This window comes from Cydia splendana, chromosome 5, assembly GCF_910591565.1.
Source record: "Cydia splendana chromosome 5, ilCydSple1.2, whole genome shotgun sequence".
In the NCBI taxonomy this organism is placed as follows: domain Eukaryota; kingdom Metazoa; phylum Arthropoda; class Insecta; order Lepidoptera; family Tortricidae; genus Cydia; species Cydia splendana.
Window position 1 is genome coordinate 15,996,992 of NC_085964.1, and position 236,655 is coordinate 16,233,646.

At 37.4% G+C, this 236,655-nt stretch overlaps 7 protein-coding genes across 9 annotated transcripts; 2 read left to right on the forward strand and 5 right to left on the reverse strand.

Moving 5' to 3' along the window:
* Nucleotides 1–688: 688 nt before the first annotated feature.
* LOC134790827 (inactive dipeptidyl peptidase 10) lies at nt 689–122,796 on the reverse strand. 3 transcript variants are annotated; one of them, XM_063761788.1, is made up of 19 exons: nt 122,541–122,796; nt 116,990–117,302; nt 20,624–20,881; nt 19,830–19,933; nt 19,403–19,601; nt 18,286–18,360; nt 18,103–18,155; nt 14,867–15,078; nt 14,307–14,527; nt 13,408–13,511; nt 13,056–13,185; nt 12,164–12,404; nt 11,649–11,714; nt 11,026–11,341; nt 8,125–8,274; nt 3,050–3,235; nt 2,570–2,727; nt 1,965–2,170; nt 689–1,329 (listed from the first exon to the last, which is right to left on the reverse strand). In XM_063761788.1, exons 3-19 carry the CDS (start codon nt 20,735–20,737, stop codon nt 1,201–1,203), a joined length of 2,664 nt encoding a protein of 887 aa, XP_063617858.1. In that variant the 5' UTR covers nt 20,738–20,881; nt 116,990–117,302; nt 122,541–122,796; the 3' UTR covers nt 689–1,200. The 3 variants fall into 3 exon arrangements, with proteins under 3 accessions (XP_063617858.1, XP_063617857.1, XP_063617859.1); XM_063761787.1 differs by lacking the exon at nt 122,541–122,796 and having other exon boundaries at nt 11,026–11,337; nt 11,645–11,714; nt 116,990–117,152; XM_063761789.1 differs by lacking the exons at nt 11,649–11,714; nt 122,541–122,796 and having other exon boundaries at nt 116,990–117,152.
* A 12,672-nt stretch (nt 122,797–135,468) lies between these two features.
* LOC134791131 (protein anon-37Cs-like) lies at nt 135,469–137,124 on the reverse strand. Its single transcript, XM_063762154.1, has 2 exons — nt 136,918–137,124; nt 135,469–136,840 (listed from the first exon to the last, which is right to left on the reverse strand). Exons 1-2 carry the CDS (start codon nt 137,079–137,081, stop codon nt 135,484–135,486), a joined length of 1,521 nt encoding a protein of 506 aa, XP_063618224.1. The 5' UTR covers nt 137,082–137,124; the 3' UTR covers nt 135,469–135,483.
* Nucleotides 137,125–160,562: 23,438 nt separating this feature from the next.
* LOC134790829 (venom dipeptidyl peptidase 4-like) lies at nt 160,563–190,458 on the reverse strand. The gene is made up of 14 exons (XM_063761791.1): nt 190,325–190,458; nt 173,013–173,160; nt 171,482–171,576; nt 171,208–171,285; nt 169,909–169,961; nt 169,318–169,508; nt 168,244–168,413; nt 167,513–168,163; nt 167,051–167,276; nt 166,032–166,182; nt 164,903–165,063; nt 163,900–164,105; nt 160,805–160,942; nt 160,563–160,656 (listed from the first exon to the last, which is right to left on the reverse strand). Exons 1-13 carry the CDS (start codon nt 190,325–190,327, stop codon nt 160,850–160,852), a joined length of 2,226 nt encoding a protein of 741 aa, XP_063617861.1. The 5' UTR covers nt 190,328–190,458; the 3' UTR covers nt 160,563–160,656; nt 160,805–160,849.
* A 6,553-nt stretch (nt 190,459–197,011) lies between these two features.
* On the reverse strand, nt 197,012–222,276 carry LOC134790840 (uncharacterized). The gene is made up of 20 exons (XM_063761807.1): nt 220,343–222,276; nt 220,054–220,261; nt 219,275–219,422; nt 218,516–218,628; nt 217,956–218,022; nt 217,362–217,400; nt 216,015–216,161; nt 215,822–215,919; nt 215,489–215,563; nt 213,805–213,857; nt 208,043–208,230; nt 205,784–205,953; nt 204,508–204,738; nt 202,687–202,922; nt 201,746–201,956; nt 200,970–201,207; nt 200,162–200,309; nt 198,766–198,926; nt 198,060–198,271; nt 197,012–197,168 (listed from the first exon to the last, which is right to left on the reverse strand). Exons 1-20 carry the CDS (start codon nt 222,088–222,090, stop codon nt 197,076–197,078), a joined length of 4,584 nt encoding a protein of 1,527 aa, XP_063617877.1. The 5' UTR covers nt 222,091–222,276; the 3' UTR covers nt 197,012–197,075.
* Nucleotides 222,277–222,410: 134 nt separating this feature from the next.
* On the forward strand, nt 222,411–224,683 carry LOC134790835 (cyclin-Y-like protein 1). Its single transcript, XM_063761803.1, has 2 exons — nt 222,411–222,553; nt 222,656–224,683. The coding sequence occupies exon 2, from the start codon at nt 222,777–222,779 to the stop codon at nt 223,785–223,787; it is 1,011 nt and encodes a 336-aa protein (XP_063617873.1). The 5' UTR covers nt 222,411–222,553; nt 222,656–222,776; the 3' UTR covers nt 223,788–224,683.
* Nucleotides 224,684–225,256: 573 nt separating this feature from the next.
* LOC134790836 (uncharacterized) lies at nt 225,257–226,274 on the reverse strand. Its single transcript, XM_063761804.1, has 3 exons — nt 225,887–226,274; nt 225,543–225,803; nt 225,257–225,462 (listed from the first exon to the last, which is right to left on the reverse strand). Exons 1-3 carry the CDS (start codon nt 226,164–226,166, stop codon nt 225,293–225,295), a joined length of 711 nt encoding a protein of 236 aa, XP_063617874.1. The 5' UTR covers nt 226,167–226,274; the 3' UTR covers nt 225,257–225,292.
* Nucleotides 226,275–226,885: 611 nt separating this feature from the next.
* On the forward strand, nt 226,886–230,599 carry LOC134790823 (uncharacterized). The gene is made up of 4 exons (XM_063761781.1): nt 226,886–227,361; nt 227,622–227,813; nt 227,986–228,197; nt 228,485–230,599. The coding sequence occupies exons 1-4, from the start codon at nt 227,180–227,182 to the stop codon at nt 229,678–229,680; spliced, it is 1,782 nt and encodes a 593-aa protein (XP_063617851.1). The 5' UTR covers nt 226,886–227,179; the 3' UTR covers nt 229,681–230,599.
* The last annotated feature ends 6,056 nt before the right edge of the window (nt 230,600–236,655 follow it).

A 236,655-nucleotide genomic window follows, 5' to 3' on the forward strand; every position in this document is an offset into this window, starting at 1 on the left:
AAAACAATAATTAGGTAGGTAATTTTATACATTTCATTTTCTCGAGTACACAGTAGGTATAGGTATATGACAATAATTGGACACCAATGAGTCCTTATTAGTTTAGTTGAGTCATTTAAAAACAGTTCAAAGAAGTTAATAGATAATGTAGAAAAAGCTTTGGTATAGTAAATGTGGCCATAGAAAATAGTAGATAGTAAAAGCCTAATGGGACAAGCTCGAAATTGTTGAATAAGTACGAGTATGATCACAATATATATCGACAGAGTCCACCGCGCCCGGCTCGCCAGAATCGGCGCCAAGGGAGTTATAAAAGTACAGGTTTACTTGACTAGAATTTATTTTATTCTCTATCTAGGCTTTACGTTAGATTAGCAAAGACACAATGATTTTAGTTTAGGGCTTAGCCGAGGGGTGCTCAAGCAGAGTTTTATGGTCTTATTGATTTAAATTTGACTGAAGAAATTTTATTCTAACCGTTTAGCCCGTCGTATGCTTCTATCAATTACGTATCTTTCTAATTATTTTACTATTGCTAATTAGGTTCGTTAATTTTTCATGCGACGTTCTCGGGAGTAAGCCGAGCGTCGCAGGTGTACATGGCCTAGTCTAATCACAAGCAGTTTCATTCGCTTTGTCGCGACATCGACGTGACGTCGACGTCAATGTACCCAACAAAAGGCGTTACTTAAACAAATGGGGGAACACATTTTATTAAAGCACTATCTCATTAAGTACATATTTACAAGGAGTAATATGATAACAATAACCCCGGAGGTAAGCTGATAGGTACAGTTATTGCTAATTTATACGCTACACCCGCCGTCAAACTCATCGGCCGTCGTTACACCCAGGATATTTAGTTTCTTATTTAGCATAGGAGAATAGGTCCCTATATTGATATCTCTTTTCTTAGGTAGACTTCATCGTTAACCGTTCATATGGTGGAATCACGAATCCAAGTTAGTATGTATTGAATTCCAATTTACTCGTAAATTAATTTCAATTCAATGCTGCACTCATCCACATTCCATACCAAAGATTAACAAACAAATGAAACTCTAAAGTTGTTCGTACATTCTTAGTTGGCTATAAGGGTAATTTATAGAGATATAGATTTAGTGAGATGTAGCGACGGTAAAATGAGCTGTTTGGTAGTTTAGCAAGAGTGTAGATAGTGCGGAGACGCTGGAGGCACCCTTATCTGTCGGGCGGCGGCAGCTTGGTGTCCTCGGGGTCGAGGGAGAGGCACTCGCGGAGGTAGTCCTCCATTGAACGGTACACGTGCTCGATGACGCCTTTCAGATCGTGGCCTTCGTCAGCATACGCCTATTGAGAGCAGAAATAAAAAAAATATTTACATAAGTTCGGACTCTACAAATAACACAATGTTGTCTCTGAAATAAATGAATTACCTAGCTTAGAATATTGTATTGTAAGTAGGAAAAACCTATTTATAAATTCGGAGCAAATATCGACACTACAGGGTGGCCAAATATTAACAGGTACCTAACACTTTAGTTTATGTAATTTTATTTTATGAAATATAAAAATTATGAAGTATTTCTTGTTAAATATAGCATTTAGGGCCGGCAATTATGTAAATAAGGAAAATAATGTCAGACATTTGTCCACATCTAGCAGCATGGCAGATGTGAACCCTTTTCATCGCGTTTTTCATCAGTTTTCACACATTTCCTGCATTATCTCAGTGACTGTGTCTCGAATATTTTGTTTTAATGTGCTATCATGTGCAAATTGGACTCTATCACTGTGACACAAAATGGTAATGCTCGTCATTAATAGCTCTGCGAGGCAAGCCCCTATGAAACAATATGTCAAGTAGTAGTTTAGTCGCCCACAGATCAAAACATGCCGATACAAATTTGATTTATCTAAATATACATATAAAATGGAATGAAATGGAAGTTTATTGGGCGGCTAAAAAATAAAGGTTGACGTACCTGGTACCGGAACAGCACGCCAGCATCTGTAAGTGCGCGCGCCAGCTGTAGCGCGTGCGGGTAGGGCGCGCTCATGTCGGCCATGCCGTGCAGCAGGTACAGCGCGTGCGCGGGCACGTGGTGCGCGCGCTGCGACGCGTCCGCTTCCACGTAGCCCTTGTAGTTCACCGACGGCATGCCCAGGATGCGCTCCGTGAACGCGCTATCTGTCAGAATATGACAGTTTTGTGAATATGGTTTCGCATTCATGCTCGCTGAACGTGTTTCGTGTGATAGTTTATCTCACTCTCAGTAAATAATTATTGATTATTTTGTAAAGATATTTATTTTTGAATGGATACATTTAACAATAAGGTCAAACCTTAAGAAACTAAAACCCGTTCTGAGCCATGCCGGGTCCAAAGGTCCCCATCACACTAGCAGCGTTACCCCGCTGTATGGCGATGGAGACCTGTTGGACAAGCCATGACTCAGAGATGATTGATTTATTGATTGATAAATCTTAGAGTAATCTTAAAAGAGTGGTTTTCCACTCTTTTAAGATCTGAAGCCTATTTGCTCAATACCTAAATATTGAGTGACTAGAAAAAAATACGTAATCTTACTGTAATAGAGCCAGTCCGTGATTGGCGACACGGCGATCCCGCACTTGAGCGTGGCCTGCTGCGAGCCGAGCAGCATGGTGGTGACGTAGCCGCCGTAGCCCCAGCCCCACACCGCTACGCGCGTCACGTCCAAGAATTTGAACGTCTCTAATAAATATCTAAAAACAACAGACATTCATTTTTATCCATAAACATGAGGAAGTCAAATAACTACTTGGGCAGGGAAGTTTGATGAAAAACATAACTTGTTTGTCCCTCTGGTCAAATTATTACTAAGTATCAAAAGTTATTGTATTTGAAAATAAGGTATATTTCTGTGGACATTTTTGGAGCGATCGTCAGATGAGTTTGCTGGTGTTCTTTCTTTGACGGTATAATTATCTTTAATAACAAAGAAGCCCAGCATTCATGATTGTTTGCCGGATTCACAAAATTCGCTAGAGAAAGTGGTTCAAAGTATACAACATACTCGTAAATTACCTAATAACAGCCAACTGGTCGGCCACCTCGACGCCGCCTATGCGTCCGCGCAGCAGGGCCCGCGGCAGGCCGCGCGCGCCCGCCACGTCCAGCTTCACGTACACCACGTCGTTGCGCGACGACATGTACGTGCCCCAGTCCACCACGAACTGCTCCGACACCTGCTGGCTGCCGGGCCTGCCGTTCCTGGAACCGTCATCCTTATCATCATTATAAGGTCCATAGACAGGTTAATAATTATCCTAATGGATGACTGAGAGGGAGGAAGTACCTAGTAGAGATGTGCGCCGATGGCAAAATCATCGGCGGCGGCGTCCGATGATTTTTTGACCGGCGGCGGCGGCGTGATCGGCGTGAAATCGGCGTGGCATAATTTTTGATACTGCATGAGAACGTGGCCGTAGAAAGTCTACATTAAAGCTTTCTGAGTATTTACTAGGCTATCTAAAACATATTATGAGTGTTTTCTAAATTATTGTCGAAAATTATATCCCATCACGTCACTTGGCATTTAGCAACCATTTCTTACTAACCTGACGGTTACCAACGGTATGTTTAAATATTAACATAAAAATAATATACATATATAGGTACTTTAAAACGCTACATTCTATGCAATACCTATAATGACTTTGTAAGCGGAATACAAATAAAACACATAAATCATTATAAAATATTTTTTACGAAATAATGATGAACTACTTTAGTGTTTTTTTAGTGTTGAGTGTTGCAAAGACCCAATTCATGTCCCTGAACGAGCCAGATCCAAGCGACAATAGCCCAATTTCCATCGATGGGCAACTAGTCACCATGTGCGATCAGTACAAGTATCTGGGTAGTATGATGCACCATTCTGGGAATGTGGAATGCAACATTCAACACCGAATAGCCGCTGCTTGGCTAAAATGGCGAGAAGTGACTGGTGCTACGTGTGACAGGAGAATGCCGGTCAAACTCAAGGGTCTGGTATAAAAAAGTATAATAAGGCCGATTCTTATGTATGGCAGCGAGACGTGGGCAACGACTCAAAGACACGTGCATACCATCCAAGATGCCGAGATGAAGATGCTGAGGTGGATGTGCGGCGTTACCAGGCTCGACATAATCCGTAACGATACGTACGAGGAAGCCTGGGCGTGCGCGACATTGCCGATAAAATGCAGGAGAGCAGGCTGCGATGGTATGATCACGTAAAATGAAGGCCTTCTGACTACGTAGCAAATTTGGCGCTACAACTTTCCATCCCAGGTCGAAGATCTAGGGCCAGACCCAGAACAAGATGGAAGGATGTAGTGCTAAAGGACATGAGTGAGTGCAAGTTATCCGAGGACGATGTCGTGGACAGGGCGAAGTGGAGAAGGTTAAGCGGGAAAGCTGACCCCGCCACCATGTGGGATGGATAGCTAGGGAGAGAGAGAGAGAGAGAGAATGATGAACTACTTTACATTTGTCTGAACTGAATTATCAGAAATGTATGTTAGAATAAAGATGTCATCGTTTTCGAAAGTAAACGCCAGGTTGATTCGCTCAACAGAATGTCTTTGAAGTGTCCCGTGTCGCATAGCACTTGCAGGGGAAAACCCGCGTGTCTTCAGACCTACATACTGCGAGCGACTACTCAAAGATTTGAAAGACGAGCCCTCTAACGTAAAATCGCTTGATAAACTTTTTATGAGATAATACATTGTATTTCATAAAAGAGTTTTATGGAATATTAAGGTCTACTTTGTTTTCTTTACTGGTAGCTTATGATGACCCTTGGTGATTTAAGTTCCTATAAGTGTAATTGCTTAACCTGACTTTTATAACTTTGATTGAAATATATATTGTTAAGTAAAGAAGCCGATAATCACGATAAAATGACTACCTATATTATATGATAAATAAATCAAACCATACTCGTATCTATCATATGATGACCCTTATGCGCGTCACCAGCATCACACGAGATATCATAAAATACGCAATTATAATCGTAGTGAATGCTGGCTGGAGATTCTAAGAAGAAAATAGCATTTTTATGTCCTAGGATATGCATACTTGCAATTTTCTTGACTTTAGTTCACTGATTAAATTGACAATCAAGAGACTAAAACAAAATGAGTTTTACAAAAAAGCTGTGCGATAAAATATTAAATAATAACCTGTGATTATCACAGCTAACACCGCAACGACAAAAATGATGCTAATTTGGTTCACTGGCAAATAATAAGCGAAAAAGCATAAGGATCTTCAAATTATATGTCTGATACTATCTACTCACTACGCAAAATGCAATAAGATACGTTAGGTATCAAAATTTCCCACGCCGATTATACGCCGGTCAAATTTATCGGCGGCGGCGGCGTGGAAAAATCGTCGGCGGCGGCGGCGCGGCGGCGCGGCGCACATGTCTAGTACCTAGTCCTCATGCTGAACCAGTGCCCGTGGAAAATGACACATACACCTTTTGGTTCTGATGGCAAATGGATCCAGTTTTCTTTTATCAAAGTTTGTGGTATCTTACTGACTGTTACGGACTGATCGGCTAAAGGGCAGAAGCCCATAGAGGCAAGTCATACACTATGTAGAAACAATTAGAAAAAAAATGAAATGATATTATAGCCAACTATCCACTTCTTTATTCCCTTCTTTCACAGGTAGACTGGTCAAGGCTATATCCTATAGATAAGTTAGATGAGGCTGTAGATTTTCTATACAATAAGATAAATGATATAATTGAGACAGCAGTTCCGCTTAAGAGAAAAGATACAAGTGCCACAAAGTACCCCAAATGGTTTTCAGCTGATTTAATTTATTACATCAACTTGAAAAATAGTTACCATAAGTTATACAAAATTACTAGGAATCAACAATATTATGCATTTTTCTATTATTATAGGAAACTTGTTAAAACAATGTCTGAGGAAGCTATGAGTAATTATCGAGATATTATACAATCAAACATCACACGCGACCCGAGTTCCTTTTGGTCGTACGTAAAGATGAATCGCGAGGGTCAGGAGCCAGCTGTATTCGGCGACTTGTCCCCGCGACAAGTGGCGGACTCATTTGCTAAGTTTTTTCAGAGCGTCTTCCTCGATAAGCCGCCTACCCTAGACGCTAAAGAAGCGATGGAGTCCTCTAATAAAGCTGCCGTGGGCTCAACCCATGTGCATATTGAGCATATCCATTTAAGTGAAGTCCGCGCGGTTTTGAAGAAACTCGCGTCCAAATTCACTCAGGGACCAGACCGTGTCCCGCAGGTTATTGTCAAGGACTGCCACGAGATCTTTGCAGCACCCCTTCATTATATTTTTAATCTCTCAATCAAACAAGGGCAATACCCTTCCCTTTGGAAAACCTCAAAAGTAATACCCATTCATAAGAGTGGTTCTAAATCCGAAATAAAAAACTATAGACCAGTGGCAGTCTTGTGTGTATTTGGCAAGGTATTTGAAGCGGTAATATATGCAAGGCTATTCAATCAGCTAAAGGGAGAATTTTGTGATGAACAACACGGTTTTTTACCACAAAGGTCAACCACGTCCAACCTAATGAATATCACTACATTTATAGCGAATAATCTGGAAGTTCACAAGCAGGTTGACGTAGCGTACTTTGATTTTCAAAAGGCGTTTGATCGGGTTGATAACGGAATACTATTGAACAAACTGGCTCAATGTGGTCTGTCGTTGAAGCTTCTTGGTTTCATGGCTGACTACATGTCAAAACGGATGCAATTTGTGCAATATCAAGGATGCAAGTCTAAACATTATCAAGTAACATCTGGCATAGGTCAAGGAAGCAATCTCGGGCCTTTATTATTTTTAATATTAATAAATGATCTTCCGGCACAAATATCTCATTCCTTTTGTCTAATCTTTGCCGATGATGTAAAACTGGCTTATCCTGTTGACGACTTGCGGGATACGGCTACACTTCAGGTTGATATAAATCGAGTACACCAATGGGGCATAAAAAATAGTCTCGCGCTTAACATTCCAAAGTGCTCTATAATCTCATATACACGGTCAAAATCTCCATACCACAATGATTATCACATAGCGGGTGAAAAGATAAGGCGAGCTGCCTTAGTAAAAGACTTGGGCACTTGGTTTGATCCACAGATGACATTTCATCACCAGGTTCTTCAAACCTGCAAAGAGGCCCAAAAACGTATGGGTTTTGTTAAGCGGCAGACCAAGCACTTTTCAAGTAGACGGACTCTGGATCTGTTGTACTATTCATATGTTAGAAGCAAACTAGATTGTAACGCCATTGTATGGAACCCTCATGAAGACAAATATGTCCTAACAGTCGAAAAAGTACAAAAATCCTTCGCGAGATACTTGTTTAAGAAAATGTATTTTTACTATCCGTATTTGTATCCAACCCCGTACGTATTGGGTATGGTGGGATACCAGACACTCGAAGCTCGAAGAAATGTAGCCTTGGTACGATTCTTGATTCGTTTACTACGAGGCCAGACAAATAACAGCTACCTCTTAGCGCAGGTATCTCTCAACGTTCCACCTGTTTCAAGGCACAATCTCCGTCCTCGTAAACTACCCTTACTCAACCTCCCAAACACCAGTACCAAGTCGAATTCCCACTCACCTCTCTACCGAGCTCTAAAGCTTATTAACGCCATATTGGCCCAAGACGATTCATTGGACTTATTTTCGACTCCTGAACCGAGATTCTTAGCCACAGCCGGGCGCTACCTCGAGGCTATAGTCGCCCCGAGCACCATTAGTACTGATTAGATAATAATATTATTTAAGTTATGACATACTGTTTTTTTTTTTCGTTAATAATTTATTAATTATTATAGTTATGTATAATTCAATTTAATGCTTATATTCCTATGTGTCATGTTTGGTGTATACTGTAAGTGACATTATAATAAATAATAAATAAATAATAATTATATGTAGTCTGGAAAATCCAATTTCCCAGTAGAGTAAAAAAAGGCGCATTCAGAATTTGGATTGGAGATCCAATCTTGACGCCTAAATTTTTTAGACTTGCCACTTTTTTCACCTGACACAATTGGTTTGCCTGACTAGGTATACAAATATTGTTGAACTCACACTTGCACAAGCACCGGGAAGGCAGCGTCGCGCAGTTCCTCGCGCCACGACGGTGGCAGCAGCAACTGCACGCGCGCCTTGGAGCCGCTGCCGAGCTGCACGTCGAATGAGCGCCGCGTGGGCAGCGCCAACTCACGTAACCGTACTGATCTAGAATTATACGATTTGCATTTAAGTTGAAGATGCGCTAAGGCCAGGACCATGCCAAGACAAGCCACGAGAGACGTTGTTCCTCGCTTACAGACGCTGCATAAATCATCTGTCAAGATGATGATGATTTTCACGATTGTAGAGACATTCAGGAGACAGGAGACATTAGTATCTGTGGATATGCAGACTGCAGAAGGCAAAAATATAAATATGTAGTGCTTTGCAGTGCCAGGGGTACAAAGGGGCGGGCACAAGTATAATACATATCTATAGGTATGTACATACCATAAAGTAATAAGTAAAGAAAGAGAAGTAACTCCATAGTCACACTCACATGTTTGACTAATCAAAGCATAGATGGCATTACTATACACTCATGAAAAATAATATTGATGAATTCGCCACATTGTTTCAGTTAAATAACCCAATTCGTAATATTTATAAATTTGAAACTTAATCGTACAAAATTATCACTTTATAACACCTAAAATTGGAAAATCATTTAAGGCAATTTTTACCAGTCGGCTACTTGAATCAGCTTGAATTGATGGAACCTTTTTTTGTAAGTTAAATGACTAAATAACGAACGTCGTATTCCGGTAGATGGCGCGTGCGCAAGGTGCACACCAGTGCGTGCCAGTGTATGCTAAACAAAGTTGCCATATTGAGGAAAAAAAAGAGAAACCTAAAATTTATATACAGGCACGGATTCCGATTAAAAATTAATATTGCTAAAAAAACTACATTTTTAAACTTCAAACTTCTTTTTTACAGGTTCCAAAACACATACAACATACAATAAATGACTTGACACCGTTCATCTACGCTTGAAAATCACAACGGCGACAATTAATTTTATGTGGATGGGATTGTTTAAATTTCTCAGCTTATGTTGCCTACATTACAAATTTCAAATCTGGAAAGTCTATTTGAACATTTCATTAGGTACTAGAGCCTGTAGTACTGCAGCCTGAGGAGAAGAGTCGTAGGGTTTTCGCATAGACTCTGCATAATTGAAGAATTTTAGTTATATAAATCAACCATTACAGTATTTTGAACAAATTATTTAGCTCTACTCATTAATTATACAAAACTAGACTAGAACATGAACTAGACTAAAGGAATTAATATTTTTATTTATTTTTTGTTTAATTGAAATGGCAACCTGACACTACACTAACTCGAATAATGAGTAGGTACACAATGCAACGACAGGATGCGACGTTGTCTAGTCAGTGGTTTGGCCTTGGCGGTCATTGCGATTTGGCAACGCCGCGTGGTTCAGAATTTCCATAGACTTATAATATAGAGACGGTGTCTCAGCGAGCTGTCACTGTTGCCACTTTTGTTTAGTGTACGATTAACAATGAGGCCCACCTTGCTGTAGCCATGTCGATAAAGTCATATCGATAAACTATCGACATTTCTTGCAATTTTAATTTTACTTCAAAGGCTTAACGATACCTAAAATGACCAAAAACGCTTTTATTCTTTATTGTGGTTATCAGATCACAATTTTATAGTCACGCCCCAGCAGGGAACCAAGGGAAAGTTCAGATATTTAATTAAAATACATAAATACCTCCTAAAATAGGTGTTCCGCAATAATTGAATTATATGATTATACTATAATATATTCATTATCCATTAGCATTTCAATTATGTTTATGTTTAACAAAGATATTGAAGCTTCAATTAATTGCTATTTCGTTCCGCTGTGTAGGGTTTATCGATATATAACATGATTAAAATCGACTTTTCACATCCCTAAAAGAGCACACATATACGCTTTTACGCACCCATACACAGCCTGGGCGCATCAAGAAAGGCAACACTTGATTTGAAGTCCACCTTGTCAACAGTATGGTTGTCCTTTTTTGACAAACGGCATTTTTAAAAGAGCGAGGAGAGAGAAATGATACTATTTGCTGCGCCGTGAAAGAGAACAGAAAACGTTGGGCCCTTGAGAATTTCAGATACTCACAAATTTATTATCAAGATTGTGTTCGCATAACGTTCCGTTTCAAATTCTTATTATGACCACGGTAAAATAAATTAAGTATATCTTAGCTAATATAAATAACAACAACGTATTAATGTATTTCTAATAAAATGTTCTACAAAAAATATACTTAGTTTTTAGGCTGTGGCTAGAATGGACGCATGTATTTAAATTACAAATTATGTTCACTAGGGAGCCAACTGCGTAAATAGAAACTGTACCAAGTACGGGTTGTAATTCTATTAAAACAGTACCCTACTTCGGGGTGTTGTTATAATGCTGCTTCTTAAAAAACGACTGGAAATTTTAGGCATGTATTTTAAAACTCAAACATTATAGTAGATTTATATTTAAAAAGTATTTTTGGACATTATTTTTTTATTTGATCCATTAACATGTGCAATTAAGAAGCAGAAACAATAATGACATGACAGATATATTTAGGGAGACTAAAAAAATCAATGGCAACACTAAAAATAAACTGTCAGAGGGCCTACCGCGAACCGGCGAACCACGTTCGACGTGTTGCCTCTCTGTCGCTGTAAATTCGTACTTAAGTGTGACGGGGAGGCAACATGTCGTACGTGGGTCGCGATAGGCCCTCGGGACCATGACCGGCGAACATAACGCGATTTACGTAAGCCGTGTAGCAATGTACTGAGTTACTTTTCTTCGTTACTTCTTTATTCTATGGTACATACATAGAATGGTTAAACAAGTCCAGAGACAAATGGAACTCAAGTACTCACTTATAAGGCCTCGTGTCATATAATATTCTCTCTAGCTTATGCGTTTGTGCATCATGAAGCCCAGCCAAAGGAGGACCGGGGCCCCCGCACTCGAGCACGTAGTGCGTGATCCCGACGCTCGGCTTCGGCGGGGCGAAGGCGGCCGACCAGTACGAGCAGTTGGCGTAGTGCAGCCGCACCGGCCACACCGCTAGCTCGCATGTCAGACACCGGGGCTCCTCGCGCTCGGCGCGGGCTCGGACGGAGTTGCTGCCCCCACCGTAGCTCGGGTCTTGGACAACGTACACGTGTCTCTGACCGGGTCTCTCTGCGCTACCTGTATATTCAAATTAATTAATAAAAACCGCATATCTTGCATTGTTGCGTTTTAAAACAATCGGGTAGGGCTAGCAGTAAAAGTAGGGATAAAAATACACACTCAAAACCGCAATATTGTATTCCTGCCTTAGGCTACATAAAATCACCTAGCTGTAGGTATAAGTATCTTATTTCTTGGGACATGCTCTAATTCTATCAAAAAGCTAATGAAAGGGGCAAAGCTTTTTAGTACGAATTTATTGGTAGGGTTAGTGATATTAGGATCATTTTAAGTTATCCACACACATTGCACTCCAAATACTTAATTTGATTTGCTTCCATCAGCATTTCAGGTTGTAGTTTAGGTATGTAAGACTGTACTTTTTCTGAACCTGACAGAAAATATTGTATTAGTTAAATTATTAGACAATTTAATACGTTTTTACAGCTAATATATACAAAGCAAGCTTATTATTATTCTTCGACCACGCCAATTGCTACGCCAATTGTAATGTTACTATTACCATACCATACATTGTTACTGCCAAGTCGGTGCAAGTTTTAAGTACCCGCGGCTTTATTATTTACTGTATTTCCATTTTTATAATAGGACAGACTAATTCTATATAAGTGATCCAAGAAGGAAGAAGTCTTTGTTTTGTAAATGTGAATGCATGTGTAGTGTCTACCTAAGTTCATGAATTACCTATGTGTGTGCTCGTGCGCATGAATAAGTGTTATGTGATCTGGATGTGTTTTGTCATGTTGTGTTGTATAAGTTTCAGTGCAGTTTTTCATACTTATTATTATTAAAAAAAAAGTGTCAAATTACTGATAATACCTAAATAATAGACTAAATGGTTGATCTCGTCCCAGGCGAGTATCTCGGCGACCTCGACGCGGCCGTGGCTGAGCACGGCGAGGCGCTGGCGCACTACGTCCACGTGCTTGATGTGCGTGTAGTACTGCCCGCCGCCCTCCTGCACGGCGGCCAGCAGCAGGAACGCGCTGCCGTCCTCGGAGTACACGGGCTGCTGGTGCACTTCCAGCCACGGCTCGTCGGTCGCCTTCTCGGAATGGGTCTGAAATAGTAGTCATACTTATGAAAAATCTTTGAATATGTGTTACTCGAAAACAACAAAAACTAGGGAAAATTATGCCCATTAAGTTTTGTCGTTCAGTTGAACTGATTCTTCAGGATTCAGCAAAGTTTCTGTTCCTTGCTCACAATGGCTAGAATTCACAATACAGTCTAATTATAATCTAGAACGGTTATCACTTTGCATGAAGTCTTCTAAATAATAACCAGTTTTGAAAGGAAGCAACAGTACGGTTACCATCAGTTTGTCACTGACACAAACGTCGTCGAGAACGTAATTTACTTTCTATACATCTCGCTCGCACTCGCATATTAGTGCAAACGAGATATATAGAAAGTAAATTACGTTCTCGACGGCGTTTATGTCAGTGACAAACTGATGGTAACCGTACAGGCTTTTTGTTAAGTTTATAAAGTGATAGTCAATGAATTCACGACTGGCCGGAGTGTCCGCTTCGGCCCCAAAGTTTGCGCTTCGCAAATTCCATTCTAAGATGCAGTTGCAAACCAACTATAACTAACTTGAAAACGTATAGAGAGCTAACCTCTAAGTAAGATTTACGAAGCGCAGAGTTGTAAGTAAACTTCGAGAAGGAGGCCTGTGTGAAATAGATGTAGTTGTAAACTTAATTACCTCCATACAGGTCCAGTTGGGTGCATAACAGCTGCTATAAACCGTTACGTTTTGTGCTCGATTTATCCAGACCACCCCCACATGAGAGTTGTCTTTGCCCACCCACTGGGCTGATATGAGATAATATTCCCTGTAAAATATTAGGAGACAATTATATAACGATAATTGTTATTGGTTACTTTGGTGAACAAATTTCGAAGCAATTACTACGTCTATGCTGCACGCAGCCACGTATTTAAAACCTACATATTTACTGCAGTAATTTTCATCTTTATTGAAAGACTTGCTGCTCTTAAATTAACTAATTATAAACCAAAAATGCAGTGAGGAAACTCTAGTAATAAAGACATACATTCCATCTAACGTGTTCGGCGGTTTGATCTCCCATCTCTGCGGTGACGTTGAATTTTGAACCGCTACTATCCATAACGTTACTTTTGGAATTGAACTTCCGGGCTGAAATATAAACAAATGATTCTTAACGGCCATACTAATAAACATGCCAAATACCATACCAACTAACCAAAATTACGTACTTATACTACGAGTACTTCACAATGAGTTAGGTACTCGAAATGCAATAGCAAACTTATTATATAAGATTTGAAGATGCAGATATTCTAAGTATGCAAAAGGTGAAGCTCAAGCTTCATTAAATGCTCGTAGGATACCTACATATATAGGGTCATTGCGCTAGTTTTAGTCCGGCTCTGGTTTTCGTCCACTTGATGAAATTTGAATATAAACCTTCATTGCTGCACCAATTTGGACTTATTGCAATCCTTAATATCTAAACAATTCTTATCTAAACTACATAAAAAATATATTTCGCAAGTATCAAATTATAAATGAAATGTATTATTTGCTAATCCGCCAAGTGGACGGAAACTGACACCGGACGATAAACTGACGCAATTACCCTACATGATTGTTAAACTCAGCACGTTGCACATTTTCGTGAAAACTATTTCCTACGAGCCAGAGCCATTTAAAAGAGATTAGTGATCTCTATTCAAAGTGTGAAAGTTTAACTTTTTAAAAATCTATCTAGGTAAATCAAAAATTCCTCATTAGTCTAGTTTTAGACTTCTCATAAAGTCATAACGAGTTTAGTATGTGGGCCATTTCATTTAAAATTGTACATACCAGTTTTTATTTGGTTATGCTATTTCTACTTAGAATCTCAAGCTTATTGATTGTAATAGGTGAACGAAAGGCCCAATTTATTTACATTTTTGTTTAATGTCTTACCGTAGGATATCGTATAGTATCGTGGTCCGGGAAGACGGCAGGCACGGAGTTGTTGAAGGCGGGCAGCAGGAATCCAGAGCGCGCGGCGCCGATGCCGCCGATGCCCTGCGAGATGCGCGGGAAGCGCAGCTCCGACACCGCGCTGTCGTCGTACTGCACGTACAGCACCAGCGAGCCGTCCGCGGAGCCCCACGACGCGGAGGGGGCTTTCGTCACCTCCTCTAGACATTTTAATAAATACATTCAGGCAAGTACCTAGTCATAAGACGGTGCCACCAAGTGCTCTTGAATTAGAAAATCTGACTCAATTTGAATCAAGTGACTGACTCACTTGAACACCTTGGCATGAGTAAGGAGCTTTTTCCAACTAGGTTTTGAAAGTGGATATTATTACTTATAAAGTCATTCGCGCTTCATATTTCAGCTAAATTTCTATTAATGTCATCAGTTCTGAAGTTTTTAGTAACACTGCACTGCACTTCGTGTTCAGTATGGCGCCCTCGATTTCTTGTGCTTCTTGCCACTATGACGTTGGTAAAGTCAATCTAGTAGATACTAACCTTGATACAACCAGTCGGACACCCCATTGTAGACCCGACCGGGACTGGCGTCGTCGGTGAGGCGCAGCAGCGGCGCGATCTTGGCTGGCGGGCCGGGCCGGGCCAGCACCTCGTTGTCGGCGGCCAGCAGTAAGGCACCCTCGGTTCCCAGCCACGCGGCGTGCTGCCACTCCCAGCTGCGCTGGCCGTCGCCGAACAGAGGCATGTGGTGGCTGATGAATTAAATTAACCATTTATAGCTTAGACAGGGTTCAGCATAGTAAGGCTCGCGAGCCGCATGCGGCGTTTTGGGTTTGCAATTGTGGTTCTTCTAGATACCCACTACTTATACACCTTACTTATAACAGGACTTAGACCACTTTTATGGCTTAGGTACTGAGATTCTTCAAACCAATGAGTAGTTTCCCGTCCCTGGGATCTGGTCTGGTCTGGTCCTGGGATTCCAGAGGACAAATGAGTATTCACATAGGTACATAATTCAACAACGCAACAAAATAAACATATCAAGACAAATAGGGATAGTATAGTTGTAATGTAAATAACATTACTTTTCTACCATATAAGTGCATAAAGGTTGACTCACGCTAGACCGGGCAGTGCCCGGTCCGAGGCGTCCGACATGTAATTTTCTATGACGGCTGATCGGTGATCACGTGGAGCTTTCTATAGAAAACGAAGCTCCGGAAGCTCCGGCCCGGCTACGGCCCGGTCTAACGTGAGTCATCCTTAATAATAATAATACGGTAGGTAATAACGATAATATATTTACCGTTATTAGGATGGATTACAGATGAAGTACTTAAAATATGATGAGAGCTAAGAGTGCAACATACGGATGCAACCGAGATGCACAAATACACATAAGTGTATGTGTGCATCTCGGATGTGCGGATAACCGCACCATTACATATAGGTTAGATTGAGTCACAATATTTTGTAGCATAGTCTAGCCCCACTGTTTCGTTATTAGCAAACTCTGCCTGGTATGGAATTAGTCTGAACCAGGCTGTATTTAAAACGTTAGTATTAATAAGTTATGTAGCGTTAGACTTTGCGTGCATTATCTCGTCGAAATACGATACTTAGTCCTAAATAATGCACGCTATATTGTTCTAAAACCTAACTTTGAAAACCATAACCCTGTTAACTATGCGATGCTCCGGTAACAGCTCATAAAATATGCTAGATATAAGCGAACTACCACTGCACGCAAGGCAGGGTACTAATTCTCGGCTCGTTATCGTTTACCCAACTAATTATAACGCGCGCGCGAGTAGCAACTACCCATATGATTTAATTTTTAAATGATGAAAAATTAAACAAGCAAGTAGGTTAATTTTACAGATTATAAATGAAAAATATTTTTAATTCATAATCAAACACAAAACTAATCCGCCACATTATGCTTACGATTATAGATTGGTCGCATATTTATTAGTATTAAAATACCTACGAATAGTACAGAGATGGTGGCGCTCGCATTGCGACATTAATGTCCAATTCCTTGATTTCGTGGTTGTGGTATTGCTATTGCGATTAGTTATCAAGGTGATTGACAGTTTCATCGCCCTAATAGTCAGGGCCGTAGTGGTTATATTCTCTTTGGTCAGGGCTGCAGTAGTAATACTATTGCGGTCGCAATCTGAAGGTCAACTTAATAAAGAAGAAAGTTAGTATAATACTAGAATACTTAGTTAAATAGAGGCACTAGTGGCTTATAGCCGTTATCCATTCATTAACCAATTCATTTTTAAATAAAACTGACAACTCTGCAATGTATTCATGTAGGTAAGTTTAAAGTTACAAGCATGTTGAATCAGATTATACATTCTCAGAACCGCCCAAGTTTCAACCGGCCACTAACAACGTATTGCCTCACAACTTCATTTCGATTCCGAGCGTCGAGACGCGAACCACATTAAAATTCTGCTCGCAAAATTTCAAATAAATTGGGAATCGTATTCACGTATCTATCGTCAAATCGATTTCTTCACCCCGGAGAAAAGAAAGAGGAAATTCACAAAGTAGATATGCTTTGCCGAAAAGAAAATAACACGGTGAACTTGTAAATCTCTTTTAGAACTCTCGTTAAAAGATTCTTTATGAAATTCACACGGTAAAGTTAGGTAGTTTGAAAGAAATGATTAAGTAGGATACGAAGTGTGAAAAAAAAAACGCATTTACAAATAGATACCAAGGATTGATACTTTTTTGATTAATATAAAACTTGTCCTAATTTAGTCGAATTTAGTCCAGTTAATGTAGGTACGAGTACAACTCATATTCACCACCAATACGAGTAGAGCTTAAAGTATGTAAATATTTAGTAAAGTTTAAAGTATTGAGTATTATATGCTCTAGTTTATTGCATTCTGCTTATGAACTTGTTAATAGAAACTGAAATAGGCATATGATGTATTTAAAGTTATTTTATCGTATTTAAACTTGTAACTGAACTACCTAAGTACTTACGCGAGGAGCAGCGATGAGGACGGTTGCCGGTATTGTGTGTTGTCATATATATTGCTATGGCCAAATGGTTTTTATAGATGTTAGTTTTACGTATGCACAAACGCATACATATTTTATGCCGCTTTACAACGAACAATTACAATACAATTTTTTTACGACGAACTTTACGATTATATTAATGACTGAGAAATAGAACAAAAGGAAATCAGTAAAGTTGTCAAAAACAGCGAGGTTAAATATAAGTAATTACCTACTTTGAATCAATGAATTATCTCCTGGAATCATTCGGTTTTTTACACTATATAACCAGCCAGGTGTTTAAGCGGCAAATTAAAAATTAAAACACACGCGTGCCGAGATATGCCGCAGCTGCAAGTATTAAAATTCCAAACGTACCTGAGAGAAAAATTTATAAAGGAAACGAATTGAGATCGTGCAGATATTTTAAATTCCTCCATGGGGAGCCGAATCGTGCCCCTTCCGGGCCGGCACAGGCATTTTATAGCTAGAATTTAGGTATCAAATAAAAAATAGTAAAAACAATATGTATATAGGTACTTATGCTGTTAGATTGTATGAAAACGGAAGAAACTTTTTGATAGACGTATCAAATGGAGACGTGAGTGAAAATCAATTTGGCAAAGCGAAATTGAATTTACCGCGTGGCAATATAACCGTGAATTCCAGGCGGGTCCGTAATCGCGCCCGTAGCATGAGAGCTGCGCAGGTATCGGGATCGGGAATAGTAAAATAATACGACTTACTCATTTGTGACGTCATAAATGGTATAGTGAGCAGTAAACGTCCGCCGATAAACCTGTAAAGAAATTGGATGATTGAATCACATTGCAAGGTAGGTATTTCCGGCACTGAACGAACTTTATAACGATTGTTTACCTACATTAGAAAAAGCCAATTAAAAGTTTTACAAGTCGGAGAGTACGTACCTCCTTGATATTGTGTTGGAAGAGTACGTAACGCAAGTTGGGCGAGCACTGGTACCCGCGCACATTGAGCTGCCTCTGTATAGTAAAATGAAAGACTTCAGTGAGATTCCTAAAGAAGATTCAGCAGGAAACTTCAAGTTTTTATTAAAGTTGTCGCAAAGTCTGTCTTTCGATCCTCGCCGTCGATCTGGAGGCGATAACTCGATGCTCGTTTCAAGTTAATTATAGAAAGTTAAGCTTTTAGTTACGAAAGATCGAGTACCTATCGGCGTTTTCTAGCAACGGCAGCGTAGCATTAGGTTATTTATTTACGTCGTAGAGAGTTTTCGTGTGGGGAGCGCAAAGCATTTTCGGTTGGTAAAGTGGCAAGTTGCGGTCACTTGAGCTGTAGAGCGGCTTAAGCGGAGGCTTTCAGGCTGTGTTCATAATAACAATATGGCCGGAGCCGAGCGTGCTACTACCCGCCGCTACGTAAATGGGATAGTGTAACAGGTAATGCGTATTCAAAATGTTTTGTTGAGTTAAAAGCACTTAAGGATAAATTGTCTTTTATACCACGTACAGTGAAACAAGTTAATTGGGAATACCGAATACCGCTTTGACATATCAATGCGACTTCGTTTTTGTATCGAGAGTACCATTAAGAGGTATGGATCAAATCCGTTCCTTTTAATGGTAAGTACCGTAGACCGGGGTGACTTTGGAAAATTTGGGGTTACTTTGATAGATTTGAAACGGCCATAGAATTACCATTATTCATTATTTACTGAAAATGTTCCTGTAACTAGTTAGATTACTATATTTTCATATTCACCTACTGTAAAAAATCTCGCATAAATATATATTAAGCTTAAAAACTAGAATTTTAAAGTCGCCCCTGCATTTGAAAGTCACCCCGGTCAATGGTATCTACCGAAAATACAAATCTTATAAGAATATCAGCATTTCTGCCAAAATTAAACACACTTGTGAGATTGGTGTTGAGAAAGATAGACAGCAAAGCTATGAGTCTTCAAGGTGACTCAAAGTGGGCAGCTGATTGTCTGACGGGTCACTATTGGCAGGGTTAGTTGAGAATGAAAATGATGACAGAAGAAAATTATGAATAAAAACTGACTAGTGTGTGGTTGGTGACGAGGACAGACAGCGTGTTGTTGAAGGTATCGAGCGCCAGTAACCCGCCGTCGTCGGCCTGGTACACCAGCTGGTGGGAGTTGACCCAGGTGGTGGGCAGCCGCTCCCCGGTCAGGTCGCCACGCAGGAACTGTTCCAGTCGCATACGACGACCCGACCAGTATAATAACTCGTCCACATACCTGGAACAGGACATTTGTGAGTTGTGACCAAGAGAACAAACTTCCTTATCTACCTATGCCTACCTAACCTTAGTCATCTCTCAATCTCTGCTGAGATTTTGATATCGATGCCGCTTTAACGACTTTCACGAAGTAAAAGTCTGGCAGATACGAGTAACGAGTAGCAGTAGGTATTCGATTAAAATAGTCTGACATAGGTACATAATGTATCACAAGTAAAATACTCACCCTAGTAAATAAATCGCTGTAACGATGCCAGCTATTACACAACTGATGACCATCAAAGAAAATATGATGCTTTTCCAATTGTGACCATCTCCTGGGTATAATTCCTGAAAGAAAAAAATACGAAACTATAACGCATATCTGTCGTTAATTGAGGAATGAGTATCTAATTGACCTCTACCTATCTCCTATCTGCTTCCCGATATCGGAAAAGCGGTATTTAGCGAAAAAACGCGGCTACGGACTACGGCGTAGCATAGCGTCTAGATGTTAGTAAACGTATTTCGCGCCGATCCGAATTTTAAGATACGTCAAATATTACGGCTAGATACGATATCGATTAGATATGTCAGTGTCAAAAGTGACGTTTTTGTTGAAGAAATGTCACGTTTGACACAGACACAAATTTAATCCATATCGTATCTAGCCGTATTATTTGATGTATCTTAAAGTTCGAATCGGGCCGTTTATCATGTCGTCGACATAGTACGTGTGACGTGCGGATTCAAACCCTCGTCATCTGGTTTGGAAGCCGTACCTTTTACCACTCTGCTAAGTGTACTTTTCGGTACGGTTACGGAGTACGGGTTTAGGGGTTACCTCTACCGTGGTGGAATGTCATCGATCCCAGTGCGCCCTCACGAACGGCAGAGAGGGTGAAACGTCGGAGTGGGTTTAGTGGGTAGGGCCAAATTCTCCCCCTCTCTTGTCAGGAGAGGGGAAAGGAGTGGCGAGCCCCACACACCGTAAACGCATTCCCACTCCATCAAAAAAAAAAAAAAAAAAAAAGGGGTTACCTCTTCCTTGGCTGACTTGGGGTCGGCGACCTGTAGGGTCTCGTCGGGCGGCAAGCGCCAAGAGCCGCCGCCGCCGCCGCCGCCCGAGCGGTCCGTGTGGCCGGTGGCGTGCATGCGCCGCCCCCGCGCCCCCCGCCGCGCGCGCACCCGCCACCGCGCCGCGCTACTCGACCGCGCCCGCGCCGCACCTCGCGCTTCGAGCGCGCACTGCGGTGCCTGCTCTGTGCACCTGTCCGCTTACAGCGCTACGCTCCATCACTGAAACAAACAAAAATAATTTAGTTAAATTCCTTGTATTGACATAAATTACACACACACACACACACACTTCTACATTAAACACTGAAGCGTTTGGTATGAATCAAACCCGTTCCTTTTAATGGTAGGTACCTACCGAAAATACAAATCTTTATTGTAAGATATCACTACAAATTATAATGATCGTGTTCCCACAATATTATTACATATTTATGTGTTACTGGCTTAATGATTTTCCTGAAGTCATATTAGGGAATATTAAAATTTCCAAACAACATATATTGTACATATATTCTTAGATAGGATACCTAACCCCTATTATGTAGCAAGTTGTTAAAGGCTTCGTGCAACACCCGGCTACTTGTTAAGAAAAACTAAAAAGATTTGATTTAAAAACTTCACATAGCTTCTGCACAAACTTGGAAGCAGCAAACACTGCGAGATAATCGCTTTGCTTTTTTTCCCCAAAGCACTCAGTGTAAAGCAACTTTTAACTTCTGTTACCGAAAACTGAACAAAACCGCACAAAAAGAATAAACCTCGAAACCGACCATGCTCCGTGTTTTGTGCATGTACAGCTATATTTTGAGATTGGGTTTAGATGAGATCAAGCGTTTTATAGGCTCTTTATTTGAAGTTTATTTAGAGATAGTTTGTATTATTATTTTTAAGCTAATGTAATGTTTTATATTTATTTAATAGTGCTGTAATGAATTGAAAATAAACGATCAAGCGTTATTCGTGTTAATTAAATTTAATAATAATATTTCTTCTGCTAACAATTTTTTATCAAATGTGCGATAAATCTAGATCGCCATTTCATCAGGAAAAATATAATCGACGACGCAAAGAGCGAAATACAGGTTCCCGAAAACTTGTCCAATAAGCGCGTGGTATACTTATTCGACTACTCGTATACTTGGTTTAAGTAGGTACCTATAGAAATAAGTAACGTTAGTTCTGTAACGTATTCGACCACTCTAATGCGCGGAGAAAAGGCAAAGTTGTTAAACTTGAACGTTTACTCAACCAAGGATTTGTACTGAAATTGGCTTTCGTGCTCTGTTTACATAAATTCTGGTAGATTTGTAGGTAAGCAGGTAGCTAGCGTAGGTAGTTAAGATACATTAATATAAATGGCAAGAAAAGTTGCGACTGCGAAATATTTATTAACCCAACCCCAACCAACCCAACCCAACCCAAGTTTAACCTATTTAGGTTATAACTTCATATGAAACACCTTTCACTAAGATCCTTAGAACTGTTAGAAGTTTGTCTTAAGTAGACCAACGAATAATTTGTTAATAACGGGAGTAGACGAGCGGTGCTGGGGGCCTAGCCGAAACGCATTTCGAAAAAAGATATCGCTAACGAATCGATAAAAAATGTATGGGAATGACAGGTACCGTAGATGAGTCTGTCGAAAAATATGAACGAATACAAAAATGTTAGCCAAGTTGCAATGTTGTAACGAAACGCAAAACATTCGTTACCGGAATTCGATATCTGCCATACATTGTCTAGCCAAGTAACACTTTTGACAAGCGAAATGGATTCGTTATCGCCTCCTAGGTGTCGACGCGTAGCGAGAGCTATCCCGTTGCAGATAACTTATCGAAGCACAAGAAAATGCCGTATAATAGTGTTTGTAAATTAAATTTTGTAGTAAAAAGCACACTTTAACATTATTGTGGGCGGCGAACAACGTCTAGACAAAGTCTCGCGTAGACGCAGGCACCGTCTGAAAAATCGCCTCTATTGAAACTGCTTAGGAAAGGACTGCTCTTAGCATTTATGCTACGGGGTCAGATCAAAGGATTGTGGGCCGTACGCAGCATTTTACCCAAAGGATCCAATGTGACCGAGGCGCTGAATACCTACCTATAGTTACAGTGTCATGGAAAAATGGATTATGCACCCACAAATGCAACATGAAACAACGTAACACTACAAGGTAAGAGTGAGTCAATAACTTATCCCTACTATACCTACTAATAAGTATATAAAATATGTTATTGATGCTAAAATAACTTCTTATGTGTTCCTGTTACGTCTTCAAATATAAACCGATGAACGGTGTAGATTAAATTTGGTACCCATATGCACACTGGCAAGCACTTGTTCTTAAATAGGAAAGTGAATTGAATGTGTAAAGGCAAAGGTGTATAGGTAAAGGCTTTACAAATATGGATAAAGACTCGGGAACAAATGTTCTTCACACAAATAAATGCCCTTCCCGGGATGCAGAACCATCACCTTCATAGGCAAGGTCACTACCGACTAGCAATATTGTAGTGTCATCCCATTTTCTTAAATTGATTTGAAAGGGACGAGACTACAGTGTTGCCACTTTTTAATTTCTACAATTTCTTGTCGGACTGTACCGTAAGCTCAAAAAGCCTTGTATTGTGGGTACTTAGATAACTATTTATAGATGGTCAAACCAATTTGTCAGTCAGTAAGAATCAGGAAAACTATACTCATACTTATCTTTTGGGTGCTAGTACTAGAATAAGACAAAGCTAGTATGATTCTCTCTGTCTTTGTTTGAAATGAGACAGTCCTTTGACAAACTATACTTAAATACATAGACAACACCCATTACTCAGGTACATCATCAGGTATCTGTGCTCATTACACAAACAAATTTTCTTACCGGGGATTCAAACTCAGGATTAATATCAGCTTAACCGGCAGGGTCACTAGTCACTACCCACTAGGCCAGACCGGCTGTTGTCATACATATACCAATTATCAACCATATTAATGAAACTTTTTTCATATTATGAAACATATTATTGTATTCAGTATATGACTTCCTTTGACAGGCAGGTACAGTCAGCTGCAGAGAAAAGGTACCACCCCTGCATACCAACTTCTATGTAGTGGTGGTACCTTTTCTCTGCAGCTGACTGTACCTACACACTATATAAAAATTATCTTAACATGTGTTATACACAAAAACATTTAGTTTTTTTTTGTCAACATGCCTATAATATAATTTTATTTATTTCTTAATAATGACTGGTAGAGAATAAGTATTATAAACAAATGTTACCGAGTTTGTTGAAAAACTAGGCATTAATTTTGTTTCAGGTGACTTGGATATTCATTGCAGCCTTGGCATATGAACCAATACTTTATGGTGCTCCAAAGCCAGGGTCAAGGGAAGAAACTATGACACATGTACAACCACAAAAATGTATTGAGTGTTGTTTTACTATTTTAAAACACTGTACATATGTACAAACAAGAAAATAATGCTTGGCTACTGATTTTATGTTGCCGGCAAAAAATACCTGCTGCATCTTTCATTAATAGATATTCAGTAAAATAAATTTACTTTTTGACCCAATCATTGTTTCATTTATTGGAGTGAGTGGTTATGGTGGTTACCACCTTAACCTTTGGTATGCTTAGGAGCAGATCTGCTCAACTTAAAAATGCATTAATTATGATTGATATATAAATGACAAATTTTTGACAGGAGCACACGAAAGGTTAAATATGAACAGCCAGTAACTTAGCTGGTGAGATTACCTTCCCAAATTTCCATTGACTAAATAATAAAGATGTGTTTAATTCATTTTTAACACCTCACTCACTTAGGTACTTCTATTACTGAGTAAACAAAAAGCAGAGACAGTAGGTAATTAAAAAATAATATTAAGTAACAATATGATTTATTCGTTTTGGTTTCACAGGCAGCTTTTATCTAATGCATAACATCTATGTATTCAATGTCCGCTTGACTTTTGTTAATTTCGAAAATGTTTGAAGTCTATGAAGTAAATGAGTTCACTGAGGTTAAACTGATTCGGGCAAACCTAGCCACACTTTCACTTCACGGTTTGAATCATTACTAACGCTTAAAGTATTGTCTCTTCTGGTCAAGTAAGCCAGCAGTGCACGTCCTTAGCACTGGTAACTGCCATGAAGGCGTGATTGCAGCGGCAGCTCTGACTGTACGTGCCAACTTGGTAAGGACTTCTCAGCGTGGAAGAATAGCCCGCGGAGCCCGGAGCCTTCACCGGCACGGACGACGGCTGTCTGAAATTGTTAAACTTTAGGTCAAAATTATATGCAATTATAACGCACTCTTCAAAAATTACACTATATAGAGTTATTTTATCACGAAATTGTGATTAACTAAGTTAAATAAATACCAAAATATCTCATTTACTTACTGATAAAACAATTTTTTTTTTTTTTTTTTTTTTTTTTTTTTTTTATGGCTTTCCCCTCTTGTGTGTATTGGCAGGAGGGATTTTGCCAATGACGACGTTTTAAGACGTACTACGCACGATAAGAATGTTCGGTGAATAATTTTGATTTGGTGATAGGAATTGTGCTGGGAACCTAAAACAAAAACATTTATTGTTATGGACATCACAGACAACACATGACATATGTACAGTTTATTAGAAAAAGAGCGGAAAGGCGATAGTTTTGACAGTTAGGCAGCATGCCAACATAAGGAGAAAAATAAGAGATGGACAATAGATATAAGATGACAAGTATTATAGAAAGAGTAGAGCAAGTAAAGCCGTTAAAGTTTTATATTATTTTCTTGTATGTGTTTAAGAATAATTCCAGTGATGGGAGGATCCATGAGAACCAGAAGCGTTTGAAAATTGATAGGCCGCGGAATATTTTTCGGTAAAACATCATATAAAGAGTGGTTAAGTCTGTTGCAAGAAAAGAAAATGTGTTCCGTCGTTCCTTCGTCAAGACCGCACTCGCATAAAGAGCTATCCCGCACCCTAATTTTTGCGAGGAATACAGGAGTGCATACGTGACCCAAACGAAGCCGGCAAAGTGTAGACGTGGCCCATTTACATGCAGAGCGAAAACGGAAGAACCATGGTTTATGAGGTATAATTGGCTGTATATTTCCGTAGTGTTTTCCTACATGTCGTCTAGAGGAATCCCATAATTGTTGCCAATCGTCTCTTAAGTCACGGCGAGCTTTAATCATTAAGTCAGATGCGAGAACCATGTTGTGAGTCTCCGATCCATTGAGAGTGGCCTGCTTGGCCCACATGTCAGCATCCTCATTGCCGTTAATCCCACAGTGACCCGGAATCCATACTAATGTTACCTGTAAGCCTATTTCTTCACATCTGTACAGTAATTGTTTAAGTTTCAGGATGAATGGGGAAATCATTTTCATTTTGAGCTGGTTACTGATAAAACAATTATTTTCTCCAAAATTAGATTCGCTGTTCACTTGACACTCTTGACAGCTGACAGATGACGTTTCTTGACGGTTTTGAACGAGAACCACAGACTAAAACGAATTTTTATCGACTTGGCGCGTAGAAAAAGCGTTAACTAAAAAGATTGCCTCTCGGCTAGGTTATTGTAAACATTATCGACCAGTCGCTTGCGATCGTAGAGATCGAATCGATACGGAGCGAATGTAATTCGGCTACGCCCCCTGATACGATAGAGTAGCGTTGGAGCGACGCCAACGCCCGCGCACGCCGCGCCGCGTCAGTTTGTATATTCGCTCCAGGCGAACTTTACGACTCCGGAAAACTTATTCCAACTGCTCTCCCGAAGCTATTTTTTAAATAGCCATTTTTATTGCAAGAATATTCAGATGGACCGGCCGTAATATTTCAAAGAACAGATTATAAATTTGAAATCAATAAAAGCTGCCATTGAACGATAGTATCAAATTTTATGCACCGTTTGGGTAGTAGGTATCCCCGTAGGCTGAATGGCGACAAAAGAAAATCGGAACCATTTGGCAAGAATTCTGCTGACATTTATATTCCATTTTTAGGAGCCCAAGTAGACCAGAGAGCGTTAATTGTAGTTCGCGGCTGGGGAACGCAGCGAGAGGGCTTTTACGGATTTTTATCGGAGCCGCAAATGTTGCCTCCGTTGAAATAATTTCGAGAGGCGACAATTTGCGGTGGGCCGGGAGTAGAGTAAGTATTTAATTTAGCACTGTTATTCAATCACCCCGCATTTCAAATTACATTTTCAAATGTTCATTTTATACATTGTATCTATCTATAGGTGATTGCTTTCAGCTTAAGCTATAACGAGAGAGTGGAAAGAGAAATTGCTGGTAATTCAACCTCGAATGATGAAGTATTCAAGTAGTTTATTTGCTTTCATGTTGTACATATATAAGTTCTTATAAAATAAAAAGTTTCATACATGAGCCCTGTAAGGGCATGGCAATTTTTAAGGGGCTCACTGATTAACAGTCCGCCGGACGGTATCAGCCTGTCAGTTGTTCGGAACTGTCAAAATTTTGTTCTAACTGACAGGCCGATACCGTCCGGCGGACTGTTAATCAGTGGCCCCTTTATAAGTAACTTAAGCTTTTAACTTAAACCATATTATAACCACTTATTTGCTATTTCAGATTTTAAGCAAATCCTCTTTATTCCACAACCTCAGAATACCTGAATGTAGGTACATGGAAACACAAATAATACATGAAGACAGAGGTAAACAACAGGCGGCCTTATCGCTAACGAGCGATCTCTTCCAGACAACCTTGATGTCAATACCTCTAGGTTTAGGTAAACACTTGACATCACTAAATTGTCAGGTAACCCAATTGCAATAAGTTCCCTCGATGAAAAACCAAATCAACCTACCACAATCTACCTACGTATGCCTCACTCCACTACCTATAATTAAAGGTGCCTTTATATTGTCTTAGTAACTTTTCAAATGGAATACTTAACTAATTACTTGTTCTTTAGAGCGTGCCTAATTTAGTTTAGTTTATATTTTATAATATAGGTTTGACTAATGTTCGAGCGACGCGGTTATATGTAGGGGCAGTGGGGAGACACTCCTGACTTCGGTCGAACTCGGCTCCGTTCGGCTCAGCATTGCTCCGAGCAATTATTAGGGTTGGCACCACTGGACTTCCTTTTGCGTGCACGACCACAGATAAGATAACTTGAATTTTGACAACCCTAAATAGCCGAAAGGGATAGTGCCATATATTAGAAAGGGATAGTATGATTTCTACCCTGAACCGCTGTCAAACTTCGGGTTTGTAGGAAGTGTCCTTTCTGTACTGTAGTAGTATTATTTCTTCTGTGGTAGAGGGGCGAGAGGACGTCGGGCGCGGTCAATTAGGCATTAGCCATGTGTCTTCCTCGTACATTTGCTTTCGGCTTTGTAGCTGTTTTACGCCGCCTTTATTGCCCGGACGACCGGAGGGCTCCCGGGAATTAGCAACTCAGCTGCAATGCAGATAAACCAAATATGTATGCAACGTAAAACTACAAGACAAAACAAAACAAGAATCTAAAGTGGGAAAATGATTGATAGGGCTTCTGATCAACGCAACGGTAACTCGGCGAAACTTATCAAGTGGAGGGAGAAGTTTAAATGTTTACTCTCAATTTTCTTGGTAGCGGTGATTACTTATTTTCTACTCAAAGACACTTAAGAAAATTTAACTAAGCGTTAATTTTTTATCACGATAGGTACATATAAGTATTTTGTATGTTCGCAATAGATGGCGTCTATGTAAGAGGTGACATATAAATGCGCGCCCATTTGTTATGTTATGAATAAGGCCACTTAGTGGCCATTGTTTTTATAACAGCAGCGCTTGAAATATTGGCCCTTGTCAATGTGTGTTGTCAACATACTGGAGTTTAGTGCCCGTTGGCCGCGCGCCAGGGTCTAATTCAATTTGTACAGCCTAGGGTAGGGCCCGCGTTAGGGCGGTTTCACACGGGCCGACACGGAGTGTTTAATCGGATCGGATACGATACCAAGGCAAGTAAATGTGTAAAATGTGATTCTGTCTAATTACTAATTCTATTTTATTGCTAAAATCTTCAGCAGATTCTTTCCTCCTTGTAGTACCATCCATTATCATGTAAACGACTGTGTGGATATCGTGGTTCACATGTTTGATTTTTCAGCTCTGGGAAAACATTGTTTGTTTGGTTGCTTGTTTGATACATTTGAGTTTATTGCTGTAGTGAGCGTGATAGATGTGACGATGAGTCTTAGTTTTCCCAACTGCGGCAAAACCAAAATAAAATGTTATGATTTTACTAGCCTATAGGTAACTATGTATATTATCTATATTTGAATAATTAAATTAATAAAGTTTGGAGTACATATTTTCATTTATTTTAATGGGATGGCATTTACAATTTATAAAACGCTAGATGATAATGTTAGTGGGTATTTTTAGTACATACATTTCTTATTAGAAATGTCATAAAAATTGAATACTTTGGGTAATAAGAAAACATGTTCTTGAAGACAAAAACTGATGAAAGTTTGAAATGCTACTTTTACAAAAGAATATTAAAATTTATATTGTATTGGTAATTTTACCTAAAAAAAATACGGATTAACTATTTCGCGTATAATGAATTCGAAATACCTATTGTGCCTATTTATTTCCCTAGTAGAAGTAGGAGTAGCAGTTATGGGAAGTATGATATCACATGTCTTGCTCGATAGACGAAAACGTGAGATCGTGAAGTGCAGTGTGAATGCGCTCTTATTCGCGACATTGCCAGTGTTTTATAACGTACACATAAAAATAAATTAACTGACTGTTTTTAATTCATACTAATCAATATTTTTGTATCCAACATATGTAGATGCTACTTGTAACTAAAATTACTGAAAATTAAAACGTCGTGTAAAATCTATCCTTGATGAATGTTAACCAGGAGTCCCTTTGTTTCCCATAAAGTTTTAAGTCATAATGTATTGTTTGTCATATTATGGTTAGTCATAAAACTGAAACCGTTAACTTTTCAGGATTTTCGTAAGGTTATTCTGTAGATAGGTTAGGTTAGGTTTGTTTTATGGTAATCCTGAAAAGTTACGCGTTTCTGAGAAAAACCAATTATGACTAACGAAAATTCGGACAAACAATACATTATGACTTAAAACTATTTGGGAAACAATAGAGACCCATGTTAACCACCGTTGCTTCTAATAAAACTCAAGATGCGAAATGTGCTTAGATTTGATGTAAAACAGCTTACGAGAAGTATTTTTTTAAGGATTGGTTTATGATGATGCAAGGAAATTATTTCGTCTTAATGTTCCGTTTGAAGATGCTAGTTTATTACGAAGCTTCGGATGCTGCCGTTAAATATAAAAATGTTCCGTTTTATTGCCCGAATAAAATGACCATTAAAATGTAAAAGTTCATTGAGGTCGCTGTATAAATAGTGAGTAAATGTTTACAGAAGGATATCGACCATCACTGGAATGAACTGATATAAAATTTGTATTAATTTCCGATACGAATACAAATCATATAACATTTTAAACATAAGTACCTACAGTAAGTTGTACAACTTAATTGATTTTACTCGTTACAATTATTATGTTTCAACAGTGGTACAGTAATTAAGTTAGCTCTGGCTTAGTGCCAGTGTTTAAATAGTCTACGGAAGCACTACAGTAACGATTTACGACTTTATCACTTTTAATGCTTTTTACTTTAGTAAGAAAACACTAAAGTTATACGATTCTTCCATTTACATTACAATTTATCACGTTGCTACAACTGCATTAACGATGCTGGAATAATATTTGTTTGCTATTTTGTTACTTACATTGAATTTTCGGACTGAATCGTAGCTACGCATTATGCATTTTACAAACTAAAATAAGCGCTTATTTAGTATTCAGTATTTAATTCTATGAGTACAAATTATATCAACTTGAATCCATTCAGTAGGCACTATTTAAATCACGACACGTTATCGCATTTTCGCAACAGAGGCACCGGGAATACTTGGATACCGGGGGTACAGTCGCCATCAGATATATCGGAACGGCCAAAGTGCTCACAAATATCTGAACACGCCTCTATTGTCAAAGCGTTAGAGTGCGTGTTCTGATTTTGTGAACACCTTGGCCGCTCCGATATATCTGATGGCGACTACAAGCGTAATAGCACCTGAAAATAAAACCGATGCAAGTCTGACTGCCCGATTCGAACTTTAAGATAGGTACGTCATTTATATATTTATTATATACGATTATATACGTGTCAAATGTGACGCTTCTTCAAACAAAAACGTCACTTTTGGCACTGACACATCAAATCCATATCGTTTCTAGATATATTAATTGACGTATCTTAAAGTTCGAATTGGGCCGTGATCCTAAAAACAAATCTATATCACATCGGACCGTCTCTATCGAGTACCTACAGCTGCAACATGCTCGGGTTTGCTATAAAAAAACATTTACCTACATCTGTGCCGCTATGAAACACCGACTTGAGTGTAACTTTGATCGGCGTCAGCAACCATAAAATACCGACAATAATCAGTAATTCACAAAGTTATTGCGCTCGAGTCCGTCACAGCCCATTTGCGCGAGTCGCTTCATGGAGCCGTTTGGTCAAAATCAGAAATCCGTTGGAAATAGAAGGGAAGTGAAAAGCGTACTAAAATGGCGTGAAGCTGGCTGGGTGCTGTCCGGAGAGCGGCTAATCTCTTTATTGCCGGCGCGATTCCACAATTGTACCTCAACTAAGACTCTTTTAAAATGTATTTAGATTTCATTAATATGAATGCAAATAAAGATAATTTTGATGTAAATACAAATTGCAGTAATCATAACAATGGCATCCAATTGGATACAATGAAATGATTGGATAATTAATTTAACTTCGGGATAATCTTCGGGTTGATAAACTGCTTAATTGTTTTCATAGCTCTTGCGTGTACGTTCCTGCTTATCTCCTTTCGTGCATAATTATTTAAAATACATGTACCCATGTAGGTAAATTATGTACTTAAATAAAATTATGTAATGTTATCCTATTATGTGTATGAAAATATATTCCGTAAAAATTCTATCCCTCAGCCACTTGGCTTATCTTTTTTGTTCTAACGGCGAGGTAGGTGAACTGAGCACTTTGTTATTCTGAAGTAAGAAGCCGTCATCAAGGAATTGAGTTACTTGTGGCTCCATTTTGTGGAGGGCACTGGAGGGGCTATTACTTGAGTTGAATTGGCTGTTGGGTGAGAGGTCTCGCTTCGCGGCTAATAATTTAATTTCACTTGGCGAGAGGCCCGCCCTCCTCCCGCTGCACCGCGCTTACGGCTCGTTACACGATGGAACTTTCAACAATTCAAACTGTCCAATTATGGACACGGTTACACATTGGCATGCAGTATTTTGCTGTAGCAGGATACATATAATAACTGATAAATTAACACAGTAATAGAAATTCACCAAGACATAACAGACACATTTTCAATCGGTAATTTGGATATATTAGTAGGTAGAATATTTATTACCAATTCAAAATACACATTTAATGTTGAAGTGACACCGTTTTCTGGTTTGAACACATTATTACAATGCGATATTCATATTTCGATTTGGTTTTCATAATGTGTAATGAGATATGTGTAATCTCTTAAACTTTTATCTTACAGTGTAGTTATTAAACTATATTTACAAAGATACTTTCATGTTTAAAATCTTTCATTTTATGAAAAACTGTGTTTGACAGCACATGGCCCAATTTAGAAATTTTCCGTATAAAAGTATGACACCTAATATCCTGTTAGGAGATGGCGTGAACAATATGTAGTTCGTGCGGGGCCGCCTATAAATCTCGCCTCCCCAGCTTCACCTGCTGGCGACTTTGTAACGGGGATATCGCTCGCCGTAAACTTGCGTTGCGGAGCTTCTCGCATGGGTTATGAACACAAAGAGGAGCGTCTTCTCGCATTTAAATAAACATATCCTTTAATAAATATGTCCTATGCTACTTTCTTATACCTACATATAACCAAATATAAGGTATAATGATTAAATGAGATTTTACGTTTATGACTAAGTTATTACTACTAACCTAACCTTTTAAATATCGTTTTGACCCACATCGAATAAAGCTTTTGGTCCTCTACAATACTTGCTCTAGGCAGGAAGCCGTGGCAGGAAGTGAAGTGAGGTGTGACAACAAAGTTTAGCGTTATCCATTTTCCGTACTTTTTAGCTAGTCTCTGAACGGGTGTCGCGGGGATTTTCCACCATGAATAAAGAGCAAGTTAGCGCAAGGAGTAGGTAGGGGAGGTACCTACTTTCTAAACTCGCTTTACAGCTAAGCTTCATTCTTAAACTAAAATGAGAAGTCAACAAACTTCTTATAGACATCTAAGGACTCGCTTTGAACTTTAAAAATGGCAAGCGCCGACACAATGCATATTAAGCAGCTTATAGAATATTAAATTAAAAAAATATTTTGTTTCCAGATTTATTTGGTAGTTATATGCAATAGCATTTTAAAAAGAAAGGAATTATTTTATGAAAACTTTCGTATAGTGTTCTTACTTTCTCTTAAGGGTTGATTTAGTACGACTGCATAAGTTAAGAAGTCAAAAGAAGAATAGGCGTGGATACCTACTTTCGTTTAAAATACCTTAAATTAGACTACTTTTCAGAAGCATCATAAACTCTTATTTAAATATATCTACAATTCCAGTAAAATGTTTATTCGTCATCATCTCATCATTGTTCAAACACTCGACGAGCGCGCTTTGAATGAAAGACTGAAAGGCGTCATGCTGAAATCCTTGAAATAAATACATATAGATCACCTATTTGCACACTTTACGATTACCTATTTAAAAAAAAAAGTCCTGAAAGTATTTTACAAAAGAAATCTTTACCTTGTTTACCTGTTTTGAAATATTATTATCTCTTAAAATTTAAGCAATATTTAGGGGATTAATTTGAATGCCTTAAATTTAAAAAACAGAAGCACTCTCGAAACGGAGCCTGGCGGGGATTACCGGCCCTCAATCCCTCTATATACAGAATAAACAGTGGGCTGGTATCCCAGACACCAGCGATTTAGGTGCAGTATTTAAATTTCAGATCCTTTGTAGCGGAGTTGATTTCCACTAAGTTATGCTAAATCCGTTTCAGGAATATTATTATCTGGGTTCGTCCCCTTAAATCACATGCCGCTTCCGTGTACCCTCATTTTACGCATTGTGCTTACGAGAAAACCATTGTGTAATATCTATGTATTATATAAGTAGTTGAATCCTGTAATCGGGAGATAAAAGGGCACCACGTATAATACAGGGTGTTTGGTACATCGTTTCCAAATTAAAACGGCAGATAGGTTGAGTCATTTGCTATCTTCCCAGGTCTGGAAATTTTTAATTTTGCGCATGTTTTTTTTCAGCTCTATGCCAGTTTTTCGTAAATTTCAAATTTTTACTTGCGCAGTGTTAAAAAAACCATGGCCAATTTTTTTTTCGACGCATGAGTAGATAGCAAATGACTCAACCTATCTGCCGTTTTAATTTGGCAAACGATGTACCAAACACCCTGTATTTTATCAGGTTTTAAATGTGTTAACTTAAAATGAATATAGTACTTAGTTTGTTTGGATCCAGCCAGCAGGCTGGCTAAGTTTAACTGAGAAACACTGGAAAAGGCAAGCAATTGCAGTGACCAATGTAAACTACGAATAACCCGGGTTGATATTTTTCAGTTTTATTCTCCTACAGATTTTTCTCTATCCGCCTGTGGGCGAACAAATACTAAGAAATGCAAATGTTTAAAGTTCGATCAGCGTGAATGCCGTGCTATTTGTCATTGGTTAGCGCAGTTAGTTCTCATAGTAGACATCACGTCGTCCATAAGGATGGCTGCCAAAGATAAGAAAATTACTGGCCCTCGGGGCCGAGTATGTGCGGGCAACTTTGTTTTGAGAGCGAGTTAGGAGTAGACAAGAGGTAATTTTGAGACGAAACACTATTTGTAGCTAAGTAAGCATACCTAGTACCGCTGCTGTATTTTGCAGTTGTAACAAAATTGATTTTAACAGTTAGTGGTTTCAATAAGTGTAGATACTTATTTATAATTATTTCCCTCTTAAATACATATTTATTTAGGTATTTATTGGGAGAGATCGCATTTTAGCATTTATTCCGCCTGTTGTTACCTAATTTTAATATACATATAGGTAGGTATCGACAATGTTAAACTTACATTAGTTACATTCTTATATTGATTAAAGGTTTTTTATTTTCCAGAATTTGCTTACATTACTTATTTAAATAAGGTTGAGTTAGTTTAGCGCAAGTGCGACGTAATTACCTACGTTGCCGACGACAGGAGTGGGGAAAATGCAAGATTTAAGTATTTGAGGCTGAGGCTTTAAAATATGAGGCTGGTTATGATTTCTTAGAAATTATCGCTTCGTACGAGCTCCAAAAGTGCAATAAATAAAAGAGCCGGACTGAAAGTTCACTTTATTTGCATCTTTGTATTTAGGTACAGTCGCCATCAGTCGTGCTCAAAAATATCTGAACACGCCTCTATTGTCAAGGCGTTAGAGTGCGTGACTGTACATTCTGTATATTCATTTCCACGAGCAACTAGGTACTTTCTAGGGAGTTTTCGGTCGAATATGTTTCTCTATAGATTTATCTTATACCTTTAAACGAGCAATTCTTGTATATTCATTTATTTATATATATATTTCGGGGATCTTGGAAACGGCTCTAACGGTTTCGATGAAATTAGCTATATGGCGGTTTTCGGGGGCCAAAAATCGATCTATCTAGGTCTTATCTCTGGGAAAACGCGCATTTTTTTTTATACGTTTTCCGAGAAAAGCGCGGTCTCCCAGATATTATGTATGACATGCGACATACAAATTACAAAGAACAAGTAAGTGTACGTCGCGTGATTCTTTTGTTTCGCGTGCCGTATGACTCAGCCAGACATGTCGCACGATGGCGTTCGACGACGCTGCTAACACATGCCTCAGAATTCATAATATACGTTCTCCACTTCTTTAAAAAAAAATTTTATAGTGCTTAGGACGTGTCTTGTGCATAAAAATACTAGCAGGTATGCCAGGTTGCCAAGCTTGGCAGTTGCGGTATTCGCGAGTCGTTTGTTTCTGAAACAGAATAATCCTTTTACCGCCGGCTGGCGCAACATAATCATCTGTCTGGTTCGTAAGCCTCCGATGTCCAATGTAGATTGTTTGTTTTTCGTTTCTCGAACTCGGAGATTTTAAAATGCGGCATTGCTGTTAAAGTGAGTTTTTTAGTTGGAAACAAGAAGGTTCACGATTTCACGAAAGCAAATGATAAACAATGTCATACTGATAATAACCAGCCCCCTAATAGAGACACAAACGTTTTCATAATTTCATCTTTTCTTGTCTACCTATATTCTCATTGTATTGACATTCTACGGAAGCTGATACGGAGTAAAAATCGAGAGTAAACATTCATCATTGTTCATTCGATTGCAGATGGAAGAGAGTAGCAGTCTGTAAGTACGAGCAATAAATATTCTTATACTCGTAGTTTCAACATCTGTTTCATAGTCTCAGCTACTCGATCAGCGGTTGGTTTTCATTTAACTATCATAATGTAATATCCTATTTGTTTATAGGGTCCTTGGTACGTGTTTGATTGAAATAGGTCAGGGGTGAAAGTCTGTGCAGGTTTCTCATACAAAGTAAACTGTTTCGGTAAACCAGACATGCCTTAGCATAGATATAGCCTGCTTAGTTAACTGGCGAGACGAGTTTCTCCATAAGATTAGGCCGATCAATTTTAGGACCGCGCGCACGAGTAGCTTTAGATAGGTATGTTGTTATGCTGTGATCGTTAAACAACATATCATAAGAATAATTGTGACGTTCCACGGGAAAAGGTACCTTATGAGGGTTTCTAGTTTCGGAGATATGAAATGTTTTGTAAAGAGGTGAAAAAATACTCAATTTTTTTTTATTGTGTGATCTGAAACCTTAATGCGTAACGTTTGTTTACCTGTTTTTATTTTTGTTATAAGTTAGTTATAAGCCTAGTAATGTCGTCTCAGAGTTTAGTAGAAAAGGTACCTTATGGAAAAAAGATTGAAAATTCCCAAAAAAACTAGTCAATACGGGAAAAGAAGTTTGGTAGAGAACTGTATTAGCATTCTGCAAAACTAATTTGATAATTTCAGTTCTGGTTGGGGCGCCTCGCAAATATTATAACCGTACATAGACCGACATCACAAATCCAAGTAGCCTGCTATTATACCAAAGTTACTCTCGTGAAGTCTTTCTTAACTAGAATAATCTTCATTTGGTTTGGTCGCATGCAGTAAATCAGCCATTGGTTTGCTGAAAAATGCCAATACCCGACGCATTACCTTATGGAATATCTGAGGTCATTGAACCTCAATGCCGCTTATCTTCAATAGAAACCGACATACATATATTATTGATAAGAAATAGACGATTTATACCATTACCAAAATATTATTAGTTTATCCTAACTGTTCCATCATCATCATCATGCCTCATCATGTAACTTAATCACAAGGTACCTTTTCATTACATACAAATTATTGGTCTTTTTTAAGATTATTATGACGAAGAACTAATTAAATTTGGGGCAGTTTAATGTAAATTAATATTTTCTATTCATAAAAGATAAACTGTAATATGATTGATATTTTGTAGTGATGTATTATTAGATTTATTTCCATAAGGTACCTTTTCGTAAATGTATGGAGCAAATACTGTTATTGTTATGTAAGTTTAAAGTGGCATAAGGGGTTAAATATAGTATTTAGTTGGGGTTTTAGGATTTATTTCATTTGAATGACAGAATTTCTTTCATATGTGCTCAGAAAAATTGATTGTGTGTCACATTAAAAGTAAAAATATTCAATTTTGTGATTTTATATGAAAAAGTCAGAAAATACATTTTCACCTCTAAATCGGTATTGTTTTTTGCTTAAACTGTCTGTCAGTGTCGTTTTCTAATAGATAGAATTTAAATCTTGAGAGCTCATTGCAATCAATCGTGAAAATGAAATAAAACTTTATTTTCAAGAGATTGGCTAGTATACACATAAATCAGTCGATATCAAAAGTTTCTATTTGCATTACAGAACAAGTCGCAATATTTTTTTAATCTCACATATATAAGGTATTATTATTTGTAGTCAACTATGTAACTTACTTCAGGAACATAGTTTTTTAGGCGGCTAAACTTAAAACTTCTCTATCGTAAAGTTGCTAATTTCACAACATTATTTTCAAAAAATCATATCTCTGTAACTACGCAACCTAGAAGGTTGATCTTTTGTGTTATCGATAGCTTATTTATTGTAGATTACTGGGGTATGCATAACTCCATACCCGCCATAAGGTACCTTTGACCGTGGGACGTCACAATTATTAATTGACAATTGGGATAAATTCTAAACGGTTGATTCTCATTGCAACTGCCAGAAATAGGTAAATACTGAATAAATTGGCCTAGTTCAAGTTGATTCACGTTAATAGTCACTTGTCGCGTTCGTACAATAGGTATACGATATATATAAAATAAAAGATTTAAAAGAACATATTCATGTATTTTTGGTGGAAAATTATATTTAGAACTATAGTCCCGAATGTCCCGATGTAGTTTTGGGCTGTGTTAAAAGAACTGTGAACATTTGTTCCACTATTATTATCTTTTCAATATATCATCATCATCATCATCATCATCATCATCATATCAGCCAGAGGACGTCCACTGCTGGACATAGGCCTCCCCCAAAGAGTGCCACAATGACCGGTCTTGCGCCACCCGCATCCAGCGGATTCCTGCGACCTTAACCAGGTCGTCAGTCCGTTGTGGGGGGTCTACCCACGCTGCGCTTTCCGGTACGTGGTCGCCACTCGAGAACCTTTTCAATATATACAGAAGAGAAATGTTAGAACCTACATTTAAATTAACTAAGTACCTATTACTGTATAACCCGTTTAGCATATTATATGCATAACGGGTTAAGCTACTAAAATGTTAATGAATTTATATATCTGTGTCTCACGGAAGTCTTATTATTAAAATTGACTGACTGCACAGTCTGAGTTACAGTCAGTAATAGTCTGAGTAGGTTGAAAGAATAAAAAAGAACATATTGGGCTCTTAGAAATGGTTCCAAAATTTTTAAATTAAGTACGGAGTGAAGAATTAATCCAATTGATGAAATATGATCTGTATTAACTCTATTTATTAATCATATGTTAACATCATAACTAAAGGTATATGCCATTGTGGAGAGAGTTGGTTTTAACATTAGCGTTTTAACAAATCTCAATTTTGCAGTGATTAGATATGAATTAAACCATTATACGGACAAACCACCTGCGGCTGGCAATGCAGCCGCGATCCAATTTGAATAGTCATCTGGATAATCGGATACTCGTACAATGCCAAAATTAAGCCGCACATGACCCAATTTTACTGTAACACAATAGCAGCAATATACAATTAACAAAATAATTTAAAGCATTATTGAAATTGCATATTATATATGCATACTTTATTGAAGTTTAGATAAATATTATAGGATATTCTTACACAAATTTAATAAGCCCCACAGTGTGTTGTGGGTACCTACCTACTCAGATAACGATATACATCTAACAAATACTGAAATACATAAAAAGCACCCATGACTCAGAAACAAATATTTGCGCAATTGTATTGTAACATTTTTCACTAAGGTTCAGCCTCCGACGACCTCAAACTTGGAAGTTATAACCTATTAAATTAACTGGACATCGCATTGAATGTACAATAATCCGAGATTATGCTGAGTTTACGGCGCCAGTAACGCGTAACCCGAACTAAGCCACGATGGCAAAGCTACCGTGGCTGTTTGCTTTACAAGCATGTCGACATGCCTGCTCATGTCATGAGGCTTTGCTAAGGGGATGTGGCCATGGCAATCAACGAGCATATAGTGGATGCTATCTATAAAGAACATTATACAGGAAAGGACAAATTAGTTAAATGACAGACAATGTTATAAATAATTACAATATTAGCTTATAAAGAGAGATCTGGGACATAGATTTATAGAATTACGTTGAGGGCAAAGAGAGACAGTTCTAGAGTTCTACGATATAGTTATGTTGTCTGTTATCTTTGAAGTATCCGATTAATACTTTTAGTTAAGAAGTGATAAATACGGAAATTAAAGTATAAAATTAGTAAAAATTTGGTACTACCTAATATTGTTTAAAGTAGGTATTGCGCCGTCTACAGCGGCCGCAGTCCAGGCTGTGGTTCAGCGGAGGGAATAGTGTAATAATTCGCATTGCCCTGATCCGTGCCTAACGAGTTCGTTCCGGTGGCACTTGTCTTGACTTAAGTTCATCTCATTGCGGCTACGATGGAAATAGTTTAAATGAAGACGCTTTTATTAATGTTTTATATTTTACCCTATAAAGGTTTTAATATTTATTTAAAGACCGCGTGGCCTTATCAATGCAAAAATATGACAAAAATAACAGGCAAGCAAGTAGCCAATTCTTGAAACAAGGAAATAAAACGGGCAAGTGCGAGTCGGACTCGCGCACGAAGGGTTCCGTACCATATAAAAAAAAAAAAAAAAAAAAAGCAAAAAAAAAAACGGTCACCCATCCAAGTACTGACCACTCCCGACGTTGCTTAACTTTAGTCAAAAATCACGTTTGTTGTATGGGAGCCCCATTTAAATCTTTATTTTATTCTGTTTTTAGTATTTGTTGTTATAGCGGCAACATAAATACATCATCTGTGAAAATTTCAACTGTCTAGCTATCACGGTTCGTGAGATACAGCCTGGTGACAGACGGACGGACGGACGGACGGACGGACGGACGGACGGACGGACAGCGAAGTCTTAGTAATAGGGTCCCGTTTTACCCTTTGGGTACGGAACCCTAAAAATGAGAAGACTAGTTATGGAAATATTATGTTTGATGCGATAATTATAAATGGAAACTGGTTCAAGCACCTCAGTAAATAATTTAAGGATTTTCGAAAAACTCACATTTATAATCTTACCCGCTATAATCGTTATAATTTTACACAGTATAGGTAAGTATAGGTATCTATTGTATGTAATATAATAAATCATAATGTTCCTGCCTCTATAAAGTTTATAATTATTTAATATACAGTGTGGAAGGATATCGGGCCCTGGAGGGAAACTAAGTTAAATCCTTAAGTTGGCTCATTTTACTTAAAGGAGACATTCCTTTATTAAAAAAAACAAAACTATGTACATTCAAAGATTTTTAAAAATTCGCTTGTCTCGACCGGGAATCGAACCGAGTAAACTTCCAAAAAATATACACCCGCTATTTTTTCTATACTAGTCGATCCAGTTAATGTTAATGATAACATTTCTCCAAGAAACATTAGCAGTTTTGTTTCTTTTTAAAAATAAAGGAATGTCTCCTTTAAGTAAAATGAGCCAACTTAAGGATTTAAGGTAGTTTCCCTCTAGGGCCCGACATATCTTTCCACACTATATATACATATAATAGTCAGTTTAAAGTTCATGTATATTTATAGAGGCAGGAGCATTATTAAATAAGAAAAAAGTAGGAATTGATCGAACTCTATTTTGATATATTTATGTGCTGGTTTTATAACAGAAATTTAGAAATGGTTTTAGAGAAACTCATAACATAATTGAATTTGACGACATAACCAGATAACTTAGCTTAACGAGGAAAACCACAAGTCAGCGAGAACCGTCTATCCCACTATTTACCACACGTTGCCCCAATAGATCTCCACAGACGGTGCAGTTGATCGCCTAGCTTAATTCTAGCTCATTAGCTAGCGAGCTTGAGCATCAATAGGATGCATTCATGCAAGAGCAACATATGTCACTGTATAGTACATAGTTACATCCGACGTTGCGCTTCCAAGGGTGGGAGTTGAGCCACACATCACTAGGCGTGGGTTATGTAACAGCTCTGATTACACTGATTTGTTAAATAAAGCTCGGCCGTTCCGCGACTGAATTAGGCTAATGAGGTATCCGACTGGGGAACGTGGACCGCGTACATGGTTCTGCCAGTCATAGGGAAAATACAGGCATGTGGCTACCCGCACGTATGATGTTGACCGAGCTCATTATTAAAAAGGCTAGTTTTCTGCGGAAAAGTATTTTATTACAGAGATCATGAAATGGATTTTATAAAAAAACAAATTAAAACGTCCACTCGATCGACTCGATCGTCATGCTTCAAAATTGATTATAATATTTTACAGTCTCGAGCTCTCAATAAATATCGTCAATCGTCGGTATCGGCGATCCAGATCGAGTGTGTAGCTATTAAATACGTACTTCACTACTACTTACACGTACTTAGCATTTGCAGTAAGACTTTTATACGAATACGGGGTGACTTGAAAGACTAATACAAAATACTAAGGTATTGTAGTACGCCTTTGAATTATATAGGTAGATAGGTACCTACTCGTAGTCCCTGTTGTATAGGCATTTATCCATCGACGAGGACTAAGTTTGATCACAGCTCATTAGATACCTAGTGGCTTACTGACCAGACAATTGATCGAAGGAACTTGTCTGGAAGATAGTTCGACCGACCTTCCGGGTTCAAAGTGGAAGTACCTCTAACTATCGTGTTTACTCTTCAAGTATTTGTGACTTACGAGGGCAAGGAAAATACAAGTGGAGTCAGAAAATATAAGTTCTCATGCCAAGTGCTACGTCAAGTATGGAGCTTTTTTTGTATGGAACTTATAGCATTGGTAAGTTCCGGTTTTTTTAGAAACTATTTACTATAGTCTCTGCTGCGGACAGTACTAACCTAATACGTAATCACTAACTAAGTAATAACCTAACCTAACGGTCATAAAATACTCTAAGAACTCAAAGATACTGTGAAAATCTTACATAAAGCCAGTTTATAGACTCCCATTCGTTTTATGAGGCTGTTCATTTCGCGGAAGAATTAGAAGATAATTAAAGAACGAGTAGCCACAAACTTGATGCTCGTTATGACACTCAAAAAGATATTCTACTTAACTTTACTTGGAATAAAACTAAATGGAATTTTAAATAAAGTATCTACCTAATCCTAAATAGTTACAGGTTACGTACAGTGAACTGCAAAAGTGTATAGCCACTTTATGAATGGAAATGGAATTCATTCAAAAAGTTGGTAATGGTAATGCACTTTAATTGCAGCTAGGTATGCATAGGTACCTATAGCTAAAAAATAACGAAAGTTAATAATGTTTTTATTAAACTTATACCACAGCAAATACGTTTTTTTTGAAAAGCTAATTACTATAAATCATAATTGAGTACCATGTGACATAGCCTGGAAATCCTAAAATCGAGACCGTACTTATGCATAATAAGGGAATTTCGTTGTTGCCCTGATATGACAGGTCGCAGGCTAAACAAATCGGGCTCAACGAGATTGGTGCAAATTTTTACTGTTCCTTTCGGTTCGGTGTAATAAATTGGGATCGGGTCTGGGCTATAACCGCGAAAATCGAAGTTCGCAAATTGCGGGCATTTTTCTCTGTCACTCTAATTACGCCTTCATTGGAGTAAAAGAGAAAGATCCCCGCAATTTGCGAATTTCTGTTTTCGCGGTAGCCCCTCTGGTTCCCGGCCGTGTGCCGCTATTAAACACAGGCGCTACAGGGCCACCGACACTTTTCCGATTCAATCTCACCTATATACGTGCCTTCCTGAACTCCATTTGCCGCACGCCGTCCCTATTAAACGGTAATTACAATTAAATGTATTTGGTTTCTTGAAGGTTTCCCGATAGGCTATAGATAGGTGAGCGGGCCTGTGGAATAATTACTATACTTACTATAGTTATGGAGTGTCAGGCAAAAGCAAATGCGTTTAAGTTTACATCAAAAAACACGTATTCGTATTAATTAAAGTTTGTAAGATGACTTATGATCTCACACGAAAGATAAGAGCCTAGATGACAATCGTACATAGACAAACGCCAAACGAAAAGAAAAATGTATCGGAATGACAGATACTATGAAAATTCACCAGACTACATAATTTCATTTATGTTTCGATTTCGATTCGCGTTTCAATCGACAGCCAAATAATTTAATTTCAGTACCATTTTGTACGTTGTCACTGTGACAATCGATATGAACGTCGCTAGGGACCTCATAGTTACTATTGTCACTGTGACAACAAGGTAAGATGGCACTGAAATTATCCTTGACCGTACCTAGAGTCTATGCGGAAAGAGAAGTCGTGGAATGTATGGGGCCCCGGCCCCATACATTCCACGACTCTTCTCTTTCCGAACAGACTCTATACAAGACGTACAATAGATAATATAGATATACGAGTAAAGTGATTTCCAAAAAAGAGTAACTAATAGTAGGAACCAGAAAATCTGGTTTTTATAGGTACCAATCTATTAGCTGCTCTAAAGGATCGAAATAAACTAAATTGCCAACCTCGTTTCTGTCGTGTCGCGTGTCCTAAACGATACAGTCGGTTGAATGGTAATCACGTTAATACCACGTCGATTGCGATTGCGAGTGGGTCTTCATGGGCGATAAAGGAGGATCGTTGTCGATACCACTCTAAAAATCCACTTTATTGCCGGTGGAGCTGAATCGCTCGGTTGGACAGAGTTGTAAATTACCAAATTTTATGAGTTTGTTATAGATGGTTCACTTTTATTCCAGGATTTGTAAAATTACTAACGACTTTTTATTTTTTATGTATTATATTTGGTATTTGGTGAGGGTCTGTCGGTCCTCGCTAGGAGTACGGGCGGCTAGAGATGGGTAACTACCCGGGTAAATACCCGATATTTACCTACCCGCGGGTATTTTCGTTTTTCTTCTAAATTTGATGTGTTTAATGGTATGTGAGTATAAATAAGATTAATTTAGGTATTTTTTTATAATGTTACATAAAATGTATGTTTGAAATTAATTACGAAAAGGTGAAGTTCGATTTTAACATATCAGTCCAATTATGAAAGTCGTGTAAAATCATTCCCTGGCTTCCGGAAATGTTTTAAAACGCTTTTAATATACATTAGAAAGATGAAAATAAAGACTACTTATGAATGATAATGAAAAAAAATGTGCAGTATCACAACTTGGGAAGCTCATAAGTCAAATAGGTACAGTTAGTTTTAAGACAAAAATGTATATAACCTTTTTTGTAGAAAATTATGTCTTCTTTAGTTTGTAACCACTTTTCGATATTAATGACAGGTTCCAAGAAATATGAAAACCACATGAAAACGTTCACTTTTACCCGTAACCATAAGTTATAGAGAGTTAAATAGTAATGATAAATATTGGTATGTAAATCCATTTTATTAAAGTATTTTTTGGTCGAACACGAGTTATTCAAAATAATGAAACTTTAACGGGGTAACGGAATTAATAAAATAATACCAAATTAATTAATTAATTACATTTCCATTGCAAGAGATATTTGCAGACTATTGTAGTTTAAACCCAAAATAATTTAAATCGGTTCCGGTCGGAATAAATTAAAACATGTAAAATAATGCGAGCGTACAGTCTGCCCGACGTGCAGTTTAAAATATCCTCTGCATACAAAAACATTTTCTCGTTATAGTTCCCCCTTATTTAATTAGCCTACACCGGCCCGATTCGAACTTTGAGATACGTCAAAAATTACACCTAGATACGATATGGATTAGATAGGTCAGTGTCAAAAGCATAGACTAGGAGTCCTCTAGACGGAGTTTAGAGCAATTATTTCATGAAACCGATGTTGCCAAAAATACGGGGGTGCGGGGGACGAGGTGAGCGAGGTCCCGTGCCGTGATTGGTCCGTTCAAAGACACGGATGTCACACAAAAACACTTTCGACTCGAAAACGGAGTAAAACTACCGTATGCGTGGCAGAGGGGGTAGAGCTACTATGCTCAGTCTGGAGGATGTCGTCAGTCAAACAAAAACGGTCACTTCACTGCCAAACTTTAATTTGGTTATATTGTAATTTAAAAAGAATCCTTATTATTCTTCTGGACAGGTAGAAAAGAAAAGCTATTATTCCAGACCAACAGATACGATGTTCCTAGGAAATGCAAATAAAATAAGAAAGATTTTACTAAGATTCATTTACTCTGATGATATTTTTTACCGACGCCGATATTATAAATTATATTGTTAAGGGGCCTCGTTAACTAGACGTAACTATATAAAGTATTGAGAAAACTATAAATCATTATAAAATGCGCTGTTAAAAATGCTAGAAAGCATTCTGTATGCCATAACTCTTATGTGCACATTGCCTTGTTTCATATTCTAATATTTAACAATGGGATTCTAACTTTACGGAAGTCCAGCTATGAACATAACATAAATGTTTGAACTACTTTCAGTACTTTCTAGTTTGCATTATGTATGTCAAGCTCCGTGATTGTTACGCTATTTAGGGAGTTAGCGAAATTGGACATTCCATAGCGTAAGTATGGAGCAACCAATTTAGCTAGGAGTATTTAGGGTCCTAGCCTAGGACCCTAAATGGCGTAACAATCGCGGAGCGTTATAGTAGGTACATATGTTAGGTCTTAGGTGTAAAAGGAAAGATTGAATAGATGCGATGGAGTAGTCTTAGAAATCTGTCTAATCTAATTCTGCATCGACTATGACAGACAAAGTGTGAAGGTGTCATTATAAACGTCATAATTTTATAAAAAAATATGATTACATATTCACACTTTTTCATTGCAAATGTCTTTAAAAATATTGCGCTCGTTTATAATGACGCAACAGGCGGGGTTCGCTGAACTTCCCTTTCCGACCGAGGACACGTTTTACGTGGAACGCAGAGGGCGCCAGAGGTCACGGCTTGCGCAAAAAACGCTGCAATACGATTTATCCTTTATACCAAAACCCGCAATAAAATTGTGTTAGTATTTTTGGCATTTGGGCTAGATACCTGTATTGTTTTGGATATATTCTTATAGGAAATAATAAAATTAATATTAATGGTGCAATGCAACATTCCATATGATAAGCTGATTGAGATAATTTTTGGTATGAATTTAAACTATGCAATATAACTGATAGGGTGCTATGCGAAGGGTGAGCGGATCCCAGGGAGATCTGTTCAATTTTCGATTTGATTTTCGAACGAGTAAAGTTTTCTATGGTTACAATAACCTTATTGTAAAGCATATTACAATGTCAGTAGTTCACCCCAGTTTTGAAACTCACCTTAAAACAAAGTAGCCTAAACTATGAACGTTAATATTGTTCTCCGGAAATGCTCTGAGTTTAAAATCTAAGGTTCCCTTACCTTAGAATTTATACTCTGAGCGGTGTAGTGAGCTAGATCATCTAACTAGTCAGGTACAGCTTACCGACAGCAGCTAATAATCGAATTTAAACTGTTGTGAGACATACTCATTGAATAATTTTAAGGTACGCGATACACGGCCGTCGTGAACGCTGCTCGTACTCTTGAGAAAGGAGACCTAGGCTCTCCGAAACATGTCGCGCGTGTGACTTAAAACAAGTGAGTATATTTAAACCGTAAAATTATTCAATGCAGCTAATAATGCATGAGACAGCGACGGGGTTTTACGTTTCAATAAAAGGTCAATAGTCACGAATGTAAAATGAAGCTGGCAATAGGTAACGACTTTCCCACCGGACCCACGGCGATGTCAGAACGATTCCTGCTCACTCCACTAGCCCGTGAAATAAAGCCCCTGTAGGTATTTAAATGAGTCTGGTCGCCAATTTTCAGGTTTTTTCGCTCACGGATATACTTTGAAGTGGGTTTGGCTCTAAAATCTATCTAAGTAGCTAGAGTTAGACCAAGACAAGTCTGTAACGATTTTGATAGCACACGCAGTGCAAGTGTTATTTATACGTCATAATTTCATAGAAGTTTGACGTTTAAAGTCACACTTTCACTGCGTGTGCTATCAAAGTTGTTGCAGTCTTATTTTGGTCTAACTCTATACAAGGTAAACGTACTAGTGCTCGACATGCTAATACCTAATAGATGACACCTTGCTGTCACCTCTATTGACATTGACTTAAGTTTCAAGATGACATGTACTGGGACCGCGTCGAGCACCAGTACGTTTACCTTACTCATTGCAGGTTTAGGCTGCTGCTCATAAAACTTTAGCAAAAAATGGGATTAACGAGTAGTTAAACGGTAAAATGTGGTCCGAGTGGGCTCTCGACTTCATTGCCGTCTGTGGTCGTGAAACGAGACCGCAAATTCTAAGATAAATGAAACAGTTTAAAAAAAATGCTTGAATATTATTTCACAGTAGGTACTAGAAATATAGCCAAATAATTTGTTACAATAAACTAAAAAATACTTGTTTCAAACTTCAGTTGGTTACTCCAAAGGATTTTCTTCGAAATTTGATCTCGAGATAAAACGTCGTCGTTTAATATACGTGCAAGGGTTTTTTCTTTTTACACGTTCCGGGTCTTACTCTTACTAGCTTTTACGTGTCATTTATAAAACACTTCTTCAGACGAAATTGACATATTACCTTCCGCAGGTGCATCAAAACGTACAAACTGTTTCTCATCTTAAATAAAGCTATCATAGTGAGATAAAATCCTTAGGTGGAACCAGCGATGAATATCATTATTGACTTAGAAAGTTCACATTGCAATAAGTTACCTATTGCAAAAAAAAAATCAATAAAACATAAATAGAAGCGGAGTTCAGGGTCCTTTTAGAGCTTCCGTAAAGATGAGTAGGTTGTATAAGAGTGCAAAATGAGTATTAGAAAAATGAAACCTACCAATGCTTAAAATAAACAAAAGGTCTGAATATAATAAAAAAGAAACGCGCACCAGCGAAAAGCGTAACAGGCGTCAGCGCGATGCTCGATTGGGTGGAATAATTGGAGGAGTGATTTGGAAAGATATGTCAGAGCATTGTCGTCAAGGTGACAACGGACCTTTTTATTTTTAGCTATTTTCAGCACTAAAGGATGACCCACACTAGAACGGGCCGTGCCCGGGCCGAGGCGTCCGACATGTAATTTTCTATGACGGCTGATCGGTGACCACGTGGTGTTTTCCATAGAAAACGAAGCGCCGGAAGCTCCGGCCCGGCCCTGGCCCGGTCTGCTGTGAGTAATCCTTTAGTTATCAATGCGTTGATTTATGCAGATGGATGAATGGCATTGGTAATTAAGAAATTATATTATTTGTGAATGATACTGTTTTAACTGTTGTAGTACTTATCGTTAGTTTACGAATACCATAACACTATAAATAAATAAATTATTGATTGTTACGTCACGTCTACAGTTACTTTTAATTGTAATGCGAGCGCGTCGGATAAAATGTAACAATGAAATCAATTTCAACACAATACAGCCGTTTATTATTTTTTGGAAATGGATTTTCTTTCTACACATGCGTATGTTGCATAATTTGCATGTGAATTGTGATTGTATTGAATATCGTACATCCCGCCTTCCGCCATAATTTCCCCAGGTTCCGGGGTCTGACGTGCAAGCAAGGCGAGCGAGGAGGGTCGAGGGGCGGGGAGCCAGAAGTTATGGTTGTGATCCGGATGTACGGCGGGCATGAATGTCCACGTGAATGTTAGTAAATGGGTGACTCGGCAGTATTGCAGCTAGAAATGTGTGCCAAAGAGCAAGCCATATGAAGATTGAACGTTCGTTTCGGTAGGATTAAAAAGAAAACGGGTGAATGGGGATAGCAGAGAAGAAAAGTGTACCTTTAGTGTACATTTTCCCTTTATAAGAATATAGGTGAAGAATTTTTATGTAAGTTTATATATCTTTGTACCTGTTTGTGCTATTATGATATATGTACAATTTAACCGCCATGACCATCTGTGTAGGAATTACGACTTGGGTATTATCTTCTGTAGATATCGAATATGTTTGTAATATAATTAAACTTGCGAAAAAATAAAGGCGGAAACAATATACCTATCCTACCCAAATCGCTACAAATCGTCTTTCGGACTAGTCAGGCTCAAAGGCGAGGGCACTCAGCTAATGATGACTCAGGCTGTTGATGTTGCTGAAAAAATTACGATAGCTACCCAAATGAGCCCACTTTGTTTAACGATCAACGTTTAGCGCATAGAGGCACTCAATTTTAAGGGAGTTTAGCGCCCGCGCCCCATTTTCATGCCCCTTTCGTTTAAGAAGAAAACTCTTACGTTTCATACAAGGATCGTCCCTATTACAATTTTGTTACTGGTCATAATTACTTAAAATACTTACTGAATACGTAAGAGTAGGTATTTTTTTGTACTCTGCTGATCTGATCTAGCATAGGAATAATGTACCTACGCTACCTAATCGTACATAGGTATAGGTACGTTGTCAGTTATTAACACGTTGGGTCACTATTGTAAAGGTTACTTAAAACTGGTGTATAAGAAGAACTAGGTATCACTTAGTTATTAGGAACCTAACTACACAAAAGCGAGCTAAGTATTTTCTCATTTTGCCCAAGGTGGTCCCGTATTCACGCAAGAAGAAGCCAACTGAAATATTATAGTTGTTGGTTTCCTTTGGTTTTCGTTTATGGGCTCATAAAAAGTAATGTGCTATAATGTGTACAGTTGTCACGGTGTGACCGCGCGGCCGGCGGCCTTTATGACGACCGAGACAGTGCTTTCTCAACTCATAACTTCAGAAATAACAACACCGTTTACAATATATATACTCGTATCATTGTGTTTACGGTTTACTCTGTGATGAAAAGGTGTTAGATTCAGCTGCCGGGGTGAGACAACAAACGCGTGATGGCGCATCAATATATACTGCTTATGATCGGTCCCGGCTAGGTTAGCCAACGAGTTGAGAGTGTGTCAAATTAGTACAATTGACGCGAATAAATACATCTAAGGCAAGAAAAAAATTATACGTTAAATTAATTACCCTGTTACAAGATACACCCTACCCCATTTTCCTCCACCAATGTCCCGTTTTCTTTATCAAAGTGATAATAGATATCGAATTATATTCTTATAATTACTTATACATAATGTCGGTAGACCCATTGAGACAAAGCTTCCGCTTTAAACGACGCCTTTGAACCAACGACTTGAAAGATATTATAAGTCGAAACAAATTAATTACGCATTCCTACAAGAAAAGCATCGGCGCCAAAGGACGAGATTGGCGAATTAGGTAATAAGTCTTCTGTCTGGCGAGCCGATGAAGTCATTTGTTAAAATCGCAGCCTACCGGGGGCAATAGAGCGTAATATAAAAATCCTGCGAAGGCGAGTTTATAATTAATGGTCTTCGTCTACCCGGTGAAAATCCGGTGCGGATTGAGGAGATCAATAATATGTTAATTATAATTTCTCTCTGACATGTTGAGTTACACTCAAAGCATACGTGAAACTATACCTAGGTGACATTCAGATGTCAACTGTGGCTGCATTATGTATTAAGTATGTTGCAACTTTACTGCGGCGGCGTTGATGCCACCGCAATATTTGTCAATTTCCTTGATAAAATAAGTAACGGATTGAAAGTCAAAATCATGACAGTAATGCGGCGCAGAACGTCACTCATTTTAGGGCGCACACAGGGGCTGAGTCTATTAAACAGCCCACTCGTTTGGTTCAGTGAACAAGCTCAACAAAGAAACGAACGCAATCGCATGAAACGCGTGTTCGTAGGACACAAACCAGAGGGTCTACCGCGAACAACGATCGACGGGTTGCCTCCCTGCCACACTTGCGTACGAATTTACAAGTGCGACAGAGAGGCAACACGTCGAACGTGGTTCGCGGTAGGCCCTCAGGGCATGCAATCCCGGGGTTTGTTGTATGGATGTCCTTGGTTTCGTTTCGCCATCTCGTAGTCGTCACGCTTATCGTCCCGGCTTTCTAGTAATATGGTATAGTTGGTTACGTAGTTCTATTTACTAAAGCACTAAACAATTTCTAGAAAACTGTCATGTTTCATTTGTTCGTATGACTTTGAAAAATGCAAGGAATACGAGTGGTGAGTAATTGATATTTCAGCGGCGAGCGGGAGGCTGTCGCGGCGCGCCGACTAATGGTTTTCCCTGAACTTTACCTACAGACAAATATTTTATAACCACTACGTGACCTATCTTTCCTTGTAACATGCAAAGGCAAAACTTCTTTGAATATGACATAAATTGTAGGTAAATAGGTGTGTACCTGTGAAAGCAATAGTATTACGGAGAAGAAATATTTATAGCATGCCTTAGGGCGTAGAGCACTACGCTAGTAAATAAGTTTTTGAACCACGAGTATTAGTAGAATTGTAGGTACCTACGGCGAAAAAACTACTTTACGATCGAACCAAAGTATGGATGTAATTTCCCTGGGGGACATCGCGTACGCTCCAAGCGGCTAAAATGTTATAATAGGTGTAATACGTTCCGAATTCAATTTTGATGAAAAACGTGTAGGCACATTTTAAACAAACTACGTTGAAAATAAATTGCGGAATCGGCGCTAGACAAGAGGAAAACTGAAAGTAATGGTGGTTCGTGTAAAACAATATTCGAGTGCAAATTCAGTTCGGATGAGTCGGCACCGCAGCGCCTTAGGGGCCTGTTATCTAGATAACTGGCTGCATAGAAAAAAATACACGAGTGTTTTCTTTGTCAGCCGCGTTTTGAAAAATAATCATACAGTCCTGCATAAAAAAGATTTTTGGTAACAGGGATGTGCAGGGACATGAGGAGATAACTTCAGTATTAAACAGGGCTAAAAAATAACTGCATTCCCGTTGCCAGGGAGGTTTTGGGATTATACAGAGCAACTTTAACTATGGGACCAACCCCGAAATCGCCAACAAAAATTTGGCTGTTTCATACATTTTGGCCGGTCCATTTTCTATGGGAGGGTAAAATTTTTTTTTCGCGATTTCTGAGTTGGTCCCGTAGTAAAAGTAGAAAACCTCCCTGGAACGGGAATGCAGTTGTTTTTTAGCCACCGTGTATAGGTACATGAACTTTTAAAATATTTAGTGCTTACTATAAATAAGTAATATATTAGTACTAGCGAGATGTGCGGATGATGTTGGAATCAGCCTCTATAAGGGTACCTAATGTAAGAAGCTAGCAACATGTTTCCCGCGCGTGTAACGAGACTCTCGAACGAAGCGCTACGCTGTAACGCGTAGCGCTGCGGTAGCCGGTATTTTCAGCTGTATGGCAAACATCTGCTGTAGCGCGATCCTTACAATGTATGTTTTACCAGAAGGTCTATTCAAATATTTTAAAATATGTCAACATTTGATATAAACCTCAGACAGTTTTATAGTACTAATAAATTTGGTAGTGCAAGATGACACACATGTACACACATCTCTAAAATTTTAATATGTCTCTATAAAATGCGTAAAATACCTGTGTACGTATCATAGTAATTAGCCTAATATACCTAATACCAAACAGACCGCATCAAAATGAAATTGAATCGACCGTTACACTGCTTCATCAAACTAAAAGTGGGTTTGATACTCGTAGTTGAAAGGAAAAAACATTAATTTCTCGAAGAGATCGCAATACAATTTTTCCGGCAATGAACAGAATATCTTTCAGTTGGAAGCGATTGCAAAGCCCGTCCATTCCACTCAAAGTAGTTAGTTGTTTCATAATGAAAATTCATGTCAGTGGTGCAATAAACGATTCTGTTTTGTTCTAGCGATTGGAGATAAAAATGGGAGGACAAAGGAAGGGGTTCCGGTGACAGTCCAGTGAACATTTGACGCAGTGAGGGGGGAACACATTGGGGTAGCGTGAGATATTGGCATCTTTTGCGTTGAATGTGCGCTGTCATCACTTATTTTATGAAGCTCGGGCATGGGCTTATCTGTGATTGCATACACATATATGAGCGTGAAACAAAATTACATATAAATAACAGCACTAGTTGTTTGTCGAATTTCAAACAAAAATCTTTAACCGATTGTCAAAAAATGAAGGGTAAGTTTTTCATGCGCATGTGTAGGTATGTGTTAATTGTGCGTATGTCAATTTCTCTTGAGACTCCGTTTTTATTTTAGTTTTAGGTGTAACATAGGTACATACATGTAAGTAATCACTCGGATTTTTAAGAAACCAAAAATTAATTACTGTTATGTTACCCAAAATGTGAATTCTAAACAAGGGAGCCGAACATTATTTCTCCACAATACTAAGGGCACACAATGCAGTCTTGTTCTAGACAATGGAGCTGATTCCCGAGTGAATGCAGCCGTTAATGGAGCCTTATCTGTCGACGTGTTTACCTGCCCGTTAAGGACGCCACAGGCGGAGCGCTTTGTTTCAGCTTCTTTATCAAGCACATACCTGGTCTGCTAACTTACAGAACGTTGCGAATAATTACTGGGGCGCATACCTGTAAAAAGAAAAAGAGCCAGATTAGTGAAGTAAGATCCAATTAATATGTATCTAAAATCAAGCATGCTAAAATTAAAAGCCAATTCAAACCTCAGTGAAACTGACTGACCTTGATAGCAAATATTTGAAAGTTATCTGCTAGATACCCAAATACTACCTAAAAATCTTTCTAGATGATATACCTATATGTACTTGTATTGTCGCAATAGTGGAAAAACAATTTACCGTATAACTTATTGGGAATTTAGCGTACTTAATTGGTGAAAACATATTTTTTCCCGCACCTCTTTGAAAATGCAAATGCCTTTTGACTTTGCCATGCTGTGGTAGCATAAAATAACTATTTTCTTTACAAGGGCCAAAGTGAATTCTCCGCGTGGAGGCTGCATGGGTCGTAATTTAATTAGGCGGCAATTGGCGCCGGCGCGGGACGTGCGCCGAATGGCGCGCAAACCCTCAAATTTCATTACACACTGTTGTTTCACGCGCGTATCCGGCGCTAATAGTTCACGCTTGGTTACGCCTTGTAACGGCAGCTACGTGCGACTTGACTGCCTTTTTCGGACTTCTGTCCGTCAACCGTCATCCCGCCGATAAAATTGACTAATTCTTACTAAGCTCGCACTAGGTCAAGATGCTACGTGCAATGTGCAGAGGTATTGGGAACTCTGAAATACAAATATGCATGGTAAATATGTAAATTTTCCAATACTCATAATAAAGTAAAGAGTCAGATTCTGTCACGAAGTGCCATTTTGTCAGTTCTATGGGTATATCAGATTTGAAGATATCAAATTCCGAAGCACTCGGCCAAATACGTGAACCATGTAGCGAATCGAATGCAATTATTTTCCTAAACTTCGAATACAAAAGTAAAGGGAACTTTGGCACCACTGTACGGTTAGCTTTGAATCGGTAAAAGCGCATTGTAACTGGAACAACTATGTAGGTGATGCAGTCAATTTACAACTTTGTTAACTACCCTCGCATACATTACTTTACACTCACCTGTTCGTTTTACTGCTCGGCAGTGAATTTCTAATGAAATAGGTACCGTTATTGCTTAAAACGGCAAATTGCAAATGCTACCGGCTAAGTAATTGGTTTAACCGTAGCACTTTGTCGTATCTCACTGTCTAAGGGAACGAAACGAGATAAGCGCCATAAATCACAGTGATAAAAAGTGGAACAATCGAGCGTTGCGCAGATGATAACGAACTTCGTTCAATAGGAAGCATCAAATTCCAGTTTCGGACGATGAAACGAAGAGATGGCGTTATTTATATTATGGCATTCACCGAAACTTTTCCGCGTCACTGGAAAGATATGAAACAATACGCAACACCATGTTTCATATACAAACTTGAAGTTGGACGTGAATGGCGCCAGTGGACATGGCATTTTCTAATCTTTATGACGCCAAAGTTGAATCTGCGCCAATAGGTTAAGCTGCAAGGACAAAATACTCCACTTAAGAATATTAACCAATATAATCATGTCATTTCATATACTATGCATATATGGTGCATGGGGTGCAAAATGTATAATTACACTACACTGAACACATTCACTGCCCGCAGGAGCTACGCGCTACGAGCGTATCCGATAACACGTGTTTTCCAAATTGTAGCTAAAAGCGCCTACGAACACTTATTATTTAATTCAATTATTAATTGGAGTTAAATTTTTAATGTTTTGTTTCTCATAAAATACCTGGTCCGTATCTATGTATAAATATGTTGAACAAACTTTCACGTTGAAGGAAACCTTTACGTGCAGGTATAATTTCATGCACAAAAAGTTTTTTCATCCGCTTCCAGCTTTTGCATAGCTGGAGTTATTATGAAGTTGGCATCAAATATCTGAAAATATTAACTTCGCAAATACAGATAATGCTACCCCTGTTATTATGTAACGAGAAAGAAACGAGAGCAAGGGAAATATTGCTTCAAAGAGAATTTGAAATATTGCCAGCTCCATGCGTCACGGCACGGATAAAATTGATTTCGTTGCCTTTGTGAACTGTCTACTCTTTTGTGGTTATACAATTTCCTGTAGATAATTCTCTTAGTGTGAATATGGTTTAAGACATTTATTCTCATAAGAATATACATTATTAACTTACAATGAGAATATAAATTTAACTTAATGCTATAAATAACTTGGTGTAGGTATTATTATGTTTTTGCATCTCAAGGAAACACGAGTAAATTCGCATAGTTATTTATGTGATATAGGATTAAGGTTGCTATTCGTAGCGCACCCGCGCCCGTGCGATGCAAAAACTGTACAATATTAACTAATACTAAGAGTGGGGAGCGTAACAACAACATGCATAACTCTGCGAGTGCAGTAACTAATAATTAATAATTGTAGGTATAGATTAGTTTGTCTTGTCCCAGGCGATGCAGCTTGGCATACCTATTATGAAAGGTTTTGTATGAAAAGGTTAAACAATTATTTCATGAATTAATTAAACCTAACTCAGTCAATTGTTAATCTCTTGGGTAAGGCATTCGATCAGTTAAGCCAGGGCTCTTCAAACCTCGGCCCGCGGGCCAAATCCGGCCAGCGACGCGTTCCAATCCGGCCCGCCGACACCCAAAGCGTCAGGCCCGCGGGAGCCAGGCTCCAGGGGTTCAGCCCTAACAGCAGCAACCAGATACACCGCTCCCCCCCGCACCGACGGGGGCCCGCGCGAAAGTTTCTGAGGCGCAAATAAAAATGTTTGGAGACCCCTGAGTTAAGCCAAGGAAAAATCGTGCCAAGCGGCGTCGCCTGAGACAAAAGTGCATAGTTCAATTTCTGCATCCCTCCACTATAAAGGCGTTACTGCTAAATAAATATTTAATTAGAAATCATTCTTTATCGGCACCCAAATTATTTTTATTGTATAATAAATTCAAAGGTAATTTTTTGTAAAACTTTGCAAGCTTAGTTCTTAGTTAGCTCTATCATAGCAATATTGCCTAATTAATTGCTTAGCGAGATTTTACCCAGTTTACCTAAATATTGCAGCGCGGTCGAATAAATTAAAACCGTTAAGCACGTTAATTACCGTGTTGTATTGAATTAAATCCGCCATTTGGTGCATCGTCGGGAAAATCAGATTGCCGCCATGACAAAACCGCCGGCCGCGGCCGCTCGGGCCTCCGCGGGACTTAGCCACGCTTAAACTTTCCAATATACTTTTCAGGGTTTATTATTGCTTGGGTTGTACATACCTTACTTCAATTGAATAAGGATGAGTTTTCAACTCATAAATTGAGAGAAAATATGAGTGGGTATTATAAAATCCGGTGCTAATGTGTGGATATTTTTGGGTTGATGCCGAAAGGGGGAAAAGCAATAAGCCCAATAAGAGAGCTCATCCTCTCCCAGCTAATGTGAGCAAATGGCGAGACCACATCGAAATTACTATAAAGTAGAAAATATGGGTAGATACTTGACGTAGGTAGGTATTTAAATTTTTTATCCGTCTTGTGTAATACAACCTAATTAATTCAAGTACCTATTTTCTTTTTATGAACAATATAGACCTTATATGATGATTAGACTATATTATGCTAGTAAATAAAACTACGGTTGTTTGTTTTGAAACCTTCTAGGGCTACTTAAATTTACTTGCTCTGGATTAGAAAAAACTTTTCGTGCCTAGGCTCACACGTAATTTCAAAAGTCAACAATTCGTGTTCAGTTTTCATCAATGCAGGAGGCCGTAATCGTCCCCTGTTTATTTATTTTACCAAGCTTGAATTTGATGCACTTTCTAAAAGTCCCATGTATGAAATATATGAATCGTAAAAACGGGATAAGTCATATATTTATTTTCTTTCTTTCTTCGTTTACTAAACCTTCTACTTTCACTCTTCCACTCGTACACAACGCGAACAACGTACCTACATAATTGAGACGTTATCTTGAATCTGAAAACACGCTCCCATCAAAACTTCGTGGAATCTGTAATAAAACGTTGAACTTCTCTAGTCTAACATTAGATTATGATATTTGTTTTATCGATGACCTTTAATGTCGGCTGCGCGAGTTTGAGGGGTTTTTCATTAGGCTATTTAGCGTGGATCATAAAGTTTATCTGTTACATGGCGAGGCGGTTGCCTGTGCGCACTAAACTTTAACGAGACGGAAGCTATAATTGTGCTATTATGTAGCACACCAGTGTTGCGAGGCGATCGATTGCCGTGCGTCAGCGCTAATCACTCAATCCGGCTCTAGTTAGCTCTCAGGTAAATAGATTGCGCCTGTGATTGCTCTCAGCGTAACCATTCACAAAAATATATACATGCGCTGAATGGGGTGTTTGTTTAGTCCAATTATTCTTTGAGTTAGACCGTGTATTGCATTACTTTAAATAAAACAAATAAATAAATAAAGAAGAATTTAGGAAAATAATCAACAGTGCACTCTTAATTACAATTGGCATGTTGTACCTACTATTCCACAGGTCGGAATTTAAGGGGTTTTCACCATTATCTTGTTTTATACAGTTTTTCTCAAAATAACATTATATTACGTTTCAACAGAGTTCATAATCGCATTGTTTTGCCATACCAGCGGATTATTTTCGTGTTCTGAATGCATTTGCCTGAGCCAAATGCTTTGAAGGCAGGTTCATTATCGCTCTCGACGACGTTAATAGGAGGTAAAATAAAAAAAAGATTCGTATCTGGCGGAGGTGCCGGCATCGTCCGGAAGAATTCTAAAGGATATGAATCGGAAAATCCGGGCTGGCGTTTTAGCTGACTGTGAGTGGATGCTGAGAGGAAATGATTTAGGTGCCTTAAGTGGATCCGTGTATTTGCCCTCGAGATTCCCCTCATAAAAATCAATCGACTATTATGAAAAGCGTACTAATGTTTAATGGTTCGTGGTGCCACTGGGTCCGGCAAAGTAGGTATATTTTTATGTAGAGTAGATTATTTTTTATTCTTGTATAGGTACAGATCAATTTATAAAAGCTGGCAGGAGATTTGTCTTTTTTTTTATATAAACAATTGGTACCAGGGTTAGTGATGCAATTTGTTTATCTATTATATATTATTTGTATTACTTTCTACTTCTAAAGAATTACTAAATAATTATGGTTTGATGTAACCACCCGGCAGGATTTTGTGTAGTTGTAGATACTGATGGAGAGATATACACGTGTTTATGCTGCATAAAAAGGTATATTTATATTACCTACCTTTTGTATCCTGTACCGTTGATAAACAGTCTACTGTATCCGCTATTAAAGTAAGCTATTATAAAGTGCACCGTAGATCTCACGATTAAGGCCATCGTATAGTGGTAAAGTTTAATTGTTTCACGACGGACGGCGGCGCAGGCCCACGCTCGTCCCAACTTTGCCCGACTTGTTCGCTTATCTCAGAATTAAACTAACACCAAACAATGCAGCTTCATCAAATAGTTCGATCCATACTATAACTAAGTTCGGTGTCCTAAATGACATAACTGTTTCAACTTCAGGGCACTAAGCGAAATTGACAACGCAAAAATCCGGTGTGGCCATTTAGCAGCTTTTGGTTTAGCTTTCTCGCGTCATACGATACGGTGTCACAACGAAAGATTTTAGGTTGAAATTAATAACTCTCCTGTGAAAACGAGCGCGCTGGATTTACCTATAGGTTTCTTTATTCTGATATTTATTTATTAATTGTCTAAAAAACGGTACCTACCTATGAAAAGCGAGAAGTGAACTGTTAAAAAGTTGAAATTACTTAAAATTTTTCTTTCGGAGTGTTTATTTCCGAAAATATTTACTTCATCAAAAATGTTTATTAAAGGCCTTTTTCCTTTTGAAAGACCTATCTAACGACACACCACACCATATGGAACGACGAAAAATAAACTTTCATCCAATTTACAGGGGAAGTATCATAAAAACATTTGTAATTTTTATTTTACCACTTTGACGGCATGTTTACCTATATGTATTACTTATGGCGAAACTATAAGCATTTCTTGTTGACTATGGAACGCTAAAAAGTCAACTTCGACTACTTAATTACCAATAGAGCCTGGCTACTGAAATATTACACAAATGTTTGGCGGGAAATTCAAAAAATCTTGGGCTGGTCACACTTTGTGTAGTAGGAATTATAGTTTTGATACTAGAAAATATTCTTTATTTTCTGTGCACACGTAAGGTACCTAAGGATATAATATAAGTTAAATATACGTTGACGTGCACTCAAAGTCAGCTCATATAATTTCTACCACTATGTAAAGTACAGTCAACGATAAACACTTATGTTAACACTTTCTCACCATATACCATTGTAACAAGGCGAAAAATTAAATGTAGTGTAAAAAAGACCTAGCTCGATAATACCGTGATATTAATCAATCACGAAAAAAATACATAAGTATTGCCAAATATGCTAAATACCAAGTATCAAAATATTTATTGACCACCAACCTCCTAATTTGTTTACATTTGCTTAAGAGTTGTAAACATTGCAGTTTTTCGTTATACAACGCTACACGTCGACTTTGCACATTGTCGTAATTATTTACGAAATTAAATAATAGTTTGCGAACCTCACTCAGTATAGACATTATTCATATTATTTAAAATAAACCCCTTATAAACCGCAAACAATTTGAATGAATTACATAAATTGACAACTGACTTTTAGCTTTTTTTTTAAATCATAGACAATTGGTGATACAACAACGAAATATCTATCAACAATTTTTGGCTAGCCAGACTCTAAATTCAATAAATTTTCTATTTGAACCGTATATCGTATAAAGACTCTTGAAAACAGAAAACACGATTCGAATTTCAAATATTATTTCGATTGAAGTAATAGGTATTTGAAAGAAGAGAGGGAAATTGTGCATGGATTGTAAGTCAAGACGGGTCGTGCAAACATTGAATAGGATATCGACTCCCCGCGCCGGCTGCTGCAGCAATATTATGTTCAGCCAGACTGTTCGGCAGACCGAGTCGAGTGTCGAGCCCGAACCGTGCCATGCAGCTCGACGAGTGGTATTTGATCGTGTCGACACTCGATCATTGTTTTAAGTGCTTTTTACAATATAGCAATTTGCATTCAATATTTCAACGCAAAAGCAGACTGGTGATATAAAATTCATGTTACTGCAGACATTAAATGTAGGTATGTGACATAGTGACATATGATGCAATATCTTATCTATCTATACCTGCATAGATACTTATCGCTATGAAAGCACTTTATTTCCATTTAATTTTGATAGTATAAAAAATAATACCTTAGTGATCAAAAAATACCTTAATAATTTATCTTGTTACGGTAACAATTTAACTTACCTACTATGAATCTGAATGGGTAATTCTGTCTCAGACCAAGTCAAGCTATGCATTGCATTTGCAATGACAACGTGTAAAATTGTCATCATTAATGTCAAATTTCTATGAAAATATGTCGTTTACAATGACGGGGAGTATCATTCTGTTCTATTCAATTCGATGCAAAGTTTGCATAGACAGACTCTAGTTTCTGTTTACTACTTTGTCAATCACATTTCAGTAACAATATAATACGAGTACTATGACAAGCAAAGACGTGAAATATGAGTGCGATAGGGCGCGTGCAGCGGTCAGCAGTAATGCATAGCTGTCGTGCACTGAGTGATATTGGCCGGGAGATTGATAGGTGCTGCCCAAGTATAAATCAAATAGCAAGATTGCACACTATGGGGAAGTTATGTTATATTAACTGAAAGGATTAATGTGCAGTAGGATATAGGACCACGGAGTTAAGTCGTAGCGCCTTTTTAGATCACAATACGATTGCGAAAAATTTTATTAGCAATCTTGAGGTCTTTAGGGACTCCAGCGATATGAATCCTGAGTTTTTGACGCTCAATAGAAAAAAATAAAATGCACTTTAAAAAAACATAATATATTTTGATACTTATAATTAAAATGAGCAATAGCTTGAGGGAACCCGGCGATACTTTTTTATTGTTAAAACACACGAAAAATTAAAATTCAAAACATGATATCCGCGGTCCCGAGCACGCACATTCATCGCGCTCACGCGTTCGAAGAACACGAACCTACTGGACTTCAACAGTTAGAACTTTGTGTTTGAAGCATAGTCGTTATTTATGGAACAGCATGAAAAAAAAAATGTGTAACAGAATGAATGAAACAAAATTGTGAATTCAAGTGTTTTTGTAAACTGTAGGTATGTATAATATACATACATACCTACAGTTTATTATATGTTGCAAACCTTGGCTAATCGGTGATACTTGGTAATTCGGTGAGACTCCGTTATAATCTTACACAGTTCTCACCATGAGGAAATGCGAGCTATAAAATCGTTGGCAGCTGTCAGTTTTGATGCTTGCAATCGGGTTGGCAGCAATTAAATTGCTTACATTTCAGCACTGTAAGCTCAGCGTAAGATAAAAACGCATTATCACCGAATTACCAAGTATCACCGATAAGCCAAGGTTTGCCCTACCTACATATCTACATATAAGGCAAAATATTAAGGTAAATAAAGACAACGGATAACTATATTATATTGCAGCTACTTTCATCGTCCTCAACTTAGTTAAACAATGTGAAGGAAAATAAGAGTTCGTATGACAGTTATTTGAGAGGTACAAACAGGAAGGGGGAGGGGTGGGGGGCACGTCGACACGCCGTAATTAGAGAACCTTCTCCGGCACGCGCCGGCTCGATAAATAATGCTTTTGAGTTGTGTTCAAAATATTAGACTGTGTAGGTAAATAAAAATGAGGTCAAATGTTAAATCGTGGCAGTTGCATTGACTAAAAAGGGGCCGTTTAATTAATCTTTACCAATTGCAGCTACTTGTGAGACTTATAATAAGCGACATATATACCTACAGTCGTTGCATTGCAAAGCTCCATATTTATTATAAGTATGTATACTTACATTACTTACAAAGCAACTACTTAATTGTATTTATGAGCTATCGATACATTAATCATTTAATCGCTACGCATGAAAAATATGCACGAATGATTAAAAGTTCGTCTGTTGAAACTGTAAAATACATTATTTTGTTATAAGAAAATTGAGAAAATAAGAATATATTTTCACAAGAATGTCGAAATCTGATTATGAATTACGTAGATACTTATCACCTATGGTGGTTATGGTGAAATACTTTTTAATAAAAAAATAATAACAATTTGGAACGAATGCTAACAAACATTCATTACTTTTGGGCTTTTGGTAATATAAAAAGTTATCCTCAATATTGACTTGCCTACGTGTAAAATTATAGTCCCATAAAAACGCCCAAACTCGCGTGATCTAACAATACTTAAACTGACAAAATTCACCTCTACATCGAATAGGTACAAGTCAGTTAATGTACGGTGAGTGCTTTCGGAAACTATAAAATTCTTAAACTATGGTATTTATAGTGGGTTGAACTCGTGAAATAGGGATGTTTAAATAGGGGATATTACTGCAATGTTCTGCCGCCATAGTGCAGCACTACGGACTCAGTAAATTCATAGACTAACTTATACATACTGTGCCTTAAACTGTTTTTTGACAAGTTTTCACAGATAATAAAATATGACATTGATGCATCAAGGCGGTTTGTTAACAAGGGCCTACTGGTAAACGCGAAAATCTAAATTTAGTTATCTGCTTCTTTATCGCTCGAATATGCAAGAGTGATAGAGAGATTAGATAACGAAATTTCGATTATCTTGTTTCGCGGTAGGCCATGTGATTGACGTGACGTGTGATGTGTCAATGTGGTTTGTTTACTGTATGTGCCACAAAGGTGCCACCTACGCAGAGCTTTGCCTAATACTCCCTATTAGCAAAAGTTGGGGCTCGGTTATCATAGAATGCCGTTTCCGGGTATGAACCTACGGCACGCGAGCATTACACCATTACGGCAATTAACTGACAGAAAAATTGTTCACGCGCTAGTTTTATGCTCATTGTGTACCTCTAAGGAAAATGTGCACATATGGGCATTTGAATTAACTCGTTAAATACTGAAAATAAAGAAAAAACAGGCCAAGTGCGAGTCGGACTCGCGCACGAAGGGTTTCGTATCGTTACGTAAATAAAAACGTCACAAAAATTACGTTTTTTGTATGGGAGCGCCACTTCAATATTTATTTTATTCTGTTATAGCGGCAACATAAATACATCATCTGTGAAAATTTCAACTGTCACGCTTCATGAGATACAGCCTGGTGACATAGACGGATAATGGAGTCATAGTAATATGATCCCATTTTAACCCTTTGGGTACGGAACCCTAAAAAGGGAATGCAAGGTACATTAAAGTGATTCAATTTTGAAATTACCCATCTGTTTTGTTTTACTTGGTATTTATTTTCTTTGTGTATGTAAAAAGGATTATTAAAAGTACACTTGTTAGCCTATGTTAATTGAATTATACTAAACATATTTACATTATCGAATCGGGAGGTCCTTACATACATACATACACCGTGTTTTTATTGAATTCCGTTAACTTCGGGGTATAGTTATAAGAACTAAATGGCATAGTTAATTTTCAAAAAAAAAAATGTTTTTTTGTTTTCTTTTTTGTTTTTTTTTTTGTTTAAATAGTAATTAAATGTAGCATATAGCGTTGTTGTAACACGGGCATTACATTTAACTCAACCAAACAATTGAAATCTGTGACATATCAATGTCATTTCGTACATCAATCGACCGAGATTGTACTTAAGTTTAGTAGCAAATGTATGAACTCATTCTAAACACTAATCAATATGTAAGCCGGCCCTAAGGCAAGTGTACACGCTTGTAGAGGCCTTATAGGAAAAAAATAAATTATGGATTATCTCCGAAATGGACTTAATTAGAACATCGGTGTCTTTGAGAAAGTTACTTGATTTAAGCTCAGGAATGCACCCTTGAAATTAACGGAAATCAAAAAAAACACGGTGTATATATACACACATAATCACGCCTATTTCCCGGAGGGATAATCAGAGACCACGGATTTCCACTTGCTACGATCCTGACATACCTCTTTTGCTTCCTTCACTTTCATAACATTCTTCGGGAGGTCCTTATTGGGATATAAAAAAACCTTGTATTAATTATTTAATTAATCAAAGGTTTTCAAGCGTACTCTATATAGGTAGATCTACTCTAGGAAGGTAAGTATAGGTGCTATAAAAACGTGAGAGCTTAAGCCACGTTAAAAAACTCTCCGCTTAGCATGCATAATTAATGAAGTCGCTAGAATTAATAGTTTAAATTCAATTTCTGTAAAAATATACCGTCTTCTGAACACTGAAGCTATGCATTGTTAAACACGTTATTTTAACACCGCCACACAATTAATTAACGGCTTGTAGATTCATTAAAATCCCGTTACATTCCGCATTCGTGTAAGCCCACATTAATTACCTTTGCCGTGTATTAAAAATAATTTGCATATTAAAAGCTGACTCAAAATATTTTTCATATCGGTCCTGGCAATAGGATTATTAGAGCTTTAATTATTCGTAGAGTTCGCGTGTTGGATGGCCGATTCAACAACCATTTAAGTGCGAACAAAGAACGATAGGACCACGTCACGAGGTGCTATCTCTGTCTAGTCGATAGTTGCAAGAGCGAGACGGGCTCACTAATCGTGTGATTCGGTTATAGATTGCCAGGGTCGGGAGGCCCGTAATTTACCGTGCTCGCACAATGGCAACACTGAACGCTGCAGCGATAGGGCTCGGTCTCAATTAGAATTGCTAAAGATCTACTTAAATGTGCGGCGTGCCCTTTCCAAAGGCGCTTATCTATCTGTACTTTTACGTCTATATACCCTTTTATATGATAGATACTGAAACCATTGGCATAAAGATAACACGCCCTATGTTATTTATAGCAAAATACTGCTGCAAGATTGTTTGAAATGAAAATGTATTTTGAACTGGCTTTTCTTGAGGTAACACTACCGCAGGAAGCTGCATTAGAGTTACGGCTCGATTCGGAAAATGAATTAGATTTCTACTAGACTTCAACAAGTTACGATACGGATAATTTAAAGATATTTGTAAGTAATGTCAAATTTGACGTTTCCGCGATTCGGGAGGTCCTCTTGAACGATTTCGACAAGTTATGACTTAGATATCCAAGTCACATCTAGTCGATATCTAATGTAGATCTAGTTGATCTCTAAATCGTTTCAAGATCTTGTGATTATCTCGAAATCCGAATAGGCCTGTTAGCCACTATTAGCTTGGGCATTTATCGTAGGCAGCTACGATGCCAGTAGTGCTACGCCTTAGCGTTTGAAACCACAAACCTATCTTGAGCAGTACTTTATAATTCACAGCCGTATTCGAACAATGAGATACGTCAAATACTAGATATTTAAACGATATGGATTGGATATGTCATTGTCAAACAAGTGTCAAAAGTGACGTTTTTGTTTGAAGAAACGTAAATTTTGAAACTTGTTAATATCTAGTATTTGACGTATCTCATTGTTCGAATACGGCTGTCATACGTGCAATTAAACTGTCCGCATAATCGCGTTAAGTAACGTAAAAGCAAGCCTTTTGTTTGAATGCTTTTGATATTCAAACACAAGTAACATTTACCAATATATTCCGTTTTATTTTCAAGCACTTAGAAGCGCGTAATATCAAATATGAAGAACATTTTAATCTCGCTATGAATATGAAAGTGGCTCCAGATCAGCGCGGGACGGGTTAATCAAGATCCCGATCTCGCTATTCATCATGCGACGTCTTAGATGATCGATTGTTCAGCCATTACACCGGAGTTGAGGCACCGCCACGACCTCTGCTGGGCTTATTGCTACTTTTCCAAAGCTCTTGTCGTATTTCTTGCTTTATCTTAAAAGCAACCTTGTTTAGTAAACAATAGAGTGCTAAAGTTCTTAAAGATGGGATCGAGAAAATAAGCTATCGTTATCAATTTCCAAGCTATGAATAATGCATGTTGCTCGGTGATATTTTAACGTATGACGGCGTAATAGTACTATAAAGGGTAACAATAGAAGGTGATATAAATTTTTGAATGCTGTATGTTTACTTTTGAAAAGGAACTGATTTTAGATACAATTTTAAATATGCAGTTATTATTATTTCTATAATTTAGAATTTCGACATGTTTATTTATGTTCCTTTTAGGTTGAGTAGCGGCGCGATTCGGGAAATGCGCCGTGGAACGTCACATATCTTTAGTATTTCATATCTAGTGAATCTCTAATTCATTTCCCGAATCGCGGCGCCAGCCGCTATAAGGTAGGTACCTTTTGCCGTGGAACGTCACATATCTTTACTATATCGTATCTAGTTAATCTCTAATTCATTTCCCGAATCGAGCCGTAGGTAAACATTACAACGTCAGTTCGAAACTGTTATCACCACGCGACATGTCCGCTCACAATAGGCCTGTAAATAGATTTAATTTTGTTATACAGAGCCTCCGCATCGGAGATTACAACCCCCGCCCACGCCACGGCCGGATATTGTCGTGGCAATGTCCTCGTGCCAAATAGGTATCTGTCTCGCTGTCTCTCGACTAGCCTGTGCCCGCCCCCACCCCGCTACCGGATGTTGCGTGTCATCTACTGCGTCAATCGCACGTATCAACGCCAAATCGCCACTCTTTTATTTATGTGTTTGCATAGTCCTTCGCACCAATTAACCCGTCCTTCGCACCCGATTTTTATCATCGCACAAGCCTCGCGTGACGCTTTTCATTATGCGGATTTCTTTCTCCTATTTTAATTATCTACGGCGTTACGAAGATAGCAATCAAAAACGTGTAAAATATAACCCTAATAAATTTAATACAGCTAACCGTCCGCACGAAGCTGTCGCCATGATATTTATTAATGGTAAGTTATTTAGGGAAGTTTCATGAAGAAAAACTATAATAAGGTTTAGTAGGTATGCCGTTTCCGTCTTTAGAATGGTTTGACCGTAAATAGACTCGTTCATGAGTTGAGCCGCAATCATCGATTCATCGCGCAGCACGCGACTGATCGGTATGATATGACGTGACGTGCCAACTATACGAGCTTCTACAGTTCGTTTTTTTAGCATTAGAAAAAAGGTAAACAATTTGACGTGTATTTTTATTGAAAACCACTTTTGAACAAACAATAAAACTAGTATTATATCACTACCTGTGAGTTCCTATACTTGGCTTCCCGTATCTACCATAATTTCTATGTTAATGTCATAGCTGTTGGATCTCCAAATGAATAAAATAAAACAATAAGTCACGGCAAATATGTAACAATTATGAATCATATACGATTATTCACATTCTTTTGCTTTTATAAGTAATAGTTACTGATTTTTTAAAAGCATTTTTCAATTAAAAGACACGCGTAGTCTTATCTAATGCCAAAAAAACGAACTATACAAACCACTTGGATTTGTTATGCCGTATTACACGAACAAATTAACAAAGCGTTCATGGCGCTATCTCATTCCCTAAGTGCATTTGTTACGTAAGTAACCGAAGAGCATGACTTACTGTGGCGCCAGACTCACGACTCATTTCAGCCGTTGATGCCGATTCTTACATCCTCTTCCTAACTATCCTTATTTTACGTTACCTTATACATGTACGATATTAAGGATCCGCATGCTTCGTCAACTACGGCACTTAAGCTATAAGCTATTTTTTTGGAAGCAATTTTGGTACTGATAAATTTTTGCTAAAGTGAGAATTGTCCCTAAAATTTTACAAAAAATGTATATTTTGTTTTTAATGTGGATTGACTTCGTTTTATGGAAAGATCATTTATCGTATGGTAAGAAAAAATAAGAACAGCAAAAGTTAGTGTTTTAAATGACTAACATACAAAATGTGTGGAAAGGAATAACTTCTGCTGCTCTATATTTTCCTTTAGGTATATACTTATACAATATACAATTTAATGATCGTTGTATGAAACTGAGTCGATCCCTATTTAAAAGAAAAGAAAACATTATTATGAAATGTCAGGCACAAATCACACTTCACCAAAATTTTGTCTATGCCAAAATTCTTTTCGCAAAAACAAAGGAACGGTACCTAAGACAGTTTTCCTCTATCTTCAAACTTTAAAAAAACCTGTAAAGTATGAAGATATTGAAACAGCTTATGCATGATATTATGGATTATTAATGTAGGTATGTAGGCTATGTCTACATTATTTTCACGTTTTCTAGATAATATTTAACAAGTGATAAAGATTAACAATTGCTTGGATAAATATAAGAGGCTATAGTTTATGAGATAGGATTCTAAAGGTTTTGTTAGTTTTTTATGTCAATGAAAGTTGTGTCATTGAGCACTTACTTTACACCAGCGGTCGGCAACCTTTTAGCAGCCAAGGGCCACATAGTAGTTAAAGGTGCCCACTGATTAGGTAACAGTCCGCCGGACGGTATCAGCCTGTCAGTTGTTCGGAACTGTCAAAATTTTGTTCTAACTGACAGGCCGATACCGTCCGGCGGACTGTTAATCAGTGGGCCCCTTAACGAAGTTGACGCGGGCCGCACTTTGTTAATATGTGTGACTTTATCAGACATTGTCGTTTGTCAATATTACATACAAAATAGCCAGGGAGGCTCGCGGGCCGCTTGTTGCCAACCGCTGCTTTACACGATTCCATAAAGTCATAGAGCATAAGTGTTCTACATATTTACACAATTTATCAGTTATATTACGACGCGTTTACCCACGATATTACTGTTGTTTTTGTATCGACATTATTACTCCCTGTGTAATAATTTATCGGAATTGTTGGGCCGGAGTTATGATTTATACTTAGCTGATGGTCTGCGGTGCAAACCAATTTCGTTTCAAGCTCCCCTCGCAATACTTTCATTGAAGGCTGAACATATTCCGAAAGTGTGATGATTATTTGTTTTAAGGGTTCCGTACCTCAAAAGGAAAAAAAACAGAACCCTTATAGGATCACTCGTGTGTCTGGCTGTCCGTCTGTCACAGCCTATTTTCTCCGAAACTACTGAGCCAATTTAGTTGAAATTTGGTACACATATGTAAATCTATGACTAGTTCAGTCATTATAGATTTTGACCTGTGAATAAACAGTTCTTGGATTTGTTTTTCGTAGGTCCCTCGGGGGGGTCACTGGGAGTGAAATTCAAAAAGTAGACTGAATCAGGCTCCTGTGTATATTCGAAAAACAGTTTTTCTTGAATAACTCGGCCATTTTTGATTTTACAGTAAAACCGTGAGGACAAAAATTGTAGGAAATTTGATTCTCTACAAGTTAAGTCCTTACAATTTTTCTTCTAGGATCGATATTTTGGAAATTAAATTGAAAAAAAAAACGACAAATTCAAAATATTTTCATCGTCTCGTTTATTTTCAACTTTACGGCATAAATGAAAAGGACTAAACGAGATGATGAATGCGAGATGATTGCGAGAATCTCAAATATTTTTTTTTATAATTTTAAGATAAATAGTTTAGAAGTAATTTAAGAAAATAGGCAAAAAATGACTTTATCTCCCAAACTACTGGGTCTAAAATTTTGAAAAAAGTACACAAAATAGGTCTTTACCCATAGATCACAGGAAACCCTATTAGAAATGTGCCGTCAAGCGTGAGTCGGACTTAATTACTTAGTTTATGATCCGACCCTTACGGGTTTTTAAAGACATTTCACTCACATTTCACATCAAAAAATAGATTGTTAAAAATTGTGTAATGTACGGAACTATTTGAACGCGAGTCCAACTCACACTTGTCCGATTTTTTGTAATCGTTATTCCCAAATTTCAGCAATGATTTGCTGTTACGTAAAAAAAGGAAAAAGTTGCTTTTAGCAAATCTTATTACATACTCTTGAAACTGAAAGTGAAACTCCCTCGTTAGCTGTATTTAAGTTACTTAAGTTGGATGATAGATCCAATAATTTTAAAATTGTCGCTTTAATTAAGGCTGTTTATGTCACTACTGAGGCGGTGTTTTTCAAGAAACGAAAACTTAATCAGTTGCACAGCCGTCTCCGTTTATTAAAATTGGCCCTGAAGTTCGGAAGTTCGACACGGCCAAATGAGACATTTCCCTCTAAAATGTACCTTCTGGAAACTTGGCTGGCTTACGATTTAGCCCCAAAAAGGCAAATTTTTACGACGAAACTTTTCTGATAAAACATCCAAAATCCGTAGCCTGCTTGAAGGGAAGTGATTAAACACGAAATTTGCATTTGCACTAACAGGCCCAGTAAAACCATAATTGGAATCAGTGTAGCATTTTGATTTATTACTTTACAATTCCGGATCTTTGAAAAAGTATACTTTTTGGGGCCAAAGAAAGAAAATAAATCTATGTGAAGTCAATATAATGTGACAAAAGAAAAGGAAGAATAGTGGTCTGATTGCGGCTGCAGTGAAAGGTGTCGGACAAAGCCTCGGAACGAGGTCTGCTCATTACGGCAAGGAGCGCGGATTATCCGAGACGCACGCGAGCCGAGACAGCCAGCCGCCGCTAATGCATGGGGCGGGAATCATCAGCCACCTCGCGACTAACAGCGCGATTCAGGAAATGAATTAGAGATTCACTAGATATGAAATAGTAAAGATATGTGACGTTCCACGGCAAAAGGTACCTTATGGCGCCGCAATAATATTATTGCGGCGCTATGCGACGTAAGCGCCAGCCGCCATTAAGGTACCTTTTGCCGTGGAACGTCACATATCTTTACTATTTCATATCTAGTGAATCTCTCATTCATTTCCCGAATCGCGCCGTAATTCACGTCTTATGACTATTATTACATACTTAGTGTCGGTGTTTATGTTAATAGGTAAAAATTATTACATTTAATTTATTTATCGTATGGCATATGTAGGTACATGTCACTGGATTACATTTAATAAAAGGCACTGAATTTAATACAAATAAACAAATAGGCTCGTATTAATCTTAAATGTGTTTGATCTAATAGGGTATGTAATAATTACATTATGACTTATGTACCATGTACCTAAACACCGAAAATATTATTAAACGAGAATACGATTTTTTTATGAAAAATAAGTCAAATTTATGTTATTTTAACCCCGCCAGAGTGAGCGTGACTAGGTATCTGACTCTTTCTGAATACTTTTTCAGGTGAAGGTGAGAATATAAGTCGGAATTTAATTAATTTTAACGTTTCAGCTCAGCTATTCGTCCTCCCGAGTGAAACCCATAAAACCTAATGGACTTTCCCTGTCTAGTGGTAATTTTGTTTGAGGTTCTAGGGAAGGTCCTGCAATCTTACTCAACTCGTGGCTGGGATGCTCGTGACTCTGGGATTAAATGCTCGAATTAATTACTGTTTCGGTATTATTTCTTTAGAGATTTTCAGTCATTGTTTATTGATTGAGTCTTCACGATTTGTTTTCATTCATCGTATAAATGAGAAATGAATTAAAATATGGCTTGGTTTAATTTGTAAAATACAGTATAATAACTCATTTCCAATTCAGGTACCTACTTAATTACACAGTTAACACCTTAATAGTGCCAATATTAATAAAGGTCACACAAAATAAACTGTAAGGTGTATTCGGGTATTACCGAATGTCGGATAATTCCGAAATTCAGATGAAAATCACCCTTAATTCCATCATAATAAAAGTCTCTTTTCGGAATTATCCGACAGTTTTCGACATTCGGAATTATGGTTTAAGACATTTATTATCTCATTAAGAATTTACAAAATTCACTTACATGAGATACACTTATAAAACAACACTTTTTTTTAGGCTAGCGTGCACTAATTAATTAAATGTAAACAATATTTTATACATACTATAATTTTTGTAATGCGTGGTAAAGTGGGTAGAAATCGTTTGTAACATGTATTAATTACCAGCGGCTTAGAGAACAAGTTATTTCGACCGTCCTGTTCAGATGCGTTGCAGCGTAGATAACGAAACTAGTATGAATGTTCACGAGTTATAATGTAACGCGGCATGGATGGATGCGGCATAGCTGTGCACACTACAGATGTGGTAAAATATTTCAGTTAAAAGGTAATATTATAGTCTTTTTAGTTATTATTCCGTTTTGATTTTATTTGCTGTTTATAATTTTATTAAAAGTTTTATGATTTTTATTTTTTCATTTTTATTCATCTATTATTATCTCTATTTACCACACTAATTATAAGGAGATTTTTATATTAAATTGTATAATTATTTATCGATTAATCAATGGATTATTATTATTGGTTTTATTTTTCCAATGTATTAATATCTAAGTAATTTATTTTATTTGAAATTTTTATTTTAACTAATTTAATTATTATACTTAGTATAACAATTTATTAGCTTATTATTATTTTACAGATTGTAGATTATTGAATATATGGAATTTTAGGTGTTTTTTGAATGTAGTTATAGTTTTAGACTCTTTGATATCTCTCGGTAGCTTGTTGTATATTTGCGCCCCTTCATAGATGATGGTTTTTTTTCCATAATTTGTCCGCGGGGTCTGCAGTATTAAATGATCCGCATTTCGTAATTTCATTTTTTGTACTGTGTGTTTTTTTGTGAAATTTATCTGTGAGTGTATGTCTTTTTGGAGTATTTTACGGACTAGTAAGCATGTATAGTAGATATATGACTGGGTAATATTCATTACCCGAGTAAACCTTACTTTACACGAACAATGATTTATTTTTACGGGTAGTACAATGTGTACGGGTGGTTGTAGTACGCTAATTAGCAAGTAGTGTACGCCGAGATACGAGCTTAAACATGAACATGATTTATGGCACGCCATTAGCGAATTCGCTGCTGTTTACAAACTACTCTTAATTGCTTATTTACGCGATAGCCATAATGTTCCTCATATTTTGATTCAAAGTATTGCCATTTTCAATGGCAGGTGTACTGGGCTACAACCGCGAAAATCGAAGTTCGTAAATTGCGGGCATCTTTCTCTGTCGCTCTAATTACGCCTTCATTGAAGTAAAAGAGAAAGATGCCCGCAATTTGCGAATTTCGATTTTCGCGGTAGGCCCTCTGACTTGGTGATGGTTACATTACTCACAAGTTACCTAAAGTTTTAGAATTTTTGTCGGACATTTTCGTTACAGCGATCTCCAAAAAAATAAAACATTTTTTAGATTGCTAGAATCGATTGTTTCGTTGTCATTTAGAGCCGATAAAAGACAAAACGCTGCGTCAAAGTTCTAACGATTACATCATCTCTATTCAAAGTAGACATTGAAGTGGCTTCAACTTAGGGTTGCCGAATCGTCAGTCTGGGGAGCAGTCAACAGTCAAAGACTGTCGCATTTGGAAACTGTACACTATAGGTATATTACGATAAATTCTTTTAAAACGCGGAGTGAATAAATAATAAGATAAGATAAGAATGTGGCAGCCCCTTTAATCAAGATGTCAAGTTTTGCAGTAAAATTAGGAGGTACCTGCTATTCACAAGCGTCAGCAAAGAACTAAAGGCTTCATTATGTGGCAATTACACTAAATCGTTTATGTAATGCTGACCGTATGCAAATTTAAGGTTGCCAGGCAGCCGAAATAGTTTTTCATTTAAAAAGTACCTCTAATGTATGTAAGAGTGAGACAGTTCCAACAACTACCTACTGTATACAAATATCCCCTATTTCACCAAACAATGCTAATAATTGTGAATAAGTAATCTAGCAAGGCATTAGTCGAAATTCTTAGTTAATTCAATTAAGCTTAACGTTTGGGGGGAGCCGCGAGGGTCGCGTGAGGCCGCGCAGTTCCACACACGGATATGCCTTTCATGCGCGGGCTTTACAACCGGTGCCGTTTAATAATCACGCCTTCAGAACTTAACTATAAATAATACAATTTCGGGAGTGTCTCTTCAAACAAATCTGGGCAATTTAAAAAAGCGATTGCTGTTGTTTTATAAATAAATACAATTACTATTTTGGGCCGGTAGCTTGAACTTAGGAACATTAACCCTTCGTGTTGTCAACAAAAAAAACTGAATAAAAAGCTTTGCGTGCGTAACTTATTTTCGTACCTACACTCGCATCTATACTCTCAATTTGAATGAAAACGCACGTATTAATTGACCGCGCCGTATTGACATAGTGAATTGATTGCGAATGGTGTGCGCTCACAATAGACTCACAGTACAAATAGCCGCTGCACTTGTGCATAAAATTGTTATTGGATTAGAAAGCACCTTTATTTATGCCTGGTTTTATTTATATTTCAAAATTTGATTTTAGAACTTTGGCTTCGTCTGTTTAAAAATCAAACTTGATCGTTTCAGATCGTTTCACTCGTGTCATCTGTGTTCACGTAAAGTATTCATTTTATAATTATAATTGTTGAACTTAACAGTTACCAATATATGTATACTTTCCCAGTCGCCTTCTATCATATCTACTAAAATGTACGTACCTAATACTAAGTACCTGCTTTAGAAGCTGCCATGCTACCGTACAGAAAAGCTTAAAATTTCGTGAGTCAAGATCAACTTACCTACTCCGGTGATAAAAGGTATATAGTCCATAATGAGTAGGTACCTAATTTTAATTCATCTCTTTCCGTAGCAAAGCGCGTGTTAAAGAGTGTACGTGAAGAGCTTACTAATGTCCCAGAACGGAACGATCTCATAAATGACATCGCTACTTGTAATTAGACGAGCCATGAAGTTTGCGACCTCAGCTTTACGAGTGCTTTCCTTCGAGGATATATACATAAAGCACCCTACTAGTGATATATTTGTTTAATACACGAACTTGGGACCGCAAGCATTGCCACCGTGTTTCGGGTCCGTAGGTGAAATGCTGTACATAATTCATGCATGAACTCGATAGATTCGACGGCTCTTGTCTTGTTAGCTCACTTGCGAGACCCCTTGTTTTCAATACAGATAAGAATAGCGAACAATGTGATGCAGGAAGTTGTTTGCCCAGCCCTGAGACGGTACTCAGATGTGTAATTATCGTGCATCGCGCTTCGTTGATGATGCACCTAATTACTGAGAATGACTAAAGTTAAGCAGAGTATTCAACTTTACAGTACTCGCGTGTTAATCATGGTAGTTTACTTTTATAAAGCACATTTGGAGTATCTACAATATAAATACTCATGTTATGTTTGTCTGGCATGTTGAATCATGCCACTTGTTGGCGCGACATTGAAAATATCGATGTAGGTAATTTTCACGCGATATCACGGCGATTCATTGCAAAGTATTGTTGTAACGTGTATTAACATATAACCAAATCAATGTAAGTTAAAGGGAAACCTAAAAGGCCAACGAATAAATTGAAGCGTTCGAGATCTTTCATTGTCGCGAATACGCAAGGAAAACTTTTAGGCGGGTAGAATCTCTTTATTAGAGAAAGGCGAGGCTCCGGAGTTCGTTTCAAAGGTAGGTAAGTATCATTTCAAAAGTTCCCTGGCACAAGTTAAGTATGGCGTTAGCGAGGTATGCGCCTGTCTAATTAGAGACGGCGTCATTGATCAGTATAAATTACCTACTTGTGGAACTTAGGGCTTGATAACTCCAAGTTGTTGATTATGTTTTACGTCTTGTTGTTTTATTGTAACTCTTATCCCTTATAATTCCTTGTACAGAATAAAACCTCAAGAGCAATTAATACACAAATAAACTTTTTATGCAAAATTCAATATAAAGTGAACCGTGCCAATTTTTCATGGCTTTTGCCCTGAATTAAAACGTGTAAAAATTCAATATACCTAAAGACTAAAATTTTGCGTTACCCATCTTAAGAGATTGTTATTACAATTTTTTTTCAGGTGACCGTATCGTTTTAACTCGGAGGCCACATTCAAGAGAGCATGTTAATTAAGTAATGCAGCGTTTTCCCATTCATTCAGGAGTTGAAAAGCGCTTTGAAACAATCCAGTAAGTTGGACAGGTATTTCGTTAGTTGGTCCCGCTCAATAGCCACTGCAGTGCGCTTGCGGGGCGCGTACGACCCGTCACAACTTTGAGAACATAACGTAATATTATACATAAATCCACAGGGAACCTGGAGCAATGCCTACTTGGGCTACGTGTTATACTTTAGCAAGCTGCGAGGCTCTTGACTGGTAGTATTTTATTTAATCCTACTCAAGCTTGTAACCTTAATTTATTAAGCCAAATAATTTTGGTATATGAATTCGCTAAAAAGGAATGAAAACGTAACGAATAGTACACTTTTAGTAGTTTAATTGAGTAAAGTTCGTTTAGGATGATCACGTTTTTGTATCATATAAGTAAATGAATAAAAATATACCTATGAATACATATTAATATTAACTGACATTTATAGACGGGTCTAATATCGCGAAATTATTTTATTACCTTCATTTACCTTATTTACTTTTTTTATGTGTTCAAAACTCGAAAGATTTAAATATTATATATACCTATGAATATTTCAGCTTTATCCAAAATACCTTGTTTGATTATTAACCTGATACTAGCCACAGAATCGCTTAGTCCATCTACCTACTGCATCAGACCTATTAGGTATCAACATCAGTAGTGTTTCACGTAAAAAATAAAATGCCACAGCCACAACCATTCTGAGTGCAAATAAAACAAAGCTACGTAATAATTAGAACATAACCTACTTCTGACTTCATAGAACCAGCTCCAAAATACCAACGGGCGTAGGTAATCACAATACAAAAGCTGAAATTAACTTAAAAATACACTTCTTGAAAATTATAGTGGCGCGATATCTGTGTAATATTTATGCTAGTATAATATGTAAGTGAAGGCTGCGTTTATGTGGCTTTGGGTTTATCTCGACGTTTAAACGCGACCGGTGGGCTATTTAGATGCAATCTGCGTGGGTTGTTACGCCGACGAGCATTCTATTAACTATAGCACGCAACTGCCGCCGGTAATTATCACTTACCGACATGGGACTTGGGTAGGGTTTCTGCTCGAGAATTCTCGAGGCGAGAAATTTCGAGAAATTTGTCCTTCGTCGAGACGGGAAAAAAAATCTCAATGCCTCGAGAACTCGAGAAATAAATCTCTTGTGATAAGTAACAAGAAAACACGCGTATAAAGACGTGATTCACGTGATGTGTCCATACTATAGTGTATTTCTTTAAGCAGCTAAATAAATGTAGTTAAATAAACTTAAAACATTTATTAATCAACCAACTAAATAAAAAACTGCTTTGATCCGTCCCCTATCGATCTGGCTTCAACATATTTTCATGTTTTGAAACTTTAAAACTACTACTCTCAAATGTCTAAATAATTCGTCTCGTTTTAGGTTCATTAATAGAATTCGTTTTTTTAGCATTAAAAAAAAGGTCAACAATCTTGACGAGTCTTTTTATCGAAAAACGCTTTAAAACCTTAGTAACTGTTACTTATGAAAGCAAAACAACATAAATGATCGTATATGATATATTATTGTTACATATTTGCCGTGACTTATTTATCAAAAGTAATTTTCATTAAAAAGACACGTCAAGATCGCTTATCTTCTTTCTAATGCTAAAAAAAAACTAATTATAGGGCCTTGTAATAAAAAATATTGCAAAATTAAATTACTATTGATAAATCAAATCATCGCGATATATTCCTATATTAGCAAAATAGCACAATATTAGCAGCTTCATTCTTACGTTGAGTACCTAAGTATTTATATTACTTAGAAAAACTTGATGATATAATACCTTATTGTGGTTTGTTTACATTTTGTGAAATAAGTACCTAAGAAATATAATCTTTTTAGGGTTCCGTACCCAAAGGGTAAAAAAGGGGTCCGTCCGTCCGTCCGTCTGTCACCAGGCTGTATCTCATGAACCGTGATAGCTAGGCAGTTGAAATTTTCACAGATGATGTATTTCTGTTGCCGCTATAACAACAAATACTAAAAAGTACGGAACCCTCGGTGGGCGAGTCCGACTCGCACTTGTCCGGTTTTTTTCTTGTTGAATTTCGATTATTAAGTGCATTTTATGGTAACTAAAAACTTTCCATTTGTTTGATTATTGATCTCACCTGCGATTCCTATGAGTCTGATTTGTAGTAAAGCAAAAAATCTAAAATAACAAAGTATTTTTTGAAACTCTTAAAATTTCTCGATATACTCGAGAAACTCGAGAAATTCTGGTCGAGAATTCCCGTGCCTCGAGAAATAAAAAAGGCCGAGAAACCAGAAACCCTAGATTTGGGCAATAAAAGTTAAATACGGCAAATATTAAGTATTCGCATCTGTTTCACGTACCTAATTAAGGAAACGAAATAATATTCACTTTTTTTTCTTGGAATTTGATGTCAATACTCGTATTAAAGATTAAGGGTCGGTTGCACCAAACCGTCTGTCACCGTTAAAGCGTTCGCAATTTTTTTTTTGTATGCAAATTTTCATTCTTCACTGCTGTTTGACGTTAATCAGTCTGTTAAAATTAAATGTGGTTGGTGCTACTGGGCCTTAGTGGTGCCTTAGATACTTAACAGTCGTTATATTTTTATAATATGAATATACCTACACATATGTAGTTACTACGGAACCCTAAAAACCGTACCTACTCTACTTCATGCAGCTTCGGAAAGTAAAATGTTTTTAGCTGTAACATGATACAAACTTTTGTCCTGAGACCCGAGACTCGTGCACAGGCTAAAACACAAAGAACAAGGTTACGTAAATACCTGCTCAACATACAATTCCATTTGGTTTGTAAATATGTTTTTGATATTAATATACACCGTGTTTTTTTTGATTTCCGTTAATTTCAAGGGTGCATTCCTGAGCTTAAATCAAGTAACTTTCTCAAAGACACCGATGTTCTACCCATATAACCATTCCAGTCGCAGAATCACAAAGTGGTAACTAAATGTCAGATGTGTCGTAACAGAGTCCACACAATGTGTCTAGAATTGTTTCGAAACAAAGTGTCGTCGCCGTGTCTACACTTTTCCGTAACAAGGTGTCGACACATTTGTGTGCACTTTGCGTGCGGTTTGCGACTAAATCTGACAGCAAATTTGTGACAGCAAATGTCAATATAAAATACCTCTTGAAAACCAAGGTTTGTCAAACTACTATTAGTGTCTCGTGTGCTCGTAATTCTAGTAAGTCATCATGGGCAATGCAAATGATAATAATCGACCGAAACCATATAAACACCCAACACCCGTCAACCTTTTACAGAAAAGTTTTTAAAGAAATGCAATAAGCTACTTAGGTCTGGCAACGAATGCTCCAAAAGTTGTAGAGGGAAATGCTCGGAACACAATTTTTGACTCCGTAACTCGGTTTGACAAGTTAGGAGGTGAACATATCAAAAGTCCCCGGCCGTAGCCCTTGAGCGGGGGGAGAGAGGGGGCTTTGAAGGTCCCATTTTCCGGTTTTTCGATTATATCTCGGAAACTATGCATCTCAGCGACATGGCCACTTATACAAAATGAAAGTTAATTTAATTTGTTACAAGTTTATTCAGTAAATTTTTTCGATATGTTGAATAGTTTTTGAGATATCCGCTCTTGAAAGTTTATTTAGGGCTCTCAATTTTATCTTGATATATCTATATCAGTGAAGGTGCTAGGCCGTGTTTGGTATCGTTTTCGTATAAATCTGGGGTGCTGAATCCATTTAAGGTATCACATTGACACCATTCCACAAAATAAATAAATCTTTTTAGGGTTCCGTACCTCAAAAGGAAAAAACGGAACCCTTATAGGATCACTCGTGCGTCTGTATGTATGTCCGTCTGAATACACAAAATAGTTCTTTACCTATAGATGACAGGAAAACCTATTAGAAATGTGCAGTCAAGCGCGAGTCGGACTTAATGTACGGAACCCTTAATACGCGAGTCCGACTCGCACTTGGCCGGTTTTTTTGAAACTCCTCTTGACGCTTAACCGCTGAACCGATTTCGTTGAAATTTGGTATAGAAATAGTTTGCGTCCCGGAACAGGACATAGGATAGATCTTATAACCAAAATCATCTTTTGAAGGTGTGAAAAGTGGCGTGGAAATTTGTACGGGAAATCAATAACCGCTGAACCGATTTATATGAAATTTGGGATGGTCTACATCTTTGATTTAGTTAAAAATGATAAAAAAACATGACTTCAAACCTAAACTTAAACAGTATTAACTTCAAGAAGTCAATTCTGAATTCCCCCCTACACCTCATTTCACACCTTTAAAGGATGATTTTTCAGATAACTTATTATGTCCTGTCTCGGGACTCAAAATATATGTGTACCAAATTTAAATTAAAACTGTTCAGCAGTTTAAGCGTGAAGAGGAGTTTAAAAGAAAGTATTTTAATAAGTTTATATGTTTTTACTTCGGAATGGTGTCAATGTGATACCTTAACTAAATTTGGTACTGCGAATTTATACGAAAACGATACCAAACATGGCCTCGTAGCTTTACTGTTGTAGAAGTCAAAATAAAATTGAGAGCCCTAAATTCTTATTACTTGGCCAAACTTGTGTAGAAGGAAAAGGTAAAATAAAAGTCTTCGGCAGGAATATAAGACACAAATATATTTTTTTTTTGCGTTACTATTTCAATCATCAAATATAAACATACCTTGATTATATTATTCTAGTGAGATCCTCATAGATAAACAAAAACATTTACTTAAAAAATTACAAGGTCGAAATGTCACGGAACTTGTGAGAGTAATATGTGAAAAATAAAAACTTTTATGACAAAAAAATCTGGACACAATTTAAGAATCACCCAATTGCGTCGAGGAATCATCTGTATTTTTGCTTGTTTCATTACCTCCTCTTTTCTTTTTTGTCCTTTGTATTCTGTAGCAATTTGTTAGATCTGAAAATAAAGATAACTTGCGTCGTCACGGATGTCGATTTATAGGTTTTAGGGAGTGCAGAATTCGAAAACGATGATCATTTTATAATCCAAGATGGCGGCTACGTATTTTGTCATAAAAGTCGTCATGAATATCGTTTTATAGGTTTTAGGAAGTGCCGACTTCGAAAATGATGACCAGTTTGGAATCCAAGATAACTGCCGTGCACTTTGTCATAAAAGTCGTCATGGATATCGTTTTATAGGTTTAAGGGAGTGCAGAATTCGAAAATGATGACCATTTTGGATTCCAAGATGTCTGCCGTGCACTTTGTCATATGACCCGTCATGGATGTTGATTTATAGGTGTTAGGAAGAGTAGAATTCGAAAATGATGACCATGACCAACGTGCACGGCAGACATCTTAGATTCTAAAACGGTCATAATTTTCGAATTCTCCACTCCCTAAGGACTACATACACTTACAGTGCTACTTAGTCTGAGATGGGCATTTCGTAATTGATTCCTGATTCCACGATTACTTGAAATTACTTTGTAATCTGATTACCGATTCCTAGATTACTTTGTAATCTAACAATACCGAATTACCAAGTACAATTCCATTTGAGGAATCAGGAATCAATTTTTCGAATACTACAATTACTAGTAATAGAAATCAATGTCGATTCTTCATTAGGTACAGGAATATTACTTATTACTTGATTCCTTTCAGATTACATTTCGTACTACTACATAAGTACTATCAAAAGTACATTTCGATAGTAGATATAGATGTTGTTGACTTAGGGTCGGTTGCACCAAACTGTTCGTATCGTTAAAGAGTTCGCTAAATTTTTATGTATGGAAAGTTTCATAGTAAAGTGCCGGGGCGCGCCGGCTGACATTGATCAGTCTGTCAAATGTGGTTGGTGCAACTGGCCCTTACTAGGATGCATCTACCGATACCTTATTTGAAACAGGTGTGCAGATTTCGAAATTGATGACCATGACCAATAAAACGACATCCATGACGACTTTTAACATAGTGCATGGCGGCCATCTTGGATTCCAAAATAGTTATTATTTTCGAAATCTGCGCTCCCTAAAACCTATAAAACGACAGCCATGACGACTTTTATGACATACTACATGGCCGCCATTTTGGATTCCAAAATGGTCATCATTTTCGAAATCTGCGCCCCCTAAAACCTATAAAACGACATCCATGACAACTTTTATGACATAGTGCATGGCCGCCATCTTGGAATCCAAAATAGTCATCATTTTCGAAATCTGCGCCCCCTAAAACCTATAAAACGATATCCATGACGACTTTTATGACATAGTGCATTGCCGCCATTTTGAAATTGAAAATGTTATCATTTTCGAAATCTGTGCCCCCCAAAACCTATAAAACGACATCCATGACGACTTTTATGACATAGTGCATGGCCGCCATTTTGGATTCCAAAATGGTAATCATTTTCGAAATCTGCGCCCCCTAAAACCTATAAAACGACATCCATGACGACTTTTATGACATTGTGCATGGCCGCCATCTTGGAATCCAAAATAGTCATCATTTTCGAAATCTGCGCCCCCTAAAACCTATAAAACGATATCCATGACGACTTTTATGACATGGTGCATTGCCGCCATTTTGGATTCCAAAATGGTTATCATTTTCTAAATCTGCGCCCCCCAAAACCTATAAAACGACACCCATGACGACTTTTATGACATAGTGCATGGCCGCCATTTTGGATTTCAAAATGGTCATCATTTTCTAAATCGGGGCCCCCTAAAACCTATAAAACGACATCCATGACGACTTTTATGACATAGTGCATGGCCGCCATCTTGGAATCCAAAATGGTCATCATTTTCGAAATCTGCGCCCCCTAAAACCTATAAAACGACACCCATGACGACTTTTATGGCATAGTGCATGGCCGCCATTTTGGATTACAAAATGGTCATCATTTTCAAAATTGGGGCCCCCTAAAACGTATAAAACGACATCCATGACGACTTTTATGACACAGTGCATGGCCGCCATTTCGGATTCCAAAATGGTCATTATTTTCGAAATCGGCACTCCCTAAAACCTATATATCGACACCCATCTCGACTTTTATGACAAAGTGTTTTGCTACCATCTGCATGCAAGACATTTCTATTATTACTACGTACAAAAATGGCCCCCTGTCAACTTTCAATAGAGATTTAATCGATAATTTATTCGATTAATATTCAGATTAATTCAATTTCAATCTATGTTAGGTCGACTAAACTAATCGCGATTAAAATTTGAGAATTAACTTTTTTATTCCATTAATTAGTCGAATAAACAGTTAATCGATTAATGCCCATCTCTGACCACGGCATTTTTACACTTTGAGAATATCTGAAAACAAATCAACACAAGGAGCCATTTTGCAAATCCAGTAACATACCAGTAACTTTGTTATTACTTTTGACAGCGCGTGTCATGTGTCAACACAGAGTCGACACAAAGTCGAAACATTGCAACTACTTTGTGACTGCAATATTTCTCAGCCTTAAACCATATTTATACATCATAATTAACAAGTTTCGTAGTATGTAAAGCGTTATTTCTGTTATTTAAGTATAGTATACGCATCGAAGTACTAAAAATGCTTCAAATAATATAGTTATGAACACAGGCACTGAGAAGTAAACAATTTCATTTCCGGCTAAACTAAAACAATGTGGTGGCGCGTTGATTATATTACACTTAGTTTATCAAATCACTCGAGCAGTTTAATTCCCCATAATAATTTAAGTCCTATTGTAATATAAATGCAAACAATATATAATTACGTCTTGTAATCCGTTTTAGAGATGGCGTATTAATGTCACTTATTTTTATTTAAGTATTTTTCCATCTGACAGTTTCCATTTGACAGGAACAAAATGAACGAATGAACGAATGATTTTGGCATAAAGTAGTCGCAAACCCGAAACAATGTGTGCACACGGCGACCACACTTTATGTCACTTTGTGTCATGTGTCGACCCTTCCCCATTTCTGGTAACTGAGTCGACACGGCGACGACTCTGCGACTGGAATTGTGACCGAAACAGACGGTGTCGACACAAGATGTGTCAACACCGCGTCGTAACGGCGACTGGAAATGGTTGTATGGGTAATTAAGTCCATTTCGGAGATAATCCATAATTTATTTTTTTCCTATAAGGCCTCTACAAGCGTGTACACTTGCCTTAGGGCCGGCTTACATATTGATTAGTGTTTAGAATGAGTTCATACATTTGCTACTAAACTTAAGTACAATCTCGGTCGATTGATGTACGAAATGACATTGATATGTCACAGATTTCAATTGTTTGGTTGAGTTAAATGTAATGCCCGTGTTACAACAACGCTATATTCTACATTTAATTACTTTTTAAACAAAAAAAAAACAAAAAAGAAAACAAAAAAAAAATTTTTTTTTGAAAATTAACTATGCCATTTAGTTCTTATAAACGTACTTAACTATACCCCGAAGTTAACGGAATTCAATAAAAACACGGTGTATAGTGCCAAATACCATACCTTACCTTACATTATATTACCTTAATATTGCGAAGTCGTATCTCAGTTAATGAAGAAGTTCAAAATAACGTTAATCTCGCTGAGTGTATACTTACTTACGTGACAGTGTAGATATAGCTGCCCGATTCGAGCTTTAAGATCCGTTAATTAATAGATCTAGAAACGATATGGATTAGATGTGTCAGTGTCAAAAGTGACGTTTTTGTTTGAAGAAACGTCACGTTTGACACTGGCACATCTAATCCATATTGTTTCTGGATCTATTAACTGACGTACTTATCTTAAAGTTCGAATCGATCCGATAGTTCCATTATATTTAGTTAAGATCTAGATAGGAGGCAAATAGTTCCACGAGCGATTATATGAATGAACAACGTTAGTAGCTGTTGCTTCTCGCTAAAGTTTCCCGTAACGCCAGCTTATGCTAAAATACAATATTTTGAACTTTACAGTTTTCCTTCCTCGATATACTGAAGAAAACGATAGCGTGATACAATATTTATTGACATTAAATAACACTTTAGCTAGAAAGATAAGATTTTACAAAATTGTACTTTAATAAAAAAAGTGCGAGTCGGCCTCGCCCTCCGAGGGTTCCGTACAAATTAAACTTTTTTATTTTAAGTTTTTTTATATATTTATAATTTTTGGTTTTTCCCCTGTACCTACTTGCAGTGTAAGACGATATTACTTGCCAAATTTTATAATTCTGGGTCAATGGGAACTACCCTATAATTCTTGATTCCCTTGAGTGTGTCGAAATATACGTTTTATGTGGCATAAATGGCCGTATCTTTTTTGACGTTAACTTAGAAGATTGATTCTTTTACAGGTTCAAGGGGCTGTAGACTTGTGTATGGTTTTAATTTAATTTCAATTTGATACCTCCACGTGTTCCCAAGATAAAGGGTCTTGACAGACGGACGGGCGGACGGGCGGACGCATAACAAAGTGATCCTATAAGGGTTCCGTTTTTTTCTTTTGAGGCACGGATCCCTAAAAATAACGGCATAATACCTACTATGCTTGAAGCGCGAATGGTTCACACAATTAAAACACTGTTGGTATTTACGAGTACCTATTATAAAACACCTCAGCACACAGTGATGGCCTAGTTAACCACCCTTGCCTGATGGATAAGGGTGTTGTTGTAACTGGCTTAAAGGTGCGATCGCAGGTTATCTGCTATTTGCATAACTAGACACTTTATCTTGGGTTACTTACCTTAACAGGCAACAACGTATCGTGCGTTCAGGTAATCTCATACATATACATCTATCTATACCTAGATAAAAAGACAAACTTAACTACTGTTTTGTTTGTTCGTGACACGATTTATAGCATCTTCAAATTTAAGGAACTGTAAAACGTGACGTTATTTATTGCGTGCTAAAGTTTAACCTACTTTTTAAATGACTTCGACGCTGCCAAGTGGTTCTTGAATGCTAATACGCTAGGCTTAGGTACTACTCTCATTTGGAAGTATCTACGAGACCACAACTTGAGTAGATACCGGATTAACAGACGTATCATAAGTTTCCCTTTACAGAGTAAACTTCGTAATTTAGTGATGAAGTTAAGGAACATTAACCGCACATGTTAATGTTGGGTATGTTATGCTACCCATATTGCGTAGCCTAATAAAATAAAACTAACTCTGGAAAGGATTATTGAGACTATCGATTCGAGACTTATGCAGATTTTGCGAGAAATTTAAAGCAAGATTGACTAAGAATGGCGCACTGAGCTATCTTAGGTTTTCGAAAAATTCGGCTCGAGATCCGAACAAATCGGATTTGCGTTCAATTTTCCTAGACTTCCGGAAGCGACCGTGCATTTGGTCGAGCCAAATTCGACCCAAATACGTAGCTAGAAAATTTTTCACTTCCCTTTATATACCATTGTACCTAACTTAAAATTTTCTAGAATATAAATTTTGCTGACTTTGCTACTGTTGCCCTAGATATCGCCAAGATATCGTCACTACAGTTACATTGTACAGGATAAAAGTCATTTCATTCTCCCACTTTTTATTCGTAACAAATTACGAAACAAATTTTGCTTGTCAACGTTAACTTTGTATTTTTTACATGACATGGTACAAAAGTGTCTTGGATCAAAATTATAAAAGCAACAAAACAAGACAGATTGCAGAGAACTGAGCATATCATAGTGTAAGTTCTCCAAAACGACTACCAACGCAATCAATGCGTCAAACAGAATGTATCTTTTGATTTTGAGAGGATAGGAAAATATTCAAATGTGAAGCAGCATTGAACAGCCGGAAGGAAGGAGCCGCGCAGGTGGATATCACCTGTCGTAGAGGCAGCGGTTCCGGAGGAGGCTTTAGGGCTGCCATTTTGTGCAGTCAAGTACTTTAGGTGCCTTGATATTTTCCAGTTGCTTTTCGGTGAAGAAACATCGTGAGGAAACCGGACCAATACCAATAAGGCCTAGTTCCTCCTCTGGGTTGGAAGGTCAGATGGCAGTCAGTTTCGTAAAAACTAGAGCCTACGTCAAATCAGGGGATTTAGGTAGTTGTCAAGCGGACCCCAGGCTCCCATGAGCCGTGGCAAAATGCCGGGATAACGCGAGGAAGAAGAAGCTCGAACAAATTGATTTTTGAAATTTTAAAGATGGAAATAAGACGGACATTCATTAATTCACTAGCTCGATTTTCAAGCGTGCATGGCCAATTATGTTCTTTAATATTTTGACTCTAGCTATTTAGTAGTATTTTGCAACTCAAATTTAACATGCATAGGTGTATTGAACTTTAAAAATCATTAGTCTATCAGCGAAGCCGGGACAAATCCGGGCTTTGCCGGGCATGGCAACCCTGCCGGGTCCCGCGCACATTTGTTACCTTTACGGCCAACATTTATTACCGGAGCCGGCAACGGGCGCTCGTCCCGGTAAATATACTTAATTAAAATTACCGCACGCGACTCGGGAGGATACGCATGCGAACATGAACATTGCGAAATAAAGTTTTATGTGCGAACGTGAAGTGCGCCCGATTTTTACGCGCGCGAAAAATTATATGACGCATACGTACTAAGAGTCACATGAATTATAGCCTTTCGAATGATCAGCTTTTGAATGCTCGTACAGTCGACGTCAAAGATATGTACATTTTTCGCCTTATTACAAAGGAGTAAGGTGCAAAAGTGTTAATATATCTTTGACGTCGACTGTACGTTTTTTTTTATGTACTAAATCGGTGGCAAACAAGCATACGGCCCACCTGATGGTAAGCAGTCACCGTAGCCTATGGACGCCTGCAACTCCAGAGGTGTTACATGCACGTTGCCGACCTTTTAAAAACCTGTACACTCCTTTTTTGAAGAACCCCATACTGTAGACCCTCGGGAAAACCTCGGAAGGGAGCTCATTCCACAGCCGGAGCGTCCGCGGGAGGCGCGGAGCGCGCGTACGTTGAAGGGTATCTTGTAAAATATATGATGTAAATATAAGTTGAATTGCAAAATGTATTGTTTCCAATACCTAACGTACCTACTATCTTTTATATACTTAACTCGATTTTGTCCTTGAAAGCAATGAATTTCGTGTTTACGAAATTAAATTAATTAATAATCCCTGAAAATGAACCTATATTATAACCTCCGGTGATGTCTAGGTTAAAATCAATACTCGTAAATTGGTCTAATGCTATGTTTCGATACATATTAAATATACAGTTTTTATAAGTATTTAAAATATAGTAGATTGGTAGAATATAAGGATCCTTTGAATTTGTATGCTTGCCTGATAGTATAATAATGGTCTATACATTACACAGCCGTCCATTGCTATACACCTATAGATTACACAGCCGACCAAAGCAAATTGAATTTCTAAGTTTGTGTACTTAGAGTAAAGACGATGATTAGTCCCAATAAATATAAATCAATCTGAACAGACTCGGATGGAAAGCAGTGTACCGTCAACAAATTCATAACTATAACATGTAGGTAATCAATGAACATGGCTGCTATTATTTTCATACAATAACAAATGTCTGAACAGAGGGCCTAGCCAAGATGTCAATCGTTTGCGCCGTAGCGAACGAAACGGTAATGTCTCTCTATCAATCTTCCATAGGTTGTGCGACAGAGACATTAGCGTTTCGTTCGCTACGGCGAAATCCCAGATTTTTTTTTTTATTTTATATGCCAAAGTATCCCAACCGTACGGCGAGATGTAAAATAATATCTAAATTATTATTGTGAGCTAAACCGAGTCTTAGAGAAATTGGCAGTTATAAATATACACTAATGAAGGGTAAGCCAAACGCCTATAAAACTAACACCAAAACATTAACAGCTTCATTCACTTCACTTTAACGATTACACATGTATGTACCACTGTTCCGCTTGCTAATGTCCCCGATGTGTGCAAACATTGTACTCGTGCAAACTAAACGGGGATGGTTTAAATGAAGACGTACAATTGTACACACACAGCTAAGAGGTTCTGACGCAAGCTCAACAAAAGGCATACAGATGTTAGCGTGGAACGGAACAGCAAGTTGTAAATAAATAAACTTGGCCACGTCTCTACAAGTGTATAGACTACAAACGTGATACTTGGCCGCTAGTTACGAGTAGCACCAATGGCACTTTGTGTCTATTTTGTTTAGGTACAGTGGCGTAACGCGCCAAAAGCTTCTGCCACCTTGGAATACTTTTCCAAACAGGGATATAGGGTCATTGCGTCAGTTTACCGTCCAGCAGTGCCTGTTTCCGTCCACTTGGCGTAGTTGCTTCAGAATTGCGTACCTATAATTTGAATATATGTCTATATATTCAAGATATGCGTATAATTTGAGTTTGTATTTCAAATGATACGCAATTTTTTGTAGCAACTGACGCAATGACCCTATATCCCTGTTTGGAAAAGTATCTCTACAGTTCGCGATCAAAAGTATCTGATACAGTTTAATTGTTCTACATACGTATAGAGTAGAGACATATTTGTTTTTGATAAGCTGTTAGAGAATAAACATAATTTTAAACATTACTTCCCATAGGTATAAAGACATATAAGATAAGCTCGTTGCACACGTGCTAGTATGCAATGAGCTTATGGAGATTATTTAAAGTGTCCGAGGATACTGCGTGGCTTAGCACGTAGCAGCGAACAAGTACTAGCACGAACACCGTCGCGAGTAAAGTGAAAATAAAGAACACCGCCGTTCAGCCCTGCTTACACAAAAGGGGAATGGTATATATTTTTCCAATAATAAAAGACGACATTGACAGCGAGTGGAACGTTGTTTTCAGAACGTTCGTTAGTCCAGCTATTCTGTACCTAGTGGATTTCCTAGAATTCATTATATTGGTTCGTGAAAATGGGTTTTATTCAAATCAAGGACCTACCTAACTATGTTCTGTCTACAATCTAACTGTAATCTGCACGATGGGTTCAGATTACAGTTTAATTGTTCATTCATATTTAAATCATATTGTATATCCTGTTAACTTCTGAATAGCCGCACAACTTTATGACACACTGTTTTCGTGTAAATCGTAAAACAATATTTTTGTTTAGGTCAGTTATCGACGTGCCTATAATTATCGTAAGTAAAACCGGTGTTATGATAGTATTCTTCTAAATATGTCTAATATTCTAACATGGGAGGAGGTGAGGCCTTTGCCTAGCAGTGGGACACTAAACTAGGCTAACAAAAAAATATATTATGGGGTCACGTTTCTCGTTCCTCTAATGTTCTTTTCAGTTTCTTCCTGTGACGTAGGTACATTAACTATGAAAATATTTACAGTCCTGTTTTTAAAAGAGAAAGCTTATCCCAATCGGGCGCGGCCATTAATTAGACGCGTCATCTTCTGATGAAGGCTTTAATTGATCGCCGAACTGGGAAACTATTGCTTGCCGAGTTGGTTGCTTTGAAAACCAGTGTCCTGCGAATTAGCGTTGTTGTTACCTAATTGAATACCTACACCTTCAGGTGCTTAGCGATATTGTATTGTGAGATACGAGTTACTAACACTAAACGTAAAAAGTGAGATTCCTCACATATGTGTTACAATTTGTACTTTTTATTTGCTATAATTAAATTAGGTAAATAAAGCACCCGGGTGTGACTCCTCAAACGAGGATGCTTCTCCTAGTATTTTGATGAATATTTTCCATTGCTAATGATCCAGAGAATCGACAAAATGTAACCTACTTATAAGTTTACTAGTAACAAAGTTTAGTATTCTTTAAAACTACATTCCGTTTAAAACTTAAATTGGCAATTAAGTCATAAAAACGAATAATGTGAGCGACCGCATGGCGGGCGATGGCGGAAATGGAGCTTTCGCGTGTCGCTATTAATGCGAAAACTCATTCCATGTGTTCTACTCGGAGAAATACAGACACCGTCAAATGGTAAAGGTACTTTTTCAATTTATTTTTGACGCATAAATTACCCAGAAAGTTCTTGTTTTGCACTCACCATATTGTACTTATATAATTCATTGTATAATGTTTGCACTGAATTACTAGCACTTCATTGGAAATTTATTTTTACTTCTGAATACGAGTACGAGCTCATGATTTTTCAAGTCATTTTGGTGCTCCGAATGCATATAGTACTTCCAAAAGCAACGACGCAAGAGACAATGACGCTTGTTAAAATGACAAAAATCTTATGTTAGGAAACCATAACAGACAAAGATAACATTTTTAAAGTTCGCATTGGCCAGCCGCCCGCGACCGTAGGACACCGAATGCTATGTTCGTACAATGAGCGCGGTCTGGCTCACCCGCCACGCAGGACGAGAGTAGATACTTATGAGTTTAGTGCAATCTAATACTGTTTGTATGATACGTGACAGTCCTCCGCCACGGACGGCGTGTGGTCAAACAAACCGTGACCGTCGTGACGTCACGGCACGCTGTCGACAAAATAATGCGACAAGGTAAGGTTTACAAACAAAAGTTCCCAGGATATTGTTAGTGACTTGAGGACTATTAATCCCAGTATGAATAGGGCACGCCGCAGACGCCCGTCGCTCGCTCACACAGTTGCCTGCAGTGATTCTAGATCCGAGCAAATATTACACTGGGAAATATTCTTCTTCAACTGATTGGAGCGCCGCGCCCGCACAACGGAAGCAAGCGTGTTGAATGCATTCAAATAGTTATGGCTCTATAACTTGCTTTAGGGATTGGCTCAAAGCTTTCAAATTAATGGAAATGTTGAAACGCAATTAAAATGTTGATAATCTCTGTCGTTATTTTTAGGTGGCAGATCTTAAATGATAAACTATATGTAGACAAAAAGAGAAATACAGTTTTGAAAAAGAATCGCCTACATAAACAGACTTAGAAAACTAAAACGTTTAGTGCTTCAAGTGAAGCAATAAATTAAATTTTAGTGTACAAGAATCGTAAAACTGCACAATTATAAAATGACGACGTAGTTTTAACAGGCGCCGTTTATGGGTTGGCGAAATGGCGTCCAATCATTGTGTAGTATCCAATAAAGTGAAACAACCTTATATGTAGGAGCAAGTAAGGATCAAATATGAACTAAAAAATAGTTTCGTATCTCAAAATTAATATTGTTTTTGCACAAGCCATGCCTATGCTGGTTAATTATTAATAAGAGCACCATTGTTACGGCGGTGCCTTGTATAACTTGTAAAACATTTAAATACTGGGACAGTACCTACCTTATTATTAGTAGAGAATTTAGAAACAATTGAAAAAGTTAACTCTTTCAATTGTTTCTATGTTCTCTAATAATTAGCATCTAGTGGTATATAATTGTATAACTTTTGTAATAAATAAAATCCTATTCAGTGAAACACTGCTATGCAGCAAATGTGTCAGCTAGACGTTATATTGTAGATGAATAGGTACATATCTAAGTTTCTACTTTTAGCCAGATAACTCAAGACAAAACTCGAAACGCGAAATAAAACTCTTTAAGTATCCAGTCCAGCTCTCGTGAAATGGCGTGATATATAGTAATGTACTCCGGCAGTCGTCTATGCAAACCCGACTTGTTTGAAATAAAGGGATGGCAAAATGTTCAAAATATCCTAAGGTAAGTAAAAGGTTTGAGGGGCTGGATTCGGGGACCTACGGGCTTGTTTATTTTACAGGGAACTGTTTGTTTTACGATGTTTAATTGGGTAAACAGTTTACAGTTAACGAAGGAGACAAAGGGTCCGTGTTAAATACGGTGTTGCGAGCTTTTTTACCGTTTGTATTAAAACTTTTTACGGTGTTTTAGGTATGCGTAAGAAAACTTTAACGGAAGAGGCATTTGGGTTTATTATCAAAGTCGAAAAAATATACACATCAACATAATTTAGCTGAAATTATATACATTTATAGATATATCTCATTAAGGTGGTTCGCCTAGGTTACTCAAAACTTAACTCTCGCTAGATGGCACCACTTTTGCAAAATTTCAGGTTTTATTTTTTTGTGAAATGGTCATGGTATTTGTATACTTAAAAGTATGTTTCGCGCACTCTTTAAATAAATATTGAACTATTAAAATAAACATTGAATACTTCATTGTGCAAAAACCACCTTTTTAATTCGACGGAGTGTTGCTGTCACGCTTTTTCCTACTATTACTCACACATGCAAACAGTGTTTCCGTGATCCTTGTAGTAGACAATTTCACACAACGTAAGTATGTTGCAATAGCGTAACGGTATGTTCGTGGAAATACGTGCAAGAGGATTGGGGTTCAAGACTGGTGCGAGTAGGTAATTTCTTTTTGTTTATTTTAGTCTTTTTGTGTTATCTTACCTTTAAACGAGCAATTATTATATATATATATTTTTATTTATATATTTGGATGATATCAGAAACGGCTCTAACGATTTCAATGAAATTTGCTATAAGGGGTTGGATCTCTTAGCTAGGTCTGATCTGTGAGAAAACGCGCATTTTTGAGTTTTTATATGTTTTCTAAGCTTTGGTCGGTCTCCCAGATATTCAATCTCTTCTTCCTCGTGTGGGGTCCGCTTGGCATCTAATCCCAGAATTGGCATGGGCACTAGTTTTTACGAAAGCGACTGCCCTGACCTTCCAACCCAGAGAGTTAACTTATTGGGATTAGTCCAGTTTCCTCACATTGTTTTCTTTCACCGAAAAATAGGTATCGGTATATAAATAGGTTTCGGTAAATAGGTATCAAATGATATTTCGTACCAAATATCATTGGTACGAGCTGGGGTTAGAACCCGCGACCTCCGGATTGCAAGTCGCACGCGCTTTCCGCTAGGCCACCACCGCTCCCCCAGATATTCAGTATTAGTTGGTATTAGGGTATGTGCGGAAAGAGAAGAGTCGTAGAATGTATGGGCTCCCCTACATTTCAAGACTCTTCTCTTTCCGCACAGACTCTATCAATAAATTACTTTATCAACGTTTTCAAAAAAAATATTCAATACCTGATTTTCACAGCTTTTAGGGTTCCGTACCCAAAGGGTAAAACGGGACCCTATTACTATTAAGACTCCGCTGTCCGTCCGTCCGTCCGTCTGTATGTCACCAGGCTGTATCTCACGAACCGTGATAGCTAGACAGTTGAAATTTTCACAGATGATGTATTTCTGTTGCCGCTATAACAACAAATACTAAAAACAGAATAAAATAAAGATTTAAGTGGGGCTCCCATACAACAAACGTGATTATTGACCGAAGTTAAGCAACGTCGGGCGGGGTCAGTACTTGGATGGGTGACCCTTTTTTATAGATAATGGTACGGAACCCTTCGTTTGCGAGTCCGACTGGCACTTGGCCGGTTTTACCTAAAATAAAATGAAAACGTTTATTTAAGTATTTTTTTTATTTTGAATTCAAGTACAAGTACATTTTTTTCATATTTGTTATCCGTAGTAGTCCCTGTACCTGAAAGAAATATAATATCATGAATCATGATAGGAAAAAATCTCTGATGTAATAGGAAGAAAGATGATGCAACAATATGGATTCTAATAATGTTATAATCGAGTTATAATTTACTTACCTGGTAGTAACTGTAATTGTGTTCTTCATTCATGGACAAAAAATCCATTATTTTCAACCACAGGAAATATTATACATTTCTTTTTTATTGCAGTGAGGATGTCCTGATTGTAAAAATCAAAGAGATTAGGTAGAGTACAATTTCTAATTATCTTTGTAAAAAATAAACGAATACGCGTAGTCATTCGCTTTTTGAAAATAAGAAAAATTAAATAAACATATTAAAAAAAACAATACGAAATTTAGGTGTAAAAAAATTACAAAAAGTTATATCCCAGCATACAATGCTGGGGATCGAACCGGGAACTTTCCGATTGAAAGCAAAAAGGCGACTGTTTGCAAAACACGCCATGATAGTTCTTAGCTAAGCTGACGAATTTCGGGTACTTATTCTCGCTTCAGTCAATTAAGTACCTGTCAACAAAATTGCACTAAACATGACGGCACTCCAAATTCGCGCCGTGGTCAGCCCGGCAACGTCGGAAATAGTATGGCAACGTCGCAAATGTATCTGTACACGACATTTGTGACACACACATACGTAAAATTGATGAAAATTTAACTATGATTATTGCATGATTTCTGTATGAAACATTGTTTTCCTATTAATTTCGCGCAAACGAATATTCGAAAGTAGATAAATGCGGAAATATTTATGTACTAATAGTGTGTAGTGACTTAATGCAATGCGATTGAATTTTGTATGAAAATCGAACCACCTTAATAGACTAGTTCCAAACACCTAACAATCATGGTGCACTTAGGGCTTGCAATTCGAATATTCGAATATTCGAATTTGTCGAATATTCGACCCGTTTTGATATTCGAATATTCGGCCGCTCAGGTTTCGAATATTCGAATATTTTTATTACTATAAAAAAATCTATTTCATCCGCTGTATTTACAGTTTCTGTGTGTTTTCCGGGTATTTACCGTGAATGAGGAACGGTAGGTACCCAAATACGAAGGAAATAATATTTTTACTGCATTCCTCTCGATAGACTTCGTGAATACAGTGAAACTTAACTCAATTTGAAAGAAGTTTTAAGTTAAAGGGTCATTCTGATTATTGAGTGCAAGCGTACGTTAAGCCATTTTTTGAAGACTAAACCTTGCCCGCCCGCACTGCACTTATCGCAATTCTCAAATTTGATCATACCAAACTTGCCCAACTAGGTAATCTAACTATGCACCTTTAGCTGACTACTAATAATGCACCCAGTAGTCAATCAACTTTTTCCCTTAAATATTCCAATATTATATAATTCAGTCGACCATTAGGAATAAAAACTTGGCCAAAACAAATAAAGTCAATAAAGATTCAAAATACAATGGAATTAAAGGACTTTTTACAGGCCTCTGAGTGACTACAAGTTAATTTAAATCAGAAAATAATTACCTACTATAAAAAATATCTTACATACCAAGGTGTTTGGATGGTTAAAGTTATATTATTTCACGCAACGACGCATTTATAATAAAAGTTTTATCTAGAAATATTGAATACGTCTTATTTTGGCGTTTTACATGTTTTTATAAATGTGGGCATCTCATAGTAAGATGATAAAATCTAGTTAATTAAGTGGATTTCTGCAAAATATCATTAGTTTTAGCAATATGTGAAAAAAGCTTTTGAATAAAACGATAATAAACCGATTTCTCGTTCTTTTTCTTATTTTTTATAATATTCGAATAATTATTCGAATATTCGAATATGGCGTCAGAAAAAGTCGAATATTCGAATACCTGAAAGTTTCGAATATTTGCAACCCCTAGGTGCACTAATCTACTCGTATTTCGAGTATATTCTTGTACCTATACATAAGGAGTGTATTTACACATTTAGACATGCTCTGCGTGATAATATGTAGCTCCTACCCTCCTACTGAACAACTTTTACGATAGGACAAGCCGGGTAGTCACGAATATTTTTTTTTGGATTCACCTCATGTTTATTACAGATTTTTTGGTATTTTAACATTTGGTAAGTCGTGCAAGCAATTGCGGGCTAGCCGCACGTTTTCGATTGAAATCTACTTTGAATTCACGAGGGAGAATAGACTGAACAATTGCATTTTTCATGGTCGAAAGACTTGGATTCACGTCATGTTACGTGTTCCACCAAAGAAGCCACAGGTACAATAAGATATGCATCGGTTGCACTTTTTCTCACGCGCTTGCACCGTGCCGTGCCGAGGGGTTATTGCATACAATTTGTAGCTTTTTGTGGAACTATAAACCCAGATTTATGACGTGCTCACATTGCGATACATAAATTGTCAAGTCAGCAAAGCCAATGCGATCTATTTTCCCGCATATCTTTATTCAACACATTTTCCATTTGGTTTAGGTAATAAAAATGGGTCCTCCATATAAGAAGTACCTACTCGTCAAACAGCGTCCTACCAATGCATTAAATATAATGTTTGTTCCCAGTAAACATCATTGCTATACCTTTTCAAATCACAGTGAGTACTTTGATGACAAGCGCTCTACAGCCAGAAAGTTGCTTTCACACTAGCGTTTTTATTTGCTTGTAGAAACTCCTTTAGACATACACCTACGCGGAGTCAGTCCATGAAAAGTCTGCAGCGGATTTGATAGCCCACGCAGTGCACGTGTTATTTTAAACGTCAAACTTCTATGAAATTATGACGTATAAATGACACTTGCACTGCGTGGGCTATCAAATCCGCTGCAGACTTTTCTTGGTCCGACTCTACTACGTTTCACTTTTAATAGGGGATATTACTGCAATGTTCTGCCGCCAGAGTGCAGCACTACCGACTCAGTAAATTCATAGACTAACTTATACATACTGTGCCTTAAACTGTTTTTTGTCAAATTTTCACAGACAATAAAATATGACATTGATGCCTCAAGGCGGTTTGTTAACAAGGGCCTACCGGTAAACGCGAGAATCGAAATTAAGTTATCTGCCTCTTTATCGCTCGAATATGCAAGAGTGATAGAGAGATTAGATAACGAAATTTCAATTTTCTTGTTTCGCGGTAGGTATGGCCATGTGATTGACGTGACGTGTGATGTGTCAATGTGGTTTGTTTACTGTATGTGCCACAAAGGTGCCACCTACGCAGAGCCAAAGCGCAGAGGCAAACCTAATATTCCCTATTGAGATAACTATATTATTGATTTTCTATTCGTCTCTCCAGCGGTACCTAGGGCGTCCAGACGGCATTCAGCCACTTGGTACTCCAACTTGGTAATCTCAGTGTGGCCCTAACTAGTACTTAGTAATTTCGGCAAATAGCACTGAGATATATAAGATCAATCAATACCACACGGCCCGATTCGAACTTTAAGATACGTCAGTTAATAGATGTAGAAACGATATGGATTAGATATGTCAGTGTCAAATGTGTCGTTTCTTGAAACAAAAACGTCACTTTTGACACTGACGCATCTAATCCACATCGTTTCTAGATCTATTAATTGACGTATCTTAAAGTTCGAATCGGACAGACAGTCATATACCATATCGTTAAATTTTAATACACCTTACGGATCACGCTTGCAACACAGCGTATAAAAAACGCTAGCCTGAAAGCGCTCGCAGCCGCTACGTTCGTAGCACCTCTACGGCGTAGCGTGACGTCACTCATGATGTAACGGCCGCACCCCCGCCCTGCCCCGTGCCTGCGTCACAACTCACTTCGATACGCAAATATATTTGACGAACACAAGCAAGGCTGCAACCTTCGGGTTATTTTAGGCCCGCGTACTCCGCTCACAAGGCCCTGTGAAAACGTCATTATTGGAAATCTCTGATGGAACAGATTTAATGTAATTATTAATATCCAAATTTTGCAAAGAATTATCGCATTGCGAATCTGAATATACGATGTGTTCTTAGTGAGATATATCCAAGGAAACATATTTATATCTGTATCTATACATGTTTGTTCAATGAATGTTTCTTGTATGATTGTTTCTGTGTGATCTCCGAAATATAAAATACAATATAATTTATGTATAACTGACCTATTAAAGCTTACAACAATTTTAATTTTATCCATAGCAATTAGTTTGTTTTTGTATCAAATCTCTATCTCATGAATTTCAACTTTCTTTAATTCACATATTTCTTCCAGTTTTAGGGTTCCGCTGCTAAAATTACTAAAATAGAACCCTTAGAGTTTCGTCCGTCTATCCGTCTGTCCGTATATCACTGCCGTTTTACTCGGAAATATAAGACATATCTTAATGGAATTTGGAACGTAGGTATATTTTGTAAGCCCCTACTTAATTTAGAAGTTAAAAATTAAAAAAATATATTTATAGGGGTGCCCATATACATGTAATTAAAAGTGAAAATAAAGTAATGTCACATCATTTGGTAGGTCTTCATTAAGGTTACTAAAAGCGTTTTTTTATTCAGTCTAAACTTTTGGAAATAATCGCCCCGCAAGTTGAAAATATTGTGCCAATTTTTTTTAAAGTACAAATACAGCTTTTCAAAGGTCAGCCCACGATCAGGCAGACGGCGTATGCTTACGGCTTACCTAAGTAATAGAAACAAAATTATGTTTAAATATGTTAGATAGTTTACATGGTAAATAAAAAACGACGCCGCTACGACAAAACGTCACCGGTATTTGTTAACATTCTATTTCGAGTGCTCGCTATAAGCGCGTCACCAATGCGCGTCGGCGATGCGATCCGCTCGTCGCCAGGAAATTATCTGACTCGTTCAAACGTCACTCGCACATGTAAAAACCAGAGGTTAGTGCTGGTGCAATTTTTCAATCTGCTATCGCATTACACATGTATGGGAATGAGGACGTATTTATTTAGAAATACCATCACGTGACGGGAACTTAATGCGATAACAGCGTTCGATTCGGCAATCTGGTGAGCCCAAATTATTGTCAACTGTCAAATAACTAATGTGGACAAATAGCTGGTATACATTTGTCAGTCGGGCACGTAGCTAGCGCATTCCTAATGTAAAATATCCTGTTTATTTCTGAGAATGTGTATTAGGTATTTATTAATTAGGTATCATCAGTTTGATTAGTTCTGTTTATAAACAATTAATCGACCTAGCCCCAAACTAAGCAAAGCTGTACTATGGGTATAAGGCGACGATATACATACCTACGTACGATACGATATACATAGAAAACACGCATGACTCAGCACACAAATAAATGCCCTTACTGGGAATCGAACCTGGGACCATCGACTTCATAGGCAGCACTACCCACTCACTACACTACACCACAAAGGTTTAGGTGCTGCTTTTTAGTGCTGGTTCTATAATTTGATGCACGTGCATGACATTTGCAGCTGCACGTGAAACGTAACGTAATCATTAGCGTTAGTAATGAGTGCGGTTTTAACAACGCGCGAGGATAGAGAATTTTCATTGCAAGGTGGCATTCCGAAATAGGTCGCAAGTGTCGCTACCTAAATAAATAATATTTTTTGCCTTGTTATCCCGTTCGATGCTATGGAAATATCGGGAGAGGAATTTCGAATATTTAATTGCTGGGCTCTGACGCTTTACACGTCAAAATCCAATACAGAAGTTGAAAATTATACATAAACACACACGTGTCGATCGTTAACGCTCCGTCGCGTATCGTTGCAATCTCTCTATCACTCCATATTAGTGCGACAGTGACAAAACTGTCAACGCAACTTTTCGTTTCGTTCGCTACAGAGCGTAAACGATTGCATGTTGACGACGCACTCTGGGATGGTATACATATATAGAATTTTCTGTATGCTTATGCTTTTAGTTAGAATATTGCCTACAATATTACGCCATACGCTTAATTAAAATAGTATTTTAATTAAGCGTTGTTTGCAAGATAATACGAAGAAACCGAAGCGTATAATAAGATATAATATAAAAAATGTGCTTCAGTATAGTAAATGATATGCGAATAGCTCCCGTTTCGTTAAAACCAATGTGAAAATCGTAACATATAAAATCAATTTTATGTAACAATCGAAGAGTAGGTTCCATTTTACCTTCACAGCATTATACCTTTAACTAGCGCTTAATTAAAATCCACATCAGTAATCCGCTTCCGATGGGGAAGATTTACTAGCCGCATAAATCTTCTATTCAGATAGGTTATATTACTCACAGTCGATAAACCGTTCTAGGCACGTAACTCGAAAGTGTTAGGTTAATATGGAATAGTAGATTTCGCCTATAGTTAGTTTTTTTAGCATTAGAAAGAAGGTAAGCGATCTTACCATGACTTTTTGTTGAATAACGCTTTTTAAAAATCAGTATTACTAACTACTAATCAGTATAACTATTACTTAAGAAAGCAGAAAATGATCTTATTAGATTTAATTGTTACATATTTGCCGTGACTTATTTTTAAAACGTGTTTTTCAATAAAAAGACATCATGAATATGATTGTTTACCTTATTTCTAATGTTAAAAAACGAACTATAATGACTAAAGGGAATGTGTATCTATTTAAAGCATATAAAGATATATACATTTTATTGTGACTGTAACTACATACATACCTTTTCATATTCCTATTAGTTTAATTTACCCAGACCGAAATAAAATCTAGGGTAGGTACCGAAGTAAAACAGTAAGATAGTAACTAGGTAACAGCAAAATGTTTACAACATTTTATGTATACCTATGTATAGTTGTATACGTAGTACGTGAAGTAATCTTGCAAGAGTTGCAAGAAATCGAAGCGAAACACGTGCGCAGTTCCTGTTTTTACTGCGCTTTAATGAACATTGTGGTTTCGTGGGCTGCAATTTTATTCCTCTTTTTTTCTTGCAGACGTTAGTGTACAATGCTGTTCCCATTTCCGTTTGTCAAATCGGCAAATCAAACATGTAGCATGAAATATTTAGCAGAACCCAAGTTTCTAGGTAAATGACTGTAATAATTTACAAACTAACACTAATGTGTACATATTTATGACTTCGTCAGCACGAATACAGCTGAAATGCAGCTGAAATGCAGCTGAAATTCGCGCACACCTGCACACTACATTGTTTTCGTGGTCAATCAAATGTGTGGGGAAATTACAGGGTGAACCTGAACAAGAGAGCCGAGGCCGACAGCCGAGAGCCGATAGCCGACGGCCGAATAACAGGGGGAGCTCTTTGTAAACGGCCGTATTTGCTCAGGCCTGCACCTAACTCTGCAAATGCATCGAAACATCCGGGCAGAATCGATGCCTTACCAATTTCATCTCGCTCTAGTAAATCAATGTAAAAAAGGTATATACCTGCCCCTTTGTGCGAGCATATACATAGATGCGGCAAGCCTGCATCCAACAATACATAGGTACCTATTGTACTCGTATTTACCTCGCTCAATATGGGAAATAAGAACAAAAACAGCGAGTACGCCCCAAGATAGGTACAAGCAAGCTATATTATGAGACTACAGCCACGTAAACGCTGAGCCATTTACAAAGATTAACCTGGAATAAAACGGGATGGTCTGATCGGAAAATTAATTATTAAAGTACGAGGATAAATGGAAAAGACGGGCTATAACAAACTGTAAATATAAAGTAAGATGAATGTTTCTCAATTCCCTTGTAAAACGGGCGCATCTGTCTGGCGGCGCCGTAGATATACCCTCTAATGCGCGATCTATGACATGATCCGTCCAATTTTCTTGGAAACGTTAAATAAATGTGCGTGCTTCCATTGTTTGAACGCGTTTGAAATAAACTGATTAAATTATGTGTCGAAAAACTAATGGAAATGCAATGGAATGACATTCTTCAGAATGTAAATAAGTAAATGGTAAGAAACATAAATTAATAAAAGTAAAATCCTCTACGGCATTTTTCCACAAATGCAAATACATATGAGTTCTTTCGTGCATATTTATGTACTTAAAATACATGCCATATATAATATTTAATCGCGATTGTAATAAACAATTTGTGAATTATAGATGCGGATTGTAAAATTTCCATACCGAGCAATAACGCTGCGAACAGGATTATAAATTGGAAATGGAAAATGCTTGGTGGAATTTTGGTTTTCATTCAATCGGAGCAATTCAACAATAGGTACTTGTGACTGGTAACTAGTCAAATGCAACCATTAACGAAATGCCAAATTTGTTGTGCCTATAACATATTAGGGATCTTTGAATACAAAATCCTATTTAATTTGTTTTACATAAAACACCTTTGTCACTGAAACAAACGAACAACCAAATATAACACTTCCATTAATATCAATTTAGTAACGGGACTTACAAACGGCTCGGGTGGTGTAAATCTCACTATAATGGCTTGAGCATATTTTTGGTGTGCAGTTACTCTGGCTTTAGCTATAATGCCCCATGTAAGTGCGCTGGCATGCGACTACGAGTAAGATATACCCATTGTGACAAGAAGAAAGCGCTGTGTTAAAAGCTTTCTCCATTCTGCAGCACGCGTGCCCGACGTACTTATGTCTTCTTTATGCTTTGAGATTGAGAATCTCAGTCAGTTCCTACAGGTACCTACGTTTTTTGCTAAATTACTTTTGCATAAAGTAGAATTAAATGCCTTAGGTTTAGGCATGCTTAGGTAATCATATGTATTTACATATATGCCATCAACTCATCCAAACTACAACATCAATGCATACGGCATTCCTAATTTAATTGAGACGTAACTAATACAATCATATTCATCATTTTCAAACATTGGTACTAATGGGTAACCATCGAATATATCGGAGCGACTAAGATACAGGTTGATACAGGTCAAATATCAAAAATCAACAACAAATCTCCAAAAATTTCCAAGAAAATATACTGACTGATCAATGCGTTTCTCATTTTAGACTCATTCAGTAAGTCATAATATCGTCTATTCTTCTAATTTCTTCATTCACAAACCTTTTTGCATGTAAAATAGTCCGGGACTTCAATAAGTATTATAATCGAACGCCTGCGACGTGCTCCATTGTAGTGTCTGAGGCATTGTTATGCGGATTCCACTCGGGCTGTGCAAACTTTAGCAGTTACTGGCGAAAGGAAAATCTTACATTCACATTTCCTTTACACAAACATTGTTTGTGGTAATATCATTGCATTGATACCGCTGGTTCCGCCGAAGTGGAAAATAACGCAGTAGGTACATACAGTTTGTTCTATGACAGCACTTTGTGGCATCGATAACACGCTTAAGAGAGTGAACGAGAGATACACACAATAAAATATGTTACCTGCATTTTATTTTTTGTTTTAAATATCACGTATTCGGAGCATTCCACGGGCTGTCCCGTACAAACGCATTTTATTTCGTATACTATTAGAACTTTTTTTCGGCGTTTAAAGCCGACGATTATTATTCTGGACATATTTTTAACCATTTACTACAGAAAAATAAACTCCTATAGGTACCTGCAAATCTTCAACGGTATATAGACAATTTCATGGAATGCTCCATTCACGTACTACTCGTAGAGGTATGTACGTCTTCTTATTTATACCAAAAGTGGATAATACTTCATCATTCCTTGATAAGGCCAAAGTTACAAGCTTTTGGTCGGTTGACTCTTCGTTTTTTTTGTAAATCGGGCAGCAATAACAATAATGGCTGTTTTGTTGACAGACTACCTATAAAAGAGCTCGTATAGGCAGCTTGTGAGCGTTAATGCACACTTGACATTTTACCGAATGACGACCTTAAATCCGAAATGCTCATGACATTATTATGTCGTAAACCCTCAAAACGCGTACAATATAAGTAGGCGGTAAAGGTTCTCTTACTAAATGAAAACATTTGTACAATAGCTCAGAATATAAGTAACTAGCTGTTTCGTGCGGCATTAGTGGAAATTTTCAGGCACAATGGAAATTACATTTCATTTCCGTTCGTTGATTGAAGTCCACAACCGCGCCCCAGCGAGGTGAACCATAAAAAATATTATACCTATACAAAACGACTACAGTTTACTATAGGTAAAAGGAACAGGTACCGTAAAATGGGGTGAGTAGGGTTCGCGGGGAGAGTTGGGTTCTGAATGGGGAGAGAAGGGATGAAAGGGGGGTGAAATGGGATTTTAAGGCTACTGCTACAAAAATAATGTATTCCAATTTAAAATGGAGACTCATAATAAAAAAAAATCGATCCAACAATCTTCCAAAATCACCTTTGTATTAAAACCCATCTCGCCCCAATTACGAGGGACTACGGGGTGAGGTGGGATTTCCTGTTGGAACTACCCAAAATAAAATAAAAACTAAAATACAAACGTCCGGAAAACTTATTATATACACCAGTCAGTTTGCATATGTAAAAATAAAATGTTATCGAGGTTTGAATGTCAGTTTTGCGCCTACTCACCCCATTTTACGGTATGTCAGAAACTTAGAGAGAATTAACATGTACGAATACGTAGAGATGATATGTTTCATATTATTTCATTTAACATTTACCGTTCACTAACTATTCTCTTAGGTTCAAAGTGTTTTAGACTGAAATACGTAAATTAAGCGCTGAACGGCAATTTGTAGAATCAAAATTAATTCACTGGTTAAGAACGGGTTGCAAGCATATTAGTGAAAAGCAAGAGCAGTCATTTGTTATTCATGTATGCATTTGGAATTGCTCGTAGCTCCTAGCAGTCAGACCAACTCTAGGGCTGCATTCAAGTTCATTTCGGAGATTAATTCCATAGCTCGCGGTGACGATTCTCTCGCGTTTCAATGGGCGTGCATAAAGAATAATTAAGGTATTGTAATGCTGCAATCGCGATATTAAATGGAACTAATTACCGTTTGCAAAGAGCTAGCTCGTAATAGTTGCAAAAGCACATTAGCTGGTCCTGATGGATGAATTAGTTATGCTAATGAAGTAGTTTACACCGTTAACTAGAAATATTCAGATTGAACAACGTCCAGCACGTTTTTTACCTAAGTATATGTATATTCAATTGGATTAAAGTGAACGTTCACGAGACATCTAACTAATTTAAGCTTATAGACCATTATTTTTCTTTTTGTTATTAATTTGGATCCGTAAAGTTCAAATTTCATTATTTCTTCTTTTGCGCGCTTCCACCCGACTTACGATTCAAATATGGTTGTCGCAGTGCAGCATCGCCATGAATATATGTTTTATAGCATATTGGGTATGCGCGGAGGCATTAATAATCAAGCTATTATTATATTTTTCGAGATAATCTTTGTTATAATAAAGTGGAACATTTGTATGTTTGCCGCAGACAAGGATGAATATTTCGGTTTTGACACAGTTCCAAGAATCTGAAGATTGGCCAACAAAAATTGTATCATCAATGTTTACAATATTTACGTTGATTAAGTAGTATAAATATTTACTAACAGTCTACAATTGCAGATACCCATTGTAATTTTCAACATAAGCTAAGTATAAATAAAGGATAATTACACTATAGGCCTGCCCATATTAAGCTCAACAGGGCACGTATTGTGGGTATTAGACGAACATTATAATATTACATTTAAGTATATTTTGTTAAGTTACAGTTGTTTTGGTATGATATTTTATATACGTAGGATTTTAGGACCATACATTCCATTAACAAAATTAGATTTTTTTATTCATAAGTTTATCATACAAAAACCGCAAATTATGGCCAGCATAAAGATAAACTGTTTTATTACAATATTATAAAATATGTTGTTAAAATAGTAACTATTTTTTTTTTATATAATAAACTATTTTCTTGTGTGTGTTTGTGTGCAAAAAGATAATCCATTTCGTTAGATATCTTTTCTGTGAAAAGGTCAGGGGCCTTACCATGATGTCCTTATTGCGATTCTGTTTAGGACCTAAACTGAATCGCTAAAGGACGGAGCTATATAACTTATATATTTCTATAACCCTGGTATTATTTCGTAACAATAATAATATTCGAATAGCTATAAAATCAATATAATTTGATTTTGTAGTATGAGTCGAGATGACGTTTTATTCGAAATTGAATGTCAATTGCAAACAGTGTGATCAAATGTAGGACGTAGCAAGCGGTTCCTGAACAAAATTATATAGAGTTTATAATATGTAGATAAATGGGAATGTAAATCATGTGTGTAATAAAGCAGTGTACGTAGCTCTACATTATTAGGCATTAAAATACTCGTGTGATATTATTGAGCCTACGCACGTATTTAATGTCTTTTATCACATAAACTTCTATTATAATAGTTCAGTTATAATTATTAGTTAGTTTACTGTACATTAATTTATTTTATTTTATTTTTTATATTGTTGTTCCAAAAATATGATATCTATTCGAATTTTACTTAAAAAATGCTTGTTCTGGTCTACATTACCATCTAGCTAGATACTACATACTAGCATTGTCTGTAACTAATGAACGCTCTTCAATTATGAGTTGCGAAACAATATCTGTCTGAATCTAAATAATTGTCACTGGGGAGGGTGGTGAGGATTGGATATCTAATTAGGAATCCTGTTTGCAGGGGCGCGGTGGGCAGGCGCTGGCGCTGCAACCAGCGATGACAGTTAATTAGTCTCCGAAACTGTCTAGCCACTCACTTGCTTTTGGCAACTGTAGCTACCAGCTGTCACCCTTATTTTATTATAATAATAGAGGTCACTGAAAAATATCAAGCATGTGAGTGGCTAGGTACGTACAGTAAAGGGCCATAAAGTTTGCACATCGGTATTTAGAAAGAGAATATTGGAGGCAACGAGAATGAAAGAGACAACGCTCTACGAAGCCGAAATTCCGATGTGCAAACTTTATGGCCCTTTACTGTATAGCATAACACAAAATGTGCCTTCTCTAACAGTATCTATGTAACATCACTACACCTTATGAAACAAAGTCCCCGCCGCGTCTATCTGTTTGTGTGTATGTATGTTCGCGATAAACTCAAAAACTACTGAACGGACACACAACAGCTACAATTATTATTTATTTATTATATAATTGTTACATATTTGCTGTAACTTATTTTTCAAAAGTGTTTTTCAATAAAAAGACACGTCTAGATTGTTTACCCTTTTTAATAAAGACGAGGTATAGGTACCGTAAATACCAATTTTTAGTGAAAATGTGTTTACCTAGTTAAAACTAGTTTTCCGTATCGCCTCACTGAAAACGCTTTTACACTAGTTAAAACTGGTTTACCGTAAAGCCTAGGTGAAAACTAGTTTTAACCAACGGCCCGATTCGAACTTTAAGATACGTCAATTAATAGATCGAGAAACGATATGGATAAGATATATCAGTGTCAAGTGTGACGTTTCTTCAACCAAAAACGTCACTTTTGACACTGACACATCTAATCCACATCGTTTCTAGATGTATTCATTGATGTACACCTATCTCAAAGTTCGAATCGGGCAGCAAGTTTTAACTGGGATTATTCAGGCAAAACTAGTTATTGCAAAGTGCTTTGGTTAACACTAGTTTTGACTAATTGTTCAAATATTATTTCAGTGAAAACTAGTTTTGACTAGACGGTACTACGACGTACATCATAACACATAAAAGATTTTTTAAAGTTAACATTATAAAAAATATAAAGCTAGTTTTAACGGATTTTTACGGTAACATTAACATATACGAGTAAGTATATATAGTAGGTATGTCGAAGCGAAAGTCATAGCTCGAGTTATTTTATTCATATTTTATTTATTAAGATCCACCATCAGTTAGTTACGACTAATAACTGTTGGTAACATTTATAGTGCCATAATGTTTTTATTGCTACCTAGTATTACTTGTAGTAAATAAATATCTTTATTACTTGTTCCGGGCGCCTGGCTGCTGTTCATAGATGGAGATCAGAGTAAAAGATGACTTACGTTAGACCGGGCCGTGTCCCGGCCGGAGCTTCCGGCGCTTACTTTTCTATGACATGACAGGCGATCACGTGATGCTTTCCATAGAAAACGATGCGCCACTCGTGCGTCTGTCTGTCCGTCCGTCTGTCCGTCTGTCACAGCCTATTTGTACCAAAACTACTAAACCAATTAAGTTGAAATTTAGTACACATATGGAAGTCTGTGACCCAAAGACGAAGCTCTTTTAGGGGGAATATGAGAAAATTAAAAAAAACAAAGTTTTGCAAACCATATCGTGTTACATATTAAATAAAAGGGCTTATTTTGAGAATCTCAAATATATTTTTAGGGTTCCGTACCTCAAAAGGAAAAAACGGAACCCTTATAGGATCACTCGTGTGTCTGTTTGTCTGTCCGTCCATTCCCCCCCCCCCCCCCCCCCTTTATCTCTGAAACTACTGGGCCTTAAATTAAAAAAAAATACACTAAATAGTACTTGACCTATAGATGACAGGAAAACCTATTAGAAATGTGCAGTCAAGCGTGATGAGTTGGACTTATGTACGGAACCCTTGAAACGCGAGTCCGACTCGCAACTGACCGGTTTTTTTGAATAATTTTATATGAAATAGTTTTAAAGTTATTTAAGAAAATAGGCAAAAAATGACCATTCCCCCCCTTAACTCCGATACTACTGTGTCTAAAATTTAGAAAAAAATACACATAATTGTTCTTCACCTCTAGATGTCAGGAAAATCTATTAGAAATCTACAGTCAAGTGAGTCGGACTTAAGAAAAAAAAACGCGGTTGGGCTGTTTTAGGGACACAGCCGTAATGGTTTACACAGACGTGAAACTCGGTGTGGACAGCATTTGCGAAGGCCGAAGGCCGAGCTACACGTAGGGCCGAAGGCCCGAAGCGTCCCCCAGAGGCTTTTTGAAACGCACGGCCGAAGGCCGAGTTGCGGGAGGTTAGTGCTCAAACACAGAACAATTATAGTACAAGTGTCTGAATGCGAAGGTCGAAGGCCCTGAAGGCCCGGAGCCTCCAACATGTGCATGCTTCCTGCAAAGGATTTTGTTCTATCTTTTGTTAAGCGATTGGGCCCGATACCTATAGATTAGGACTGGAAAAACGTATAAGAAGTCTGCAATTAAGCGTGAGCCGGACTTAAGAATAAGAATTGCGGATAAGCTTTATCAGGGCCACAACCGCAATTGTTTACGTGAAACGTGGTGTGGACAGCCAGTGCGAAGGTCGAAGGCTGAGAGGTGCGCCTCCACGCAAGGTCGAAGGATGAGTTGTAGGAGGTTAGTGCTCAAACAGAACAAATAATTGGTTTAAGTACGAGTAGCTAAATGAGAAGGCTGAACTGCCGTCTATCAGAGGGTGAATGAAACCGTAATTAGAGGATAGAGAGAAATGCCAGCAATTTGCCAACTTCGATTTTCGCGGTTATAGCCCTGTTGTCTTGAAATAACAGAGATACGCCTAACCAATGCAAAAAAATTGTAGGCACTATGCTTAACATAATACTTGAACAAAATTAAAAAAAAGATATTGCGTAACTAACTATCCTCTGATAGCTCAGTTAAAAAACACGGAAAAGCCGGGACCGTGCGCCTATTAGCCAGCCGTGTGTGGAACAATTGAATGAACAGTTGAATGTACTTAAGAACTTCGCTTTGGTCGGTCGTTCGAAAATGTGTGCAGTACGGAATCCTTGGGACGCGAGTTCGACTCGCACTTGACCGGTTTTTTTATATAACAATCATTAATAAATCAATTATTACAGATCAACATATGAGTGTATTTTAATTCAGTTTTTCATTAAGGCATAGGATTTGCGACGTTTGGAGACTCCAGTTTGTTGATTTTGGCTCTAGTTATCAGTCGTCCCATTTTCGTTCAGCCGACAGTGATTATTAGTTAGACAAGCCGACAGTGCAAATATAATTGGACGCCAATTATAACCGAGGAGACTTATTGAATCCATTCTATAATATTTAATTATGTCGAACTGAATTAGTTCTAGCACTTATATATGTCGGCGGCCGATCGTAAGATCAGGCATATCGTGAAATTCCTAGGCATATCGTGAAACGTGAAAATCTTTGACTCGTTCCCTGAGTCGACGGGCTCCTATTTCTGGGCAGTTTGTCCTTCGGGCATCTGAAGCAACCTATTAACGAACCTATCCTACCTATGTATTTGTTTAATGTGACTATCGTCAAAACATTACACAGGAACATTACGATCTGCCTGATCTTACGATCGGCCTACGACATATATATAATAACAGTGACATGTTTTAAATTGTGCGAATGCTTGCACGAAAGTCAGGAACTGTCAGAGGTTCACGAATTATTGAGTGGATAATGACCCTTTTATGGACATATTTATTTTAACCTGAAATAAATAATAGTCATTGTGTGATCGCACGAATGTGCAGGAGACTACGCGGAGGTTCGAGGTTTCCTTTGATGTGCGGCAAAAATCACCACGACTTGGATAATTAAGATCATAAAACATTCGCTCAACTAGTTTAAGGCCGGAGCCCCACTGCTGCGCACGCTATGTACACGACCCAGGTTCCTATACAAAATTTCGTGGGCTTGCCCACGGTTTGTATTAAAACGTGGGCCGTGGATGTAGCGTGCGCAGCAGTGGGGCTCCGGCCTAATAGTTCTGCACGTGTGGGTTAGAGTATTCATACAAATGTAAGTAACTGTCTTAATAATATCACTAGCCTCTTCCCGTGACTCTGTCCGCGTAGAAGTTGTTAAACAGTCCCCACCCCTTCCGGCTTAATACACTCTTACTAACTTGCAACGTCAATAATTTAATGCATAATAAGCAGTTTGGTTTCACACGGGGTCGCTCGACAACCGATGCTGGTGTTGAGCTAATTAAGCATATTTTCGATGCCTGGTAGGAGTCACGAGATGCTTTAGGTATCTTCTGTGATTTGTCTAAGGCGTTCGACTGCGTTTGTCATGAAACATTGATCAGGAAACTACACTATTATGAGTTAGAGGATCGGCACTGAATTTATTTAAGTCCTACTTAAATGGTGGAATACAAAGGGTCGATGTGAGTGGACAGCGATCACCGGGGACATTGGTCTCTATGGGTGTACCACAGGGGTCAATATTGGGGCCTTTCCTGTTCCTTATCTACATAAATGACTTGCCATTCCTTGTAAAAACCCACCATGATATAGTATTGTTTGCAGACGACACCTCACTTATTTTCAAAGTCAAACGGCAGCAACAAGCTTACAGTGATGTAAACGATGCTATTTCAAATGCAGTAAATTGGTTCAATGTTAATAATTTATTGTTAAATGAGAAAAAGGCTAACTGTACCTATTCAGTTTGTCACTAGTAGTAACGTAAGGCATGTGCAAACAAGTGTCATTGTGAAGGATGAGGAATTGGAATTAGTTGATAGTACAGTTCTTCTTGGTATAACTTTAGATTTTAAACTTCAGTGGGGTCCCCATATTGCTACTCTTTCGAATAGACTGAGTTCTGCAGATTTTGCAGTGAGCAAAATCCGTCAGTTAACTGATGTGAAAACAGCTCGATTAGTATATTTTAGTTACTTCCATAGCATTATGTCATATGGTATTTTACTGTGGGGTGGTGCTTCAGAGATAAATACCATTTTTGTTCTGCAGAAGCGGGCTATTCGAGCAATATATAAATTGAACCATAGAGACTCACTTAGAGATAAATTCAAGGAAATTGACATAATGACAGTGCACTGTCAATATATTTATGAGAATATTCTGTATGTACATAAAAATATTGTTAATTTTAGGAAAAACTGTGACTTTCATAATATTAATACTAGAAACAAACATAAGCTCGCAGTGCCCTTCACACGGCTCCATAAAATTAAAAAAACATTCATGGGTAATTGTGTAAAATTTTATAATAAACTTCCAAACCATATTACTGAATTATCAATTAATAAATTTAAGAATTACGTAAAGCGCCAACTTATTTCTAAAGCTTATTATACCACACAAGACTACATGAGTGATAAAACAACGTGGGATTAATTGTGACTCGAAATGGATAATTCAATGTATGTACTTCTTTGTTATGTTTTATTGACATTTGTTATTGACATTTAGATTTTATTCTAGAAACATTCTAGACTAGTATTTTTTATACAATTTTTTATGTTTGACGATCTTTTTGTGAAATTCTTAGTATTAAATTTGATCTATATAATAATCCAATATTACGATGGAATAATATTAACTTCAATAAATTGCTCTGATAATTAGCTTAAGATAATATAATTATTATTATGTAAAACGTTCATAAGTGCTTGTTACTAGGCCTACATGAATAAAGTATTTTTGACTTTGACTTTGACTTTAACGCCTAGTGCGACTATAGCATCCCCTTAAAATCTTAATTACTGTATAATCATGATATATTTTTGTTTTATAAGTTATACATTTCCTGTAAGTATGCCAAATTAATATCGAAATCTGTTAAGTCGTTTTTGCATAAAGCAGAAACAAACATACAATGTCATATTATTAATAGGTAGGTACCTACACCTACATATGAAGTGCACAGTGCACATTATGACATGATGTCACTTCGGTTATAAAAATTGATCTCTAAAGTGTCATTCTATGGAACTTGCTAACTATGTAAACAAAAGTCACTAGTAAATTGACATTCAGAGACAATTTTAATATGGCGGTTTGTTTACATAGTTAGCAAGTTCCATATAATGACACTTTATAATCTGTATCTTTAGGTATTTAAATAAAAGTAAACAAAATCTACCCTCAAATGGCTCCTTAAGCCAGTTTAGGGTAGATGAAAACATTACATGATCAAATAATGTAGGTTAAAGTCAGGTCGTTCAATGACAGATCCAGGCGGTTTTGTATTTGGTCGGTTAACCAATAAATGTTACAACTACCCGAAAATGTACAAATTGTTTGTTTACTTTTATTTAAATAGGTACCTAAAGATACAGACTATAGTTTTTGGATCTAATGCCTACCTTGATAATAATTACTAATTATATCAACTGATAATTAATTATTTTCGTTTGATATACATACATATTTCCGTCAAGTTTATTATATACAAGAATAACGTTGCTTTGAAGTTCCAAAATTAATCTTTGGTCATCATAAAAATCTTTAGTAGTTAGGATAAAGACGCTCAAATCTATATTCGTGTTGTAGACGATAAATAACTAAGTACACGTATGTAGTTAAACTTCTACACAAAAAATACTTCAATAGTATGTAATATTTACAGTGAAATCTGGATAAGTATGACAATAGCACCTGCAAATTTGTCTCACTTAAGGCATGAATAAATAGTTATATTAGTTGTAGAGGTGTAAATATTAACAGGGGTTGCAGTAGAAAATTGTACAAACATTTAGTTTTATACTTACTGAATTTTTACACGGGTTAATAGGAGACAATGGCATGAAAATAAAATCTAAAAAGGTTAAAGTTGGCTCGATAAAAAAAATCACGAAAACAAATCTAATTTTCATTTATTTTCAATTATATTTCGTTACACTGCATACTACAGCAAATTATAAAATTTTCGTATAAAATAGCTAGTGATTTGGCCGAGCGACCTGACGAGCATAATTTTCTTATATCCTGGCTTTACACCCCCTGTTAAATAAAATAGCGTGTTTTGTAAACATTACGCAGGAGTTGTAATCTTTAACAATAATCTAAAAAGGTAACATTTAATACTTGCCCTTCAAAACATTGAGATGAAATTTTATCTTGTTTCTGAATAATTCTACAAAGAATTGACTCATTCAATTTGATACAGACTTCATCGCGTGTCATTCTTCCACCAACGTGTGTGAGCCATATACCTACTGTTGAAGCTCCTCGTTATGAAGCGAACATGTTGACCAATCTTGGACTTATAATACACGAGAGACCCGTTTTAATATACATATATTTGATATATATGTGTCTCACGAAAGTTTTGTAATTTAGAATAAACATCTACTTAGTCATACCGATATAAAAAGCCAACTCTATATTAGATGTTTATCAGGCCCAGTAAATTACCATAGGAAATAATGAAACACCTGTTTGTTATGCCGTTACCGGTATTTTCTTGGTTGTTTGCCAGTCACAGATGCGTAATTTATCTACTAGGGTAGTCATAATATCTACGTGAGTAGTAGTGAAACCGTCAACGCGTGATGTACTCGATTTGCGAATACCTACGCGTGTGTTGATGTTTCCCGGTGATTGTGGACAAACAGAATGTCGGCTGTGTTTACGATTAGCGCGGAATTTACTCATCAACTATCACGTGGGTTGCACAGTTAGTCACAGTTTTGGACAGGTCGACAACAGTTACCTCCAAATTGTAAAAACTAAAAACCAATAAAGGATCAAATACAATCTAGATTTAGACGTACGAGTATTATATCGCATCTAGTGAAGTTAAAATTACATCCCGACTTCCCGACGTTTCGTGCCCTTTACCAGAGCTTACGAGTGCTCGTGGTCACTGGAATTAGGAAAACTGAAAAAACACAATAATCACTAACATAATAATGATGATTTCTTACAAATTCAAGTCAACATCAATCGATCTCATTGTTATTAGTGTACTATATATTTTCTTTTAAGATAGCCGTAATGTGTAACTAGATTTAACTACATGCCCACCTAGAATGTACTTATAACGAGACTTATTTTAATAATCGTAATTTTCTTCGTATGCAGTTTTACACAATTTACACTGTGGTACATAAATGTATTGAACACTTGTATGGAAAAATACAAGTATGGAAAAATGATCTGTATTCATTGCTTTTAAGTGTAATTTGTAATGCGCAATTTGCCTAAAATTGTATATAGCGCTACACAAGCTAGAGTTTAACTCCGCATTAAAAGTTCATAGGTCAAATTAGCAAGGGAAAAAGGTTTTTCTTTCAGGAAGCTCTATAAAGACATGACTTCCCGGCGTTAATAGCGCTAATGGCGGCTTAGATAAGACGTTAGTGGTAATAATAGCCGTGCGAACACCTCCGCAATTAAAATAATATATTAACCTCGACAAGGCCATGGCGAATGTCGCGCCGCTGGATTATCGCCAGAGCAATAATAGGTCACTGGGCGCTTCAGTGCGGGGGGGCTAGATTAGCGAACTTAGCCTTCCGTGTCACCGTCGTGCATCATAGGGCTCCATAAAAACAGTCAGCGTTGAAGATATATATCTCGGCTTTTTAGGGCCATTAAAAACTACATTTTATAAGGAGTCATAGTAATTACCCCGCCACCTTTTTTTAGAACAGGCACATCATAGTTCGCTTTTAAATTAGTTTCACTAGTTACTTACATACTCAAATAAATATTCACAGCACGGCACGAGACTTTTGGATCGTTAAAATATGGCGTTTTTAAATACATATTACCAAAATAGATAAAATAACTAATTCTAAGATTCTTATTAACATGTTTTATAATGTAGGTTAATCATTTACCTAGGTCAAACAAAAAACCTGTCAAGGGCTTTTATAACCCTTGTTTTACCTGTTAACGAATTTGTTAAGAAATTACTTCACCATAGGTACCATTTTACATGGACACGTTATTAAAGAATTAATTAAGTGGCCACGCAATTTTGCTGTATGTATATGTATACATACAGGTACTCAAAACATTTAAGTACCTATATGTCCAGTCTAAAAATCCAGAAAATGACTAAATAAATCAATTGAGACTACACTACGGCCTAAAACGTTATTAAATCAATCACTTACCTTCATGTCACATTTGGTGAATCTCCAAGCCGCATTGGAAAAGTAAGTTGGCCAATCTTCAAGCAAAATTCGAGTCCACTATCAATAATTTGAAATAGTTCACCACTTTCAATCAATTCGAATATTCACCTATAATACCTATTACGAACCGCGTTGAGGCACTTTAAATATTGAAAATTTTAACAACTATTTGAAACACTAGCGTCGTGCACTGAATGTACAGTAGAGTCAATGGGGATAGTAATGTAGGAGAAAGTTCGATGGAATCCGTGCGTTCGCGCAGCGAGCGGCCCGGCACCGGCGCAGGAGGCGTCTGAAACAAACACGTCGCAGTCAACATTGTAGATCTGTCGTCGTAGCAGTAAACAAGTGGCGATAATTAGCACTGCTTATTTTTGTGACACTGACAACTAGGTATGTAGTTGAATCGTACGTATGTAGTGGAATTCACTATTGGTACAAGTATTATTTACTTAGTACATAGGTATCGCATGCAATTAATCGCAAATATTTATGTGATTTTATTATTAACCAACAATTATAGTCCAACTTTAGATGTTATGGCAAAAATGACCACCCTACAACATCATCTTTTTGTATTTTATTCTTATATAAAAAAATGGAATTTGGAGGCGATGAAACGACTCGTGTATTTTCTTAATCTGATAATATTTTAAACTTTCGCGTTTTGAACATATATTAACTCACATTTACAGACGGCTCTAACCCCGGGGGTGGACGGGTTTCTTTATCTTCATCGTTAAATGCTTAAAAGACATAATAACCACAAATTGCATTGTTTTGCAAAGTTAAACAGAGAACGTATTAAATTAATATTTTCAGACAAATATATTATACTTTCTATCGACAACATCACACACACAACAGTCGCAAAATTGTTGACCTAAGTACTTATCGAAAATATGATGCTACGCGTTAAAACGTGCTACGTGGCGTAGCAATAGGCTCTACTTATATTTATTGTATCATCCAGCCACACATCATCAAAATGATATGAAATATATTTTCTCTCTTTCAATCAAAATCAATACCAGCCATCTTTATATGCAGACTACAATAAACTTCTTGTTTGTTTGTTAAGTTACCTAGATTTTTAAGAATTTTATAGGGCTTCGGCCTTAGGTATAGACACAGGTTACTTTCTTTTTGTAAGTATCTCCTGGGTGAGCTATTTATTGTTCTTTGCTCACCCAGATACAGACCGAATACGTAATCCGAACGTATATATTCATATATTTATTCCTTATAATTGTGTTATACCATAAGTATTCCATTGAAACAAGAAGAAATTAAGATGAAAGTTTGGTCAAGTGACAAGCACAATCCGATGAGTTGTTCATCAATTCCATTCGGACGGACCATCGACGAGAAGTTATTGCGGCTACTATCTATTGTTTGCCCTCAAGCGAGCATCGATATGGGCCGCAGACGTGACTACGTTAGTTTTCAGCGGAAATATATTATTGTTACGATGTTCTGAATCATTCGTATCACAATAGAACTTTTTGTGTAATAAGCGAGGATAGGGATCAAAGAATTTTGCAAAAATTCCTCCATCAATCTTGGCCGTGCAAAAAGCTGGCAGGAGGCACTTGATTTATCTATTTGAATATTAGTCGCGGTGGAACTGGGTCGTGCTCGGACCGCTGATATCGCCGTGCTTCCTTCCCTCCTATACTCAGCAAAATAAAGGTAGGGCAATTAGTGCGCACGGAATGTTACATGCTTCTAGTTTTTACAGTCCATGCAGTGTAGTGAATCTTATAACTTACTTTAAAAATGAAACTTTTGTTTGAAGAAACGTCACTTTTGACAGTGACATAATCCATATCGTATCTAGACGTAATATTTGACGTATTTTATAGTTCGAATCGGGCCGATATACGAGTATGTTCGTTGATGATGAGAAATTTAGAACACTAACTACCTCAAGTTACCTGATGGTAATTGAATTAAACCTTAACTAAGTATTTATATATTACCTTAAAAGCTACTGTTAAGTACATACAGTATTTAAACAAAATATTAACCCCTGTAAACTGGTCTGTAAGGTTTCAGAAGCCCAAGGTGTCGTAATCTGTTTATTTTATTGGATTGCCAATTACCAATATGACTGCGTCCAGTATTGACTGAGAATAATTTGGGTATGTTTGTCTCAGATATTTTATGAATTGCGTAACGAAGTTATCCTAATATTAAATACTAAAATCTAATATAGTAACATAGTATTAGGTGTCCACTGCTTAGTAAATTTTGAGATCTGCAATTACAATACATTTTGAGTCAAACATTGTGGCTGACAATAGAGTAGAGAATAAAGGTAGAGACCTCCACCAGTAGCTCTACTTCTTCTACCAGGTTCTAACTTGATTATTACGCTTCGTGGAACAAAAATGAACCAAACAATATTTTTTCTAAACTGTCATTTAATGGTCTGATGTACAAGTCGAAGTATTTTTGAGTAGGTCATGGACTAAAGACTCTGCATCATAATATAAAGTTAGTTCACAAAAAAAGCAATATTTCAAGTTACATAGTGGAGCTTGTATTTATTGCTTAGTCCCAGATCGAATTAAGCTGATATGAAAAATCCCGTTGGGCTTAAATTGATTTACGTGCAAAAACGGCGGACAAAGCTTCGTTTAAAATTCCGCATGACAATCGGACTCTGAAGCGCTGTGAATGAATAATCGACTCGCTATACTCTGTTCCTAAACCTTACATATGGCTGAAATTGGACAATGTGGACATCGCCAGTTACACGAATCCGTAGATTCTAACAATAATTTAAGTCCGTAGATTATAAGATATGTTAAAAACATAATAAAACAACCGGCCAAGTGCGAGTCGGACTCGCGCACGAAGGGTCCCGTACCATTACGCAAAAAACGACAAAAACGTGATAGACGTGATACGTTTGTTGAATGGGAGCTCCACTTAAATATTTATTTTATTTTGTTTTTAGTATTTGTTGTTATAGCGGCAACAGAAATACATCATCTGTGTCTAGCTATCACGGTTCTCGAGTTACAGCCTGGTGACAGACAGACAGACGGACGGACGGGCTACTTTGAATATATTTTTAAGGTTCCGTTAGGTAGTCATTAAGGAACCGTTATAGTTTCTCAATGTCTGTCTGTCCGTATATCCGGCCTAGCTCAGCGATCGTTATTATTAAAATCGGAAATTTTATATTACGCCGAATAGTGAGAAAATATTTTTTTTGAGTACTTAAAAAAATCCAAGTAAAGAAGTCAATAGAGTAAATAGCTCCTTACCATGCCTAAATTCAAGCTATCTGCTTGGTTTTATTAAAATAAGAAGAACACTTGACACCTCAATGTAGCTTAAGTTAGTTACCTATAAAAGTAGGTAGTATTTTTTGTATTTGCATAAACATGCATTTTACATATTCCCAAGTTGCAGAACCTAACAATAAATTCTAGCGATACGACAAAAGATAAACTGGGAGCAAAATGTGGAATATTTTAAACGGGCCACGACGCTGCGCAAAAATCCACTACAACAATGTAGCAGAAAGTACGTAGGCATTCCAAGCTCAAAGGACTTTTTTACAGCCCGGAATGAAACTGTACATACTTATCTATTCCGTTTGTGAAACCTCTGATAAACATATGAAAATGTATGCGCGAACACACCCCCTCATAAATTTAAAAGAGGATCAACCCGGCAATGATGGATGTCCACAGTACGCATATTTATTTAATTATTGCGCCGGCGGTTAGGCCCCGTCAACTCAAATGGGAGCAACAGAAATTGCGGTTCTACTGGCGAGATCCTTTTCATCACGAAAGTGCTTATCTCAGCATCAGTCGTAGGCAGCGACATAATTGATTGGACCCGGCGAGAGTTCGGCGACACGAGTGGGACGATGGCAGTTTCCTAACTAGCTTTGTAGCAGTAGCAAGCTCGGGAGCAATTAGACGGAAGAGGAAATTGCACCTCTTGGGGATAACTCACAAATTGCCCCAAACGTCAGCAGCACTCCAACTGAAATAGCAATTTGCCGTTCCAACTTGAAAGTTTTCGGGAATGGACGACCGAAAATAATTGAAAGTTAAGACTATCGAGACAACATTTGATGTGTCTTCTAACAGCAAGTGTCTAATGTCGTCAGATTGAATGCAAGTTTTTTTCCGATCTGTTGAATTCCAATCCTATCAGAATTTGATGCACGTTCCATAATAGTACCTATGGTAAAGTTAACGAAATACCTACATAGAATTGGGTAAGACAAAACCTTAATTTCCAAGGTACCACATTTTTAAATAATAATATCATAGTGGAAATATGAGAATAAGCGCTGAGAAGTGTTCATTTCGCTCATACCTTATAATGTAGGTAATTAAGCGTTTATTGGGTTCCAAACATCTCCCGAAAACATTGATCGACGCACCGTGGCTGAGAGCCTAAGCGGGGTGGTTGACCCCTCGATCAAATATTACGGGTCCTGGCCTGGCCGGTGGAGTAACATCTTGATAGTCCTTTCGTGCTACACTAAACTCTTTATTGCGCGTCACGGTCGGTCTCCTGTGACACGTGATGTCCGCGCCATCTACTACTAATGTTACATCACGCGCTTTAATTTATCTTAGTTGTGATTACGTTTATTTGATGAGATTGAAAATATTTATTGAATAAAATTATGTTTCTCTAAAATGCAATACGAAGTTATAACACAATACCTTAATTACCTACATTTATTAATTATTGTATAGATTCCAAGCCAGGTATATGAAAAAAGGAAAGCGTTTTCTAATCTAAACAATATCGACAGTATAACGTTCGCATACCTACCCATATTTTAAATTCAGGTATAAGCAATAGATAGACTGAATATTAGATTTACCTATAGTTATTTAATGTCACTGGAATCACTGGATATTATATCGACACTATTAAATCGATATACGTAGTGAAAAACTTTTTCCATTAACATAATTTAAAAAACGGGAAAATTGAATTATAGAGAGCAGTATTTATATTGTTGTGTTCGCCCGCCAAGCAGAGGCTGAAACAACATTAATTTAAAAGAATCGCGACAACAACATCGTCACGACTCTCCAAATGAAGAAATACGAGTTTATCCGCACACACGTACGTCCCTACCCATCTACCCGTACCGTACCTACCGCTCCCTAACTACACCTATTTAATAATAAAGCTAAACTTTGATATTTCTTTTTTCACTGGAAGATGCGTTGTGATCGACATTTGGCAACAGGCCAGGGCTATAGTTATTTCTACCCCATCACATTTTCGATAAGATATAACCCAGCACATTAACAGCATCGAGCACATCCATCACCAAAATAAATAATAATATATCACTACGACAATCTAGACGCTAAACGCAATTTACTTAAAGAAAAGAAAATAATTAGGTACATTTAATCTACAATTTGCGATATTCGAATCGTCATCATTAATTTAACTACTGAAAATGCGAATGCAAGGCTTCAACTTCAAAATTGAGGAAAATTGCAAAAAAAAATATTTAGTCTCTCACCAATTTCGCTCAATTAACTTCAGCTCGTCGTTCGCGTTAAAATGAAATGCGAATTATTTATTAAAAAGTTCTCATAGGGGGATGCAGACAGACGATGTGAACGTCAAGAACGCGCCGGGTGGAGCGCAACATGCAGGCGCCGGGGGCACGTGTGCAGTGAGCGCCAGCCGCGGCGACGCGTACCTGATCGCGATCGCAGTTCCGCAGGGTGCACTAAGCGCGGGGCGACGCGCGCCGCCCGCCTGCCTCCGAGCGACTGCCGCCCGGGCCGCGCGTTAGCCCCGCGCGCGCACGCTGACACGCCAACACCACGCACAGACACCACGCACCACCGGCTACCACCTGCAGCCAAGCACCACCATGCACAACCCTCGAGGCCCGAGACCGTGGGCTCACGCACGACGCCGGTATCGATGTGTTTTGTGAGGATAAGGCGCCGCGGGGGATAGGACACGCACCGAGAGGGGCGGAGGGGCTGGTCCTGCGCGCTGCGTCACGCATTTGTCTCGATGTTTTCTTGCGTGCTCCCGCAGCCCGCCATCTGCAGAGACGTGCCCGGAGAGTGCGCCCGCTGCCGCGCCGGACCTCTCGGTTCGCCCGTGCCGCGTGCCGCCCGCCACGCCGCTCTACCTCTCACTCTGTAAACCAATACAGTACTTACACTAAACCTACGTACTTACATAATTTCTTCCATATTTTTACGGGCGTAGAAAAGTAACTTCATGTAACTAGGGAAAGTAAATCTCTGATGTTACGAGTAGGTATTTAAATTAGGTATTTAAACATAGCCAAATCAAAATTCGCGTTTCTCAATGCGGTGCATGTAGAATAGTTTTTAACTTTTAGCTCAAAACAAAATTCCAAATTCCTAACGCCATACGTAATTAATTCCTGAAATGTTTTCTGACTCTAATATGACTTAAGATGATCACGACTTGACTAATCATATTCAATTATTGTGAATGCAGTTGTTTTCGACCTGTGACCACGCTGTCATTGGTTGCATGATGCTGTGATTATGGATGAATTAATGCTATTATAAAAAAAAAGTTTTTCAATATTAAACGACAAGGTTTAATATCTACCAAGAGCTCTATACTGATAGTGATTTCTTGTTATGAAACGATTATCGTCGGCTAAAGTCGCAAGCCTCTTACGAGTATCTCCTCCGAAAGGAGTTAAGAGGTTTGCTTTAAGTATTGTTAGTTAAATAGCAAAACCCTAATGTCCTTAAAATGGAGTTGCGTTACGAGTACGAGGTTTGCGACTTTCGACGTTATGAATTATGATTTGACAGCTGTAAACAGTGACATTTCTTCAACCTGAGAATAACTAACTGAACAGGACATATCGCGAATTTTGGCCATATGTTAATACCGGACCTGTTGAAAATGAAATACTGCTCCCAGCGTGGGCATATGCGTACTTTCATGGCACAAGAGGGCAATCTTTACTCCCAAGTGACTACTTGAAATCCCCAATGCCTAATCCGCTTTCAAATACTGATGAGATTTCGAAATAAGTATGTATCTGGTAACTCTTCGGTGAAGGAAAAGATTGTGAGAATACCCACATGACTACATCTTCAAAAAAATTCAAAGTAGGTAGTCTGTAAGAACAATAGTCTAGCAGGAATGACCTAATATTTCTGAGACACTTAAGAACACATGAACTTAAGTTTAAAAAATTACTTACCTAAGTATTGTGAGTGAAACCGAGAAGTGAGCGACGTATCGCCTCGTTAAGCACGTGTCGGGAAGATATAGCTCACACATCAATCTCTGTAACTATCAATCCGCTTCCGTGGCGAAAACTAACCAATAACAAATAGCCTAAGATCTTGAGTATCGTAAACAACCGGGAAATCACTAGCTGGTTACAGATTATTGACAGGTGTAGGTAGGTATATACCTAAGTTATTTTGGGTTGGTTCTTTTGTGTGTTAACAATATGTGACTATGTGATAGGCTGGTTTAAAGGCTAGGACAAACTGAGCCCACGTACATAACGTATGCAATACGTCGACGTGTTGCCTCCCTGTCACACTTACATACGGATTTACAAGTGCGACAGAGAAGCAATACTATTTGATAAACGTAAATAAGAATGACGGTTGAAAGTCATTTGTATTTTTTCCTAATTGATTAGAGCCTTAAAGGCAAAAACCAATGGTTAATTGGTCACACAGCCAATACACCAATTGAAGAGAAAAAAAAATGTTTTCCCACTTTACGTGTTAGGGAGGTATTTCGCCTAAAAATATAGATACTAAAGATTTTACTACTTTGTAAGCGTGATTAACATTGTCCTCATTATATATTCTCAAACATCTTAATTTGCATGAATGTGTAATGCGGTACAGCGGGGTAATGCATGAATGTGTAATGCGGTACAGTGGGGTAATAAGTTCCTTGTACCATTACCTATCATCTCAACTGATACGAGGACCCTGGCTAACATTTCCAGAACCTATTTCTACAGTATGCATTTTCTTAAGCAACATCAGTCTCGGTAGAGATATTACAATCCTTACACGAGGCAAGTAGATGATCCCTAAGATACAAATATCTATAATAATACGAGTGGAAAACGCGCTTCAATATTGAAATTAATGTTGCCGCTGCAAGCGGTGATCTGGTGAAAAATGGCTGCGGGCAAAGAGTACGGGGGAGGCCCCCGATCGTAGCGATTACGTGAACGTAACAAGGCTGTATTGAGCTCATGCAGAAATGGAAAGACCCTTCTAAAGACCCTTCGCCGCTAATACATACTTAGATCAAACACAATCGTCTGTTTTTTGATTGGGTAAAATTACGACCAATCATGCATGCAAAGAGCATATATAATCACTACGTTCTACATGCATGTATACCTACGGTACGGCACAGAATAACTAATAGTACTACCGTACAGAAAATTCACTCCTTCACAAAAGTCAGATTTAGGTATAAAATTATACCTATACTCGCCGCCTGCAACAAAATTGAAACTTATAACCGCGCACGAACCGTGAATCTTCTTTGCGCGAGCGCCACGTGACACGACTATCGTGCGGTCGAGCGGCAGCCCACTGCCATACACCTGCCCTGCCCGGGCGGCGCGCCGGCCAAATGTACCTAAACTGCGTAGTGACACCCCCCTGGGTACGGTACGGGCTATATAGGTACGTTTAATTTTTATCCCTTGTAAGAAATTTATGCAATACAAAATCATGAGATACAGCCCAGTGACGGACAAAGTGACGGACAACATAGGCTTAGTAATAGGGTTCTATTTCTCTGCCTTTAGAGTAACCCTCCATTCTTTTAGAATTCCGTAAGTACCTCAAAAGGAAAAAAACGGATCCCTATAGGATCACTTGGTTGTCCGTCCGTTAGTCTGTCTGTCAAGACCCTTTATCTCGGGAACGCGTGGAGGTATTCGAGTTGCAATTGAAACTACAGTGGAAACTGGATAAGTGGAACCTGGGTTAGTGGAAAACCTCTTTAAGTGGACCCAAGTTCTCGGTTCCAGTCCCTTGGCAACGAATTACCTCTATAAGTGGAATTTTGGGACCTCTATAAGCGAAATCCATTTATTCGAAAATTTCTTATTTTTACCTCTGTAACTGGAAGCAGTCGTCTCCGAAACCTCTATGAGTGGAATAGCTCGGCGTTATAAAATTTGTATTTTTAATAAACCGTCACAAGGAGGGTAGTTTGTTTCGTTAACATTATGGTTCGTGTTTTAACTACGTATTTTGTATGAGATCACACATCGTTCAGTTTTTTTGCATTAAAGTACAATCGGTACATTGATTTATTTAACCATACTGGTTTCTCTTGCATAAATAAATATTAGGAGTGATTTTGTTTTTGTAATTTTGAAAATTGTATACGAGTAGGTACTGTGGATTATTTACAGTGTTGCTTTTTTTGAAGTCAGGATTACATACCTATTTTTGTTAATACATACATATCTACATACATATTTAATAAAAGATGCTTATTTAAGTCTTGATCATACCATACGTGACCTCTATAAGCGACATTACTAGCATCCACAACCTCTGTTAGCGAGAGCCTCTGTAAGTGAGAAAACGTATTATTTGAACCTGGTTAAGTGGAAAACTGGATAAATGGAAAACCTGGATAAGCGGAACTAAACAGCCGGTCCCTTGCGATTCCACTTATCCAGTTTCCACTGTATATACTTAGGTCACAGTCCCTTGAAGCTGTAAAAAAATGAAAATTCAAAGTTAACGTAAAAAAAGATACGGCCGTTTATGCCCCAAAAAACGTTTATTTTGACATTCTCAAGGGAGTCACAATTGATAATTATGGTACTTCCCGTTGACTTAGGACTATGAAATTTGGTAAGTAATATCGTCTTACACTACAAGTACCTACAGGGAAAATCAGAAAACTAACTATAAGCTTAATATTGTCTACGGTTACTGCGATAGTTAGTCATGAAATAAAACTATTAAGTATGGATACGGATTAAAACTATAAATTTGTAAAATTATAAATATAAAATAAGATAATGCACGGAACCCTCGGTGGGCGAGTACGACTCGCTCTTGCCCCGGTTTTTTTTATCTCAACATACCGGAAACAAAAAAGAAAGCAATTTCCAGTTATAATAACTACCTATGCACGCTCCAAGTCACGGCAAAGGCCCAAACTAGGGAAGAGGAGGTTGGGAAAGCGGAAAAGATCGCCAACTACTTTATGCTTTGAAATTTGGTCAAATTTGCTTTTCGACGACAAAGAAAACGTTCGATTGCAGACTTACGACAAATAGTCACAAAATTCAGTGCAGGAAAGTCGAACCTTTACTTATAAGCACGGCAAAGGGGTTACAAAATATTAGAGCAGGGAGGTACAATACTTAATACAATTATATTTTTATTATAACATGCAGCAGCATGCAGCTTCATGTTAGGGCGCCTATCCAGTCTAACTAGAATGTAATTGTAATTTGTGCCATTCTCAACCAACAGGGTAGGTATTTATTGTCGGTTGTCAGGCGCTATTGCCTTGTAGCTTCAATTTGAAATCTACCTTATTATTGAGCGACAATCTGGTACCTTTTGGTTGGAAACGTCACATTTAATGTTGTGTGTAATTAGTTAATTACTAACCATAATTTAAATATGTGACGTCCCACGGTCAAAGGTACCTTATGGCGGGTATGGAGTTATGCATACCCCAGTAATCTACAATAAATAAGCTATCGATAACACAAAAGATCAACCTTCTAGGTTGCGTAGTTACAGAGATATGATTTTTTGAAAATAATGTTGTGAAATGAGCAACTTTACGATAGAGAAGTTTTAAGTTTAGCCGCCTAAAAAACTATGTTCCTGAAGTAAGTTACATAGTTGACTACAAATAATAATGCCTTATATATCTGAGATTAAAAAAATATTGCGACTTGTTCTGTAATGCAAATAGAAACTTTTGATATCGACTGATTTATGTGTATACTAACCAATCTCTTGAAAATAAAGTTTTATTTCATTTTCACGATTGATTGCAATGAGCTCTCAAGATTTAAATTTTATCTATTAGAAAACGACACTGACAGACAGTTTAAGCAAAAAACAATACCGATTTAGAGGTGAAAATGTATTTTCTGACTTTTTCATATAAAATCACAAAATTGAATATTTTTACTTTTAATGTGACACACAATCAATTTTTCTGAGCACATATGAAAGAAATTCTGTCATTCAAATGAAATAAATCCTAAAACCCCAACTAAATACTATATTTAACCCCTTATGCCACTTTAAACTTACATAACAATAACAGTATTTGCTCCATACATTTACGAAAAGGTACCTTATGGAAATAAATCTAATAATACATCACTACAAAATATCAATCATATTATAGTTTATCTTTTATGAATAGAAAATATTAATTTACATTAAACTGCCCCCAATTTAATTAGTTCTTCGTCATAATAATCTTAAAAAAGACCAATAATTTTTATGTAATGAAAAGGTACCTTGTGGTCAAGTTACATGATGAGGCATGATGATGATGGAACAGTTAGGATAAACTAATAATATTTTGGGGTTAAGATGGTATAAATCGTCTATTTCTTATCAATAATATATTTCGGTTGCTATTGAAGATAAGCGGCATTGAGGTTCAATGACCTCAGATATTCCATAAGGTAATGCGTCGGGTATTGGCATTTTTCAGCAAACCAATGGCTGATTTACTGCATGCGACCAAACCAAATGAAGATTATTCTAGTTAAGAAAGACTTGACGTGAGTAACTTTGGTATAATAGCATTCTACTTGGATTTGTGATGTCGGTCTATGTACGGTTATAATATTTGCGAGGCGCCCCAACCAGAACTGAAATTATCAAATTAGTTTTGCAGAATGCTAATACAGTTCTCTACCAAACTTCTTTTCCCGTATTGACTAGTTTTTTTGGGAATTTTCAATCTTTTTTCCATAAGGTACCTTTTCTACTAAACTCTGAGACGACATTACTAGGCTTATAACTAACTTATAACAAAAATAAAAATAGGTAAACAAACGTTAGGCATTAAGGTTTCAGATCACACAATAAAAAAAATTTGAGCATTTTTTCACCTCTTTACAAAACATTTAATATCTCCGAAACTAGAAACCCTCATAAGGTACCTTTTCCCGTGGAACGTCACATATCATGTAAATATTAATTGTACCTGTACCACAGAATAAGTACCTAATAGTATTACTGTACTAACATGTTATGGTTTGGTTTGATATAAATATTTCAAATTCAATCATTTGTCAATTTACGAGATTAGGTAGATTGTCAATATTTTATACATACCTATATAGGTATTAGGTAGGTATTAATGATCGTTTAATTAAACTGTCCCAAACTAAGTAGAGGTAATAAAATGACTAAATCCGCGTGCAGTATCGTAATATTTAGAGATAAGAGCCCACAACACATGAATCCTGCAATAAATAAGTTAAGGCTCTCTCCGGGGAGCTCCATGTATGTATGTATGTATGTATGTATGTATGTATGTATGTATGTATGTATGTATGTATGTATGTATGTATGTATGTATGTATGTATGTATGTATGTATGTATGTATGTATGTATGTATGTATGTATGTATGTATGTATGTATGTATGTATGTATGTATGTATGTATGTATGTATGTATGTATGTATGTATGTATGTATGTATGTATGTATGTATGTATGTATGTATGTATGTATGTATGTATGTATGTATGTATGTATGTATGTATGTATGTATGTATGTATGTATGTATGTATGTATGTATGTATGTATGTATGTATGTATGTATGTATGTATGTATGTATGTATGTATGTATGTATGTATGTATGTATGTATGTATGTATGTATGTATGTATGTATGTATGTATGTATGTATGTATGTATGTATGTATGTATGTATGTATGTATGTATGTATGTATGTATGTATGTATGTATGTATGTATGTATGTATGTATGTATGTATGTATGTATGTATGTATGTATGTATGTATGTATGTATGTATGTATGTATGTATGTATGTATGTATGTATGTATGTATGTATGTATGTATGTATGTATGTATGTATGTATGTATGTATGTATGTATGTATGTATGTATGTATGTATGTATGTATGTATGTATGTATGTATGTATGTATGTATGTATGTATGTATGTATGTATGTATGTATGTATGTATGTATGTATGTATGTATGTATGTATGTATGTATGTATGTATGTATGTATGTATGTATGTATGTATGTATGTATGTATGTATGTATGTATGTATGTATGTATGTATGTATGTATGTATGTATGTATGTATGTATGTATGTATGTATGTATGTATGTATGTATGTATGTATGTATGTATGTATGTATGTATGTATGTATGTATGTATGTATGTATGTATGTATGTATGTATGTATGTATGTATGTATGTATGTATGTATGTATGTATGTATGTATGTATGTATGTATGTATGTATGTATGTATGTATGTATGTATGTATGTATGTATGTATGTATGTATGTATGTATGTATGTATGTATGTATGTATGTATGTATGTATGTATGTATGTATGTATGTATGTATGTATGTATGTATGTATGTATGTATGTATGTATGTATGTATGTATGTATGTATGTATGTATGTATGTATGTATGTATGTATGTATGTATGTATGTATGTATGTATGTATGTATGTATGTATGTATGTATGTATGTATGTATGTATGTATGTATGTATGTATGTATGTATGTATGTATGTATGTATGTATGTATGTATGTATGTATGTATGTATGTATGTATGTATGTATGTATGTATGTATGTATGTATGTATGTATGTATGTATGTATGTATGTATGTATGTATGTATGTATGTATGTATGTATGTATGTATGTATGTATGTATGTATGTATGTATGTATGTATGTATGTATGTATGTATGTATGTATGTATGTATGTATGTATGTATGTATGTATGTATGTATGTATGTATGTATGTATGTATGTATGTATGTATGTATGTATGTATGTATGTATGTATGTATGTATGTATGTATGTATGTATGTATGTATGTATGTATGTATGTATGTATGTATGTATGTATGTATGTATGTATGTATGTATGTATGTATGTATGTATGTATGTATGTATGTATGTATGTATGTATGTATGTATGTATGTATGTATGTATGTATGTATGTATGTATGTATGTATGTATGTATGTATGTATGTATGTATGTATGTATGTATGTATGTATGTATGTATGTATGTATGTATGTATGTATGTATGTATGTATGTATGTATGTATGTATGTATGTATGTATGTATGTATGTATGTATGTATGTATGTATGTATGTATGTATGTATGTATGTATGTATGTATGTATGTATGTATGTATGTATGTATGTATGTATGTATGTATGTATGTATGTATGTATGTATGTATGTATGTATGTATGTATGTATGTATGTATGTATGTATGTATGTATGTATGTATGTATGTATGTATGTATGTATGTATGTATGTATGTATGTATGTATGTATGTATGTATGTATGTATGTATGTATGTATGTATGTATGTATGTATGTATGTATGTATGTATGTATGTATGTATGTATGTATGTATGTATGTATGTATGTATGTATGTATGTATGTATGTATGTATGCATGCATATTTGTTCGCGATTATCTCGCGTTTGGCTGAACCGATTTTGATGCGGTTTTCAGAAAAGTGTTTGTTACATTCTGGAGAAGGTTTTAGTATACATAGATCTGAGCTGATGCTGAACCCTGGATGTACCTAGTGGAACTCAGGTTTGGTGCAACATAGGCCCACGCTGTTTTGGTCATCAAACGCGTCTTGATGAGCATTTGGAAGAGCAGTACCCAAGATAGAGCTGATGCTGAACCCTGGCTGTACCTAGTGGAACTCAGGTTTGGTGCAACATAGGCCCACGCTGTTTTGGTCATCCAACGCGTCTTGATGAGCACTTGGAAGAGCAGTACCCAAGATAGAGCTGATGCTGAACCCTGGCTGTACCTAGTGGAACTCAGGTTTGGTGCAAAATAGGCACACGCTGTTTTAGTCAACCGACACGCCTTGATGAGCACTTGGGAGAGCAGTACCCAAGATAGAGCTGATGCTGAACCTTGGATGTACCTAGTGGAACTCAGGTTTGGTGCAACATAGGCTCACGCTGTTTTGGTCATCCGACACGCCTTGATGAGCACTTGGGAGAGCAGTACCCAAGATAGAGCTGATGCTGAACCCTGGCTGTACCTAGTGGAACTCAGGTTTGGTGCAACATAGGCCTACGCTGTTTTGATCATCCGACGAGCCTTGATGAGCACTTGGGAGAGCAGTACCCAAGATAGAGCTGATGCTGAACCCTGGATGTACCTAGTGGAACTCAGGTTTGGTGCAACATCGGCCCACGCTGTTTTGGTCATCCGACGCATCTTGATGAGCACTTGGAAGAGCAGTACCCAAGATAGAGCTGATGCTGAACCCTGGCTGTACCTAGTGGAACTCAGGTTTGGTGCAACATAGGCCCACGCTATTTTGGTCATCTGTCACATCTTGATGAGCACTTGGGAGAGCAGAACCCAAGATAGAGCTGATGCTGAACCCTGGCTGTACTTAGTGGAACTCAGGTTTGATGCAACATAGGCCCACGCTATTTTGGTCATCTGTCACTTCTGGATGAGCACTTGGGAGAGCAGTATCCAAGATAGAGCTGATACTGAACCCAGTCTGTACCTAGTGGAACTCAGGTTTGGTTCAACATAGGCCCACGCTATTTTGATCATCCGTCACATCTTGATGAGCACCTAGGAGAGCAGTACCCAAGATAGAGCTGATGCTGAACCCTGGTTGCACCTAGTGGAACTCAGGTTTGGTGCAACATAGACACACTCTGTTTTTAGTCATCCGACACGCTTTGATGAGCACTTGGGAGAGCAGTACCCAAGATAGAGCTGATGCTGAACCCTGGCTGTACCTAGTGGAATTCAGGTTTGGTGCAATATAGGCACACTTTGTTTTGGTTAACCGACTTGTCGTCGTGTGCCTATGTTGCAGAGTTCCACTAGGTGGGTCAATCAACTTTTTTCTAACCGCCTTTAAAAAAAGAAGGTTCTCAGTTTGATCCGTATGTTTGTATGTATGTATGTTTGTTCGTGATTATCTCGCGTTTGGCTGAACTGATTTTGATGCAGTTTTCAGGAAAGTGTTACATTCTGGAAAAGGTTTTAGTGTACAGTACATGGATGGTTTGAAAAACTAATTGGACCCGGTAGGTGGCGATGCTATCGGTATACCTACCAACAAATTTAAGTTACTGAAACCGATTTGGATAAAATAGTGGGAGTGGGAGTGGGAGTCGGAATCGGACTGGGGCTGGAAGTGGGAGTGGGAGCAATATGCATACAAATCGTTTAGCACCGAAACGTCATATTATGTTTTGTCGCGATTATCATCGAGTTAGACCTGTTAGACCATCACCAACATTAGTAGGTACTAAGGTAGTTACTAGCCCAAAATGGAGAAGATAGCAAACTAGTATTTTAGCCCAAAACCTAAAATAAATAAAGTACTTACCTATCACTAAAAAGTAATAAATAAAATAAATAAAATATTAAAAATAAATAAACAGAAAACTAAAACAAAATAACTTAATATTACTAAATTACACTAAAACTAAATAGAGAGCCTAACAAACTAGTATTTTAGCCCAAAACCTAAAATAAATGAAGTACCTATCACTAAAAAGTAAAAAATAAAAATAAAATAAAAAAAAAACAAAGAAAACCAAAATAAAATAACATAATATAATTTCTTTTTTAAAAAAAGGGAACCGCCTTCAAAAAACCAACCCACTGAAAAGCACAAAATAATTTTTATATGGCACCCCTATACGTGTCCAGTCCCTATCCCGTCGTAAAGCAAATTTCTGCCAAAAAGTAATTAAACCTAATAATAAGAAAATTAATAATCATCCGGTAATTACTTAGTTTTTGAAGTCGGTGCCAAACCAAAATTTTAGAGAACCTATATTTTAGACAGCGAAGAACGCTGCACTTACTTGCATTATAAAGACATACTTAGTTTACTCATTAATTTAGTTCTTCTAGGTATATACTACATACTCGTATTTTTTTCTGATTGGCAGCAAATAATGTTTTTGGTGGTTTGGCACCGCCTTCAAAAAGTAAGTAATTACCCGGATGATTATTAATTTTCTTATTATTAGGTATTAATTACTTTTTGGCAGAAATTTGCTTTACGACGGGATAGGGACTGGACACGTATAGGGGTGCCATATAAAAATTATTTTGTGCTTTTCAGTGGGTTGGTTTTTTGAAGCGGTTCCCTTTTGTTTTTAAAGAAATTATATTATGTTATTATGTATTCGTAGTCGGCTAGGTAAGGAACCCTTAGTTTCGCCATGTCTGTCTATCTGTTGCCAGTGGCCTTTAGTACTAGAAAGCCGCAATTTGGTTAGGGTATGCAGACGAATCATGCCGACAAAGTGGTAAAATAAAACAAAAAAAAATGTTTTAGGGTAGGTTAGTGGGGGACTATTTTTTTCTGACAACGCGTACAAATTTTGTTGAAAGAAGTCATCCTCTATAATCATTGGTTATTTTTTTACGAAAGTGACTTAATTTATAATACCTACATACAAACAGAAATGGTACAAAGTCATTAAAAATGACTCTCGAAACCTGTTATAACATTGTTGTCGAGTGAAGGCACAATAAAAGTCTTATAAAATCATAAACATGAAAATGCTCTCCAGTTAAAATTGTAATAAGTACACAAAATTTTCACCCTGCCAGCATAACTAAAATACATATCACTCAATCGAATCAGTTTACCTCAAAAAGTAGACAAAAAGTTATATTTACAAAAATAAACGTGTTCTTTCATCGAATGATCTCAAGTGGTTCATTCCAGAAACTTCTAGTATTGCTGGCGTAAAAGTAACTATGTGTTGCCCGTGACTTCGTACGCGTGGATTTTTATAAGTGCTGGTTGTTGTATATGTAAGTACCTATTCTACATCAGCAATATGAACTTAGAACACCGTGCAGCAAAAGATAGCAGTAGGGTGAATAAATTTGGTAATAATTTGACATTAGTCTTTCACATAATACGTATCGACTTCAAACATATCAATAGGAAATGCATGTAGGTACTTAAATAGGTTTTTTTATTAACTCGGGTTTCTTTTTTTGCAAAAAGTTTTTATTTACGAAATAGAACTTGAACAATAAAACAATATGAAGAAAAATAAATATCGAAATATCTTTCTTCTAAATGTCTTTCTCCATAAAAAAATAAAGCATCGTTGGTATTTCAACCAAAAAAAATACAGCAGTAGTATTTTTAGACAGTTAGTTTTTAGCCTCACATTTCTTAGCTTGTATATTTAAATCTTCCCGGCGCAGATCGCGAAGAGGAGGTCCTTCAAATTGCAACGTTAATTGAACTATTCTTTCCGCTTCTCTTATGCCGCTCAGTCTCGCGCCGGCTATAGTACCAAAGTGATAGGGCGTCGTGGCTTCCCCGGCAAACAGGATGATAGGAGGGCACGACTCGCCCGGTCCAGGGACAGGGCAGCCGAAAAGTCTCTGAGCCTGACCACAGGTGTCCGATCTCTCATACGAATAAGATCCCAAGAAAAATGGATCTGTAGCCCATTGTGATCTAACGATTGCCACGGGATACGGAATGCAATTGTTACCAGTGTAACGCCGCAATAGACTTGTAATGCTCTCCGCCACGTCCTGATCACCCAACATCTCCATCATTCGTGCTTCCTCTCCAACCACTCGAACGCAAAGGACATATTTGCTGTGAGGTACCTTCTGGATGGTTGTGATTCCACGGGTCCAATTTTCACTGCAAAGCTGGGTATGACAACATTTGAAGTCTATGTCTCCATTGTGCCAATACCAAAATGGGCGATAGTATATTAAGTAAATATTATCAATTATACCATTTCCGATCTGGTTCATAACACTCATTTTTGATAGCGGCAGTTCCGGGCAAAATAGCCTTGAACAGTTTGCAAGAAGGACGCCAATAGAAACGGTACTAATGACATAATCACAGTGGAATTCCTCACCGTCAACTGTACACACTACTGCGCGAGTTCCTTGTTTCTGAGCAGTTCCCCAGTAGACACAACATACGGGTTTACAGTAACGTATTCGACCTTCAGGAATAACTCTAAGCAGCGGTGCTAATGCACCTACAGTCCCGAGGGGCACGCGCACTTCACCACCCTGCATGGACATGTAGTAGCCGATGTGGTCGAAACACAGCATGGCGCTGTCGTATCCGGAGCGCGCGGTCAGCATGTGTGACAGCCCGAACATTATCCTAGCCGCGTCGTGCTGCTGATCTTCTGGAAACTCATGCAGCTCTTGCTGGATTCTCAAACTCATAAAATTGACTAAAGATCCGTGCTGCTTACTCCCTCCTAGACAGAAAATTGCAGCCGCTTCTTCTTCGATCTGTCGAAATTTATAGTAAGCCGTAATAATTGGTCTACAATCCATTTTTCCTGCAGCTACCCTGTTAAAGAGGCCACGCGAATGTGCGATGGCAGGCACGCCGGGACGGGGAGGATTTTCTTCTGCCGTTATTTTATAAATTGGGTGAGTAGCACAATGGGGATACTCATAGCCAGCACCCAACTCGGCAACCACGTCGCCTACAAAGGCTGAACGTATTCGACCCCCCGGCCTGCGAACAATCGTAATTCGTTAGGACTTGAATGAATGAATTAATATTTTATTAGTGTTTTTAGATTGTAATTGTACCTTTCGTAGGCTTCTAGAATGACATAGTTATTGATGCCACGCTGCGTAAGGCGCACGGCTGCAGACAGGCCCGCCATGCCGGCTCCGATGATGACGACGCGCGGCTCGGGGTGGCACGAAGTCGGGTCACACGGCTCTGAGGCGCAGATGCCTCGCTCCACCATATCTGTTTCACATGGTGCTGTCACAGGGGGATCCTCGGACCCCCCTATACTAAAACAAATATATATTAAGTAGGTACTATTTAAACTACCTACGTTATTAAGCAATAATTTTCCGAGTGTAACAAACTCACCATCTCTTAGTAGTTCTTAGCCAGCTTTTTGCGAGAGGGATTGCATTTTTACTTAGAATTTTCATGGTAACTTAAAGTAACTGATAATTTCAATTGACATGACCCGATTGTTTTGGAGTCAGAGTTTAGACTGGTTTAGACAGATTAAGTCATAGATCTAAAAGGAAAGAAGATGTATACCAAGTTTTTGTATCTATATTTATCTACAGTTTTGCATCTTTATCTTTGTGAGTGTGCAAAGCAGGCAGGCAACAACGTCGACATACAGTTGTATAGATTTTTTTCAGGTATCGTTAAAATGTCAAAAAATTCTTTAAATGTAGAGTCTGTGCGGAAAGAGAAGAGTCGTGGCAGAAACGGGAACTAACATTTTAAATTTTATATGGCAATCAAACCTTTGACACCTGTCTTGTAAAAAGTAAACAAACTTCTGTCATTGTATATTTTAATTAACAAAAACCGCAAGTTTTATGTATAAAATATTTTCAAAACACGATAAAACCGTACATTATATTTAACATTGGACACAAGGAAAATTATATTTAACATTGTTCGGTTTTGTCAGCGGGAAGAAAACGGCTAAAAGCCGACTATCGACTTACAAAAAGTCGCGGAACGTGTTTCCGCTATTCACGGGTATTATTGGTGTATTTAATATTAAATAATTACCTATTTAATAAGCCCCCCAAGTAACTTGTCTCCGGTACATAATCGGTAAGTATTTTCATTCAAAATATATTAATTTTCATAAATATGCAGGTCATTCATGATCTTTAAAATAACTGATAAATAGTCTTGATACTTGCCATTTTATGCATATTTATATGTAAATTTTTATTTAGGATTGTGTAAAAGTAACTACGGTATCTCGAATAAAAGACCGCTAAGTAGGTGATATGCAAGAATTCGTAATCTACGTGCCGGATTCAAGCACATCCAGTTCAGATGAAGATAGTTCTATGAGTGTCCCTGATTGTTCTGAAGCTAGCTCAAACATAAGTGACATTGAATATTTTAATTCAGACTTCGATTACAAAGAATAAAACTTAATCTAATAAAATATTTCTTTATTTGTAAGTTCGTTTACTAGGTTCTGAATAAAACTTTTTCTAATAAAATATTTCTTTATTTGTAAGTTCGTTTACTAGGTTCTGAATAAAACTTTTTCTAATAAAATATTTCTTTATTTGTAAGTTCGTCTACTAGGTTCTGTTAGTTACGAAATTATATTTCATATTTAGCAGTGACTTTTCGGCGAAGTAAAATATCGTGAGATGAGAGAACTGGACATATCCCAATAAGGCCTGCCTACTTATGCACAATTTTTATTCATATTCATATTTATTATTAATAATGTACACATACATTACAAGTCAAGTTAATATTCAAGATCTTAATGTCCATGGACAGGTTACCTTATACGCCGACGACACATGCCTATTCTACTTTGGAGAAAATATAGACCATATCATTAATTAGGCTCAAGACGACCTAAACAAAATATCTGAATGGCTTAAATATAATCTACTCACAATCAACGCATCTAAAACAGCATATATAATCTTCTCGGCAAAAAATAAGGAAATACAAAATCATGATAACCTATAGTAATTGATGGTCAAATACTGCAAGAGAGCCATAAAGAAAAGTATCTAGGACTAATTTTAGATTCTAAACTAACGTGGAAGCACCATATAGAAAACTTGCGAACTAAGATTGTTCAACTCACAGGCTGTCTGCGACACACATCGGGTTGTTTCCCGCGTTATGTTAAGTATATAGTATATAACTCGCTAGTAAAGTCACATCTAGAATACCTCATCGAGCTTTGGGGAAATGCTGCGGCAATAAACCTAAAGAGACTGCAAATTGCACAAAATCAACGAATTAAAACCCTATTTAACTACCCATTCCGTACCCCAACATCTACTTTGTATAAAGAGACTAAAATAATGCATCTTAAACAACTATACACATGAGAACACGTATTCTAATACATCAAATTGTAAAAAGACACATTCACACGCAAATCACGCTTAAAGCTAAAACATATAAATATAGCAAAACGAAAAGACACCTTCACCACTTACATATCCCCAAAACTCGTACAGAGTACTACGGAAAAAGAAATCTAACGCATGCAGGGGTAAAATTATATAATGAGCTACCAATAAATATTAAAACTTTAAATTCTATTAAATTGTTTAAGAAAAGTCTTAAATCACATGTTATGAACAATGTACACATAACATAAGCATACATATTAATATGATAAATAATAATAATGATAAATAAATAAATAATAATAACAACCTTTTTTACACTATTCACAGTAATGTCATAATAATACAAGGTCACTATTAAATAATGTCAATAATGTTTAATTATCTTGTATGCTAGTTAAGGCTAATGACAGCATATTATACAAAGGAACTTATTTATAAGCTTGTAAATAAATTCACTTGCATGTTGCTTGTTGCTGCCAATCTATTTACATCATAAATAAGGCTGTATATTCTCATTTAAGTGAATATGTATTATATATTCTTATGGGAATAAATATTTTTAAACTGAAAACTGAAGTTTACAATCGGTGAAATATATCCCAGATAGTATAATTACAGTTCTATTGCCCAATTGCTACCCGATCTACCCGGTTTTGTATCAAAATAACTGTTGGACTGCACAGATTAGGCAGTACCTACATAAATGAGACTCTATCTTGTTTGGTACTAAAATTACAGTTGTATTGGGCAGATTCTTAACTAGTTCTAGCAGTTTTGTCAATCGCACTGTCACTTTTTAGTATCTGAGACATAAAAACAAGAGTGTGTTTTAAACAGAAAACTAGTGCCTGCGCTAAATCAGAGGATTGAGTTGACGAGCCGACACCACCACCAGGCTCCGTTTAGTAAGCCGTGGTAAAAAACCGGAACAAAAGGGATTAAAGTATCATGACCTTTAGTATCGTACTATAATCACGTGACCAGTGTTGTCAGCATAGCAAAAACCATAAAATAGCACTGGCGCGCCCTCAAATCCCACGACTCTTCTCTTTCCGCACAGACTCTATAATAATTGGTGCCGTTACCATACTTATTATAATTACCAAAGAGAATATAACCACGGTTATGTAGCATAATTTCTAAAATCAAATATCCTAAGTACGAAATTCCTAATGACAGAACATCGAAACTCAAAATGTCTAATGTACGAAATTCCTAATTAGCTGGTTTGTTAGTGCACACGGTTGTATGGGGACCTTGCACTTTGAGACTATGCGCTGAAACTTGGCACAGTTGGTTCTTAGCTGGTCTTGAGCAGATACACACCGGATGACATCGAGAGCCACCTCTCATTTAGTGGGGGGAGGGGAGGAAGTTCGAGGCTGCCGCGCTTCATTTGGAGCAACATTTCTCTAAAACTATACCTATTAGGGCATGTGATATATCATTTTCCGATAAATTAAGAACGAGGAATCTGTTTTTAGAAGAAAAACAATGCACTTTCTATCAAAAAAAAAAAGAATAAAGTAGAAAAGAATAACGTGTTTTAGATTTTTTTATAATTACCAATTTTTTTTTAAAGTGTTGCAGGAATCTGAAAGCAGAAAATACAGTCGTAAAGCGACACTTATTACGTTTAAAAAATATATAGTTTATTATACAAATCTGTTGATAAATGGGAGAAAAAAAATAATATTAAGCGTGGGTCAGAGTGATCTAATATGAAGGTGGGAAGGTTACTTATAAATTGTTCTACAATCGTTTATTTTTTTTAGTTTATCGTAAATAACTCGTAAACGGTAGCCCACAGCAAAAAAATATCTTTTACGTAAATAATTTGTTTCAGATTTCTTATAATATAAGTGCTACTTTTTTTCGCTAGGATCAATATTAAAAAAAATATTGAAGGGAGAAAATAAATTCTAAGGTCCCCTATTTTAGTCATTCGTAAATAACTCGTAAACGATGGCCAATAGAGAAAAGTTTGACTGACCTTTTTTGTAGGAAATTTTATGTAAATTATTCATGTAATAAAACATTTTTTGCTATTGGCCATCGTTTACGAGTTATTTACGAATGACTAAAAAAGGGTACCTTAGTATTTATTTTCTTTCTTTAATATCTTTTTTTAATATTGATCCTAGCGAAAAAAAGTAGCACTTATTTTATGACAAATCTGAAATAGATTATTTACGTAAAAGATATTTTTTGCTGTGGGCTACCGTTTACGAGTTATTTACGAAAAACTAAAAAAATAAACGATTGTAGAACAAATTATAACTAACCTCCCATACAACCATTTCCAGTCGCCGTTACGACGCGGTGTTGACACATCTTGTGTCGACACCGTCTGTTTCGGTCACAATTCCAATCGCAGAGTCGTCGCCGTGTCGACACAGTTGCCAGAAATGGGGAAGGGTCGACACATGACACAAAGTGACATAAAGTGTGGTGGCCGTGTGCACACATTGTTTCGAGTTTGCGACTACTTTATGCCAAAATCATTCGTTCATTCGTTCATTTTGTTCCTGTCAAATGGAAACTGTCAGATGGAAAAATACTTAAATAAAAATAAGTGACATTAATACGCCATCTCTAAAACGGATTACAAGACGTAATTATATATTGTTTGCATTTATATTACAATAGGACTTAAATTATTATGGGAAATTAAACTGCTCGAGTGATTTGATAAACTAAGTGTAATATAATCAACGCGCCACCACATTGTTTTAGTTTAGCCGGAAATGAAATTGTTTACTTCTCAGTGCCTGTGTTCATAACTATATTATTTGAAGCATTTTTAGTACTTCGATGCGTATACTATACTTAAATAACAGAAATAACGCTTTACATACTACGAAACTTGTTAATTATGATGTATAAATATGGTTTAAGGCTGAGAAATATTGCAGTCACAAAGTAGTCGCAATGTTTCGACTTTGTGTCGACTCTGTGTTGACACATGACACGCGCTGTCAAAAGTAATAACAAAGTTACTGGTATGTTACTGGATTTGCAAAATGGCTCCTTGTGTTGATTTGTTTTCAGATATTCTCAAAGTGTAAAAATGCCGTGGTCAGAGATGGGCATTAATCGATTAACTGTTTATTCGACTAATTAATGGAATAAAAAAAGTTAATTCTCTAATTTTAATCGCGATTAGTTTAGTCGACCTAACATAGATTGAAATTGAATTAATCTGAATATTAATCGAATAAATTATCGATTAAATCTCGATTGAAAGTTGACAGGGGGCCATTTTTGTACGTAAAAATATAGTAAAAATAATAGAAATGTCTTGCATGCAGATGGTAGCAAAACACTTTGTCATAAAAGTCGAGATGGGTGTCGATATATAGGTTTTAGGGAGTGCCGATTTCGAAAATAATGACCATTTTGGAATCCGAAATGGCGGCCATGCACTGTGTCATAAAAGTCGTCATGGATGTCGTTTTATACGTTTTAGGGGGCCCCAATTTTGAAAATGATGACCATTTTGGAATCCAAAATGGCGGCCATGCACTATGTCATAAAAGTCGTCATGGGTGTCGTTTTATAGGTTTTGGGGGGCGCAGATTTCGAAAATGATGACCATTTTGGATTCCAAGATGGCGGCCATGCACTATGTCATAAAAGTCGTCATGGATGTCGTTTTATAGGTTTTAGGGGGCCCCGCTTTCGAAAATGATGACCATTTTGGAATCCAAAATGGCGGCCATGCACTATGTCATAAAAGTCGTCATGGGTGTCGTTTTATAGGTTTTGGGGGGCGCAGATTTCGAAAATGATAACATTTTCAATTTCAAACTGGCGGCAATGCACTATGTCATAAAAGTCGTCATGGATGTCGTTTTATAGGTTTTAGGGGGCCCCGATTTAGAAAATGATGACCATTTTGAAATCCAAAATGGCGGCCATGCACTATGTCATAAAAGTCTTCATGGGTGTCGTTTTATAGGTTTTGGGGGGCGCAGATTTAGAAAATGATGACCATTTTGGATTCCAAAATTGCGGCCATGCATTATGACATAAAAGTCGTCGTGGGTGTCGTTTTATAGGTTTTAGGGGGCGCAGATTTCGAAAATGTTGACCATTTTGGATTCCAAGATGGCGGCCATGCACTATGTCATAAAAGTCGTCATGGATGTCGTTTTATAGGTTTTAGGGGGCGCAGATTTCGAAAATGATGACCATTTTGAAATCCAAAATGGCGGCCATGCAGTATGTCATAAAAGTCGTCATGGCTGTCGTTTTATAGGTTTTAGGGAGCGCAGATTTCGAAAATAATAAATATTTTGGAATCCAAGATGGCCGCCATGCACTATGTTAAAAGTCGTCATGGATGTCGTTTTATTGGTCATGGTCATCAATTTCGAAATCTGCACACCTGTTTCAAATAAGGTATCGGTAGATGCATCCTAGTAAGTCAACAACATCTATATCTACTATCGAAATGTACTTTTGATAGTACTTATGTAGTAGTACGAAATGTAATCTGAAAGGAATCAAGTAATAGGTATATATTCCTGTACCTAATGAATAATCGACATTGATTTCTATTACTAGTAATTGTAGTATTCGAAAAATTGATTCCTGATTCCTCAAATGGAATTGTACTTAGTAATTCGGTATTGTTAGATTACAAAGTAATCTAGGAATCGGTAATCAGATTACAAAGTAATTACAAGTAATCGTGGAATCAGGAATCAATTACGAAATGCCCATCTCAGACTAAGTAGCACTGCATTCAATTGATCTGTTTGGCGAACCGCGAGTTCACAGTTCGGGGCGAACTACTATATGTATAGGTTTTAGGGTGTGCAGAATTCGAAAATGATGACCATTTTGGAAACCAAGATGTCTACCGTACACGTTGTCATAAAAATCGTCATGGATCTCGATTTATAGGTATTAGGGAGTGGAGAATTCGAAAATTATGACCGTTTTAGAATCTAAGATGTCTGCCGTGCACGTTGGTCATGGTCATCATTTTCGAATTCTACTCTTCCTAACACCTATAAATCAACATCCATGACGGGTCATATGACAAAGTGCACGGCAGACATCTTGGAATCCAAAATGGTCATCATTTTCGAATTCTGCACTCCCTTAAACCTATAAAACGATATCTATGACGACTTTTATGACAAAGTGCACGGCAGTTATCTTGGATTCCAAACTGGTCATCATTTTCGAAATCGGCACTTCCTAAAACCTATAAAACGATATTCATGACGACTTTTATGACAAAAATACGTAGCCGCCATCTTGGATTATAAAATGATCATCGTTTTCGAATTCTGCACTCCCTAAAACCTATAAATCGACATCCGTGACGACGCAAGTTATCTTTATTTTCAGATCTAACAAATTGCTACAGAATACAAAGGACAAAAAAGAAGCGAGGAGGTAATGAAACAAGCAAAAATACAGATGATTCCTCGACGCAATTGGGTGATTCTTAAATTGTGTCCAGATTTTTTTGTCATAAAAGTTTTTATTTTTCACATATTACTCTCACAAGTTCCGTGACATTTCAACCTTGTAATTTTTTAAGTAAATGTTTTTGTTTATCTATGAGGATCTCACTAGAATAATATAATCAAGGTATGTTTATATTTGATGATTGAAATAGTAACGCAAAAAAAAATATTTGTGTCTTATATTCCTGCCGAAGACTTTTATTTTACCTTTTCCTTCTACACAAGTTTGGCCAAGTAATAAGAATTTAGGGCTCTCAATTTTATTTTGACTTCTACAACAGTAAAGCTACGAGGCCATGTTTGGTATGGTTTTCGTATAAATTCGCAGTACCAAATTTAGTTAACGTATCACATTGACACCATTCCGAAGTAAAAACATATAAACTTATTAAAATACTTTCTTTTAAACTCCTCTTCACGCTTAAACTGCTGAACAGTTTTAATTTAAATTTGGTACACATATATTTTGAGTCCCGAGACAGGACATAATAAGTTATCTCAAAAATCATCCCTTAAAGGTGTGAAATGAGGTGTAGGGGGGAATTCAGAATTGACTTCTTGAAGTTAATACTGTTTATGTTTAGGTTTGAAGTCATGTTTTTTTATCATTTTTAACTAAATCAAAGATGTAGACCATCCCAAATACGCAAACTATTTCTATACCAAATTTCAACGAAATCGGTTCAGCGGTTAAGCGTCAAGAGGAGTTTCAAAAAAACCGGCCACATGCGAGTCGGACTCGCGTATGAAGGGTTCCGTACATTAAGTCCGACTCGCGCTTGACTGCACATTTCTAATAGGTTTTCCTGTCATCTATAGGTAAAGAACTATTTTGTGTATTCAGACGGACATACATACAGACGTACGAGTGATCCTATAAGGGTTCCGTTTTTTCCTTTTGAGGTACGGAACCCTAAAAAGATTTTTTTTTATTTTGTGGAATGGTGTCAATACCTTAAATGGATTCAGCACCCCAGATTTATACGAAAACGATACCAAACACGGCCTAGCACCTTCACTGATATAGATATATCAAGTTAAAATTGAGAGCCCTAAATAAACTTTCAAGAGCGGATATCTCAAAAACTATTCAACATATCGAAATAATTTACTGAATAAACTTGTAACAAATTAAATTAAAGTTAATTTAATTTGTTACAAGTTTATTTTGTATAAGTGGCCATGTCGCTGAGATGCATAGTTTCCGAGATATAATCGAAAAACCGGAAAATGGGACCTTCAAAGCCCCCTCTCTCCCCCCGCTCAAGGGCTACGGCCGGGGACTTTTGATATGCACCTCCTAACTTGTCAAACCGAGTTACGGAGTCAAAAATTGTGTTCCGAGCATTTCCCTCTACAACTTTTGGAGCATTCGTTGCCTGACCTAAGTAGCTTATTGCATTTCTTTAAAAACTTTTCTGTAAAAGGTTGACGGGTGTTGGGTGTTTATATGGTTTCGGTCGATTATTATCATTTGCATTGCCCATGATGACTTACTAGAATTACGAGCACACGAGACACTAATAGTAGTTTGACAAACCTTGGTTTTCAAGAGGTATTTTATATTGACATTTGCTGTCACAAATTTGCTGTCAGATTTAGTCGCAAACCGCACGCAGAGTGCACACAAATGTGTCGACACCTTGTTACGGAAAAGTGTAGACACGGCGACGACACTTTGTTTCGAAACAATTCTAGACACATTGTGTGGACTCTGTTACGACATATCTGACATTTAGTTACCACTTTGTGATTCTGCGACTGGAATGGTTATATGGGCTTCCCACCTTCATATGAGATCACTCTTACCCACGCTTAATATTATTTTTTATCTCCCATTCATCAACAGATTTTTATAATAAACTATATATTTTTTAAACGTAATAAGTGTAGCTTTACGACTATATTTTTTGTTTTCAGAGTCCTGCAACACTTTAAAAAAAAATGGTAATTATAAAAAAAACAAAAATACGTTTTTTAGTCTTTTCTACTTTATTCTTTTTTTTTAGAAAGTGCATTGTTTTTGTTCTAAAAACAGATTCCTCGTCCTTAATTTATCGGAAAATGATATATCACATGCCCTAATAGGTATAGTTTTAGAGAAATGTTGCTCCAAGTGAAGCGCGGCAGCGTCGAACCTTCTTCGACCATTTTGATTATCTTTTTTATTTATGACATTAATAAGATTCTGACTTTTGACAAATGTCATCATTGCCGCACATTTTCAAAAAAATTGTCAAAAGCACTGCCAATGATTAATACAGTATGTTTCTTTTTGTTGTCGATTATTGGAAATAACTTTTGTTTAATAATTTATCTTTTTATCTTTTGTTCTAATTTAAAAATATTACCGTTAGAGCATTTCTTAGAAGTAACCCTACGTGGGATGGATTTCAGGGTTTCTCCAATGGCTATAGCCTGTATAAATCATTTAAAAAAAAATACAAATAAAAATTTGGTGTTTTTATTTTTTTCGAATATGAGCCTGTATTTTTCTTATTTTTATATGCACACAAAAATAAAAATTTCATGAAAAAGCCCAGTAAGGCTATTTTTTTATAACGAGGAATTACTATTCCTCGTTATAAAAAGTATACATATGGCATATTTATGTTACATTAATGTGAACAAAAAAAAAATAGTTAGCAATGACGAGCATAAGCAATGTTAAAGAGTGTTTACAAATATATAGGTAGTAAAATCTTTAAAATACGAAATAATGTAATTATTACTTTATTTCCCTTTTTTTTCTTTTGATTAACTCGATAATGACTTCAAACTTAATGCAGAAACCTAAACAGATGCTTTCATAAATTTATGATTGTATGGGACAAATCATCCACACCGCACCAAAAATTAAGGTGGCTCCCGTTTCTAAAATGATCGAAGGGTTCTAAGGACTCACTATGCTAATTAATTCTTATAGCTGTAACTCATCTTTGTATACTATTCAGTGAGCTGGTAGTCCAAAGTAAGTCTGCATTTCATTTTTTTTCTCTACATTTTTATAAATAAATATGCCATGTGTATACTTTTCATAACGAGAAATAGTAGATACTTTTTCATGCAATTTTTATTTTATGTGTATATATAAAAATTAGAAAAATTTAGGCATTTATTCGTCTGATGAGTTGGTAGTTGGAGGGTCGAATGGAGATCAAGTGAAACGAGACATTACCGAAGATGTGTTATATTCTCGGTATCCAAGTATAGAGAGAGAGCAAGTAAATCTACACATAACATATTTATAGGCTATTATTGCTTACATGCTATTTATACAATTACGTGCGTCACATATTTATGTTGCAGACAGTAACGTATAGTTACTGTTAATATGTTAACTTAGGCATATAGTACACCTCCCTGGAAAGTTACTCTTCACCCCCACAAATGAAGAAAAAAAAATGTGACACACGCAGTTGCATTTACATTTTTTTTTATTATAATATAATATAATAGTTGCTAGTTCTTACTTAGTTTCAAAATACATCTTAGTGTTATTTTTATGAGTTATATAAACCTGATTATTTTTTAATATCTTAACATTTGGTGACATATCTTCTATGACCTTGTAAGGTCCATTATAAATAGAGTCTAATTTATCGCCTTCTTGGTTTTTTTAAAGTATTAAGTCTCCTGGTTTATATTGTACAGAATTCATTTTCTTATCATACATTACTTTTCTATTTACTTTACTAGACATTAAATTATTTTTAGCTTCTGACTGAGCTCTTTGTAACCTATACTTAAATTCTTTAGGATAACTATCATAATTATAGAGAGGGTCGACAGAAGAAATTAAATTATTCGGTAAACGACAGTGTTTGCCGAAAACTAATTCGAATGGCGTATATTGCGTCTCGGTATGTACGGTGGTATTATACGAAAAACACCAATAGCTTAACCAGGTACTCCAGTCTGTGCGGTTATTACTACATTGTATCCTAAGGTAAGCTCCTAGGTTCTTGTGCGTGTTCTCGAGTGCTCCTATAGTTTCGTGGTGATAAGCAGTCGAGTGTAGCTTATTTATACCTAATAATCTACAAATATCGCTAAAAACACTGGACATAAATTCGGTACCTTGATCCGTTATAACGTCGCTTGGTACGCCATATCTTAAAATAAAATTATTTACAAATGCTTTACTTACAGACTCAGTGTCTTTCCTCTCTAAAGGATATGCTTCGACGAACTTAGTCAGTAAAAAAGTTCACACTGAATTGTTAATTACTTTATAATATTATTAACGTACTTATAGTTAAAATTGTCTATTTCTAAAGGTCCTAGAATGTCTAAAGAAACTCTTTCGAAGGATGAACTTGGCGTTGTAGTTATCACCATTGGCTCCTTAGTGTATTTATTAGTGTGTTTGTTGTGTTGACAATGTGCACATTTCTTTACGTATTCGTATACATCGTGGCTCATTCTTGGCCAGAAGTAATGACGTTTAATATTATTGAGCATTCTATTAACCCCCGCGTGGCCACTGGTGGGTAATAGATGGAAATCGTTTAAAATAACTCTTATTTCCTCTTTATCGTACACTTTCGTGACACCTTTCGTTACTAGGATCCTAGGAATATCACATTTGTAGCTAGCTAAAAATTCATTTATTTCTTGCGCATTTTGTTTATTTTTTATTATTATAACTTCATTTATGCGTTGCTTCTTGCAAAATTCTTCTAATTCCCTCGCTAACACGCCTACGGTAGATAACGATCGGGATGTTAGATATATGCATGATTCGCTTGGTACGTACTCAAAATTTCCTTTACTACTCATTATTTTATTTTGACATGTCTTACTTATTTTGTAATCGGAACTTAATATGAGTTCAATACAATTTTTTGGTGCTTTGATGATTTCCACAACTCTAGGTTGATCAAGCCTATCGTTTGCGGGTACATCTGTCGCTAAGTCACCTTGATCGCAAGTTTGTTGCGCGCGCAGTTTCCGTGTTTGAGCTCTGGTCATGACTGATACAACGTGTGTTCTAATATTTTTTAAATCTTCACTATTCATCGGTAAACGACTCAATGCGTCTGCTTCTAAATACAACCTAAATTTGGTTAATCTACTCGAGGGATCAGTCATTCCAAAAAGATAAATCAATGGTTTATGGTCGGTGACAATTTTAAACCTTTTCCCAAAGAGATAGGGTCTGAAATGTCTTGTCGACCAAACTATGGCGAGTAATTCCAAATCTATGATTGGGTATCGCGTCTCGGCTGGCTTAAGATTTCGACTTGCGTACGCGACTACTTTTCCGTTGGAATTTGATAGTACTGCACCTAATCCTATTTTTGATGCATCTGTATGTAACGTAAAAATGTTATTTTCTGAGAAATCTGGATAGTCTAAAACTTGTGGACTCGTAAGAATATTTTTTAATTTTAAAAATGCTGCTTCACACTCTGTAGACCAGTTAAAAACTGCGTTTTTCTTGGAAAGCTGGTTTAAGGGATAAGCTATGTTCGCGAAATTTGGAATAAACCGTCTATAGTAATTGGCAAATGCTAAGAATCTTTTGACCTCGTCTGTATTCGTTGGTCTTGGGTATTTGGTTAATGCATCTACTTTCGCTGGGTCGGGCTCTACTCCCTTTGAAGTTATTTTGTGCCCTAAATACATTATCTCTTTACGTAAAAAATCGCATTTTAATGGATTTAGTTTAAGATTCGCGCTCCTCAAACGTTCTAAAACTTGAGTGAGGTTATGGTTATGTGACGTTATGGATTTACCTATGACAATGCAATCGTCTAAGTTTGTGAAACATTGTTTGTAATTTAATCCGGACATGGCTATGGTCATAAGTCTTGAGAAAACACTACCGCTTGTTCGGAGTCCCATGGGACATCTCTTCATTGAATACATCTTATCGGTTGTAAACGCGGTGTATTTCCGGGATTCCTTGTCTAAAGCTAGTTGGTAATAACCTTGGGAAAGATCGAGCTTTGAAAAATATATGCTACCTGCTAGGGAATCTAATATTTCTGTTATGTTGGGCAATGGGAATTTATCACCTGTATTCTATTATTTAGTTGCCTGTAGTCGACAACCAATCTCCATTTCTTTTCTCCTAACTTATCACTCTTTTTAGGAACAAGCAAAACTGGGCTGGACCACTCGGAAGTAGTCTCTTCTATTATGTCGTTATCTAGCATATCTTGGATCTGCGTTTGAAGTTCTTTGCGTAAGGCATGTGGTATCCTGTAAGGTTTTACGTATACTGGGCTTGCATTTTCTTTTAAGTTAATTTTGTGCTCCAGCAAGTTTGTTGTGGTAAGCTTGTCGCCTGGCAGATGAAAAACATCTGCGTATTTTGCACAAATTTGTTCTATACTTAATTGTTCCTCTTTGTTTAAATAAGTGTGTAAATTTAAAAGATCTAATAAGGTTTTTACTTTATTGACGCTAATTTTCCCTGTGTCAAAATTGCAAATATCAAAATTACATAATCGGTTTACCTTCAACTTTGATAAATCTAAAGTAACTGGCTTATCAGTCGTATTCAATATCCGTACGGGTATTTGACCTTTGTCTGGTCTTGAAATGACACCTGCTACAAAAACGCCTGCTTGCATTTCCTGGGCTAGTACTACACAGTCGTCTACCAGTTGTGACGTAATGTGAGTCATAACTTCGCATCGCGGAGGTATATTATGGACATACGTATTATTTAAATGTACTTGCATAGGTATCGAAGCGGACTGACCTCGGTCCTCTAAAATTAATGCATTGCGTTTATAACTTATATCTGCATCGTAACGTTTGAAAATTTCTTCCCCTAAAATTGCTTGGGCTGCGCATTGCATATTCTTAAAAACATGAAACTTTTCTTCGCAAATGAAACCGTTAAAGTCTAAGTCTAAATATATATATCCTTCTGAAGTTAAATCTCCGCATGCTATGTCCTTGTATTTGTCTAAAAAGATCGGGTTTGTTTTGTAAATATTCGTACCTAATAGCACACAGGCCTGCTCCGCTGTCGGCCAAGAGTTTTAATTTATATGTTTTACCTATACTACAAGTTACTGTGCTATAATTATCTTTATTATAACTAAATATTGCGCTATTCATATTAGTCACGAAAAAACTGCCTGTTAGGTTTTACATTATCGTGTGACGGTTGCATGTGCTGCGCACGCGTATTCGGGCGAGTGGGCGCGCGCGCAGGTCGGTGGACTGTAGCTGCACGGTCAGCGAAATTGTCCGGTCGTTTAACTCTATTTGTCGAGACGTGTTGCGAAATACCTGTGTTACGGTTATTATTGGAATAATACCGTGTCCCGAATGTATTTTTATTTCCTGTGTTAAAATCTCTGCCCTTATTCCTATTGTAACGCGCAGAGTGGGCATTCCGGTTCCCGTAATTATTACGAGAATGTCCCCGTCCATAATGTAGGACTTGATCCTGTTGTGGTGATGAGCTGTGCTCGTCAATGCCGTCCTGATTGCTTCGGGCAATGACGTAAATTGCCAGATGATATTATTGTGCTTAATTTTGGGTCTGCTAGACCGTCTGCAAACCGTTTAATGGCTGATCTCTCGTTCAGCGGACGAAGTATATCGTACCTGCTATCGTTACCGTCGGCCTGAGATATGGTCAGATTGACAAAAAGATCCTCGATCTCGGCTCCGAATGCCTCTATGGTTCTCCTACCTTGCCTAGCTCTGTACAGTTGAGCCTGAATTGATTCGGACGATTTTTTAGGTAGTAAAAATGTACGCATATCCGCGATAAGTAGTTCTACGCTACTATATGACGTTTTCAATCTGAGCTTAGCGCTAGATGAAAGTCTTGTTTTTAGGACGAACTCTATTAAAACCTGTTGAGTTTCGCTATTAAAAATGGAACTGTACATTAGAATACCGTCTATTAATTGTTTAGTGGTATCCTCCTGCCCCGTCATGACGGGTAACAAGGCGATGGCCGTCTTGACATCAAAACTGGGCTTAGCCATTTTTCCGTCTGTTTGGGATTCTGTATCAAAATAATTTAATGCTATCTTTATCCTACTGTAAGTGTCGGCAATATCGTTTATATGCTTATTAGCTAACTCTAATTCTGAAACTTTATATTTTTCCGTTTGCTCCTGTAACTGAGACACAATATCCGCCGCGCGATTATATAATTCGTTTGATTCGTCTAGTTTCTTTCTACCTATTTCTTTCCGTCGCCTCTCTGGACCTAACTTTACAATATCTTCTCTTAATTTATTTAACCTTTCACGAATGGACACTAACTCAGATAGCATAATAAATTTGCGGCTACGGTTAATAACATACAACGGCTAAAATTAGGATACCTAACATTTCCTATATATCGCGACGAAACAATTAAAACATAATGATAAAGTTATATCTAACTTACATTAGTAGCGGGCAATGTACCCCCGTAAGTAGGTTATGTCGACGCTGCATTCCGCGCTGGCTGGGCGGTCGCGTGACGCTGCTGGCAAGCTGGCACCTCCATGTGGCACTCGCTGACGCTGCATGTGGCTGCCTCTGCTCCGACGACGATGACGGGCCGGGCTAACCCTGGACTCCCTCGAGCATGGGCCGGGATAACCCTGGACACCTCTTGATATGGGCCGGGATAACCCTGGACACCTCTTGAATTGCGAGCCGGGATAACCCTGGACAACGCTCTTCTTTCTTCTTTCTTCGTTTTTTCTTAATTTGAGTTTTGTTTCTTGGTCATCTTTTTCTTTCTTCTCTTTCGTTTTCAAGATGTGTGGGAGGGTTCTGTTTAATAGGAAGCTTCTTTCTTGAAAATGCGCAGGAAGTTTCTTTCTTGAAAAATAGGTTCTTTAACTTGAATTCTTCATTAGGGTGATCTTCTTGCCTTGACTACTATCTTCATTTTCCTATTCGATGCGCTGTGGTGGACTTCGTTTTCCTGGTATTCTTCTGGTATGGGTCGCCATCTGATGAGTTGGTAGTTGGAGGGTCGAATGGAGATCAAGTGAAACGAGACATTACCGAAGATGTGTTATATTCTCGGTATCCAAGTATAGAGAGAGAGCAAGTAAATCTAAACATAACATATTTATAAGCTATTATTGCTTACATATGCTATTTATACAATTACGTGCGTCGCATATTTATGTTGCAGACAGTAACGTATAGTTACTGTTAATATGTTAACTTAGGCATGTAGTACAAAATAAAAAAAAAACGAAAAAGATAAAATGGCAAATTTTTATTTTTATTTTTAGAAACCGTATAAATTAAATATCAGAAATGAATTTAGCATCCTTGATTTACCCGAAAATCAAGGATGCTAAATTCATTTTCGGGTAAATCAACACCCGAAAATGATACGAAACTTGAGCACATAGCAAAACTTATTTTTTTACAAATTTCGGGGGGCACCCCCTTAAGTCAAAATTTTGCATGAAAAAGTTGGTTAGCTCCCCTTCCTAAATCAATCTGTTAGTCAAAAGGAGCAACTCTGCAAAAGGAAATTCCATCATCATCAATTGCTGTAAATCGTACTTTTATGTCGTGAACGCCACGGACTATACTTAAATATAAATATAAACTAAATAATAATGACGAACAAAAATTAATTAAACTAATAACTAAAAATACTAAACTAAAACTACCGCAAAAATAAAAAACCTACAAATAAAAGGACTCTTAATCTTATAATATCAAGTGACAAGTATAAGTATGTAAACCGCGTTAAAATCACGCCAAGAAATGTGGTTTTTATTATTAAATCATGTACAAACAACAACACTCTTAACTGTATATTGTTGAACCTTATTACAAAGACATAAGGTCCACCGATGTACAGTTACCAGTGTGGGCGATGGTACTTACTTTCAATTCTAGTTAATAAAATTATTCTTTTTATTTAAGTGTATGATTTTATAGCCACAATCATAAATATATTATGTATACTTACCCCAAAAACAAATGCTATACATAGCAAAAAAAACCTAATATAAAATTTATTTTTTGAACATACATTTTTTCTGGAATACCAAAAAGGATGGAAAAAAATATATGTTGAGGTACTAAAAAGGTAGTAAATATTTACTAGCATGTCATGTAGTTGTGTTGTCTCAAACCATGTAAAAAAAATGGTCCAGACATCCTGACGTCAGAATGTATGGCCACTTTAGTTCTTCGGGTTTTCGCTGTCAATCGAGGTACTAATTATTTGAAGTTAGGTACCAAATAGTAGCAAAAAGGTAGTGTAGTATTTTGATATTATCTAAACATCAAATATCTCAAGTGGTCCAGGGGTCCTGACGCTTACTAAAGAGTCTAACGTATACGAAACTTTCTTTTCAAAAAACATTTCCTTTGCAACTTAACTAGACGGAGCCGAAGCGGGGCTACTATTTCGGGGCATCTGAAGCTACCCATACAACCATTTCCAGTCGCCGTTACGACGCGGTGTTGACACATCTTGTGTCGACACCGTCTGTTTCGGTCACAATTCCAGTCGCAGAGTCGTCGCCGTGTCGACACAGTTACCAGAAATGGGGAAGGGTCGACACATGACACAAAGTGACATAAAGTGTGGTCGCCGTGTGCACACATTGTTTCGGGTTTGCGACTACTTTATGCCAAAATCATTCGTTCATTCGTTCATTTTGTTCCTGTCAAATGGAAACTGTCAGATGGAAAAATACTTAAATAAAAATAAGTGACATTAATACGCCATCTCTAAAACGGATTACAAGACGTAATTATATATTGTTTGCATTTATATTACAATAGGACTTAAATTATTATGGGGAATTAAACTGCTCGAGTGATTTGATAAACTAAGTGTAATATAATCAACGCGCCACCACATTGTTTTAGTTTAGCCGGAAATGAAATTGTTTACTTCTCAGTGCCTGTGTTCATAACTATATTATTTGAAGCATTTTTAGTACTTCGATGCGTATACTATACTTAAATAACAGAAATAACGCTTTACATACTACGAAACTTGTTAATTATGATGTATAAATATGGTTTAAGGCTGAGAAATATTGCAGTCACAAAGTAGTTGCAATGTTTCGACTTTGTGTCGACTCTGTGTTGACACATGACACGCGCTGTCAAAAGTAATAACAAAGTTACTGGTATGTTACTGGATTTGCAAAATGGCTCCTTGTGTTGATTTGTTTTCAGATATTCTCAAAGTGTAAAAATGCCTTGGTCAGAGATGGGCATTCATCGATTAACTGTTTATTCGACTAATTAATGGAATAAAAAAAGTTAATTCTCAAATTTTAATCGCCATTAGTTTAGTCGACCTAACATAGATTGAAATTGAATTAATCTGAATATTAATCGAATAAATTATCGATTAAATCTCGATTGAAAGTTGACAGGGGGCCATTTTTGTACGTAAAAATAATAGAAATGTCTTGCATGCAGATGGTAGCAAAACACTTTGTCATAAAAGTCGAGATGGGTGTCGATATATAGGTTTTAGGGAGTGCCGATTTCGAAAATAATGACCATTTTGGAATCCGAAATGGCGGCCATGCACTGTGTCATAAAAGTCGTCATGGATGTCGTTTTATACGTTTTAGGGGGCCCCAATTTTGAAAATGATGACCATTTTGGAATCCAAAATGGCGGCCATGCACTATGCCATAAAAGTCGCCATGGGTGTCGTTTTATAGGTTTTAGGGGGCGCAGATTTCGAAAATGATGACCATTTTGGATTCCAAGATGGCGGCCATGCACTATGTCATAAAAGTCGTCATGGATGTCGTTTTATAGGTTTTAGGGGGCGCGCTTTCGAAAATGATGACCATTTTGGAATCCAAAATGGCGGCCATGCACTATGTCATAAAAGTCGTCATGGGTGTCGTTTTATAGGTTTTGGGGGGCGCAGATTTCGAAAATGATAACATTTTCAATTTAAAAATGGCGGCAATGCACTATGTCATAAAAGTCGTCATGGATATCGTTTTATAGGTTTTAGGGGGCGCAGATTTCGAAAATGATGACTATTTTGGATTCCAAGATGGCGGCCATGCACAATGTCATAAAAGTCGTCATGGATGTCGTTTTATAGGTTTTAGGGGGCGCAGATTTCGAAAATGATTACCATTTTGGAATCCAAAATGGCGGCCATGCAGTATGTCATAAAAGTCGTCATGGCTGTCGTTTTATAGGTTTTAGGGAGCGCAGATTTCGAAAATAATAACTATTTTGGAATCCAAGATGGCCGCCATGCACTATGTTAAAAGTCGTCATGGATGTCGTTTTATTGGTCATGCATCAATTTCGAAATCTGCACACCTGTTTCAAATAAGGTATCGGTAGATGCATTCTAGTAAGTGAACAACATCTATATCTACTATCGAAATGTACTTTTGATAGTACTTATGTAGTAGTACGAAATGTAATCTGAAAGGAATCAAGTAATATATATTCCTGTACCTAATGAAGAATCGACATTGATTTCTATTACTAGTAATTGTAGTATTCGAAAAATTGATTCCTGATTCCTCAAATGGAATTGTACTTGGTAATTCGGTATTGTTAGATTACAAAGTAATCTAGGAATCGGTAATCAGATTACAAAGTAATTTCAAGTAATCGTGGAATCAGGAATCAATTACGAAATGCCCATCTCAGACTAAGTAGCACTGCATTCAATTGATCTGTTTGGCGAACCGCGAGTTCACAGTTCGGGGCGATGTATAGGTTTTAGGGTGTGCAGAATTCGAAAATGATGACCATTTTGGAAGCCAAGATGTCTACCGTACACTTTGTCATAAAAGTCGTCATGGATCTCGATTTATAGGTATTAGGGAGTGGAGAATTCGAAAATTATGACCGTTTTAGAATCTAAGATGTCTGCCGTGCACGTTGGTCATGGTCATCATTTTCGAATTCTACTCTTCCTAACACCTATATTGACCTATAAATCAACATCCATGACGGGTCATATGACAAAGTGCACGGCAGACATCCTGGAATCCAAAATGGTCATCATTTTCGAATTCTGCACTCCCTTAAACCTATAAAACGATATCCATGACGACTTTTATGACAAAGTGCACGGCAGTTATCTTGGATTCCAAACTGGTCATCATTTTCGAAATCGGCACTTCCTAAAACCTATAAAACGATATTCATGACGACTTTTATGACAAAATACGTAGCCGCCATCTTGGATTATAAAATGATCATCGTTTTCGAATTCTGCACTCCCTAAAACCTATAAATCGACATCCGTGACGACGAAAGTTATCTTTATTTTCAGATCTAACAAATTGCTACAGAATACAAAGGACAAAAAAGAAGCGAGGAGGTAATGAAACAAGCAAAAATACAGATGATTCCTCGACGCAATTGGGTGATTCTTAAATTGTGTCCAGATTTTTTTGGCATAAAAGTTTTTATTTTTCACATATTACTCTCACAAATTCCGTGACATTTCGACCTTTTTTTAAGTAAATGTTTTTGTTTATCTATGAGGATCTCACTAGAATAATATAATCAAGGTATGTTTATATTTGATGATTGAAATAGTAACGCAAAAAAAAAATATATTTGTGTCTTATATTCCTGCCGAAGACTTTTATTTTACCTTTTCCTTCTACACAAGTTTGGCCAAGTAATAAGAATTTAGGGATCTCAATTTTATTTTGACTTCTACAACAGTAAAGCTACGAGGCCATGTTTGGTATCGTTTTCGTATAAATTCGCAGTACCAAATTTAGTTAAGGTATCACATTGACACCATTCCGAAGTAAAAACATATAAACTTATTAAAATACTTTCTTTTAAACTCCTCTTCACGCTTAAACTGCTGAACAGTTTTAATTTAAATTTGGTACACATATATTTTGAGTCCCGAGACAGGCCATAATAAGTTATCTCAAAAATCATCCTTTAAAGGTGTGAAATGAGGTGTAGGGGGAATTCAGAATTGACTTCTTGAAGTTAATACTGTTTAAGTTTAGGTTTGAAGTCATGTTTTTTTATCATTTTTAACTAAATCAAAGATGTAGACCATCCCAAATTTCATATAAATCGGTTCAGCGGTTATTGATTTCCCGTACAAATTTCCACGCCACTTTTCACACCTTCAAAAGATGATTTTGGTTATAAGATCTATCCTATGTCCTGTTCCGGGACGCAAACTATTTCTATACCAAATTTCAACGAAATCGGTTCAGCGGTTAAGCGTCAAGAGGAGTTTCAAAAAAACCGGCCAAGTGCGAGTCGGACTCGCGTATTAAGGGTTCCGTACATTAAGTCCGACTCGCGCTTGACTGCACATTTCTAATAGGTTTTCCTGTCATCTATAGGTAAAGAACTATTTTGTGTATTCAGACGGACATACATACACATACAGACGCACGAGTGATCCTATAAGGGTTCCGTTTTTCCTTTTGAGGTACGGAACCCTAAAAAGATTTTTTTTTATTTTGTGGAATGGTGTGAATGTGATACCTTAAATGGATTCAGCACCCCAGATTTATACGAAAACGATACCAAACACGGCCTGGCACCTTCACTGATATAGATATATCAAGATAAAATTGAGAGCCCTAAATAAACTTTCAAGAGCGGATATCTCAAAAACTATTCAACATATCGAAAAAATTGACTGAATAAACTTGTAACAAATTAAATTAACTTTCATTTTGTATAAGTGGCCATGTCGCTGAGATGCATAGTTTCCGAGATATAATCGAAAAACCGGAAAATGGGACCTTCAAAGCCCCCTCTCTCCCCCCCGCTCAAGGGCTACGGCCGGGGACTTTTGATATGTTCACCTCCTAACTTGTCAAACCGAGTTACGGAGTCAAAACTTGTGTTCCGAGCATTTCCCTCTACAACTTTTGGAGCATTCGTTGCCTGACCTAAGTAGCTTATTGCATTTCTTTAAAAACTTTTCTGTAAAAGGTTGACGGGTGTTGGGTGTTTATATGGTTTCGGTCGATTATTATCATTTGCATTGCCCATGATGACTTACTAGAATTACGAGCACACGAGACACTAATAGTAGTTTGACAAACCTTGGTTTTCAAGAGGTATTTTATATTGACATTTGCTGTCACAAATTTGCTGTCAGATTTAGTCGCAAACCGCACGCAAAGTGCACACAAATGTGTCGACACCTTGTTACGGAAAAGTGTAGACACGGCGACGACACTTTGTTTCGAAACAATTCTAGACACATTGTGTGGACTCTGTTACGACACATCTGACATTTAGTTACCACTTTGTGATTCTGCGACTGGAATGGTTATATGGGTACCTAACGAACCTAACCTACCTACGCTTTTTCCCCAAAGTGTAATGTTTTAATGTAACGTCACACTAAACTAAATCAATAGGTAAGTAGGTTAGGTTCGTTAGGTAGCTTCAGGTCAACTCAGGGTAAGAAGGAAATGTTCTCGGAAATATTGAGTTTCAAAGTACTGATTAGGTTTTTTATACGTAGCTATTTTGAGCACTAGACGTATTGACTTTCAAAGTATTGTCCTTAGGTATTTTGTACAAAGGAATATTGATTTTAGAAAATGATATCGGTCGATTACAAGTGTATTCGGACATGCATCTGTAGGAATTTCGTACATTAGACATTTTGATTTTCAATGTTCTGTCTTTAGGAATTTCGTACTTAGGAAATTTGATTTTAAAAATTATGCTATATTTCTCAGGTATCGTTAAATGTCAATTTTTTCTTTAAATGTCTCATAATTGGTGCCGTTACCATACTTATTATAATTACCAAAGAGAATATAACCACTACATATTATAATTACATTGATTCGTTTGAATATCACTCTCAAATTCTCAAACGAGAGGGCCTAAAATACAATAACGTCAAATAAAAACAAGTACGTATTTTATTATTTATTGTGTTTTAACAGGCACGTGTAAATGAGTTCAGAAATGAATTCATTTCTTCTTCAGTTTAGAGATCAAAATGTTACAATAACGCTGAACACAAGCTCGTTGTCTTACTTAAAAGGCCCCTGTATATATTGGGCCAGCGTGGGCCAGTCTGGGGGACGCATTTATGCGTTAGAGGGAGCAAGTGATATTGCTATCTCATTCTACCGCATGGCTGCGTCCCTTGGACTGGCCTGCGTTGGTCCAATATGTACAGGGGCCTTTACATAGTCTTATATAAATATTTAAATAACTAATAACTAGGAGTAAAAACACTGAGTCCAGAAGCGATCCAACGTGTGGTAGAAGTGCCGACTCACGCCTCGAAGCGAATGGTTCTCGTCTGTATAGCTCTGGAATTAAAATATTTTCGCAATTTACCAACATGCAGGAAACATTTTCAATTAACTAGTTGTAAGTAGTACTCGTATTAGTTTTCAACCACGAACTTAAGCAATAGGGAAGGTGGGGAGGGTCGATCCCTAGGGGACACTTGGTAAACTTAATTTTAAATTTAACCAAACGAGATACAATTCATTCGTTCCTAACTTCACGTTATGTCATGGCACTGTTTCTAAAAAGTCAGTCGTTGAAAAATGGCGGACGGTGAAAAATTGTCTGCGTATTATATTCAACTTTCGTCAACTTAACTGGACTTATTTAATAGAATGAGATGAAAATGATGTTAGTGAGTCTGCTTATTATATTTGTTGTTTATTGAAGTGATGATTAACTTGGATTACATTGAAATACGCGATCACAAGTTTCGAGTACGCCACGTTTTATAATCTTACTATGTATGGGGAGACTGTCTTATTCTTTGGGGGAGATATGATTCCGGGATCATGTCACCCCAAAAGGGATCAAGTATACCTTGTAATCAATTTACAAAATTATTCATAGAGCTATCATAAATATTTTCTTTTCTTTAGGAAATCATGCCGCGAAAGTACGTCCAGAGAAACACTCATTAAAACTTTAAAGGTTTTTGACTCATTTACTAAAACGGGATTTAATGGCGTATAATTCAGTTTTAAAATTTACCCCCGATGTTTCGAGGACGGCGTTGTCCCTGTGGTCTCGGAGAAGACTGGCTATAGCTGACATCAACATTTTACGAAGTACCCGCACTTGGTCTTGTTTATCAACTTGAACATTTGACACACTAGGAATGTTACCCGGCCGACGAACAACACTCATGACGATTCTTGGTTTTTCAACCGGCTATATTTGTTTTTGTGGGTGAGATACTTAAACCGTCGTCCCGATTGAATTTGTTTTTTTTTTTATTTCAATAGCGTTACGACCTTTTATACTATAGAACCGACGATCCGTAGAAAGGATTTTAGGATTATGCAGCTCAAGCACCGTCCTCGAAACGTGCACGGTAAATTTAAAAACTTAGTTAAACGTGATTTTAGTAAATAATAACGTTAAATAGATAAATAAAATTTGAAAATTGCTGTATCTGAAGAATTAGCTGAAAATACATTAAAAGGAACTTCTAAAAAATTGGCTTCCTCGTTACAAGAAATGTGCTTAACTTTGAATTCTGTTTTTATTTTTTACTTTTTGTTGCTACGAAAATGATTCCCAGTTTTATGTTGTATTATGGAAAATACAATTAAGTATGTACATTGTATTTTAAAATTAAAAGATTATGGATTATTTTGCGTTTGATATCTTGATATAATAATTTACTGTAGATAAAGTGAATACATAATATAATCAATCCTCGAAGTATGGCGTTGCCGCTTAATCTATTTACCAAGTGTCCCCAAATATGGAAGACTTGATCCCTTCGGACTAAGACATCTTATTGCCAGAAATACAACTTCAAAGTATGCAAGATACAATACTTATATGTATGTTGCTATGTGTTTTCCATTCTAGATGCATTGCTAATAGCGATCCGAGTTATATAATCAATGAGAATCTGATATGGGTAGATCCGGTAAAAATTTAGGTTTACCATGTGTCCCAAGAACCTGGGACACTTGATTCCCCCAGGATCAAGGCTCCCAATTAGGGGTAAACAAGTCTCCCTAACATAGGGGCACAAGGTAAAACTCTACAGTAGGTATGGCATTTCATTAAATGATGGTCTAATTTGTTGCACAAATCTGTTCTAATTCAATTCAAACTATTAATGAATAGATATATTCTGAATCGTATGGTCTATAAAGATTTTCAATACTACAAATAATTAAGAAAATTTTGTCTAAAAACAAAAGGGGTGATCAATCCTCCCCAGTTTCCCTATGCCTGAGCATGTGGAGTGGAAATGCTATAGGTACTTACTATTAACATTCCTTCATTTTACTAGGGGATTATTTTAATGATTAGTAGGTGATCCAGAAGGGATGTCACGACCCTCATTACTGAGGATTACGACGCAAGGAGGAGGAGGTGAACATACGTAATTTTAGACAAAAGATATATAAAAATAGTTGAAACACGTTAATTAATCATAAATCATAACGGCCTCCTAGCCTAGTCAGTAGTGACCCTGCTTACGAAGCAGGAGGTCCCGGGTTCGAATCCTGGTAAGGGCATTTATTTGTGTGTTTATCACAAATATTTGTACCTACCTGAGTTATGAATGAATGAATGAATGAATGAATGAATGAATATACTTTATTTCAGACCAGGTCCATATAAAATTAAAATTAAAATAAATAAAATTAAAATTAAATTAAATTTATTATATTATTATTAAATTATGGATATTTTGTGTTATAGGTATTATATATACCTATGTATTATATATAACGTCGTCTAGTACCCACAACACAAGCCTTATTGAGCTTACTCTGGGACTAGGTCGATCTGCGTAAAAGAGTCCTGTAATATTTATTTATTTATTTATCATAATACTTCGAGGGCCCATAGTATCACTAGCCTAAGTAGAGTCTCAACCACGGTGTCAACCACTATACTTTATATTAATTATATGTCAATGTGAAGCTTGAAGTAAAGCTCTGTTTTTATGTTCCGTCGGTGCACTGTCTCACTCACGCACCGGAGCACCATGCGGATCCACACCGTGTAACGTTCATAAATGAAGACTCACGCTAGACCGGCCGTGCCCGGGCCGAGTCGTCCGACGTGTCATTTTCTATGACAGATGATCGGTGATCACGTGAAGCCCCGGCCCGGTCTAGCGTGAGTCAACCTTAAATGAACCTGTGTTTTCAATATATCATTTTTAACCGACTTCCAAATCTCAAAAGGAGGAGGTTATCAATTCGGCTGTGTTCTTTTTTTTAAATGTTTGTTACGCCATATCTGTTTAATAAATTGTACTTACAACTTGTTCAAAGGCAATGTCAGAGTGCTGCAGAATTTTGGCGAGCTGCAGACTGTGCTGGTAGTGCACGTTGTCGTCGCCGCTGCCGTGCACGAGCAGGTACTTGCGTCCGCGCAGGGTCTCCGCCAAGGACATCAGGTCCGAGTTGTGGTAGCCCGCTCTGTTGGCTTGCGGCGTGTCCATGTAACGCTCGGTATAGATTGAGTCTGCGAAGCGAGACGTAGGGTAATTCGCCAGTAACTGGCCACCGGCCAATAACTGGCCACCCTAAACTAAAAATGAACTCTATTCACCTATAAACAGAATTCATTTTAGTATAAGGTTTCAATAACTGGCCAGCCTTCAATAACTGGCCACCTAACCAAACCTCACCAAACCTCACCAAACCAAAAGCAAACCTCTCCTATTCCGCAAATTCGCTAAGCTAAGCTATGCTAATCAAGTAAACTAAGCTTCGCCTATAATAGGCTAACTTGTCTCCCGCTTTGCGCGCTCGGACTTTAACTAGTCCCCTTTTTCCTGATCACAGTTGAAATTCATATGTCAAAGTGGACAACGAACGAACGGATTAGGGTCAAACAGATCACTGTGTTATGTCTTTCCTGTAGACATACACAAGAGTTAAGGGCTATATCACGTGGATAAGGGTTAAATAAGAAAATTAACCTTTATAGCCCTTAACCTTTATATCACGTGGATAAGGGTTAAATAAGAAAATTAACCTTTACAGCCCTTAACTCTTGTGTATGTCTACAGGAAAGACATAACACAGTGATCTGTTTGACCCATTAATTAAGATATCAGAGTTGCTAAATCTTCGATTTCCCATAGTTATCGTCTAAATCCGATGAATAATGCCAGAAGTTAACCGGTTAAACCGTTAACCCAGTGTCAAATTGTACTGTAGACCATGGTAACTCCAGGTTTAATCAGTTAACCCCGGGTTAGTGATTGGTGCAAGTGGCCTTTAATGAATTATTAACGTTGTTGTGAAATAGGTTACCATAATACAGCCAGGAGGTGACGGGCGCGACGGCGGCGCCGCAGGCGAGCAGGTGCTGGTCGTCGCGGGCGAGCATCATGGTGGTCGCGAAGCCCCCGTAGCTCCAGCCCCACACACCCACGCGCCGCCGGTCGATGAACGGGTACAACTCCTCGAGACGCCTGCTCATTTGAAAAAGATAGAACGCTACGGTCAGTGTTTTTTCATAGATATAGAGCCCTTTTAACACATTCATTGCCACCCAGCCAAACAAGCCGTCCGCGCCAGGCCACAACAATTTCGTCATATAAAGCAGTAGTACCACGATCCCGACTATCGGGTCGTCCGGCCTGAACGAAATCATAAAATATCCGATAGTCGGGTTTTTGTCACTGAATGCGTTATCTTAAGATAACACAGATTGTGCAGTGACAATATGTGGCCGTGCGACTATAAACGTCTTATTTTCATGGGAATTTATGGTGACACAGTCACAGTCTGTCGTTTGCCAAGCCAGTGCAGAGTTGGCTCGGTCTGACTTTAGCATACTCCGAACACTCGCTCAGGTGTTTATCTCTAAATTTTACACGCGCTAATGCAGTTTTACACGCATGAAAAAACAATGAGAACTGACTAACCTGTTTAAAAACTAAGTACAATAAATTAAATATAATAGCGCGATTCATGCAAGTTTTATTAATTTTATTTCTGATTATTACCTACTTAAAAGCGTGACAACGCAATGTAGGCATTATTCCGCTTGCGTTCGTGGAGTCCGGTGAATATTTATTATAATGGCCGCGAAATCGGGTCAATGTCATTACCGCAGTTTAAAGTTCTTATAGCGATAATGGCAGAACGAGGGCAATTTTTGAAAATATATTTGTTTGCTAATATTTTTTTTTTGAACAATATTAATTACATAATCAACATATCTTTAACTTCTGTCTAAATATATACAACAAAGTTTTTACTACGATTTTTGTTACGTATTTCATTAGAATTATTAGAAAACTCTGGTGAGACTCGAACATATTAAAATGATTTCACTCGTTATTAGGAAACAACGGTAACTTAAACTAAACAATTTATTTTCAAAATCAATTACGATGTAAACTTATACTACATTTATTGAATGATTGAATGATACCTGATGGCAGCGAGAGTGTCAGTTATTTCCACGGTCCCAAGAGCGTTGTTCACGGCGAACATATTATCAACGCTCATGACTTTAGAGCCTCTCACGTCAATAGATGCTGATATAAAACTTCTGTTCGCTGATAAGTACATATTGTAGTATTCTGAAAAAGAAATGTGGGTTTGAAAGACCTAGGCACCACAATGGACGATACAATAGTTATAGGCGTTTGAGTTGGCGCTCAATTCAATTACGGTGTCACCGTGTCACCATTTTTTGACGCCAATTGGCATTTCATACAATTCGTGACGACTAGGACTGCACATCATACTAGACTAGGACTATACAACCAAACTATATATAATATATTCAAAAATGTAATACCATTCTTTTCACCTCACCAGCTCGTAAAGGCTCTCTTGATTGTTCAAAAACTGATGAGAAAGTAGCATTTTATCTACATGCGTGACAAAGCAATTCAATGCAAATATTGAAATGTTTACTTATGTTGGCTGGTAGAACTGACTTTTAAATGATGATTTCGAATAATAAATATTTAATAACGATCATTTTGATTTAATTTGGTTTTGATTTAGTTTCATGTTTTACAGAGTATTTTCCTCACGTGGTGTGGTGAAAAATACTTTTCGATTTCGGAATCTTTCGCTTGCTTGATGGGTATCAAAGTTTAGCACGAGCGTTTAAACAACAACTTTGGCCCCAAACCACAGACAAGACATCCTCCAGACTAAGCATAGTAGCTCGAGCTCTACCCCCTCTGCCACAATGTACGGTAGTTTTACTCCATTTTCGAGTCGAAAGTGTCTTTGTGTGTCGTCCGTGTCTTTGAACCAATCACGGCACGGGACCTCGCTCACCTCGTCCCCCGCACCCCAGTATTTTTGGCAGCATCGGTTTCATGAAATAATTGCTCTAAACTCCGTCTAGAGGATTCCTAGTCTATGCCCCAAACAAATAACTATTATGTTCAACTTTCTTTTAGAAGGTTTTAGTGTAAAGAGAGCCATTACCTAAATCGAAGTTGTCCAATACTCGGGCCGTCCCAGGTCCGGCGTAGACTCGCACCACCATGGGGTACTGCTGACCCTTCTCAATCATTGGCGGCAGCAACAGCTTAATGTTCGCCGTCACATCCTCCCCCAAATTTATCTTATTAAACAAGGTCATTGGCAACTTGTACTTGCTTAATTTCTCATTCAGTCTTAAATTATCTTTCAATAATACAAATTCATCAGTCTGGAAACCAATAACGTCTACGTTAGTCATGTTTATTCTAAAATTGAATATTGTAATTAATTTTGTTTTATGACAAGCTTTATTCACGGAATACGTATTTGTTATAATGAAATAGTATTCTTCCACGTTAAACCACTTACCGGTTAATAAAGAATAAAGCTTGAAATAAATAAGCAATAATTTGGATTTTACTTTCGTAAGCCAGGTAGAGTATGCTTCAGATACACCTAAATTACCTGTGCACTGTATAAAAATATTTTAGGAGGAACATTACTCGAACTACAAGATAAGATACCAAATCTGGCACCTGGTGAAAAGTCTGCGTCCACGACATGACAAGACGATTGCTTGCACGACACGCACCGCACCTCGGCCCCACTCACTGTCGACGACCACAAATGCCTTTGCCATGGTAAGCTCTCAGGCGCGGCAACGTAATAGACTACATTCTTCTCTTCGTTCCATCCTAAAATTTCCGTTACAGTCACGTTGCCCGAACTTAGGTCTTTCGTTTCTGAAGTATTGAAATCGAAAATAGTAGCATGTGAAAACCTTCTATCGTCAGAGTATTGATGCTGAATGTCCAGCATTTTAGTTCCCGTGCTGTCAAAATAGGGTTGAGTTATGTCTATCCATCCATTAGGTTCCGTTTGCTCCTGAAGGATATTACATTTGGAGTTTGTCAAGTCGCAGTTGACCAATAAACCTATGTTTTGTCGTCTGTTAAGCCACAATACTATGAGATTGTGGTCGGATGCCCAAGCCACTCGTCCTAGTATGTGATCAAGACCAACAACGTCTACTGGTGCAGGAATATTCTTTGCTTCACTGGAAGGATCTCCAAGTTTGAAGACTTGTAAGCCTACTGCGGGATTTACGCGACCTGCCTGGCAAATAAATATAGGTAGTTAATACAATATGAAAAAAATGTTAATTTTGTTTAGAATCGATCAAAATGGTCACTAACCTTTGGATATTTGAACCGCACCATTTCAGGGTATTGGTTATTCATATCAAATGGATTCCCGTATATGGGATATGAAGCCGATTCCACTTTAGTGTCATTAAAGGATGCTACCGCTAGATAAGTGCCTTCCGGCGAGAACCACAGTGCCTCTGCCGCATTCAACACCTCCTCTGGAATCAGATATATATTATTCTGTATCGTGAACATACAATGCGATATATGTGTTGTATTTGAATAATTGAACCAACTTTTTCTATAACTTCCGGAAGTTATGGTAAAAGTTAGTTCAATTATTTGATAAAAAAGTAATCAATAAATTTGATAAAAATATTTATTAGGCTGTAAATATTTATAGAAGCAACACTGTTTAATATACACACATACCTACCTATATACTCGAGTGAAACTCGAACGTCTGTATCGAGACTACCGAGCACATATCATTATGTGTAATTAATGATAATTTCGACATTTGCATACATTTTACTCGTATCATTGTTTCATTTTAGTGCCGAAACAATAAAATACACTCTCCAACTTTATCGACGTACCTTGTCATGACGAAATACGTTGTATAATATAATATTAGTTACCTAAACGATGTTTGACATTCATTGCCGAGGGGTCTTATTAGCTCTACGCCTATAAAACCAAATTTTAGTGTAGCCGCTGTGATCGTAAAAAGCGGGGCAAATATTTAGCAGGAAGGTGCGAACCGTCAGTTAACTATTTTATAGGCAACGGTACGGTCACAACTTAGAACCTTTTTAATAGTCATAAACGTTCTTCTACAATTTTTGTCATATATTGGTACAACGAGCTGCAAAAGTGCATACCGACTGGCTTTATGAATGGTATGCACTTTTGTAGCTGGCTGTATATTATAATTAGTTTATGGACAAAATATGTATATTGGCAAAATTTTGAACAGCTTGCGTACCCTTTATGCAGATAAGGATACTATCAGAAAATTTGGCTTGATATCCCTTCCCTTTGGGTATGTCCACTGAAGCACCATCTAATTGCTGTGTATGACTCCCTCATTTTTTTAACTGATAGTTAAATCGTATATACCTTCATAGATCCAGTCAGCGACGCCGAAGTAGACCTCCCCCAGCTTGCCCCCGGTGGTGAGCGGCGTGACGTCGTCGGGGCGCGCGGCGTCGGGCACGTAGTACACGTTGTTGTTCTGCACGTACGCCAGCGAGTGGCCGTGGCCCCAGGCCACCACCTGCAGGTCCCCTTTGCTTATGTTTTGGGTCGACCTGAAGATAAATTTAATTAGGATTATGCATGTAACTTAATAATAGTGAAATAGTTATTGTGTGGTGGATTGGTTGTTATAATGTGCTTAGCTAAAATAATTGGCCCACAATATTGTGTAATAAGCTGAAAAGAACATAGAATGCAATCATACGTTTACCTATAGTAGTAGTAGTAAAACACTTTTACGATAGGTATGTCCTGTGTCATTATTTCTTCATTTGTTGGCCACATGGCCAAATGGACAATACCTTATAAATAAACGCATAAAGAATCATAAGACCTAATGCTTTAACAAATGTAAATTAAGTAGACATCTATATCTGAGTGAACACAAAATAGTAACATCTTGGCCTTGCTTCACTTTTTACAATTACTTAACAAGCACAAATAATCACTTACTTGTTTCCGAGGTCGTATACCGAGTACACGGCGAGGCGTGAATATCGGTAAACCTAAAAATATAATGTAAATTAATTATACATATATACATAAGTATGTATAAGTATACATACATTGAATCGGAAAATATGGCTGCCTACGTTCATCGTAATTTCTAATTTACCAGAATGTTTAAAAGTAATTAATTTTCGTTAAACATCCGCCTTGAGGTCACCGACTTTACATATGTGTAGGAACCTACCAAATCTCATTCAACTCAATAGGTTCAGTAGTTTTAAAGCCAATTGGCTGTGACAGCTGGACGGACAGACACACGAGTTATCCTATAAATTTCGTTGTTCCTTTTGAGGTACGGAACCCTAAAAATGGTGACTGGTTTTCAAAGGATAATTCATACAGATGTTGCATTGCGGGTTATCAACCTTGGTTAGTAGGTAAGGTATCTACCATCACTGTCACTCATTCACGTAATTATTGTTTACTGATAAGTTGATCACAACACACTTACTTACTATACAAAACAATTGGACTATAGTTCGTTTTTTTTAGCATTAGAAAGAACTAGAAAGAAGGTAAGCGATCTTGACATGTCATTTAATAGAAAAACGCTTTTTAAAAATCAATAACTATTACTTATGAAAGCAGAAGAATATAAATGATCGTATTAGATTCATAATTGTTACATACTTGCCGTAACTTATTTTTAAAATGTGTTTTTCAATTAAAAGACACATGAAGATTGTTTACCTTATTTCTAATGCTAAAAAAAACGAACTATATGTACTTAATTTTAATAACAAATCTTCCGTGAGACACAGACATATTAAATATATTAAGAACGGGTCACTCACGTATTTTAAGTCGAAAAACGCTCGACATGTTTCACTCCGTACCCCGTTTAATACGTGAGTGACCCGTTCTTAATATATTTAATAGGTACATGCTTAAATGTTTTAATAACAGTCGCAAGAATTGTATTTAATTTATTTAGAAAATCGCTAATGCGTTTTCACTTTGTTTGCATACCTGACCAGCGAAGCAAACCACAAATCGTTACGGTTTACGGTAGATAAAACACGTGTAAAGTGTTGTAAATTATATCCATCTCACATGCTTACGTCTAATACATAGATTCATCTCATAGTATAAGTACTAGGTACCTACATACATAGTTTTCGTAGTACAATACAATTGGCTATTTACGGGCTATGAAGATATGTTGCCGTTACAAATTATCAACGATAGAAATTATGTTCCATATCTTTATTTTAATGATAGAAAGGTATGAGGTAATGGTACCTTTTTCTCCTGGGAAGTCAACAATAAATATTTCAGGTCCTTCGAAAACTTGGAAACTGAGTAGCCGCTCAATTTATACTGAAAATCAGAATGAAATACGTTATAATATTACTAAGACTTCCTAAAAGTGATAGTCAAATCATCACATTAGTTCATCATGCGTTGAAGTAATCTGAAATCATTAAGCGACATATCAAATTTCTTTTGAATAACCCACATTTTAATGTATTTGTCAAGATTAATTTAAAGCCCTGCATATTCAATCAAATCTTACCAATTCGTTTTCGTCTACTAGCGTCGATTGAGTTCGCGTCGAAGCATCGTACTTAATGATGCCCTGGCCAGGGTCTCTATGCACAAATTCTTTGTCTGAAATTAAAATTATAATCATTTTAACTGCCGCATGAACACGTTAATACCTACAACACCTGCCTGGTAAGTTATAACATAAAAAATATGATTAAAAATCTTTCTAATCTGCATATTTTCGAAACCTTGCCTGTTAACCGTAATAATCTAGCAATTCTAGCACTAAAATTGTATAGCATTTTTGGTGCGGCGGAGTGGTGTTAACGGAATTGGTATAGATAATTCCAGCTGAAATGGTAAATTAAGGTTAATATTAACGTAATTAACGCTAATTAATCATTAGGGTTGAAATAGTTTATACCTATTCCGTTAACACCACTCCGCTGCACCAAAATAGCTATAAAATTTACGATGTCTGGTAATAATAAACCAAAAAGGCCATTTTAAGCAGACTAAGGTCGTATAGAAATAGGTACCTATTACTCGTAAGTAAAGTTCAAGTAGAGTCGGTGGGAACGACTTCGAGCCGCAATCAGGAGCAGTGTGAACTTTAGCTTGTGTGGTGTGATTACCCCCTTAGGGGTTCTACACCAATTTAGCACCGGCTCGTACCAACAATTTAACTTATTTTAGAACCAATTCGGAATGACTTTACTAGGTATCTTTATGTGCTATTATCATGCTACATTAAACGAGGTATGCACTATGTCATAAAAGAAAATATTTGAACAGGGAATGAAAACATAATTAACAACATCTTTGTCTATTAAGATAAACAATCGCATCACAATATGTAAAATCTCAATCTTTATAGTAGTTTAAATATGTGACTGGTACATAATGAAAGGCATTGTTTTAATGCCTAATTATGTACATACAGTTACATACACTCATTATCTACACAAATGTTGTAAGTTCTTTATGATTTGTTCAGGAACCGCATGTTACAACCGCCACTGCGGCATTTGATCACACACTCATAAAACGTCATCACGATCGACTGACACTAGAAATGAGGTCTAATCAAATTCCTTTGATTCAGATATGTTCGAAATTGAATGTCATTATTAAATCGACATCGACGTTATTATTACGCAATAATAACATTTTCTCAGATAAATAGTTGTTGTAACAAAACAGTTTATCTTTATATGCTGGCTGTAATTTGCGGTTTTTTAACGTATCATAGAGGGTTTATGATATGTGTATAGATAAAATCTATAATGATATGATCTCCGCTGAAAACAGGGAAATTAATTTAATTTAGACGCAAACTAATAAACCGATTTTTATGTAAGTATGTAGGTATCAGCATTTGGCTAACAACTTAACAAACTAGATTTTTTTATTAAAATAAATATACGATTTTCAAATCATATGACATTTGTTAAAATGTTGATTTAGTACTCTTGGTAGGCTTAGCTAAGGTATTGTAAAAACTAGACTCTAGTTTTTAGTTACTAGAGGATCTTACACGGGTGGGATTGTGCGCTCACCTGAGATCCAATCCCCAGTATGTCTGTCCGGGGCGAACTCCCCTCGAAAGGGAACCAGCTCCTCCAGCGTGAAGGTCTTGAGCACCGCCTGCGGCGAGGAGCTGCGGCACCCCAGCAACAGAAGCCCCACGAACATGGGAATGCGAACCTGAAATCATCTCTATATACTAATACTACTCTTTGCCTGAAATGTACCTACGTTAATATTTTATAGGTATCCTTGAATTTCATCTCGCTGTTTTATGTATATTCTATGTAGTATTGTGATAATTCTGGTTAATCCCAAAAATGATGCCAAGTCAGTCTTATAAAGCGATAAGCGATAAGCTATTTCCTCGCTCATGAAACGTAGGTCAGAAGTATACATTTCGTGCGGTAATTTTTTCAGAGAAAATACTCTCACACTAAGAAATCACTCTCTTACCTATTGCTGACGATGCCTTTAAGTCTGCCTATTTAAGTTAGGGTGAGTATTCCATCTGACCAACAGCTTTGTCCAATGTGTATTGCATCTCACATTTTGCTTAATGAGAGAGTGAGAAGCAATGAAATTGGATCAGCTGCAACACACACTCAAAATTGACGAGCAAAGATACGAGTCCGCGCGTTAACCCTTTAGTGGGATATTTTATTACAAGATATTTGCCGTCATAACCACTCAGATATTTTTTTTTTCAATGAACGTGTTGTTAGTTAATATAAATTTTGGTTCGCACAAGAGAATATATACTCGTACCAATCTACGAAAAAAAGGAGAGCTGATAATCGTTATTCCATCCCTTGTTAAATGATGATTTTTAGGCCTGAACTTAGATTTTTAACTATTTATTGCCTACATTTGAACAAAAATGTTTGTAAATAAAATTTTCTTTGCTGAATTTATCCGATAGTCACAATTCTCTAGTTTCAGGGACAAGTTTGGCTTTTTTTAAATTTTGCTAATTTAAAAAAACGAAGACGGCAATATATTTGCCACTATTTGTTAAGTGTCTGGTGTTTATTAAAGGAAAGGGTAGGTTAGGCTACTATTGTTATTGATTTATATATGGAGCAATAGCTTAATTCAATACTTCAAATTATTACATGCTAGCAACCTATCCACAGTTTTGCTGGGATTACAATACCTACTTGGAAATAATATACAATACCTACATATATAATAGTATATATTAAAAATATTATAAATAGAATAAACAAATCTTTTTAAGTTAAATAAAGGTTTTAATTATTTCTTATCATTCTATTGGTTTTTAATTTATTAATTTTAGATACTTCATGCCACCCGTAGTTCCCCCGGCAAACTGACATGACGGTCTTGTCACTTACTGCCTTCGAGCAACACCGGCTTCCGACACATCGGAAGGGAGGGGCCCAAGCGATATCTCACCGTACAAATCTTTCGGCCATTTTTCGCGGGGGGAAAGGTGCACACAGTCGCACTTCTCACACACTTACATACAAAATCCAATCTGTAATGACGACACAAATACATAGAAAATGACACACGACAAAGACAAATCTTGCAAACCTCGATCTCTTTTTGTGTACTGACGAGTGACAAGTGTCACAACACGCACACTAACACATTTTCGTTGACGTATGTTATTGTATTCTGAGAGATGAGAAGTCGGATTTGTCGCTCGACCGATCCGCAATTTGTACTGAGCGAGCAAAATCGATAAATCCAACAATTACATGAGACTAAAATATAATAATTGTGTTTGAATGTAATTAAACGTATGATATGTAAAAAAAAATATTACATGTGAAATGTAACACTTTCTTTTTGAAAATTTGATGTCCCCGACCTCTTTTTATAACAAAAAACCGAGCAAACAGGCATTTTTGTGCAGCAGTGTTCACGCGCGCGTCTGGACTCAGTCTAGTGAAAAATCCAAGTGCAACTAGTTTTATTACCCGCGCTAGATTAGATTGACGCGCTAATCTTGTACCTCGGCAGAGGGGAAATAGTGCGAATGCCGCCTCCCTTCCGTGTTGCTCGAAGCTTACTGCCCTTGGCTGATAGCGGCAAACATATTGCCGTCTTATAATTCGGAAACCCGGAAATAATATATATATTTCTCTTTCTCAAAAATAATTCATTAAAAAAATAATTCATGCGTATCGTTAAAGTTCTCGATTCATTGCTATAAAAAAATAATGGTCAAAGGGTTAACGGAATAGTTACATTTGATACTTATTTACAAAGACAATTCGTTGTTTCCAACTGAAGAACAGGAAAAAACTTTTTTTTTATTATTATCAACGCTAGGTACTTACATAATTAGCGTAGCTAGTATGGAAATGCGAACCTCTCGTTCATTTGTATTCGTTGTATGCTAATCGAAACAGCTGAGCAAACAATTGATTACATTTTTGGGGAAGCGAGTCATTTTAGTCTAAAAAAGTGATAAAAATCTTAGCGTGTAAGGTAGGTTTGTAAATCATGGAAGTTCCAAAGATACGAGGAAAAAGGAACACGGCTGTAAATATTTGTATCGCGAGATAAACATTTAAAAACATACAGTAGGTACGTACTCCACAGTTAAGAATTTGCGAGCACCTAATATCTACAATTTTACTCTAAAAATGATCTCCTTGCTTTGCTAATACCAATAATACCTAAGGTATTAGCAACGGTACCTACATACATAGTTACTGCATAGTTACTGTTATAATCCTAACTTATCGCGTAGTCGTGTAAAAAACTTTAGGAAACCTAACAGAGCGACAGTTGCTGTTTGTAAACATTTTATGGCTGGAGCCATTCCATATCGCATTGGAACGCGAGCTAGAATAAAATCTAAATTTATTAGTTTGGATTATTTAAGGTGTTTTATGGTTTAATTTTTTTACGTACAAACAGCAACACTCCTAACTGTACATCGATGGACCTTATTACAAAAGGCATAAGGTACATCGATGTACAGTCGCACAGTGTTCGATTTCCCTCAAAAAATTTCCCTATGCTGTTAATTGCATAAATCAATCAAGGAATGCATTTGAAATGCAAGACTAGAACACCCAGAAGTCTATTTCAAATACTTTTTTTAATAAAAAATAAATTATATTTCATGACCTTGACATCGAAAAATTACTAAATATATTCTACAAAAGTATCTGATGAAGAAGTCGCTTTTTAATCAATGTAGTTCGATAAAGAAGCCTTTGGCGCATATTTTCTAGTTCTTAGTTTTGGAATTTACCCTCTGGTTACCGAGTAATTCATATAAATAGAGATTTTTTTATTTCATTTTTTTCTCCTAAATAACTCAAAAGTGCGACTTGTGACTAGCACTGACAGATTGCTCTTAACTAGGTCAACCACTGGTAAAAAAATCACGTTCCACTATCGCGGCGTTTGGGAGTTATCGAATTTAAAAATACAGTGTTGGGGTTGACCCTCAACTTGACCTTTAATTTTTAGTCAGAATTAATTCAAAATTTTCCTCTATTACAAAACTGTATATTGTTTAGACATACTCCAGGTACATAAATAAAAATACAGGAACACTGGATTGACGGGGGCAAAAGTGCACCAGTGCTAGTTAATAAATAAAAATCGACTAATCGTAAAAAACTATTTTATCCATCATTATCAAAATGGCTAAGTTTGAATACATTTAATTGTGTGCAAACCTCTTTCATTTATACTTACAAAAATCGTCCAGTAGGATTACGGCCTGGCCACGACATTGGTCTAAGGCGACTGGCGGGGCGGCTGGCGGCGCGACAAACGCGAGCGACCGCCAGGCATGCCACGTACTTTCAGTAGCGGCGGCAGCGACTAGGAGCGGTTGGGACGTAGACGTATTTAAAAACATGTTATTTTTCAAAAGTGGTAGAATATATTTAATTGTTTGTCAATAGCATCTTGTACAGAAGAGAAGGGGTGCATGGGCTAAATACAGGACGCCAAATTTATTTACATCTAGTTTAGTATTTTATATATTATGTATAGAAAGCACCCAAAAAAAAGCGAGTACACAAGAATGAGTGTGGAGACGTTACGACATAAGTAATTAAATATGCGAAAGTACATTTAAAATTTCTTCTGTGTCCATGTCGCTCGAAATAAAAACAAAATGGTTTGTTCCGCACGCCACCGCTCGATCCGTCTCGCCGCCTAGGCCGGTCGCGCCGCTCTAAAGTCGTGGCATCGCCCGCGCTGCTCGATACAAATGTTCGAGTCGCGCGCCGCCCCGCTCGCCGCCGCCGCCGGTCGCCCGGTGCACGCCGCGCGCGTTGCCGCTCGGCGACAAGGCTCGTGGCATGCATTATGAGTCGCCGGGTTATTGTTTTTGCGACTTACCGCCGGTCGCCGCCGCCGATCGCCTTAGACCAATGTCGTGGCCAGGCCGTTAGTCTACCAGAAGCAGTTCGTGAACTTCTGAAGCCGATTCATGAAGAAAACTTACAAGAGGCTGAAGTCGATGATGAAGATCTAGCGTAAGCGTCAGGACCCCTGGACCACTTGAGATATTTGATGTTTAGATAATATCAAAATACACTACCTTTTTGCTACTATTTGGTACCTAACTTCAAATAATTAGTACCTCGATTGACAGCGAAAACCCGAAGAACTAAAGTGGCCATACATTCTGACGTCAGGATGTCTGGACCATTTTTTTTACATGGTTTGAGACAACACAACTACATGAGATGCTAGTAAATATTTACTACCTTTTTAGTACCTCAACATATATTTTTTTCCGTTCTTTTTGGTATTCCAGAAAAAAAGTACGTTCAAAAAAGAAATTTTATATTAGATTTTTTTTGCTATGTATAGCATTTGTTTTTGGGGTAAGTAAATATATGATTGTGGCTATAAAATCATACACTTAAATAAAAAGAATCATTTTATTAACTAGAATTGAAAGTAAGTACCACCGCCCACACTGTTAACTGTACATCGGTGGATCTTATGCCTTTGTAATAAGGTCCAACAATATACTGTTAAAAGTGTTGTTGTTTGTACATGATTTAATAATAAAAACCACATTTCTTGCCGTGATTTTAACACGGTTTACATACATATACATGTCACTTGATATTATAAGATTAATAGTCCGTGGCGTTCACGACAAAAAAGTGCGATTTACGGCAATTGATGATGATGGAATTTCCTTTTGCAGAGTTGCTCCTTTTGACTAACAGATTGATTTAGGAAGGGGAGCCAACCAAATTTTAAAAGCAAAATTTTGACTTAATTTGACTTTCGGGGTGCCCCCCGAAATTTGTGAAAAATTAAGTTTTGCAATGTGCTTAAGTTTCGTATCATTTTCGGGTAAATCAAGGATGCCAAATTAATTTCTGATATTTAATTTATACGGTTTCATATATATATTTAAAAAAAAAATGAAAAATAAAAAGTTGCCAATTTTTTCTAATATTTATATATACACAAAAAATAAAAATTGCATGAAAAAAGCTCTACTATTTCTCGTAATAAAATGTATACACATGGCATATTTATTTATAAAAATGTAGAGAGAAAAAAATGAAATGCAGACTTACTTTGGACTACCAGCTCACTGAATAGTATACAAAGATATGAGTTACTGCTATGAGAATTACGGCGTTTGATGATGATGTGATACCCTTTAGCATAGTGAGTCCTTAGAACCCTTCGATCATTTTAGGAACGGGAGCCACCTTGATTTTTGGTGCGGTGTGGATGAAAGGGTTGGGATGATTTGTCCCATACAATCATAAATTTATTAAAGCATCTGTTTAGGTTTCTGCATTAAGTTTGAAGTCATTATCGAGTTAATTAAAAGAAAAAAAAAGGGAAATAGACTAATAATTACATTATTTCGTATTTTAAAGATTTTACTACCTATATATGTATTTGTAAACACTCTTTAACATTGCTTATGCTCGGTGCACAACGTAATCCGATTTAAGGGACGAAGCTATACGGAAGAAAATAATTTAAATATTTGTCAACATTTACATTATTAATTTGTATTTTGAAGATTTAATTACCTAAATGATTTCTTTCTTTTCATTTACTCGAAAATGTCACCAAACTTATTGCAGAAACCTAAACGGGTGCTTGCATAAATTTATGATTGTATGCAAATCATCCCACCTTTCATACCAACCGTACCAAAAATCAAGGTGGCTCTCCTTTCTAAAATGATCTAAGGGTTGTAAGGCAAGGACTCACTATGTATAATAAAAAGGGATCTCAATCGATTAGCTGTAGCTCACATCGTTGTATCTTGTTCAATGATTGGTCGAAAGTAGGTCTACATTTTTTTTTGTTCACATTAATGTAACATAAATATGCCATATGTATACTTTTTATAACGAGGGATTTTTCATGAAATTTTTATTTTTTGTGCATATTAAAATAAGAAAAATACAGGCTTTTATGCGAAAAAATTAAAAATACCAATTTTTTTTTTTAAGTAACCGGGTATGAAACCGTATAAATTAAATATCAGAAACGAATTTAGCATCCTTGAGTTACACGAAAATGACACCGATCTTGACCACATAGCAAAACTTTATTTTTTACAAATTTTGGGGGGCACCTCCCTTTAAGAGGCCGTGTACGATTTTAGTCGCAAAAATGTAAAATTGATAGATTTTGACAAATAAATTCTACACTTTGTGCTACCTAATAGAAATAACAAGTACTGGTTTCTATTCGCACGTCTTCCCATCTTATACTTTAATAGATCATTTTTTTGAAAAGAGACTTACTAAATTAGTAATGATTTTTTTCTGAAGGACGTTTAGGTAATCGCGCTTAAAGCACTGATTTTGACGAATTTATTTGTAAATTTCGTAAAGTTTGGACTGCTAAAAATGGTAAATTTGTATTACACATATCCTGTACTCGAACTTTTGTAGACTACATTTTTGTTATTATGACTTTGAAGTAGTGTAAATGAAAGTTAGACGAAATCAATTTTCTCCAGAAATTACTTCAAAACAGGTGACAATTCCTTTGAAACTCGACTTAATTTGAACGTAATTTTGATACTTAAACAATCGACAACATTTCCTGAAACTGTTCTTATACATCATTTAGTATAATTTCCTACCATAATATTTTAATGAATTTTTAAAAACTGCCTCTTCTCGTCATGTATTACCGGTGACGCACGCTCGCGACCTCATTATTAAAAGCCAAGATGAAAAGACGTGCTAATAGAAACCAATATTTGCTATTTAGATATAACGTAACAAAAGGTGTACAATTTCAACGACGAAATCCATCAATTTCACATTTCTGCTCTAAAATCGTACACGGCCTGTTAAGTCAAAATTTTGCATCAAAAATTCAAATGGCTCCCCTTCCTAAATCAATCTGTGAGTTAACAGGAGCAACTCTGCAAAAGGAAATTCCATCATCATCATTTGCCGTATAATTAAGTGAACACCAGGGACTATAAGATTATGAGTATTATAAGATTTCTTTTTTTAAGTGTATCTTTTTTCTGGGTCGCCAAAAAAATAAAAATAAAATATATGTTGAGGTACTAAAAAGGTAGTAAATATTTACTAACATGTCATGTAGTTGTGTTGTCACAAACCATGTAAAAAAAATGGTCCAGACATCCTGACGTCAGAATGTACGGCCACATCAGTTCTTCGGGTTTTCGCTGTCAATCGAGGTACTAATTATTTGAAGTTAGGTACCAAATAGTAGCAAAAAGGTAGTGTATTTTGATATTATCTAAACATCAAATATCTCAAGTGGTCCAGGGGTCCTGACGCTTACAGATCTAGCTAATGATGGATCTTCGTTAATAGACGGTGATGAAAATCCATCCCATGTTGACGACTGCACGTTAGTTCTCGAAAATGAAAATGATTTGTATGAGCCACAAAATACATAAAATCTGAGACCAACTTGCGAAAAGAAACTATAACTTGACTTCTGAATTTCTTTCTTTCTTTTCTGAATTTAATGACTTTATTGTTTAACAAAGTGCACTGCACTTAAAAGTTTCTGCGTGGCCCAATGGTTGACTGGTAGAGAATGCCTTTTGGCAAGTCTGCCATTTGTAATTTCTTGTATTGTGCAATAAAGGTTAAATAAATAAATATAAATAAAGTTTCTTATGTTGTTCCTTAATTTAATTTAATCAGATTTTTTAATTACTCCGACCTTTCATATTTGTTTGACCTTTAAGTAACAACCCTAAAAAGTATAATTTGACCTTTATGCGTAACTCCCAAACGCCGCGATAGTGGAACGTGATTTTTTTACCAGTGGTAGACCTAGTTAAGAGCCATCTTTCAGTGCTAGTTACAAGTCGCACTTTTGAGTTTTCCAGGAGAAAAAAAAATGAAATAAAAAATCTGTATTTATATGAATAACTCGGTAAGCAGAGGGTAAATTCCAAAACTAAGAACTAGAAAATATGCGCCATAGGCTTTTTTATCAAACTACATTGATTAAAAAGCGACTTCTTCATCAGATACTTTTGTAGAATTTATTTAGTAATTTTTCGATGTCAAGCTCATGAAATATAATTTATTTTTTGTAAAAAAAAGTATTTGAAATAGACTTCTGGGTGTTCTAGTCTTGCATTTCAAATGCATTCCTTGATTGATTTATGCAATAAACAGCATAGGGAAATTTTTTGAAGGAAATCGAACACTGTGAGTCGCCATCAGATATATCGGAGCAGTCAAGGTGCTCACAAATATCTGAACACGCCTCTATTATCAAGGCGTTAGAGTGCGTGTTCAGATATTGTGAACACCTTGGCTGCTCCTATATATCTGATGGCGACTGTACAGTACCTACAGTTAACAGTGTGGGCGATGACTACTAGCTGTCAAAGCAAAGGGTGTCAAATTAGACAGGTAGTTTAAGAATATGTTAGATTAGATTAATCAATAATCATTTAACGAAATATTAAAAAGTGAACTTGAAAAATAAATTAATTGATCTAGTACTTTAATTCAAGATCGAGACTTCTAAAGTTTGCATCCAAACAAAACCGTCTACAAGCTGCATTTTGCATACATTATGCTTGAAATCAGGAAGGTCAGTAGCGCGCATCGAGAATCCTAAGAATATTTCACACGTTTAAAATCCATACTAGGAGTAGGTAGCTAGTTTGAGCTGTCAAGTGTAAAAATATGGGTTAGACAACTTACTCAAAAATATGTCCCATAGTTCTTAATTCGCTGACATAATAACTATATATTTTTTGTAGTGTCCGACCGAAGGTTCGGTTTCGGTTTCGGTTTCGGCCAGTTTCGGCCAAAAAAACATGTTTCGGCTGTAGTTTCGGTTTCGGCCAAAAAACGGCCGAACCTTTCGGCCGGGCCGAAACTTACGAAATGGTACTTCGTACTATGAAACTAAACTATGTGACAAAGACCAAAAGTTGGGGAATAAGTAGGACAACAATATTAATATGTACCTACATATTCTGATTCATGTATCGGTACAGAAATTAATTGGTTTATTATAAAACACAATTCCACTAATGAGGGCGCCAGCCGCCACTAGACGGACGACGCAGTCTTAAGAGGCTGTTAATACCTATAACGCGCACACAGTAAATGAGATAGCACTGTCGCATGTTACTGGGCCTGAGCAAAGGAATAATAAGAAAACACATCATTTTCCTCGCGTAATCCCGGATTTTTTGCCACGGCTTATGAGAGCCTGGGGTCCAATTGACAACTAATCCCAAGAATTGGCGTAGGCACTAGTTTTTACTAAAGCGACTGCTATCAGACTGACCTTCGAACCCAGAGAGTAAACTAGGCCTTATCGGGACTAGTCCGGTTTCCTCACGATGTTTTACCTTCACCGAAAAGCAAATAGTAAATATCAAATTATATTTCGTATATAAGTTCTGAAAAACTCATTGGTACGAGCCGGGGTTTGTACCTGCGACCTTCGAATTGAAAGTCGCACGCTCTTACCGCTAGGCCACCAGCGCTCAAGGAAATATCTCGCTTTTTAATACAATGGACATTGGTTGGAGTCTTTGATCAACTACTTATCCTGAAGCCTGAAGCACGGCTTTGACTTCGCATGAAAGTTCGCCTAACTGGGGCACTTCGGACGTTTAGGCCCAGGTGAAGATCGGTACCCGGCCTTGCGATATTGTCAACAAAAAATTCGCGCTCGCTGCGCTCGCGTTTTTGATTGACCCTGTATCTACATGTTGGCTTGACTGGTGAATGAATAGAGTTAGACCAAGAAAATTCTGCAATTATTTTGATGGCATACGCAGTGCAACTAGTGCAAATGTTATTTATACGTCATAATTTCATAGAAGTTTTGACGTTTAAAATAACACTTGCACTGCGTGTGTTATCAAAATCGTTGCAGAATTATCTTGGTCTAACTCTAGTAATTTCCATAAAAAACACTGCTTAAGTAACATCAATTTCAAGGACATTGGGTGTTGACAGCCCCATAATATGTGTGTAAAAGGGGTTTTATGACATTTTTTCAACAAGTCTACAAAAGGTTCGGTTTCGGTTTCGGTTTCGGCCGAAACTAGAGCCAAAGCCGAACATTCGGTTTCGGTTTCGGTTTCGGCAAAAAAACATGTTTCGGTCGGACACTAATTTTTTGAGATGATATGTGCACCCATATTTTTACACTTGACTGTACCTATGGCGTGCCAAAAAAAACGGAACTAACCTACCTATTGTTACAAGATCCTTGTCGAGACTTTTCTCAAGCAGTAATCTTGTTCCGATTGATATACGAATGACGATGTAGATGATATTTATTTATATTATTATAATTAAGTACAGTTTTTTTTTTTTTGTTTTACTGAGTAAGTACCTACGTATAAGGTAGGATTGCAATTTACTTCTAGTTCTCTGTATATATTACTATGACTAGATATACCTAGTTACTAATGGAGGCCAAGCTGAGAATAAAAAACCGGAAACAAATCATCATCATTGTCAGTTATAGAATATCAATCGCTTCTTGTGTCTTTGAAATACGAAGTGAGCCAGAAACGTACAATTGTATTCAATAGGTACCAATAGAATACCAATTTCGTAGGTACTAGGTAGGTAGAGTTAGACCAAGATAACTCTGCAGCGAGTTTGATAGCATATGTAGACTGTGCAAGGGTTATTTATAAATCATAATTTCATAAAAGTTAAAACCTACCTACTTAAATGATCTTCTCTATCGAATAAATACCTTTGACGCTAAGTAGGCACATTTATTGCGAAAAGTGTCTCATTTGCGTTTTTCAGGTTTTTCAAAAGATTTTTTCTATGCCATTCCAGATTATTTTCCGGTAACAATATAAATCTGCATTGACGTCCTCATTGTGTCGTATTATTATTTTGATCAGACATTGTAAATTTTATAGCATTTTTGGTGCAGCGGAGTGGTGTTAACGGATTTGGTATAAACAATTTCATCCCTAATGATTAATTATTATTTATTGTTTATTTATTGTATACATGTACAGTACATTGATGCATAAGAATACATGGTGTTAATTATATATCTTAGGAATAGTACATGCTACCCTGTGAGGGCATTACAATGATTTATTTCTATACTTATGTTATATTTTGTAACATCTTAATATGTAGTACTAAACGTTACGTTAATTAGCGTTAATATTAACCTTAATTTACCATTTCAGTTGGAATTATCTATACCAATTCCGTTAACACCACTCCACTGCACCAAAAATGCTATAAAATTTACGATGTCTTATTTATAATATTATACTTACTTTTATTACCATAAACTACCTATAATAAACTGCAAAATTGAAGACACACATTGGCATTTATCAGAAGTGTTCTAGGGGCAAATGGGGCAATAAAACTATTGTAAGAATAAGAATATCATAACTTAGTATGTAAAGAGGCAATGCTAATAATATGCTACTAAGTTATTGTTTTAAATCAATACAAAGTGATTAGATAATTTAATTTTTATAAAGTTAAGATTTTTTATTTCTACCTGTATTCACTTTATATTCATATTTAAGCACAACTTTAAAGTTAAGATAGCTTTAGGTATTATATGCAGTAGGTACTTATTAAATTAGCATCACACCATTGTTCACGGGTCTAACGGGTTTATATTAGTTAAAACTCCAGTTTATAAAATAAGATGTTTAATCTTCTATTGTGGAAAAATTACAAACAAAAGACGATACGCTAACTTTTTATAGGTAAAAATTATAAGCTGCCAGTCTCTGCGGAGGTTCAATTCAGCTTTCTTGCGAACATGCCCCCGGGCGTTGAAAGATAGCCTTTCAACCAGACTAGCTTGTTGTCACTGGCAGTGGACAAATTTTACTGAAGGACCTGCGAACTAGTCCTCCCGCGGTCCTTATATCTGCCACTCTGGTAATGCCATCGCTTCCAGGATGAACAGCGACGACGCGACCCAATTTCCACTTCAAGGGTGGTAAGTTGTCCTCCTTGATCAGTACCAAGGTGTCCAACCGTAGCACCTCACTGTTCTGGCGCCATTTTGTCCTGACCTGGAGCTCCGAGACGTATTCTTTGCTCCATCTGCTCCAGAAATGCTGGCGCAATTGCTCAATGCGTTGGTAACGGGTGAGGTGATTAAATTCACGATCTCTGATGTCCTTGACCGGCAATGAGGTCAAAGGACGCCCAATAAGGAAATGCCCCGGAGTGAGCGGCAGCAGGTCTTGCGGGTCCGACGACATGGGAGTAAGCGGCCGAGAGTTCAAAATCGCTTCGATCTGGACCAGCACAGTGTTAAGTAACTCATACGTTAAATTACAATCTCCCAGCACTCTTTTTAAATGAAATTTGGTCGACTTTACACCAGCTTCCCAAAGACCTCCTGTATGTGGAGAATATGCCGGAATGAAATGAAAGTTAATTTTTTCGTGGGCTGCAGCCTCAGCCAGTGAATTGCAGTTGCTTTTCAAGAATTTTGATAGCTCATTGTATGCACCTACAAATGATGTACCGTTATCAGAATAAATGTCGGTTGGCAAACCCCTACGAGACACAAAACGACGCAATGCTGACAAGTAACTGTCACTGGTTAAGTCACCAACCAACTCTAGATGCACTGCTTTGGTGGTGAAACATACAAAAATGGCTATATATACCTTCACAAGTCTACATCCACGACCCTGGCGACTGGCAGAAGTCAGAGGGCCCGCATAATCGACACCAACACTCTCAAATGGCATATTTGGGATAAGACGTGACGCTGGTAAGTTTCCCATCAATGGCGCTACAATCTGGCCTTTCATACGAACACAATTAAGGCATTTTTGGAAACATGCTTTCGCTAAGTTATTCCCACCGATGGGCCAGTATTCATCTTTAACAGAGAATAATAATAATTGCGGACCTGCGTGCATTAACCTCTTGTGCTCAGATTCAAACAATAATTTCGTGAATCGGTGTTTAGCATGAATCACAATCGGATGCTTTTTCTCAAATGGAAAATTAGAGTTATGAATTCTACCTCCTACGCGCATTATTTTATTCTCATCCAAGAATACGTTAAGTTTAAGCAAAGGGCTTTTTTTTGGAATACAGTGATTGCTCAACAACAGATTATATTCTGAGAATGATTCCGCTTGAGAGACTCTAATTACTATGTTTAATGCGGTTCTCAGCTCGTTATCAGTTAGATAAATTGTTGAAATAATTTGCTTTCTACACAGACTCGCAAAGCGCACAATATAAGAGACTGTTCGAATAAGCCGTGATAGATTAGAGAACCGGGAAAAATCAATGAAACCGTCACCGTTTTCATCTCCCCGATTGTTCGTAACATTCGCGTGAAGTACAACTTCAGACCGAGTTGTTTTAAACACCGTGTTGCCAAAAAGGGTGCACTGGCAGTCCCGTATGTAACCGTGTTCAACTCAAAGACCTTCAAAGGTTTAGATGGATCATCCCGCCACAGAATCCGCTGCAAATACCTGTCATCAGGATGAATTACTATTTGCCTATACATTTTCTCTACATCCCCTGAGATAATGTACTTGTGTTGCCTGAATCGAAGCAGTATAGACAAAAGGTCGTCCTGTACAGTGGGCCCTACCATCTGAATATTATTCAGAGATACCCCAGAGCTAGTGGGAGCGCTAGCATTGAAAACTACTCTCAATCGTGTAGTCGCACTCTCCCTTAAAATTCCATGATGAGGTATGTGGTATGCCTTCTGTTCTAATCTAGACTCTTTGCACTCAGTCATGTGATTCAGTGACTCGTATTCTGCCATAAACTCCCTGTACATGTCTCTGAAATTTGGACGTAAATCGATTTTACGCTCTAGTGATAAAAAACACTGCTTAGCACGATTAAACGAATTCCCTAGAATACTAGGATCCTCCTTCAACGGCAACCTTACGCAGAATTGCCCATTTGCCAGCCTACTGACAGTTTCGGTGAAGTGTTTCTCACACGACTTCTCCTCAGAAGAATAATAAGAGTCTTTAGGACAGACCTCTTCAAGCTTCCAAAACCGTGTAAGTTGAGTTTGAACCTCATCATTAATCAAGTCGGCACTTGTGTTAGAAATGACATTCGTAAAATTACATTGAATGGCATGCGACGAAGTCAATGCGTGACCGCTGATTATTGGCCCTGCAACTATGTACCCCAATTTAGTCTCACATAGCACCGTCCGTTCATCCCCTAACTCAATTTTGTGTGACCCCAACAACTCCCAAAATAGATCACCACCAATCAAAATATCAATTTCAGATGGGGTGTGAAAGTTAGGATCAGCCAAGCACAAATCGGACGGGATATTTAACCGCGATATATCGTGAGAGTCGATCTGATGATAAGGTGTGGGGTCAGTTATAGATGGTAGCACCGAGCATACTAGACGAGTGGAATAGGTATCATCCAACGACTTAATTGGCACTCGACATATTTTACCTACAGGCGTTTTCAACTTATTTACCCCTACAATCGATCTATCTACTTGATCAGTGTGTAAATTTAATTGACGACACATCTTTTCAGTCATAATAGATGTCGCGCTGCAATTATCTAACACTGCTTTTACTATATGCTCGCGATTATCATGCCCATAGACTTTAATTAGTGCAGTTGCTAGTAGCACAACCTTTTGCTCAGATGCGCACGATTGAGATGTTGCCGTGCTCATGCTAGCTGATAGCGAAGGAACGGTTACGCTCCCCGCCATTGGCGCCGGTGGCGCCACCTGTACCGGTGCAGTACTAGTAGTTGCCTGCGTTCCGGGTCGTTCGCACGAACTTAATCCTGTTTTGAGGTTATGCTCCGCGGTATGAACAAGCGAGTTATGTTTGCGCTTACATAACTTACACCCTGCCTTCTTGCACTGGTTTGCATAGTGACCGCCGCGGAAACAGTTGAAACATATTTTATAAGTCGGCAATAAGTTAAGCCGCTCGGCATTACTTAAGGCCAGAAACTGAGCGCAGTTATTTAAATTGTGTTCACCATTACACTTCGGACACGGTTTAGACGACGACGACGAGGTGACACAGTGGTTGGCGGGTTGTGTAGAAAGCAAAGTCCTATGTTTCGACGCGATTTTAGCCGGCTGACTCGATTGACCGGCGCCTGAGGCGCTCGATAACTCCAAAGTTTCAATCAAGTCTGCACGATTACGCATAAAAGTGATAAAATTATCAAAGGAAATAGGCACACTTTTATCTAAGCTCCCTTTGTGCTCCTCCCACTCACGAAATGTCATAGCGTCTAATTTTTTGCTAACGATGTGAATAAGAAGCGTGTCCCAATGCTTGACAGGCTCGCCTAAGGATTCTAAGCATCTTAGGTTTTTATTTACTTGATCCATAAGTCGTTTTAACTGCCCGGACGACTCCTTTGTGATCGGCTCAACGTTAAACAGCGCTGATACATGATTTTGCAGTAGTAACCTTTTGTTATCGTACCGCTCACAGAGGAGTGTCCACGCTACCTCGTAATTGGTGTCAGAAAACTCAATAGAGTTAATAACCAAGGCCGCAGATCCTTCCAACGATGCTCTTAAATAATGGAATTTATTGATGTTATCGATATCATCGTTAGAATGAATCAGACTTGTGAAAGTATCTCTGAAACCTAGCCAATTCTCGTATGAGCCCTGAAATTTCGGTAACTGAATAGTTGGCAACTTAACCAGTTTACGATTCGCACCACTTCGCGACCCACGATTACTACATGACTCAAACTCGTCACGTTTTTTATTGAAATTGTTGAGTATATCCTGGGCCCGCGAGAGTACCGAAAAGTAGTTATTTTGGAACTCATCTCGCTCTGTCATATGGGCATCTAAACTTTCACTGTTGCACTCTAACTGTGTCTGTACATCATCATAAAGTCCATACAATGCCTCAATCTTACCTATACGCAACTGCAATTGACTAGCTTCAGCTTGAGTTAATGACGACTCCTTCACTTTGCCTAGGTATGTAGTAAATAAGGTGAGTTGACCTTTGTAACTGCCTCTTTTGCGAACTAAATCCTTTTCGTCAACCATTTTTGGGAAGCTGGTGTAAGTAGACCTTGAATTTAAACAATCAATTAATATATGTAAGCACGTTTAGGTACATAAATACAACAACCAATATAATACAATATTAACAATACAATATTCACTAACCTGGAGTTTACTATAAATCCTACCTATAAATACTACCTTACTAAAGAGTGCTGGCCCTAATAATAAATCCTAACACACTCAACACTGGCGGATTCCGACGTCCTGGTGATTTTCTTCAACAGAGCTTCGGCAGTCTTCGTGATATCCCCAGTGTTAAATTGGTATTTTATAGGTATTTCCCTTCAGTCCTTCAATAGATTCTGGTTCCTTTATTTACACCCGGTTCGTGTGGACCATGTTTACGGGTCTAACGGGTTTATAGCAGTAAAAAACTCCAATTTATAAAATAAGATGTGTAATCTTTCTTACAGTAAATGAATATATAATATTTGACACGGAAAAAAAACAAAAGACGATACGCTAACTTTTTATAGGTAAAAATTATAAGCTGCCAGTCTCTGCGGAGGTTCAATTCAGCTTTCTTGCGAACAACCATACTCACTTAAGTTTAAGAACTTACTATACCTACTAGGTCGGTATACCTATTACGTGAATCCTCGTTTTTTAAAATAATGCCAGGTAAACATTTCCATTCGTTATCATAAATCCACGTCTTGATTCGATAATTTACGCTTAGGCGGGTAGGTATTAAAAAGTTCCTTAAAAAAAAACAAAACACTGATCTAAGAATCGGCTAAATCACTTCCATCTGCTAATGTTGGGCCCTTCTCGTGACTTAAACACTGTCGTAATCCTATCGTAATATACATTTAAGGTCACTCACCATGGTTATGAACAGGACGCGAGGACGCCGAGAGTAATCCTCAATAAGCTAAGTGGTCCAATAACATCACTCGCGCACGCGCGTTGTCGGGGCCGCGCCGTTGGCGACTGCGGGCGCATCACAGAAACAATTGCGACTCAATCGCGTGGCGACCGGTTTCACGGATTTAGTCCTGTGATTGATGTTCTGATGTTGTTCTTTTAGTCTGACGTGACAGTTTTATAGGAGCATATCCTGTTAAGATTAACAGGATAGGACTAGATAGTCGTGATTACCAAAGTGCTTCTTTGATATACTAGGGCGTAGCCAAGGTGAAAATACACTAACTTGTATTTTACGCCCGGTTCTAGCTAACTTACTAGTAGGTTATTAATTATATCAAAATTTTGTTTAATTTAATAAAATAAAATAGTCCAAGCGGTTTGCACCTTAAAAAGTGCTTAGTTATTAACAAAGTGTACCTACCTTATAAGTAGTAGGTAATTTATTAATTGGCTTAATTGCGATCAAAAAAGGGCCAATAAATCTACAAACGAATTTTATGGAACCATTTACCAGTTTGCGTAAGTATTATCTTAATCTCAACGTGGTCCTCATTTTACTAGTTAGACAGAGGTAAGTAAGTTTGCAAAGATGTTGATAGCACACGCAGTGTAAGTGTTATTTATACGTCATAATTTCATAGAAGTTTGAGGTATTTAAAATAAAACTAGCACTGCGTTTGCTATCAAAATCGTTGCAAACTTGTCTCGGTCTGACTCAACGGCTCGATTCGGGAAATGAATTAGAGAATAGAGATTCACTAGATATGAAATAGTAAAGATATGTGACGTTCCACGGCAAAAGGTACCTTATGGCGGCTAGCGCCGCGATTAGGGAAATGTATTAGAGATTCACTAGATATGAAATAGCAAAGTTATATTATCTTTACTATAACGTATCTAGTTAATCTCTAATTCATTTCCCGAATCGCGCCGTATAAATGAAGTAATTGTCTAAATAGTGACGTACTTACCTACTCCCGTATATTCTCTTTAGCTTAATAGCTGCTTTGAAGTCAGTCACTGAACTGAACGTTGTTACTATAGGACATTGCCCTACGGCTCACTGAGTGTCGTCTCGATAGCCTAATCCAATGTATTTAGTTTGCAACCAGCAAAGTTGAACATAATAGAATTTTCCTCCTTTCTGTAGTTATGCCCGTTCGCTTCAAGTTGGCCGTCGGCGACCGTGACATGATTACGTCACAGGTGCAATTACTAGTACTGCGGACAAAAATATTTTCGTACTTTATTTGCTCACTTTATTGTAAAAATGTTTACGTCACCCTAGGCCCGTAAGTGGGATTTTCTTCCCACGGGACGGGAAGAAAATCTCACTTCCTGGCCAAGGCAAGACATAAAACTTTATACAAACCACGGGCGGTAATTCGTAAAGCCCCAGATCGCATATTTATGGCCCTCACCTTCGGTTCGGGCCACAAACACCTGCGATCAGGAGCATTTATGAATTTACCTCCCTAGGTATGTAATGTACTATTGTGATTGTATAAAATGTAACTAATGTATGTCATAAAAGTAGGTAGTTGTGTAGTTGGTAGTAGAGTAGGGACGTCAGATGGGGAAGTGGGGAAGCGGGCGGGCAGGTAACGGCCAACTTGAACCGAACGGGAAGCCACACTCACTTCACCGATGAGGCAGTTTCAAAAGATACCTACCTTGGAAATTGGCAATAGCGATACCCTTCCATGTAATTTTAACCTTTTCGCCGCCATTGACTTGATATAAAGTCAGTACATTTCGTGCCCCGCGCGCCACGACTTGATACACACTTGTTAAGTATGTACGGGTTGTTTACGTGCAATTTGTGGCTTTGCGTTGATGACACTATTACTTCATTGACGTGGCGGCGAAAAGGTTAACGGTTTACACGACTAAGCGCCACTTGCACCATCCCACTAACTCAGGGTTAACCCGTTAAACCGTTAACTCAGTGTCAAATTGTACTGGTAACCATGGTAACCCCAGGTTTAACCGGTGTAAGTGGACCTTAATCATTAAATTTGAGTCAAAACCATTTCATACAATGTGACCCGTTTCTATTACCTGATGCATCTAGACCGCATGTCCATATATCTTAACTTTTAACACAAAGTGACTTAGGTATGGTATGACAAGCTTTACTTAACAACTTTTAAACGGCTGGCTGTCGATCCACTGGTCAAGAGTCAAGAGCGACTCGTCACGTGCGATAAGTCTTAACCTTGACTTCGATTTTGCACCTGTGTATGATAAATTGATAATTTAGTACGAAAACGTGAAAAAAATATCTCGCCTGTTACCTCACGTGTGACCATATTTTGATACCTTGTACGTGGTTGTTACTGTTAGGTGTACACATTTTTGGTGAAACGAAAAAGGATAGAAATGCGGCAAAATACCTATAATCATCCTTCTGCAGTATGTCGACTGTAGTTATCCATGGGTCATGCTCTACTAGTGGAACCATTCAGCGTATTCTCAGATTTTGTAACTTTTTTCTAAATCGTGCTATATTAGACGGAGTCTTAGGTAACGCGGCAAATGGAAGTAGCTCTATGTTTTTACGAAATACATGGTTGTAATTAGTTGCACAGCGGAACTTATTCGGTATACATCTACTCGTGTCAGAAATTTGTTATCGTTAAGCTAGCTAGCTCTTAGTTTTATTTTTATTTATTCCCTCGCCTTTTTCTCATGCCATCGCCATTTGCTCAGTTAACGTAGATTTAGTTATTAGTAAATTTAATAAAAACACTAGTTTTATATATATCTTATATATAATTAGGGGTGAACTGAAAACCAGCGCTGTGACAGCTAGTCTGTAACACAGCAAATGCTGAGTCCACCCCTATTTTCACACTATTGTTTGTTTATAACATAATAAGTACAAGTATATTAGACTTAAGAAATTATGTTAATTTAATTGTTGGTAGTTCAACATGTCTTTTGTTTGTTTTGCTTTTATCGTCTTTGTATTCTTGTATGTGTGTGGCAATAAATAATTCTCATTCTTAAAACGTCTTACTCAATTGCAAACCGGAACTTTTAAAATGGTTAGAAATTTGCTACCAAAATGTCGAGACAACAATAATTTACCACGAAGCATGTCGCGATTGGTAATCATTCGAATGTTTATTTTATCAATTCAATGCTGTTCTATTATGATAAAGCAGATATCATGAGTTTTGTAGCATTTTCGGTGCACCAAAATAAGTTAACGGAATTTGTATGCACAATATCACAGTCTCAGTCGCAATGATTACCTAACCATAACTAGGTATATAGGTAAACTCTGTTGAAGTTCTTCATACCAATTCCGTTGACTCCTAGCTGCAGGATAATGGACCTCGAGATTGCTTATCACTGACTCGTTAATGGTCTACGAGTACAATAGGTATTATTCACTTAATAGTCATTATAGTCCCTAATTGAAAGTAGGCAACTAAGCTCATGAAGTATTTAAATAATCTGTACGAGGGTTGCACTGAAAATGTCGGGAATAGAGAAAACTGTCGCATCTAGACAGTCAATCTTTATTTTAATGCATACTTAAACTCAAACTGACCACGCATATAAATTTTCTTTTGAAAGTAATCATTCTGTAATGCACACGGCTCATAATCCCAAAGTCCTTTTTGTATGGCGATTTTGGGGCCTTAGTGGTTTTGTATGAAATTCGTGGAGTAGCCAACGGAATTGAAGTTTTTTTTACATATATATATATATAAAAGATTTTTTTACTGTTGTCATATGAATCTTTAGGAATGTTGAAATCTGCCGATATGCAACTTTTTTGGCAGTCTTTTTAATTAACAGCACAAATGCGATTTAAATTTTTGACGTCGCTTTGGAATGACATGCTTCTTTAAGATCACCCATGGTATAAAATGAAAGTGACTTTCATATTAAATTTTAACTGCAAACGAGCGTACGATGAACTCTAGTTCATAAAAAAATAACAGAAGCCCATTGTAACTTTTATTTGTTCGCTGAGGGCATATTGAAAACCGTTTAAAAATATGATCCGAAAAATCACTTGGCCAAAAATTCAAATAATGTTCGACATACAATTTTCAAATTGCCAGTAATTCTTAAATACAAATGACAACCAAATGGAATATACCTTAAAAGTTTTATAAAGAGTTACATTTTTATAAATTATATGCCTGTTTCTATTATGTTATTTCTAAGTGTCCCATTCCCGAATATTTCAGTGCGACCCTCGTACCTATGAGTAAGTATAGCCAAAACATTCTGAAGGCTTTTAGCAACTTTTGTTATTGACTGTACCCACGTAGACATTCACATAATAAACAAAATAACAAACCCAATATCCTTGATTACAAATGGGGCTATAATTCGAGCTGCGCAGCGCAGTATGTCAGCCATAAGTATTTACCAACTGATTTACCTGCGTGACATAATAGCCCGATTGCAGAGAAGTTATGTGAGCCCGGCTTGCACAACCATTTACAAAACCTTTCAATACCGACCACCTTGTCCATATAACTAAATGCCCCGGATAACTACTAGTGCGTACTCGTAGATTTAGGCAAATGAGAGAGCAATGACCGCAGAGTGGGTATATTTTTGATTTTTTAACCGTAACGTATCGGTGAAGGCAAAAATTAGGTAAGTGACCTAAGTACCTACCTAATGTTAATATAATGTATGTTCCTTACATTATCAAGAGGAAAGTATGTCCACTTCTTCAAAAATATCTGAAGATGCACTTTAACATCTTGATAATATAGTCTTTGTTCAGATATTAGTGAAGACTCTGATATATCTAATGCCGACGACTATACCTACACATATATAATTATTCTAGTCCCAGGTAATACCTACAATTTATTCAGGTTGCTTGTTGCAGATGCTGGGTCTTTCGCTTTACCTACCTAATTCGTACACGCCTTGACATTTCGCTGGCCCAATATTACAGGGTTCTATGTTTCACTTCTATGATAACATTCCATTTCTAACCGCAGCTGCATGTCAATTTTACTATGAAAATTGACAATGACAGCGACGCGTTCAGTACCGGTAGTGCAGCTGCGGTTAGAAATGGAATGTTACCATTATCGAACTGAAATTTGAACATTGTCATAGTGACACGACTAATTTCAACTATCTTGAAAATGTAACATAGAACCCTGTAATATTGGGCCAGCGATTTAATGCTGCTATTAGGTAAGTACGGAAAGCTCGGATAAAAGCCCAAAAGCCTACCTACATAAAATAAAATATATTCTACAATAGACTCGGATTGCCTACCTACATATACATGTCAGTATTGGCAGTAAATCTAATTGCAAATAATCCGCAGCACTCCATAATGGGACAGTTATTAGTTAGCGCGGTTATGCGTTCTTGTATAATCGCCAATCGGGAACGCAGCGGCGATCCACCTTTCACTATCGCTTGAGTCCATTGAAACTTGAACTGACATTTGTATAATCGCATCCTGCTCTTTTTATATATTTCCTGTCACGGGTCATTCACTTGCCGTATAGATAGATAGGTACTAAATAGTTGTTTACAACATAGAGACTACGTATCATAGAATAGACTACGTATTTACTTAGTACACAAGTCGTAAAGACGTCAGATGCATTAATTCCAATAATCCACAATACACGTGCGTCTTTCTATACAGCTGCAATTTACTTATCTATTAAGTACCCAGCTACTTAATTTTGGTTTACTTTTAACCTAAAGTATGTGATATACCTAGGTGTTAACTTAGAGATAGCTTGTCTGAATTAGATTTTTGTTAACAGTAATTTTGTTACAGTCTTAAGCTGCGTTCAGGGGCCTTATCATGATGTCCTTATTGCGATTCTGTTTAGGACCTAAACTGAATTGCTAAGGGACGGAGTTATGCGACTTATATAGCTCCGTTCTTTAGCGATTCAGATTATGTCCTAAACAGAATCACAATAAGGACATCATGGTAAGGCCCCAGATCTGCCGAATGCAATAGCTACTAGCGCGCTTTTTACTCACGAAGTACGGCGTGCAGCGATTGCAGCGCGCGAGAGGTTCGCACAGGTTTACAGTTATTGTTAACAGCAGTTTTTTGTAAGACAGGTGCATTTTTAGATTGCGTCAAGGTAAATGAAATGGTTAGAGATATAAATAAAACTGTATTTTGTAGAAAACTTTAATTTACTTATATTTAAATTATAACTATGAAAATAACATTTTATTGAAAGCTGAATACGACATTAAATGAGACATTATTTCGTTTAAGTATGTTCTTACTTTTGCCTGATAGGTAGTGAGCATCCGGGTAGAAATGGCTTACACGTCTGGTATGGTAATATGCATTGATTAAACTCACTGCCTACACGCTCATCCAACTATAGGAAGACCCCAGTTATGATGTACATCTAAGCAATAACACATCGCAGCGGAACTAATATCACTCGTGCGTCAAATCAGTTAATGATAGAACGAATCGGCAAGTGTGACAGACTAGTTTGTATATATTTAACTTGGCTTGAATTTAAAATTGTATTTAAGGCCTAGCAGACGAGTTCGGTCACTAGGAATCTAGTAAAACAAAGTTCCTTTTATAGTTGGGTAGCCTCTTTCAATGGATGATGGCAAGAGCAACAGCGATGGAGATAAGACCTTGGATAACCCCATCGTGTTTTGGTTTTACTTGTAATGGAAATAGGTTGCTAGGCCTTAATATTAGTATTTGATTACAACCTCAGGCACTTCTCCCAGTAGGCGTTCATGGCGTTGTAGCGATGAAGATTGACCCCCGCCAAGCTGTGGGCCTCGTCGGGATAAGACTGAAAAAAACATATCACGTGAACAATCAATAATAAAAATTTCATTCAATGGGGTACATCTGTGTCAATATTTTTATGCTAATAAGTATAGGTGTAACGAACTAGCGAATATTAATACAATGGAAAAAAGAATGTTGGGGTAAATACCTACCATAATAAGAAGATTCCAGTAATTACCTAATAGATATTTCAAATCGAGAAACTTGGTACTAAACACCGACTACGGTAAGTATGGTTGGCAGTTACACTGCATACCTACATGTCACATGAGTAGCTTAACTTCAAACTCGGGTAAATCCATTCGACCCTCAGCAAATATCTACCCTATTACCTCTTCTTAATACCGAAATCGCATAATCTGACAGATGGATTTACCCGAGTTTGAAGCTAAGCGACTCACATAGGGGCGCTATACTTGTCTTTCCGGTCCAACTCTGTACCTTTAGGTATTTAAATAAAAGTAAACAAACAATTTGTAAATTTTCGGGTAGGTATAACATTTATTGGTTAACCAACCAAATACAAAACCGCCTGGATCAGTCACTGAAAGACCTGACTTAAACCTACATTATTAAATTTGATCATGTAATGTTTTCATCTACTTACCCTCAAATGGCTTAAGGAGCCATTTGAGGGTCGATTTTGTTTACTTTTATTTACATACCTAAAGATATAGAGCAGCGGTCGGCAACAGGCGGCCCGCCGGCCGCATGCGGCCCGCGAGCCACCCTAGCTATTTTGTAAGTATGTAATATTGAGAAACAACAATGTCTGCTAAAGTCACAAATATTAACGAAGTGCGGCCCGCGTCAGCTTCGTTAACTACTATGTGGCCCTTGGCTGCTAAAAGGTTGCCGACCGCTGATATAGAGTATAGTCTCAAAGACTCACCATCTGGTCGAAGTCGATGTCGAGCTGCTGCAGCGCGCGCATGAGCTTGGCGGCGTTCTGGAAGTGCACGTTGTCGTCGGCGTTGCCGTGCATCAGCAGCAGGCTCTTGCCGCGTAGATTCTCGGCCAGGAGCGTCACGTCGCCCGCTTGGTAGCCCGCCAGGTTGTCTTCGGGGGTCGGCAAGCCCATGTAGCGCTCAGTGTACATGGTATCTGGAATAATTTAAATGTTACATACAACAGCTGCGTTTGGCACATAGGTCTTAATTTTATGAGCTTTAACTGAGTTTTGCGTGTTAACAGAAAATACGGCAGATACGCTCAAAAGATCGCAACAGGAGAAGTGGAGATAAGCGTGAGCAGCGTAGCGTAGCCGCCGTAGCTGTGACCCCAGCCAGATGAACGTATAGGTACTTTAGTTAGTATTAACATACTGTAATAGAGCCAGGAGGTGACAGGCGCGGTGGAGATGCCGCACGCGAACTCGTGGTTGTCATCGTGGATCAGACTGAGTAGCGTGGCGTACCCGCCGTAGCTGTGGCCCCAGATGAACGTGTAGTATTGACGTACTGTAATAGAGCCAGGAGGTGGCAGGCGCGGTAGAGATGCCGCACGCGAACTCGTGGTTGTCCTCGTGGATCAGACTGAGTAGCGTGGCGTACCCGCCGTAGCTGTGGCCCCAGATGAACGTGTAGTATTAAACGTACTGTAATAGAGCCAGGAGGTGACAGGCGCGGTGGAGATGCCGCACGCGAACTCGTGGTTGTCATCGTGGATCAGACTGAGCAGCGTGGCGTACCCGCCGTAGCTGTGGCCCCAGATGCCCACGCGTTCGGGGTCGATGAACTGGTACCGAGCTAGCACCTCCCTGCAAAGTTAGGTTAGCCTTAGAATAAGCCTCTAGACTGTAGTGACCCCGTCTACGGAGCTGGATTTCGAATCCTGGTAAGAGACATTTATTTGTGTTACGAGTAAAACTATTTATTGCTGCATATTAGTTTCATTTTCTAATCAGTAGGCCTAGCACAGGACGGGCGCAACAGTATCTCACCCGCCAGATAAAGTACCCGTGTTTTTCTAACTGTAGATATTAATTAAAGAGTAGTCTATCTCGCAGGCAAGATTGTCGCGCCAATCGCGTGCTAGTCCGGCAAGTCAGATGCAACTTTAAGGATAAATGGTGATCAAGTTAGGGCTCTATCACATCACTATATGAAATATCATAGATTATTGATTGTGTAGTGAGAAAGCAGAGGCAATGTAATGCATTAATGGCATAGATATGTTATCCAGCGAGCCTTGATCGTGGCGGACATTTTTAACCTAAGACGACGTATTACCTACGATATTTTTAACTGACAGAGTAAAAGACACGACTACACTTTTTACCATAAGAGCAGACGTTCTCTTAAGGTGATGGGTATAATAATTTAAGAAATCACTTAGAGCTATTTAGACATCAGCTTATCTAATACAACAGAAATTGTGGGTCAGCTATTATAAACACATTACATTGAATACCTCCGGTAATACCATTCTTGATTTATATGCAAGTTGTTATCGTTACACTGAGGAACGAATAGTTATATTGAGACAAAGGCTGCTTACGATTCCATGCTTGTTCAAGGTCAAGTAAAGGTTATTGTTTTAAATACCGTAACCAAAGTCTGATCTTGCTTATAGATTAGGAATACGAGGTTATTTTTATTCACATCATTACTTATATCCAATTTTATTGAATACATTATTTTTTTATCGTCTGCAGCTGCGTCTTGGTTTAAATTGTGTAGTTTTTAAATAGGAACCAAGTTTACCTGAGGATGTCGAAATGGTCCTCGATCTCAACGGTGGCGAGCGCGTTGTTGAGCGACTATAGGATGTCCTGTACCTTCAAGCCGGAACCGCGACCGATCATGTAGATTGTATTGCGGTTGGTCGATAGATATGATGTCGAAATGGTCTTCGATCTCAACGGTGCCGAGCGCGTTGAGTGAGTACAGGATGTCCTGTCCCCTCAGCCCGGAGCCGCAACCGTCCGCCATCATGTACCTAGATTGTGTTGCAGTTGGTCGATGGGTACGAGTAGTATGGAACCAAGTTTACCTGAGGATGACGAAATGGTCCTCGATCTCAACGGTGCCGAGCGCGTTGTTGAGTGAGTACAGGATGTCCTGTCCCCTCAGGCCGGAGCCGCGACCGTCCGCCATCATGTAGATTGTGTTGCGGTTCGTGGTCAGGTACGTGTGGTAGCCTGTATGAAATCAACCGAAAATCAATAAACGTCAAAAGCCGGCAGTGCAAATTTGCCTTAGGAGTGTCTAATAGTATAACCGTCTTTGTCACATACCTATGCAAAATATCTCACGTCGATGTTACCTATATGTACCTATATTTATTTATTTAACCGCAGTATAAATCTGCCTCAGGACAGTATCTAATAGTATAACGGTCTTTGTCACATATGCAAAATATCTCACGTCGAAGTTACCTATATGTACTTACATCATAAAGCATACTTTTTTGTCGATTTTGGATAATGATGATGACTATTACATGACAGATAGATTAAAGAGAAAACTTGCGCAACATTCAGACCGCAACGCGTGCCCGATTTAAAGGGATAAGTACGTTACAATAAAACAAGCATGGTTACGATCACGATTACGAGTGGAATAAGTACACTATATTTATATATTTTCTGCTACCCCCACTTTTCCCAAAAATATGAGTAATGAGTAAACGTAAATCACAATCTATAATGTATCTGTTATTATTGTCTCACGAATTAGGAATCAATTCAATTAAGTAGGTAATTACTTATTTTATCAATGTTTTATTTAGTATTTGGTATCCAGATAGATAACATCCAGTACACAAGGTTACGAAACTCCACGCACATGAATCGACTTACCGACAGTGAAGGTATCGTAAACGGTATTCGTATTAGGCCCGGAGTACACGTAGAACACGCAAGGGTACTTGGTGTTAATGTCATTGACATCAAGTCCGGGGGGAAGGAACAGCCTCACGGGTGCCGGGAACCCGTTCTGCAGCGGCACGGTCGTGATGATGCTCTGCGGACGGTCCTTGCCGAGGAGGTTGTAACGGACTTGCTGGTTGTCCTCCCAAGTCTCCAGGACAGCACCGGTCTGTGACAAAACGGGTATATTATTATCAGTGATCGTACATTTTCCAGCATTTTTGGTGCAGCAGAGTGGTGTTAACGGAATTGGTATAAATATATAATTTCAACTGAAATGGTAAATTAAGGTTAATATTAACGTAATTAACGCTAATTAATCATGGGGTTGAAATTATTTATACCAATTCCGTTAACACCACTCCGCTGCACCAAATCGATTCGTGTGGTGTTAACGGAATTGGTATAGATAATTTCAACGGAAATGGTAAATTAAGGTTAATATCAACGTAATAAACGCTAATTAATCATTAGGGTTGAAATTATTTATACCAATTCCGTTAACAACACTTCGTGCACCAAAAATGCTGGAAAATGTACGATCACTGATTATAATACTGTACACATTAGTCATACCTAGCTATAAAAATACCCTCTATAGGGTACCATGTGATTCAATGATTTACTGTAATGTTTCTAAGGCACTGAACAGTTGATGGTTATGATTTGATGACGGTGGTAAAGGCCAACGTATACTCGTGACTCACCCTCGGGTTGATGATGTAGACGGCGGCGGGCTCGTCGGGCGAGGAGCAGGTGATGGTCATGTAGGCGCCCTGGCGGCTGGCGGTGGCGGAGGCCCAGGCGCACGGGCCGCCGTCCGGCAGCACGAGCGCGCAGCTCAGGCAGCGCGCCTGCGCGCCCACCGCGTGCACCTGCGACTGCCACGGCGAGTCCGTCACCGTGCGCGTGAAGTAACTACGGAGATATATAGTTACGTTGTGAAAAGTATTCTAGTGTAAACATTTTTAATAAAGGGCAACCGGTATCAGTTCTGAAACACTATGGAAGTTAAAACTAAAGAGAGAAAAATTGATAGCGGGCTCAAGAATTGGTTCGACTGGTGAACAGAAATGGTAACAAATTTGAAATATGGGTCATCAACAACTATATATATTAGAGACGTTACACACTGGATGGAATTCATTCATAAACCAGTCAACTCTCAGTGCACTTTTGCAACTCAGTTGCCACAAAACATTCGGCGCCATAAAGCGCCACCTAGTTCAGCTGCCAACATCGAGGCACGAATCTTCTATAATCATTAGCTCTTGGGTAACAAGCACTCGACGACTACATTAGATTGGCGTGATAGAGTTTGACCCGATCGATTGTGTGCGCAATGCAGAGATAGCAATCTGACGAATATACATAGAGTACAATGCTATTTATCCATGTAAACTCACTAAGAAAATGTAGACTCATCCATTCCGATTTCCATTATTCACAGTGAAAGCACCAGGAGTGATGGAGCTTTGATACAATCTCCCCATGATACGCATGCTGACATAAAGGTGCTGCCAGATATTGCTGTCGGCCTGCTCGAGAGACGAGCGACGAGCTACACTATAGGTAGATATGTTACTACATATCAACCTATAGTCTCGTCAGAAGATTGTACAGGTACCATATTGATCCTTATACTCACTAAGAGAGCGTAGACTCATCCATTCCAACAAAGCTGTTCACAGTGAAAGCACCAGGCGTGATGGAGCTTGAAACGATTTCGCCATTGATACGCATGCTGACATAAAGATGCTGCCAGATGTTTCCGTCCGCCTGCTCGAGGGACCAGCGGGTGGACACGTAGAAGTCTCCGGCGGCGCTGAAGCGCGGCAGGGCGATGGGCACCCAACCGTTGGGCTGCTGGCGATGCTCCTCTTCCTATATAAAAACGTTTAGTTTTTACTATATTTTGCGATAACTGGTTTCTGAATTTTGGGATAACGAAATGCTGAAATCGGGAAAGATGGAAATTTCCATTTCCAAAGGTGGTATTCCACCTATCCAATTTATTTGTCCAGTGTGTGTTGCGTCTGATATTGTGCTTAATGAGAGAGTGGGACGCAGTGACATTGGACAGGTGGAATACCACCCTAAGATATTAGGGAGATTGTAAAACTATCATCTACATTACTGGTTACTTATTAGTAATACATTCGATATTTAGGCAGCCTTCACATTGGAGCGAGAAAGAAATACTTCAAACATAAGAGACTGTGCATTGTAACGGATTTTAAAAATGACATCACTGCATCAAAATGTGGGTCACATGAGGATAATAAAATCTATCTAATTATTTTAGACGGTTTTTTAATGATATTTAATGAATATTTTAATTAATAGAAACCCGTTATTCTCACACGACTTTTTAATGATAGGTCAATTGGCATTCAGTATGCAAATATCTAAATGACATTTATTATTAAAATGATGCGGTCCTAAGATAGAAAAAGTGATTAAAAATGTACCTAAAAGTAACTATATGTAGATAAACAATGTGTATGCAATTATGCATATGGGTTGAAATAACTATGTTGGATAATTTACATGCATTTAGGTTTAGGTCGACAAACGATTCAGAAACGAGTATAGTGCCAGTAGGTAAGTATACATAAATTAGTGAGAGAATAGGTTTTATATTTTGCCTGTTTGTTAGCGTTGTTAATTATTGTTGGGGATCCCAAATGGTTAGATTCTTTTTCCTTGTATCTTTATCTTCGTAACATAAACAAATAAAATAAATTGTGACTTTTAATTGTATTGTGTGCGTCTAAGTGTGGCATTACAGATAGGTACAGTAACCACTCACATGCTTGATATTTTTCAGTGACCTCTATTATTATAATAAAATAAGGGTGACAGCTGGTAGCTACAGTTACCAAAAGCAAGTGAGTGGATATTTAAATATCCACGTCGCCATATACTATTATCTGTACTTATAGAAAAGTGGATACTTTTGTTAGGGCTCAGACAGTGCTTACGAGTCGATCAAACTATCTGAATTGTTCATTGTTTATGGAAGATTTTACAATAAATACCTAGGTAGAGTGAGCTCATTCGTTACTTCCTTAGTCTGCGATAAACAACATCTTTCAGTATAGTTAGGTGTAAAGTAAAACAATTACAAAAATCTGCTCTGATCACAGTGTAGTAGTTTCGAAGCAGTAGCTCTGCCTCCTTATAAACTAGCAGTGGGCAGTAAGTAGCAATTTGTCGTGACAGACGCATCTAACCATCTGTCGATTTTGTAGTCACAAGATAAGCCTGTAGGTACCGTATTTACGGAACAAAGTCCAGTCTGTACATTGCAGAACCTTGGCACTGCGCAGTTCTATCTCCTTTTAAAGTTAAACCTAGAGCGGTAATTTTAGGTATACGCTGACGGTCAGAAAATGTCACCTAGGATGTGTTCAGTGGTTGCAATGGACGCTACCAGCTGAATATCGACTCTATCGTGCATACTTACGGGGCAAAGTCCAGTCTGCACATTGCAGAACCGCAGCACGGTATAGTTTTGTCTCCTGTTCAGCCAATGGGCGGCAATCTCATACGCCGTGGGCCACACGATGCCACCGAGGATATGGTCTTCTGTGACGGCTTCGGGCGCGGCTAGGGTTTGCCATTCCCATACGCCGTCCTGCACTAGGCGTTCTAGGTTGATCACGCGCAGGTTCACTGTGGGATTAGTGTCGCCCACCTGGAAGAGAATGTAGGTTTGAATAATGCAAACTATAAGGCCAGACTATGTCCTAAAACTTCGCGAAGAGGGCACCACTTCTGTTACATCCGTTACGACTAAGGGGCTGTCCATAAATTACGTCATCGATTTTTGACGATTTTGGACCCCCCCCCCCCCTATAATCATCCAAAAATCATGCTTCAAATGACCCCATTTCCTCCTACTTCATGCTACCGTCATCCGATGTCCAGACCCCCCCCCCCCCCTAATTTGAAATGACGTAATTTATGAATAGCCCCTAACGGCCAATTAATTTCACTTGATAGCAATATAATAGCAATCCAGTAAAAAATAGTCAAGTCTTCACAAATGAATAAAATCGGTCTAGTGCGAGTCGGACTCGCGTTGCAAGGGTTCCGTACATTAAGTCCGACTCACGCTTGACTGTACTTTCTAATAGGTTTTCCTGACATCTATAGGTAAAGAACTATTCTGTGTATTTTTTTCAAAATTTTTGACCCAGTAGTTTCGGAGATAAAGGGAAAGGAATTTCAACTTAATTGGTCCAGTAGTTTCCGAGAAAATAGGCTGTGACAGACGGACAGACAGACAGACAGAATCACGAGTGATCCTATAAGTGTTCCGATTTTTCCTTTTGAGGTACGGAACCCTAAAAATATTTTGTTAATTAACAGGGCGATACACAACTCTGTATGATACCTAAATTAATTCAAGAGGAAGGTTTGAATGTAATAATTAATAACGATTTTGAGTAGTTCAAATATGACGATGATGGGCGGGTCACCAGTGTACTATGCCAGTGTAGAATAAAGTGTCAACTGTCATAAAATAGGGAAGCCAATGGGAATTTACTTCTCCGAACACCCTCTGTAACTGGTCTGAAGGTTGTCTGGAAGAGATCGCTTTTATTAGAACGCATGTTGTTTACCTCTGCAATACAAATACAATACAAATACTTTTCTTTCTTTCGCAATAAAAAGTATTTGTATTGTATTTGTATTTTAACTAGTAGCTATTTACTGGGCCAGTTCTTTTCACTTACTTTAGGGTACTTAAGATCAAAAAGTTCCGGATATAAGTCGTCGGGGTCGGTCTTGTCGACGTAGTAGTAGTAGGAGTAGGATCCAACCTCCGTGTCGTTGTAACTAGCGAACGCCAGGTATGTGCCCGTGGGATTAAACCACGTGGCTTGGCCGGTGTACATCACGTCCTCTGAAATGGAAATTGTTGTTTTAACCTTTTCGCGGGAGTAATTAAGTGTCATCAACGCCAAGCCACAAATTATACGTAAGTACCTGTTTAAACAACCCGTATAACATATAACAATCGTGGCGCGTGGGGCACGAAATGTACTGACTTTAAGTATATCAAGTCAATGGTGGCGGCGAAAAGGTCATATTCATGACGAGCTTTCGTGACTGTCAAAGTTTTCGGGCAGGTTTATTTCGTGCACGGGGTTCGTATTTCGGACGCTATGGGAGTAGAAAGTTGGGCACTCCGCCCGGGCACAGGACAGGTTCATTTCGCTTCCTAGAACCATGTGCGTGAATTATACATTGCATGTAATCGAGTGGACCGACCTTACTATACCGGGTGGCTAAAAAATAACTGAATTCCCGTTGTCAGGGAGGTTTTGGGATTATAATGAGCAACTTTTACTATGGGACCAACCCTGAAATCGCGAAAAAATAATTTACCCTCCCGTAGAAAATGGACCAGCCAAAATGTATGAAACAGCCAAACTTTTTTTTCGCGATTTTGGGGTTTGTCCCATAGTAAAAGTTGCTCAGTATAATCCCAAAACCTCCCTGAAAACGGGAATGCAGTTATTTTTGAGGGTTACATATCAGAATACCGAAAATCTATTTACCTAATGTTGAATCACCTATGCTCGTTTCACCTATTTTTTTAAATACCTATTGATCAGTTAACCTAAGCTCATAACACCTAATGAATGAATTACCTATTGCACGTTTCACCTACAATTGGTTTACCTAAGCTCAGAATACCTATGCTCGATTTACCTAAAGTTGAAACACCTAATACTCGAAATACCTAAAGCTAATATACCTAATACACGAAACACCTAATGTTGGTATACCTAATGCACGAAATACCTAAACTCGGTATACCTAATGATCGAATTGCCTAAAGTTAACATACCTACTGCACGAATTACCTAAAGTCGGTATACCTAATGATCGCATTACCTAAAGTTAACATACCTAATGAACGAAATACCTAAATTTGATACACCTAATGCACGAAATACCTGAAGTCGATGCACTTAATGAACGAAATATGTACCTAAAATCAAAAATATAATTATTGTTTAGTAGAATATTATTAGGACATACAAGAAGTCGAGATAGGTGCGATGACGAGCAAAGCGAGGAGGAGCGTGTTAGGTTAACTACGACCAAACAGTGCCAAAACCGACTTTTATTCATCGTCATGATGTTAACTTTAGTTTTTGATAAGATAAGATAACATAACTAATTTTGTATTAGACTAACGAAATCATTCTACTACCTAAAAAGTAGCGTTTCAAAAAGTGTATTTTTAAATTGTTATCCAAACAAACAGTTTCTACTGTAAGGTTGGGAAATCATACGATTTATTGGGTGGAGTTGCCACTTGATCATTCGGCAAAATGATATGAATTTTGTACTAGGTATATAGACTTTAGGTATTCCGTGCATTAGGCATATCGAAATTAGGTAATTCGTTCAGGAAGTATATCAACTTTAGGTATTTCGTGCGATAGGTTTAACAGTTTTAGGTATTTCGTCCATTAGGTAAATCAAGTTTAGGTACATCGTTCATTAGGTATATCAGCTTTAGGTGTATCGTCCATTAGGTATATCAGCTATAGGTGATTCGTGCATTAGGTATAATAGCTTTAGGTGAAACGTGCAGTAGGTAAAACGTGCATTAGGTATATCGTGCATTAGGTGTTTCGTCCATTAGGTTATTTGAGCTTAGGTATTATAAACTTAGGTCAGTCAATGTTTAGGTAAAATGATCGATAGGTAATTTAAAAATAGGTGAATCAAGCATAGGTGATTCAACATTAGGTAAATCAGTTTTCGGTATTCTGATATGTAACCTTTTTGAGCCATCCTGTATATTAGATCCTGATGAATATTGTTACACAGCATATTTTTGTGCTAATCGCCTCTTTCTAAAGTGCAATGTCTCTATTAGATATACGTTGCTGTGCAGCATATTAGCAAAAATGTAGGTAGGTACTTATAGCTGGTAGTGTAGCTAGCGCACCTTACCCTTTCTCCTTACCTACCTTCATAAACCCAGTCAGCGTGGCCGTTGTATATGACGCCGGGGATACCGTCGTCGGTGAGCTGTATGGCCTCGTTCGAGTTCTCGGGCAGATAGTACACGTTGTTGTCCAACACGTACGCCAAAGAGTGGCCGCCGCCAAAGATACAGAGTTGGAGGCGATGGTGGTCGGCCACATACGTCACCTCCCTGTGATTTGTAAAGGCGTTAGAAAAAAGGCAGACAATTGAGTCGCTTTACTTCAAATTCGGGTAAATCCATCTGTCAGATTATGCGATTTTGGTACCTATTAGGAAAAGGTAATAGGGTAGATATTTGCTGAGAGGGTCGAATGGATTTACCCGAGTTTTGAAGTTAAGGGACACAATTAAAAGAAGTGAGAGCAAAAGTACTTTAGTACTTTTAAGAGGGGGCGTAAAGCCAGTAAAGTAGAATGAAACAAAATATATGGCTCTATGTGTGAAACTTACAACGGAAGATGTGGCCATCACGCGGGTTTTTTTCTACGTTTTAGTAAGGTTGGAGTCGGATATGAGAAGGAAAGGAGTGAGTGCTGAGGTGACGAAAGACAGAGGGGAATGGAAGAGAAAATCGTGTTGTGCCGACCCCACAACGTGGGATAAGGCCAGGGAAAAAAGTAGAGTAAGGTTGGAGTCTGCCCTTGCAAGTACCTTAGGTACCTACGTATATCTATTATCCGTGTGATTTTTTTCATGGCATTTGCCTTTGTAAAGACGTGTAACCATTCAATAAAAAGTACAATTTAGCTTTAGCCCTCTCTTAATTTGAGCACCATCCTAAATTTCTCCCTGCTATGCCTTAAGGTTAACTGTTTTGACATTATTTTGAATTTGAACGCCTTAAACGTGTCATCGTGAGGGGTGACCACTCTTTACTATAACCAAAATTCCCTGACTTTTCCCGGTTTTCCAGGCGTTTTTTCAGGTTTTTCCCTGACCATAATCTTAAATGTAATAAATATAAAATATATAATTGGAATACATTTTTGAGTTTTTGCAGAATCTGAATAGCTCAGTTGGTAAGAGCGAAAGCATAGTTAGACGGAAGTCGTGGGTTCACATCCTACGTCAGGTGACGTTTTTGTACTGTTTCATTGTAATTTGCTATCACAGTTCATACAATTACCCTCTAATTCATTTAATTTTTGAGCATTTTTGTTAAAAGCTGTACAGGAAAAACCAATTGAAACAGTACCTCTGACTACTGAATTTATTGGATATTAAATGTATCATATAATATAATCCAGCGAGAAATACTAAAGGGAACACTTTATACGGGCCTTAATCGTATTAGTAAGTACTAGACTTCAACGTTTTGCGTATTATGGTACAAAAGCGACGAATTAAGAAACCTAATTTTTTGAAGTCGGTTAAAAATCTTGGGTATAACTGAAACAACAGTACTAGTGTCCGACCGAAACATGTTTTTTTGTCGAAACCGAAAATTTTGTAAACTTGTTAAAATCGTGAAAAAAATTTCATAAAACCGCTTTTATACACAAATTAAGGGGCTTTCAACACCCAATGTCCTTGAAATTGATGTTACTTAATACTTAAGCAGTTTATTAAGAAAAACTATTTGTTTTAATAAAGCAAAATTAAAAAGAAGTTAAAATTCATTATATTTAAAAGACCGTGGTCGTACTCGATACATGATTGAACGAAATAGCCCGATAAAAAATAATAGGGAGTACTTATTACTGCAATGTTCTGCCGCCAGAGAGCAGTACTAGTGCACATACTAAACCATAAGAGTAACTTATACATACAAGGCCTTAAACAATTTTTTGATATAAAATAATAACAAAATCTATTACAACTTGGTAATCTGTTTTTCCAATAACGCAGCTTCTTTGGCAGCTCTTTCGAGAATTTTTCGCCTTTTTGTTTCTAGTTCTCTGACCATTTCCGCAGCTTTTCTTTTTTCTGCTCTGATTTTCGCCTCTGGACTTAAATTTTCCATTTTATTGTGTAGCTCCTCCGTGTACAAGGATTGAGCATTACGAGCCGCGTGGATCATTTTTTTTTTCAATATTTATTTTGTCTTTACCGCCGTGGTAGGATATAGCGTTACCTATTATTATTAACCTATTTAGCGGCAGACGTACGACCCCAATTTCATAGAAAACCGCAAATCGATGTACAGTAGGGTGGAGTGAAAGTGGCCAAAAATTTTTATTTCTTTTTTTCAAATTTCCTGTATTATTAATTGATGATACATAGTATTAGAAGTAATTATGCAAAATTTTAGTTTTCTAAATATATATCTTAAGGTGGCGCATTAGGTTTAAAGTTTTGAAATAATGCAATTTTTGACATTCACATATATGATTTATTGAAAACGATATATGGACCTATTTAACAATTTTAATCATAAACATTACTGAAATCATAATAAACTAGCAAAATAAACTCAAAAAATTACATTTTATTGTTGAAAATCAGTAGTTTCAGGGCGCTCATAAACACGAAAATATTGAGATTTGGTGTCGAAAACGGGTATGTCTTGCCGGGCTTTTATCCTTGTACGAATGAATCCATCTCTAGCTTCTGGTCCACAAACTGCTAACGAAGCCTCCGTTACCAGCTTGACACACCTTTCGACAGCCTGAGTGTGGCAAGGATACTTTTTGAAATCCATCAAAGCTCCTGAAGTAATCAGGTTTGAAATTTCTGTGTCGCTATATTTCATTGTCATAGGAGGTTCTGTAATCTTTCCTTTCGTCCAATCTATTAAATCATAATAAGTAGATGCGTCAGCCCTTAGTTCTGGGAGTCGAAATTCGCGAACCTTCTTTCATTTGGTCTCTTTTCGTGCTTTTAACACTCTTCGAAGAGCCAGCTCCCTTATGTGAGACGCATCATCTTGCAACATAGCCAGCAACAAATTCTCTGGGTGTGTGAAGAATGAATTTCTTTGAATAGTTTTCAGTGCAATACTTTTCAGGTTATCTGGTAAATACTGACATCTTTTAACCATGTCAAAAACATGAATTGGACCATATTTACATGATGATTTTGTCTTTATGTCGAACCAGGTTGGTGCATAAACTTTCATAATGAAAGTCGCGAGATCCCTCAAATTCTTTGTTGGGTTAGCTGTTCCAATGTATAAACGGAGAATCCTGTTTGCGCAAGTCAACCATCGGGAATGTGCCAGTTTTCCTGGGTCTTTGCTAGCTAAGTTGGGCGACACCGAACCAGAAGAAATTACGGTGCAAATCTCAAACAGATATTTTTGATCAGTACTTAGCAAATTAGGATTCAAAGCTGGCAATTCTGTGGAAATGGCTTCGAATTCCTCCACTTTAAAATCGAGGCACTTAGGTAGCTGTTTTCCTATTTTGCCAGAAAAACTATTAGGGCCTGTTGTTGTGCCATCTAAACTGGAGAATAAATGACGAAGTGGTAATTCATTTGCATGTAACAAGCACACAAACTATTGCAATGGGCGTTTCAGGTGTTTTTCTAGTAAAATATAGGCAAACAGGATTCTCCGTTTATACATTGGAACAGCTAAACCAACATAGAATTTGAGGGATCTCGCGACTTTCATTATGAAAGTTTATGCACCAACCTGGTTCGACATAAAGACAAAATCATCATGTAAATATGGTCCAATTCATGTTTTTGACATGGTTAAAAGATGTCAGTATTTACCAGATAACCTGAAAAGTATTGCACTGAAAACTATTCAAAGAAATTCATTCTTCACACACCCAGAGAATTTGTTGCTGGCTATGTTGCAAGATGATGCGTCTCACATAAGGGAGCTGGCTCTTCGAAGAGTGTTAAAAGCACGAAATTCCAGCCAGACATATAAAGAACTGAATTTGTATATATTGACATCTTATTTATAACTCGTGTTTTATCAAATAAACGATTATCTTATCTATCTTATCTTATCTAAAGAGACCAAAGGAAAGAAGGTTCGCGAATTTCGACTCCCAGAACTAAGGGTTGACGCATCTACTTATTATGATTTAATAGATTGGACGAAAGGAAAGATTACAGAACCTCCTATGACAATGAAATATAGCGACACAGAAATTTCAAACCTGATTACTTCAGGAGCTTTGATGGATTTCAAAAAGTATCCTTGCCACACTCAGGCTGTCGAAAGGTGTGTCAAGCTGGTAACGGAGGCTTCGTTAGCAGTTTGTGGACCAGAAGCTAGAGATGGATTCATTCGTACAAGGATAAAAGCCCGGCAAGACATACCCGTTTTCGACACCAAATCTCAATATTTTCGTGTTTATGAGCGCCCTGAAACTACTGATTTTCAACAATAAAATGTAATTTTTTGAGTTTATTTTCCTAGTTTATTGTGATTTCAGTAAAGTTTATGATTAAAATTGTTAAATAGGTCCATATATCGTTTTCAATAAATCATATACGTGAATGTCAAAAATTGCATTATTTCAAAACTTTAAACCTAATGCGCCACCTTAAGATATATATTTAGAAAACTAAAATTTTGCATAATTACTTCTAATACTATGTATCATCAATTAATGATACAGGAAATTTGAAAAAAAGAAATAAAAATTTTTGGCCACTTTCACTCCACCCTAATGTACAGGTTAGCCGTTTGGCACACGCATACTATAGTTCGTTTTTTAGCATTAGAAATAAGGTAAATAATCATGATGTGTCTTTTAATTGAAAAACACATTTTAAAAATAAGTTACGGCAAATATGTAACAATTATGAATCTAATACGATAATTTATATTCTTCTGCTTTCATAAGTATTAAATTTTGATTTTTATAAAGCGTTTTTCAATTAAAAGACTTGTCAAAATCGCTTACCTTCTTGCAAGTTCGTTCTAATTCTAAAAAAAACGAACTAGATCAAAATTAAATTTTTGACCCGCAGTTCCTAAAAAAATTTCATAGGAGAAGCCCAAACTTGGTATGTTTTGAAAACTATTTTTGTTTTAATTTAAAAAAAAATTGGCCAAGTGCGAGTCAGACTCGCACACGAAGGGACGGAACCCTTTACTCGTATCTATAAAAACGGTCACCCATCCAAGTACTGACCCCGCCCGACGTTGCTTAACTTCGGTCAAAAATCACGTTTGTTGTATGGGAGCCCCACTTAAATCTTTATTTTATTCCGTTTTTAGTATTTGTTGTTATAGCGGCAACAGAAATACATCATCTGTGAAAATTTCGGTTGCTATCACGGTTCGTGAGATACAGCCTGGTGACAGACGGAGGGACGGACGGACGGACGGACGGACGGACAGCGGAGTCTTAGTAATAGGGTCCTGTTTTACCCTTTGGGTACGGTACCCTAAAAATGGCTGAAATGTAATGATGTGGTATAGTTTTAGAATCGCCTCAAAAAGCTTTTTCATATGATACCAAGCCCCGACGCAAATGTGCGTCCACCGTCATACAAGTTTGTTCCTAGGCCACGCCCCCTGGTAATGAATGCGTTAGACTAATTATAGTAGATATATAATGTTTGCAGATGGTAAAATTAATATTTTATTTTTATTTTATTATGTACATACAGAGACAATTTTTATTCCCTGACCTCCATTAAATTTCCCTGACAATTCCCTGACTTTTCCATGACCAGCGAAATTCCCTGACTTTTCCCGGTTTTCCCGGTTTTCCAGAAAGTGGCCACCCTGTGAGATGTCGTGCCCATGGCGCCAAGAAAATTTAATATTAAATGTTCGATAGTGCTGTACTGTTCAATAGGTAGGTATGTATGTATATTGGAAACTTACTGTGTGGCAATATGGTAGAGAGCAAACCTCGCCGTGGTTGAATATCTGTACACCTAAAACAATGGTAACACATTAGTGTAGTAAATAAAGGTAGTGGACCCCGCAGTAATTCCTCAGCCTGAAAAAACTTTACAGTATGATAAAGTATCAATAAATAAAAAGTATTGTATAAATTTCCAAATAATAATAATAATAGAATACCTAAATACCTAAATAAACCTATATATATAAACCTATATTTTATATTATATATAAATATAATATACGTAAATACCTAAAGTCTTAAATCGTTAATATCTTTTTACGGAAAAATGCTCCGTTCAAACTTTCTTCGCCAGACATATTCATTGCAACAATATATGAAATATCAAAAAAATATCCCAGCAGAAATACCAGTATTAATAAAATAAAAATTTTTGGCGTGTCTTGGACCGGAAAATGGCTCAGTCTAATTTTTTCACTGGAATGCCATTTTATTGCCGTTTTATACCTACAAAATGAAAATCTAAAAATTTTCCACTCTCAGTTTTTAATAGTTCTATAATACATACATTTCGATACGCATTTTTTTTGGATTTTTTTACCCACTACGCCAAATTATATTTTAAGATCATATAAGAAGAAAAAAATGACAGAGCAATTTTCCCATGAAAATGAGCGTCAAAAAAAGGAAGTACTTATCATAAAAAAATATTCTCATGTTTGACAAAACTTTTAGATTTTTTTCTAGTATCACATACTGATACAAATAACTTATTTTGTAAAATAATTTTGGACTGAGGAATTACTCGGTTCAATATATAATCAGATTTGTGTTTTTACCTAACTTAGGAGTTTTTTTTTTTTGGATATTTATAATGTTAGTCTCGGCTCATACTATACAATAACCAAGCTAAATTTCATCGACTGAGAAATTAATGCATGGGTCTCCATACAACAACTTGCTTCATTTACTACCCTACATCATATAAAGAAACATTTTTTTAAGGAAAGTAAGAAATGATTTCTAGTTTCCATTTAACAGAAGTGCAAGTGCTTGAAGGCTAAAATCCGTAAGTAAGTTAAGATACTCTTAAGAACAATTTATAACTACGAGAAAATATTTTTATAAAAAAGAATATTTATTACATGCATATCTATCCGAATCCAGTAAATATTCTTATCAAATTATTACTTGTCAATTATCTAACATAAGGTAGATTAAATACAATATAGCTGTGTATCCAGATAGGTATATAAATACCACAAATACTTAGTAGTTTATGAATGTGAATGGCATGCCGAAATTTTACTATAAACAATAGCAATAAGAATGAACTTTCTTCGGAAAATTCCGTACAGAGCGACTTGTTTTTATTGCCTCGGAGTACACGGACCTATATGGGCAGATTTTTATAATTGATAAAATTGTGTAGGTTTGTCGAGCTCCTCATTCTGGTCGGAATAAACACGAAATCCCAATTTGGGAGCAAAACAACTTAGGTAGATGTAAATATACGTTGAGTTACAGAAATTCCATACGTTTGCGTAACTCAGTGGAAGATGTTGTATTATGTATTAAGTTGTATTATTTTTTGTAGATTATAAGGAATAAATTTTGTGAGAACACGATATAGGTAACTAGAATATGAAGGTGCGTAATATGTATTACCTACATTGTACATGTAAAGCAGTAGATACTTACTTGTTCAACTTCACTCGGAGCCAAAATATATTCTCTATCCGCTGACAAAATGGGGCTCGATGTATTCAGGAATGCCTGTTCAAAAAATATAGAGTTTAACAGGTAGCAGGTAGTTATACATACTATCTGTTGCCTTTAGCGGGATTCGAACTCTCAAGTTGGGAAAGGGACTAGTACCCCGGCATGATATTTGGATTTTAGGTCGCAGATCTAAAGGCTAGAGGCAAATATAATTTCACATTAAAATACAAGTCTAGTATGTATAAGTGTTTAAGTACATAGTAAACAAATAACTACAAAATACCTATATCTTATTTTGTACTTAAAACATACCATGAGTTCGCCAGACACGAGCACACTGCTTTCTTGAATTGAGGCATCGTAAACATAGATACCGGCTTCGCCAGGAATTACATAAGTGAACTCAGTATCTGAAAAACAATTAATTATAAGCTAAAAGTGATCCCAAAACGCGCCTGACGCGTGAAAATTATAACGCCTACAAAAACTAAATAGCAATAATTACCCGAAATCCAAGTGCCTGTGAACCCCCGTTGACTGAAGTCTCCCCTTAGCCACTCTTCCATTGTGATGGGAAACTGGGCGGAGGCCACCGACAGGAGTGCCACCATGAAGCACCACGATACCAGACCCTTGAGAACGGTAATACAAGGTCATATTTTAGGAACTAATCAAAGCATGGCACCATTTAGAATTTTAGAGCCTGTCTATACATACAGGTTTTTAAATAGAAAAATTTATAAGGGTGGTAAAATGCAGCCATGAACTAAAAAGATAGGCGCCAGGCTATCTACATTCTAAAATAATGGAAATTCTACTCACCATGGTGTTGGTCAAAATACCACCACTTAAATTAAAATATCAGCGGCCGACGGTAGTAATCCGCCAGCACGACTACTTTCAACTTTATCGCCAAGAATTACAACTCTTATCCCATTGATAAGAAAATTATCTAAAGATATTGATAATTTAAATAATTGCGGCGATTATCCTTGTTGTAAAATATTGGATATCAGGCTTCGATAACAAATGTAGATCATTATGTATTTATGTATCTGTAGGTAAGATAGGTACGATAAAGTATCTCGGAGGGTCACTATGGAGTAAAGTGCAACATGACTCCACTAAATAAAATCTGTTTAAGTCTGTTACCGTTTCTTTTCTCATGTACCTTGTCAAAACAGTAACATGTTTGGTAGTAACTAAATTATCACGCATTTCTCTTTGGCCCTACTTTTGAGTGGTAGAGATGTAGAAAATGCCCCAAGGCATTCAATGCGCCTGTTGTATTTTTATGTGCAATAAAGTTTAAAACAAATTATTAATCGTCAACTTTTGGCAACCAGAGTTATCACATAACATTCCGAACCTAACATCGCCATCTACATTAGCTCTCAAATTCAGAGCACGAATTTGTCTTCGACTTCTCTCACACCTAATACAATCAATGATTCTGTGGAAAATGTTAATTTCATGGTTCATTGAAAAATCTGTAGGTACATAGGTTTCCATGAGGTATAAAAATGAAACAGGACATAAAATGTAATATTGTTTATTGAACATCAAACAATGGAAGTTTTTAGAAAACATTTCTGTACGGGTAGCACACAATTCCCTAAGTTTTCATTCTAAGTCTATTATAGGCGGACAGTGGATAATAAATTCACAATTCATATAGATCCACTTCCTTATATTTAGTAACGACGGCTAGCTCCTGAGGCATACAATCTTAGTGATCCATTGTAAGCTCCTCAATGGCTGAATATGTTTAATATCCAGCGCCATGTCTGTCGAAGTCATATTCTGATTGTTCATTATAATCTTCCATGTCATTACATATGTCAAGCATAATTGTATTTCGGAGTCTCATTTGAGCGTAGCGTTTCAATAGCTACTGAATGACCAACGGTCTATTCGAGGCGAGGCAACTTTCGACGACGCCACCAAATGGCAATATGTTGGCACTGTTGGCAGGGCATATCAGCGACGTAGTCTCTATCCCTCCACGGCGTCCCGAGAATGTCCCCTCTCAGTTTATCGAACGCGATCAGCGACGACCAATTAAATCATAGGATTCCATCCAAGCGTGCCTTTCTATAACATTTTGTAGAAAATAAAATCAGAGGTCTCTCTCGTGACAATCTTGTTTCTGTTGTACCTACATTTAACTTACAATAAACCAGAACTTAGATGTTCCTCTAACAATAGTTATTAAAGTAAAAGATAGGTCTTCAAAATGAATTAGTGAAACCTGGAAAGAAAGATCGCTAGAGCGATGGATTAGTCGAGATGAACATGAAGTGTTTTGTATTTAAGAAATGATAGTTGTTGGTGTGAAGACGCGTGTGTGGTGTGTGTGTGAGTGTGTGTGTATATGTATGTGTGAGGTGTAAGATGGATGAGCGAGTATGGGACGGACCATGCTAGTGGCGGCGGTGGGTGCGACGCAGCTCCTGCATGCGGCGCTCATGCTCGGCCATGTGTTGGCGCCGCTGCTCCTCTTTTATGGCGATCTGAAAAGGAATAATATTTTTGTAAAAAAATAAGTTTGATAGATGCTTTTCTTACATTTCTTCATTCTTACATACATGATTCTCTAGCCGCCCTATAAAAAGTTCTGTCAAATCAAAATTACATTTGTTGTGGCAAGTTTTGATGTCTGGGCAGCTAGAACTTATCACTGATTGTACTTTTCTTACAACAGTGATCTAATACTCAACTAAGAAATTTCCAACAAACACAATACACAATGGGCGTAGCATAGTTTTATCAAGAGTTGTTATGGCCACCTATACATGGCCTATGGCCGACATCCATCACCGGATCAGCTTGATGGTACCACATGTGAAGTTAAAGCTCAATCAAATAATGGAAAGCGAGTCTAATTTAGCCCATTAGTCACAACACTAGTTTTAGAAATGGGCAGGGTTAACTGCCAATAGTAAAAAAGTGCCTTAATAGTTTAGTTATGAATGCTATGATTGTTATAAAATATTAAAAAATTACCATTTCAGCAGATAGCGGCAACCAATATATGCATGGAGTGGATTTTGTCTTCCTGAATAGATCATCCAATAGCTTAGCTGGAGCTTCTTCCTCTTTCTTCTTGAATTTCTTTGCTGTAAAATACACAATATTCATATTACGTACAAGTATAATAATTTAATAAAATACCACATAGTGCCTTAATACCACACTTATAACCTATGATATTATAATTATAGGCCAAGCACATGATTGGCGCGACAATATCTCGCCGCGAACTCTAACTGTATTAATTAAAAAGGGACGGGTAGTCTATCTCACGGCGAGATACTGTCGCGCCAATCATGTGCTAGCCCGGCTGGTTGTTTTACCAGATAAAAAACTGTAGGTGCTTAAAGTTGTGGAAATCTGGTCATGTAGCCTTTAGCAACACATTTGTTAAATATTCATGACAAACATGATTAACCCTTTAACCACAAAAGACGTGAACTGGCGCGCGTGGCTACAGCCTGCAGCCCAATATCAACCTTCGAGCATTCCGACAAAGTTGACGATGGCGCGCCGCACACAATAGGCGTGGCATTAAAAAGGTTGGGAGTTTGGGATGAGTCGCTTACATGTCCATTTCACGTAAAATCACCACGCGCTCCAATTTAAAATAAATGTTTACAAATTACAATTACAAATTATCGAGGACATTTGTTGAATTATGTGGACATAGTAGATATCTTTAGTTAAAACAAGAAAGTTATCGGAAAAGTTTGATGCTCTAGGATTTACCTGGCTCTGGGCTTCTCTCAGGCGTACGGTGTCGTCGCTTGTCAAGAATACGTTCGTCTCTTTTAGGTCTCTCTTTGTCCTTGTCTTTCTCATTCTTGCCGAAGTCCCACTCTCGCACTGCAGCCGTCTTCCGCTCCCATGGTTTCTCCTGGAAAATGTATATAATAATGAAGTAATTGTTTTCAGCTCTGGAGCCGCCATTAACAGGCGTTCCCCTCTGTCGAAAATAGGCGGCCAATGGTCAACCACATGTCAACCATATGTATGGACTGACGTTTATCTGACATGACGTACCTATACATTTGATGTGCCCCTCCCCCGCAAAAAACGGCAGACTATTTTGTACCGAAATTTTTTGACATGGCGTCTCCGTTGGTTATATCCTCTAAGGTTTTCAGATATGAAAAATTTAATTTTAAAGCAATTATTACTTTTTTTAAATGAACATCTATTCTAGATAAATGGAGACTTGGCCAAATATTGTAACATTCTTTATTTACCAAAGAAGACTTACTGTATTGCTATAATCACAAAAACTCATAATGAATGATAGTGGGCTTATAAATCATAGTTAACTGTATAAATCGCCACACCTACATACCTACCTACTCCTAGGGCTACAAATAATTAAATGTACCAGGAAAAAGAATTAAAACATTCAAAATGTGATATTTGCCGCTGTTAGAATCAGAATTTTAATACTTATATCATAATCCACAGATGTGAACTAGCATTGTTTTAAAATATAAAATAGTATATTAAAGGATAAAAATACATACCATGTCCCCTCGTTCTCTTTTCATATCTTGCTCCCGCAGCCAATCCTCCACAGTGCCAGGTATAGTAGTTGCCTGTGCATTGTCTGTATCTTCATTTGCCTTAGCTTTATCAAATGCCTCCTGAGAGGAAAAGTCCACCTGTAAGGTCTTTGGATTTGACACAGGCCAAGTAACTCCATGTAAGGCATGCCTGGTCTCAACTGCTTGACTGTAACAAAAATGAAGTAAAAACATAAGTATATTCTTTACATATAGAAAAAAAACGTGTGTTACATGGGTAGATACTTACTCTTCAGTTTCATATTTAACAAAGCATCTTGACTTAATTCTGTCAATCCAAAAACCATCTTCTGAAATTCTTCCTGTCCGTTGTAGCAAGTTCTTCAGTTGAGGCAATGTGAAGGGTCTTACAAGGTTGGTGATATACAAAATACATGACTGCTTATTCCTGGGTGGACTTGGTGGTCGAGCAATAATGCTATCATCTTTAACAATTGATATTCTTCTATTCGCTGACAACGGTTCTCTGAATTTTAAGTTTTCAGGTTCCCTTTCTTCATATTCCTTTTTATGGTGCTCAAGGTGATCAGTATTGTCTATGACAATCTTAGGTAGAATAGGTCTCTCAACTTTATCATTGGATTGTACTCGTCTGTGTTGTTTCTTTTCTTCAATGACCTCTTCAAATTCAACAGGTTTCACATCAGGAATAATATCTTTCAATACATCAGTAGAAATAGTTATTGACTTCTGGGTAGTGAGTTTACTGGGCCTGGAGCCCCATCTCCTTTTCCGACTCACAACAATAGGAGCTGCTTGGCCATTTTGTATAGGTTCTTCATGTGACTGTGTTGAATCAGAGCGTTCAAGATCTCTATTGTTTCTCTCCATGCTGTGCTCTACTCTCCTCTCCTTTACTGGTTCTGGAGAGGCAGACTGTCTTTGCTTCTTTTCTACATTTTCAGAGCTATCTACAACACCATTGTCATTAGTAGCTTTAGAACTCTCATTTTGAGAGGACTCCGCTTCCTCAGTTTTACTATTATTACTGCTATCTTCACTTTTACTTACCTCATGCTCACTCGGCGTCTCCTCCTTTTCTTGGGATCCATCAGATTGCTCCTGTGTCTCAGTCTTTTCAGCTTTGCTTTCTGTTGACTGTGTTGTAACATTCCTTTCATCAGCTTTTTCCGAATCATGCGAAGACTGCGATTTTTCTTTTGATTCATTCTTAGGTGAACTATCCTTATCATCACATTGCTTACTGTCCTCCGACTGGTTTCCTTTGACTTCAGCCTGTGGTGATGCAACTGTTGTATCAGCATCAGAAGTCTTCCCTTCAATATCAGATTCTTTAGAATGTGTGTCTGTTTGTGACTGTCCACATGTGGTAGGATTTTCTGACTCAATCACTTTATCTTCACTAGTAGTGGACATGGGCGTTTCATCAGGAACAGTATCACCGGCAGCTCCACTACTCTGAGAAATTTTACGACTTTTAGGTTCTGAAGGCGTCTCTGAATCAGCTTCATCGCCTTGGCTATCTTGGTTCTTCTCAGACTCATCCTTGGACTCGCGCGCAGAGCGCTTGGAACGATGCTTACTCTTCTTGCGGTCCTCGACAGCCTCGACACTCGGTGTATCGCTGGAACTAGTAGCACGGGAGTGCTTCCTTCGACTGCGCGGTGATCTGTCCACTCGCTCGGGCGTCGAGGGAGGGCGAGTTAGACATATTTTTAATTTTTGTATTTCTCCCGTGTCGCTGGGCACCTCTGCTGTTTTTACATGCCACACTTCGTGTGCATCTTCTGGTGAAACTTCTTTTTCTTTAGTAGGAGTCTGAGGTGGCTTTTGTTCCTGCTCAACGGGAGTCGCTTCTGCTTCTCGAACTGGGCTAGTCTCTTCAGCGGATTCTTCGGAAGAAGTAGACTGTTTACGTCGTCTAGATGTTCTAGTCTTCTTTGCCTTTTCCGCTGTTTTTTTCTCGGGAGAAGGCTTTGCTTTCTTGGTAGCTGTACGCTCACTTTTACGACGCATCGTACGAAAAACAGTATCCTTTATATACTAAAAATATTTTACTATTATTGTATTACAATATTGAAATATACTGATATAAATACCGGTGCCTAAAACACTTTAAATTCACTAATTAACAACTTCAAACAGTCTCACAATGTCGCTCCTTCTAAACGAATGGCCGCCACCGGAAATCCACGCATACGCCATCTTGTTGCATGTCTATGGTTGGATAGTGATTAAAATGTTGCCAGCGCTGCGCATCCTAAAATACCATAAACAATGACTAGCACGATTTTTTTTTCAAAAGCAAGCGCAGTAAAAAAAACGCCAAGCAACAATTTTAATAACTTAATGACGTTCGAGTCGTTCGAGTTCTGTCAAATGGATAGAATCGAACCTCCTAAAAGTGAATGATATATTTTCTCTTCTATTATTTTTGCATTTCAGTGAAATGTGACTAATACTGATCACAATTGTCGAGGTACCTAACTTTTATTTTTGGTTGATGTAATATATGCCACACGTGAAACTGAATATTCATTTCGTTAGAACGTATAGAATTCATGGTACATATTTGTTTCAGATACTATGGGCCTTTTATGTGATTCTAGTGACTCGGCACGCTATTTACGCGCGTTCAGACACTGGCAGTGCTTGTAGAATGATAACGACTTATCTTTAGCGCTCATAATTTGCATTCGAAGATGGGTAACCAAAATAGTTGCTGTTGTTACCGGAGCCCTTCGCCGATCCGGAAGGATGTCGTGAAGCTGGAGGACTACCTGCCGGAAGGGGAAGTCAGTTCTAATAACATCCAGCACATCAGCGAGCGCGAGCCGGATGACGGCGATATCGACCCTTCGCAAGATCCTATAGCCAAAACCATCTTCATGGAAAGGTCTAAGGCGTCTATAGAGAACGGCATCACCAGAAAGCGCAGCCAGCACCAGATTGCAGACAACAAACTCAAAAAAAGTAGTTCTTGCTCTACTATCTATTTAGATGATAGTACTGTGTCACAACCTAATTTGAAGAATACTGTGAAGTGTGTAGCCTTGGCCATCTATTACCATATCAAGAATCGAACATCTGAACGTAGACACGACATTTTTGATGAGAGACTACACCCACTCAGCAAGGAAGGGGTGAGTGATGACTATGATAAATATAATCCTGAGCACAAACAGATATATAAGTTTGTAAGAACCTTATTTAATGCTGCACAACTAACAGCAGAATGCGCCATCATCACACTGGTCTACTTGGAGCGCCTCCTCATCTGTGCTGAATTAGATATTGCACCATCTAATTGGAAAAGAATAGTTTTAGGAGCCATATTGTTGGCCAGTAAGGTGTGGGATGACCAGGCTGTCTGGAATGTAGATTACTGCCAAATTCTAAAAGACATAACTGTAGAAGATATGAATGAGTTGGAGAGGCAGTTTTTAGAAATGCTACAGTTCAATATCAATGTTCCATCTAGTGTGTATGCTAAATACTATTTTGATCTGCGCACACTTGCCGAGGCGAATGACCTGGCTTTTCCCAGTGAACCACTGAGTAAGGAGAGAGCGCAGAAATTAGAAGCCATGTCACGAGTCATGGAAGATAAAATATCTGCCGAAATTGCCAAAAATGGCATAAAGAAATGGTCAAGCTTAGACAATGTCAATTCAGGTGCTGGTGTGAGGAGAAGTGTGGCCATATTGTCTTAAATCAGTAGTCATGAGCCATAACTTTGCAAAAAAGTAAAGCAACCACTTTGGAGTATGTATTTGTGTATTTTGTATGAATATATTTAGAAATTTTGCACCAGATTCATAATTTGAACTGTAGCCTCCATTTTGCTAAGTTGACCAGACACAGGTCTCGATCATATTTTTAAGATCTGACTTAAGGCAAGTTATTAGTTCAGTGTTTATGAGACATTTTTTTTGTGGAAAGCCAATTAATAGCTGTGGCTGCGTGTGGCAGTAGTACCCTATAATCCTTATGTAATTATTGTATTGATGTTAGTCATGAAAATGAAAGACTTACAAGTGGTCCAATAATTGTTTTTAATACAACATAACTCTTAATTCTTACAATATTTTATTATAATTTATTAATGTTTTATCATAATACATTTTATGTTTATCTTATCATATATTGGCTTCCAATTAATTTTATTCTTAGTCCATTAGAAGCACTTGTATATTTATAAATATAGGTTGCTTCCTAAACTATGCTACTTAGTAATAAATAATTAGATTTTATTAGGTAGTGCATCTGCATTTGACTGAAATGAAATAAATCTTGTGATTGTGGAATGAATGTTGTAGTCGACAGCTGTGCTTTTGTAATTATTTTACATTGTAACAATGCATTTAGAAATTCAAGCTAGTTCATAAACAAAAATATGCCAAATTGTTATTTTGTATATCAAATTATATTAACAGACAGACATTTTATTTCAATAGTTATGAATTAATAGAAGTTTGTATTCAAATTAAATGTTATTCCATTATTAGTATACAAATCAATTGCTATATTATAATTTCCCACAACCAATACTTTATGTATCTCTTAAATAACTAAGCGAAAATAAACATTTTATATGAGACTTTTAATTCACCTCTTATTTTAATTTCTCATTCATTAATCAATTTAATCATTAGTCATGAACCATATATTGTCACCATCAAGGGGTCATCAATTAATTTACGTCAAACGTTTGGGAGGTGGGAGGGGGTCAAGAAAATGTGACATGTTGTGACAAGGGGGAGTCACAATCATCTGTAACTGAAAATTGTTTAGATTTTTTTATTTGCTGTAATTTTTATTTCTAATTGCCAATTTCATTGAAAACAAAAATGTCAAGTGACGTCATACCAGAGGGGGAGGGGGGTTTCCTAAATGTGGCCGGGTGTGACAAGGAGGGGGAAGGGGTCAAAAAAATCTTAATTTTCATGTGTTTGACGTATATGGATGACCCCCAAGATATGGTTTACCGAATATTCTACCCAACAACTTTATTGGCCTTTTAAAATAGTGTTTGATTCCTTTTCCCTTACCTTAGAAACCTATTTTAAAATTTCGTATGAAAGGATAAACTTTACACAGTTCATCAGGTATGATGGAATGGGCCTTAGGGGGTAAAAATAATATCAATAATTGTCGATAGGTTTATATGTAAAACACCTGATGATTGAAATAAAAGTTTTATTGGTAAATTAAACAGCTATGCTAGTGGCTTGAGGTCTTTCAGATATTCACTATAATTCTGGAAAATATCTGCAACATCATGTTTCTTATTCATTTGTTCATCATATTCTGGCCCTACAGCCCACAAAGAGTCAAGATCATAGACTTTTCTTGCTTTCTCGGAGAATATGTGCAGTGCAATATTGCCTGAAAACAATAAAATTTTAAATGTAACTAACACTCATTTGTGGATTGTGGAAGTAGGTTACACTTTAGATATTAAATACCTAAATCTAACGCCATCCATTCCTCAGAATCTTTGCCTTCAATCCTTGGTATTGAGTCAGACTTGTAACATTTCTTCTTGTAAACTTTTCTGACAAACTCTGCCAGTGCCAAAATGTGTCTTTTACTACGGGCACTAACAACACAGATGTAATCAACATAGTTTATACTCTGGGGTACAGTTGCTACAAATATGTCTTTTGAGTTTTCTCTTTGGAGTAATGATACTAAATCTTCTATTTCAAAAACGCCATTTTTTCCTCCTGAAAAAAGTAATGAATGGTGAGAAAATCTGAAACACCAATGTCTCCATTTAATGACTAGGATATTTTTTTATTCGCCATACTTTCCAGGTTAACACCATCGAATTCGTCACTAAAAATAGGGTATTTGTTTTCCTCCTTATATAACTCTTCTGCTGTATTTTCTATCACAGTCGCATTGCTATCTGTAATGACCTGGTATTTGCTAGCTATTGCTGGAGAGGCTTGGTTGTTTGGCTTCGGTGTTTGCCTAGGATTTCTTAAACAAATCCCGCAGTTAAGTTGCCTAACGCTTTCAACAGAACCTTTGAACATACTAGCGGATTTACCAAGTAATGACCGTGATAAAATATTTTTATACATTATAATATAATTCAAAACGGCAATATACAACCAAAATTAGCGTTTTAAATCTAGTTACTCTTTCTATTTTCCATTGCTCATAACATAACCTGCAATATTTTCGTGTCAACTAATGTCAGTGTCACATTGACGTGAGTAGGGACTGTTCCGGTTCAATAATAAATCGCTATAGGTACGTGAAACAATAAATTTTAAAATCCACAGATTACAATGGTTCCAACTGTGCTGGGATATACACATATTTTTAGCGATTTCAGCTACATCTGCGTAAGCTTTACACGTTTACCCTCATTTTTAAAATACCTCACTTCGGGGTTTGTTTCGAGTTGCGCTTTTTGCATCCTTTTCCTCAATATGCCAAACGAAAGAGATGCTGCGTGGCAATATAGAACCACGAAGCTTAGATATTGCGATGTCTTTCCACCGCCGCACAACTGCGATCCTTGAGAAGGTATGGGGCTAAATAAATACACCAACAAAAACAAGTTCGGGTTAACGTACGATGTCGCGCGCATCAAGCCAAGACGTGCTAGACGTACTGAGCACATAGCGCAGACATTCAGATTTGTAATAACTATGCGTATAGGATTCTGTTGCGTTATCGATGTTGGTTGCCCAGGGTCAGTTGCTTGTCTCCGGGTCTAGTGACTTTGGTATCAAGAAATAAATTGAATTATTCAGTTGACCCATTGCAATACTGTATATGATAGGTATCAACACAAAACTACGGTGGTATTGTAGAGGAAAGAATTTCGAATGAGTCCTATAGTTCAGTTATCTATTTGCCTTTTATCTTATCGTTGTTATCAATGGGTGTGTTGAATGTTTCACAGGTTTACTTTTCTACTTTTTCGCCTTGAAACAAAACATACTTAGTTTAGTTAGCACACTAACACGCCGTGACTGAAATTGATTTTGTCTAAAAACGATCTTTAAATGTGAGATGTGAAGATGTAAAGTTGAAGACAAACGATGAACAGTGTTAAATATCTTATCATTGGTAATGCTTCACAATGGTAACATGCAAGTTGGACAACGAGGTATCGGGTGAATTCTTGGGTTGGGAGTTGCCGACATGGACAGCACTTCTCTTGCATCGAGTCTTGCCTTCTTGTGCAGGTCTTGTCGTCTACCTCACACTGATCTGCTTCGATATTGCTTTAGTATGTGAACATTTTCTGAGCAATGATCATGGGTGAGTAAACAAAAAAACAATTCGCTTAATCATATCATATCTCTCTCTTTAGTAGGTACTTATAGAAAAACAAAAGACGTGAGGAGCCTCTACCAGAGCCGTAGGTATTTGTGCAAATGAGACGAAGTAAAAATGCTACTCTGTCAGCACCCGGTTGATTATTATTTGAAAAGAAATGAAAACTTACAAAGCTTTGTAATACATACTTATTTAGGAATTGGGCTAGAGTCGTGATTTAACAAATCATGTTTTTTTTTCAGCATCGGGATTTTCCTGATTATTTTAATGGTGTTACCTGCCTTGTTAAGCTTGGTGTTTACATTAGCGTCACCACCTCCAGGACTACAGACTGAAGACTCGGCTATTTCTATTGAGATAGAGAAAAACGATTTACAATGGATATTTATGCAGATTGGAAACTTTTTGTTATTTCCGATTGCGGCAATTGGCAGGTGACGACTTTGATGGAATTGTACCTAATTAATTAAGTACAGTCGTCGTCAAATATATGTATACATTTTTCGCCTTATTACAAAGGAGTAAGGTGCAAATGTGTAAACATATAATATATTTGACGACATCGTGTAGGTATTCGCTCATCAAATACATATTCTTGCATTCTAGATACTGCCACCAAGTGTTCTGGTGGGTGGAAGCCGTCTGTGCAGCTCGAGACGAAGACGACGAACGTACCCGAAACGCCATACAAATAGCCAAGGCCCCTTCCCCGATGGAGCTCTATTTGTTCCTTCAGGCATTTATTCATTCAGCTCCACATATAATTGTGAACGTTTTGGACCTGATGAACCGTTATTCAGATCCTAAATTCGAAAAATGTAAGATTTGATATTTTTCTTTTGCATTAATAGGTAATGTGTGGTTATCTTGCTTATTCAGGGTACCTACAATTTAGAGTGTCATACCACCTTGCATAATAAACGTCCTCTTCTTTTCGTACCTATTATATTATGGCATGTTTATCACTTATCATGCACTTATATTTTGAGGCAGATTCCCTGAATTCTCTGACCTTAATGTAACAAGGCATTAGCTTACCTTTATCTTAAGTAGCGTATTTTATTTATCTTTATATTGAGTGCAAATGCTTTTTTTTTATTTTCAGTCTCCTTAGTATGGGTGAGTGTAGTGATGTCTTCATTCCGGATGGCTAGCACGGCCACGGTATATAGAAGATTTGAACGCGAAAAACTTTGTGGTCGTCATTATCCATGGAAGACTTATTCGGAAGAACTGGAAAACTCAGCAAATGAAAAAACCGAATTAGTAAACAAAGTTGAAGAACAGAAACAAGAAACGGAAGAGGAAAATATTTACGAAACATTATCGCCACTTCATCGAACGTCTGTAATATCACAAAGGTCGAACCACAGTAGAAGTAAGGGTACGAGTGATATGATTCAGTTCTCGCCGCGCTCTAATATAACTGAACCGTTTTTCGATGATGAGGGATGTTGTACCGATTCAAGTTCCGAATATTTACCACCAATACCTGTGAGCCAAGTATCGCGTAGAACTTCTTCATTAAATAGCGAGGATGAGTATACGAGGCCGATATCTATAATTGAGAGAGTCGCACCTCGTCGGCGAGACACACAGTACACTATACAAGAAGTATGCGTAACTCCGCCACCGGCTATGCCTGCTCCTAGACCAGGCACTCTCTCGATATGGGCCGAGAAGTTAGTAGAGAATGCGGAAGCTATACCAACCTGGTTGTCAGCGCCTCCTCGGCGGAGACATGTCGAAGAGATTAAAGACGAGCCCGACGTCCCACGCCATGTTCCCGGCCCCCTCATCATGCGGGGTCTCGAACCTCAAGACGCGTCGGCTGCACTAGTCCATTTCCTAGGCTGGCACATGTTCTTTATCTCCCGTGTGCTCTCTATGGCAGCTTTTATTAACTTTTTTCCTTTTGCTGCGATCATAGTTCTTTTCTCGCACTACCAAATAATTTTACTTCTTTTAATAGTCCCTCAAGCTAGTACAGTGAGAAGGGGGTTTTACATATTTCTAGCATTTATTTATTTATTTTGTTTAATGGAATTTAAAATTCGCTTCCGTCACGTGCGGGTATGGCACGTGTTTTGGATCATAGTGTGTACTATAGAAATTGTTGTATTCACGGGTCTGTGGGCCGGCATAAACAATAAATTAAATGATTGGTGGCGTGAATTTATAGTAAAGATAATATTCGGTAGCATGCTGCTCAGCTTCATGTGTTTTCTCGTATATTTTGTATTATTGAAACCTAGAGAAACTGTTGTGTATGTAAAAAATAAGAGTAACGTGGAACCTTAAAACGGATTAAGTAATGAACACCGCTACGATGGATAGGTATTACAACTTGTCTAGAGTTCACTGACATGTTGACACTCTCAATCCCACCGTGTAAACTACAGGAAATTAAAACCCACTCTCGGGAAGCGCCAGCCGGCCACATCCGTTTCGAAGCACCTACCTAGAACGCACACTGAAAATAAACCTTCTTTTGAATCAATAATTTAAGCCCGATTTATAATACGATTGTTTGAATTAAACGTCGACCTTGAATTCGTTCTCTGAATATGACGAGGAACAACTCGACCAAATGGTTAATAAAAACATTCCGTTTTCCCCCGAAGTCGTCCTCTATTGTCTCAGGAAGACGTTCTATCTTAATATAAATAACTCGTATATCAAAAAAAATTAATGGTTTATGAGGTGATACATACCTTAATAAAATTATAGTACGTAGTATAAAAAATACACAATGAAGTGATGTGGCTCACCGTACAGTCAGCAGCAATACAAGCGGATGAAAACGCACCAAAAGTATCTGCCACCCTGAAATACCTTTCCTATTTCTACCGTTCGCATTCAAAAGTTCTGTCACAAACTAACTAGTAGTTCGCCCCGAACTGAGAACTCGCAGTGAACCAAAAATTATTATAGAGCGATTGACTTTGTTGCACCTACTTAGGTATCGTATAGTGCGTCATGAAATAGTAGAAAATAAATGAGAGCACCACTTTCTACGTAACTGTCACATTTTTGACCTAAAATGCTTACACATGGCAACAATTTAGTATGAACATTTTTGAGTTCCATTTGATTCAATTTCTACTATTTCATGTCGCACTATAGGCTGCAATGGATCAAAAATCGCCTGGATTTATTGCAAGGTCTGTGGAGCCCTTGACTGATAGATTTAAGCAAAGAGTAGTATGTATAATATATAGGACAAAGAGAGCCCTCTCGTGGAACTTTGCATCCATTTTAAAGTGCCATCTGTAATTCTTAACCAGAAATATCAACGTCAATATAGGGGCCATAAATAGCGTCTAAGTATGTTGCAAACGTAAAAAACTTTAACTTTGAAGAAAGGCTTCAGGATATTTATTAATACACGAAAACAGATTAGATACTTTTAACTTGACTGTTGATGTAAATAAATTACCTATCATACATGGCTGGAGTAACACACAATTGACCACGAAACACAATTACACGCAGCAGGTTGTGAATCTACCCGCCATAATTTTTCTAAATTTTTTGGTAATAAAATTCTCAGCAACTGTGATGGCGTATGAAAACTTTGTTTCTTTTAACATTTTAAAACTGAAAGTATTTTTATTTATCTGAATTATGTCGTAGTACAGCAATCAATGGGGTGTTTTAATAACAAAACTTCCGTGAGTGACCCGTATTAATATATTTAATAAATGGGGTGTTATAATATTTTGAGTTTTATTTGACAAAGTTGTTTTTTGTGACAATCGCCTCCATGGCAACGAGGTCCATAAATAATCTGTTCTAACAGATGTTTTTTTGTTTCATCCATGCCTTAGGTACAAGACTTTTAAGACGTTCTGACGAATTAAGTGAAGCCATATTAAAAAAAAGTTTAGCGTTAAGTAATATAGATGTCGCTATTTTTTTGAATAAAGTGCTTTATATACGACTGTCCCTCCCCTGGATTTAAGTCATCATAGAAATCATAGAGATTAAAATAAACTGTATCTGTGCTAAGCCGAAATATTTCCCGTCAAATATCAAATACCTATATTATGTTTATATTAATTTATTTTTATCTTGCTAATTATTTCAAAAATGTATATTTAAAAACGATATTATGAAAGTGCAAACCGAGCACTTTCATTTGATACTAAATTTGACCATGTTTTTTGCAAATAAAATGACCAGAATAGCTGCCTCTCACAATAATCCCTTAATCGAGCCTGCTCATAATTTAATCACTAAAATATAATGCCCTCAACTACACCTTTACCCAATTTCATTTGAATTTGAACAAATTTACTTAAGTTCTTGAGTATCAAACTATCTTCTGACAGGTCAGCTTAAAAACATCGAAATGCCGGGACGTGCCGCTAGCCAGCCGCGTGATCCAAGTCGAATGTAAGAACTTCGCTTCGCTTCGCTCGCTCGTTCGATTATTTTACATAATAGAGTCATACCACTTCTTGTTAATTTTTAAAGTACCTAGATAATTCTGACGCGTAGTTGGATGCGCTACTTTTGATCCTGACTGTACCTTGTTCAGCTCTCGAACAAAACTTTACATTTAAGTAACAAATAATGCGATTTCTGTACCTATATAATAAAAATCACAATAAGGATTAATTTGTACAATAATTATTAAACGTTCACGCAAATGGTTTTACCGTTTTAATTATATTGAGCCGCTCGACTTGACACCTGCGAAGATTGCAGAGGTTTCTTTAGTCTCTGCCAGTCAGTATTACAATTATACCTAAGATTGTAATATTATTTTTTTATTAAGGCATTTTACTGTTAATAATTTTTTTTTTTCAATTTATTTGCGTTATCACTTTATGTACCTAGCTATCATCCGTTGCATTGCGTAGGTAATAATATTAGGATTGTTTTTATAGGTATTATAATTATAGTCTGTCAAACCAGTTTAGTTTAGTTATTTCTACTGACGGAAATGGTTTGACAGACTATAATTTCATAATCCTTTATTAGTCCAGTATCATTCCTATCATTCTATCATTACTATCATTACATCTAACTATAGATAATTAAGTAGATAATTCTGAAACAGGAATTTTCAAGGAACTAAGGTTTGCACAAGTTTAAATGTTTAAATACCATATACCTGGTGCATTTTCCCCTGCAAACCGGGCTATGTTAACCAAACCATTTCATTATTTTCTACAAAATTATATTTAGGTACCTGAGTGCTTTACCATGCGTCGCACTCATCCTTAAGCGCACGCGAATCGGCAATGATATTGAATTGGTATTACAATCTACGTTTCTGAATAACAATGCCCTCTATTGTACGAAAACACGACCTCATTTGTTTCATATTGTTGTAAAACATTCCACATTTACGTTCATAGTTTCAGGGAAAGCGTTCTTATTCTTACCTTACCCAGCTGCCACTGTTTAAGTGCATGGCGCAATGGACAATAAGTAAACAGACAGAAACGAATGCTTTACTGCTACTTCAAAGAGTATCTAGTAATGATTGAAGTGTTTCTCCTGGTCGTTGGGCCGTCAGATTAATTTATGTTGCAGTTAGCGGAAAGAGCTCAAATTTTTTCGTAGTGTTCATGAGTATTTTTTTCTTAGTGAGCATCAAAAAGTGTCGTCAAAGTTGACAAGGGAGTAAAAATTACAAAGATATTCAACGCAGATAGTAAAAATTAAGCCTCCCCTTAACGTCCGTTAACTTTCTCATTATTAGTCGATTTTGGTAGGTACGCAATTAAATTTATGAAGATTTTCCATAACTACAATGAACCAAAAACTCGCATTTAATATACATTTACGTACCTTTAACAGTTTGCCTAACTTAAAATTAATTTGAATTCAGACATGACCTGAGAAACAATGCAAGACTTTTTAACGAGAGTCATCTTCAAACAACTTGAACTCTCGTAGCTGCAAAAGTTTGGAGCAACCTTACAAACGTTTAGTGACATTTTATTTTGTGATTTTGACAAAGTAAATCCTAGCTGTGATATATGTTCAACATGTTTAAAATTTAAATACTTATTATGTTAGCCTACCTACTATTTACGTAACTACCTCACTTGTGTTTACTTGGGTAGTCCATTTCCATTTTTTCCTCTCTTTTTAAAGTTGGTGTATGGTGTCCTATTTATAAGTAACTAACTGCACTATTAAATAAAATTGCATCATGTTCGACCCTAAACCTCTGCTCTGCGGGTTCAATTTTGCTCATTACCTCTGCATTCACCCCGTATACCGAGAGCTTGTCTCAGCTATCCTGTATAAAATGCTGGCTGGATGGCATGAGGCCCCCTAGCCAAGATGAAAATAGTCACGAGACTTCGTAGCATCTGTTATCTTTTTGTTTGGCGTTTGTCGATGATGTACGATTGTCCTTGGCCCCCTAATGAGGCATAGTGGCTACGGATGTAGAGAATATTCTTACACTGGTTTCTCTTAAGCGAGCGTTCGGTAAGTGATAACGTTCAGGGCCTACTTGCCGCACCGCATGTGCCTCGCACAGCTCAAAGCGGCCGCTGACCATTATTTTTTGCTAATTTACCATCCATGTCGATGGAAGTCCGGAGATGATGATACCGGGCAACAGTAATTACTATCAGGCGAGAGGAAAGGGATATTATTACTGGGTAAGTATGCAGTATGATCGAAATTACTCGGTATAAATCTTCGCAGCGCCCGACGGCTCTCCGGGCTCGTGGAATCGTTAATTGATTAAGTTAGTCGCATAATTAATTGTACATCCATACAAGTTCTCGAGTCCCTTTCATCCTTAAAGCATGGCTTTCAATAGTTTTGGGTTCTGCAAAGATTATGGAGGGTCTCGTATGATTGCAACTAAATACAGTGGAACCTCGATAGCACGAATCTGATGGGAACTTGCTATTCTATTGTAAAAACTATAAAACGGTTTATATATGTGGGTGCGGGCCAAACTGCAATCAAAGTTCATGTAATTTTCATTTAAATCACGTACTTCCAATATTAACTCACGCAAAACCCTGAGTACATCACAACATTCACAACCGATTAGTGCTCATAAAGGGCAATAATTTACAGACGTCGTTAAAATTTACCGCCAAATGGATAAGTGAATATTTATGTCTAACTTCTTAAGGCCCCTTTACACCTATAATTATATTTACGATATACTCCGATCAATATGTCCAATAGACTGTCAATTAATTGTTAGAAGGAAACCGCAATGTATGGGGTCGGAGGCTGGGCCAAGGCCCTCGCCCGCGGGTAATCCGACACCTCTTGTACTCAATCTCCTCTACTAATTTGCGGGCTCCCCATAACAGGGCTGCCACTGTTTCATTGATACCCTATAATATAACTAAACTACCTACATGCGAATCTAAAGCTATACATTTGTAGGGCGAAACAATGTCAGTATGTGGACGGACTTATACAAAACTTTATTCACATGTACAGCTGCATATTAGCAAAATGGAACATGATCTTAGGATGGTGATAAGAAAATGTTTTTTTTTTTATTGACATTGTTCACAATTTCTGAGTCGGTGTTAGGCTTTTATGATGTATGTTGTATGTATTATGTAGGTAATGTAACTTGATAGACTTGGAACGAGCTAAGGTATTTCTGCGAGAAGTAGTTGGAGTATTCGCTGTCTGTTTAATGTCGACACCAACGCTTTTTATTATTACTTCATTCAGAAATAACTTGTGTAGGTGGAGGTTTGTATAGGTACATAAGGGAGTGAACAAAGTGAAAATATGGTATCTTTACTCACTATCAAACTTAATTATGTATGTATCTACTTAATTATGTAAGCTTAGCTTACTGTAGCAAAATTAATACCAAATTAAAATTGAAATGAATTCCTAAATTGTGCCTACACGTCAAATGAATGATGGATGATGTTGTCAATGAAGTGCACCCTATATAGCAGTAAGTGAACGAGTTCGTTAGCGCAGTAAGCGACAGATCGCGTGCTGATAGCCCTGGCTGCGCACTGACCAGTGACCACGTATATCGCTTCCTAACCACAGAAGAGTGTCGCAAATGAACCAGCATAATTGTGACTTTGTGTTCTGATATTTACCAATAGCTAAAAGGGAGTCGTAGCCCTAGCTGAGGTCGCACACTACTGGCGTACTCGAACGGCGGCTGGAAACCATTGTGTGTGCTAACTTCTGACCGAAGGTTTGCTGAAGGTTGGGTGTTGAAGGGCGAAGGGTTGAAGGGGGGGTGGGACGTGTTCTGCCTGCCAACCTGCAGCATAAACAGCACTCTGCACCGGAATTACGGAATGGCGACGCAATATAACAATGCTATTGAACCGAGTTGAACTAATATTCATTTATTCATAAAAGCCTATTTATTTAGACCTTGTTGTAAGTCTACTTGGTCTTTATTTTTCAAGTAGGTACTTTTGAAGCTAAGCCAGTTTGAAATTCCAAACCGCGCTGTGCTGGGTCAAATAGGTACATTTGTAGATAAGCCAGAGCTATTTTTAGGCGCTCCATGCCTAAAGGGTGCTTATGGTCCATGTGCATAAGGACCCTCCTCTGATGGCAAAGCCACATGTGGTCTTGCTGGTTAGCTTTAAAGCTGAAGAACGACAAAGACGGCAAGACTCCGTTGGAATAATCGAGTTCTATGGACTCTATATGCTGGTTCATCTGAAGCAAGTGCTTCAGAAGCGGTAGGAACAAAAGTCCTGCGCCTGCGCATACAACGGGCCGCTGTGGCCGGCGATAAATCGAATTCCGCCGACGACAGCGCCGCTGTCCGATGAGATCGACGTCCGCGATTCGCTAAACTTATGGTTATATTCCGTGAGGAATCTCGCACAGCCCTCGCGAGCAATTTGTTACTGCAACAATAGGCCTCCGGCTCGGCGTCGACGCGTAAGAAAATTGATTGTCGGGACTATGTTGCGAAATACCTGACGAGCAATAATGCTTGGCTAAATCTACTAATGATGGGTGTAATGCCTTTGTGCTATATGTTAACGCTTAAACAGTTATAATTTGTAGATAATATGAAATATTACTAAAATATATATATTTTCACCACACCAGCTCGTAAATGCTCTCTTTTTACTTCAAAAACTGATAAGTAGGTACCTAAGTTGGATTTTATGCATATTATGTGTGGCAAAGTAATCTCATGCAAAATCTGAATTGTTTGCTCATGTTGGCTGATAGAATTGACTTTAAGTGATGATTTTGAATGATCAATATTTAGTTATTGGAATTTGATAATATATATAACGTTATATGTATAACGTTTCGATATATAAC

What these genes read in the sequence shown, in the direction of transcription:
- LOC134790836 (XM_063761804.1), bottom strand. Translation starts at nt 226,166, where the DNA reads ATGTATAAAAATATTTTATCACGGTCATTACTTGGTAAATCCGCTAGT. An exon ending in CGATGGTGTTAACCTGGAAA is followed by an intron (nt 225,804 to 225,886) that starts GTATGGCGAATA and finishes TACTTTTTTCAG; the next exon opens with GAGGAAAAAATGGCGTTTTT. An exon ending in ATGGATGGCGTTAGATTTAG is followed by an intron (nt 225,463 to 225,542) that starts GTATTTAATATC and finishes TATTGTTTTCAG; the next exon opens with GCAATATTGCACTGCACATA.
- LOC134790823 (XM_063761781.1), top strand. Translation starts at nt 227,180, where the DNA reads ATGGTAACATGCAAGTTGGACAACGAGGTATCGGGTGAATTCTTGGGT. An exon ending in CCGATTGCGGCAATTGGCAG is followed by an intron (nt 227,814 to 227,985) that starts GTGACGACTTTG and finishes CTTGCATTCTAG; the next exon opens with ATACTGCCACCAAGTGTTCT. An exon ending in AGATCCTAAATTCGAAAAAT is followed by an intron (nt 228,198 to 228,484) that starts GTAAGATTTGAT and finishes TTTTATTTTCAG; the next exon opens with TCTCCTTAGTATGGGTGAGT.
- LOC134790829 (XM_063761791.1), bottom strand. An exon ending in TGACTTCCCAGGAGAAAAAG is followed by an intron (nt 169,962 to 171,207) that starts GTACCATTACCT and finishes TTATATTTTTAG; the next exon opens with GTTTACCGATATTCACGCCT. An exon ending in ACATTGCCTTTGAACAAGTT is followed by an intron (nt 160,943 to 163,899) that starts GTAAGTACAATT and finishes TTTTAATTCCAG; the next exon opens with AGCTATACAGACGAGAACCA.
- LOC134790835 (XM_063761803.1), top strand. Translation starts at nt 222,777, where the DNA reads ATGGGTAACCAAAATAGTTGCTGTTGTTACCGGAGCCCTTCGCCGATC.
- LOC134790827 (XM_063761788.1), bottom strand. Translation starts at nt 20,737, where the DNA reads ATGCACGCCACCGGCCACACGGACCGCTCGGGCGGCGGCGGCGGCGGC. An exon ending in CCGAACACGTTAGATGGAAT is followed by an intron (nt 13,186 to 13,407) that starts GTATGTCTTTAT and finishes AATATTTTACAG; the next exon opens with GGAATATTATCTCATATCAG. An exon ending in GCGTGCTGTTCCGGTACCAG is followed by an intron (nt 1,330 to 1,964) that starts GTACGTCAACCT and finishes TGCTCTCAATAG; the next exon opens with GCGTATGCTGACGAAGGCCA.
- LOC134790840 (XM_063761807.1), bottom strand. Translation starts at nt 222,090, where the DNA reads ATGCGTCGTAAAAGTGAGCGTACAGCTACCAAGAAAGCAAAGCCTTCT. An exon ending in TCGTGTCTGGCGAACTCATG is followed by an intron (nt 215,564 to 215,821) that starts GTATGTTTTAAG and finishes TTTTTTGAACAG; the next exon opens with GCATTCCTGAATACATCGAG. An exon ending in TCTACATCATCAACCCGAGG is followed by an intron (nt 201,208 to 201,745) that starts GTGAGTCACGAG and finishes GTTTTGTCACAG; the next exon opens with ACCGGTGCTGTCCTGGAGAC.
- LOC134791131 (XM_063762154.1), bottom strand. Translation starts at nt 137,081, where the DNA reads ATGGTGGAGCGAGGCATCTGCGCCTCAGAGCCGTGTGACCCGACTTCG. An exon ending in ATTCTAGAAGCCTACGAAAG is followed by an intron (nt 136,841 to 136,917) that starts GTACAATTACAA and finishes GATTGTTCGCAG; the next exon opens with GCCGGGGGGTCGAATACGTT.